We start from the raw sequence: 288,358 nt of genomic DNA on the forward strand, positions 1-288,358 counted from the left end.
ATTATTATTATTATTATTATTAGCTTTTATATTGCTGTTAAACTGTGACCTTATTATTAATATTATTATAATTAGTAGTAGTTTTTATATAACTGTTAAACTTTGATTTCCTTTATTTTGCTTCATACACATGTACTTAGAGCCGAGGGTCTCTCTGGAAGCCACCTCTTTATTCCTTTGGATAGAGGTACGGTGTGCCTACATCCCACCCTCCCCAGACCCTACCTATAGCTTTGCTGTCGGTGGGATTTTACTGGGTATGATTGATTGATTGATTGATTGAAAACGGTCTCAGCACGTGTATTATAATGTAGGACATATTGGAGCCGGTAAATATATTTTTTGTTTTCAAAATCCATTTTTAAATTCCTTTTAAAACACCGGTGATCAATGATTTAAAGTAAAATAAGTAAGATGAAACAATCAAAAATAAAGATACAGAGTGGTTGATATACATGTTAGCAAATTCTTCGCTTTTCAACAAAAGTTTGTTTTCAATAACTTCTCTCGAAATTGGGGGTGGAAACGAGCCGAGCCAAACCCAAGCTCGAACAAGCTTGAGCTCGGCTCGTTTTGACTTTTAAGGGCTCAAGCTTGAGCTTGGCACAATTCAGTTCTTTTTCCAAAACTCGATCTCGGCTCATGAGTTTTTGTTTAAGTTCGGGTTCAGCTCATTTATTATTTATTAACTAATTTTTATTGTTTTCGATCATATATTATGAGAAAAACTTAAACTAGCCAAGGTCGGCTCAAACTCGTTTAGCACCATAAATGAGCCAAAGCTCGACTTGAGTTGGATTGGGTTGTGAAGTGTTATGTAACATCCCAAAAATTTCGGTCTAAATTTGACAACTTATGAAAGATAAGAGACCCAAAATATGAAATGGAAAATGTAAAATAAGGAAGTGAGTTTATCCCACATTAGTATAAAAAAAATGGATTTATCCCACATTGATAAAAAAAAAAAAGAAAAAAAGAAACATGTGAGCTCCTTATAAGAAAAAGAGTTGAAAGATAATATTCCTGTAAGACAAGACACTTGGTGGTCTTGGGTGCGAAGCACTCGACGCGCACAGGCGGGGCAATGAGCACAATGTGACACTTTCATGGCGCATTTTGCATTTCGCACGGGCGTCACGCTACGCGACGACCTTACCCTTTTGAGCATCACGATACGCGACGTAACCTCCATGGCAAGGTTACGCGTGTCCCACCATGTGACTGCTTCTGATGAAGCAAACTCATCACGCTACGCGATGACCCCTTAAAAAGGTCATCGCGATACGCGACGAAACATAAAATCAGCCTATAAAAGGGGAACTCAATTTGCGTTTAGTTATTAAAAAAGTAGTTTGGTTCGTTTAGTTTATTAAAAAAGTAGTTCGGTTCGTATATTTTTGTGAAAAAGTTCGGTTCGTTTATTTTTGTTAAAAACGTAGTTCAGTACGTTTACTTTTGTGAAAAAAAAGTTATGTTCGTTTATTTTTGTTGAAAATGTAGTTTGGTACGTTTATTTTTGTTAAAAAAAAATAGTTCGATTCGTTTATTTTAAATAAAAAAGTGTTTCACTTGTTTTTGTTAAAAAAGTAGTCCGGTTCGTTTATTTTTGTTATAAAAAGAGTTCGGTTCGTTTATTTTTGTTTAAAAAAAGAATCATTTATTTTTATTAAGAAAGTTGTTCTGAAACCATAAGGACTCAAGTTGACCAGTTATGAAAGTTATTGGACTTAGAATGACCATGTATATATATAGAGGTGAAATATTAAATCTACCCCTGAAACTAACACAATAAAGTAATGTCAGGACTCAAATAGTTCATTTTTAAAACCACGGAGACTCAACCAGTTAATGTTTTTTAGAGGACTTATTATGCTTCCACCTTAAACCATACGGGCGCAAATAGTAATTTTTCTCTTTACAAAATATTAAAATCCACTACTTTGCTTCGACTTAAACGCGTTAGAAAGGCACCGTAAACAAGTATTCTAATTAAAATGGTAAAATGGGCTCTGACACAACACAAAAACGAGAGTGGTTTCCCGGGTGAAACTGATCCCAATCTAATCCACAACGATGATTTAAGAAAATATCGGTTGAAACCAGTTAAAACCTAAATATCGGTTGAAACCAGTTAAAACCGACCCGATTTGACCTTACAATTGCATATATTTTATTAATGCCTCAAGAGTTCAAGCCACATGTACACATATGAATAGTCCCATTGAGCTGCAACATACATGCCACCCAAAGATTAAACAAACCGGTGCCAATATGGTCCTTTCATAAAGAATCTCTCACTTTCTTTATATCTTATACTATCGTCCTTTCAAAAAACAAAAACAAAGACTATATATTGTTACAAAATTCCCCGTCGCGTGGATTATACGAGTACAAAATACAAAACTTTTAGCAAGTGGCGGGTCAACCGTTTTATGGGGCCATCAAGCTTTCGATTGTGTAAGTTAGTGACTTTGCCCAATCTTCTTTCAGCAACAATGTTTGAAGTGTGTGCATTACATCATAATCAGGATCAAGCTTTCTTTGCCAACCCTATATATAAAAATAAACAACCAAGTTACAACACTAAAATATTGTTAATGTGCTAAATATTGTTGCAAAAACTAAATTATTACAAAAAGTAATCCAACTTTTAGATTTGTGATTAAGAAGTTCACACATTTATATACAAATTTAATGTTATGTGTAGGGTCGTTAACAGTCTGCTTCGATTGGTTTTAACGAAAATACTTGGTAGAACTGCTAAACAGTTTCAAGAAATGGCAAACATAACCAACCAAGGTGGGTTACCCTATTTTTAACGGGTTAAGGATTATATAGTGGTTCAACAGTTTGAACTTTGGTCCAAAAGTTATTCAAAATCGTTGGTTTTTTATTGAAATTTTTTTAACGAAAAAAAATAATAATAATAATAGTTACAACAGATTCAAAATTTTCACAGCTGGTTCCAAATTTAAAACCATCAGCTAAACCGTTAAACCACCAAAACGGATAGGCATGTAAATGAACTGAACAAACACGAACATTTAAATGAACCGGATTTTCTTGTTCGTATTCATTTGTTAAGAAAGTGGATGTGTTCAGGTCCGTTTATGTCTGTTCATTAATAGTATAAACGAACGAGTCAAGAACGTAAACAAACGAATATAACTGAACATTGATGAACAAATATAAGCATACATAACCTAGCAAGAACGAATTTAAAGTAAATGTGAATATATAACTCTTTTAGACCTAAATAAATTAATAGAACTAGACTATATTGTAGTGTAGCTAACAACTTAAACATATACACAAACACAAAAACTTAAACAAACGTAAACTAACCAACATAAATGAACACGCGAGACGTGTTCATGCTCGTTCGTTGAACTAAATAAACCACATGTTTGGTTCCTGCCTGTTCGCTTATTAAATAAGCAAGCATTCGTTTACTAAACAAATGAGCATTCACTAAGCGTTCAGTGCATTTACAGGCCCAACAACCAAACCGTATATATCTCAAACCGACATAACCAACCAACTTGCTTCGGTTGGAACATGAATATCAGGGGTTGTCAACAAATTTCCCAAAATATATATCATGCAAACTGATTTGTTTTAACGGTTTTGAACTGTTTTTAAATGCTTTTACCATCTACCCCGTTAAAAACAAGCATTACCTCAAGAACGAGGGTTGTAACCATAACGGTACAAACATTTCCATCCACATTAACTCTATGACGTCTCACTTGCTCTAACACCTGATGCATGCAATCAGCTGGATGTATAATATCTCCTTCAGGACTACCCCAAAAGTCAAAAGACTCAGTAACCTCCTGTTGACCACAAAATATTATAAAACACAACATATTAATTAGAACAGAAATAAACGTAAAATGAGATTACCTTGATAAAGGCCTGAGGATTAGGGCAATTTTGTTGTTTTGAAAGCCTCAACGTGTACTCGGCTGCGGTTTTACCGTCTCTACGGGCAACGGCTTTAAAAAATTCCAATAAGTTGACTCGGTCACTCTTTGACAGCTCAGCAGTCATGCCAACATCAAGGAATATGAGATGTGGTTTTGATTTGAAGATCCCTTTACGCGACGTTTTGCTCCTCACGAGAATGTTTCCTGGATGCATGTCAGCATGAATGAAATTGTCCACCTAAACAAGAAAATATATATCTTAAGCAAATGTAATATTATGTAATTTATGGGCATGTAATAGCAGGATTCAATTCGGTGACTATCCCACCAATTGAATGTAAGCCATTGGGCCTGTAAACAAACTGAGCATTCAGTGAGCTGTTCCGCGGGGATTTCATCTGCGCTCGTTTATTTAATAAATGAACGAACAAGAACAGAACCTTTTGTTCATTGGTAAATAGAAGGAACATGAACGCATGTCTCGTGTGTTCATTTATTCTCATGAACGTTTATTCATTTATGATCGTTTATGTTCATTAGTTTACGTTTGTTTATGTATTCATTTAAAACTTTTTTGGACCATTAGATATTAATCTAAATTTATGAAATTAAAATATCACTTACAACAATATAGTCTAGTTTTATTATCTTTTTAGGCCCATTGGATAGATGTTCACATTACTTTTAATTGGGGTTCCTCGGTTATGTTTGTTCAACTATGTTCATGAACCGTCCGTTTCTACTATTAATATACGAATATACACAAAACATGAGCACACTCATGTTCTTGATAAACAAACACGAGCACACTCATTTTGTTTGCTCGTTTATGTTTGTTCATCTATGTTCGGTTAAGTTTGTTTGCTTGTGTGTGTTTGTGTTCATGAACCATTCGTTTATACTAGTATAAACCAACACAAATGAGCACAAACACACTCGTTTCTAAACAAATGAACACAACCACACTTATTTTCTAATGAACGAACACAAACAAGAAAACCTAGTTCAGTTAAATGTTCGTGTTCAGTCACTTTTTTTTGTTAAAGTTAAACGAACGAACACAAACATGCCCCATTTGTGTCCATTTGTTTGTGTTCGTGAACCATTCATTAACACTATTAACAAACATAAACGAACACAAATACACTCATTGTCTTGATAAATGAACACAGATGAGAAAACCTCATTCAATTAGTTGTTCGTGTTTAACCATTTATTTAGTTAAAGCAAAACAAACACACACAAGCACGCCCCATTCGTGTTCGTCCAGTTCGTTTAAAACCCTATAAGTCAGCATACTCTCATAAACAACAATACTATTTCAAAGTAATAATCATCTTACCAACAACATTTTCAAAAGCGCATGAGTCCCAATATGCGCAAGAGAACTTTTAAGTCTCACATGTCCTTCAAGTTCATCAACATAACGCGATACACTTTCACCATGTTAAAACGTTTCGACCAAAACCGCAGGATGTACAAGCGGATACACAGGTTTAGGAAACGAAACATCACGCCAACTGCGAAAATTATATATAAATCTACTCAAATGGGCCGCTTCACGCGCAAGATCAACTTGTGACATCATAAAAACCGCAAATTGTTGAACACCTTCATCTAATCTCAACCAATTAAGCGTAGGAACGAACTTAGACATCTTTGCAACCACATTAATAATCTCAAAATCCCTTTTAATCGACTCGCCAACCCCCGGATGTCTAACTTTAACCGCCACTTCCAAAGGCTTTTTACTCTTATTATGATGTTTATTCCTTAACGATGCACGATGAATTTGAGCAATGCTTCCGGAAGCTACCGGAACCTCCTCAAAATCATCAAAAACTTCTGATATTTTACGGCCAAAAGCCTTTTCAACCATCTTTTTAGTGTAAGCAAAGCTATGTTCGGGAGCTTTGCTATGAAGTTTAGAAAGCTCGGTGCATAAGTCGGTTGGAAAGAGATCAGGCCGTGTGGCAGCCCATTGACCCCATTTTATAAACGCAGGACCCGCGATTTCTAACGTACGACGTACAAGGTGAAGCCATCGTTGCCTAGATGAGGTCCCAAAATACTCCGCGAATGGAGCCGTTGCCATACTCGGTGAGAACAATATTGCTAAGTAAATAGCTCTGAATAGCAAAATTAAACCCTCGAACAGTGATATTAATGAAGAAACCACAAACGCGTGTCCGTTTTCAGCATGCGTGTATAAATTGTTTCGTGGCTGAAACGAGTTAAAGTTTGATCCCGCATCTGCTAGCACCAGATTCCCACATGTGAATGCAAATATACCGGGAAGAACAATATATGACCGACTTAACGCCAGACTAAACGCTTGAGCGATTCTATTAATGCCAGATATTTGCTTATCGCGATCCATACTCATGTAAAGTTTCCGCCAAGCATTTTGTGCATGATGTGTTATTGGATGAGTAAACTGAGTAGTGTCTATTGGAGAATGTGTTCTTGCCAAAACAGAACTTGGATTTGCATTCAAAGACGGAAGCAAACCCTCTGTTACTATTAAACATCCTGTATTTGAAGTTGTTAAAACCAGATCTGATGATTGATCCATCTTCTGAATGATTGCTTGTTCGAATTACTTGTGCTGTTTTCTTAAGAGTTTTAATCGCCAAGAGCCTGTAATTGCAGTAGGTGAGGTGAACTTCAAAGACATAACGAGATTAATTAAAGCAAAAGAACTAGTGATTCGAGAATCATTGGTCAAATCTATTTGTACAGTTGAATTGACCGACGATTCCAATGTTGACAAGTACTCACAAGTTTTCCCAATATAAGAACGAAAAACGCATACATTCCTCACCAATTCATCAAATCCAGGTTATAACAGTCAACAGTTTTCCCCAAATTATACACGGAAAACGCATATAAACACTCATCACGAATTCATGAAATCTAGGTTAAAAAAGGTTGATGGATTAATGATTTCAATTTCAATAAGCTCTGTAGAGTCCCAATACTTAAAAACTAAGCAATTGCATAACATGATCCCCAAAATAAACGCATATACATCAAATCTCGTTAACAGTTTTATCGATAGATGAACAAGTTCTTAGGCGCATATAAACATTCATCAAATAAAATCTAGGTTAACAGAGCTAGCAGTTGGATGATTTCAATATAATATTATTAAATGGAAACCCTAGAATAGAAAACGTATAACAAACCTTGACATATCTATCTGGAATCGAAATTATTGAAGAAGAAGAAGCTGCTAATAATAATAATAATAATAATAATAATTTCTGTAGGAGCATTTTCTACGGAAACAGATCGACATGAGAAAGCAAGCTATGGCGGCGTTTGGAGGACACGCTCAATGTTAATATAGGGAACAAATCTGGTGGACGGTGATGCGTACGTGTACAAATGTTATGCGTTTATGTACAAGTAACTAATGCCTGTCGTCAATGTCAATGTCAATGCTTGTTACCTCCTCCCATTTACATGGGAAGCCTGGCTTAATTTGGGTTGAATTTTTTTAGTTTAAAAATAAATGTAGGGTTTTGGATATTCCGTAGTTTTTGTTATGCAACTAATGGTTGTACTTGGGGTGCTATTTTACTCCATTCTGATTGAGGAAGAGTAACGGACGCGTAAAACAAAAAGAATATGTTAGATATGGTATGGGTCAAGTGTGTGTAATGTTTCACTTATTTATGATATATAATAAAGAAATAAGTTATTTTATTTTGATAAAGGACCCACACCCAGGTTTCATAGTCTTTGGTCCGCTATCTTGATCATGATTTTCCTACCATCAAAGAAGATAACCTAAAAGGGAAGTAGTTGGGTTCGGGAAAGTGGTAGCAGAATGAAGTATGGGATAGCTGGATTTACGATGTGTAGGTGATTGAAACTGGTGTAATTGTGGCTAGATGGGCATAAAATCATAAATAGTAGAGATACCATGTGTTATATTAATTTTTGTTTTTAAGGTTAAGATTTTTATTTTGGTTACCATTGTCTTTTATTTTAAAATAAATAACTTATTTTTTTTATTTTCTTTCTTCAATAAAATGTACTTTAGCCATTTTACTTTCACTTGCCGGAAAAAGTTAACATTAATTAGTGAAGAATTTATAATGCGTGACAAATTCACTTGTTTATTTGGGTTACAATTTTAGGTATACTTAAAAGATGATTTATGTAATTTATTTATGTTGAATCCATTTCTTTTCATCAAGTTTTATAAAATTTACCTCTTCAAAACAACAAAAGATCTCATAAAATTATATATTACGTCCTTCCACCGTCTTATAAAGGCACCTCCCTTGTACCTTTTAAGATGTTGACTTTGCTTCTTTAAATAAATAAATCAATTGTTTTTATAAAAGCATTTCAATAACTTATGTATTTGGGCACCGGAACTGGAGATAACTTGAAGATGTTTAAGGGCTCCATAAGATTAGATTAGGCCAGCTAGAGGTGACCTTTTGTTATTGGGTCATCCGTACGAAATACCTAGGCATTCTATATTTGTTAGCCGTTTTAAAAAAATAACTTATGCATTGTCAATTATCAACCCGTACTTTTCATAGTGTTTAATATTAAAACTATGTATTTTTAAAAACATCTATATACTATATTGGAGCATGTCATTCCAAACTCACGAAAATCTACAAATTAATCTCACCCTAAATATTCTATTCCAAATGTCAAAGTTACTAGCAGTGTTTAGAGAAGGTGAGAGTAGGCGAACCTTATATCTATCTCTGGGGATAGAGAGGCGGCTACCAGAGACCCCCAGTTCCACACCAAACAGAGCAAACAAACAAAAACTGCACACACACACGCACGCATATATGTGTGTGTGTGTGTGATGAGTTTCATTACAGAATTTTTAAGAATTTTAAAGAACTCTTAACAACTAATTTTTTTTATAAAAAATTTTGTATGATAATATTATTTGAGTGTAGTTTATCACTTTTAATATCTACATCTACGAATGCAATTATGAAAATTAGATTTTGCACATGTCTATGTTTTTTATACATGTAAATTTGTTATATAAATTTTATACATCTGTAAACTTATGATTTATATATGTAATCAAAACTTTATATTAAAAATATGATAAAACTACTCTCAGATAATGTTAATATATAAAAAAGATTTAAAAAAAAGTTTGGTTGTTAAGAGTGGTCAAAGTTCTTAATTTTTTTGGAGTTTTTAAAGAAAACCAACAAGCTACCAATAACCTACAAAAAATAGAAAGAGTAAAGTAAAAACATATGTAACATATACACATAAATAGAGATGGGCAATAGCATGAGCAGTAAGTTCGTAACCTATGCTGTAGTAAGATCTAGACCCCTAAACAAAGCTAAGACCACAAATAACCCTTCTAGAAGTCCTTAACATTAATCACACGTCTCCAGGAACTCCTATCTTGGACCATGTTCTCAGAGAGGTGCAATTCTATCAAATCATGCTTAATCTGCTCATTCCAAACCAGTTTGGGTTTGTCTCTACTCCTCTTCTCCTTTACAGCAAGGGTTTCTACTTTCTACCACCCTAGACTCGTGCCTCTTCTTCACATGCCCAAACAATCTCAACCTCTCTTCCCTTATTTTATATGAAATACTAGTTACCCCTAATCTTTCCCTAAAAACCTATAATTTGATCCAACCTAGTGCCCCCACACATCCATCTCAACATCCTCATCTCTGCCATCTCCAGCTTGCACGCCTATGTTTTTTTGATGGTCCAACAATTTGTTCCGTATCACATTGCAGGTCTAATGGCAACCATATAAAATTTCCCTCTTAGTTTAGCTGGGAATCTCTTGTCACACAATACCCCTGTAGCTATTCTCCGTCTGCACAAGCCTACCTTCACACGATGGGCTACATCTCTATCTCTCTCCATCGCTTTGTACAAAAAGATCCTCGATACTTGAAATTAGTTGTATGTGAAACTATTTTGCAACCTATGCAAGAAAATAAAAATAAAAAGAGCCAAAGTTTAAATGCAATATTTTTTAACGCTAAATTTTACATTCTACAAAGATTGAATACATGAGCAACTTTCTATTATTAAGCAAATCTGAATCCTACAAAAATCCTAGGGTATCATACGGAGGACCTGTCAAGATTGTTTTTGGTTGAGATTTGCTTAATAATAGAAATGCAACATTTGCTTAATAAATGCAACTTTCTATTTTTATACTTCAGGCAACAAAATCGGTCCAACATGCACCAAGCAAATTTACAAAGACACAAATACCATCAGAAAATAATAGAACTCAACAATAAACTTGTTTTGACTTGTACATTACACATTCAAAACCATCTTTCACTACCAAAATATCACAAGGAAAACAAAAAACAAATAAATACAAAAAACAAGAGTCTTTTTATCACTTGTTTCAATTCTTATACATATATACCTAACAATCGATCCCGCACTGTCCTCGTATGGTGTCAAGCTTATCATCCGTTGTAAACGGATCAATCCTGACCCACAGCAACGAGAAAATTGAAGCGAGCAAAATCGACCACACAATAACAATAGTGGGAGTGCGGTTTTGTCGTCCCAACAAACCTTTCAAAAAAGGGTACAAATGAACAATAACCCATATCGCAAAAAACAGTTTCCCGAACAACGGGCCCCATGATTGGTACCCGCTGTTGATAGCCGACGAGACGCCAGAAACGATTCCGACCAAGTTGACAATAAGCACGGTGGTCGGTGGGATGAGGAGAGCCGTCCATTTGAATATGTAGAGTTCTGCAAAGTCACCTTCATCATCGCTTGCTTTCGATGTGACGGTGAAATTGGTGTCGATTCCGGCAAGGACTTTGAGGAGGCCTTGGAAGACTGCGAAGAGATGGGCGGAGGTGCCACCGATGACCCAAAACTGCTCGTTTCTCCACCAGTCCTCAATGCTTACGCCGCTCCACCGGAGCTCTAGGATTCCGGTGGCGGCGATTGAGATGAAGAGAAGGATAAACCATATGCTTGCGAAGTTGCTGATCTGTAAGAAAGAAGTAATCGAGATGATGTCAGGTTGACCGAATATTCAGTTTTTACAAAAACCTAAAACCAAACCATCGTTTTTCGTTGGGGTTCAGATTTTTCGGTTTCATGCACACAGCAGACAATTACAAAATAACATAATTTTTTTATACTGTGAAAATAAACAGGCCAAATGGGTCAACCTGAACAGGAATCGTTTAGCTAAACATGTCCACAGTTCGACCCAAAACGGACCCGAGCCCATTTACACTAAACTAAAGCCCGCAAATTTCATGTTAGGTTCATGTCAGAAATTCACACCCAACTCAAAATGAACATTCCAAAGTCAAAACTAGCTGTTCCTGCAGCCAGTTTAAAGCAGAAATGAAAATAAGCAATTAAAGAGTACCTCGGGAATGATGAACTTGTTGGTGAGGAGACAAACAGCTGGAAGTACACAATAAGCAATTAACGGAATTGAGGTGAGTGGATACACAATGGTATTGATGTAGGCGAGGCGCTCCAAGAGTTTCAATTTACCATTATAACCATACCAAATGGGGCAATGTCTACTGAATAAGATCTCAATTGAACCTAAAGCCCACCTAAGAACCTGGTTCAAACGGTCAGAAAGATTAATTGGAGCAGACCCTTTGAATGCTGGTCGTGGAGGCACGCAGTATATTGAGATCCATCCTCTTGTGTGCATCTTAAATCCCGTTAAGATATCTTCTGTCACAGATCCGTAAATCCATCCAATCTGTGAATAATATTAAGATGCATGAAAGAATATCACTGGAAGGGTAAAATGATCAGTTGGTCATTTTGGTAAATGATAACTAAGAGAAAAGGGTTTTTTTTTTTCTTTTTTGTCTTTTAAGATATTTGCATTGCTGCTACCAAAGAACCAGTTACCATTGATCACATATTAAGGTGTCGGTTTCCTATACAACCCAAAACGAAATAATCTGGTTTTGTGTTGTCATTTTTAATGTGTTTAGTAAACAAGTCGTGTTTGGATTGATCTTTTGGCCCATTTAATAAAACGGGTTGTGTTCAGGTTGACATGTTTGACCCGCAAACCAATTAGTAAATGGGTCGACCATACCGGTCAAACTAAAAAGGTCGACCTGTCAGCCCGTTTAACTAAATGGACTGACCCATCAGTGCGCTTAACTAAAGAAGCAACCTGCCAACGCACTTAACTAAACAGAATGACCTGTCAGCGTGCTATCAGCCCGTTTAACTAAATTGACTGACCCATCAGTGCGCTTAACTAAAGAAGCAACCTGCCAACACGCTTAACTAAACAGAATGACCTGTCAGCGTGTTTAGGTAAACAGAGCGACCCGTAAGCACATCTAACTAAACAGGTCGACCTATTAACACATTTAATAAAACAGGTTGTGTTCAGGTTGACGTGTTTAATCCGTTTGATAAACAGGTTGATCTGTTTACAACCCTCCAACCTGTTTTGATCCTAGCAACCCCTTTACTCATTTAAAGAAATGGGTAAAACAGGCCGTGTTCGGGTTACACGACTTTAAGCGTGTCTGGGTAACTGGGTTAAGGTTGACGTATTTGACACAAACAAATAGATGGGTCGTTTCGAGTTCAACAATTTAACCCACTAACCCGACACAATTGTCATCCCTACATACATGCATTAAGAGTGCTAACTAGCTTTAGCTAAATTACCTCTTTACCCCATTCAGTTTTGTCTTCATAACCACAACTAATAACATGGATAGCCTCTTTCAAAAGGGTAGCAGAATTTGTGGTGGGTGGAATACCTCCCATCTCCATAAAAGTAGCAGAAATGAATACCGAAGATTGACCGAATCGTTTTTCTAAGCTCCTTTGTGACATGAGTAATGACTTTTCCTCATCATATCCTGCAAAACAAAAATCCAGTCAGCACCACATGAATTCAACAAACAATACAAAGAACCCATTTTACCAACCATCAGAGATCTAACAACCATAATAAACAGATTTGATTTTTTTAAAAACTGCTAGAGTTGGTAATTTCATCACATTTATTTATAAGTTTCATGCACACCCAGCACTACAGCCAATGGAAAAGAGCAAACCTTCAACACCCTCATCCATGTCTTCTGTATTGAAAATAGGAACAGTTGATTCGGTTCTTTTAACCGCTCTCTTTTTATCATTATACTTGTTGCTGTTTCTCCCTTTCTTCCGTGAGCCACAACACGACTTAACAATAATATTTGGTTCTAAATCAGCCTCGGTCAACACCGGATCATAACCATAAAGAGCTTGTCTGTTGAAACAACAACCCGTCCCCACATAAACAGGCCCTTGAATGCCATCTAACCCTTTCAAGTTAATCTAAAAAGCACGAATTTTCAAAGAAATGAATAACGAGAATTAGATAACTAAATAAAAAAAAGGAATGCCAAGAAGAAAGCGTACATCAAAGAAAACAATGTTGCGGTTAGCATATCGATCGTGCAAATCAATGCCATCGAATCTTTGTGGGAATTGAACATAGCAGGTCTTTTTTCCATATGCAGGGTCCATCATGAAACACATGGCTTCTTTTAGAGCTTTGCTGTTGTTGAAGTAATGATCACAATCAACATTTAATAGATATGCACCATTTGTCAACACCGCGGAAACTCGTATCTGTTAATGATAAGAAGCATTGATAAACTAACTAAAAAACCAATATGTATAAGGGGCATGTTCATTATCGAACTAATTTTTTGTATGCAGTCATAAGAATAACATAAGCACTTGTATGTAGTGCTTTAAATATAGAGTGCAAGAGAGAAGGTTAATGCATACATTAATAAGTACCAGTTTTGAGTTCTAAACGTTATCTACTTAAAATGGGTTTTGTATATTTGTGTGTGTGTGTATACACACATGTGTGTGTAGAGAGAGATTCATTACAAAAAACTAAAAGATTGCGAGAACAAAATGAACCCCCCTAAATCGCTTAATTTTTTATGTCAAGGGTTAATATTTTTAAAAACTGTTCTTACGTGCATGTCTGTGTTATGTACATAAAAGACCATTAAACTAATTTGTTCTAAAAATATTTTTTCATGTTAAAATGTTTACCAACACATGTGTAGGTTTTGTCTAGGAAATATACCTACACATGATTACACACATGTAGGAGTTCTATAAATAAATGAGTTTTATTTATACATCTGTTTAGAATGTTGGATGAATACACATTGCCTTTCTATCATTTTCTTGTATTTTAAACTATTTTAAAATTGACAAAATAATTGATTTATTTGATCTTTTGTTCTCACTAAACACTGCCTTCTGCATAGAACCCTCCCCTACACAATACACAAATACATATATGTGTGTGTGTGTATGAAAGAAGATATTTAAGAAATGCGATAAAGCATACCAAAGCATTCATAGCACCCGGCTTTCTTGTGGTGTTGGAACCGAGGACGTTTCTCACGAGAAACATAAACTAGACGTGGTAGCTCATTGCCATCTGTATCAAGGCCTCCACTGTGCCCTAAGAACACCTAAACAATCACAAGTGACTACAATCATCCTCTCGCCTAAAGACCCTTTGATAATATCAAATTTTTTACCTTAATTTTTGCTTGAAATGAAAAACATTGTACTGTAACTAATAAGAGTAACTTATTCACCTGTATCATTCCCGGATGATCCCTCGGATTATTTCCCGGCCATGGAGTTCCATCTTGCATTGTCCAACCTTCTTCTGGCATCTTTTGTGCTTTGGCTACAAGAGCATTGATTCGCACCTTAAATTCTTCATACTCTCTCTGTCATCCAAAATAATAAAATTCTAATACAAGTGTAGAACTCAAAAACAATCATATTATACATAAAACTATTATGAACAACTAAAAGCATGAACATGTTAGACCTAAACTAAAAGTGAAATTGTATACCTTCATTGCTCTACGTTCCTTGACAAAAGAAGGTTGAATCTTGTCTTTCAAGTAATCTATCTTTTGAGCAAAATAGAACTCGGGTGCTCTGGGTTCAATGCTATGTTTCTTGCAGAATGGGACCCACTTCTTTGCAAACTCTGCAGTCTCGGAGAGGGACTCAAATGTGAGCATGGCGGAACCATCATCAGACACATAGCAGGAGACTTTGTCAACAGGGTAATCCACTGCTAGAATTGATAAAACCGTGTTTGCTGTGATGAGTGGAGGTTCTTTTAGCGGATCCACTGTACTCACAAAAACATCAATAGGTGCAAGCTGCGACGGTTCTCCTTCCCTGTCATATCTGCAGATATACACCGGTTTCTTAACATTCATTTCCATATACATACTCACACATTGTAGGAAGAAGAGGCATTCATTTCAATAATATAATATATATACACACACATTAATGCCCAAAAAAAGGAAGTTAAAATTTGTCAAAACAAGTGTTGTAAGTTATCTTTCTTCGCAGTGAAATTCATATATATATTTACCTCAATGCAAGCCTGTCAAGGTAGGTCTCACGCTCAACAGGAAACCATTTTGGGAATTGATCAAGAAGCCATGATAAAGCAAACCAGACCTCACAGATAACAGACACCAGCCATAAGGGATAAGCATCATTCACTGGATGACTACAACGGTATTGCAAGAAGAAACCCAAAATAATCAACCGCAGAATTATTACAACACGATATGGAGTCAGATGAGCGGATGAAATAGGCACCACTCTGCTCATTGGTTGCCGCGCATCGTCAGCCCTGTCACATAAAACATTAACGTTTATAATAGAGTTTTCGTTTTGTTCCTTAAAGTGTAACCGACCAAAAGATCAAAACATGAGCAACTAAACAAACTTCGTTATGAGAGCAACAAAAGTGTTGGGCCTAAAAAGTTATTAAAACTAAACTAAATTGTAACGGCCCTAAAAAATTAATATGAGTGTATCGAGTATTGACGAACGTAAATTAATAAACATGAATGAATGCAAACAAACGAACATAAACAAATTTTAATGAACGAATGTAAACTAACATTTACAAACATACTAAAATGAAAAAAAAAAATGTTTGTTCACACTGCATGTTCCTTCGTTTATTAAATAAACAACCATAAACGAATCACTGAAAGATCAGTTCGTTTACATGCTTATACGATAATACTGAAACTGAAAGATCCTTACATTTGCAATTCTTCTCCATTTGATCCGGTCCGTTCAATCTCATCGCCTCCTTTTCCATCACCACCATATCTGTTTGTCATTTGCATAATATTTTTCTCCTGTTTTAGCTTCCACCCTTCCACCCTTTCTTTCCAGTCAACATTACCAAGCCCGTAAGCATTTAAGTCTTTTGTTGGGTCAATGATTCGTACAGGAACTACAAGAATACACAACATAAACTATTAACTCAAATATATACAAACACATGAAATAAATTTTAAAACTACTACTACTTAAAATATAGTATTTTTTGACTAGTTATCAAGGCACCTGGTTGTCGGGGGTCGATGTATGGAAGTTGCTTATCACCAGGACCTAGCGGGCCCGATGTACTTCTTACAGACGAATTATCTCTAATACTTGGAATTTCACCAGATACCTGAAACCGGTAAGTCTACTTATTAAACACGAGAGCAGAGCGTAATTAAGATTCATATAAGTTTCATTCGTTTTGCTTAATTTTAAAAAGTTCTGACATTTATAAAAAAAATGACACAAGATTAGTACACCTCACCTAAAGAAAGTTGTGTGACTTTAGATGACAAAAAATGAATCTTTTAGTGATCTTAGTGAAACACTCGGAAATATTGGTTACTGTTGTGTGAGGTTTACCCTTTAATAAATAGCTAGTGTCTCAAATATCACTACAAAAAAGTGAAAAACTATATTATTTTAGTTACAATGTAGAATGATTTAGGAGGTGGTTTTCCCTTTTATAATGTTTTAAACTGAAATTTTTTATATTGCATCTGATAAGTTATATATGGGTCATCACTCACTTGTTGGCCATTAGTGAGAAGTGGAACCGGATCATGTCTAGCGGATGAAGAAAGGTCAGCATCATCCCCATTCCACTGGCGTCTACCTTTATTATTTCCTTGAGAATAACTGAACTCGTTTTCCAAGTCATCATCATCTTCTTCATCCTCATCACCATCAACCCGAGGACTCCCTGAAAACCACATTTACATATTTCAAAACTTCAACTCAACCATTGACCAAAGTCAACACAAAAGCAACTTCTTGATGAAGAGTTACATAACCTTTGTGTCTTTTATATCTAGTCTTGCATTGAGGGCAGGATTGGTTTCCATCTCTCCTCTCATACTCATAACACGGCCTGCATACTGGGAATGCACACTCATTGCAAGCAACAAATATGTCACCAGTTTCAGTGAGACCTACTGTGTCACCACAAATCTGGCATATTTGCCCATTCAGGTTCTTCAATGGCTTCGGCTGTGTTACCAATGCATAAAAAGAGGAATTATAAACAATGCTCCAAAGTGATTATTGAATAAATGCACCAAATGAAGAATTATAAACAATGTGTCAAAGTGATTATTGAATCACATGATTATTGATTAGAGCAACTTCACCAAAAACACCAGATATGAGCACAATTATCTAAACCTCTCACTCATAAACAATGTGCCAAAGTGAATACTGAATCACATGTAAAGATATTACTGAAAACGTGCCTTGGATATTATTTACCAGTAACCACCACTATTTATAACACAATACGATCTAGTTTATCGATGAAAGAGATTTACAACGATCTATGAGAATAATATTCAGACTAAAGTACATCTCTGTATCTTCTATTATTAATACAATTAACAAAACATATCACCCATAAACAATGTGAGAAGGTGATTATTGAATCATATAATTAGCCATAAACACCAAATCTGAGCACAATTATCAAAAGCTCTCAGTCAAAACCCTAAATCTGAATGAAATTACTATCGGAATTAGATCTACAGAAAATAATATGAGATCGAAGAGGTGAAAAACAGATACCGCTCCATCGGAATCGTGTCGAATTCTGACGAGCTCATTCCTCTTGTGAGATCCAGCCACCAATCCAGCATTTGCCTGCATCTTTTTATTACAATTGAATAAAGAAGAAACAAACAGAGATGATGGATGAATCAGTTAAACTGCATTGATTTGGTGTTAGGGTTTCTGGAAAGAAATGAGTGAATCGGCAATTGCTTGGTTCTGTAATTGATGTGTGTTGATTATAGATACTAGTGTGGATATGTAAAGAGTGCACCGACAGACAGCTGTAACGTTACACACCATTACAAGCTGTCGACAGAATATTAATTAATAATATCGTTATTATGGACAACACCCAGTCACAAATTTAATTTACCCACCCTCACTAACTTGATATAACTAACTTACATCTTAAGTTTGCCTCGTCAAACTCAACTCATTTACTTTTTCTTTCCGAAGAAAAGTATACTTTTCATAAACAACCGATAAAAGCGTCTAACAAGCATCCTTCACAAGCCGGAGAACTGTCAGACCCAAGAAACAACACAACCACATCAATTTGACCAATTGATTTGGTCCTTGTTCAATCTAGGTTATACTAAAGAAAACCTAAAGATTTGATATCCTCAATTATTGAATCGATCTTGATCTCCTTATTTTTAAAAAAATGTTTCATTCCCTGCCTACCAGATGTTCCAACAAGCAATTAACACAATCCTGTAAAGCACCTCCTTCTCCTTATCTCGAAACCTCGCTGACTTTAAAAACTCCAAGACATCTCTAACCGAAAAACCAAAGATAGACGGACCTTGCACCAACGACTAACACAATCCCACACCATCGCGGCCACCATAAAACCTGTCGTTATGTGGTCAATTGTAGCCCAAACTCACAAAGAAGGCATAAACTCCTCACGCCTTGGATTATTCTTCTGTTTAAGGTCTCCCAAGTTGGGACTCGGTTCAGTTCTGCCCTCCAAGCATGGATATTACATTTATCTAGGACCAACTTACACCATTTCATAACCTAATTATTACTAAAATATTTGCCTTTCACTAAAAGCTTCTTAACCGAATTAACTGTAAAAATTCCTGACTTATCTCCAAGCCACTCCCATGAGTCCAGGCTCTCCGACTGGACAACAACAATCATAAGCTGAAAACACTGCTCCCATTCGGCCCTTTCAACACGCATCGCGGGGTTCCTTAACCCCTCCCTAGCCCAAACAAAATTGTGACCAAACTTCCAAAATCGGTCACTAGCTGTGCATCTTTTAAACTTCTCAAGCTTGAACAAATTTGGCAGGATCGAACTAATCCTACCACTTCGTCCAATTACCGGACCAAAAACTTAAAGCCTTATCGTCTCCTAACTTTCCTTTAATGAGGTCCTCCAATTTGCTGCTTGCCACTTTTAGTTTGTTCACCACCTTGGAGACATTCTTCCACATACCAGTAAACTTTTTATTCACTGGCACCAGCTCTTCGCCAATGGATGGCCTATATCACTTTATTCATGTCAAATATATCAGTTGTACCCACAAAAATTATGGTCGACCTGAAAACGACTCGTTTAATCCATTTATCACAAAAATCAAAAGATTGTTTTAGAAACAAAGTAGATATAATCTGGAGTCGATTGAGCAAATGCGTAATATGAATTTATTTCTTTTCGATAATACTAAAAACCTTGAAATATGATTGGAAATTGCAAGAGTATATTCAGAAAAATGGAAAATATAAAAAACACAAAAAAATATAATTACAAAAGTGTTTGCGAGTCGAGATAAGCAAGATTCCTACAAGAGAAGCTTTGTCAAGGGAAAAAAGGTGGGATGGGGGGGGGGGGGGGGGGTTGAATGTTTCATCAATCAATTGCGTAACAAATGGTTTGACTACAAAATCAACACATACTCTCACCGATTATGATCTTGATAAGAAACATTGAAACTTATATGGTCTTGGTGGAAAAGGCCAACAGCCAACCTTGAGATTTGGATCGACTTCTTGAAATGTTAAGTGAACTTTCAATTCCACTTTGAACTAGAATTCGTTGCAAATGATGGTAATAACATCATTTTGATGCCTTTGGAAAACTCGAGAAGGAAAGTGTTGCCAACAACATACCATTGTTTTTGTCCAAGGTAATTGAGGATATCAAAACCCTCTTGTTCTTATAGGTGACAAATAGAGCGAGGCTTCATTCCTTGGAATGGTCGTCATGGCACAACTTCCACTTCTCTGACACATTGAGTGGTCGTATATGTGTTGTCTATATGTTTGTATGTTTTATAGTTTCTTTCAAGAAAGGTTTTTTTAGGGAAAAAACTATAGAATAGTAACCAAGTTTCAAGTTTATTTCAATTAAATCACTCACATTTTGTTTTGTTCCAATCAGGTCACTCAAATTTCAGTTTGTCTCAATTAGGTCACTTAAATTTCAATTTGTGTTCTAAAACGAGAGGGACAACTACCATATCATAGTAAGTGATATATTTACTAATAAAAAATAAAAAAAATATTGGTTTTAATGACGTTTAATTTATTTATGAACATATAATACGAAGGTAAAAAATATAGTATTAGAACATTTATTGAAAGTTGAGTGACCTAATTGAGCTAAAATTGAAAGTTGAGTGACCTAAATGAAACACACTGAAAGTTGAGTGACCTAATTAAGACAAAATTAAAAGTTAAATGACCTAATTGAGACAAAATAAAATATAAGTGACTTAACTGGAACAAACTTGAAACTTGGTTACTATTATACGAAGTTGTCTCTTTTTTTTATCTAATATTATTAAGATCAAAGATAATAACAATTACTTTATAATAAACCAAGCCTTTTTTTTTTTCCTTTATGTTTTTAACTTTTTTGGGCCTAATAAGTTCGATTATGAAAGCATGTAAGGAAGTCGAGACAAATAAAAACGTTTCTAGATAACTTTAGTTACATATATATATAGACATGCACTCCTTACGTACTTACTACATTAAAATTGCAATCCAAACACCCTAAGTCGCTAACCAAGTATAGAATTTCTATACTTTATACACTAGCAAGGTGTATGCGCGATGCAGCGGTGTATGAGCAAACGCAATCAGTGTTAGTACATTTGTAACCTCGTAATGGCACGTGAGCAATCCAATACGTATTAACAATGCCATCCGCGTAAATGATGCTTGAGCGCGCTTAACAGGTGACAACAATCAAGAAACAGCAATGAAATGTACAGTAATTTCAAATAAACTACTTTTTAATTCAATCCGTTTTGACGGACATGTTCCGACCGGAAAATGTTTTAACCCGAAGCCCGTTTTGACATGACCCTTTCGATCTAAACCCATCCCAAAACGAACTAAATTAACCTTTTTTGTATTAACCTGTTCCAACCCTAACTCGTTTCGACACCATTAGCCAAACCTACCCGACCCGTTGCTGGCAATAACTGGAAATCACGTAACATGTTAGTTTTTTAAAAAAATAATTAACTATGGTAATACCATAATCAAATTAAAGAGAATAAAATGCATGTTTTTATGGTGTAATTTTTTTTAGAAAAAATATTAGCGTGTGAAAAAGTTATGGCCGTTAAAAATCGTGAGGGTAGTTAGTTTAAAGGTGAAAATGTGTAACTATTTAATAAATTAACAAAATTTGATTGAAGTTGAAGAGCCATTATTGTAAATCATTTTTAAATGTGTAAAGACTATATTATCCCTATATTCTTAAACTTCTATGCATTATTACTTGTATAAGATGTAACAGGAGTGGTACCTCTTAAATTTTAGGGGGTGTTTGGGATTCCTTATTTTACCTCCTTATAACTTTTCATTAAGTTAATAAGTTACAATATTGTAACTTATGAAACTTTTTCTCTCACAATATAAACAATCCCAAACACCTTATTGTTTTTCAAAATGTTAATAATGCATAAGTTGGTGAAAATAAGTAATCCCAAACACCCCTTAAGAGGTCCCTCACTCCTAACATATCACTCCTCCAAATATACATAAAATGACTCATTAATTAATCCATAACATGAAGTATCATTCAAGCCCTGAGTCATCCTTCATGAACTTTTTCAACACTTGAGGATCAATCCCCAAATCCTGAAAACAAGATGGTGCTCCCAAGTTATTGTCCACTCTCAATGTAGTCTCAACTTCACTATCTTCCATTTGTCTCTTTGCATTACCTATAATATCATCAACAGATGATACAGCAATCTTATTTAGTTAGATATGAAAAGTACTATGCTGTAATATAGATTTTCCATAATTGTCAGCTTAGTTAATTAGTTTAAAGAAGGTTCATATGAAAACAACAATTGTTAATATTGGTAGTTACACCATATCAACTCAGAAACACAAATTTCTTTATATTTTACTTTTAAAAAATCAATGTATTAAATGTTATTAAAAAGTATATTATAATGACAATATATATAGTTCTAAAGCTATTCTTGCGTACTAGTGCATACTGTTTCACACATTATCGAATTAGTATAAATGAGAACTTTGGTGCCACAAAAGTGGGTTCTTTTTGTTTTTGTATATGTATTAATGGCTTTGGTAGATAGCGCATGTGTAGATGTTGGTTGGGTGGTTGTGTTGGTAAGTAAAACTCTTTGTGCCGGTTTGCAACCCAAGTTTGAATCCAAGATCTAGCAAGTCATTCTTTTGTTTTTTAATTGTGTAATTTATGTTTTTGTGTATGATAAAATGGTTTGTCTTTCAACATTAACTTTAACGGGGACTGGATAGTTGTGTTGTTAAGTGAAACCGATCGAGTTTGCGTACAATCATCGTATTTTGTTTTAGCATCGGTACAGTAAAGAAAACAGACAGGATACCAATTGTATTATTGTTTTTTTAGTTCCGGTATCGTAAGGAACGTGACGGATACCAACCGAATTTGTGTAGACTCATCACCCGAGATCGACAACACTCGAGGTTTACCAAAGTGCAAGCTTAAGTGATTAACGACACTCCATTGGTCCACCTTAGTTTTTAAATTGTTTTCGTTTTAGTTCTGATGCCATAACGCACATAGCCAAAACTGACTGAATTCGTGTCGACTTACCGTCTCAAAGCAGAGACCTACAATGCTTGGGTTTTACCAACACCCAAGTTTTACCAACATGCCCGGGTAAAATACTAGTTAGAAATAAAGATAGTTTGACTCATCGATCACTAAAGAATAAACGAGTTATCAGCTGAAATGATCTTTTATGATAATGCAAAAATTAACAAAAAGTTGACTGTTGAGTTACCTTTGATATTTTTTTCGATTTCAATATTTGCTTTATGAACGTTTTCAAGCTCTTCATTACTAGTTTGTATCATATTTTCAACGATGTTAGAGCATTCTCATCCCACCCCTTATCCCTAAACCAAAAATTACACTAAGATGGTATTTGTTTTTGCTTAAAACATCTGCAGGAGGCATATGTCTGCGGGCGCGCAGACATAAGCTTCTGAAGACTATTTGTTTTTTTTTTTAAATAAGATATGCAAACTGTTTTTATGGTCTTAAAAAAGAAGCTATTGTTTAACTTCTTCACACATCTTCACACTTCTTAACATCCTACCAACACCCAATGTCCAACACCAACACCCATCATGCACCCGCCACCACCACCACCCACCGTCCGCCACCACCACCGTCCATCACCGCCATCACCCACCGTCCACTACCACCATCCACCACCCACCACCACCGTCCATCACCACCACCACCACCATCCATCACCATCACCATCACCACCCACCCGTCGGCCACAACCATCGTCCACTACCACCAACCACCGTCCGCCACCACCCATCACCACCACCACCTACCATCCGCCACCAACACCGTCGACCACCCACCACCATCGTCGTCCATCACCACCACCACCCACCGTCCGCCACCACCACCACCTACCATCCGCCACCAACACCGTCCACCACCCACCACCATCTCCGTCCACCAGCACCACCACCCACCGTCCGCCACCACCACTGTCCACCGCCCACCACCAACTATTTTACTAGTCTACAGACGTTAAATGTCTTCTATCTACTGTGATATGTATGATAGGTAACTAACTTTCAGCTTATGCAGACGATACCCAGTTTATAAAACAAACAGTATTATATTTTCAGATTGCAGACCTTCAGACCACATCTTCAGTTGCAGACATGAAATCAGATTGCAGACAGTTTTTGTCTTAAAAAAACAAACTGTAACATTCGTTACTTTTCAAACCCGAAAACCCGACCCGTTTCGAATTTTTGATTTTTGTTTCTCAAGTTTCGTTTGATATTCGTTAATGTTTATTCATATTTGTTGGACCGACCCGTATTTTTGTTCATCGTTTATTATTAATATCATACCCCTAAGATTTATGATCATCGTTCGTTCATCTTATATTGTTCTCAATCAATAAACGAAACTCCGGGTATAATTTGAAAACCATCCATATATATTAATTTATTTCGTTTATAAAACAATTGAAAGTACAAGGTTACAATTGTAATTACAATTTAAATTATGTTTTTAAGATAACATGAAAAATGAAGGACCAGTAGTGTAAAATATGTTTAAATGATATTATTTTACTCAATTCCCCAGCCGCCACCCCCCTTCTCGCGTTTTTCCGGCGACCTTAAACTCCGGCGAGGTCCCAAACAGGCCCATTTATAGTGTGTTTGACCCGTTAAATTAGTGTGATTGCCTTAGATTTCAACGAAAAACAGTAATCGACGATAATAACGTGATAGACCAGTCAACCCGTGCATAATGGAAGCCGTAATCATCGGAATATAATAAAAACTCCATTAACGACCAGCTAACAATATTCGTTACAATTAAACCTATAAATAGGTTCCTAAACAACAAATAAAAATAACCACAACACCCGTTTACACTACCAATCTTTTAAACAACTCGGTTTGATCCTTCAAAGATCCGTCCCCGGCGAAGCTCAATCCCTTGTCAATCAAACCCGATAACAGATAATTATTACATTGTTTTAATTCTTTATTCATCTATTAAGAAAACCCCTAACTCAATGTCATCAATCATTGATCGAATCATCATATTAGAAATCGTAGGGTTCTTGAGTGGGGAAGATGAACTTAGGGATTTATGTATAAATAAAATGAATTCTGTATTGGTAACAACTCAATGGATTGGCTCGGTGGTTAAGTCATTTTGTTGTAAACTAAGGGACTCGGGTTCGAACCCGGTCAGAGCTGGTACATGGTATTTTTTAAAACCATTTTCCTTTATTTGTTTTACCAAATTAATTAGGTACAAATTCAAATAAAATCATTTTAAATCATGTTTTCTTGAATCACAAAACTTATTTTATCTTTTCCTCTCCTAAAACCGAACTTTCATATTTTTTAAACTTTCGCGAGAACCCATTAATATAATATCATATACCTTTCCGTTAATATTTATAAAACGCTAACGTAATTGTTTACGAAATAAAACTATGTCATTAAAACCGGTACTTCGTAAAGATAATAAGATTCACTTAGTAATAATTAATTAGTTGGAATAATATTTAAATAATATAGTTTGTTAACTTCAATATTAGTTTCGTTAGCTTTTAATACGTTAACTTTATTTAAATAACTTAGTTATATTGTTCGATATAAATTCTCATTTAAAATCCGTATAACGTAATATCGCAACTCTCCCGTTAGTGTTAAAAGTATAATATTAAAATAAGCTTTTATCTTTCAAATCCCACTTAATAAATGTTTTGAACCTCATTACAGTATAAACTCTATAAAATAATACATTTGGGACTACCAAAATTTATTAATTAAAAAAGTTATTAATTAATCAATAAATTAATAATTATTAATTTATATATTAATTTATAGCAGAATGTTCTGACTCACCCAGAAGAAAATGTAGTTGCACAGTTGTTGACTGATGAAGAAATTATTGAAAGTGTTATTGGAATTAATAAAGATGATATCGATGAAGAAGATGATGAAAGTTCTACAATGGAGCCCCATTCGCGAACAATTTCTTGTTGAGCTATGAGAAAACAACACCAGAAGTTCTTACCATGCTAAGGAAAATTAGAGACGAGATTCAAGGGGAACTTGATTTCAACAAAAAACAAAAGACAATTGAGTCATTTTTCAAGAAACCTTCATAAATCATTCATGTAATATGCTATATATAAGGAATTATTAATTTATATTTTATATGGGATCTAAAGAAATTATCAAAAATGTATTATCTTATAATTTTAGCGAATTATTAATTTAGCACCCTATCCTCGAATTGGGACCGGCAAAAAATATTATCTTAGAGAGTTTATTAAATAATCGAGTATTAATTTATCGAGTTTCTACTGTACTTTGGTCATTAGAATAAATCGTTATAACTTTAAAACTCGCTAATATTAATTCGCCCGTTAAACTTTAGTTCGGTAATATTAATTCATCAAACATTAATTCATTAGCTTATAATTCATTAAACCATTAAAGGTAGCTTTATGCTTTTCTTAGCTTTTAAATTTCTTTAACCTTAAGTCGTTAACATAAATATCATTCGAGATATGATTACCAATTAAAATTCGTTAAAACTTAAAAAATACTATAATACCATAAAATGCTAATAAAATACATTAGAATAATTTAAAATCCCGTTAACTAAATATTTATAACTTTTATCCCGATAGTTAGACCTTGCTTTTGTTTTAATTATAGTTCGAGAAGTTCAATCGTTTTGGATTCTTTAATGCATTTTCAGTTGCTTTGGTTTCGTTATCATGTCTGCGGTTTATATTACGATATTTATCTTCGCTTTCGAGGTGAGTTTCTCACACCCCTTTTTTAACATTTTTATTACTTCTGGGGGTAGCATATGTATCCTACAAAACTTCAAGTATTTACGATATTGCTTACAAACTACAATTCATTACATGGACTTGTGTGTTTACTTGATTACTTGCTCAGTGGTTGCCTCAATAAGTATGATCATACGCCCCCCTTTGCACTCAGATCCATTTGTATCGAGTGGAAAAGGGACCCCATATCCGAGTACGTTGGTAGCCCCAACTGGAAAGGACCTTCATTTGTTCTTTACACTCAGGTCCATTGCATCGAGTGTGAAGAACCCTTATGTGCTCATTTCACAAGTTGCATGGAATTGTATGATTTTTACGTATTATATCAAACTGTGGGAATCTCACCAGCTATGTTCATAGCTGACTTTAGTTTATACATATGTTACAGGTGTAAAGATTCGAGGATGAAAGTTAGAAAACACATAGCATGCCTATAGGAAATTAAAAGAACAACTTATCATTTGTTTATTTATTTGTTACAACTTGTAATATTTTATAAACTTGTGTTACATGAAGATTTAAATGAAATAATGTTATTATGGTCACCTAATAGTGTCACGTATGTTTGAGCAATCTGTACGTCACACTCATGCATTTCCGCTTTAGCCGAGGTGTTACACAAACAACACCTAAAACTCATTACATTTTCTCTCTCTATTTCAATTAAATAATACTTTTTATACCTTTTATCATTACATTTTCTTTTTCCTTCACTCACAACCACTCTCAAAATATATTAATAAATTATATGGGATGAACAGTAACTTTTCAAATATACAGAAAAATCACAACTTTTTATAAAATACAAAAACTATTCACTCACAACACCTTAAATCACTCTCTAAATTATAAAAACACCCCTCACATTAAATGAGGGGTTGGATGAGAATGCTCTTAGCCATGTTGACAACTGCATCCTTAAACTCATGCATTGAACTTTTCATTTGTTCTTCGTAATCAAATAACCAAATAATATTATTCTCTTGAGCTTGTTGTATTGTTCAACCGATTGTTGAACGTTTCTAATGCCGATTGTGGAACATTTGTAACTCCCATTAGTCGTAGATGTTTCATTCTCCTCTTAATGTTACCTAGCAAATCATATCTTCCTTTTTTAAACCATCCATTAGAATATTCATGTTCTCCCAACTAACCTTCTTGAAACCCTTTATGACAAAAAGAAAAAAAAAATAGATAGCAAGACGTTATCATAAAGAAACATCATTGAAAGCTACAATAAAATTTATAATGTCACAAAAATACATTTAGGATTTTTTTTTGGTCATATAATTCATTAGCTTTCAAAACAGTTCAAGGGGTCTTAAATTCCATTGAGTAAAGGAATTAATTCCAATTACAATTCTTTGTAACATAACCAAACACTATTTTAATTTGATGGAAATATTTTCATTTTCATTTAGAGTTCTCTTAAATTTCTACGAACCAAACGACCCTTAAGCCTTTTGTTTTCATTAAAACAAGCATTGGTTTCAAAATGTGAGATAATTTGACTTTGATGTAAAACGAACAAAAAGTAAAACTGACACTTCATATTTTTTGCCTACAATTTTCATTTTCAAAATCATCTTGGCGCTGTACCAATCACTCACCTACTATTCTACTGAAAAGTCCAAATGCTTTGAAACCGATCCCTATTCAACGTTAAAGGTAATCCTCAAACCTATTCGATTGCAGTTTACCCTTTGTGAAGAAACCCTAGATCTCTCAAAACTTCATCTGTTGCCGATCAATAGTCTTCGATCTTCATCAACAAATTATGTATTAACCATCTCATTGGATCGCCTCTCTTCAATTTTAGAACTATAATATTGTAGGGGTATGGTACTAAACCCGGCTTACGACCTTAATTTATTATGTTTGGCTTATTTTATTATATGGACTAATACAATATTATTGGGCTGAGGGGGTTTTGTGGAGGTAACCCTAACTGGGCTAGGCCCATTAGGGTACCATGATGGTGGCCATGAGGCTCCTTATATAAGGAGGTCTCCACCTCCTTATTAAGGGTTGTTGTTGCTCTCAATAAGAGCCACCACCATAACCATTTTTGTGTCTGTAAACAAGAGATCCTCGAGATTTCTTAGCAGTCACCTCCACACCCCCAAAAAGCCATTGCAGATCTCAAGCTACTGGAGAAGAAGATCGAGTCGTGGTTCGTTCATCTCGAAAACCGAGGAACATCGTCATGGATCAGGTCAGATTCATTTCATGTTTCTACATTGGCGCCATCCGTGGGACGGCAACGAGCTACCCTTCGATTTTCGTCTCGGTTCAGATCTGTTCGTCCAAGAAAATCCAAATCTGGAAGTTTACAGAAAAATGCTTCAAGATTTGTTCTATTAAAGTTCAAAAAGATCCATAGATCTAAAAGATGCTTCCAAATCTGTGCAAAAATGAAGCTGAAAAAGATTTGTAGATCCAAAAAAAAACTATCTGATTTGGACGGTCAAGCCTCCGGATCTGTGATGGTTTTAAATTCTCTCCACTCCGAGCTTCAGATCTATCTAGATCTGGTTTACAGATCTAGATCTAGGTTATAGATCTAGCGAACAAGACTCTCGACGCCGTGCATGCACGCCCGCGAGTCATCACTCCGCCGCCATGCCTGCGCTCCCGCAAAAACCAACATGTGGGTTGGAAGACGACTCCATGCCTTTGGCGCAGAAGACTCCACCGCCATGCATGCGCGTCCGCAAAAACCCACATGCGGGTCGGAAGACAACTCCATGCCTTTGGTTTTGCGCAGAAGACTTCACCGCCATGTATGCGCGCCCGCGAGTCACCACTCCGCCGCCATGCATGCGCACTGCCGAGGATCAAGATTCCGCAGCCATGCATGCGTGCAGCCGCGGATCAACACCACCACCTACAAAAGATTCCAACGCCATGCATGTGCATTCAACTCTTCGCCATGCATGCGCACTCAACTCTCCGTCATGCATGCGCGCTCAACTTTCAGCCGCTATGCATGCGCGCCCGCGGATCACCACTCCGCCGCCATGCATGTCACATCGGAGGAACACTCCTCGCCATGCATGCGCCGCCTCGGAGGAAGCCGCATTGGAGGAACACTCCGACGCCTTGCGTGCGCAACCCTGCGGATCAACAACCCGCCATCATGCATGCGCGCCGCCTCGGATGATGTATTCCGCCGCTATGAACAGGCGCCCTGCGAAACAACTCCCGCCATGCATGCGCGCTCAACTCCCGCCATGCGTGCGCGCCCAACCCCAAAAAGACATTCTTAATCACGGAGAAGATGACAAGAAGGAAGGCGACGGAGAGCCTAACAGACCTTTACCAAGAATATGGACTCCCCTCACCAAACTAATATGCGCTCTATTACCTTTTGCATACATGTTTCACACTTCCCTTTATTAATTTTAAGCAATATGACAACATTGTATTGACATCAAACTAATAATAAAACGAAGTAAAACATACATGCGCGAGCTCCAAGCTCAGACGCGTTGAAGAGTTTTAACTCTAAAACGTCAGGGTCTTAGCCCAATAATATGAGCCTTAGCTCAAATTACTCATAGCATCCATCCTACGTATTGCGCAGCTGGACCATAAAAATACCTAAGCACAACTAAGGCAAAACACATGCCAAAGCATAGTTGTTAAGGTCTCAGGTCGGGGCCACGCATGGGATTATAATGGATATAGGCAAAGTAACACATACTGACACGTAAAGGCTAAAAAACTCATTCATAATTCCCTATAATACATGCACGATACTGTCGCGCAAAAGAGGAATAATGAAATGCCAAGGCACGTGTCAGCACATTCAGAATATCGCAAAATAACTTGAAATATGACAACTGTTAAGGATTAAGTAAAAATAATTTCCTTACAACCTTGTTCAAGTTTCAATGTGTAAGCATACCTTATATTCAACAAGCACACGCATGCGCCACCGCGGTTCGATACACCGCCATCACGCATGCGCCACCGCGGTTCGATACACCGCCATCACGCATGCGCCATCGCGGTTCGATACACCGCCATCACGCATGCGCCACCGTGGTTCGATACATCGCCACCACGCATGCGCCACCGTGGTTCAATACTTTTCCACCATACATGCACACAGACGCGGATTAACATTCCGTCAACATTCATACGCGCCACGACAAGTGAACCTCGCCACCGCGTAATGTCATTGCGCCACCACGCGTACACGCCACCGCGGATAACCATCTGGCCGCCATGGTGCATGCCACCATGCATGAGTTCCACCGCCATGAAGCAGCAGCGCGCCATCACGCACGCGCGCTGGCGCCGAGCACCCGAAGGTCTGACAACGTCTCCATCTCCGATGCATGTCAACACCAACCAACCACATGCATTGACGATTCGTTTTAACCAAAGGGATGGAATTTTGCGCAACACGCGTACAAGAAAAGAAAAAGAAAAAAACAAGCCCTATTAAAAAAGCAAACTATTAAGTCTAATACCTATCTTACCTCGCTCGCGCGAGACAAGACACACATTAGACTGGGGGGGCTTGAAGGGGTATGCACCCGCCTTAACATCGAGCGGGGCGGGTCAACCCACAAGATATAGACAAGAGGCTTGAAATCAGGATGTCATGAAGACACAAGGCCAAAACCTATGCCCGTGGCGCATATCACATATGCTCACGCATCAGGATGTCATGAAGACAAAGCCAAAACCTATGCGCGTGGCGCATATCACATATGCTCACGCATCAGGATGTCATGAAGACAAAGCCAAAACCTATGCGCGTGGCGCATATCACATATGCTCACGCATCACGTATGCTCACGCATCACGTATGCTCACGCATCACTTAAGCTCACGCATCACGTATGCTCACGCATCACGTATTCTCACGCATCACGTATGCTCACGCATATCACATCTAGGCGTGGCGCATATCACATATGCTCACGCATCACGTATGCTCACGCATCACGTATGCTCACGCATCACGTATGCTCACGCATCACGTATGCTCACGCATCACGTATGCTCACGCATCACATATGCTCACGCATATCACATCTGCGCATAAAACATCTGCGCGTGAGAATAAAGAGAAGATCTTGCGCATCCCCGGGATAGGCGCATAAAGGACAACACAACAAATGAGACAAATCTAATCCAAATCAGGATAAGGACAACCATGATTGTACTCATCAGACAACCTTCCAGAAGATATCTTTTAAGGAATAAAGAATGTGCTGATGTTGACAGCTGCCAATGAAGGGTGGACAACTCAGCAAAACCCATGTGCCACCACGTGATGGCACATGGGTCAGGTAAAATACCTTGGTCAGAGAATAATCAATGAAAAAGCACCAGGTGTCCTAAGTACACGTGGCGCGAAGCAATAGGAGGAGGCCAAAAAGGCCCTGATTGGGTCTGAGCCCAATCATTGGAAACCCTAATACTATAAATACCACACCACCTCCACAGTTGGGGTCAAGCAAGAAATATATTCTAAGTCCTTTACTCATTTTCACAACACACCGCCATGCATGCGCCCGCGGACCAACACTCCGCCGCCATGCAAGGGCACCGCGGAGGATCAATATTCCAACGCCATGCATGTGCATTCAACTCTTCGCCATACATGCGCTTAACTCCCGCCATGCATGCGCGCTCAACTCCCGCCATGCATGCGCGCTCAACTCCCGCCATGCATGCGCGCTCAACTCCCGCCACGCCATGCATGCGCGCTCAACTCCCGCCATGCATGCGCGTGCAACTCCCGCCATGCATGCGCACTCAACTTTCAGCCGCTATGCATGCGCGCCCGCGGATCACCACTCCGCCGCCATGCATGTCACATCGGAGGAACACTCCTCGCCATGCATGCGCCGCCATGCATACGCGACCTCGGATCACCACTCCGCCTCCATGCATGGGAGCACCGCAGATCAACACTCAGACCAACACCGATCACCAAAGAACGCATACATCTTGTGAGGTAAGTGAATTACTTCACAAGTTTTTACAAAATCTCAAACCTTTTGCCTATATTGATTTTGGTTTAACAATCAAAATAAAACAAAACGAAAAGTATGAGTATATAAGATTTGCATGAAATGGCACAAAAAATTGTGCTTATATTAATGCAGAACACACGGCTACGCGCCGAATACATAGGTTTGGGAATCCTCATAAACCCATACGGCTACGCGCCGAATACATAGGTTTGGGAATCCTCATAAACCCATACGGCTACGCGCCGAATGCATAGGTTTGGGAATTCTCATAAACCATACGGCTACGCGCTATGCTTAAAGGTTGGGAATCCTCATAAACCCATACGGCTACGCGCTATGCTTAAAGGTTGGGAATCCTCATAAACCCATACGGCTATAGCGCCAAACTTAAAGGTTGGGAATCCTAATAATATCCCACATGGCCACGCGCCAAACACAAAGGTCGGGAGCCTAATAATATCCCACATGGCCACGCGCCAAACATAAAGGTCGGGAGCCTAATAATATCCCACATGGCCACGCGCCAAACATAAAGTCCGGGAGCCTAATAATATCCCAAAAGGCCACGCGCCAACGTAGGTTGGGCACACCTCATAATTTTCCCGAGGATGGGAACCTTGTAATACATCCATTTTTAGCTGATATGTTTTTGCAGGTTCGGCTACGAGTCGCACCTATGACATTATTATTATTATCTGGCCGTTTGTGCCTCCATTATTATTTTGAAAACAAGTTGGGATAGTCATCCTGCGTAGAAGAGGCCCTGTGGGCCAGTCATTATCGTCATATTATAGCTCATAAGCCGCAACTCGCGCATGCTTCATTATTTTATAGCTCGTAAGTCGCCTCGCGCGCAAGCTTCATTATTTTTATAGCTCATAAGTCGCCTCGCGCGCAAGCTTCATTATTTTTATAGCTCGTAAGTCGCCTCGCGCGCAAGCTTCATTATTTTTATAGCTTGTAAGCTGCCTCGCGCGCAAGTTGCATTACATTATTATCGATATGCGCACTCTATCTTTTAACAGGCCCCGCGCCACTATTGTTATGATGCGTGCTATATCTTATTCATGCCAGTGCACCATCATTATCATAAGGATCACAACATGTCACCATCATGGAGAAAACCTCTCAAAACCCAAAGACAATAAAGACAAGGCCGAAGAAAAGGAAAAAAAAAACCGCCTCATATCCTAACACACCTTATGAAGTCCAGCGCTCCACCTAAACGCTTGCACGCCTAGGAGCAACACTGGACTTGGGGGGCTTGTAGGGGTATGGTACTAAACCCGGCTTACGACCTTAATTTATTATGTTTGGCTTATTTTATTATATGAACTAATACAATATTATTGAGCTGAGGGGGTTTTGTGGAGGTAACCCTAACTGGGCTAGGCCTATTAGGGTACCATGATGGTGGCCATGAGGCTCCCTATATAAGGAGGTCTCCACCTCCTTATTAAGGGTTGTTGTTGCTCTCAATAAGAGCCACCACCATAACCATTTTTGTGTCTGTAAACAAGAGATCCTCGAGATTTCTTAGCAGTCACCTCCACACCCCCAAAAAGCCATTGCAGATCTCAAGCTACCGGAGAAGAAGATCGAGTCGTGGTTCGTTCATCTCGAAAACCGATGAACATCGTCATGGATCAGGTCAGATTCATTTCATGTTTCTACAAATATTAACCCTAATTTTGTTTGACAGGTACAGTTCATCACAATCTTCAATATCGATCATCGTGTTCTGGTTTCAATCGATCTTCATCAACAAATTAGGTATTAATCATCTTTGTGGATCATCCTCCTCAATTTTAGAACTATAATATTAACCCTAATTTTTTATACATAGGTACTGTTCGTCACAATCCTCAATATCATCGATCATCGTCTTTTGGTTTCAAGGTATGATTGCCAACAATCTTCCTTTTCTTCAACATTTAAATGATTAAAGTAACACTAATATTGTTTGAAATATGTAATAGTTTTATAGTTTTTAAATTTGAGTAACTTCTTGAATTTTTATATAATTATATGCAGAAATTTTGATTTGGTTTCAATCAGCTTTTATTTTATTTCGACTGTGTTAATTTTATATGTGTTCTTTAAGCAAATCAGTGGCAAAAGTTTATTCTGATTAATCAAACTGTGTATCTATTTGAGGATTCTTGAACACCACTGTGAGTCTATACTTTATTTATATAATAATTTATCATAACACGAGCACATTATATATTGGTTCATCTTAATTGATTTTTAATTATTGTCATCTATTTTATTATTCTTCGTACATCTATTGTCTTATACATATATGATTTTTTTTACTATGTTTTGTGTATTCATGTTTGTTTCTCAGCCACAGGTTTTATCATCACCACTTTCCAGTGATTGCAGGTTTGTCTCTCATCGTCGCACTGTATATTTGTGTATTTGATTGCAGGTTTGAATGTATCGTGCTTGCCGATCATTTATTTAATTACAGTTTTAATAATTTTCTTACTGATCAATTGTATTGCGTATGCTTGATCGGTTTCAAAAGACATCTTGAGGGTGTGCATGCATAGCGTAATTAGTTTCTTGCTTTACGGCTATTTCAAGTGTTTCAAAATGCATCTTGAGGGTGTGCATGCATAGCTTAATTAGTTTCTTGCTTTATAGCTATTTTAAGTGGAATCAACATATTTTTTCTGGAACATTTGGTTTGCAAAATTATTTGGAACAGTTTATGTAACACCAACAGTTTAGAAGTTACTTACATACAGTTGTGAATTCATTAACATAAATCTAATGAGTCTTATTCATTCATTAACTTCTTCATAATTATGTATTTGGAACAGTTTATTCATTCATTCATTAACTTCATGTTGCTATCATATGATTATTTTTTGTATGACGATGATGACTTTACGGTATTATTTCAAGTGGTACCATGGAGGAGCCAGATGCCATCACAATTCTGTATTTTACGGTATTAAACCTTTACTTCTATTCTATGACATGTTAATTAAAAATTATTGTTATTTTAAACTTCTGCGCATACTATTTGTTAAACCTTTAGGCACTTTTTGATGCAACTTCGGTGGAGAAAGTTAGTTGTTAGGACCATGCTATAATTCTTTAAAATTATTCTTACTGTTTCATAACATCATTTATTTCTTTACATCTTATCAAACTTTCCATGCCTTTAATATGGTTTAATCATTGCCCACTTGGTGAGTAATCTTAATCGTGGTCAATGCTTTTTGCTTAAATGATATCATGTGTTATATTCGGTCTTTTTTTATATTAAAGGAATGCACTGACGTTTTAATCGGTAGGTAGTTATGGATCTTCACTATCAAATTACAATATTCAAGTGGTACCAGGGAGGCAGACCAGATGCCATCACAGTTCTGTTGTTTCCAGCTAAGTTCTCTTTACTTCTATGGCATTTTTTTTTCAACTTGCTGTTATTTCAACTTTTGTGTATTATTTACTTTGCATTTTAACTTTTAATTTTAATATATCAAATGCTTCATATAAGCGAAAAATTTTAGTCAATTAGATGACTAATACTTAAAATTAAAAAAAATATATATTGCTCTGTAGTGCACTGTAACAAATTTTTAAAGTTGTCTATGTATGTTTCTAAATATGGTCAACTTTTACGTTGTATAACATTAACTAATTTTCATAAAAAACTTTGCCTTTTAATACTTGGCATTTCAAATTTTTTAAGATCATATTCAAAGTTAATATTTTACGTTAAGCTCGGATTTTTATTACTTTTTTTTGTTGTATAATAATTTACCACTCTGTATCATTCAGTTAAGTGAGCAGTGAGTAACTTGATAAGAGAAAAACCAACTTTTACCATAGCAAAAGTTTATTCTGATTAATCAAACTGTGTATCTATTTGAGGATTCTTGAACACCACTTTGAGTCTATACTTTATATATATAATAATTTATCATAACACGAGCACATTATATATTGGTTCATCTTAATTGATTTTTAATTATTTTTATCTATTTTATTATTCTTCATACATCTATTGTCTTATACATATATGATTTTTTTACTGTGTTTTGTGTATTCATGTTTGTTTCTCAGCCACAACTTTTACCATAGCAATATTTGAGGCATGCTTCTTTGATACGGTTGGTTTTAATTTATCTAATTTACGAAATTTTTCAAAATTTCACCATTTTTGGTTTTTAACACGTTTATTGAGTCATGCAGATAAAGCCCATTAGAGATTATAGTACATTGGCCCTGCATTTATTGAAGTTCATTAAGACTAAAATGACTTGTCAACAGTTTTAATGTAGAATCAAGCAAGTTGCCAATAAAGGACTTAATCTCAGTTTAGGATGGTTAAACCAATGGTCAAAACGTATCCAAAAATTCAATTGTAATAAAAAAGAAAACACTTTCAAGTGACTTGTGAATCATATTTTTTTCATGTTTCATCTCGTGTAATTATTATATATTTATTATATTATTTTTGTTGCTTTTATTTTATTGCCAACCCGTGTATTACACGGGTTCTAACCTAGTTCTCTTTATATATGTATTTCAAAACCAAAAACTTTGAGTTCTATAAATCAAAATTGTATTAGTCAATTAGACACATATATGTTGAGTTGTGAATTAAAGCTACTGAAATTTTTATGCTTGAAATACTTTGGAAGAACATGAGTTGTAAATTTATTAATATCCCAAATGATGATGCTATCACAATTTGGAAGGCTCCAAGATATACGATCATCAATGTCTTCATTTGTAAACCATGTTATAGAGTTCATGTAAGAACTTTGGTATACAAAGAATGCCCAAGAAATGATTGAGTCTGTTGATTTATCATAAACCATCGAGTATAGTTTGTTCAAGAACGGGGTTACACCAAGGAAGTCATCTACTCTATAACCAATCTCTCCGATGCCATTATCTTGTGTTATTTCCATGGCATCACAATGTATATGAACATAGCTGATTCGAAGGCGAAATATGCATGTTCTATTTTGATATTATTTTACGCTATTTATATTCAACAAAATATATATGTACCGTAAAAATAATAATATTGTTAACTATCACGTAAAAGAAAAATTAGCAATTTGTTTGTGCCTTAATTAAATTAATTATATCTTTCTTATTTTTAAAAGAAAGCCCAAAAATAGCAATTGAGAACTTATATTTAAAGACATGTGGCAGCCGTTACCCATAGCTTTTGTACGTTGCCAAAAAAGCAAGACCATTGTGGTCGAATATTGTCATATCGTACACAAGCTTTTGACTTGTTGAAAGAGGTACAAGTTGGTAACCAACATGTGCAAGTTATAAAAGCAACATGTGAAGATAAAAACTTGGAAAGTATGAAACTAGCAAAACTTAACTTGATGTTTGTAATCTGTAAATGAATATCGAATACTTAAAAAATTTGGAACAACGACGGAAATACTAGGAAAAACTGTTTGTTTGGTTAACTCATATTTGACTTGAGTCCCTGCCAAAAATGAAACGCCTCATCCAGTCTGAAACCACCAACGACCTCGTTCGCCAACTCACTTGCTTGCTGTTGAATTCCAAGAACAAAACAACATAGACAGTTATACAACTATAAAAACTGCATAATTACTCTTATCATCTTATGCGATGCTTACAGGATAGAGAGAAAAAGAGACGATTATACAGTTATATTACATTTTATGTAGTGCTATACAATCATGATCACAACTAAAATTTCTTATTCATTTTGATCACAATACATGTTTTTTCATTTACATTTTTAAATAACGATAGGTTTTTGGTCCGGTTCAACCAGTCTGATTATGGAACCGGTACTATAATCGGTCAAATTTTCAAAACATTGAATAATTTATTAGTGAATGAATATGAAATACACTACAATTAGTAGGAGTAGGAAGTATATACCTTGCATAAACTGAATACCATAACCACTGAGAACTGTGACCAATAGAAACCCAATCCCCAGGGAGTTGTGCAGCTGTTTGCTCTCCTCCTAATGGAGCAAATTGACCAAGATGCTTGTATCTACACACATAAACAAATACTGCAGTCAATATCCTAGTAATTCAAATCACTTGATAAACATGAAAATACACTAAACTAACTTAACCGATGGTATTACTAGATAAAATACTAATGTCAGAATGGCCCGTTTCAGAATTAACGAAAATTTTCATTTTTTTCAAAGTTTTTTTTTTTTTTTTTTTTTTTGTATTGTGGGTACCTGAAAGGGCGGAAACGATGACGTCCCGACTCTCTGAAACGTATAGGACCTTCCGGACGTTTCTCACATTTGTCCATACGGTTGAAACAATCTGCAAGGTAGGCGCCCTCCTGCGCTGCAACCTACATATTACCAACCATCACGCATCAGATAACTAATTAATTTGGAATGAACCGAGTATGAAATTAAGTAAAAAAAATAAGGTAGCGTTTGGTATAGGTTAAAAAAAATAAGGTAGCGTTTGGTATAGGTTAATGCAGGACGGAATGGAATCACTCATTCAAACACAATGAAAATAAGTGTGTTTGGTTGAAAACTGGAAAGGAACAAGTCATCACCAAAGGAATGGTTTTCCTTCTAAAAATAGTTATTTTCATTCCTCCCACTCACCTTGTTTTTTTTTTCATTCCCAACCTTATTTTCATGTTATTTATCTATTTTGTTTTTCAATAACATTTCATAATTCTTATACTAAAACGTAGCAATAGAAAACATTTTTAATAAACTTTTCTTTTAGTTCCACTATGATTTATTTATGTTATTCTATATTACGATCTACCGATATTTGTTTATGTAATTACAAAGCATGTTTAATTTATTATATATATTAATGTTGTGAAACTTTGTAAAACAAATTATTTTAAAGAATGGATATTTTTATCATTTTTTATTAATTGTATTTCATTCTTTCATCTTTCGCTTTTACCAAAGAACACAAGGTAATGATACATTTCATTCCTAAAGGGTAACCAAATATGGTAATGGAGTATAATGATCCATTCCATTCCATTGTCTATTTCATTCCCTCGTTCATTCCATTCTTTCGCTCATTCCATTACCTCATACCAAACATACCCTAACAGGTTCGGGTATGGTATTAGGAGATACCTGGGCGGTTGCTGGGAAATTTTTGACTTGCGAGTCAACTTGAGATAAAGCTGACTTCAATTCATCAACATTGACTTCTTTAATAGCATCACCCTTAGACTCTTTTAGTAGATCAACAAGGCTGCTCATATTCTTGTTTTTTAGATACAGTTGCACTTGAGGATACCGGTCACATATGTCATCAACTGCTTCTTGGAACTCTTTAATGGTCAGTGTTCCGGACCGGTCCTTGTCAGCCTTTTCAAATATAGACGATATATCCTCCTGCCAGTCAACAATTCAATGTCAACCCTTTTTCTCAAACATTGAATAAAAGTGATACAAACATACATATATAAATATTATTTGAAAGTAGTTATTTTGTGATTGCATATATATATATATAATAACAGGTTGACATGTGATAACCAAATTACATATGTAATTGAAATTGCATATAAAATAAATAAAACAGTTGATTGCAAAGATTTCTTAAAATTTTAAATTATTTGGAAGTTCTGAATTGTTTGTATAAAGATATATAAATTGAATGTACCATGACTCTGCGTTGGTTTATTGTGGCACAGTCTCCGAGTGCATATATATCGTTGGTCCCTTCAACACGAAGCCATTCATCGGTAGCTAAAACACGTCGTTTCCCCTATGAAGCACACGCCACGCATGTCATTTAACAATTAATGCCACTCAATGAAAATAATGTGACAGTACCTGCCCGATTTCCTTCATAAAGTCAACCACAACGGGACGAGTGGCAATGCCAGTTGACCATACCGCCATCCCATAGGGTATGGTTGAGACTTCCCCGGTTTTGATTTCTTTTGTTGAAATTTCTTTATCTGAAACCTTAACCACCATTGATCCTGTTTTCAAATCTATTCCATCTCTATGAAACTTTTCTTCAGCAAAAGTTGTAATTCTTTTGTCAAACCTGAAAGTCAAAGTGCATTTGTAAGCAGGCATTTATGGAATAAAAATTACCCATGTCAATCATGACCTGCTATTTAAAAATTGACTGATTGGGAGATTCTTTTTTTGTGTTAAATGGGTTGATTTGAGTTTCAACAGGTACAAATTAGGTCGAACTAATCATATTTGCGACTTAGAACGAATCCAAATGATCATAATACAAATATAACTAGTGAACTCATTCTGATACTTTTTTTTCCTAAACACACACATCTCAACCTGAGCCAATTTTGGTCAAAACCAGTTCTGATTTGAAACTTTTTAAAACCACCTAATTTGACATGAAACGGTTTTGGCTCAATAATGACCAGCCCGTCTGTTTCAAGGCTTAAATAAAATTACTACAAAACGACCGTTTTGACCAAATTTCACCATTCTAAAACTTTTCCAAAACAGCCCGTTTTGACCTGAACCAAATTAAAACTTTTCTAAACAGCCTGCTTTGACCTGAAGCATTTTTGAAATTTTCAAAAATGACCAGTTTTGACCCAAACTAAACTGATACTTTTTAAAACCACATTGTTTTACCTGAACCAGTTTTATCCAATAATGACCAGCCCGTCTGTTTTACAAGACCACAAATGACTACAAAAACGACTCATTCTGAATCTTTTCCAAAACAACTCGTTATTCCAAAAACTAGAGCCGCCCAATTTGCCAGCACTAAATAAAATGACTAAAAAAAGTTAAAAGACTTGTGAGCCAAAAAAAATACACTTTACATGTTCAATATATGGTTAGTTGCCTCCAAAAGTGATATTTTGACGAAGTCTTTAACGGTCGGGTACAACCTAACCAAATCCTCTGATACAAAATCATGAAGCTCAGCTGCAAACTCGACACCAGTTGGACCACCGCCCACAACAACAAACTGAAGCATCCTTCTCCTCTCATCATCACTCACATTAGGCAAGCTCGCCTTTTCAAAGCAGTCGATTACTTTCCTGCGAATCTTTTGCGCATCTTCAACTTCCTGTATTAAGAATATAATTAAACTAACATAACTGATAGCTTACTGACAGAAATGTGAAATCTTGGTATGTGAACTACCTTTAAGTAGAGGCAGTGTTCTTCAACACCGGGGGTGTTAAATGTGTTAACACGGGCTCCCATTGCAACAACCAGGTAATCATAGTTGACAATAAATTCTTCGTTTGCATTTTTAGTTGACCGGCAATGCACTTTCTTGTTTTGTGCGTTGATTTTGTAGCATTCGGCTTCACAAAAGTTGATGTTTACGTTCTTCTGTTACGAGTCAGTTAAACAGACACTGATCAGTAATCAGTAAGTCGCAAATGCTAATTGCCTCACAGTGAGTTATTTATTGTCTAAACAATGATATATAAACTTTCCAAGTGTAGAGCCAGGTTTCGCGTTAGCATATTTAACCTGTTTTTAAAATAGATCGTTTTCGGGTTGACCATTCTAAAAATGGGTCATGTTCGTGATGACGAATTTAAAAAAAGTAATTGTGTTTGGGTTGACTGTTTTAGAAAACAGGCCGCGTTCGGGGTGAACTATTTAGAAAATGGATCGTATCAGGTTGACCCACCGCTGACCAGTTAGAGAACATGCCATGTTCAGGTTGACCTGTTTATATAATGTGTCGTGTTCGGGCTAGCCAGTTTAAAAACAAATCGTGTTCAAGTTATCCTGTTTAAAATGGTTAGCGTTCAGGGTGACCCGTTTAACCCATTAATTAACTAAGTCGATTCAATAACCCGTGTAGCCCAATTTTTACAACCAACCAACACAACTATCATATTTACAACCTGGTTATCCCCAACCCGTTTAATTTGTTTAGATGAATGGGTTAGACGGAACCGGGCCATGCTCAGCTTACAAGATTGTAAGTTTGCACGGATTAAGGTTAATGTTTTGACACAAATAGAAACGTAGACTGTGTTCTGGTTGAACAGTTCAACCCACAACTTGCCATTCTGCCTTTTAAGTTTTGCCTGATCTCACGGTATATACAAAACAAGAAAACACAAACTAGTTTACATACCTTTTTGACAATGTTGCGAATTGGTTCGACAACGCTGCGTGCTTCAACAGTGCCAACCGTTACACTTGGTAATAAAGGTGTAAATGCAAAGTAATTCCTTGGTGATATCACTTGAACATCATAAGATGGGTTCTTAAGATTTCTCAAGAAACTTGTTCCGGCCCAACCGGTTCCAAGCACAACAACCTTCTTTTTCTGGGTACCAACATCATCATAATTTTCACTAGTTGCCACTGAATAAGCCACAACACCCCCACAACTGAAATGTGTTACATGTGTAAAATCCAATAAGTTCATGTACTAAACCATGAGTTAAAATTTGGCTAAGTTATAAACTATGTGCAATCCCAATAAGTTACAAGGAAACATAATTTAAAAACGATTCTATGTATAACTTATCACAAACACCAGAAAATTTTTCGGCTTATATTCAATATCAAATGAAACGAATATGTTTAATCGGTAGACTAGGGCTGTCCTGGGTTGCTCGGTGCAACCAGAATCCTCCTAAGCTGTAATAGGTAGTAACTGATGGGTGGAAACATAGGTTTCAATAGCTAATAGCGGTAAATAGCGACATGCTATTTTTATGCTAAGTAGCAATAGCGAAAAATTGGTCCAGCTATTTCATGTTTAGCGATAAAATAGTAGAAATTTTAGAAAATAAAAAAAAAAGCAAATGTTAGTTTTATTCTTTTTATATATAAAATTATAAGTTTAAGGACCACATGTAAAATAGTGAAGATAGAGGGGGTTAATTATTAAAATAAACAAATTAACTTTACACTTTTTATGTGAAAATTCATAAATTTTAGGGGTCAATGTAAACCAGTGAAAGAAAGAGGGGTTAGATGTCATAATACATAGACTTTATTAAACCTAAAAGTCCAAAGTGTACATTTCGCAGTCTTCTTCCTCGCTTCTAGCATAATTTGTGCCGCGCTCTTCCTTCTTCCCCCTTTTTGGCAAAAATAACATCGGAATTCGTTATGTGGTCGCAAAGTACCTTGCAGAGGCTTATTCGGTGTAGTACCCGCTATGGACGCTATTGGCAACTATGGGTGTAAACTACTATCTTATAACCATTGTTTTTCCTCAACCTCCAATTATTCATTAGGGAACTTCCATATCAAAGCCAATAATATTATGAGAATCATATAACATACTTGTAACCTTTTTGTGTAATATCACATCCGAATGATATATATAAATGCATTATGTGATTCACAACATATTGTAGGTACGGAAACAAACTCCACGTATATTAAAACTACACATTGTGTAATAGACGCGGCAAATAAACCACATCAACCTAACATGCAATATCAAATAAGTTCATCAACATAAACTTAATAAAAAAAAGAACTAAAATAATCATGACATGAATCTGAAGGCATGCAACATACCGAAAATCATATCATATCAAATCTGAATTTACTTAACTAATTCCATACGGCAGTTTATAACAACAAAAGAATAGAAAATTAAATTAAAATAATAATAAGAAAGCTGAATTGGAATATACCTAAGCGCGCAAACGGCGATAATTCCCGAAAAATAGGGGCGTTCACGAAACCTCCGTAAAACCTTGTCATACGCATTATTCAAACGGCTCATTTCCGCTTCAAATGAATTGTAGTAAACGACGAAAACTATCAGTTTTCAGATCTACACTGCAAAAACAATACAATATATATGAATCAAAATTCAACAATACTAATCCATATATATATCTAACTCATTATTAATTCAACGATACTAACGCGTATATAGTTGAGATAAAAAAACTCGACTCAAAATGCATGCAGATTATTATTATTATTATTAAATATTATATAAGAAGAATGAACAGTTACATTTTGAGAGAGAGAGAGCGGCCGGTAGCAATACCAAAAATGTGGGAGGGAGAATGTTTTGTAGTAGGGTTTGGTGTATGACTATGGACAGCTACCGCATATGCGAATGGAATGACTTGGGGAGAAAATTATTATTCCTCAATTTATGGACGACTTTCATACCACGTGATTACTTGCGTTTTTTTTAGAAAATTATTTATGTGCAACATCAACTCAAATATAATTATAATTATTATATTGCATATTCATATTCCTTCCTTAAATTCACTTTCGAAAATCAACCATCCCAGATTTATAATTTTGCTGAACTGGATTACATAAAAGCATGATATTTCAATATTAATTCAACATTAAATTACAAAATTGCTGTGCATAAACAAAAGACGGAATTAAATTGACCAATCTAAGAGAATTAATAAAGGATGCTTTATTGGCCAATATCAGTGTCGTCTCTGAGAATTTTAATGTATCAGCCGAGGCGAAACAAAAAGGCCCGTAAGCCCTAACAACTAACGAAGTATATAAGTTAGTTTTTTTAAACGACATTAATGTTACAACAATAAAAATAGCAAAATAAATAATAGCTAACCGCTAACCGATGATTCATGAAACTCTTTTAGCATTCTTGTCAACAAATTGTTTGATCACCACTTCACAGTTTATATTATCCAAATATCCAATCGTTCAACCGAATAGCGGAACAACCATAAATAAAATAATAATAGTTAAAACTCAAAATCATACCCTGATGAGTCACTGAGTTGGTATGGCGGTGGCCGATGCTTTTTTTTGGTGGCGCCGATAGTGATGGACTACTAGAGATGGTGGTGACTGTTGATAGGGAACTAAAAAAATGAGGGTGAACTTGAAAGGGGTAATGAGAACGACGAAGCATTGCTAGAGGCCTTATTTTGATCAACGTTTTTTTCTTTTACTAGTTATTACTTTTTTTTTATTTTTTATTTTTTTAATTTTGGTTTGGGTCCAATAACTTAAATTTTAACCATTGAATTTAGAATAAAAAGGACCCAATAATTTTAAAAGTGATCAAAATTAATTTATAATAAATAAAAAATAGTTTTTTAAATATATATATATATATATATATATATATATATATATAAACAATATATAAAAAAAATTTGGCCCCTAAAAAAAAGTGCCCAGACCGAAGGTGCGGCTCGCACACCTTCAAAGCCAGGCCTGGTCAATATAATGGAATCACATATTCCCTCGTTTATTTTATTCCTACTAAAACAACTCAAAATCATTTTATCCATCACTCTTTTTTTCTCTCCATTCAATTCTCTCTTTTACTCTACATAATCTCCACCATTGCCAACCACCACCGACCATTACCGCCGCCAACCACCACCATTTGCTATTTTTACCATTCACTTAAGGTAATTAAACTTTTTAATAGAATGATATTGATCCATTTCAACGATATAAACAGTAATTTTATCAATTCAACATGCACATAGTTAAAACAATGTTTACTCTATAAAATAGTAACCAAGTTTTAAAGTTGTTCCAATCAGGTCTTAAAATATATTTTGTTCCAGTCAGGTCATTGAAGTTTTTTTTTGTTCCAATACTAGATATTTTATCTGAATAGTAGGTAATATAGGTTTCTTTTTATTTTTAGTATTTTGACTTTTCATAATAACTTTTAAATGTTGGGAAAATTAGTAAAAAATGCGAAATATAATAAAGTTATGAAAAATTACAAAAAAAATATAAAAATTGCAATAAATTGCGAAAATTTTAAAAAATTGCAAAAATATTAAAAAGAAACTTATATTTTTATATTTTTGTTATCTTGTTTTGAATTTTAATATACTTTTGGAGTTATAATTTTTGCACGACCTGATGTTATAATTTTAATAGACTTTTGGAGTTATAGTTTTTAAAACAAAAATTGCACGACTTGATCTTATAACTTTTGCAATTTTTTTAAATTCTCGCTATTAACTTATTGCAATTTTTTGATTTTTTTTTTTCAATTTTTTGAAATTTTAAAATTATATTTCGCATTTTTTATTAATTTCCCCAACATTAGAAAAGTTGTTATGCAAAGTCAAAATATTAAAAAAAAAACTTAGATTACTTGCTATTCAGGTAAAATATCTAGGATTGGAACAAAAAAGAAACTTCAATAACCTGATTAGAATAAAAGATTTTTTCAATAATCTGATTAGAACAATTTTAAAACTTGATTACTATTATATGAAGTAAACCTTTAAAACAAATAAATAGACCAAAATTGAATAGTTATGCTTTTAGAGAGAGGGTGAGAGGTGCCATTAACAAAAATGTGGGGAGAAAGTGGTTTGGTTCAGTAGGGGGTATGGCGTGTAGACAGCACATATACGTGACTTGGTGAGCAAGTTTCAGGTGACATTTCATACCACCACGTGATTCGCACTTATTTTTAAAAAAATATTTATGTGTTAGATCCCCTCTTTTGGAAAATCAAATAAAAAAATAACATATTCCTATTCCTAAACTTAACTTTTGCAGATCAGCCATTAATAAAATTTCCCAAATTTATAATTTACTATGGGAATGTCTAATAATCTATTAATGACTCTGTTAAGAGATTGATAAGGTTAAAATACAAAGTATAATAAAAATGAAAAGGCTGAGAAATAATCTAATTTATTGATTTTAGATTTGGATTGTTAAGATTAATTTAAAAATAAAAATTGATAAGAAGCACATTAAGGTAATAACGCACTTATGATGACTTTCTTTCTTCACATGCAAAACACATGTTACTTCTCCCATTATTTTAAACGTTCATAACTTTTCCATTTAACAATTCTTTAAAAAAAACATTTTTACCATAATAACAAACGTTTTTTTATCTTTAATACGAATATCATATTGTTATATAAAAATAAAAAAAATAGTGGGTTTTTATTTATATTGTATTATTTGCTTGTTCAATGTATTTTTTAATGGGGTTTTTCTATAAGTATAGATTTTGGTCATTGTGTTTTTAAATTGATACTCATATTAAAGATAAAAATTAAAACAAAGATTACATAATTGTGTATTTTTGTTTGTCATTGTGTATTTGCGCTCGACATTTGTCTTTCAATTAATCATTGTGTAATACGCTCATTGTCTTTTGTTCGGAATTGACATGTGGCATTCACTTAATTTGAGAAAAATAGTATTATGTTCATTATGTATTGCGTTCAAGTTATTGTGTATTACATTCAAGTTATTGTGTAATATGTAGTTTCCATTTTGTTTTACGTTTAAGGTCATTGTGTTATATGTATTCACCATTGTGTCTTACGTTTCAGGTCATTGTGTTATACGTTTTCATTGTTGTGTTTTACGTTTCAGGTTCTTATGTAATATGTATTCATCAGTGTGTTTTATGTATTAGATAACTTATTGGTATTTTTCATTATATTTACATATTATTATTACACAACGATGTTATTAGTATTTAAAAAAAACACAATGATGAGTAATGAAAAAAAAAACACAATGACAGACAGAAAGACATAATGATAAAAAAAGACGCAGTGGTAAGTAAAAAAAACACAATGGCGTAATTTTTGTTTTAATTTTTATATAACAAAATCATACTCATGTTAAAGATAAAAAACGTTTATGGTGATTTTTTTTAAATACCATATGAAAAAGTTATAGACGCTTTAAAATTTTAGGAGAATTAACATGTGAGTTGCATGTGGAGAGAGAAAATGTGTAATATTACTTTTATTCCATTTTTCATTTGGTTCCCACTTGATACATGTCAATTAATTATGGTTCTCACATTTCTCATTTTTGTTGGCCTTTATAGAATAACTCAACCCATTTAGTGATTACCTTTTGATCAGTCAGATGCAGAGTGTGTTTGGCTGCACCTATTAAGGGCTCCTGAAGCCTCTTAACGGTTAAGTTTCAGAAACATACTGAATGACTCAGAGGCTGTCTCTTAATTAGTCAAATATCTTATTGATTTGGTACTTAAATTGCCAAACAACCTCTAAACTAAGTTACATAAAAGCATGATATTTCAACATTAATTTAACATAATATATCTATTGGTGATACATACAATGACATGCAGGATTGTAAGGGTGATCAAACGGGTTTTACTTGCCTCACGCCCTCACCTGACCCCAACCCGATTAATAGTAAAAACGAGACTTGAGAACTGACCCTAATCGAACAATCCGTCCTGCTCTCATTAAGAGATTCGACGGTTATGATTACTCATCATGACTTCCAACTTGTGCTATTCATGGTTAATGGTTTCATACTGTGTTCCATAGGTCATTGTCATCCAATAATGAAGAAAATCAATTGTAATGGAGGATGGGGCCGGGGCTTTTCCCTCTCAACATCTTGCTGATTTTGTTTGTTGTATTTGGTTTTGAATTTTGATGAATGAAAAGAAAATGTGAATTCAAGCAAATGGCTTCAGGTATTTCATTATATTCATGGCCTACATTGCATAAATAACGTGGTATTACTGTATTACCAATTAATTAATGCTATGCCCCCATTTAAATGATCATATATTCTTTTAGATATGATATTAGTACACCTTTAACAATAATTTACACACCAATTATACGATTGTATGAAACCCATAGTACAACTTAACCTAACATCGTATCGTACACTGATAAAAACAGTCAGTACGAATTTTACATAAAAGTCATACGATAATATAGGGTTTATACGATCATTTGAAAATTTAAAATTCTAGTTTTTTTTACAATCTTATAAAAGTAGTTAAAATTTAACCGTGTAAAAACATAAAAACGAGACTGAAGTAGGAAGAACTAAAAAAGAGTTATAAGATCGAAAACCCGGTTAGCCATAAAATAAAGTAAAAAGTCAAAAAAAAAATAAAAAATCATACGATCGTATGGGCATTACACTATCATATGGGTCCTATAGTATCGTATGAAATCGATTCTCGCTGGTCCTTAGGTAGCCGACAAAAGCTGAAAAATTCTGAATATCATACGAGAGTATAAGGCCTATACGATCATATAAAGTCGAAGGGTATTTGAATAACTTAAAGGGTATGTAAACAACCAATGCCTTCTTTTCTCGTTCTCTATATGTTGACCCCTTGACCTCTTTGAAAATTTGAATAAAAGAAATTAAATAAACTATCTTAAAATTTTAATCTATAAAATGTTCAATATATAGCGCATTTTTGTAATTAGTATTAACATCTAGGATTACTCTATAGCATAGTAACCAAGTTTTGAAATTGCTCCAACCATGCCACTAATAAAATATTTTGTTTCAATCAGTCTATTAAAGTTTCTTTTGTGTTCCAATACTAGATATGTTGCATGGATAGCATGCTATGTAAGTTTTTTATTTTTAAATAGTTTGACATTGCAAAATATTTTGTTAAAAATTGAAAAAATCAGTAAAAATTGAGAAACAAAATTTTAATTGCAAAAATTGAAAAAAATATATGAAAAATTACAAAAAAAAAAAAAAAACGTTTGAAAAATTACGAACAATTACAATATAATTAATATGTTTCTATTTTTTTTATGAGAGCAATTAATAATTCAATCATTAAATATTTTAATATCACCTAACTATCTTTTTGAATTTATTCTAAAAATAATGATGCTTCCTTATAAAAAAAATTCATAACTTAAAAATGGGTGATTTCTTACTAATTTTTTTTATTTTGCAATTTTCCAGATTTTTTTGCAATTTTTGCTATTTAAAAACTATTTTTCTCAATTTTTACTATTTTTTTTTTCAATTTTCTAAAAAATTTTTTGAAATGTCAAACTATTTAAAAATAAAAAAATCTACATAACCTGCTATCCAGATAAAATATCTAAGATTATAACACAAATGAAACTTTAGTGACATGATTGAAACAAAATATTTTATGAATGATCTAATTGAAATTTTCAAAATTAGGTTACTATGCTATAAAGTAACACCTAAAAGGGTAAAATCTATTAAGTTACACTCCAAATTTTTGTAATAGTTTTAAGGGAAAGACTATAATACAAAGGGAGACAAAAATAAAAAGTGTGAGTAGGATTTGTGGATACATAAAAACCATTAAAAAATTCTAAAAAATTAATAAAAAAATCATAACTCAAAATATAAATAAAAAACGAAAAAAATTAAAAAAACAAAAATGTTTCTTTCATCATTCCCGTTCCAAAAAAAAAACGCCGAAAAACTCAATGTAGAGATAAAAGACATAATGACGAAAATAAACAAAAGACACAATTATAACTAAAAATGGACACAATAGATCGCAAAATATAACACAATGTTTAATAATATAATACAATATCATGAAAAAAATGAACAATGTCAAGGAAAAAAGACACAATCAATGATTAAAATAAACACAAAACACAATAATAAACAATAACGATAAAGGCGGTGGAAACACTTTTGTGTTTTTACTTTTTTTGTTTTTCATTAAATTTTGTGTTATGATTTTTTATTTAATTCTTTTAGAATTTTTTTTGTGTGGCTATAAATCCTTCTCATCAATCTTATTTTTGCCTCCCTTTATAGAATTATTTGACCCATAGTTTTAATACACGCGCATATATGATATGTCTACGGGCTATATATATATATATATATCACAATTTAGAAAGTAAACTTTCATCGTTTTTCATTGTTTTTGAAACTGAAGAAGGAATCGTATTTAGGCTAGGCCTCAAAATTTCAAAATCATCGTTTTTCATTTCTTTTTTGAAATTGAAAAAGGAATCGTATTCAGAAAAAACTTTTATTTCCTTATTTCAATTTCAGGTCAGGTTATTTTATAAAAGGGACAAAAATAAGAATTATGAGAAGCATTTGTAGCAAAAAAAAAAGAAACTCTAAAAAATAATGAATGATAAAAACATCATAACTCAAATTTAATAAAAAAAAGAAAAAAACAAAAACACAAAATGTTTCTACTGTCTTCATCGTTCTAAAAAAATGAAGAAAAAAGATCATTGTGTCCCGGTTATTTTGCATATTGATCAGAAGGACGGTTTGTGTAACATAATACGGTTAATAGTAAAATCTCTTGGTAATCAAGTTATAGAGGTAGAGGCTGTATCAGGCTGTGAAACTGGTTAACGCCATGCTATACACAGAGTTACTTTGACTCCAACTGATAAAAAGTTTCCATTCAAATTCAATAGAATACAGTTTTCGTTTTCTGTATGCTTTGCTATGACGATTAACAAGAGCCAAGCGCAATCTCTTTCCAATGTTAGTTTGTTCATGTTTTTTTCTATGGACAATTATATGTTGTATTATCTAGAGTAACCAGAAGACGTGGTCTTAAACTTTTGATATTTGATAATGAAGAGAATACTTGTGATAAAACTACAAATATTGTATATAAAGAGATTTTTTCAAATTTGTAAATTTAAGACTCTAAAGTTATTATTGTTTGTAATATATATTTCTTTTTTGTGTGTTTATTTCAAATAACAAGCTTTATTACTTTTTATCATTTGAAAAATCATGTATTACACGGGTTCAAAAGTTAGTTAAACATTAAATAACAATATGAATATAATAAAGTACTAAACATTAAAAAGAAACTAAAATCCATGTATAAAAGGAAATACGTGATTTAAAGTACAATATGAGGGTGGTGGCAGACAGGAAATTTTTCAGTCTTAATAACAAGCTTTACTTAGGGTGGTTCTTAAAAAAAATCATATATATATATATATATATCCATGTGGCACAATGCTTTTCTTTAAATAATTTACGTTTATATCCATGAACTTTAATAGAGTTATAGTTTAGTAAAGCTTTTTTATTATTTTTCTAAAAAAATATTATTTTTTTCTTTTATTCATTTATACACATAATTCCTTTTTTAAGTGTTAATTTTATCTTAAAATTAAAGCTAACTTTGACATGTTTAGGCAACTGTGTGCCATGCTTATTTTTACCGTCGTTTAGGTTAAAGCCTAGATGATCTTTTATTAATTCATCGATATACTAGCAAACAAATACATTCTCACCAGCATCATCCTACAACCCCATCGCAAAGTGCGGGCTTAAATATAAGTTAATAAACAAAAAACAAAAAGTGACTTCCATGGGCATCAAATCAATAACTAACAACTATTTATTTGATGTCCAAAATACTAACAGCAGCTAGAGCTCATTAAAATCTTTATTTATTTTGAACATACATAAATTACAAACATATGTATTAATCAAACTAAGAAACACGTATTGAAAACTTCAAGTTGGGTTTGCACGGGTTTAACTACACTTGGTTCCCAAGAACTTAAAAGAGTTACAAAACCTATTCTTAATATTGTTGACCCATAAGCCAGATGTTCTTGCCATATGATGAATCATTTCATTCTTTAAATAAAGCATAAACCAAACATTGTTGAACTTAAAACTTTAGGGCTGATGTTCCTCATAGGCCTTTTAGAAAGTTGATGATTGTTCATAATATACTGATCATGATATCGGACACTAATCATCACATTCCCCTTTTTTGGCACTGCTTGGAAAGTTGTATGTGGCTTTGTACATTTGGGTAGTTCATGTTTTGGTGAAACATAAATTGCTTTCGCTATGTCTGTCTGTAGTTCAGAGTCGGTGTCATATAAGTTGGATGAGTTAAATAACATCTGAAATACCTTGAAGCATGACAAATGAAGGTGCTTCCATTGATTAGGAAAATCACGATCATCATCTGTAAAAACGTGTTTGAGCAACTCGTTCCTTTTCATATCTAGCAACCTTTTCACTGTAGAGATTGCATGATCCATGCTTGCATCTGGATTTTGGTTGAAGTGAAGCAACACAAGGTTCGTTATTCCCTCCTCCTGTTCCTTCTGCTTGAAAGTTATATTACTTAATAAGTATTTTATAAAGATAGTTTATGTAAAAACTGCATAACAAACATAGGTATACATAGTAGTTTGAGACAAAAGTGGGGTGCATTATGTGGTTTTCGCAGTTATTAACAAATTGTTGGTCGTTAATATTACAACCCCATTAAGGTTATAAAATGTTCTGATGGATGACCTGGTAGCTTTGAATATCATTTAGAAGTCGAGTAGTAGCCATTAGTGATTGCGTGATGCTCTCATATTTTTGGGGCTTGACTTTGTTTTCGGGTATGCTTGGATTCAGGAAACACGAAGATGTGAGGACCAAGATATGTGTAGCAATAGAAATCATGCTGATTTGCAGGTACTCATCCACTGAAGGTATGTAGCCACTCCTTCCCCATGTAGTTTCCGTTAGCCACGAGTTAAATGTCTCTTTCCACTATCAATTTATAAAGTTAATTAGACGTTTTAAGAGTAAATTAAAAAACATATACTACAATCCAAAAAAGGTTTTGTTTCTTTAACATTTCAAAATTATAAACTAACCAAGCTTCTAAAATCTTCGGTTAAGTCAATCTTTCCATGAAGCACCAATGTGTTTGTGATATCTCTCACAAGATCATCCAACACATCGAAGATCACCTTGCTCGGTCCACTTAAACCTTCTCCGTCCCATCTATTATTAATAAATAGAATCGTAAGACACTTAACTTTTGGTTGAAAGCAAATAATATCTATCAGAGCAAAGCCTTATTAAGGTTGGCTAAGTGCATGTGAAGGATACCTGTTAATAGCGTCAATCAAGAAGTGTAACTCTTCAAGAGAGCCTCTCATATCAAAAAAATCATCTGCGACTGTAATCAATATCGCACTTTTTGCCACGAGCATTCGTATAAGAGAATCATGCGGTAAACAAGTACTAGCTGAAACAGCAAAGTAGCAATACAACGTTTTTTCTCGACCGAATCCCATTTCACTAAGTCCCCATTTCTTGGACCACCTACATAGTATATGAAATCAGATTAACGCATACATGAGGGGAATGCTTGATGATAAATTAGTTCAAATGTGTACCTTTTCAGTTCCTCTAGTTCATTTTGATAAATTAGTTGCTTGAACTTGTAATTTTGTAAAGCAAGTTGCATTAACTCCATATTATGAACACATGATAATTTATAAAAAGAGGCCTTCCCAGTCCACAGTGGGCCTTCTTTGTTTTGTTCAATCCACATCCTATGGTCAAGATGGTCAAGCCTTGCGGTCCACGGTGTGTTTAGCTCTTCAAAGATCTACAAGATCATTAATGATAAAAATAATAGTGAGGTCATGTCTGAGAACCTCTAGAGCAATGATAAACTTTCACATGGACCTTGACTATGCAATGGTTTTTCATTTTTCAAAATGTTTCATCATGTTTTGTAAAATTATAAAAATGGGTTATACACAACATTTCTAAAGTTTCTATTAATTTAAGTTGTTTTACAATAAACTTAACTGTAATTTTTTTTTGGAACGACCAACTAAGTAATGCCGGGTACTCCGTATGCGGTCCCCATTGATTAAAGGTAGCCTGAGCCGGCCACGAGTCCGGACAGACGGAGCCCCTAGCGGTCCACCTGTTGAGGGATTCCCGGATAAAACGCGACCCCCACGCCCGCCAAACGGCACGACAGCGAGGAGCCTGTAAAACCGGGTGAGATCAGGACTCGAACCGTGGCAAGCCAGGGTCATCCCTCATATCTCCCATATAAATTGGTGATAGTGAGGTTTGAACCTCCTACCTCTCACTAGTAAAGTGAGTGCTCTGCCATTGAGCCACAACCAATTTATATCTTAACTGTAAGGTCCTGTTCGTTTCAAGGATTTGGAAGGAATTCTAAGGAATGAGATTTTAAATCCCAAGAATTGATATGTTCGTTTCATTAAATGAAAGAATGAGAATGGAAACTAAATCTCATCAAATCTCACATTTCATGGGATTTTAAAAATCCCACCTATTTTAAAGGATTGTTATGGAAAATAAAGGATTTTCTTATTAACAATAAAAACCTCTCCAAAAAAAATTAATAAAAAAATCATAACTCAAAATATAAATAAAAAACGAAAAATGTAAAAAAAACTAAAACGCTTCCGCCTTTGCCCTTGTTCTTAAAAAAAAAACGAGAAATGAACCGAAACCGAAAGTCGATGAAAACGAAACACAAACCAAAGCTGAACCGAATTAATGGAAACCGGAAAAATCGATCAAAACGAAACAAAAAAACTGAAACTGAACAGAAATGAAGCTGAAAAAACCGACCACAACGAAACAAAAGGCCGAAAACGAATCCGTAACCGACCAAAAACAAACAAAAGAAACCGAAACCCAACCCGTCCAGTGCTCCGAAACCGACCAAAAAGAAACAAAGGAAACCGAAACCCAACCAGTCCAGTGGAAACCGAAACCCAATCCGTCCAGTGCTCCGAAACGACCAAAAAGAAACAAAGGAAACCGAAACCCAACCCGTCCAGTGCGAAAACTCGTGTCAGCTCGAAACCAATTCCAATACATATTAACCAACCAAACATATGATAGGGATTCTCAAATATTCCATTCCAATTCCAATTCCAATTGCAATTGCAATTCCAATTCCAATTCCAAATACTTTAAAAAAAGTTCGTGAAACGATCGCGGCCTAATTTTTGTTTAATGGCTACTCTCACACTCACTACCTAATACAATCTACTACTAACACACACATTTATTGACAACTATGTAATTCAAACCCATAGCCTTTGAAGAAACAAAATCTTCTTCAACTACTTGATAACACCAAGTCAAAACACACTTTTATCTTCAGCTATATTTCTACACCCATACAAATGATCAATCCATTCATTACCTTATTAAATGTTCTAAAATTTATAGAAATGTTCTCTAGATTTTGTGGTTTCTAAATGAAACATACGCGCGCACGCACACACATACATATATATATAGAGAGAGAGAGAGAGTGATTGATGGACAGTATGCATACCATTTGCAATAAATTGGGGAATATTACAACATCATCATCATCTACATTTTTCATGGCTGAGATTTTCTGAAGCATTTTTCTTGAAAATGATCTTGCGTCGTGTACATCATTTTCTTCGTAGAAGACAAGATCTGTAGCTTTATATACATTATACAACACACTTGAAAATTGCGCATAGTTGTGCTCCAGGTGACGCAAGATTTCATTATCATGTAGGAACCAACAAAAGGTACCTTAAATAAATAAGGTAAATGCATTAAATGCCAACAGTTTCATCGTAGAGTGCTCTATAGTAAAGCAAATATACTTACTTGGGCGTATATTATACCCATGCATCCGGAAAAGTCGAAAAGCTAACGAGTCCTTGAATAACTTTTCAGCTATAAAGCGGTTATCTTCCGGTGAATATTCTTTGACCATATAGCTCCTGAAACATTGTATTTTGATGTCATAACGTCTCATATTAATTTGTTCTATAGTTTATTTGATATAAATGACATTCACCTGTATACTTTTCTCAGGATGTGATCAATCTCATCCGAAAAATACTCGGATAAACCTAGCCTCTGCACTTGATCAACCATGCTGAGTTCGACCAGTTCTTGATCCATCGGGTACTTTTGTGGAACTAGTATTTAAGTGGTCATGACAATATTTGAGTACGTAATGGTAACACGTCATGTGAAAATTTAAGTTTAAAACAAGCTAGGTTATGATTATCTTGTTAATTACCTCCATTTGGACACTTTTCAACAAGTGACATCAGATATTTAAGGCACTTTGGGTTTCTAGTAGATATGTAAGCTTGGGCTGTAGCTGAGGGTGATTGGAAAAGTGAGCCATCTTCACTTAAATGCTTTGTTATGGTTTCTTGATCAACATCATATTTTTCTGACTGAAATGTCTCTAAGTAAGCCAGCAGTGGAAAGCTTTTCCATTTATCGGCAATCTCTTCCCTGCAAGAAAATTCAAGTTATTCATAATTTTGTCACACTTTAAGTTAGAAAAAAAATGTCATTATTTTATGGAACAATATTCAAAGGCATGCTTACTTGCAAAGAATTTGTTGTCTTTGGTTGGATATTTCAGCAATTAGGGACTTTGTGTAATCACAGAAGTTAAGCTCTATGCCTGATGATTCTGCAAGCTCAATAGTTGCTGGGAAAACAATAGAGAACCATCGAGGAAGACGATGACGTTGATCATGAAGCATATCCACCATATTTGCATTAATAAACCTCAAGCCTACATATATAACACGCTTTAAAATTATATTCATGAAACAAATTTTGGATACATATATATTTGGGACGTTAAGAGGTTTTTGGTTCAGCTAAATATGTAGACGCGTTTTTTTGAAGTTCTTGTACTTCTAGACGTTACCTCTCCAAGAGAACTCAATAAGTCTGCTTGGGTGGGAAATGAAGTTCACTGAGTGTCGTGAAAAACTGTAAGTGAGAGGTTAAATTTCGTGAACTCTATGGAGTTTGTTTGCCAACCAAATGAACTTCAAAACAAACTGTCAGAATTTGCATGAGATCGCTTGCACTGGGTTGCGAACTAGCGAACAGCCTAGAACTAAAAAACATTTTAAAAGAATAACGGCTAAAAGTAATAGCTGAATCTTAAACCAAGGTGCATATTTGATATTTTTGAATTTAAATTTGTAGTATACATAATCCGTTCATTTTAATATGTTAGGATCAATGCACCAATACCTTTTTCTATGTTCTTTGCACCAACTCCCCACTTTCGGAGCACAACCATGGAAGCAATAGTTGCAGAAATAGCATCAACGGGGGGAAGATCACCATTACCGGATTCTCCCCAGTAACCTTCTTCCTTTTGGTTATGGACTAACCATTCGAGGCAGCCATGAAACAATGGGTTATAATGTTCCACAGGGTGAGGTATCATTGCTAACCATGCAGTGTCATAAGCAGATGGTGAAACAAATAATTGATGATTCTCAGATTTTACTTTTGAAAACAGCTCTTTCTTTAGTTTAGTGACCAAAGCATGGATAGAGGCTAGAGAAGGTTCCATTGAAAGCCACAAATAGAAGGAATTTAAGTGGAAATGTTTTAAGGTATCTTTGTTTTGTGGTGAACAAAAACTGCTATGGAAGTTGTTTAGATACCAATTAATAGTCAATATTCAATTTATATACGGTTCTACATGCGCATGATTTACGTGTTCACAGGACAATTTCATGCATGCGGCCCCTACTCATGCCCAACATTCTTCATTACAAATATGACCTTTCATGCGTGTGGCCCCCTCTAACTCGTGCACCACATTTTTCAATATACATATATGACGCAAGATATTTAAAGCGACGGACCAAGTAACATTTTCTCTGTGGTGGGTGTTTGAGAAAAATACACGCTCAAGTTGTTGGACTAATCGAGTTTGTTCACGTGTAACCTCTAAGGCCGGTCATGAGGATTCAAATGCCCAATACGAGCACACAAAAATGCCCATAGGCCTTAACGAAGTATATAAATTAGTGTTTTTTTAAACGACGATTTACATTATAGCAATAAACATAGCAAAATTATAGTATTAATTAGAATGATATACCGTAATAACTAACTGGTAATTCGTGAAGCTTGGCATGCTATTTCATCTCTTTTAGTTCTACTTCCCCAAGCTCTTGTTCTATAACATGTTCTTGCTCTTCCGTGTCTTCTAATTCTACGTCTACATGGTCTGCTCTTCAGCATGCGTTTCAACATTCTAAGTCGTGAAAGTCGTGTCCTTTGGATTCGATACTTTGTTCGTGCCTAAGTTGTACCGTGTCACAATAGGGTGGACATGCCTATTGTGTTTGGTTAGTTTAAGTAGTAATCTTTTGTTGGAAAATTTTGAACAAAATAATAAAATAGTATTTATTAGTATTTATTACTAATAAATTACTTATTAATATGTTTAAAGAGTAAAGATAAATGCGATACTGATACTCTAAAATGTGCTTTTTAATAATTGAACATTGGTGAAATGGGCAAATGAGTTTGTCTCACATTGGTAGAATGATAAATTTGTGAGTGTCTTATAAAGAGAAGGACTCACAAGATCATATTCTTGTATGACAAGACACATTGCGTCAGGGCAAGTGACCGGGGGCGAGGGGCTCAATGTTGCTCTTGCCAGGGCAAGGGACCGGGGGCGAGGGGCTCAATGTTTCTCTTTGATGGCGCGCATTGACCTTCACATTGCCGCTTGAGAGATACCTTAGACACACCAAGATAAGTCACAACACAACAGACGTGTTCATGGAGGTGACCCGAAATCTGTTTTAAGGGACCTTTGTTTAAATGAAATTCTCAGTCACAACTGGGAACTTTATTTTGTTCAGACTTGCAGCTAGGAATATGCAGATGGCTTCGGGTGATCAAGATGGGTTCAATAAGTAAAGGACCGTACAAGAAGACATGACTGCATTAATTCAACTTTGGATAGGAAGTTTAGTAGTTAGGCCCTTGTTTTGGACATAGCCATAAAATATACACTCGAAGCCTTCTTGAGGATGCTTAGAAGATATTTTGGAATCAACATTGACAACTAGAAAGCTTTAGATTTGTTTATTTCTAATTGGTGTACTTGTGTTATACGCATTTAAGTCTAATTTTATTTCTACTAAATTGTATGGATATCATTGGTGTTCAAAAGTATCCGAATTATCCGATAATCCGTATCCAAACTATCCAAAATTTCGGATATTTGAAACCCAGATATCCGAAAATTCGGATTCAGATAGCATTTTTAGGATTTTTCTGATAGTTCGTATATCCGAAATATTAAATTTAATATTTTTTTTAATTTTAATATATATACCATATACCATCCATCATCCTTATGTAACCTTAATTTCCAAACTTTCACAGCCATTCTCTAAGACTCACTACCCTCCGCTCTCCAATCACCATCACCACCACACCACCTCCGTCCGCTGCTATACGGTCTGCTAGTGTCACTAGTCATCACCTCCGGCATTATCCGTCAGACCCTCACCAGTCACCTCCTTCGTCCTCCGGCGCCGCCATCCTCTTCCGTCTGCACCAAATCACCACGGTTCCACCTTGATAAGCCAATATATATGTTAGATTGTATCACAGATTTTAGATTTATCTATTAGATTTGTTAGATTGGAAAACCTATTGTGTTTAGGTTGTTAGATTGAATGTTAAGTGACTTGTAAGTTTAACTTTAAAGCAGGTTGTTGGATTGAATGTTTGGTGATTTGTAATTTTAATGTTAAAACAAGTTTGTTTTTTTTCCAGATTTTCTTTCAGATATATATTCGAAATTTCGGATTTGAATAGTGAAATCTCCTATCCGAAAGGACCGAATATCTGAAACTTCGGATATCCGGTTTTAAACACCATTAGGGCATAGATATCAATTGTAAAGCCCCACCCCGAGGTGTGACATATGATATCAATGCTTATGTTGAATGGTTATGTATTCTATATGTAATCAAACTAAAATTATCAAATTCATCAAACATGTTAAATTTCACAAAATATACAATAGCCAAACAAAAGTTAAAATATTTTCCTTTTATGTTATAAACATACTAGTTTGAGGCTCGTGTATTCCACGGGTAATTGATGAAAATTTTAAAACTTTAATCATTAAATGAAATATAGTTAACAAAATGATCATATATTGTTAATTTAATTACAATTTATATTAAAATTACATAACTAAGATTACACAAATATGTTATAAATAAGTAAAAACTTCCTTGTACACTACATTTGTGATTGTATTGGTCGGTATACATTGTTTATCAAACAGCCAAACCTTTAGTCCATGTCTGTTTGTAACTCTTGATAAGGTAACATATAGATCTGCTTGTAACTCTTGATATAGCTACCTATAGTTGTTCGTGTGACAAATAAGGTTCTTCAAGTACATATCAACTTTAGATAAATGATAATATATCCATGTAACTAACAAAATATATTCTTACACATAAAATGTCATACATTTTAATGAATTAATATGATGTCATTTGAGATCATCCCGCTCACGTTTATCTAAAAACATGATTATCCAAATAAAATTAATAAGTTAATATAATATTGAAATTATGTAAATTACCGATGAAGACGATAGGTTTCAATATACTAAATGATTATTTTCTTTAATTTGCAATTACTTGTGACTTTAGAATTTTATTGACATGCCTGCAACTTCAAGTTGGATATGCCCTTATTTTCTTATTTCACCATTAATGTTAATGAACAAATCGGTTAGGATTTACGTTTAATAAAAATAGACTTGAATTCATATGTTGAAATGGCTTAAAATATAAGGACCATATATTGACATTTGTTGAAAAAAAATATGAGGAGAGCTATTAGATTTACAAGTGGCAAGAATTGATAGTCTTTTATTTCAGTAGATAGATTTTTTTGTGAGGTTGTTAACTAAAATATATGCGAAATTCAAGAATATCCATTTAAATAAGAGCATCCATAAAAACAAACTTCTAAAAATCAACACATCAGGTTTCAAACTTTTCTAAAAAAACATCCACTTTCTTTCACAACATCAAACTTTTACAAACTGTCACATCATCACCTACTTCTACAACTAATTTAAATTTAACTACTTTTCATAACATATTTATTTTATATATTTCATATATGTTTAAACATAATATACTTTTAATAATTATTATTTAAACACTAAATAGTTAAAATGTTAACACATATCATACAAAAAAAAATTTAACATTACATCAAGAAATTACAAATTAATCCTATTGATTAATAGAACATAAATGATCAACTAAATCGTTTCAAACTGTGTTATAAAGTGTGCGTGTGAGTTTGAAATTGGTTAGAGTATGTATAGGGCCGTCCATAAGGCGTGGTTGGGTGGTCGACGATCACAGTCCCGACACCTCGCTAGGCCCGAATTTAAAAAAAAAAGAATTTGTATGTATTTTTATTAAAGCGATATATATATTAGTGTTTAAGTTCAATTTCATAACCACTAGCTTGATCTAGTGACAAAGGGGTATTACTCCCAAACAAAAGGTTATGGGTTCTAGTATCATTTGAGACATGCTTAATCCTATTTTTATACAAAAGTTTATTATACAACCTAAATTATAACCAAGTAAGCCCATATTAAAATTAAATTGTTTAAACCCAACAAAATACTCCTTTTACTTAAGGCCCAAAAAAATTTTCGATTTCGACACAAATTTTTTTTTGTTTTCTCGGAGCTGGCCCTGAGTATGTATTTATAAGGTTTTTTAATTTTGTATCATTATTATTTTTTATTGTGACCGTTTGGTTTGTTTTTTTGGGTTCATTATTATTATATTTTAATAAAGTACCAAACGTGTATTTGTGTATTTGATTTATGGGACCTTTATTCAATTTTTATTATATTATTTTCTTCGATTTGTTTTTGTTAGACAAAGGGTTCTGAGGCGCCAAACTTGGACGATAGGGGGCGATATTTTGGAGAAACATCCCCCACCCTGCGCGCGCGCGAAGATAAGAGGGGCAAGGGGCAACGAATATTTGTCGCCGGTGATTGTTTGAATAAATTATTATTTTAATGATTTGAACCATTGAACAGTCAAAAATTTTTAAAAAAAAAATTAAAAACAATATATATACACATATGCCCTCTTCATTTCCAACAATTTCAATATTTCATACAAAAACAAAAATACCACATCTTTTTCCAAAAAACCTACAAAAATGAATCCTAGAAACAACCAAGACCATCCATTCCCTCCTTTCGGGCAATACCGTGCTCCCCAAACCAACCGAATTCACTGAGCCTGAACTTTCCATGGCTCAGTTTCGGCCAACACCCTATCCCGCAAAACCAACAAAAAAACTTCCCAAACACCGGAAACCAACTGAACCTAAACGATCCATTTCCTTTTCCCGACCCGAACTTAAACATGTACGCCGACTTCCTCAGCCACCAAAACCCCATGCCACTATTCGGGTCTAGCCAACCGGTGTCGGAGACTCAATCGGCGCGAGCCTCCGATTCAACCCGAAAGGCGGCCCGTAAACACAAAAAGAAAGAACCGGGGGAGCCAGCGGCGCCATGTGAGTACTTAGCGTGGACGGAGGAGGAGGAAGTAGCTCTCACACGAGCTTGGATCGCCATTTCGGAGGATCTTGACGTTTGTCAGTTATTAATATTCAGTATTTATTTAACTTTATTTAGTATTTATTTAAAATTAATATTAATTGTGAAAATAATTTTAATTTTAGCAAACTATCATGTCGTCGGAATATTTTGGAAGAAAGTATTAAAAGTGTGGCTCGAGATAACGGGCAAACTGGTTAAAAACCGAGGTAAATAAGTGGTTCAAGCCCATTGAAATGTCGTAAACCAAGAATGCTAAAAATATGTTGGGATATGCAACTGATTGAAGGGACCCGGTTGGCGTAGTGGGTAAAATAACGCCAACATCCAATCTCGAGCATTAACTTTATTTCGAACGCAAGGACAACCGGAAGGGCGGCAAGGGAAGACGTTTAGGTATTTAACTTCATGGGAGAAACTTCGGGTTTGCTCGAAATGGAACGGGGAACCCACTTTTCCGGTCGCCAACAATCCGGCATCTTCACAGGCAACAAAACGGCCGAAGACCTTGTCTTCGACAAATCCGACCACATCCGCAACATCCTACGATGCTCGTAACTCCCCCTCCCCCCGTTGACGAAGACGAGGATGACGCGGTTAATTTAGGGGACGGCGATGTACAAGAGTTGGCTCGATCTCCCGGGAGAGGAAGAAAAAAGAATGCGAAAAATGTGGAGGGTTTGCCGTCGACACGATCCAATGTGAGGGCCAATGAAGAACTGGATCGACTAAACGATATGTTCAGTCGTTTCGATACCCAAAACATGGAACACACCGCTACCTTCCAGCATAGCAACGAAACCAACGAGCGTCTTGCCGGTCTGTTTGATATGCGGCAAATGGGACGAGACTACGAGTTCCTCGTCTCAAACGGGTTTAACGAAGATGCCAAATTATTGGAAGAACGACAAGTACAAAAAATACGTGAATTTTACAACCTAATAAATTAATTTTGGTTGAAGTGAAGTAACACAAGGTTGGTTGTTCCCTCTTTTTTTTCCTTTTGCTTGAAAATGAAATTACTTATTAAGTATTGTGAAAAGAAAGTGTTGTATATTCGCGTACCTGGATGATGAATTCAATCAATGATGTAAATTTGTAATCTTGATTTCAATCTTGGTTTCTTGAACAATTGCCTGGATTAATCTCTGAATCGTGAATCACTTTCAGATAAACCTATTTGGGGGTTACACGTAATGATTTATCGGATAAGACAGAGATTTCTGTTAATGGAATTGGATTTTGATTGTTCTTGATGAAGATCCAAAGAGAACCAAGTAACCGTTGTTCTCTCTGTTCTATCTTTTTGCGATCGAGAGTTATCAGGAAATATCGATCAATTTATTTAATCAATTATCACATGAGCGCAAACATTAATTAAGCCCACTTCACATACCACTTAAGCCCAAGTGAATAAATAACAAACCCAGAGCATTATAAAGCCCAAATAACCTATAGGATTAAATTGAGCCCGCACTCCCGCGTCACCTAACTCGTTTAATCTTTGACGTTATTTCCTCGATCGAAAAGTTAATCCAATAACACTAAAATAACCAACAATCCTCCCCCATTTTAGTGATATCCATGATTAACTTAACCATCTTCACATAAACACAAACACTATGCATAAATGAAAGTGTCATATGGATTGAATTTTCATCTTAGTATTTACACGTTACAAATATTAGAATATATTGGGTGTCGCTATGGATTGAACCCAAGTTATCCATTTTTAATACTTGTAGGTAAATACACATGTGTTTCAAATCCAAATTCTACCTGACACTATATTTTAGTAGCCTGTGTCCCAATCCTTCAAAAAATATATCAAAGCTCAAGTCCAAAGCTTCTTGAAGCGGCTAAACTTCGTATTCTTATAGGTAGTTCATTATTCTCGCACCCGCACTGCAATTTATCAATGAACTATTAAGAAGCTATACTTCAACCTACTTTATCTTGCGGTCCGAACGCATACCTTGGGATGATTATAATAATGTGTTCCAATATCGTTATGACAAGCTTGCCATATTGAATTCAGCATCTAACGTTGTATTAGATGGGAATTGGGTGTCTTGACATAGGATATTAAAGTATGGACTTTAAACCCATCCCCATGACTGATATGTTCACGAGATCTCTTCCTAACTCTTTAGTTAGATCATCAGCCAAATTATACTCATATATTACAAACTCAACTGATATCACACCTTGCATAGTATAATATATAACTTTCTAGACTTTCCATTATACTTCTGACTATAACCCATAGTCAACACTATCCGACATGATAGATTTTGGTGATATCGGTTTGACCACAATGGAATTTTGTAATAACAATTTCTTAGCCATTCAACCACTTTTATCAGTTGTTGCAAATGATAGAAACTCGTATTCCATTGTCAAGGGATGCAAATTCATTGCTTAATTACCTAAGACATGAAACATTCTCCAAGAGAGAATAACATCCATAGTTAAGCAGTTTATTTACTGCTTGCCACTGTATTACCCAAAACGTAAACTATGTAAGTCCTTGTGCTAATCATAGCATACATCAAGTATCCAATTAACTTTGAATACTCTAATTGTGAAATAGAATCCTCTTGATTAGACATACACTTGATATTAGGATCTAGTGCTAACCGAAGAATAATCAAACTGATTAAAATTCTTCAATACTTCCTCAATGTAATGAGATCGAATCATAGGTACCATGGTTACTCCCTTTTATTATTATACCTAGGGTAACATCGACCTCCCCTAGATCTTTTATATCAAAATTAGAATATAATGACTGTTTTATTAATCACTCAAATCCGAGTAATATATCAAGGAATTGACCATTTCCTTTAAGATTCTATTTTTCTTTTCATTCTATACAAACTGATTCATTACCAAACGAGACATTAATATTAACTTTTAAACATCTCATTACACAAATATTTGAATCCAACAAAGGTTCTATGTTGAGATAAGTAAATTTATCTGACTCAATGACTTGTTTAAATCCATAATTATTTAAAACAAACATAGACAAAAGATTCTTTCAATCCTTTGAACATACAACACATAATCCAAAACTAATATTTTCCACAAGTAAATACAAGTCTTCAACCGGTTCAAATTCTTCAAACCATTTCAGATCCTTGCATACTTGACTCACATCACCTGAGTCTACACATCATGCAAGGATGTCATCCTGTACATAATAGGAATAAGAAATATACCGCAAACAATTCTTCACCGAATTAGTTTTAGAACCATTTGACTTTTCTAAGTCCAATAAGTAATCGAAACCTGAGTTTCATTTATTCACACCCCAAAGGGTTCCTGACTTGTATACCTCTAATGGGCCTATCGTTACTTGGGTCATGGCCCATCAACCCCATGTGTGTACCATCTGGACAAATACTTTTTTAATATTTTATTTCATTCATTCAAACTATAATATAAACATTGTTTCTTTAAAACAAATCCAATTTTTTTTTAATAAACTCAACATTTCCCGAATGAAACATTGTATCAACTACAAAACTCAAAGGTTTTGTCAAATTTAAAGGATAGTTAGTAAATGTACCTTGTGAAGCATTCAGGTTTTACGACCCATTTGGACCAACCAGGTTAAATTAGTAAGCTAGATTTGTCACGAACAGATTCTCCGATCGCCATCAATTTCAATTGAATAAACAAGAGTTTGAATCAAAACCAAAAAAAACATAATCAAAACCAGGTTAATTCACGAACAGTAATCAATATCGCACATTTTGCAACCAGCATTTGTATAAGAGAATCATGAGGCAAAGAAGTACTGGCTGAAACCGCAAAGTAGCAATACAATGTTTTCTCCCGACCAAATCCCATTTTAGTAAGTCCCCACTTCTTGGGCCACCTACAGGATATAAATGAACTAGATTAACAATATATATATATATATACATATAAAGCCTCTTTAGTTCATATGAAAGTAGTTCATTATGTTTAACTCTTTAGTTCTAGTTCATTTTGGTAAATTAGTTGCTTGAACTTGTAGTTTTGTAGAGCAAGTTGCATTAGCTCCATATTATGAAGACATGATAATCTGTAATAAGTGGCTTTCCCAATCCACAGAGGAACTTCGATCTCTGTTTTGTTCAATCCACATCCTATGATCAAGATGGTCAAGTCTTGCAATCCATGGTGTGCTTAGCTCTTTATAAATCTAGAAAGTCATAAATTGTAAACTTAATCATGATGCGTGTATTTGAAATGGGATTATGTACAACGATAATCATTAATCGTATTGATAAGTGGAATTAGAAAAACCACCTAATATGCACACTTGTTCCTAACGCATGGAACAGAATTACATGCATGTCGTTAGAAGAGTAAAATAGGTGGCTATAAATCCGGTCTCGTGTATCTCATACAAAGCAAATTTGTATAGATGTGTACACTTGTAAGTTGTAGTTATCTGCTTAAAAGTATTTCCATTTACATTAACTTTATACTATATTAATTATATCCCCGGTCACACATATTCATTGCGATTTAATGTGTGTGTATATTCATGGCGTATTTATTGGTTGCAATGATCTTGTCCCTTTACTTGTTTGATGGTTTTGAATTTTCAGATCGGTTGTCTACATTTTTCAGGTTTCTAAATGAGGACACACTTACACGCATGCATTGATTCCGCATCACACATAGATATAGATAGAGAACATAGAGAGAGGGCCAGCGTTTACCATTTGCAATAAATCAGGGAATATGACAATATTATCATAATGTATTTTTTTTCGCGGCAGAGATTTTCCGAAGCATTTTTCTGGAAAATGATCTGGCCTCATGTACTAAAGTTTCTCCATTGAACATAAGATCGGTAGCTTTGTAGATGTTAATAATAAGCTTGTAAACTGTCTGTAGTTGTGCTCCATGTGCTGCAACATTTCGTTTTCATGTAAGAATCAACAAAAGGTACCTAAAATAAGTCATAAATCAGATAAAAATATTATTCGTATGACAGTAATCAGATCATTTGACATATATATTGAAAGTGTCAAATATAACACTTTAGATTACATCGAAACAGAAGGCAAGCGGGCAACAATCCGCGCCGCTACCCTTTTTGACAGTACGTAATTAACTAGCAACTGTGTTTGCGACTTTGTGTCCTATCCTACTTACTTGGGCATATATTATACCCATGCATCCGGAAAAGTCGAAAAGCTAAAGAGTCCTTGTATAACTTTTCATTAATAAAGCTCCTATATATTATGGGGAAAGTGAATACGGTGCTGTCATACACCTAAGCTTAGACGGAAAACCTTTCAAAACTACATCGTTTTGATTAAAACTCTAAAAGAAAAAACTTGAATACAAAACCTTAGATTTTTTTTAATTGAAATATACTGAAACTAAAACTCACGTATCTACATTCTTCGTTTTTTATTTTTATTTCTTTCACCAAACAATTTCCTTTCAGTTTCATTTATATTTTAAATCTTGACAGGATGAGGTTTAAAATATCTCTTAACAACCATGTTATGATTTCACCCAAAATATGAAACTGGACATCATGTATGAAACAAAAGTAGACATATTGATCACAAACAAGAAAAGCAGTTTTAAATTTACTAATGTCAGTGGATAGACTTTATGAGAAATAGAGATTTGCTTTAGCCGGTGGATTTGGATTTGATTTATAAAAAAACGAAGAAATGTAATTCGTCAAGAAAATAATGGAGGTAAATTGTGAGTTTTAGTTTTTTCTTTTAGGGTTTTAATCAAAACGACATAGTTTTGAAAAGTTTTTCATCTAAGCTTAGGTGTATGACAGCACCGTATTCACTTTCCCCATATATTATATATATTATCTGGCAGTAAATATTCTTGGAGTATACAGCTCCTGAAACATCATATTTGGTCAGCCATTAGTGAAAACATCTATTAATTGGTGAATATATCTTCATTTAAACAAATGATATTTCACCTGTACACTTTTCTCAGGATGTGACCAAACTCATCTGAAAAATACTCGGATAAGCCTAGCCTCTGCACTTGATCAACCATGCTGAGTTCAACAAGTTCTTGATCCATCGGGTACTTTTGTGGAACTGGAAATTAAGAGGTCATGACAATATTTGAGTCATTGTATCAAGTCATGTGAAAATTTAAGTGGAAATTAAGGATATTAATATCTAGTTAATTACCTCCATTAATTTGGACACTTTTCAACAAGTGACATCAGATATTTCAGGCACTTTAGGCTTCTAGTAGATATGTAAGCGTGTGCTGTAGCTGAGGGTGATTGGAAATTAAAAGTGAGGCGTCTTCACTTAAATGCTTTGTTATTGTTTCTTGATCAACACCATATTTGCTGACTGAAATGTCTCTAAGTAAGCCAGCAGTGGAAAGTTTTGCCATTTAACAGCAATCTCTTCCCTGCAATAAAGATCCATTTAATCCCAATTTTGTCACACTTGAGTTTAGAAAAAAAATATTATTTTATTGAACAAAATTTACAGACATATTAGGGCAAATAGACCTGATGGTATGCTTACATGCAAAGAATTTGTTACCTTTGGTTGGAAATTTCAGAAATTAATGACTTTGTGTGATCACATAATTTAAGCTCGACGCCTAATGATTCTGCAAGCTCAATTGTTGCTGGGAAAACATTAAACCATCGAGGTATTCGATGACGATAATCATGAAGCATGTCCACCATATTTGTTGGTTAATCATCGATCTCGTTATAGTTTCGTTAAAGATTTCGTTAGCTTATTATAGAATAGTTTAACTTTGTTAGAAAGTTTTGTTAATATAGTTAGGGTACAAAGTGTAATCAGTAGATAGTTTGTGTATGTCATTGTAATTAGTAAGAATATTAACGAAACGTTGTGTCGTATGTACGAACCGTCGCGACGTTCAGGTGTGGGGTTATAACCCAGCAAAAATGCCAATGGAGTACAAGATAAGTTTGGCAAAAGTTGAAGACCGGAAAGATGTGAACCCAATTGATACATGAGTGGTAGCCTTCGTTATCTTATCCACACTAGGTCGGATCTCGGGTTTCTGGTTGGAGCGGTCAGTAGGTGCATGGAGAAGCCAAAGGAAAGCCATCTTACAACTGTTAAACAGATTCTGAGGTATGTGAAAGGTACTATTAATTACGGGCTTAAGTATAAAAGAGGTGGAGATGGAAGACTTGTGGGCTATTGTGACAGTAGCCATGGAACCGATTTGGATGATCAAAGAAGCACAAGTGGTATGGTTTATTATTATTCAGGTATTCTGATAGCGTGGTCTTCTTAGAAACAACGTGTTGTAGCCTTATCTTCTTGTGAGGCCGAATTCATAGCTGCCACTTCTGCAGCGTGTCAAGTCGTTTGGTTAAGAAATTTGGTCGGTGATTTATTTGAAAATATATCCAACACCGACTATGAAGCCGACTAAGTCATAAGACTCGAGGGTGGTACTGTTTAGTCTCAATGGGGTGGTTTAGGAGGAGATCATTAAAGGTTATAAAGATCGAGGGCTAAAAAGGAAAATTTGGTTAACTAGATTAATTCATGTTTGAGTTTGATTTTAGTTCAAATTGATTTCCGTATTAGAATAGGTTTAGGATGTCTTGCATGGCAAGTTTTATATCTAGTATAAATAGGGTTTAGTTTATCCTTTTATGCATGTACTGTAATCTTTTCTTTAATTAATAAGAAAGAGTAGAACGAGTCACGTTCAAAGATCATGTGTATCGGTGTGTCTTGTGATATCCAGGTTAACAACTGGTATCAGAGCATCGAACGATTCTTGGGGCCAGGGAATAGTGCCGATCGAAGGAAGCCAGTATCCGATCAGCAAGTTACCAAGAAGAAGAAAAAGAACAAGACAGCATGGCTAAGTTTCAAGTCATCGGTGGGATCAAGAAGTTGAACCAAACAAACTACAAGACCTGGGAAACTTGTATCAAGTCATATTTACAAGGCCAGGATCTATGGCAAGTCGTGAATGGTAACGAGATGAGGCAACCAGCGAATGACATAAACGGCACAGTCAGAAAGTGGCAGATAAAGACCGGACGCACCATGTTTTATATCAAAACCTCGATTGAAGAAGAAATTCTTGATCACATTCAAGATCTCGATTCACCGAAACAAGCATGGGATACTCTTGCTGCCCTATTCTCGAAGAAGAATGATGCACGTCTCCAACTCCTTGAAGGGGAATTGATGTCAATGCCTCAAGGAGAGTTACCAATAGCCTAGTACTTCCGAAAGATTAAGAATCTGTGTCGGGAGATCGGAGATCTTAATGCCCAATCAAAAATCAACGAGGGTCGAATGAAACGAATAATTAATTATACACGGTCTTCAGCCGGAGTATAGAAGTTTCGTGGCTGCCATACAAGGTTGGGCAAACCAACCAACCCTGATCGAGTTCGAGAACTAGTTGACTGGACAAGAGGCTTTGGCCAAGCAACTGGCGGAAACGTCAATCAAGAGCGATACAGAGGCTTTGTATGTCGAGAAGTCAAAAGAGAAACCTCGACAGAACCGCTTCAATCGAAACAATAACAAGTGGAGTAAGGATAAAAGCAAACAAGGTGACTGGGAGAAGAAAAAGAACCATGACAAAGAAGGGAAATCGGACTACAATAGGCCGGATAAAGGGTTCAAAAGGTTCCCGTATCCGTGCCACAATTGCAATCGAAAAGCGCACATGGCGAAGGATTGTCGAGCACCAAAACAAGACGAAGGAAATTCTGTAGAGACGGAAGAAACATGGGACGCGGAGGCGCATGCAGTCCACGAAGAAGAAAGTGTCCACAATGAAGTACAAGCACTTACTGCTCCAATAGAAACAAAGGCGAACAGATTGGAAGAATGGAGACAAAACAAAGCTGTCGGGTACAAGGGAGTATAATGGCAGCCGAGTTGTGGTGCTAGCCGATAACTCTAAACACAAAATTTCGAGCATAGGAAACGTCGTGTTTCCGACCGGTGGAAGAGAAGACAGGATGACTCTCGAAAGTGTTTATTATGTTCTCGAGATGAAGAAAAATCTCATGTCAGTTCCCCAGATAACCAAGACGGGAAAATATGTTTTATTCGGACCGAATGATGTTAAGTTATTCGCCAAGTTCGAAACAAAATCGGTCCCGATTCTACAAGGTAAGAGGAAGGATACGATTTATGTGTTGTCTGCCGAAGCCGCGTATGTTCACAAAACCCGTAATCAGAGTAGTACTGACCTTTGGCATCTTCGCCTTGGTCACGTTGCATACGACAAACTTAGTTTGATGGCAAAGAAAGAAATAGTAAAAGGTTTGCCTGGTTTAGAACAATCTAATAATGTCGTGTGCGCAGGCTGTCAATTTGGAAAAACCCATGAACAAGAGTTTGAAAGATCAAAGCAAAAGACCACCGGTCCTCTCCAGTTAGTCCACACGGACGTCTTCGGACCGGTAAAACAAAAGTCGTTAGGCGGGATGATATTTATGATTACCTTTATTGATGACTACTCATGGTATGTGTGGGTGGCGTTTATGAAGACCAAAGACGAAGCGTTTAACAAATTTAAAGAGTTCAAGCAAGAAGCCGAAAGAGTTACCGAGTCAAAAATCAAGATGTTGCGGTCCGATAACGGGGTGAATACACCTCGTACGAATTTAATAAGTATCTCAAGGATTGCAATATTGGTCGGCAATTAACGTGCTCAAACACCCTGCAACAGAATGGCGTGTCGGAGCGTAAAAACCGACACTTGGCTGAAGTGTGTGGAAGTATGTCTCACGACAAAAACGTGTCGGGTTTTGGGCCGAGTCAATGGCAACAGCAGCATACATAATTAACCGACTACCGCATCAAGGACTGGATTATGTGACGCCGTACGAGCTATTGTTTAAATCTAAATCGAGTGTATGTTATTTCAAAACTTTTGGATGCGTGTGTTATGTTTTCGTGCCGAACCATTTGAGACATAAGCTAGAAAAGAAAGTCGTACAATGTATTTTTGTGGGTTACGACTCGCAACGAAAGGGTTGGAAGTGTTGCGACCTGAATGCCGGTAGATGTTATGTTTCACGACACGTAGTGTTTGATGAAAGATCTTCCTGGTGGTTTGCAAACCGAGAATCTCTTCCAGATTCTGATAAGTTGAAAGAAGAACTCGAAAGTAACCGAGTTAAACTCGGGATGTTTGAACAAGGTGTCAGCGAAACAGTTGAACATGAAGGTGCAACCGAAACAGAATCAGAATCTGATCCGGAAGTTGAATCCGAACCTACTTCACAGCAGTGTACAGATGTTCGCAGATCTGATCGTGTACGAAAGCCTAATCCGCGGTATGCGAATGCCGCCATAGTTGAAGAAAAAATATAACAGAACCGACTAGTTTTTTAGAAGCGTATAGTAAACCGGAATGGGTTGCAGCCATGAAGCAAGAAATTGATGCTTTACGAGCTAACGAAACGTGGGATTTAGTACCGAAGCCGGAAGGTGTAAAGCCCGTTTCGTGTAAATGGGTTTATAAACTGAAGCGAAAGGCGGACGGAAGCATTGACCGCTTTAAGGCCCGTTTAGTAGCTCGTGGGTTCTCTCAAGAATACGGGCTGGACTATCACGAAACGTTTAGTCCCGTAGCAAAATTGTCAACTGTTCGCGTTATCTTAGCTATAGCTGCAAGTCAAGGTTGGAAGCTACATCAAATGGATGTAAACAACGCGTTTTTGTATGGCGATTTGGATCACACAATTTATATGGATCAACCGATTGGTTTCAAAGAAAAGTTAAATCTCGGTTATGTTTGTAAGCTAAAGAAAGCACTATACGGGTTGCAGCAGTCCCCACGTGCTTGGTATGGAAAAATAGGAGAATTCTTGGAATATAACGGGTATACGAGCACACCGTCCGATGCAAGTTTATTTGTGAAAAAGAATGGGAAACAAACTTCTATAGTTTTAATTTATGTAGACGATCTTATTATAACTGGAGATTGGAAAGAAGAAGTCGAACAAATTAAGTCAAATATGAGTGTTCGATTTAAAATCAAAGACCTTGGCAGGTTGAGCCATTTCTTAGGCCTAGAAATTGAATACAGAGACAGCGGGCTATTGTTACATCAAAAGAAGTATGCAACTGAGTTGTTATTTCGATTCGAGATGACAGACTCGAAACCGGCATGTACACCAACAGATACCAACATGAAACTATATGTTGATGAAGGAGCCAAGTTGGAAGATGCAACTGAATATCGCCGACTTGTAGGGAGTTTGATTTACCTAACTTTAACGAGGCCCGATCTTGCATTCTCGGTAGGAGTATTAAGCCGTTTTATGCAAGAACCAAGAAAGCCGTAAATGTATGCAGCAAGGCGTGTTCTGCGGTATGTAAAGAATACATTTGATTATGGAATTGAGTTTAAGAGGGAGGCAAGAATAGAGCTCAAAGGTTTCTGTGATGCCGACTACGCCGGCGATCCAAACGAAAGGCGATTGACAACTGGGTATGTATTTTTTTATCGGTGATAGCCCGGTATCATGGTGTAGTAAGAGGCAACCGACCGTGTCTCTATCGACCACCGAAGCCGAGTACCGAGCTGCTGCGGTTGCAGCTCAAGAACTAGTATGGCTGAACGATTGTTGGGCGACATGAACCAGAAAGTTGAGTACAAGGTTAAGCTAATGTGCGATAATATTTCAGCAATTAAGTTAGCCGAAAATCCTACATTCCATGCACGAACTAAGCACATTGAAGTGCATTACCATTTTATCCGGGAAAAGGTTTTGAACGGCTAGATAGATCTAAAGTATATTGATACAAAGTTACAAGTTGCTGATATCTTAACCAAAGGTTTGTCTAAGCCAAAGTTTGTGGAGTTTCAATCAAATTTGAGTATGGGAAAAGTAGGTGTTGAGAGGGAGTGTGAAAATATATCGAACACCGACTATGAAGCCGACTAAGTCATAAGACTCGAGGGTGGTACGGTTTAGTCTCAAAGGGTGGTTTAGGAGGAGATCATTAAAGGTTATAAAGATCGAGGGCTAAAAAGGAAAATTTGGTTAACTAGATTAATTCATCTTTGAGTTTGATTTTAGTTCAAATTGATTTCCGGATTATAATAGGTTTAGGATGTCTTGCATGACAAGTTTATATTTAGTATAAATAGGGTTTAGTTTTTCCTTTTATGCATGTACTGTAATCTTTTCTTTAATTAATAAGAAAGAGTCGAACGAGTCACGTTCAAAGATCGTGTGTATCGGTGTGTCTCATGATATCCAGGTTAACAATTTAAAGGGTAACGAACCTGAAGTGGTCAAACTGTTAGTTGATAACGAGTCAGCCATCGCTCTTATGAAAAACCCAGCTTTCCACAGGCGTAGTAAACATATTGACACAAAGTCCATTACTTACAGGAATGTGTAGAACGTGGGTAGGTACATGTGGAGCATGTGAGCGGGAATTTGCAAAAAGGCTGATATATTGACCAATGCATTGGGTCGGGTCAAGTTTTGTGAAATGAGAGCTCTGTTGGGTATGGATGAGGATGAAGGTCCAGGTCAACATTAGCCGGGCGGGGGGGGGGGGGGTTGAGAGATGTTAATGTTGACTTGGGAAACAAGTTAAAACGAGAAAGTGAAAGAAGTAATGGGAAGTATCTTGAAAGAGTAAATAGAAAGCATGGAGTTCATGCTATGTGGGTTATCGTTACACCTTTTTTTTATTTTTATTTTTTTTAAGTGATAGGCTAATTTGTTTTTATTATCACTTTCATATTCACATTACTTTCAATTCCAGTTTGTAACTTGTTTCTTTGAAGTTTTAATATAAACCAGAAAATTGCCTCAAAACCTCTCTTGTTCTTCTCTGATTACCCTAACACTGAAAGCATCTCTTCCTTCAATTTAGTGACCAAAGAATGGATTGAGGTCAGAGAAGTTTCCATTGAAAGTCACAAATGGAAGGAATTTAAGTTGAAATATGTTTTGTCTTTTGTCGTGAACAAGAACTTGATGGCATGTGAGGCAAAGCATGTTATATATATAGCCGGTTCCTTCTAATTACATACGATATGAATAATCAATATAAAATTTATGTGCGGTTCAATATGTGCATACTTCACGTGTTCACAGGAAAACAATATGCGTGGCCCCTTATCATTTAAGACATTCTCTTAACATTTATTTAAAGCCTAATTAACCAAGTGTTCCTTTTGTCAAATCGAGTTGCTTTCTCTGTTCATATTATCATATACCTTGATGGGTACATGACTTTTTATGTATGTGGCCCCTTCTAGCCCGTGCACCGCATTGTTCACTACATAAATGGCATATAAAAATAAACACTCAAAACAGTAAATATACAATGGAGAAGGTAATTTTTTCTTTTGGTTAGTGCTAATGAAATCTGAGAGTCGAACAAAAAATAGTTGTATCCACGAAGCATATAAAAAAGTAAACACGCGTCATTTTAATAGATTAGCCACTGGAAATGGAAACCTTTGGATTATATTACCCCACCAGAGGTGATTTATACCCAAATTTGCAAAACATTATTGTATTATTGAAGAACCACATCCATAACACAAGTATAAACATAGTTATTTTCAAAGTAAACAAATTTAAAATCAAACAATTAAGGAAATCTTTAGAGCATCCGTAATAACCTTATTTTCTTTCATAATAACAAACCTCATTAATATATATATATATATTTATTATATAATTTACAAACATCTAATTTTTTTTTAATTTGAGTATGACATTACTATCATTTTTCTAAATAAAAATATTAACATGTTACGTTATTATTATTAGTGTCTGTGTTCCTGTCGTATATCGCGGACATCACTCAACTACTCAAATATGACTATAAATATATTATATAATTGAAACAGTAATTCTATATTTCTTTATACAATTCAATTACAAGTGTCGGTAGATGATATCATTAAAGAGAGAAAGAGTGGTATGATCTCCTTTAATTAGAAAAAAGATAAAAAACAGAAAGTAAAAACTCAATGACTGAATGATATAAGACTTCAAAGAATTGTTTGTTGTCACTATCATGTCATTCTCTTAACATTTATTTAAGGCCTAACCAATTTGTCAAATCGAATTGCTTTCTCTGTTCATATCCCTTGATAGATACGTGCAAAAAGATGAACCGGAAGCTCCTTTCTCTTGCTTGCAAGTGTGGTGGTATTTTCCATAGGAAAATGTAGACCATACCGATGATTTTTCTTAATGTATTTGAATCGTTGGCGAGTTCCTGACCCACCCAATTATCTTCTTTCTCCGAGTTTCGAAGACTAATCTCATGAGGAAACCCACTAACCCAGCCTAGAACTCCTTGCTTTTTCTTTTTTTTTCTTTTTTATAGCGTGTGGGGCTTGCACCTAATACCTCCCCTCATTTAAATGAAGTATTTGGATTAGAGTGTTTAAAGTCGGACATCCGAAGTTTCGGATATTCGAACTTCGGGTATCCAAATATTTCGGACAGTGGATTTCATTACCCGAATCCATATCCGAATTTCGGTTATCCGAGCTATCCGAATTTTCAGATACCCGTTCGAATAGTGAAACGGATATCCGAAAATCTCAAAACTAAAAAAAAAAAAAAAAAAAAGTTACCGGCGATAACCACCGGTTTTATAGGCCGTAAGAGTTTGTACTCGTCTGAAATCTGAACCGTAGGTCGATAATCAGTTAACCACCACCGTCCAATCGTCCACGACGAAGTTCGATAACCACCGCCGGTGAGATGCGGCGGCGTCTGAAGAAGCGGGTTGAGGACAAAGATATGAAGAATCGTAGGTGTGAGGTATGATATTGTTCGTCTCCCGAAACTACTTAATCTTCGAGGGTGTTTGGGATTGAGTTTGAAAAATGCTTATTGGCTTATTGGTTTTTTTAAGAAGCCAATAAGCAAAAAAGGTGTTTGTCAAATGTAAAAGCCTTTTTTGTTTTGGCTTGAAAAAGCACTTTTCCAAAAGCCCCAATTTGGGGCTTTTCAACAATGCTTTTGGCTTTTTGATTGGATTTTTACTAATCTACCCATCATTTACCCTTTTTGGTCATGTTATGTAAATAAGCTAAGCCAAACATTTTTTAAAAAGTGCTTATGGCTTTTCCAACCACATAAAGCTAAGCCAAACACTTTTTAAAAAGTGTTTATGGCTTTTCCAACCACATAAAGCTAATCCAAACACTTTTTTAAAAACTCCTTTTCAAAAAGCCAGAAGCCAATAAACGCTTTTGACAAAAAGCACTTTTAAAGTTAAATAAGCAGTCCCAAACACCCTCCTATTCATGAAACACAACCAGAATTTGAAGCAATCCGATTAATATTTATAGTTGGTTGTATTTAAACTTCAAAAATTAGATTTTACAAACCATCAAGTTTGATAAACAAAGCTATATTGATACGAAGCGAAGTAGATGGATTTAGGTTAGTATATGTTTATTTATGAAGAGGTATGTACCCGCCTCAACACCGAGCAAGGCGGGTCAACCCACAAGATAAAGACATTATGAAGGCACAAAGCCAAAACCTATGCGCATGGCGCATACAAAACATGCTCAGGCATCATATGCCCAGGCACACATATGCTCGCGCATCACATATGCGCGCGGCGCATCAGCGCGCGGCGCATATCACATGCTCGTGCATACCACATCTGCCCAGGCACACATATGCTCGCGCATCACATATGCGCACGGCGCATCAGCGCGCGGCGCATATCACATGCTCGTGCATATCACATCTGCGCATGAAATATCTGCGCGTGAGAATAAAGAGAAGACCTCGCGCATCCTCAGGATTGGTGCATATCACACATGCACATAATCGACCTCGTCCTCATCCAAATCAGGATTAGGGCAACCTTGATTGTGCACGTCAGACAACCTTCCAGAAGGCATCTTTTTAAGGAGTAAGAATATGCTGATGTTGACAGCTGCCAAATGAAAGGTCGACAACTCAGCATGACACATGTGTTACCACGTGATTACAACCAACGAGAAAGCGCCAGGTGTCCCAGAGGACACGTGGCGCAGTGCGATTGGAGGAGGCCAACGAGGTTGAGCCCAACCAGTGGAAACCCTAGCACTATAAATACAGCATCAACTCCACTTTGATGGACACATTTTCATACTCAATCATTGACAGTTACAGGCAGTGATATCACATTCAATCATATTGAATTACATTCACTCACAGTCAGTTACATACAAACACACAGTCACACAATCATACAATATTCAGCTATTAAGCAATACTCTTGAGATTCCCTTACTCACACATTATTATCTTCTCCACCATATACTTATTCTCACGCCGGAGGGTTACCCCAAAGAGGACCCCTCTGTCCCTTTCTGAGGGGTAAGTTAACGGCGTTGTTCATTTTGTAGGTGGAAGAACACGGATCCAGAAGAACCATCGGTGAAATAGTACAATCAAAACCCGAGGAAAGTAGATCTGCTACCAGCGAGTAGATCCACGTTTCTTCATTGGCGCCATCCACTGTTACATCGGCAATCAGATCTCATCAGATCTACATAAAAAAATCAATCACCATGGTTTCTGGCGTTCGTAACGTTGATCAAGCTCTGGAGGATATTGATCGTGAGGGTGTTAACGACGGACAGCAGGTTCTGAGGGTTCCGCGTGATTCTACGCGTACCACCAGCAACCGTCCCTTCGTCACAACCCCTCACGGCCAGACTGAAACTCCTCCAGACGATCTCACGTTACAAAATATGGCCGGCGCGAAACTGAAAGGACCAATGGGTCCAGAAGAAGAAACAAATGATCCGAATGAATGGCTCATAAACGAGCAGCGGCGTCTGATGGAAAAGTACAATGAAATGGTCAAACAGAAGAAGCTAGCCGACCAAACACAAAGGCAAGCGTTTGATAAGCAGACTACAAAAAGGCCGCGCGCGCCGGAAGAATGACATTCTGTTCACACTGCACATACTGAGTTCAGTGATGAAGAAGTGCATAGCATGAGGAAGACGCGGGATACTCATGCAGGAGGCTCACAGCTCCGCGCGCCTGTGAACATGGCGCCTGGAGCCAGAGCCGATCTGGATCTGCACATGCCGTACAGCCCACCAGTCAGAGGGCAAGTGGACGTAACCACACCCTACAGACCAGCCATCTTGGTGAAACACTCAAAGTTCACTGCGCGCATCGCGCAGGCTCCCATCCAGCACAAGACCAAGATGCCAAGTGGTTTGGGTAAATATGACGGCACGACAGATCCAGACGATTTCTTGCAAGGTTTTTACAACACGGGAAACCTAGAGAGCTGGACGATGCCAACATGGTGTCATATGTTTGCTCGCTGCCTAACGGGCGCGGCGCGGGTATGGTTCGAGAGCTTGCCGACTGGGCAAATTGATGGGTTTGAGGAACTATTAGAAAAGTTCCAAGCCCACTTCGTACAGCAGCGCAGGCACACGCGCGATCCTGATGACATCATGCACTGCGTACGCAGGAATGATGAAACGATTGAAGATTACATCACTCGGTTCAGTCAGGAGTCTCTGGCAATCGGAGGTATAACCGAGCAACTCCTGCGCGTGGCCTTTATACAAGGCGCGCGCAGTGATCAATTACGACGAGCTCTCGTAAGCAAAGATGGCATGCCCACCACGTGGGCCAAGTTAATGGAGGCATCGCGAGTTTTCGCGAGAAATGAAAAACAGATTGCCCAAGATAGGGCAAGAGAAAGAGCGCATCAGGCTGAATCACCGCGCAGCAAAGAGAAGAGGGCCAAACAGAACTCTGTATGGTCCAGGTTGCAGCCAACAAGTTTTTCTTCCGCAGAAAAGCAAGCGCAACCAAGCTCACCCCAGCCCCAAAAAGATGTTCGTAATCGCGGGGAGGGTGACAAGAGGGAGGGCGGCAGAGATCCTAGCAGACCTCTGCCAAGAATATGGACACCCCTCACTAAAACACCTTCACAGGTGTTAAGTACTGAGAATGTTCAATTCAAGCCCCCCAAGCAACTACATTACAAGGGACCGCAAAACAGTGGCAAATATTGTGAATTTCACAGGTCCCCGAGCCACAACACCGACGCATGCCATCATTTAAAGGATGCGATCGAGAAGGATGTAAAATCAGGCAGGCTGGCTCACTTGGTGAAAAACCAAAGAATAGAAGATGAGCAACCGGAAGGAGCCTCTGCCAGCAAAAAATACAAAAGAATCTGTGTGGCTGAGGGGGGACGACAAGGGCAGACGTCAAAAAAGAGAAGCGCGCAAATCCACGGAGATTGGCGCGAGCAGCAAGTCATCTTCCCAAGAATCAGGGGAGGCCCTTCAATAAGCAGTCCTCTCGTCATCACCACACACATTGCTCATTACGAAGTGTCAAAGGTCCTGGTGGACACTGGAAGCGAATCTGACATTATGTATGAGCAATGTTTCAGAAAGTTAGACCCGGCAGACCAAGCGCAGCTAGAAATTGTGAACGCACCAATCTGTGGTGTTTCAAATGAAATCATCCATCCCCTAGGCCAGATTCAGTTTGAACTAACTATGGGGGATGATGAGCACAAGCGAGCCGAAGTTGTCAACTTCTTGGTCTTGCACACCACGTCATGCCACAATATGATCCTGGGTAGGGGAACGATTGCCCAATTTAATGCTGTACCGTCGCCAGCGCACGGCGCATTGGGGTTCCCTACACCAACAGGCGTAACATTTGTTTACCGCGATCATTTGTGCGCAGTGACAAGTACGCCGCGGGAAGGGAGAATGAAACTTCCAATGGCGGACAATGCGCCAGAGAAGTGGATTTTAAACCCAAAATTCCCAGAGCAAACGGTCACAATTGGCGCTACCATTTCAGACGAAACGAGATTGAGAATGAAAAGGTTGCTCACAAAATACACGTCGGTTTTCGCGTGGCAACACTCCGATATGACGGGGGTCCCGCGAGACTTGGCGCAACATTCTCTTAACACGTTCAAGTCGGTGGAGCCAATTGCTCAGAAAAAGAGAATCATGGGGGATGAAAAGGCGAAGGCCATGAATGAGCAAGTGGAGGACCTGTTGCGCGCAAACATCATCCGCCCGATCCGATACCAGACGTGGGTAGCCAATCCTGTGATGGTAAAGAAAAGCAACGGGTCATGGAGGATGTGTATTGACTTCAAGGACCTCAACAAAGCATGTCCGAAAGACTGTTACCCCCTCCCAAACATCGACGCAAAGGTGGACTCCGTGGCGCCATTCAAGCTCAAATGTTTCCTGGATGCCTACAAAGGCTATCACCAGATTCAAATGGCACCACAGGACGAAGACAAGACTGCCTTCAGAACCGACAAGGGTGTTTTTTGTTACACAAAAATGCCCTTTGGTTTAAAGAATGCGGGCGCCACCTATCAGAGACTTATGGATTCGGTTTTCAGTGAACAAATCGGAAGAAATCTATAAGTCTACGTTGATGATTTGGTGATCAAGAGCAGGGAGGAGAGACAAATGCTCAAAGACATCGAGGAAACTCTTCAGCGCCTAACGGAAGTTAACATGAAGCTCAACCCGAGCAAATGTACTTTCGGCGCGGAAGAGGGGAAATTTCTTGGTGTAATGGTCACTAAGGATGGTTTCAAGGTGAACCCTGAAAAGGTGGAAGCCATCCTTGACATGCCTTCACCATCCACCATGAAAGAGGTTCAGAAGCTGAATGGTAGATTGGTGTCAATCAACAGGTTCCTAGCGAACCACGCCAGCAAATCTACTCCATTCGTTAACACTTTGAGGAACTGCTTGAAGAAGAGCCAATTCAAGTGGACGCCTGAGGCTGAGCAAGCTTTCAGTGAGATAAAAGAATGTCTCATAAAGCTGCCCGCGCTAACAGCTCCACTTCCTGGCGAAACCCTTACATTGTACCTGTCAGCTGGAGACCGCGCCATCGGCGCAGTATTATTGGTGGATCGCAAGGGGATTCAAACGCCAATATACTATGTGAGTCGGGTGCTGACAGACCCTGAGACGCGCTATTCCATCATGGAAAAGTTAGTTTTGTCACTAACACACGCGTCGCGCAAGCTCCATAGATACTTCAATGGTCATCCTATTGAAGTTCTGACTGGTTACAACATCCAGCAAGTCTTGCGACGCCCCGCGCTCTCCGGAAGGCTGACAAAGTGGGCGCTGGAATTAGGTGAACACACGATCACCTATAAGCCCCGTCCAGCAATAAAGGGTCAAGTTTTAGCGGATTTCATCACGGAAATCCCAGAGGGAAAGATTGAAGAAGCTCAGCGCGAGGTGGACCCTCCGCGAGCAAATGATGAAGAAGATGTTTGGAGGCTATTCACTGATGGGGCCTCCAACAGCGAAGGGTCCGGCGCAGGCCTCAAACTGGTGGACCCTGATAATCATGAATATACTTATGCTATTAGATTGGACTTCAAGAGTACCAACAATGAGGCTGAGTATGAAGCCCTGCTGGCTGGTCTGCGCATTGCGCGCAAGTTTGGAGTTAAAAGGCTAGAGGCCCATGTTGATTCTTACTTGGTAGCTGCTCAGGTCAACGGCCTTTATGACGCCAAGGAGAACACAATGCCTCTATATCTAGAGCAGGCAAAAAAGCTCGTTGAGCAGTTTGACTTCTTCAGAATCATACACATCTCGCGCAGCGAAAATAAGTCTGCTGACGCGTTGAGTAAGATGGCTTCAACTAATTTTGATCACTTTGGCAAAGATGTCAGGGTGGAAGTGATGAGCAACCCGTCAGTGCAAACGCAATCTGTCCTTGTAATACATACAACCCCTTCATCCTGGATAACTCCAATAATGGAATTCCTGAAGGAGGGGAAGTTACCGGACGATCGCGCACAGGCGAGAAAGATAAGACACAAGGCGCAGAACTATGAACTACTTGATGGTACATTATATCGACGCTCTTACCTTGGACCGCTCATGAAATGCCTGGATGCTGAAGAAGCAAGCTATGTGATTAGGGAGATTCACGAAGGAATCTGCGGAATACACGCTGGCCCGCGCATGGTGGTTGCCAAGGCAATGAGCTCAGGCTACTATTGGCCAGGCATGTACTTGGATGCGCTAAAAGAAATCCAAAAATGCAAGGCATGTCAGAGCTACGCGCCAAACACCATGCGGCCAAAGAACAACTTGATTCCGGTGACCTCTGCATGGCCGTTCCACAAATGGGCCATTGATATTGTGGGGCCCCTGCCGCAAGCGCAAGGGCGAGTGAAATTTTTGGTAGTGGCGATAGACTATTTCACAAAATGGGTTGAGGCCAAGCCACTACAAAAATCACAGCTGAGGCGATGAAGCAATTTATCTGGAGCCACATCATTTGCCGTTTTGGCCTTCCTATGGAAATTGTGAGCGACAATGGCAAACAATTCACTGACAGGAAGATATCCAGCTGGCTCAAAGAATTGCACATCAACCAAATCTTCACTTCGGTCTACCACCCTCAAGGGAATGGCCAAGTGGAGCGAGCAAATCAAAGTTTGTTAAATGGGCTGAAGAAAAGGTTGGAGGGAGAATCCCATTCTTGGGTTGAAGAGTTACCTAATGTCCTGTGGGCGCACAGGACATTAAGCAAAACTAGCAATGGCGAATCCCCGTTCAGCCTAACCTATGGGACAGAGGCTATGATCCCAGCAGAAATTGGATGCCCATCCCATAGGGTACTCATGATGAGCAAGACTGATAACGAGCGCGAAAGAAGATTGGACCTCAACTTGCTTGAAGGACGCAGAGAAGCGGCTATCATCAATGAAGCCAAATACAAGAAAAAGCTGGAAAAATATTATAATCAGCGCGTTCAAGAATGCCACTTCAAGAAAAATGATTTTGTCCTTCGAAACAATGAAGCTAGCCGCGCGATACCCCCAGGAAAAATGTCCCCCAATTGGGAGGGACCTTATCAAATTTCAGAAGATTTGGGGAAAGGCGCGTACACTTTAAAAGATTTGAATGGAAAAAAGATACCGCGCGCGTGGAACGCGGCACAGCTTAGAAAATGCTTCATGTAAAAGTTCAAATATGTAATCAAGGCTTTTAAGCCATCATGAATGATGATTCGCGCTATCTTTCAATATTTGTTCTATTACCTTTGCATACATGTTTCACACTTCCTTTATTAATTTGGAGCAATATGGCAACACTATATTGACTTCAAAACAAAATAAAACGAAGTAAAACATACATGCGCGAGCCTTAGCTCAAACGCGTTAACGAGTCTTAACTCTAAAACGTCAGGGCCTTAGCCCAAACCTACGAGCCTTAGCTCAAACACGTTAATGAGTCTTAACTCTAAAAACGTCAGGGCCTTAGCCCAAAACAAAGAGCCTTAGCTCAAAACACTCACAAACATCCATCTTACATCCCGCGCAGCCTGATCATAAAAATCCTTAAACACAACTAAGGCAAAGTACATGCCATATCATAGTTGTTAAGGTCTCAGGTCGAGGTCGCGCGCGGAATCATAGTGGATATCTGAGTAACACATGCTGACATGTAATGGCTAAAACTCATACTTCCATATAAAAACCGCGCGACAACGACGCGCAAAAAAGGAATTGAGAAAAGATATCGCGCATGTCAGCATAAACAAGATACTGCGAAACCACTTACAAAATAGGACTATGGTTAAGTGAATAATTTCCTTACAACCTTGTTCTTATTTTAACGTGCAAGCATATCTTATATCTATACAAGCAAACATGAAGAGATGAATGGAAATGCGCAAGATGTGAAAAAGAGAAAACAAGTTTCATTCCATACAATTGAAATTTACAAGTATGATGAGTTACAAATTACAAGTATAAAAAAAAAATATAAAATTTGATGAAGGGCTTCTCAAGTCTCCACGTCGACGTCAGCCGCTTCATCACCCTCATCATCTCCCTCAGCATCTGGCGCGGCACGCTCCTCATCTCCGAACTGACCATAGTCAAGTTCATCCTCCTCAATGGAGTCTTCTATCACGACGGTATCAGGAGCAGATTCTTTCGCCGCGCCAGAGCCGCTGGCAGGGGCAACATCCCCCGCGCCACCATCATCGCCACCAGCCCTCTCGCATTCATCGAGCAACTTCTTTAGCGCGCCGAGGTCGGGCTGGTCAGCAAGCGCAGCTATCTGCAAATCATTAGAAAAGTATTGAGTACAAAACACTTGGAAAATTAATCAAGAAAAACTCATTAAGGTCGAGGTACCTGCATAAGGATGGGGATGGGAGTATTCATATACTTCTCCCCCACCGCGGCCATGTCCGCGCAGGCCGCGTCGCTCTTGTAAGGGTACTCGGATGGGTTCTTCTTCAACATGCCATATTCATACCCATCCGTAAACCCTTCAGCTCGACCCACCAAGCGCGCGGCAGCATTGCAGTCCATCACAAGGGCCTGAAACTCGGCGGAATATTTCATCGCCAAAGCGCAACGAGTCATGTCCTGTGACACCAGCCATTGGCGATCCTGCGCGAGGCCAGCAACAGAAGTCTCGAGGGCAGGAACCTGGGAGTTTAATAACTCAACAGTTTCCTTGGTCTTTTTTAGCTCCTCTTTATCAGACGCTGCTGCCGCCAAAATTTTTTCTTTCTCCGCCTGCGCAGCATCAAGTGCTTCCTGGCTGGACGCTGCCGTCGCCAAGGCCTCATCTCTATCGGCCTGCGCGGCCGCCAACTCCTTCTTCAGGCGCGCAACCTCGCTCTCCAGTGATGATTTCTCAGTGATACTCTGGACGATAGCTTGGTCACGCGCCTCCGCCTGCTGTTCCAAGACACGCACTCTCCGCGCGTACTTGGCAACTTCGGCCTCCGCCACCTGCTGCTTCTCCCGCGCAGTTTGGAGCTCATGCCCGCGCTTAATAAAGGCGGTGTTGGCACTTGCTCGGTTTTCGCTGAGCTCTGCCTGGAGTTTCTCAGCTCGTGCGCGAGCATCAGAAAGGTTCCAGGCGGCCACCTTAGCCTCTCGCTGGGCTTCCACAAGAGCATCGCGTACTTTAATATAATCACGACGAAGCTCCTGGGAGGCAGCAAAGAAAGCCGACCCAGCGAAAATATGGTCATTCAGCAAGTCCGCGCGGGTGCGCTCCTCCTGATACCTCCTTTCAGTAGGAGGCACGGCATGAGCCCAGAAGTCCTCGCATACGCCCATGGATTGGAAGGAACTATCTTCATTAATATTCCATCTCGGGCGGTAAACGTGGTCACCTCCCTGCAAAACACAAGAAATGTTCTAAGTCATAAAACATACTTATATGGAGGTACGCACAGCGGAGCAACAAATTAAAACATACATGCGGGGATGAAGCAGAAAAGTCAGCGCCAGCCCCACCTGAAGTCTGCGCTGCGAAGTCTTGTGGCATCGCAGGGCTGGCGCGGTCTCCCAAGGAGTCCTCAGCTTGAGCCCCCTCATCCTCCTCATCTTCTTCAATAGGCCTCTTCTCCTGCGACCTGGAGGGCTCCAAACCAGTTTCGCGGGGAGGGCTGCGTGTAGGAGGAGGCGAGGGAGGTCTCGGCGTCGCCATTTCGGCGCGCAATACGGCTTCCTGCTCATTTGTAATCCCAATAAGGGGAGACTCAGCACTAGCAGGAGCAGGAGCAGAACCAGCGGTGCCGGCAACGGCGCCAGGAGTGTCACCAGCAACTTGTACGCCAGCTACAACTCCTATGAACAAATCAACAAGGAAAATTGGTTTATGACTGGATCCAAAAGAAAAAATTCAGAAGACAAATGTGCAAAACATACCTTGGCGCAATTCTGTTCGCGCGGCGAACATCGCCATAAAGTTCATTCTACCCTTTTCAGAGGGTAGAACAGGGGACTTCGAAGCAGCCCCCGGCGCAGCCTCAGCACCTTGTGGCGCCTGCGGCTGATCTGCGACCGTCGCCGGTCCTGCAAACATTCAAAGGAACAAAGGTTTAATAATAATTCAATCAGATGAAGATAAGCAAAGTATACCTGTCGCAGGCGCGGCACTGCTTCTCTCTTCAGCCGCGCGAACGGAGGAGGTGACGCCACCATACCTCAAGTGGACAGGAGGTCTGCCCACTTTCACAGGCTGGGAAGCTAAAGAAACCTTGGTGGTAAACACCTGGGTTTCCTTAGGTCCCTTCGTTTGAGCATGGGGATGAGCGACAGGGGTGTCATCTTTCTTCTGTTTCTTACTGCCCCCTGCGCCAGATTTCCCCTTAGCTTTGCGCTTTAGTAGGGGCGCCTCCTCTTCCTCCTCCTCCTCTTCCGCGAGCTCCAGCTCGTAGTTTTCGAGCGCATCTGCAAATACAAGCAACAGAACTGTTAATAAACTTTGGTATTCTAAAGGAATAAGCATAAGTGCGAAAGCTTACCAGGCGCGTCACTATCAAAGTCAAATTCCAGATCCACTGGGATGAACATGTCATCGAAGCGATCTGGGAAACCAACCTCTCCAGCGCCAAGCGCGACGGAGCCACCCTCCACTTGATCATCATAAGCGGCGTGGATATAATCCTTGGTGACTGCGCAAAAACAAGTCAAGTGATATCAGCAAAAGAATTATGTTCGCGCAGAAAAAGAAATAAAGCAATGAAATAAACTTACACAACCCGTCGACTTGGATAACGGGCTCAAGCGCGCTGTCGGCCCACAGCTTACTCATGCTGACCCCCACCAGCGCCTCCTCGCGAATTTTCTTGGCGGGGGATGGTTCGGCGGTCAGTTTCTTAACCCAGCCGCCGGTTGGGTTCTTAATAACATCCGCATCCGCGGGCGCAGAATCGATCGCGCGCATCGTCATGCGGATGGGGATTACACCAGCCCTGATGTAGAAGAACCTCTCAGACCAGTCATGAAGGCTCTTGAATGACACGGTGCTGCACTTAACCTTCTGACTGCGAGGAATAAAGGAGATCCAAGAATCTTGGATCTTGGGCTTGTAAAAAAATTGAAAGCGCCGAGGGGTGGGCTCCTCGCGCTGTGATTTGCACATGAACTCGAAATGAGTCATGCGCACAAGTCCAAACGGATGGACTTGGGATATATGAATCCCGAAAAACCGTAACACCGCGCCTACAAACCTTGTCATCGGAAGACGAAGGTTGCAGTGGGTGAAAAAATGGGCGTACAGTGAAATATAGCCGGGAGGCGGGTCCGCCGCCGTTTGCCCGGCCACAGGCAACATGCAGCCAAACACAGGGGGGAAACCCTGTGACGAGATGAGGCTGTCGAGATCGACCTGCCTCAATTTGCAGGGGATTTCATTCCACCTTTTCGTGGCCTTGGTCCTCCCTACTTCCTCCGATGTGGTCTCAACAACCCTCTTCCCCTTGCCCTTTTGCTTCAATGTCGACATCACCACAGATTTCACACGGCGTCTTCGAGAAGCAATAGAGGTGATTGAGGGGTTAGAGGAGTCTGAACTATCAGACATACAACTGCAGCAGCAGATAATCGAAGATTCGAAACGATGAATACACTCAAATCAGAATATGAAAGGCAGAAATTCGAAAATTAGCAACAATGAAGATGAAGATAAAAAATTTCCTAAGGGCCTGCTTTTATAGGCCCAGGAGAGAGAAATGTGGCAACTGATCGGATTTCACGCGCCCCCACTCGCAGGTGCAAGCCAACGAGGGCGCGGCACGTGTCCCTAACACTGTTGAGGGGACATAAAAATGTAACCGACCTGCCACGGAGCAGAGACGCGCCCCCACTCGCAGGTGCAAACCAATGCGAGCGCGACACGTGTTCCAGACAGCTGTGCGAGGGGACATGAAAGGCAACTGTAGCACCTCGAGCACACGAAACGTCTGACACGTTTACGGCGCACGTCACCACCAACCAACCACGTGTTTGGACCCTTCGTTTCAACCAAATGGATAGAACTTCGTGCAACGATGGAAACAACCAAGAAAGCGAAAACACCACATTAAAAAGACCAAATCAGTAAGTCTAATATCTATCTTACCGCGCTAGCGCGAGATAAGATACACATTAGACTGGGGGGGCTTGAAGAGGTATGTACCCGCCTCAACACCGAGCAAGGCGGGTCAACCCACAAGATAAAGACATTATGAAGGCACAAAGCCAAAACCTATGCGCATGGCGCATACAAAACATGCTCAGGCATCATATGCCCAGGCACACATATGCTCGCGCATCACATATGCGCGCGGCGCATCAGCGCGCGGCGCATATCACATGCTCGTGCATACCACATCTGCCCAGGCACACATATGCTCGCGCATCACATATGCGCGCGGCGCATATCACATGCTCATGCATATCACATCTGCGCATGAAATATCTGCGCGTGAGAATAAAGAGAAGACCTCGCGCATCCTCAGGATTGGCGCATATCACACATGCACATAATCGACCTCGTCCTCATCCAAATCAGGATTAGGGCAACCTTGATTGTGCACGTCAGACAACCTTCCAGAAGGCATCTTTTTAAGGAGTAAGAATATGCTGATGTTGACAGCTGCCAAATGAAAGGTCGACAACTCAGCATGACACATGTGTTACCACGTGATTACAACCAACGAGAAAGCGCCAGGTGTCCCAGAGGACACGTGGCGCAGTGCGATTGGAGGAGGCCAACGAGGTTGAGCCCAACCAGTGGAAACCCTAGCACTATAAATACAGCATCAACTCCACTTTGATGGACACATTTTCATACTCAATCATTGACAGTTACAGGCAGTGATATCACATTCAATCATATTGAATTACATTCACTCACAGTCAGTTACATACAAACACACAGTCACACAATCATACAATATTCAGCTATTAAGCAATACTCTTGAGATTCCCTTACTCACACATTATTATCTTCTCCACCATATACTTATTCTCACGCCGGAGGGTTACCTCAAAGAGGACCCCTCTGTCCCTTTCTGAGGGGTAAGTTAACGGCGTTGTTCATTTTGTAGGTGGAAGAACACGGATCCAGAAGAACCATCGGTGAAATAGTACAATCAAAACCCGAGGAAAGTAGATCTGCTACCAGCGAGTAGATCCACGTTTCTTCAATTTATAAAAATAAATAATTAAAAAAACTATAGTTAAAATTTCGGACATTGGATATTGAAATATTCGAATTTTTTCAAAATTACCATCTGAATCCGAAAATTCGGATTTCCGAAATTTTGGATAATTCGGATTCGGAAATCGAATTCAGATTTTTTAACACCCCTAATTTGAATATCCCACCTCATCGACTTATGCTGGGAATCATTGATGACTATACCAATGATTCACTTTCGAAATTTATTAGATTGTTCTTTCTTTTTAGAGTGTAAGAGCATTCACATCCTAACCATTAAATTTTGTGAGTGGTGTTTTATAATTTAGGGAGTGGTATAGGCCTATAAGGTGTTGTGAGTAAATAAGAGAGAAAATACAGTAATTTTTCTGTATATTTGAAAAGCTACTGTTCACCGTCTATAATTTTTTAATATTTGTTGAAAATGGTTGTGAGTGAAAGAGAGAGATATAAAAAATATTATTTAATTGAAAATGAGTGAAAATGTGGTGTTTTTATTGTAGTTTGGGATTTAGAAATGATAGAGGAGATAAGAATGCTCAAGTTTACATATTAAAACTAAAACGTACAATTTCAAAATAAAAGAAAGCTATAGATAGTTTTTTATACGGAATATCTCATAGAATAGTAACTCACTTTCAAAAGTGTTCTAATTAGGTTATTCATGCATATTTTCTTCAAATCGAGTCTCACCGATTTTTTTGTGCGTCAAGAAAGAAATGGAGGACAAGATGTGAGGGGCGGACTTTGCAATATATATAGTTAAATTTAAAAAAACGTTAATTATATTAAAATTTTAAAATAAAAAATAAAATCTACGTCGCCACTCAGCGTCCACTTCAATAAAAAAGATAAAAAGGCTAAAAAATATGTTAAAACCTTTAATTTAATAAAATATAAAAATTAAGTGACTTAATTGAAACCCATTTTAAAGTTGAGCAACCTAATTATAATACTTTTCAAACTTAATTACTATTTTTGTCCCTTTTTAATAACCACAAAATACACATTTTTCGATAACCGTATTCATTTTCTACAATCACACTACTTGACCCATTCCTGTTTAATTTATAAAAATCCAAAATCTTATATAACACGTGGAACCACTAGCCAAATTTTGAAAATTATGGATTTCTCGTTGAAAATTTATGTATATATAGAATAAAGAATGTTCAAAAACAAACTAATACATGAGAAACGGTACCCTACAATAATGTATTTTAATTAGGACTCAGTAATGCATGCAGGGCTTCATGCACTCATACTTCAACTTCAAAAATAATTCGACAGGGGTGGTGGTGGTGATTGGTGGTGAGGATGAGTTGCAGAAAGTATAGAGAGATGGAGAATGGATATGATAATTCATGTCTGTCATGTTAAATTGATTTTGAAAATAAATCATTTTCATTAACCTCAAATGATTTTTAATTATTGAAATGTTTTTTTTTAAATAAATAGGTAAATTGACTAATGTGTCCTCATGTGCAAAGCACATGACGTGAATTAACAAAAAAAACTAATTTGGTTAAGGTTAAAGAGCAAACACTGTTAGATTTGTAAACATAAAGAATAAAATATATCAATTTTGAAAATAAAAGACAATGAATGAAATTTGGTATAAATGAGCAATTTATGTAATTTTGACTTTTTATTTTACAAAATAGATATGGAACTATGCTTTCTACCACTAATATTACCAACCAGCTTTGTGATTGATATATTTTGTGACGGTTATTAGCGCCAATCATCTCCAAATACGAGATGAATTGACCTCACACTTGTTATAAGGATTTCTGTCATCATTAAGAATGTTAGGGGGTGGATGGCGAATTTGAGATGGGACAATATTATTATAGAAAACGACATTTCTCTTTATACCTACTTGCATGTTTAGTGACATGACACTTTCATGTGGACAGCTAGGAAATCTTTGAGAGTGTTACATGCCCAATTTTCACCTTATACCGGTTTTCAATCTGGGACCGGATTAAACTTGAAATGGGACAACACACCAGCCCGTTCGACTATTTCTATAACATCCCGACCTAGCTAGGGCTAATATCTCACCAGTGGCGATCCAAGGATTTCGGAGGCCTCAAGCTAACTAAAAAGTTGGGGGCCTTTCAAAAACCTTTTAGTTTAAACCCTCTTCCTTTACCCACTCTTGGGACCGACAAGAATAAACTACAAAGTTTATAGTTGACGGAGTTGATTTTTTTATTATGTTATACTTTTTGCCCAGAAAAAAACATTTGCATGAAATTTACTTTCATTGCTTTATTTGATGAAAATTGTTTAATGAAATCATAACTAATTACTAGTTTACTGCTAGAAAAATCTTCTCAATAGACAAAAGAGCCAAATCGTTTAAGCATTCGAAAGTTCATCATTCGTAGGATCATGTTTTTAGGTTATTCATCATTTGTAGATTCATTGTTTAAAAGGATGGTTGTCATTTGTAGGTTCATTAGTTTTTGTGGTTGTGAAACTTTTAAAAATCTATCTTTCTTAATGATTCATTTAAAGCTTTTCTTTATATTTTTATTTTATTTATTTATTTGCATAACTAAAGTCGTAGATTTGGTGTCGATTTGACATTGAAACTAGTAGCAAATAACTAGGGATGAGCTCGGGATGATACCGGTATCGGTTCGGTACCGATACAGTACGGGTATTTTGTGAAAAGTTCGGGAAATACCGGTACCGTACCGATACCGAAAACTCAAAACTTGGTACCGATTCGGTACCGAATTCAGTACCGGTACCGAAAACGCTCATCCCAACAAATAACAATGTAATGTGATAGCAAATAACCTCCATATTCAAGTAACAAAATATAATGATAGATTGACAGATTCTAAAAAAGATCAAATTTGGGCAAAGTTTGTATTGTGAAAGCAACCTCAAATTGGGCAAGAATTATGATTCATTATTATAAACACATAAAGTGTAAACTAACCTCAATGGAACAGAGTGTCACAATTAGCGCACATGGGTCACAATTAACTTGATAGGCTGTGTGAAATAGATAAACGCACTCACCGCACGTCCGCACTGCTCACGTAGTCACACTCAACCTACAAATCGAAAGAACTAGAGACTTGAGACTTACAGAATACGTGAACATGACAGAAATAAATGACTTGAATTCTAGAGTCATTATGGTGATTTATTGATTCGCGTGCATGCGGTTTTTCAAGATTGTCGCTTCAGTTATCTTCCTTCCATGCCTCCATCCTAGCTTCGCTACAGCAGACAAATGTAAAAACCTAATTTTCGTATTTTTTTTTAAATTGGAGGCCTTCATATTTTTGGGGCCTAAAGCCCTAGCTTGGCCCAACAAAACTATTGGGCCGGCCCTGTATCTCACTAGTACATATATCGTTAGATTTCGTCTATATATTGTATTCGATTCAAAGAAAACTAGAAAGTGATTTACAAAGTAGTGATTACATCGAAACAGAAGGCAAGCGGGCAGCAAACTGCGCCGCTAACCCTTTTTGAATTGCAAAACCAAATTTTTTAAAAACATAAATGTCAAAAGTCTTTAGGTAGCGTTTGGTATGCGGGAATAGATGGTAGAACGGAATGACCCATTGTAAGGGAATGAAGAAAAGTGTGTTTAGTTGATCAAAGGAATGCAATGGCCCATTACATAGTCCATTCCATTCCCTCTTTCACCCTATATCACCTCCACCACCCTCCCTCCACCACCACCATCAACACCCACCACCACCACCAACCCGCCATTTCCATCCACCGCCGCCACCACCAACCACCACCATTGCCGTCCACCGCCGTCGTTACTGTCACACCCCGACCAATGAAGGCGGAAACGTCGAGGCGCGACATGATTGCTCATCGCACAATGACACTATAAAGTTACAATATTTAAACAACTCATTTAAATTCATATCATCATAAATAACATAACAATTGTTCATACAAAATGTCAAATAGATAGATAAACAAATAACTTGTTCTTTTATTTTCTAATATTCTAAAGCCAAGATAATAAGTTTCTTCAAGTAATCCAATCAAGCTAACATCAAACCTGTAACATTGCATAAAATAGAGTTTGTTAACACGAAGGTTGGTGAGCAATTTTCATAGTTTTGGACAATAAGTATATAGTATGAAATCCACAACTAGTATATGAAAACAATAAATAATAGCAACAATTTAGAGAATAAAACCGTCAATAAGAATACATTGACGACAATAATGAAATCGTCAATAAGAATACATTAACGACACCTTTCTATATGGGGATACCATATATACTCGGAATTAACGTATGATCATACTTTGATGAGGCTACCCGCCTTAGCATTCAAGAGGCTACCCGCCTTAGCATTCAAGAATTTGCACATAATCATATAAAGCATATAACACCAAATCGAGCATTTATTTAAGTAAACATATACAATACGTGTTGTGGTTTAAGACTCAAGTATAAATCATTTGAATTTGAATAAGTATGCAATGCCACCCCCAAAACGAAAGATGGAAAACGGGGGATGAAAAAGTACTCACATTAACAAGTAACTTGAAAGATAGTGTCGTGAATAATCGGAGAGATCGGTTTAACGAGCAAGACCTATATTAAACGGCTCTTGTGTTAGTAGGTAGTCTTGGAAGGGTTTAAAATAAAATACATAACAAATAAAGTAAATAAATAAAGTTTAAGATTTAAAATGTAAATATTTGAGAAATTAAAAAAAAACGAGTTTTGTAAAATAAGTTTACTCGAAACCGGGTCTCGGTATTCTATTCATTAGTTTTTTTCTTTTTTTTACTCAACCTATGTTAAGTAATAATGTGGGTTAAAATGCGATATTGCAAAACCTTTGGTTATAAGAATACCAAAACGAGGTTTAAACGAGTGTTCGGGTTTGTCGGTTCGAGACTTGATAATTGACCAAGCTCACAGTTAACTTCCCAAAATAATAAATGTTATGAGATAACTCAATAAAATCAAAATACACTTAACTAAGTATGTAGTTCTATTGTGAAGAACCTTAACGTTCGTTAAGCGAGTATACGACCTTATCGGTTCGAACTTGTTATAAGATCAAGTTGGTTACCGACATGCCAAGTATGTTTAGAAATTAACTAAAATTGATTTAAAATATAATCTTGAAGAAAAATATGAGTTTTGGTGGCTAAAAACACACTTGTGTGTCTTAAGCGAGTGAACTCGGTTTAGTTCGGTTTTTGGTTCGGTCCTTGACTCGGAATAAGACCGAGGATGGTTACCACATACCCAATTACCATGGAACTTGTAAAATAACTTATAAATAATAATACTCAAGTTTTACATTCAAAAAATTAACAATAAAGCTTTTAAACAAAAGTTCGGTTTTTGGTTCGGTCCTTGACTCGGAATAAGACCGAGGATGGTTACCACATACCCAATTACCATGGAACTTGTAAAATAACTTATAAATAATAATATTCAAGTTTTACATTCAAAAAGTTAACAATAATGCTTTTAAACAAAAGTTCGGTTTTTGGTTCGGTTCTCAACTTGGGATGAAACCGAGGCTAGTCACCACATACCCAATACCATGGAACTTGACAAATATGAAAAATAAACTAAAATATGTAGAATTTAAGCAAGTATAACAAGTTATATGGTTAGATTTGTTAAATATATAAACAAGGACTACAAAGTCCTCCATGTAACCTTGCCTTACTAGTCCGACATTTCAACCGGCCGAGACCGGATAAATGAAAGACCGAAGGTAAACAAGGAGTGTATTATATATATGTTGTAACATCAAGCTTTAAGTGTTGATAAGTTAGTTAAAATGAAAGATTAGCTTATGAAGAACAACCTTAGAATTCAAGAATTTGAAAGAGAAATGAAGAAATGAGCAAGCACAAATGAAGAAGATGGGTGTGTATATATAGAGTAAGTTGAATGGGTCTTTAATAAAGGGTGTTTCATGAAAATGGGTTGGTTATAGACCCAAGAAAGCACAAACTACAAATTGGTCCTTCAAGTCTCCATTTTGGTAGTTTTAGTCCCTGGAGTTCATTTTGAGCGTTTTCGGGGAATTTTAAGAACCGAAAAGGGTGTTTTTTTTATCCAACAACTATAAAACAAATATTTAACATACAATTCATCATTTTGATAATATCGAAAGGTTCGGGATACAAAACGGGTCGGGTTTACATTAAGAATACAAGTATAAAATAACCCGAAATTGACAAATGTCACATTTACCGCCACCAACCATCGCCATAAGTGTCAGCCGCCCACCATCAACCACCACCATTGTCGTCCACCGCTGCCATGACCACCACCAACCATCACCATCAGTGCCAGCCGCCCACCACCGCCACCATCAACCATTGCCCCCGCCCGTCACCACCACCACCCGACGTCCACCGTCACCACTGCCCACCTCCTACCACCTCCACCGCCCACCCCCAACACCACCACCCACCTACAACCACCATTATCTCATGTTGCCCACCACCACCATCCACTATCACCACCCACCAATGCCATGACCGCCACCATCACAACCGCCACTTACTACCATTTTAATTTTATTTTTTCTTTTTTTCCTACCTATCAAACAACACAAGCAATCATTCATTTCATTCCCATGTAGTAATCAAACATCTCATTGGAATGGTAATAACTCATTCCATTCCTTTGTCCATTCCATTACCACGTTTATTCCATTATGTTGTCCAATCCATTGCCTTATACTAAACAGACCCTTACACACTTTGTTATATAACTTGGATTTGGATCAAATACAAATGAAATTAACGTGCTAAACGTAAGAATCAAGTAGAGTAGTTATATATACAAGTAGAGTAATTATATAATTACATAATAGAATAATTACGTAATTACTCTATTATATAATTATATAATTACTCTACTTGTATATATAAATACTCTACTTGATTCTCACGTTTAGCACGCTAATTTTATTTGTACATCAACTGTAGATATAAAGTTCTAATATTACATGCTTAAATGTCAAAAGTCTTTACACACTCTCAAGCACTAATTCAAGCCTGCTAACCTGGGGTACAAGTAGGAAACAAAAAGGGATATGTTATTCATACATCTTTTGGTTCTACATACGATCGTATAGGGGCTATACTATCGTATGAAACCCCATATTAAAGGGGGTGTGGATTAGACAGGGGTGTGTGAATAACTATAGCCAACAAAAAAAGGTACGCCTAAACAAAAATTGTCCGTTGGACGGATAAAGAGTAATAAAAATGACATATTTATTTTAATAAAAATGCCTAAATTTTAAAGTTCTTTTTGGGAAAAAGTTCACGATTATCATAAGCAAAGTTTACCAATTTCAAAGTCAAATATCACATACCGTATGTTGCTACACATTTGCTATGCAGTTTTAACAATCTATTATTGTTATTTGATTTCCGAGATTCATAAATTGTTTTTTCTTATTCCATCTTTTACACTACTTCATTAGACTATGTGTTATCAGGGCTTCGTTGGAGACTTCAGTGAGAAAAAAGTACTGCCACGTAGGTGACACATAAGCACACTTTTTCTCACCTATAAATACAAAAAAATGAGTGTAATGGAAGGGGCTTTGTTGGCAGATTAATTGATGATTAAGTTATCATTATTTAATTATTATTATTTATTTATGTTAGTTTATATATTAACAAATGTAATTAAATATTATTATTAAATACATTTAAAGTTAAATAAAAGTTAAAGTTTCATTAAAGTCTACATAAAATATAAAATTAAAATAGATAAAAAAACCCAAAATATGAGGAAGAGTAAATAAGCAAATTAAAAACCACTTATCTTAAAATACTAATAAAAGAAAATGTTAAACTTAGGTGTCAATCTCACATTTCAACTAATTCCTAATCTTTCATCTCATTCATTCTAGCTATTCATGGGTCATGGGTCAAACCATTTTGTCAAATGGGTTATAACATAGTGTAGATTATATTCATTATTGAATCAAGTGTCATTTTCATACTTAAGATTTGACCAACTACACAACTTTAGTACTTTTTTTTTACTTTTTTGCAAATCAACACCTGGTGTTTCCAAAATCATACTATTTTAGTACTTTTCGTTAACTCTGTTTGTGTTTTCTATTAAGTCTACATTAAATTAATTCACAAATATTTTGAGAATCACAACTGAAATAACAGACCTTATTTATTTTTATCATCTGATAAAATCCGTGTAATACACGGGTTCAAAAGCTAGTTGAAGTGATAAAGAAAGATTAAATATATGATAAAATCACTGGTTGAAGTTTTACGGATTAGTTTTATTTTCCTACTCTTCTTTCTTTTTAACTTTTACCACATTTTTAGATGAATTTCTTTAAACATTGGGCTCATTTAAGTTTTGTAGAGGCCCAAGTTCATTTAGTTTTAATATAGGTTATATTATGTCCACCGTCCACGGTCCACACTCTGTTTCTTAGCAGCGCCGTAGCCGTATCAATCACACTATCATTGCTGGAGATGCTGTTGACAAACCTGACTTGGATGCCGATGATCTCCATCTTCAAGCCAATCACAAAAACTAAAATAAAAAAGAGAATCATCATCTCTCCCCCACGCCCGCGACTCGCCCTCCGGGCACCGCCCCGCGCCCCCGTCTGCGCCAGTGTGTGGCGGGATTCCACCTTGGCGCCCTCCGACGTGGCCATCTTTGGCGCCCTTTAACGATATGGTAGCACATAGCCTTATACATGGAATACTTTTATTTCACAAACTTATACATATTATACATTCACATACGTATATGTACGTTAGAACGTATAACTTAAAACAACCCCTTATAATTCTATAAGTATATATAACTCTAATGCTAAACATGTATGTGCATAATTGCATAATAAGTATGAGTTAGAAAAATGGAAGTACTCCCCGTATGGTGAAGTTATATAAAATATGGATGAAAAAACAAATGTTGGAGCCTCGTTGAACAAAAAACATATTCAAGCCGTTGGAGATGCGTAGCAAATGTATAGCAACTTACTACACGTTTGTTTGCTATGCTTTTTCTATAAAATAAACATTGCGTCGGAAATGTGTAAAAAATGTATAGTGCGCAAGTTGCTGTATATTGCTACGCATTTTCAACAATATGATATTCTTATTCGATTTCTGAGGTTCATAAATTGTTTTTTTCTTATTCCAACTTTTACACAACTTCATTATACATGGAATACTTTTACTTCACACAAACTTATACATATGATATGCTCACATACGTATGTGAGTGCATTAAAACTTATAACTTAAAGCAACCTATTATAATTAATTCTATAAGCATAACTGTAATGTTAAACATGTATGTACGTAATTGTATAATATGTTTCAGTTACAAAAATGAAAGTATATGGCAAAGTTATACAAAATATGGATGAGAAAAACAAACGTTGGAGCCTCGTTAAACAAAACATATTTAAGCCATTGGAAATGCGTAGCAACTTGTTAATCATTTTGCATTTTCTATAAAATACATGTTGCGTTAGAAATGCATGGCAAATGTATAGCAAGTTGCTACATATTTGCTACGCGTTTTCAACAAAGTAAATGTCACGTTGAATGTGTCGGATTTTAAAAATTAAATCGACGTTACGCATTTTCCGACAAATTTCCAACATAGTTTGTATTATTATTTTGATAAACATATTAAAAAATATAATTATAAAATTAGCTTGTTGTGTTGGAATTGCATCCGAAAATCCGACACATTTTTGACACTATTTATATTAGGAGTGTTCAAAGTCGGATATCTGGAGTTTTGGATATCCGAACCTTTCGGATAGTGGATTTCACTGTCCGAATCCGAAATTCTAAAAAAGCAAAAATTGATTCAAAATAAAATTCTTTTTACACCAAATGCGTTCATATATTCAACACCAGATCTAACACCAAATAAAAGTCTTAACTCCAAATATGGTCCAATATATTCAAATATGTTCAGATATTCAACATGTAATGTCAAAATCTGTTAATACATTCAACAAATCAGGTCTGTGAATCTTTAATCAAGATAACTCAAAACCATCGAAGCAAAGAATGTATGAATCTTGTTGTCCGTGCGTTCGTACTCACTAGCGGCGACCTCACAAACGAGCAAACAAGCTTGTTGTCGTCTTTTCGAAGGCTCAATAAACAAATGAAGTTGTGTCGAAGAACAAACAAGAGATGAAAAGGAGGGGCGACAGCTGTAAGGAAAGAGCAGTCAATATGGTAGAAAGAAATCCATAATTAGGCTTAGTACTTAGTTGCCTTAATGGGCTAGTACTTGTGGCTGGGCAATTCGCAACATTACTCCCACGTTTAACCTTCACCTTTTCTTCAAATTGCAAATCGGGAAACTGTTTTAGTAAAGTCGAAGTATTAGTATCCTCCCATGTTATTGTTGCCGAGTCCGCCAGTAGCCCATTCGATTGGACCAAACATTGATCTGTTGAGGTGCCGAAGTTGGTAACTGTTCGCACATCAAAAATATAAGTTGGTTGGAGAATCTATGAAGCGGTTGAGTCATCTAAATGGAGTGTGGTGATTTTGTTTAAATTGTTCAACCAAGTTTAGTTAATTAACCAACCCAATAGCAAGTTATTTCCAATGAAAAGAAACCGAGAAAAATTGATTTGAGTTAATCAAGCATAGCCAAACTGATTAAATAAATTGAACAGACAATTGAATCCAAAAAGGCTTAATATGCCCACAAAATTCAGTCCAAATATAAAAACAATAAGAATGAAATGGTTACTCACACGAACTCTGCACCTGAGATATTACAATCAAAATAGCCAATCATAATAACGAATAAAAGTAATAAACTTCATTGAGTTAATTAGCCAAACCTCAAAGAGTGAACGAGCAAACGAGTAAACAAACACTTTGGCGTGCCCACAACCTGGAAACGAACCAACTGAAATTTACATTTTGTTGCTCCTCCTTTGAAATTGGAATTATCGTGTGCCTTTTCTTTTATTTACTACGTGGACAGCCAAGTGCAAGGCCCACATTATTATTTTCCTTACAAGCCCACAATCACCTAGGCCTAGACGTACACAAAAAAACCGGTTCCGGACCCGAACCGGTGGAACCGACTCGGAACCGGTTCCGATTCGCACCCGGTATACCCCATACCCGGTTAGGGTATTATAATACCCGGATAACCCTACCCGGACCCATGTATTTGTCAAAAAATCGGTTCCCACCCGGAATCGGTTCCAGCCCGATTTTGGTTCCTACCTGAAATAACCGGTTCCGCTGGGTTTTTTACGAAAAAGAGCCGTTGTAACCGGTTCCAACGGTAATATTACCGTTGGAACCGGTTTTTGAGCTAAAAAACTATATAAAGGGTTGGATGATCACTTGTTTTATCATTCCAACTCAAAAACATCAAGCAAACTAATCGGTTTACACTTTACACTCCAATTTTTTTCACTTCCATTCCACCACCACTCGATAACTAGTTATTATGGCAAAAACAAGGGCAAAAGAAAAGCGGTGGCTACCGATTCCGTTTTTATTGACCCGGTTCATGCCGAAGATGACGTCGGAGTTGCAAAGATCCTCCCTCATAACCGCAACGAAGAAGTATGGCGAAATTGGGATTTGGTTGAGTTGCTTAATGGAGACATTAAGGCTCGTTGCAAATTGTGTGGCACTTATTTAAAGCATAATTCAAACTCTACTTTAAAGAAGCACATTGAGAAGAAATTTTGCAAGGCGTTGAAAGAAGTTCCCGCCACGGTCCAAGCCGAATTGGGTAAAGATGGGGCAATATTTCGTTACAACGTGAAAGCGGTTCACGATAGGATGGCGAAGTTCGTGATTCAACAAGGTTTGCCGTTAAACCACTTCGACAACCCTCAATTGACGGCCTTGATTAGAGAGACTCTTCAACCGCGCTACACCCATGTAAGTTGTACCACTCTTCGATGTTATTGTTTAAAGTTGTGGGAATGTGCCAAAAAATATTTAATTGATTTTTTTGACACTTTACAAACGGGTGTCAACTTAACTAGCGATGTTTGGTCGGCACCCCATGGGTTACCGGAATCGTACCTTTGTGTGACCGCGCATTGGATCAATCTGGTATCTTGGCAAATGATGAAACGCACCATTGCGTTTGAAAACTTTCCGTTTCCACATACCGCCGAAAAATTGTTTGAAATTTTGGATGAGGTAATAACCACTTTTAACTTGAGAAAAAAAAAATTTCAATGTCGTTTGATAACGCATATAACAATACAAAAGCGGTAGACAAGTTATATATAAAATATACACCACTTTGCTACAGAAAGTTTTTTCATACTCGATGTGTTGCCCACATTATCAATTTGGTTGTTCAAGATGGTCTTGACAACGAAACCATGGAAGGCGGTTTGAGATTATTTAGGTTGATGTTACAAGATATTTTCAAAAGTGGAAAAAGAAGACATCTTGAATACAAAAACTATTGCAAGTCGGTGGATAGAAAATATTTGGGGCCGAATTGGGACGTTCCAACCCGTTGGAACTCGACTTGTAATATGCTCGCTTGTGCTTTTTCCCAAAAACAAACTATACAAGCGTTTCATAGAACGCTTGTGGATCGTTGCGAAGCCAATATGTTTCCAAACGGTGCTTGGGATAATATCGGTTACTTCTTAGAGTATCTTGATGTTTTTAAAATCGCAACAACTAAATTGTCGGGGGTTTACTATCCTACTAGTTGTTGGGTTTTGCAAGAATTATACAACATCTCCTTGAATTTCAAAGACTTTTAAAACAAAAATGACCTTTTCGAGCACATTGTTGACCCAATGAAGAAGAAGTTCCTAAAATATTTTGAAGGAATACCACCCGTGTTTACTTGTGCCGCCGCTTTAAACCCCTACATAAATGTTGCCGGGGTTGAGGCGTTGATCGAGGAAATATATGACAACATGGATGCGCACGAGATCGATCCAATGGCGTCGACGGAAGCAAAGGTTCTTTCAACAAATCCCTTCAAGAAATCTATGACCATTACTTCAAAATTTATGGTCCAAGCTCAAAGTCGACTTTTGTGAGGCAAGCAACATCAAGTAAGCCATGCAAGGATAAGCTTATAAACATGATGAATGCGGTTCGTGAGTCGGTGGCTAAGCGGAAAAGGGGTAACACACCAACTAGTGAACTTGGCCGATATAGTGGAGCAAACTATGGAGAAGGTGCAACGGTCGAGGACGTTCGCAACCTTGACATTTTGGCATGGTGGAAAGGAAAGCAAAACGAATTTCCTATTCTTTCCGCCATGTCTCGTGACTTGCTAAGCGTCCAAGCTTCAATGGTTGCTTCGGAATCGGTTTTTTCACTTGGTGGAAGGATATTATCGATGCGAAGAACCAAACTCACTCCCGAGTCCTTAGAGATGTGCATTTGCCTAAAGGATCATTTGGACGCGGTGGATCGTATACAAGACAAGGCGAACTTTGAAGACGAAATACCACTTGAACGTCCAATTCAAGAGATGGAAGAAGAATCTTCGGGTGAAGAAGATGAAGTCGTAGAACTCGACTAATTTTAATTTGTATTTTTTGTATTTGTTCTAATCATTTTTGTATTTGTTCTAATCATTTATGTATTATGTAACACGAATCAATTAATTAATGTAACAAGTTTTTTAAAGTGTTATTTGTTTGTGTTAAATAAAAAACTTGTCTTAAACACTTAAAACTAACTTTTAAACATATATATATATTTATAGAACATTAAACAACAAACATTATTGCAAAACGATTAAGTACAAACATTATTAAACATAAAACTAAGAATAACAAACATTGTTCGTTGTTTTCGTCCCGCCATCTACGACCATCAAGCTTTGTTACCGGTGGCGGGGGCTTGACTTGTAGAGCCGGACGACTCCCCAGCTTCTCCTTTTTTGGCATCCAAATGCTTTTTTTCCTTGCAATACTTATTGGTATGCTTTCGAATGGTGGAATTCGATGCCGCCTTCAAAAACTTTTCGGAGTATTTGCATCGCGTCATCTCCTGTGTGTCGGTCATGACACACAGGTCATAGTGAACCCAAACCTCGGGGCATCTCGGGGTGTCGATAACCATAACAACTTCGTCGTTGGTTGCCATTGGTAATGGTAAGTGGTTTAACAAGAAATTGAAGTGTTTAACAAGTTCGGGGAGTTGGTTAACAAGTTCAAAACCTAGTATGTCTATATATAGTAAGTGGGGGTGGGTATAAACATTCAAAACCGGTTCCAACGGTCTAAAAACGGTAAAATAGCCGTTGGAACCGGTTTCCAACGGTCAAAAATGATTTAAACTAGGAAAACCCGCCGGAACCGGTTTTCAGGTATAAACCGGACCCGGTTCCTACCCTACCCGGTTCCACTGGTTCCTGATATTTGCCTACCGGGTCGGGTTTTGTTTCATTTTGTACCTGGTTCTTAAAAAACCGGTTCCTACCCGGTTCCGGGTTTAAAAAAAACCGATTTGTGCACGACTACCTAGGCCACTTAATCAGCTCACAAGGCCCACATTGTTTTGTTCATAGTATGTATATATTGTGTTTTTGTTCTTTAAATAATTGTATAGTGTTTCATTAATCAAAAATCACAAACTAACAACATGACATAAAGAAACCTCATAAAAGAGTTGGTAAACTCACAACCACACATGAAACAGAAGACAACACATACTATTAGTGGCGAAGCTGGGACGAGTTTGTCGGAGGGGTCAGACTCAAAATGTATTTAAAAATTCATAAACAAGGGACCGGGCTCAAATTTTAAGCCGAAAACAAGTAAATTTACACTACGTAAAAATATTTTCGGGTGATAATAGTTAAATTTACACCACTATAAAAAAACAGGGGGGACTGGGCCACCCCGGGCTCTCACTAACTCTCACCCCTGCATACTACTATTTCATACTATGTAGTATGTACCTATATATATTGTCAAATCATTCAACATGTTCATCATCCTTCCTGTCTGCATGCCCTTCATCCAACAAAGCTAGACTCTCTTTGTATCCACCAACATAAATTGCGTCTTCAATGACAAACCGTGTGTACCAGTTAAGAAAATAACCGACATTGTAGTCATAGATCTTCAAATCTCCATATCTAGATCCCATGATTATACCTGCATCGTCTCTCAATTGCAAAACACGCCCCATATCATTATGATAATGAACGTCATAAATCAATGTCCAAGATGACGCGTTCTTATACTCTCTCATAGCGCATATGATATAGCTACATATACCAGGAACTGACAACCTAGCACGACTTGAATATATGACAGCCAAACATCCTCTGACCACACTCACCTTAAGAAACATCGCGGGTTTTTTGACCAAATATTTTGGCAACTCAATTACACCAAAAAGCTCGGTACTCATGTCAAATGTACTGATCGAAGAATTTGACTCCCCGACTGCCCAATCGCATATGATCGATAAACACTTGTGACCACGCATCGAGACACATGGAGTAAAAGGTCAAATCATGAGGAAACCTCACTACTCTTGAAAGTCCACTATTGACACTGTACACCTCCACCTGAAATGGTCACAATTTATGCCAATTTCTATTTCTATACTTTATATATAAACAAGCTAACATGTCATTTGACATGACAATCCTTGTTTTTAAAGCAAATAGTTCATAGTGATCATTCTATTAAGACTCGGAAAAGGTTATAAATAGAAAAAATGTTTACACCAGATAAAGTAGGGTATTAAGAGGGCGAGAATATAGCAAGTCTTTCCTCTATCCCATAAGATAGAGAGACCGCCTCTTAATGAGACCATGACTCTAAAGATAAAAATAATAAAGCAAACAAAATCAATAATAATTGTTATTGTTATAATAACAGTTACGAACTAATACTAATAACAGTGATGCACTACCGGTATTAGTAAGTACTATGTTAAGCAACATTTACCTGAGGTGTAGAGAATAGACGATAATCATAAGCCAATCTAACAACCTTAAAATCATCGGTTTTCTTGTCATACCCAAACCCATAAACAAGGCGCAAGTGTTGCACATCGCTCGAGTGAAACATAGAGGGAGTTAGAGTCAACTGTTTTCTGATTGAAGAGTTCCATAGAATGACTTTATCTTGTCTAGATTCACATTTATCATGAGAGAGGCATATGACACCGTTGACACACCCGATTATCTTGAAAAAGGATTTGGGGCAAATTTTACAATAGTCGAAAGGAAATTCAACTAGAGTATCAGGGTCTAGGGATAAAGATTCATCGTCAAAATGCACGCTATACACTTCCTTGTTCCCAATAACATCAAAGTGTCGAATAAATTGCGTCGGTTTAAATTGTTGAAAACTTTGAGGTGCATTAGTTTGAATTTATTAGAAGAAATCAAAGAACGCCAAGATTTGCACACTGACCGGAAACGAAGAAGTGATTTTGATGGTAGTCTTGAAAGGATGTCAAAGATCAACTCCTCGGGAAAGTGACTAGTCATTGTTATTTCTAGAGAGAAAAGAACAAATCTTTTTTACTGATTTAGAATGTGAATGAGTTTTCTAAGTGAATTGAGTTGTCATCTTTTGATATATGTAGTGAATTGAGTAGATATCATATAGATATGAACAGAAATTTGGTGAAAGAGCATTTAAGCAATACCTATATATAGGATTTGGTACCGGTACGTGCAATGAATTTAGAAGATATCCTATAGTTTTCTTATCGCTTCATGTTGTATGTTATCCGGATAGTAGGCATGTTCACGGTCCGGTTTTTGTAGTTTTTGGGTCAAACCGTGAACCAAATCGTTACTAACGATTTTTGATTTTTGTAAACCAAGACCAAACTGCGGAACTTTTAAACTGAATCGAACCAAAACGTTAATTACGGTTTGGTTCCCGATTGGTTTCACGGTTTGGGTGTATTAGGCTGTGAATAATTTGCAAAAGTTTTAACATATTTAAATACAATTAACCACAGCCATATTTAAACACAAGCTGCCCGGAAAATATAACTCAGATAGCAGTCGTAATAGTACATCAAAAAGGTGCCAAAAAAACATTATAAGGTATTTGTTGCTGTTCAAAAATATGTTATCCAAACTCCACCTCCAAGTGTAATCCAAACTCAACTCTCACCATTTAAAGCATATAAAAATAAACCAAGATATGCATATTATATGCATTGCCAGTATATATTTAATACAAATATTGATATATAATATAAAATATATAAAAATTTAAATATAAAATTATATTATACAGTCCGGTCCGGTTTATACGAATGGTTTTTGGTACAAACCGTAACCAAATTGGTAGATACGGTTTGGAATTTTTGACCGACCGAAAATTGAAGAAAAAAAAAACAACTGTGAAACCGAACCAATGGTTTTTTGGGCTGCTTTACGGTTTCAAACCGAACCGTGAACACCCCTACCGGATACTATGCTTTTGTCACACCCTGCCATAGGGGCTGGATCACTTGTGAACAAATTGATACCAAATATAAAAGACAAAACATCAAAACTAGTCCTTTATGTTTGCACGTTTTTTCATTGGATGTCCTTTGGCGAAAGAAATAGCAGAAAACATCCTTTATGCTTAAAAACTCTATCACGTCCTTTCGCACTAACTCAGTTAATTTTTTTCGTTAAATCTGGTCATGTGCATCGCACATGAGGGTAGTTTCGTAAATTTATATATATTAAATAATTATTAAAAATAAAACATAAAGATATTTATTTACCCGGTTAACTCTTTATCTCTCTCTCTCTCTCTTCCTTCCTCAATCCATCTTTCTACCACCACCACCACCGTCCAACCAACGAACTCCTCGTTTTTTCCGGTAACAAAGCGCTGCCGTCCCCTCTCTTGAAACACTCTCTCTCTGTCTCTCCTCTTTGTACACACTATGGATTCCGCCCAAAAAAACCGATGCCGCCATCACCTGATTTGAACGCCGATTACCACCTGAAAACACAAATTTGGGGCTTCCGTCGCACCACTCCTACCATCTACCTAATTACCGCAACATCACCTCCACTACCGCCTGACCTAACCACCACTACCCAACATAAACTCCACTGTCGTTGCCTTTAAACCCCAACCTGACCACCATCATCGTCTTTCAAATCTGTATCTCCACCACCACCACCCCCTGTCATCTCTCTCCACCACCACGATCTCTAAAAACCACCACCCACCACCAACAAATGAGCACCAACCATCACCACCATCTCCAGTAACAGATCCATGATTTACTTACCCAGATTTGGAGAACAACCATCAAATAAAAAGAGAGAGAAGGCTAAATCTGTTTGGGACCCCACCGCCTTCGCCTGAACCCTATCTCATCAACGCCTTCGGCTAAATCTGTTTGGGACCCCACAGTCGCAGGCGTTGCGCGGGGGTGGTTGTGGCAGGCAGCGGTGAGGTGATGGTAGTTGTGGCAGGCGGCGGTGAGGGGATGGTGGTTGTGGCAGGTGGCGGTGGGGAGCCTTGAGGAGAGAGAGAGAGAGAGAGAGAATTGATTTATGTGAGAAAGAAAGAGAGTTGGGTGTGAATGGGTTTTTATATTTTTTTAATAAATAATTAAAAAGACTAGTTTACCCTCATGTGCGATGCACATGACCAGATTTAACAAAAAAATTTAACTGAGTTAGTTTGAAAGGACATAACGTGATAGAGGTTTTAAGCATAAAGGATGTTTTCTGCTATTTTTTTCGCCAAAGGACATCCAATGAAAAAACGTGCAAACATAAAGGACTAGTTTTAATGTTTTGTCAATATAAAATAATGGAATTAAATTGATTTGCTAAGGTTTACGCTAATGTGTTGCTATTAATTAAGACAAGGTGTAACTGCAAATCTATATCCCTCTCTAACATTACTTCAAGAATTGGTGTTGGTGCTAATTGCAATACCCTGGGATTCTAAGCTCATGTTTATGGTTCGACATACGCCTTTATTTTTAAGCATACTTCCGTATATCAGTTAGGGAAATCTTGAAAAAGATTACTGTTAATACACGAAGTGCCAGTGAGTATATTTGTATTGTTGTTAACGTTTATATAGAGCTTCAAATGTTTATTCAACTCTTTGATAGTGATAGACCAAACACCCTTAGTTACATGACTAATTATTTGAGAACTCACAAGTTTCATTTTGATACAAGTACATTCCTTTATAAATAAGTGATATACTCTTTTTATGAGATCAATTTCCCATTAAACAATTTTGTAAACAATGTTTGAAAGGTTACAAAATTTAAAATTTCAAAAACTCTTAAGTCCTGTCAAATGAACGATGATTAATGTAACACCTCAACTCGGTTAAGGCTAACGTTTCATACGATACAGTAAATCAGAGTCATTAATAGCTGATTTGGAAGAGATGTTAAAGAACTATAAAATCAAAGCAAACTTGGACGAATGGAGTTGGTTTGGACAAAAATTAGTGTTCTTCATGTGTATGGTTTGGGGAAAAATAGTGTTAAGTTTTTATTGGTTGAAATGAACACCTCTAAAAGCCTCTTGTTTTGTGTATGGAGATTGATAAGAGATAAGAGTTCCTTTGGCAGTAAACTTGACAAAGGGGTGTGATTGTAGGCTGGATGTGTGTAAATTGTGTAACAAAGGTGTTGAAAACGCTACTCCCTTGTTTTAGAATTGTTAAATTGCCTTAGAGGTATGGAATAAAATTATAAACAGGGTTGGATACTTGGATGCAGTCCTATAGGGAGTTCTTTCGAGTCACAACTGGAGTTGGTAGATAACGCGTAAGTGTCGAAGGTATTTAAAAAGGCTTGCTTTTCAATCTTGTATATACAGCTTGTTGTGAGTTGTGGAAGAACCAGAACAATTTCGTGTTTAAAGGTGTGATTCGACCGATCAAAATGATAACTGAAGAAGTTACAATGCTTGCTTTTAACTATAAATTAAAAAGAGATCCATATGGGACTCAAAGCTTCTAGTTGTAATTGTACAGTTACGTTTTTCTGTTTTCTTTTTCTGACCTTGAGCAACTTGTTAAGAGCATCCTCAATAGATGTTTTTAAGAGTGTTTTTGAGGAGTGAGAGTGTGACGTGGATGACAGAATACGTGGAGGAGGAGAGAGTAAGAATTAGTTCTTCTACAAAAACATTCAAAAACAATTTTGAGTGTATGATTAGGAGATAGAGGAGAGAAATTATATTTTTACAGTTGTGAGTATGGCAACAGAGAAAAAAATGATGATTAGTTGAGCAAGTGCGAACTTATTACACAAAAACACTTGATTAATTTATCCATTTCTTTACTACTAAAAAAGTGTGTTACAATTTCCAGAACACGTGTGGATAGAACAACAAACATTTATAAAGCGAATGCTACTTGCTAGCGTTAACAAAATTTACGAGTTTTATTGTTTACAACATTTCTTTTTACACGCTTGAGACCAATAATTCTAGATTATTAATTTTCTTCCTTTTGTCTTTATAAATGGAGGGAATTCATGATTTTTATATCGATTTAATATGCAACAATTAACAATAGAATTATAGTTGGCAATTATTAAGTGCATAACAAACAACAATCAATAAAGTAACGGACCTAATGTTTAATTTTGTGGGTGTAAAGTAGAGATATATTTTATTAGGTTAGGATAAAGGTACTCTCATTCTTTATTAGACGTATTTATTTTTTAAACTTTCATTTTTTCTTTTTACCTTTTTAATTGACATATTGATCTCTCAAATATTTTTATTTCAATTTTCTCAAAGTGTCAGATAAAAAACTATTAAGTTTTTAATTTTATTTTTTAATCCTTTTATATATTTTTATTATTTTTATTACTTTATTAAAAGTTAGTATCTTTATGAAAATTTCTCAAACTATCTTCTCTCTAGAGAGAGAGATAGGAATGAGCAAATTCGGTATTGTTACCGGTTGGTACCTGTACCAAATCGTACCTATGTTTAGAGTTTCGGTATGGTACCGGTATTTCCTGAAATTGTTTTGCCTTTGGTACCAGTACCGAACCGAATATTTCGATACCGGTACAAAAAATTTGCAATTTTCGAAACTGGGATTTTCGGTACCGGTATAGTACCACTCTCATCTCTAGAGAGAGATTCCATTTTTATCTTCTAAATTTCAAATACTACATTTTTCGAACACAAACTTGTCGACGCCGCCATGTTTGAAATTCAAGCCGACACATCTGTGATCTAGTCAAATCACGCTATGTGGCCGAAACACGTTGTCTTCTGTCATGTTTCGAAACAACTCCTGGGACAACAGGATTTGCTTCGAAACATGCCAGAAGACAACGTGTTTTGGTCACTTGGCATGATCTGATTGTATAAGTGTTGGGTTTTAACAAGATTATCAAAGTGATAAAACCTTACTTTTACCAAAAACGTAGCGGATAAATGTTTTAAATCTTGTTAGTTTATAGTGTATAAAACCAATTTTATACATGCAAAACCCAAACCCGGATCCATATACGAAATACATACTATCAAACACATGCATGTCACTATAATAGTTTATAGTGTATAAAACCAATTTTATACATGCAAAACCCAAACCCGGATCTATATACGAAATACATACTATCAAACACATGCATGTCACTATAAGTTCATGCATGTTAAACTACCTTTCAAGTAAACCAAAAACCGGGTGAAGAAAGAGTGATTGAAAGGCAATAACTTGAATATGGAAGCTCCTCAAGCTAGCATACCCAAGCCTCCGACAATACACCTTTGTTTAGCTAGGATTCACTTGAAAAACCAACTCCTTGATGTTCTTCCTTGTGGCCGAAAATGGGAGAGAAAAGGAAGAGAGGAATGTTTTGTTACTTGCAAAAAATTGTAAGAATGAATGAAAGAGAGTTAGGGAGTTAATGGAAGCACCACCCATGGCCTCCACTCACATCCAATGCATGTCTCCACTAAAGAAAACATAATAATATAAAATAAAAGGTGTAAGAGAGTAAAGGGGGGGGGGGACCCTCTCACCCATTTCAAATTTTATATATATTTTTGTCTTTAAATAAGTTTTATATCATAAAACTCACATTGTGTTATTTCCCAAAATAAATATAACACAATATAGGTAACATGTTTGGTAACCATTATTCACATATTGTTATTTAACCATCTTAAATAACACTATGGAATGCTCTATCTCAAAGTATAAATCATCCATATGATTTGTTTATTTCACAAGTACAATGTATTTAGAAACCCCTTTCCAAATAACTCAAGTGTTAATATTTGTTTGTTATGATCATATCATATATAAACAAATATTATTGGTGTTTGTCTAGCTTGTTATTGGGTATGACCCGACTTGAATCATAACGTACTAGCCACATCAATAATGATATGTGTCTTGGGCAGACCGAGTCCAACAATAAGAAACTCGCCGGCTCGATTATCAAGCGTGGGCAGACCGAGTCTAACAATAAGAAACTCGCCGGCTCGATTATCAAGCGTGGCTTAGCCGATGGTATATCATAGGAACAAAGATGAAAATTCGTATTTAGGGAACATAGTGCGGAACTCTTTCTATTGAGATCACATGTTAGGAATTTTCTCCAACAACAACAATAATAATAATAAAGAAATGCGAAATGGCATACAATTGTAATTAAAAAAAAGAGAAAGCACTGTAAAACAGTAACCAAGTTTCAATTTTGTTCCAATTAATTCACTTATATTTTTTTTTGTCTTAATTAGGTCACTTAATTTCAGTCTGTATCAATTAGATCGCTAACTTTCAGTTTTTGTTCTAAAACGAGAGGGACAACCATTATATTATCATAAGTGATATACTTACCGATAAAAAAATATAAAAAAATTGGTTTAAATGACGTTCTAGTTATTTATGAACATAAATTATGAAGGTAAAAAAGATAGTAGTAGAACATTTATTGAAAGTCAAGTGCCTAATTTAGCTAAAATTAAAAGCTGAGTGAAATAATTTAGACACATTGAAAGTTGAGTAACCTAACTGAGACAAAATTAAAAGTTGAATGACATAACCAAAACAAAATAAAATATTAATAACTTAATCAAAACAAACTTAAAACTTGATTAGTATTGTATAAAGTTATCCTTTGAATAAAGGAAAAAAGAAATAATAATAATAATAATGAGGAGTTAAAAACGTGTGAATTCCGACACTCTCTCCTCGTTAAGGTGGAATTAATCATCACTCATACTCATACTCAGAGTCACAGTCAAACCAATAATACCATTACCCGCGGCTATTTTTCTTCCATAATTACACACACACACACACTCAGTCAGTCAGCCGGAAACCACCATCATTATCGGAATCACTGTTCAATTTCAACTCTCTGCTGCTAATTTCTCAGGTCACTGTTTCTTCCGATCTCTAATTCAATAAATATGTATGTCTACTCGTTAAATCTCAATAGTCGCTTTACCATCTAGGACGAAATTCACGAGGCACACAGATTGATTAATTCATTTATTTATCTATGCATACTCATGTTTTGCCTGCCTGCCTGTTTTTGTTAAAATTTGGAGTTTTTTTTAATTATTCTGTTTATGTGCTTTCATTTATTCTATTTCTAGGTCATCATATAATAACACTTGTTATGTATATTACATTCATTCTATACATACATTGCACGCTATTGTCATTTACATTTACACTTGCTTAAAACTTCTTTTTTAAAAGAAAAACCTAATTGTTGTTAATAAGCTGTTTTTGTTTAATATATTTTGTAGGTTAGAATTTTAATGTCAAACTCACCATTTCTTATTGTGGTGTGCACATTTCGGTTCAAGAAACTTCGGTTTTTGAGTTTTTGGAAACCCTTCGGTTTCGCTATTTCGGTTTTGCTTTTTTTTGTTTTTCTGTTAGGGTTCGGTTTTAGTTTTTTGTTAGGGCTTGGTTTTGGATTTTTTCGGTTTTGTCATTTGAGCTTGAAGTTTTTGGACCGAAAGAAAAGTTAGGCCAAGATTCATGAATTTGGGCCTAAATCATTTTGTTCGTTAATAACCAATTGATTATTATACATTTGGGCTAAAATATCTAAGTTACATATTTACTAAGTTCTTATAAATCACTTTACAATAAAATGCGATTCGCTTCGGTTTTTGTTACATGATAAACCAAAACCGAAGCGTAAGTACGGTTTTTACAAAAACATAAAACCAAACCATTGGTTTTTCTTTCGGTATGATATTTTCGGTTGCATGCACACCCCTAATTTCTTACATTGTAAACTAACATGAAGTTACTACATGGTTGATGATCCGTTTTGTGCAGTTCAAGTTTGAATGTTATGCTAATTTTGACTCAAATTTGTGTAGATATTTGTATACACTGCTCTTTTCTTAAGGATTTTTGAATTGTTAATGGAAACAATTAAACAAACAGGGTGGCTTTATTTTTTAGTATTTACAGCTATCTAATGTCCGTTCTCTACGATAATTGTTTCTTTCTAAGTGAGTTATTGATATGTCCAATAGTTCAACAGCTGCAGTGTGGTATGAAAACATATATATAACACAAGTTGTTGATGAGAGAAGCTAAACCATGGAGGAATCTATTGAAACGACACCTCCATTTTGATTGGGTAAGGTTTATCTTGTTGTTGTCAGTCATCTTTCGAAGACAGTTTCTGTTAGTTTACATTATTGAGAATGTTTAAGGAATTTTATTTATACACGCAGGGACGTTATGGGATGAAGATGAGACCGTTCATGGGAATTGTATTTATCATAATGCTGTATATTGTGTATAGAACCACAAATTACCAGTATCTTCAAACAGAGGTAACCACTGCAAGTGACTTATTTAATCTTCATTAATCATAGCAAATCTTTTTGTCTTGTTACAGTTTGTTTTGATTACATAATTTCAGTAACATGAATCTTTTATTTTATTTCATTTTTTCTGATTTGTCTCATCAGCTGGACTCAAGATTTGATCCACTCTATTCATCAAAGGTAGATTTTAAAAACCAATTAAACATAATGAATATAATTAATATTTTGAAAATTAATGACTTAATAATATTATTTGAATGCTTAGGACTATGCCATAGCCTCTACCAGTTTAAAAGGTTTACCTCGCGGTATTATTGAAACTAAATCTGACTTGGAGTTAAAGCCTTTATGGTCAACAAGTAGTTCAAAGTCAAAGGTTAGACATAGAATCTGACTTTTAATTGTTATTTTTGTTTTGCATATTGTGTAAGCTATTGTTTAATTTGGCAATATTATATATTGAAGGGTGATGAATCAAGCACACATAATTTGCTCGCGGTTCCAGTGGGTCTTAAACAAAAGCGTAATGTTAATACTATTGTTCAGAAGGTACACTAATTGTTGATATTTGATGTTTAGTATACCTTTTGATACTTTAATATGTGAATCATGTTGGCTAATATTGGACTTTACAGTTTCTCAAAGAAAACTTTACGGTTATATTATTCCATTATGATGGAAAGGTTGATGGATGGAGGGATCTTGATTGGCATAACAAAGTAATACATATTGTAGCTCAGAACCAAACAAAGTGGTAAGGTCATTAATCATTTACAAGATAAATAGAACGAGCAAAAAATTTTGACCGGTCAAGTCTGGCTGTTTTGACCGACACGTGAACTTACATGTTTTTGTGTTCTGACTCGATCTATTTTGGCATATTACCCAAATTGCTTGTTTTCCAACTGTCTCATTTTTTCAATAACTACTTTTTTCTTTTTCTTTTTTTTTGTCTTTGGTTATTAAGTCTTTACCCATGGTCAATAACAATTATTTATTTGTTACCAGCAATTGTCTAATTGTTATTATTATGAGTGTAAAGGAGTCGAGTCGAGCCAAGCCCACACTCACTTATGCTTGAGCTTGGTTTGTTTCGAGCTTCTGTCTAAAGATTGAGCTTGGATCATGAGTGATTTTTCGAGCTTGAGCTCAGCTCTTTTGTATTAGTTAGTTATTTTATTTAATTACATATAACACACACACACACACACATCCGCATATCTATATATATAAGGGAGGGTTCTACTCAGAAGACAGATTTTTGCAAGAACAGAAAAAAAACAACACAAACCATTCATTTATTCAATTAAAAAGAAATTAAATACAAGAAAGTGGTTTTAAATGCAATCTTTATTCATCTCTTCTAACATTCTAGATATATATATACATATAAACGTTTATTTATAAAACCCACAAATGCGCAGGTTATGTGCAGGAAAGTAAATCATGTGTAGATGTAGATAATTGTTTATGTACATAATATAGAAATTTGCATGTAACAAATAATTTTATTTTATGTTATTTTATTTTCCTTTTTAATATTAGCATTGATAGAAAAAATTTAACGGTTTGGGTTTGTTCTTTTTGTTCTTGCAGTAATTCAGTATTTTGTAAATAACATCTCCCTATATAGTTATATATATTTATCATTATACGTATTAGTTATTTTTATTATATGTAATATTACTATGCACAATAAAGTTGTTATATTTGTATAAATAATAAGCTCATTAGGCTCGGAAGACGAGTCAAGCTTCGGCAGATGAAGCTTGGATCGGTTTTTTAGCGAACTGATCTCAAATAGCAGCTTTACACCCCTACTTAATATATTTAATAACATCTTAGGTGGTTTGCAAAACGATTTCTGCATCCCGCGGCTGTGTCTATTTATGATTATATATTTCTCTGGGACGAAGACTTAGGAGTGCAGCATTTTAATCCCAGAAGGTAGTTTTAACTATCACCAACATTTTATATTCTCTCAGTTGACGAACCCATGACCAATTTTTGGCGTTCATATTTGCAGGTATCTGAATATTGTTAAAGCAGAAGGACTAGAAATATCACAGCCAGCTTTAGATCCAAATTCAACTGATATACATCATCGGATCACAATTCGAAACAGAATGAACAAGTTTCATAGGTGAATATTTTGAACCTTTTAATCTTCTGTTTTGAGTTGTAAACTTGTAATTTCATATTTTGTTTTACAGGAGAGTGTATGACAGCAGAGGCAGTGTGAAATGTTCAGATGATAGTGAGGGTCCACCGTGTTCTGGGTAAAGTAGCATATATACACACAATAGTATTTTCTATCACTTCATTTTTTACAGTTTGTCGATTAAATATTGATATAGCGTTTTTATATGTTTCTTTAAATATGAAGATTTGTAGAAGGAATGGTCCCGGTTTTCTCAAGAGCCGCATGGCATTGTGCTTGGCATCTTATTCAGGTAGCCTTACCTTTTTTTCTTTTAATTCTTTTTTATATGTTTCGTAAAATTGTCAGAAATTGATAAGTTGTGTATTTTCTTATTAACACCACGTGAGAATAGAATTATTGAGATGAATTAATGTTTTAAATTGGGCACGTGGCAAGTCAAAGTCTATTCAATGTTTAGCTATCTTTTTCCATTTTTTTTAATTCAATAAGTTGATAATAACAAATAAATTTTTCAAAAGCATCGCGGATGGCACCACTCAATATAAATTAAAAAAAACTAAAAACATATAAAATGGTTTGAATAAATTTAAAATGGTTAAAAGTTATAAACAGATGATTTTCATAGCTACTACAATGTAAATTGTCAAATAATGCTTTTATGATTTCATCCGATCATAAATAATAGATATTTTGTTTTCCAAGTTCAACTTAAGGGACTTTTATGATAAAAACAGAAAGTATTTTGATTTTTTATGTGCAAAAGTTTAAGGGACTTTTACGAGAGAAAAACAGAAATTATATTGAGTTTTTATGTGCAAAGAATTGTTAAGGGACACTTTCGTGAGAAAAGATATAAAGTAATCTGGTTTTTTATAGTACTCGCCCTCTTTATCTTTTTTTTTTTTTTTTTTTTTTTTTGTAGAATTGTTCGAAATTGATAAGCTTTATTAAATTTACTTTCAGAATGACCTTGTTCATGGATGGGGAATGGATATGAAACTTGGCTATTGTGCACAGGTGATGATTTCAAATCTATGGTTTTTAATTATGTTTATAATAAGTATGGATTTCCTGAAATGTTACATACCAATACTCTTGAGATATTGATTGTTGTAATAATAATAACAAAAACATTCTAAAGGGGGACCGGTCAAAGAAGGTGGGAGTTGTTGATAGTGAATATATCGTGCATCAAGGAATACAAACGTTAGGCGGGGCTTCTGCTAAAAAGGTTATTCATTTGGTTATATCGGTTAACAGTTAAATTCACTGTTCACTTTCCCCTGGTTCTGTCAGTTAACAGTTAAATTATGGTTTTCTGCAGCCCTCTAACAATGTTGAGTTATCAAAGGTATTCTATGATGATATTTATATTTTGTCTCCTGGATTTGTTGGTTAATTATGTTTTATGCTAATGGTTTCACTGGCTTTGTCTGTGCAGAAACATCCTGCTGTTGATGTTCGAGCCGAGGTAAGCAACTAAATTCTCTAATACCCTAAATATTAAATATCAATGTTTTTAGAGCCGAGCGGTTGGAAGGACGGACCCAGAACCGGCTATATGACTGGTCTGGTTGAGTGTATTTGAACCGGTCGGACCGGTGAACCAAACCAGGTGGTCGGAATGGATTTCATGTTTTTTTCTTCAAGATCTCATTTATAACTTGTTTACTACTTCAGGGTCTGTATTTTATTTAATTAAGGTTTCATATTTTTAAAATTGCATGTCCACAACAAAATATGCATAAGTATCTTATTTAAATTTAAGAACTTTAAGAACTCTTAACAACCAATCATTTTATATATATAATAAATTTGAGTGTAGTTTTGCCATTTATTATATGCAATTTAATAATTACATGTATGTAAACTTGTGATTACATATATGTGATTACAAAAATAACATATAATAAATGACAAAATTACCCTTAATAATATGAAATATATAAAATAAATAAATGAAATGACTAGTTAAGAATTCTCAAGGTTTATAACTTTTTTAGAGTTACGAAGAGATCTGGTTTTTGAATTTATTTATGGTGTCATCCGGTTTTTGAAACTGCTCCAACCACCGCTGGACAACCAGTCTGGTTATGAAATCATTGCTAAGTATGTGTTCGAGTTTTTAACCATTTTTGTTCTTTAGATAATTTGTTTTTAGTTTAGGCACGAAGTCTTAGGCATAATAAGTTCGGTCGGGTTGGGCCGGGCCAGGCCGACCCACCAACACTTTTAGTGATTACAAAAATATATTATTACCAGAGTGAATGCGGGTTAGCACTTAGCAGCTTGTTATGCATTTGTATACACTTTGGTTTGACTTGTTTGATAAGTTGGTAACAAGACATAATCAAAACCGACTTATATGATGGTAGATAAGGAGACAATCAACAACCGAGCTTCAAATATTTAAAAAACGATGGGAAAAGGCCGTGAAAGAGGACGCATGGTGGGTGGATCCTTTCTATAGACGAAGACAGATACAAACCTAGGGTCTATGACCCAGGTGTTAGTTTTGACCGTGTGATTTGTTTAGGTTAGTCGTGTCGGTTATATAACAATCTTGTTTTACAATATTTATTTTCACATGAAATTACTAGATCATTGTGAAGTCCATTTGTTATCATCATCAACTCTTGGTTTGAACATTAAATGACTCTTTTGATGTTTATTGAATAGTAAATGTTAACTTTCTAGATCTTTGTATACATTTCATGTATAATGTAATTGATTTTGAGTAAAATGGAGTTGCTCATGCATGTTGGATATTGTCATATTGAGGCGGGTTAGATTACCTGAAACTTAAGGGATGTGTATCCGGGTTCAAGACTGAGTATGAGATTAACTTTAAATTTTTCATGGGGTATGGAGAACTCCATACCCGACATGATACTTGAAAATAAATACCCGTTTACCCAAAATTATATTGTTAAAACCGTATGGTCCGCTTGTGGGACACCGCATTTCGGTTGTATGTATTGAAAAGGGGATAGGTTCAAAAGGACAAACTGCTTGTATATATATTGCAAATATGAGAAAACAATAGAATGTTTTGAAAGTGTTCTTAACCTTTTTCAATTTAGCAGCATGATTCTCGTTACATATAATATAATGTCATTAGCCTAAATATACCTAAAGGAGTAAAGGCATTTCAACTAGTTATAAAACTACATAATTGCATAAATGTACAATGACTAAAGGTTACATTTACACTACCCCTTGTCCTAAACTCCATCTTGTCCTCTTATCTTCATTTTTGTACAGTAATGTTACAAAATTCATAACACTTTTGATTGTTTAATATCAATTAAGTTCAATGTCAACCAAAGCCGATTGTCTTATCGAACAGCCAAAGCGCAAGAGACAACTGAATTGCAAAGACCGTGTTTATAGATGTCCTGTCTAGCATGAACCCATACACCGTGATCCCAGTTTCATTATTCTCAAAATACGTCACTGCAACACATACAATCGATCGATCATCTTTAATAATCATATTTCATTATCCATCAAAATTGAGACGCATTAATTGAAAAAATGAAAACTTACCTAAAGCTTGTCTTTGCTGGTATGATATTGTGTGCTTATAAACTGGAATGAAGTTTGTATTGTCTAGTTCATCATCACCATCTCCAACCTCATTTTCTGAGCCCAGATCAACTACCTGTGGAGTAATATTAGCCGTTGGATTTTCATCAATGGTGGTCATATCAACAAACGAGTCCACGGTGGCACACATGTGCCATTTGGTGACCAAACTTGTTAATGATTGAGCTTTGTGTGTGATCTTTGCTGCACTACGTTGGCATATGTATAGACCAAACACGAGTGTAATCGAGCATAACTGCAACAAAAGTCAAATTTTAAAAGTCAACTGGGCTGGACTAGGTGCGGGTTAATTTCAGGTTGAACCCATGAACACTTTAGAAAAACGGGTGGGTTTGGATTGACTTGTTTAATGTGTTTATTTTTTATTTTTTTAATTGAAATGTGTTTGCGTTATAAATTTAAAAGAAAATTGACATCAAAGTTTATAAATTAAACGTTATTGTTTTATACACAGTACTTTTTGATTTAAATTTGCAACTCATGAACACGCTTAGATAAAAGGGCTGGTCAAGTTGACCCGCTTATTTTTTTTTTTTTTTTGAAAAATGGGATTTAACGTTATAACTGGACTTTATGCCAAAATTTTGAAAGTTTATATTAAAATGAAAATTTGATATTTACTTCTATGTTCAATTCACATGTCTGATATGATTTTCAAGCTCGTATCACGTTTGGGTTCTCGTTAAATTTTATAAATAATACGCGATTAACATAATTAGAATATTATCAAAATAACGCAAGCCGTTTAGTAGTTTGTTGCATATATTAATTTAAAGAGAGAGAGAGATTACCGCGAGTTCTCCAGTCGTAGATACATTTACAACCGCGCCATCCACGGTTGTAACAAGCAGAGAAGCAAACTGACTCATTGTCACAAGTAATAATGTCAATAAAATAAACGCTCGAAACCTATGACTTATAACGCGAAGGTTTCGCTTGATTGCAAGGTGTTGGACCAATATGGGGCCCACATCAGACAAATTGTTAAACACTTGGGCAAAATCTTCCAACCTAAGTATTTGTAGAGAACATGTGAGTTTGAAAAGAACACAAACAAGCAAGAACATTGATATGCGGTATAACCAAGAAGTCACGTGCATGAGGCATGCCATTGCATGACTAAAGTAGAGGTTGTAGATGTAGGGTATGTGGGCCCCTCCCGAGGTGAACCACCATATGTTGTAAATAATGTCGCAAACAAAACATGGGAGGATGAAAGCACATAGGAGCATTGTAGATCTCTGCATAAGGTGAATGTTGTTTGTGTATAAGTTAGTTTGGAAAGAATTGAATAAGATGTATTAAGTATTTTTGTAAATTTTGTCACACATCCTTGATTATACTAGTTAATAATAGGTTAACTACATCCTAAGGGTAACTTTCACATCCATATTATGTGATTGGTCCTCTTTTGGACCTAAAATTGAAACTTTTAAACAACCAAAAAGTCTTGTTGTATTCACCATTAATCCCGTGAGACACTTATGGTCAGGTTCGAAGAGAGTTCAATGCCCTCACCTTTCATTATTTTGTCGATTTTCACTCTTAACACGAAATATTAACAATCTAGCTAGTGCCCTTAGGTAACTGGCCTGAAACCGAATGAGAGGGGCACATTATCATGTTTTTTTAAAATTAATGCTTTTTAAAGGGCATTATCCATCACATCATCATCATCATGTTTTTTTTAGTAAAAACACAAGTTATATAATAATATTAATTAATGTCTCTTCAATCATTATCACTTCTAGACATACACAGACTTTATTGTAAAAAACGCTCATGCTCATACAGGGCCCCATAATGTTATGAGGATGGTGTGAGGGCTTTAACCACCCATATAGTATAACTCAAAAAACTTTTGCAAATTACTCATAGCATTTATACCCATTTACCCAAACCATACCCGCAAACATGTTTTCTTTCTTTATCCTCGGTTAGCAAAATAATCTACAAATTCACTAATTTTTAATGTTTACGTTATTTAGGTTCACTAATGTATATAAAAATTTTAAATTGTAAACTGTAAGATGGTTTAAACTCAGGTAAGGATGGTTTAAACTAGGTATTTTACAATCTTGAAATTAATATTGTTACCCACATGATCTAAACCAAAAATAAAGGTGAGAAACATACATGAACCTCCTGTGAATACCTTTGTCTAACTTGACCACCAACGCTGTCCAGCTTATCCAGAAACAGAAACCTCCGGAGGCCATACTTCCTAGTAAACCGCCACAAACTAACGAACGAAAGCGTGGATAACAAAGTGAGAGACACTTGAACGATCCAGTCGAAGGGGCGGAAGTAGTTTGGGTGATAAACGGGACGTTGAAAAGCAAAGTGGGAGAAAAGTGGAAGTGCAAAAGTGAAGAGGAAAAAGGTGGTCCAAGAGAGTGTTGCTCGCCATGGATGGCGGTGATCGGCGATGAATATCCATGACAAGGACTTGGATTCGAGGATGGTGATGATGGAATAGGAGTTTGAATTCAGATGAAGATCAAGAGGATTCTCCATTTGGTTTTTATGTTTGGTGTAATTATTAAGCAGAGATGGAGGACATGGACGACTTTTTGGAGTTGATAAACTTATAATGGTGTAGGTAGCAGGTATACATGTGGACTAGGTTTCATCAAACTTTTGATATCGTTATTCACACACCCCACATACGATCGTATGGAACCTTACTTGTAAGGGTGTATGGATAAGTCAAAGGGTGTTTGAATAACCAGAGCCTTTATAAATTATTAAGGCAGTGGGTGTCACAAGAACAGATTAAGAGGATTTTCTAACCTGTTTTTGAAAAATAAATGAGAAAGATTTGCAAATTATATACCAGGGTTATGAGTATTTGTGAGTGGAGTAGAGAGAAAATGTTATATGTGAGTTAAATTTGGGGTCATACTGTTCATAACGTATAATTATTTAATATTTTTTAAAAATGATTGTGAGTAAAGGAGCGAGAAAATTTAATGATAAATGTATAAAATACATTATTTAATTGAACAATAAAAAGAAAATAAAATGATTTTTAATATAATTATATGATATATATGAATATATGATATGAAATGAGTTGGGAATGCTCTAATGAACATAACTAACAAAAACTATTGTTATTTCTAAATATTTCACTTAGCTGAAGGGGTATTCGCTAATATTTTTTTTTTCTCAAACACTCATAATAATTTAACCAAAATACAATTATTTTTTTAAATGAGTGTTAAGAACCCGTGTGTTGTGCTAGGTCTGAAACAATGATTGATCTTACGTGTATCGGAGAAAAAGTAATTAGTATATTAATATTAATATTAATAAATATAGATTAAAAGAGGAACTTGGTGTCATAAAGCTCTCGTTGGGTCAAGTTGTGGTACCTTATTAGGCCACATCAGTTTGTGTTTTTTTTGTCAAGTACCGTAACGAACATAAAGTAACTGACAAATTCACATAGACTCGCCACCTCAACACTCGGGTTTTGCCGAACGACCCCACCCCGTTGGCCTATCTCAGTTTATATATATATTTTTTGTTTTAACTCTGGTACTGTAACGAACAAAACCGAAACCGACTGGATTCGCGCCAACTCACCACCTCAACGTCCGGGACCGACTACACTTGGGTTTAACCAACGCCTGAGTTATACCGGCCAAATAAACGTCATTTTAAATACTTTTTTTATATGTTAATCTGGCAGCTCTACAAACGTCGATGGCACTCCTCCCATCTATCCAGTATTCTCAAACCATGAACTGTTTGTAATATATTTGATTTCATATGTTGATTTGACGAATTTATTTCTTGGGTTTTAACATTCGGATTTCACTAACATTGTTTATACAAATAGCATTTCTGGAAAACTTTTATGTGATATCATTCAGATTTTTAATTCCTCCATCTCAGTTTGCAACAACTGAATTCGAGAAACTAAACAAAAATGGAATTCATCTTAGAAATCCGGCTACGAAAAACCCCCCAATCTCAATAAACCCTAATCAAGAACATCAACAGCTGGAAAAGGAAGAAACCTTGGATAAGAAACCTAAATACCGAGCATGATTTGGTTTCTTAATTCCGAACTTTTATCGATCGGTTTTTTTTTTTTTCTAAGTTACAAAATTAATCCTGCATATGTGAAATGATAGAAATGCCATTAAGTTAGCTAGAAAACTTAGAGGGAGTTAGTCTTGGTCCCCAAACCTGTTAGTGTTAAGCCTTTGTACCCAAAGATACCCAAAGATGTTAGTTAGACCAAACAACATGAATCATCTATACAATTTACTCTATTTATTCTCTTGAGATCCTTAAATCATCTATGAATGCTAGTAAATTGTAAGAAACTCATTGTAGATGAATGTATAGACATTTACCTTTACAAACTCTTTCAATGGTGACTCTGTTTCTTTTGTTACGTCTAATGAAGAATATAATTTTCTACTACAAGTACATTGCATAAAAGGAAAAAAATTTTCTTTTGCTAAAAACAAGTTGATAAGTTAAAATGAAATGACATGCACCTCGTACCTAAAAATATATAACGTTTGTAAACTGACAAATTAAATGTAGAAACCATATACATACACCAAACATATAAGTTTAAAAGTCGTTGTTAACAAGATGTATTTTAGGTATTTGTTTGCCATAAAGACAAAGTATGTAGGCAAAGTGCCGTCCTTGCAATTGAAACAATCAAGACTCAAATATTAAAACCAAAAGTAAAACAATGCATAAACAAAGAATCCTTTATATAAACACTCGTCCATCTTTCTTTTTATTCGCTTCATCTTCTTCCTCGTATTGATCAACGAGATTGAACGTCTACAATTAGGAGATTATTTTGATTCTGATTTGAAAACTTCAGCAATGGCAGGCCATCATGATCAGAATCCATTTGCTCATGATGATGATATCAATCCTTTTTCTGTACGTATGCATGCTCTCTCTCTTTCATCCATATTTCCAAGCTTCAACAACAAATTGAATTAGGCATTTTAAATTATGATATGAAAAATATTTGATGTTTGGGACTTTTTTTTTGTTAAATTTAAATTATGATAAATTGATGATACTATTAATCTTAGAATAGCTTTTTGATAAATTGTGTTAGAAAAGTTTTTTTTTATTATTTCATTTTAATCTTTTGTTTCTATTATCAATAATAGATAATTGTGTATTAGGATTTAAATATACCCGATTTTTTAAAATATGATTTTCTTAAAATGTAAAATTTATGAATAAATATGAACATCTATATATAAACCACTACAAAGAAAATTCTAGGTAAGATAGACTTTTTCTATAAAAAAAAATAGCATGTGAAATAGACTAAATAGACGATCTATTATAAATGTTTGATACATTCAGAAAAAGCGGAATACAAAACTTATAAAAAATTACGTCACATTTATATTTTTTAAAATACTACATACTAATTTGTTTAGTATTTATACAAAGATTTTACTATTTTTTCTTTAGAAGAATGATTAATACTAAATTACTTTATTGTACCAATAAAATAATAATTTGAAAATGGATTCCGTACAGAACCATCACCACGGGGTCCCACGAAACTCACGGCTAACGACTCTTGCTCCTGAACCTGCAGTTTATGGTCATGTTGTTGTCGCAGCTAACAATTCCCTTGATACACCTGCGGTACGTAATTTAAGTTCTCAATTTTATTTAGCATTTAACTAAACTGAATTTCTAGTTTCAATGACTCAAAATATTTTCACAATTATCATATCCCTTATATGAGATTCGTTATTTATATCTTTTCTAGGGGTGTGAATTCTTATGTGAAAACACGATAACAAAGTAACATGAAATTCATGTGGCTTGGCTTAGTTTAAACATGTTTTAATCACTTTCGGGTGAAGCCCTACAAAAACATTTAGCTTAAAGGGTTATGTGTGGTTCAACCTGACGGATTCACGACTTGACACTTTTAGTTTTAAATTTCTCTAGAAATTTGTGTTTTATGTTATGACTTAAACATAGTTATATATTGTATAACATATTTAAAAGTTAAAGAAAATAAACAGTGAGTTTTATAATTGAAAGATAATTTGTTTGTACATAATATTTTGTTTAGTAAATGATTTCACAATAATATTAAGTTGCAAAAGATCAGATACAGGTAAGTCGCGTTGTTTATAAAGATTTGTCGTTGGTATCAAATATGCTACTCAAATTTCAATAGAAAAAACCTCTGAAGTTTGGGCTTCACATATACACGGTGATGCACCCAAGACCTGTTTTCAAGGGGCGATCGAGAGGCCTTAACCAAAATTCTGTTGGGAGTGATCGGGATTTTCGAGTATAAACAACATTTAGCTTTCAATGACGAATTGTTGAAAAGTAACAAAACATATAAAATTTCGTTAACAAAGAGTATATTCAAATCTAGCATAAAGCGTCTTTATTTTTTTTTTTAACAATAACGAAAATCTATGAATCCTTTGAGAAAGAAAAACTAATATATAGCCCTTTATTTCAAAATTTGCATTTATTTTTTATTTATCTTGTGAGTTAAAGTCCGTTTGAATTTAATTAGAAATTAATGAAGAAGCAAAAAGAGTTGGAAGCAAAGGAAGCCGAATTGAACAAGAGGGAAGAGGTAACAAATTTATATGTTTTAAATTACTTTTAGCTTTCAGAATCATGAAAACTTAAGTTTAATTTTATGTATTTACTTTTACATTAACAATCTAATTTATACACAGGTCCTTAGAAGAAAAGAAGAGGCCCTAGCAAGATGTATGTTTTTGACTTTTTCTTTGAATGCCTAATCTTCATTTTTTGTATTCGCTAGCGGATCTTAATGAGTTAATGGTATCATCATAGACCGTCACTTTAAAAAGAGTTTCATTATCTAATAACAACTTTTACAACACTGAATACAAGTATAATTCATAATTTTTTTTATGTTTTCTTTTTATCTGAGCCACATGACCATCTCTCAACCTAAACGTGTCCTTGGTTTTACCTTGAAATAGAAAAGAAATTTAAACCAAATATGTTATTTAGAGATTAAGTTTACACTTTTATAGGAATTGAACCATTGACATGTTATTCTACACTTTAACAATCTTACCACCTCATCAAAGCGGGAATGACCCGAATCTTGCTTATTAATCTTATCTTACTTATTTTTGGTATTATTATTTTTAATTGGGTAGCTGCTGCTGACATCAGACTTAAGAATTGGCCTCCATTTTACCCATTGGTTCATCATGATATTGCTGGAGACATACCAATCCACCTTCAAAGAACACAATATGTTGCATATGCAACATTATTAGGTACTCTACCCCAGCCTTAGTTTTTTGTCAGCATTATAATGCTATGATTAAACCAAAAGTAAGTATGATTAAATATACGGGTTCATTCAGGAGTGCCGATTTCACTTTTTTGGAATCTTATAACGAGTATAGCAATATTTGTGAGTGACGCAGGTTTGTGTTTAATCTTTTAATCAACATACATTCACACACACAGCTTGTTAACCAATTTATGTTTTCTTGATTGATCTAGCAGGAGCGTTCATATTCTTCTCGATCATCTACTTCCTATTGGGTCCTCCTGGAGCCTTTTACTTTTGGTACCGTCCACTATATCGTGCTTTCAGGTATTCGTAATAATAAGTTAATAACTATTCATTAATTAATTTATTGAGACAAACATTTTCTTAAATTTATCTAATTCACTAGGAAAAATAATGGTATGAACTTTGGTTGTTTTTTCTTCAACTATGCGGTGAGTCCTTTTCTGTCTTTATTACTTATTTATTTATTATAATCGTGTCCAAATCACTTGAACTCATGAAACAGTACCACATTGTGTTCTTTGGCTTTGCGGCTGTTGGTCCTGGTATAACATTTGTCGGATTACATTTCGCGTATGTTCATTTTGCTTTTAACGTTTTCATTTGTTTCTTTACTTTCATAAAACAAATAAAATTTATTTAAATAATTTGTTGTTATTGTTGTTGCAGCGGGTTCTTCAACGCATTGAACCTCATGAGTAAACATCCCGCGCTTGGGGTAAACTTGAAAATCCAATCAAATAACAAACTTTAGCATTATTGTTAAGGAATAATTTAATGATTTTATGTTGCAGATTATGAGCTTCATCGGATTCGGGTTCTTTGCATTGGAGTTTGTTCTAAGCATATGGGTCATGCAACAAGTTTATCGAGTATTTCGAGGCAATGCCAAAGCAACTACTGCATCAATTGCCCTTTGAGCAATAGCAAGCAATCGAGTATCAGCTCTCAACTACAAGATTATTTTTTTGATTAAGGGTTCGTTGAATACTTATATTAAGAATTAGTAACAACACATGTTCTTATCAGAAAGCTTATTTGCTAATAGTTTATAGTTATTGGTTACGCATGTAAAAAATATATTTTTTTGGTGGCTTGTTTGTAAGACATTCTAGCAGCATATCATGTTGATATGCATTCATTCTATATTTATCTAGTCACAAATTTTTATTACAGATATATTGATTCAGGGTTACATTGTTACCCACATACCAATCTTAAAAGTTTATTCATAACACTAAAAAGTATTTGAATTATTTTTATTTAGCCCATGACTAGTCAGCGGAAAGGTAAATAATTTGATTTAAATTTGATTTATACATTTTTAGTTCTTTGTATTTTTCAAAAGGAAATTTTAAGAAAACATTAATGCAACTTTTAACTAGAGAAACCTTGCTAAAATACACAAATTTTAAGAAAACATTAATGCAACTTCGAATCCGATTCTAACCGGTTTTTATCACAATGTGTCTTCGGGTAGCATTTTTTCCCCGAACAAGAGATGATGGGCACGACAGGCTACTCAGCGTTGTCAACGATCGCGGATGTATAAGGTCGCATTTTGCCATTGGGTTACCCCGAGTAACCGGACTTTTCGTTGCTCGATAAAAATGAATTTGATAAAGTAATTATTTATTATATTTATTATTCATTTTTTTGTTTGAACAACCAACGAATAAAGCACAGTTATCCGGGGTAACCCAATGATAAAATACGGCCCCATACGCCCGCTATCGCAAACAACACAAGATAGCCCAAGCACACCATCTTCTGTTACAGAGTAAACCCATCACTCGAAAGCCCCTGCAGTAAAACACGATTGAAATCGGATTCGAGTTTCAATGATTACAGTCTCTTGCTCAAATCTTCACTTAATCTCCGACGCCGTTTCTTAATAGAAAAGTAATAAAACTACTCGTCTGCTTGTCCTCCCAAAACAAAACAAAAAATAAAATGAAGAACCCAAAGAAAAGATTCTAAAACCAACAAAAAGTCTATCATCTATTTCAAAGCTCTTTGCACCTTTTGACTCTCAAGAAACAAACAATCTTGCCCCAAGTTTCAGTTTTAATCACAACCCTTCACTCCAATTCACAATCAAACAACACCCAATTGGAATTTAATCCTATTTCTCTGCAAATTTGTGCTTATGGCTGGCCGCTATGATCCTAACCCCTTTGATGAAGGAGATGAAGTCAACCCATTTGCTGTAAGTCAATTTGATTCGAATTAACAACTTTAATTCATCTGTTTAACCTGTAATTTGTTTTGATTTAAATTCTCACTGTTTTTGCTTCTAGGGTTTCAGTTTCTGGATCTGGTTTAGTTTCATTTTGACCATTTTTTTTTAATTTTTTATTATTAAAAGTTTGATGGTTTTGTTTAGATGTGCAAATCCAGTTACATAGATATATTATACCCACAGACATATATAGGTGTATTGTGTGTGTGTGTGTATTAATTAGCAAAAGGGTAGAGGATTTTCATTTTTCCTAAAATTAGATAGGGAAACAGAATATGAATTTATCAAAATTTGCCTCAAATAATGTGTTTACATATTCATAAGTTACATGCAGTCATGTTTTCATTGGTTTTACTAGGGTGTACATGGGTCGGTTTTTGGGTTTATGAAAACCGTTCAGTTTTGTTTTTTTGATTTTACCATTTTGGCTTGAAAATTTCGGACCAAAAAATAATGGCCCAAATAATGAACTTTGTTGTAAATAAATAATTAATTAATTTATTATTACACATTTGGAACTAAAATTTTTGGGGTACACCATTTATAAGTTACTTGGGTTTTTCTCATTCTAGTTGATTGGAAAACCGAAACCGAACTGGAAAAGTAAACTTTTTTTTTAAAACATAAAGCCAATTGTCGGTGTTTCATCAGGTTCAGTTATGTCGGTTATTTGTGTTTTGTGCACGCGTCTAGGTTTAACTCTTAGGCCATATGCTTCTCTAGATTGTTCATTTTTTGTAATGGTTTCACACGAGACATGTCTATTTCATCACAAAAATCACCACACTTTCCATTGTATAATATCCCAAAAGATATGCATCGTTTTCTAATTAAGAAAGATTTCAACACAATCAACAAATTTACATTCAACAATCATTACAACATAAATTGACATTTGATTATTAGTCAAAGGATCTCATTAAATTAAAAATCGAGTCACTGATTTGCTTCCACATAATCAGGATCAAGGGAAAGGAGCTGGAAAGTCAAACTTTAGCGGAGGCCCGTTTTACACAACAGTAAGTTTAAGACAATTTTTTTTCAGAATTTAGTATCTAGCAAACCTTTATGATCTTTTAATTTATTTATTTTTTCAATACGCTTTCCAGAGTGTTCCTTCGGCTGCAAACTCTAGACTTTCGCCCTTGCCACATGAGCCCGCAGATTTTTATGACAGAAGTGCCCCTGTTGACGTTCCTCTTGATTCAGCTACTGTAAGTTATTATTAGTGTATTTAATCATAATTTTAAAACCTTATTTTAACCTAATCTGGAATACTTATATTTTAATTTCATAAGGCGACTCTTGTTTTTTAACCGAAAGCAAAAAAAATTGTGTTCATTTATTTATTAAATCTTGAAAATAGTAAGAATTTGTCACACACTCAAAACATTTGCTTATCGTTGTTTACTACTATAAACAGCTGAGAATCACATTCAAATGATATTTCCTAAAATTGCTTTGTTAATAATCTGTTTTCGGTTTGCATAATAAATTTCAATATGCACATCCAAACACCACCCTAATGCTGTCATTACTGCGTATGTGATTGTTAATAGGCCTGTAAACGAATGTTAACAGAATATTTGGTGAACCGTTCATGAACTGTTTAGGGGGAAGTTCATTTATGTTTGTTTATTTAATAAGCGAAACAACATGAACAGAAAGTTTTGTTATTTTGATTCATTTAGTCAGACGAGCAAACATGAACAGATGTCTCCCTTGTATTCGTGAAATGTTTGTTTATGTTCGTTCATTAACGTTTGTTTAAGTTTGTTCTTTTATGTTTGTTTATATATTCACTTGAATCTTTTTAGGTCATCACAATTTCGTCAAGCTTTATGGAATTGAAATATCACTAATTTAGTTTGGTTTATTTTTGTTATCTTGTTTGGAATAAAAATTAATTAATGTCCGTGTTTACTTTAGTTGGTATTTAGTAAATTATGTACATTAGTTTATGTTCTTTCATCTCGCTTGTAATTGTTGATGCTAACTCATACTTTTTGTTGAAATGTGTTGTGAAGGATTTGAAAAAGAGAGAGAGAGAATTACAAGTGAGAGAAGCTGATTTGAAGAAAAGAGAAGATGTACTTTATCTTCTTTATTTTTATTTTCTTAAAGCAATTAATAATATATACACGTGTAACGTTTTTTAATCTATATTTTGCAGATTGTCAAGCGCAAAGAAGAGGCAGCCGCTCGAGGTTTCATCTACTAAACTAATAAAAAATTAGGGAGAATTTCATATATACGTTACACCCCTACAAACTTGTGAAATATCATAGATACCCAAACTTAAAATATCATAATATCATATATGCCCTTAAAAACTGCTTAAAAAATCTAATTTACCCAAATCATGAAAGATAACTGAATTATTATAATTCACGAAATAGCATTTACCCTTAGTTTTCTAAAACTTAAAAACCTTCTATTTATAAACGTTTATTAAATTTTTTTTACCAAGTTTTAAAAAGATAATTGTCCACTGAGTAGATGACTACAAAACTCAATTGTTTTATGAAATCTTTACACCTTTCTTTTCTATATATAACTATAATTGTGGATAATATGATAACTTAAAAAATCATATATCTGATAGGGGTAGAATGGTTAAAAACTAAAGTTTCCTTTAAATTGAGTATATATGATATATCACAAGTTTGTAAGGACATATGAAATTCTCCCCAAAAAAAAACTATGATTTTCATCTACATTTACCCATTTATATTATATTTCATATTGCTACCTGTTGAAGAAGTAGAATTCCTAAATTAAGGGTTGAATAGTCTTTAAGCAGCAATATGTTATAAACCTACATTGACAATATTTCTATCCTTTTTGTTTCAGCTGGTATTGTTCTTGAGGAGAAAAACTGGCCACCTTTCTTCCCAATTATTCATCATGATATTGTGAGCGAGATACCGATTCATCTACAGAAGCTTCAGTATGTTGCGTTCACGACATACTTGGGTATGTGTTATATTATTGTTCTACAAATTATTATTCTTCATGATTGAATCTTGTATTCGTTGGTGTTACTTAGTGTTAGTATTTTGGAGTTACGAATATATCTAGAGGTGCACAAAGGCCAGTCCTTTTGTAAATTATAATTTTTTTATGTTTTAAATTTTACCAAATTTTTTTCAGTTGAACATGAAAATTGAAAATTGAAGTTTTTAGAACTATATAGGCATATTGTTAATTTACAGTAAAACATATATATAGACACACGCATGCTTTCGAGAATGCATCAAATGTAGGCCTGTAAATGAATCGAATGAACACGAGCAGGGCATGTTTATGTTCGTTCATTAACTTTAACCGAACAAACAATTAAACATGAACAATAAACAACCGAGGTTTTCTTGTTCATGTTCGTTTGTTAAGAAATTGAACGTGTTAATATTCGTTTGACGTTCGTTAACATTATAAATGAACGTTCACTTTTTGTGAACGAACATAACTGAGCAAACACTGAAACACCAAAAAAAAGTAAACTTGAAAATCAATCTGATGGGTTGTAAGATTTATAAAACCACACTAAATTGTAGTGAGTGATATATTAAATTTATAAAACCATAAACAAACATAAATGTAAGTGAACGAACATAAACGAATTTAAATGAACGAATGCTCATGAACGAGACCTGAGTTCATGTTCGTTCATTTAGCTAAATGAACAAAAAGTTTTGTTGAAGTTTGTTCGTTTATAAACAAACTTCTCGCCGAACGATTCACTGAGCAATCGCTTCGTTTACACACCTAATCAAATGAGTTTTATAGATATAAGATTAAGAACTACACAAGTTACATGACACTGAATAAAGTCATTTTCAAGCACATACTTTAGATTTATAATCCATTCAAATGTTAATTTCTAATAAATGAATTATTAATGTTTATTCCAATCAGGATTGGTTCTTTGCCTGTTTTGGAACGTTATAGCCACAACCACCGCATGGATTAAAGGACAAGGTTGGTGTACAAATACTATAATCGTTTTTGTTCGAACAAATATTAATACTGCCATAATATGTTCTGTAACAGACCCGAAGATCTGGTTTCTTGCTCTTATCTACTTCATATCAGGGGTCCCACTTGCCTATGTATTGTGGTATCGACCACTTTATCGAGCTTTTAGGTATATTCTTTGTCCCTTTTAAGGGTGAAAAAAAAATTATTACTTTTTTTTTTCTCATAGTTTGAAACTATTACTTCCCTTTTGCAAATTGTGTTTTTTCCTCAAAAAAATGCCATTTTTATTCTTTTTAAGTTATTAGCTTCTTGTAAATATCAAAATTTGCCAAACATTTTTACTTCCGTGTGTGTGTGTGTGTGGTATATGATCAACATCATTTCTGATGTTTCAAATAATTTAAGAGCTTTATTTAACTCGTTTTATATATTTATTTTATATATTTAATTGAGGGTAGCTTTGTCATTTACTCATTTATTATGTGTGTAATCTTATGATTAAGTATATGTAAATTGGCTATTACACATATGTAAACTTGTGAATACATATTTGTAATAACTGAATTACATGTAATAAATTACAATACTACTCAAATAATATTAAATTTGTATAAATAAATCAAATGTTTGATTGTTACAAGTTCTTGAAATTGTTATTGTTTGGAATTCTGATTCCTTTTTACAATCTTTTAGAAACTTGACCTTGGGTTTGATGTTTGCAGGAGTGAAAGTGCGTTTAAATTCACTTGGTTTTTCATATTTTACTTGGTAAGTTTTGTCACAAGCATTATGAGGGTTTTTGTATGTATCATTGTAGCGTCATTTTCTTGGTTTAGTTGATGATGTGACTTGCTTTCAGATTCACATCGGCTTTGTCATCTTTGCTGCTGTTGCTCCTCCCGTCGTCTTCAAAGGAAAATCTCTCGCGTAATATTTTTATCCTTGTTGCAAAAACTATATTATTACAATGTGGTTGGTTGAAATTACCGCTTGTAGTACGCAGAATCTTTAATTCGCTTTTGCATTTCTTGCATCAGTTTTTTATGTCTGACTTTTAATTTTCTTTTAAAACAGGGGTATCCTACCAGCTGTGGATCTTATAGGCAATCATGCTTTGGTTGGAGTAAGTGAAATGACTGTTTTGCCCTTGTTTGATTATAAAGCAAACTTGGGGAACAAGTGATTTTTTTTTTATTTTTTACTTTGGTTTTGTGCTAACTACTAACGGTGTCTATTTGGTTTTTAGATCTTTTACTTTGTTGGATTCGGGCTGTTCTGTCTAGAATCACTGCTTAGCATCTGGGTTATTCAGGTCAGCATTCTCGTCACTTTTCCCATTTTACCCTTCACCGTTCAAATGTTTTAAAAATGTGTTTGTACCAAATAGGATGATCTTTTAATTATAATTAATGTGTTAAATAAGATTATAGAAACGCCATTGGTAAAGTAAATATCCACTTTTGTTTTTATAAATGGGTAGAACTTGAAATCTTATGTAACTTGTTATGCAGCAAGTGTATATGTATTTCCGTGGGAGTGGACATGCTGCAGAGATGAAACGTGAAGTTGCTAGAAGTGCGGTTCGAGCAGCAATATGAGCATGTCTTTATGGTCTTATCTTCTCTTAATTTCTCGAACACCGGTGTAATAGTTATATTTTTGTTAGTGAATTTTTACTGTTTCTGTGAGGATATGCTCTTTTTTTCTTAAGAAAAGTACAGAAAGAATGTAATAGATTTGTGTAAATTTGGTATTTGCTTACAAGAGGTGGTGATACTTGTTTATTGGCATTTGATTTTGTGCTTCATGCTTAAACACGCATTAAAAGAAAGGACCATGAGGTGCTTCATGCTAGGGTGTTGCCGTATCAGAGGCGAACCCCTTGACCCTGCCAGGACGCTTCCTATACCTACCAAGGGGGTGGGTCATAGAGATTTTTTTATTACCGAAGCCACAATGATGTTGAATGAGTGTATATTACACACCTCCTATCTCGTATGAATCTTTATTTTGATTTCTTGTTCGGTGTACAAGTAAATCTCTATTGTCCAAAATAGCTTGATGGCACTGATATCACCAACATAAGGAGCCATGTGATTCAATTTCGACTTGTAATGAATTAACAAATTTTACAAAATATAATGCTAGTAACATTTCCTTTCTAATTCATCCGGATTGAAACAACTCATAGGAAATATAATCTGAAATTACATTGCAAATGTGATTTTAGAATCATTGACTTATGCTTTAACATTGTATAGATGTTGATTATTACATAATAATCTGTATTGATGATAAAACGGTGAATGCAAGCCCAGGAGATAATGACAAAGAAAATAAGATTCAACGCAGATAAACGTGTTTATGGTTAGTACGTTTTATGATCTAATTAAACAAACAAAGGGGTCCCTATATATATATACATATATATATATAGGGATAATTACAAAGATAACTCAAACACAATATACACAATAGTTTAATCATTCCCCACCGTTGACACTTGACAATGATGTTTGGGCTTGATTGCTTAAAATGTTATTTGGCATTTGGACTTGATAATTAACGAGTTTAGTTTATAAAATGGATTTAGTTTTATACTTGTTAATTAGTTCAAGATACAAAGTGGATTTAAAACTCTTAATTGAGTTGTCTTGAAACCACGGAATCTGAATAAGTCGAAGTCGACGATGGGGTTTTTGTATTGGTTGGTTGGAAAACTTGAAGTGGGTATGTGAAAAGAATATTAAATTGAATGTTGTGATGATGGCCTTCTAATAATTGACACCGGAGATCGGAAGCAACAGATTTAAAAAACTTCAATAACTCAAACTCTTATTTTTATTTGCGTTATCTAATAAAAAGGTTGCATTAGGTCTAATGTTACTTCACCTAATTCAATTTTTTTTTTTTTTTTGTAAAATGAAGATTGCCATAGTATTATTATTTTTTAATAAACACGTAAAAAATATATTCATCATTATATTCTCTTAGTCATTATTCAAAAAATTGTCTCCCCATATAGAACAATTCTCTCAGGTACAACTGAAACTGTTGTACATGAAACGAACAAGAAAACAACTCTTGATCCATGGAACTGCAGTTGGATAAAGACCCGCTTGCATAGTTCATTGTATCTATTAATAATTTATTCAATTATTGTAAGGAGGCTGGCTGCGGAGGGATATATACATATTTTTTTTATTATAATTCCCACATGTTTTTCAAGGCAAAACTTCACTCCACTTGCTTCTAAACTATATATACATGATTCATTTAATCTTAATAAGATTCCCATTATTCTACTTTATAAAAGCGTCATAATGAAAGTAGACAACGACAATGACCACAAGGCCCACAACGGCCAACGTATTAACTTATTACGTTACTTTTTTCATTACTAGTTTATGATAACATAATATATAAAATGCATACATGTAGTAGTTAAACTTTTCTAGAAAGTTTGGTAACATATGAATTTTGTATATATTAATTTTGAAATATTTTATTCTATATATCAATAACAAAAATTATAATGTGTGTTCGTTTACGTGGATAACTATTGTGAAAATTTAACCAAATATTGTATAATGTCAAAAATTGTATAACCCAAACTCAAGTGAGAATCTAGGACGGATTATATCGAGTAAGGTACCTTCACCTATAAGGAACCTCTATTATATCGAAATCTTTTTGCAAGGAGTTTTGAACCTATGATGGAATCTCATAGAAAAAGTTATAAATAACATGATGTGAAATGATCAAGCCATCAAGGTATGGGTAAAATCTAAAACGCTGATTGTAACATGTTTAACTACACTTACCACTTTTGACGATGTGAACTTCATGATGATAAATTAAATTGTTATTCTAATAGAAAGATTATTTAGTATCGCGTAAAAGATTAGTTGTTAATAATAAAAAATAAATTTACTTAAAAGAAATTAATTTAAAGTGCAAATATGTAGAAAGTTAATATGCATGTGAAGAGTACTAGACCTTGCAAAGTTTAACATGTTTTACATCAGTAATATTGTTACCCAAAGATATATCTCATAGCACTATATTATCTATAAAAAATAATATTATTGTTGGCTTTTGTTAACTAGAAAAGTGGTGTTGAACAAGTGAAGGTCAAATGTTCAATATACCCGTCAAAAGTACTCGTGAAGTAATTTGTAATTTTGCTAAAAAGAGGGGGCATATTTGAAACATCCATTTCTATATATATCCCACAAATCAAACCAATAACTACAATCACATATTCCCTTTCATACACCAACACACAACACAAGAAGCAATAAGTTCTTGGTTTAGATGGCCGGAGTAAGGAGATCAACCGCCACCGTTCGATCTACCACTCGTAGTCGTCCGATTCCTATGAGAGGTCAAGTGAAAGCAGCAATTGTGATGGGACTAGCTCACTCTTTGGCTTCCTTCTTCTCCTTCATTCATCGCGCTTAATTAATAATCGAAAAGTCAGCTCCTCACGGTTTTAAAGAGAGGAACTAGAGATTGGTTTTGGTAGAGTTAGATTATAATATAGATCATGTTCCTAGGTCTCATCTTTATCATGTATATGTAATTATGTAAGAATACATATTTCGATCAATGGTTTGTTTGTTCGATTTTCCTGAGTGTTTGTTGGATCTATGTCAATAGTCTGAAAAGTGTTCGGGGCATTTATGGACCAGTTCGGTGGCAAAATTTTTGAACCGGCCTTTTGGAAAAAGATAAATCCTGGGTGTTGGTTGGTTAAGCCGAACGAGTCAGTTTTTACGGTTTTATCCTTATTAGAAAACAGTTAACAGGACATGTAATGGTGTCATATAGACTAAAATGAGAAGAAATAAAAATACAAATACTGAAACCGAGATAACAAAAATACATAAAAACCAAGAATTCTATCAAAATAAATTACATGAACAAAAACCATGATTATTAACCTTATACGTATCTATAATTGATTGATTGATAACATAGTTTACTAAAAGTTAACCATTTGCTAATTTTAATTTAAAAAGTTACAGCTTAAAGAAGTTCCCTAGCTTTTTGTCAGATATAAGAAAATATTATATTGAATTTGAGATGTCAATGTAGAACCTTTGTCCTGCCTCAATCTGATCGACCTTATTATTGTCTAACAAAAAAACAAAAGCTATGGCAAATTTAAAAACATTCACGGACGGACCCATAATCTCTCCTCTTCACAGATTTTCCTTCCCTTCTCTGTAGGCGGTTCGTGAAGAGGGACTTTGACATGGGAAATGTGTGGTGTTTTTGGAGCACCGTTTCGAGGTAATTCAATCGATTTGTATCTTAATTCTGATCGAAAGCCCTAAAACATCAATTTGAAATTTGGAAAAAACTTAACGACAGAGGCCCAATGAAAACAAATTGTGTGAAAGTTGGTACCAGTGACAGTTATTTTTTTTAGTTGATATTATTATCGGCCAACTGCATTAAGTTGAGATTATTAAAATCCAATTCGCCTTTAATATTTGTTGAATTGGTTGTGAGTAGAGAGGGAGAACACTGTAATGATAAATGTATAAAAAATGTATTATTTAATTGAATATAAGAGAGAAATATAATATTTTATAGTATAATTATAGCAATGATCAGATAACGATGGGGACGGACCGGGAAGGCTCAATAATAGAAATTCATTATTATAATAATATATAAATTTCTCTAACTAGACTAAACTTTAGTGGGTGTGAAAGAATGAAAAGAATAAAGGCTACATATCCAGAAAAGCAAAGGAAACGTGAGAAAGGCAGTGGGAAGTAGGGCATGGTCAACAAGGTCAAGATTCCTGTCAAAAATGTGTTCTTTTTTTTAATAAAGATTAAACTCCTCCAATATGTGTTAATAAATCGCCAACCACCACACTTGTTTCCAAATCTATCTTGTGGCCAAAAGCCATCTATTACGGTTGAGTGATGACAATCTTTTCCGAATAATGGATTGAGTAGGCCAGGTACATTGAAGGATAAGAGTTTGATTTGATACGTTTGTTTGATGGTACATTATAATTTATCATCACGTCTTTCTCTTTCAAAAAACGTTCAAAACTGTGTTAATGACGGTTGGATCAATCAAATTGTGGCATCCCATCAAATAAATACTATTTTTTTCTAAAAATTTATTAAAACAACAAAACCACTCTAAGGTCAAAAGAGCCACAACCAAACCATCACTTATACAAGATCTACTGAAATTAAAAAAAAAAAAAAAGCATGCCTAAAAATTACAAGGACAGTCACATATAAATTCAATACTTCATCCAAATGTCGAGTCCTCCTTTGTTTTTCTTTAGCACTTACTTGATTACCATCAAACACCACCATCTGTCTAACCATTGACGCATTTGTAAGAATAAGAATATTAAGTCACGAACAAATCTGCCACCAGATAAGTTTTGCCACTGAGCATGAGACCAACAAATGATCCGTAGAATCCTGTGCAGCCCCACAATTGGTACATAATATTTGGCCTAATTGAACACCTCGATAGGCTAATGCTTCTTTAGAGGTGATTCCATCGAGGTCCGCCCCAACCAAAGTAGTTTAGCTTAAAAGGAACCCAATTATTCCAAGGGAATAATCAATTTATAATTGAAGTCCCATTAACTTCCAAATCTTTCCTAACCTCCTTAGTGATGAACTAAACTCGACCTTGACTCGAATTCCAACAACATCGATATTCCTTATCAAAGAGCTCATATTCGTTTAACAGTACCATGAGTTCAACCAGTTTCAACCACTCAATCGTCGGATGAGGGTTTCTTTTCCAAGCTCAAACCCATTGGATAATCGATCCAGTTCTATTATAGCATTCGGCCACAGTAACTTTTTTTAATTTAGCATTATCACAATAAAATAAAACTTTTAAATAAGAAAGTTGATGGTTATTTTGACAATAATATGACCGTTATTAGAAATTCAATTTAGTGAAATCAAGTACACAATAATAGTAATAAATGACTTTATGATGAAAATGAGGAAAAGATAACTAAATATAAAACAAGATAATTGCTATTACTTACTAAAAATTATTTATAGATTTCTTATTCTCTTAATGAGAAGGACAAAGAATGCATACGAAACTAGAAGTGGAAGTACAATAGAATGTAGCTTAAGTAAGCTATAAAGATTATATGTTCCGTGTTTTTGGAACAAGCGTTTGGAACTACTATCAATATCTAAGTGATCGAGTCTTTTTAAGATGTGATGTCAATCGTTTATACTGATTTTGACGTTTCAAGTCTGACTTAGTGCATCAAGAACATCATAAAAAAAAAACTCGTTATTGTGAGAAAACCTATTATTTTAATTACTCATTTATTTGTGAACGATGTGCATGTACTAAAGTTACAAAAAAGCTATATTGATTCTTCTTATTTCATGGTTATGCTTATTTTATCATATAAATCTGAACTATATCGTTACTTTTTTAACACTATTTGAATATAGTAGCATGACGTATGTATTGATGACACCATCAAATTTACTTCATAAAATTTAATTGTTGGTAAAAACTTTATGGTTAATGATGTTGGGATGTAAGTGAGCCGAGCCGAGCCTATTGGTCCAAGCTCAAGTTTGACTTGTTTCGAACATTAAATATTTGTAAAGCTTAAGTTCGGTTCATTGTGGCCTTACAAGTTTAAATTCGACATGTTTATTATTTATCAGTGAATTTGAAAACAGATTTGAATCACTTCTTCCTATTTTATTTTACTTTATTTATAGTGGAAATAAGGTGAGAGGACGTAAAGTGTTTGGGCACTCAAATTAGTTGGATTAAGACTCAAACCAGTTATCCAATAATTAGTTGGACATAAAGTATTTGAGCAGGCTGCATTTAAGCAATTCCCACGTGTTTGTTGTGGCAACTTTCTCTCTACTCTCTTCTACTTTTAATATTCTTTTTCGTTACTAGTTTATTTAGCTCAATATATAAAATATATATTAGCTTATTTATCTATATAATATAAAACTATAACATTTTATTATTTTCGCCACATTTAAAACATCCTAAATTTTAAATGTATTATATTGGAAGCTAGTATTTACTTTATATAATAATAATAATAATAATAATAATAATAATAATAATAATATGTTCTCATTCATGATAACTTACAACTGATTAAAGATTAGATAACTTAATGATCAAAGGATATACAAAATTTGTAACACTGATTATGGCGTGTCTAGCAACTTTCAATAAATTTGACAGGTGAGAAGTTTATAATTATGTGAAATCAAACAGTAAAGAGATTAATAAAATCATAAGCTAATTTCGAGACAACGATTAATTATAAGAATAAGAATCGTTGAATACTATAGAACATTAGCTCTATAGTACAAATTGGTAGAAATTGTTAATAAGTAAACTAACCTTGCAAAATTAGCATAATTTTAGTGGTAATATACTAATATCTCATTTATTATAAAATTTTCATGTATAGAAGAAAAAGAAAGAAAAGTGGTGTGAAACAAGAAATGGTCAATATAACTGTCAAAAGTACTTGTGAACTAATATGTAATTTTTTCAAAAAAAACTAATATGAAATTTTTTCTTAAAGTAGGGGGGGGGGGGGCATATTTGAAACATTCATTTCTATATATATCACTCACACACAAATCAAACCCTACAATCAAATAATCCCTACCAACACACAACACAAGATTAAGAACACATATATATCCTGGTTCATATGGCCGAAGTAAGAAGATCAACCCCCACCGTTCGATCTACTACTACTCCTAGTCGTCCGATTCCGGTGAGAGGTCAAGTGAAGGTGGCGATTGTGATGGGTCTAGCTCACTCTTTGGCGTCATTCTTCTCTCGCACTTAATTAATAACCGGAAAGTCAATCATGGTTTCAGACAAAGATAGATTTTGGTAGAGTTAGACTATAAATCATCATCATGTACGTATCACTTATGTATGCATTTATGTTCGAATTTGTAGGTTTTGGTAGATCAATGTTGTAACTTGATGTGTATTGCTATGACATAACTCTAGCAATTTTAGAAAGAAACATGAGTTATTAAAAGCTTTTATTTTTTAGTTATGCCAATTGCAATAAAGTATGCTAAATGGTGGAAACCAGGGACACAATTTAATTCAGCTTCTTAGAATAACATACAAAATTTAATGCAAGTTACATTTGAAGAAAATCAACAACACTTGTGTTTTGTAATTTGTCTAATCGAACTTAACTTTAGTGGTGTTAGCGAATAAAGGCAACATATCTAGAAGAAGGATATATATTAGTTATACATAAAGTAAAAGAAAGGTGAGATAGGCAGCCATGGGAAGTAGGGTATGGTCAAGATTCCAGTCAAAAAAGGTATACTTTCTTTGATAAAGATTAACCCCCTCCAATCTGTCTTAACAAATCACCAACACACTTCTTTCCAAATCTAGTTTGTGGCCAAAAGCCATCATTTAATTTTCTTTTTCTCAAACCGTAACGTCCACTAAAACAGCACAACTAACAAGACGTTAGAGTCTCAAAACAAAAAACACTAACTAAAAGACAAAATTACATCAACGATTCACGGCATAGCCTTAAAAGATTCAAAAATAGTCCAACATTTTGATATTCTTCATCAGTTCATGCACCGTTATCTTCTTTCCGGAGAAGATTGAATCATTTCTCGCATTCTAAATGCACCAAAAAAGTGATATGGTAGTGTGGATTGTGGAGTGATGATAGTCTTTTGTAGCAGATGGATTGAGTAGACCAGGTACAATGAAGGATATAGGATTTTGATTTAATAAGTTTGTCTGATTCTAGTAAGAGGTGTAGCAATTGTGTTATAACTTGCCATGACGTCTTTCACCTTCAAAGAACATCCAAAATCATCTTAATATCTTGATGGTGATTGGATCAAGCAAACAAATTGTGACATCCCCATCGAATACTACAAAATGCTAATAGTAAATAACTTTATCAGAGTCAAATAAAACTTGTAAAAAGGAAAATTGATAGTTATTTTGATGAGAATACGACCACTATTTGAAACTAAGTACATAGTAATAGGAAGAATTTTGTAATGAAAATAAGGAAATATAATTTTTTTTAAAAGTGGTGCTTATTTCAAGTAATTGATCACAAGGGGTGTTGAGTATTGTTTTTAATCACAAGAGGGGTTTTCGGGGTTAGTATTGATAACTAAGAGAATAATAGGGGTGTAGGAGAGATCAGAATTGTAAACCGCTTATTCGCTACTAGCAATTGCAATTTAACTTTTATTCGTCACTACCAATGACAATTTAACTCTTATTTGTCACTACCAATAACAATTAACTCTTGATCTGACATAAAGCTTTTCATTCTCTTATTACTCTCTTATTCGTCAATACTAACCGGCCCAAAAACCCCTCTTGTGATTAAAAATATTACCCAACACCCCTTATGATTAAATGTTTAAAATTAGCCCCACTTCAAGATAATTGCTATTATTTATTGAAATTTATTTTTAGATAATCCTTATTCTGTTTTGCTGGTTTTCACATGATCATTCATTCAAATCTATATTTCTGTCGATGATCAGGACAAAGAATACATAGGAAAGCTAGAAGTGTAAGCAAGTCGTAAAGATGTTATGCTTCATAATGTATAACATTTAATTATAGATTTATTGTAAACAATATTCATTAGTACTTAGTAGTCTTACAAGCTCGAGTTTTGTTCGTTTATGATTTGTCGATGATTTGAAAAGAGAAATTAATCAGTTTTTTCTATTTCTATTTTACTTTATTTGTAGTGGAAATAAGGTGAGGGCGTAAAGTGTTTGTGCCCTTGCTCAAATTAGTTGGATAAAGACTAGCACCACTTATTCAATAATTAGTTGGTTGTAAAGTGTTTGCATTTAAATAATTTCCGCGTGTTTGTTGTGACAACTTTTCTCTACTCGTAATATTCCCTTGCTTCTACTATATGAAACTATAAAGGTGTCATAACACACCTATTATGTTTCTTTTTCATTGCTAGCTTTATTATTATAATATATAAAATACATATTAGCTTATTTTATATAGTATAAAGTGCGACGTTTTATTTCATTGCATTACTAACATACTTTAATATATAAAATATGCATTAGCTTATTTTATATAGAATAAAAATATAACGTTTTAGTTCATTACATTACTAGCTTGCTTTAATATATAAAATATACGTTAGCTTATTTGATATAGTTAAAAAATAAAAATAAAACCATAATGTTTTATAGTTTTTTTACTTTTTCCCAATTATGACGTCCTAAAATTTTAATGTATTATATGGAATATTTATGTTGCGTAATAAATAATCTTGCGTGAACTCCATGTGTAGGGAATTTAGGGAGCTTTGTGAACCATTTTCTACAGCAATCAAAAGTAAGATCTTATTGTAAACGGTTTCGAAATCACGCATGAGTGTCTGAACGAGTAGTCAAGATTCTAGAAACTAATAACTGAGCAATCAATGGATATACAAAATTTGTAACATTGATTATGGCATGTTTAACAACTTTCACTAAATTTAACAGATGAAAACTTGATTATGTGAAGTCAAACAATAAAGAGATCAATCATTAAAATTCAAAATTTCAATGATTAATTATAAGAATAAGAATTGTTGAATGTTGAATACTAAAGAAAATTTGTTCTATACAAATTGGTAGAAACTTTATATGAATTAATGAACTAGACCTTGCAAAATTAGCATATTTTTAGTGGTATTATACTAATATCTCATTTATTATAAAATTTTCATGTATAGAAGAAAAAGAAAGAAAAGTGGTGGGAAACAAGAAAAGGTCAAAATGGTCAATATAACTGTCAAAAGTACTTGTGAACTAATATGTAATTTTTTCTTAAAATAGGGGGCATATTTGAAACATTCGTTTCTATATATATGACTCACACAAATCAAATCCTACAATCAAATAATCCCTACCAACACACAACACAAGATTAAGAACACATATATATATATCCTGGTTCATATGGCCGGAGTAAGAAGATCAACCCCCACCGTTCGATCTACTACTACTACTCATAGGATTCCGGTGAGAGGTCAAGTGAAGGTGGCGATTGTGATGGGTCTAGCTCACTCTTTGGCGTCATTCTTCTCCCGCACTTCACTAATAACGTAAAGTCAATCATGGTTTCATACAGAGATAGATTTTGGTAGAGTTAGACTATAGATCATCATCATGTAGGTATCACGTATGTATGTATGTATGCATGCATGTATGTATGTTCGAATTTGTAGGTTTTGGTAGATCAATGTTGGATTAAGGTAACTTGATGTGTATTGCTATCATAGTAACTCTAGCAATTTAGAAAGAAACATGAGTTATTAAAAGCTTTTATTTTTTTAGTTATGCCAATTGCAATAAAATGGTGGAAACCATAGACACAAGTTTAATTCACTTGCTCAAAATAACATACAACATATGAAGCAAATTAAACTTTGAACATTACAAACTTGGTAGTCTTTAAGTTCACCATCATGTCATATAGCTCCGGATGTATTATGGCTGCTCTAATATATATTAGAATCTCTGGTTCCATGTGACTTTTATGTCATCTCATACTAATAGGTTAAATCATTTAATAAAATAATAGCACATATATTTGATGCATCTATTTTTTGAAACGGCATCTTTAATTTATTAATACATGACCGACTATAAAACACTTACGAACTGTTTGGTAGTCCTTTAATGATTCTATTAAGAGGCTACATCTGAAAGTTAGAGGTGGAGTGTGTTTGATTCGTTATAAAGACACCTCTTAGTAGTTCATGAAACCTCTTAATTCTTAAGTTTCAGAGAAATACTGAATGATTTAGAGACTACATTTTAATCAGTTAGAACTTTTAATGATTCAAAACTGGATTGCTAGGCAGCCCCTTAGTTAATTTACATACACGTCTAGATAGTTTTGTATATTAAAGGTACGGTAAGATTTCTTAATAACTTATTATGATTTTCGTGGCACTACTAACTTTTTATTCTTTAGAACATATATTTTGGGTTCATATTTTTTTTGTCAATAATATAAGAGTATCACACCTAAAACAAAGTAACAAGTATTGCTACTATAATAAGAGAAATTCAATATGATATAATACTTATAATAATATTTAAATTTCTCTAACCAAACTTAACTTTAGTGGTGTTAACGAATGAAGGCTAGAAAAGCAAAAGAAAGGCGAGAGAACAATGGGAAGTAAGGTACGGTCTAACATAGTCAAGATTCCTGTCAAAATTGATTAACCCCTTCAATATGTCTTAACAAATCAAGAAGTACCACATCCTTGTTTCCAAATCTATGTTGTGGCCAAAAGACATCTATTACCTTCTTTTTCCCTAACCACAACTTTTATTAAAACTATAGGAGGCATAAAACAACAAACACTAATTAACAGACAAAATCACACCAATCATTCCACAACATTATAAACTTAAAAGACGACTTATTTTTTATCCAAAAATAACCCAACATTTTAATACTTCATCACTTCATGCACCGATATCTTCTTTCAAAGAAGTAGCTTCATTTATCGTCTTCTAAATGCGCTAGTATTGTGTGATGATAGTCTTTTCCAATAGGTGGATTAAGTAGACCATACACAATGAAGGACTGGAGTTTGAAATGATAGGTTAATTTGTGATTCTAAGAGTGTGTTTGGGTTTGCTAACTCATTCTTGTCAAAAATGCTTATTGACTTATAACCTTTTTAAAGAAAGTTTAAAAAAGTGTTCGGATTAGTTTTTATGATGAAAAAAGCCAATAAGTTGTTTTTTATCTTATTTATAATATATTTGAATTAGGTTTCTTAATTCTAATTTGATTTGAAATCATTATAAATACTTGATTATCTACTTTTATTTGTAGTGGAAATAAAGTGTTTGAGCACTCAAATTATTTGTAGTTGGATAAAGACTCGCACCACTTATCCAATAATTAGTGGCTGCATTTAAATAATTCATTCCCACGTGTTTGTTTTGACAACTTTTCTCTCCACTTTCTTCTACTCTAATTATTCCCATACTTCTACAGTTCCTACTTTATAAAACTATACTATATAAACGTGTCACAACACGGCTATTAAGTTTCCTTTTTCATTGCTAGCTTATTTTAATGTAAAAGAGCAGTAGAAGGGGGACCAAGTAAATAATCTAGCGTGAACTCCTTTGTGTAGGACTTTTACCCTTTTATGTAGCAATCAAAACTAAGATCTAGGTGTAAATAGTTTCTAAATTATGACTGTCTGAACGATCAGTCAAGATTTAAGAACTAATAACTTAAGCAGTCAACGGATATATAAAATTTGTAACATCAATTATGACATGTTTAACAACTTTCAGTTAATTTAGCAGATGAGAACATTTTTATATGAAATCAAACAATAAAGAGGTTAATTCAGTAAAATTCAAAACAACAAGGATTAATCAGTTATAAGAATAAGAATTGTTGAATACTAAAGAAAATTAGTTCTAAATTAGTAAAAGTTGGTAGAAATTGTATATAAATAAGAGAACTAGACCTTGTGAAATTAGCATATTTTATAGTAGTAATATCTCATAGCACCATATATTAGTTATAAGAATTTAATGTATAAGATAAAAACGAAAAGTGGTGGGAAACAAGAAAATGCCAAAATGGTCCATATACCCGTCAAAAGTAGTTGTAAACTAATTTGTAATTTTGCTAAAAAGTGGGGGCATATTCCAAACATTCATTTCTATATATGTCACACACACAAATCAAACCAAGGCAACAACACACAAAGCTAGAAGCTCCAACACACAATAGAAGCACAGTTCCTGGTTGAGATGGCCGGAGTAAGAAGATCAACCGCTACGGTTCGCTCTACTACTCATAATCGTTCGATTCCTGTGAGAGGTCAAGTGAAAGCAGCGATCGTGTTGGGACTTGCTCACTCTTTGGCTTCCTTCTTCTCCTTCAATCCCCGCACTTAATTAATAATCTGAAAGCCAACCACGGTTCTAGAGAGAGGATGTAGAGATTGATTTTGGTAGTGGTATAGATTTAGATGATAGATCTTGCTCCTCTCATCATTATGTAAATGTAATTATTTTTATGTATATGTTTTGATCATGATTTGTTTGTTAGAATTTGAAGAATGTTTTGGTAATTAGTAAAAATATGGTGTTGAATGTCTAATGATGTTCATGCAACTAATTCCTAAGTTCTATGCTCCAAGGTTAACGATTATGATGTCATTAATAAACACAATGAAAACTTTCTTAAGCATGGTATCGACTCATGAAGCTTGTTTTCTTACTTATTGTTGGAGCAAATCAAGTGTCTCTCGATTACAAGGGAACTTAAGCTACTTATTGACATTAAATTGTGGGAGCCAATACAAGTAAATAAGTGATGAATAGCTTTGTTTGTGTAAAGATTTTTCAATAATTTGTTCACGAATGTATTATAGTCTTTGTAAATATTATAAACATGTGACATTCGTGTAAGTCAAAAGTTGGCTTAGCATATCATGTGAAGCATAAATTATGCAAGCCACACATGGGGAACTATTTTTCTTAATGCTTGTCTAAAATCCCTACCAACTAGTTTATAACAATTGTATTGATCATCACGTACTGTCTTCATCTTCTTAGTTATTAATGTCATCCTCACTGGTCCAGGAAACCACATAGTAAAGCAACCAAACAAGATAGTATAAAGGGCCAACTTACTCTTCCTCGTGATCATCACTATCTTCATCTTCTTCACTATCAAGGATCAACATCAAAAATACTACTTGTCATCATTTCTGTCATCTTCATTTAAAAAAATCTCCATCTCGATGTGATGTGTGACCAAAATCCAGCGTAAGAGTAGGTCCTCTTGTAGTCTTATTTAAATAATGAAGCTCATTGTTGAATCTTGGTGGGGTCATCATTGTCATTTGCATCACTCGACCCTATAGCATTAACAACTTACCAACAATTAACCACCGCATACATAGGGGGTGCAAACATGTCGAGATACTTGAGATCGGAATATCGGATCGATAAAAAAACTCAAAACAAGCTGAGCCTTATCGAGCCTGAACCTCAAATAAAACTTGTTTAGTTATCGAGATTCGAGCCCGAGTTCGAGCATTGCATGGATGATTATCTAGGATTGTCGAGCCTTAATAAACTTTGTGTATAGTTTGACCTCTTTTGGACTTTTATATATTAATTTCAAACTGCACAACTGAGATCGAGCCGAGCTTTTTGGCTCGTTAAAGGTATTGCACACAAGCTTTAGCTAAGCTTAAGCTTGGTTAAGTTTTTTCTCAAACATATATAAAAAAAATGATTAAAAATGTATATTAATTAATTAATAAATAATAAACTAGAATTATGATTTTTGAGTTTTAACTATTTTGGACTTTTATATATTAATTTCACACTGCATAATCGAGCTTTGGCTCGTTAAAGGTGCCACACACAAGTTAAAGCCGAGATTAGGCTGGTTTAAGTTTTTCTTAACATATAAATAATTAAAAATGTATATAAATTAATTAATAAATAATAAACGAGCCGAGCTCGAACTTGCAAAAACGACTCACAAGTCCAGTTTGAGCGTTAGAAAAGAGAGAGCTTGAAACGAGCCTGAGCTCGGGTTTGGCTTGATTCGTTTACACCCATGCACGCATAATTCCCCCAGGAACAACCCGTTTTATAATATTTTAAACACCTATATAACTAGTGTCAAAGATCATTCGAGTATCAACATAATGTGATTTTTTTAAAATACATAAAAAATAATTAAAACTTATATAAATAAATAAATTAATTAATTAATAATAAAACAATTCAAGCCCAAACTTAAAAGACAACAACTCATGAGTGACACTTAAGCTTTAGAAAAAAAACCTAAAATAAACTCGTGTCTAATCGGGCTCAGGCTTAAGTGTTTAATGAATAGTTTTCAAAGTAAAATCCAATAAAGTAAGGTGTGAGCCGCCGAACAATAACCTGGAAAACCCGGTCGACAACTACAACACTAAATTACAAATTCTCACCAATTTTAAATATCAATTAAAGATCGTCAAATCTGGAGTCACTTGGATCTCCTTGCCCTTGAATTTTGTAAGCTTAATAATAATATTGCCATATTTCCCGTTTTGATTTCACTTTGACTCTGATTACTTTCAGCTTAATTTCAACTGTTTAGTCGTAATTTAGTGATCAAATTGTGGGTTTATCAGGAATTTGCATAATATCTGTTAAAATCACTAAAATTTGATTTAGGGTTTATGAACAACATTAGAACCCTAAATATAATAGTTGCAGACAATTGGTTATATGGGTTTTAATAATTAAGGTTCCTCTGTATGCTTAGCAGCTGACACGGGTCTTGTCGGGTCGGCTAGGTTTAACAACCGATCGGTTATTAAATATATTATTTTGATAAGCCATTCGGTTAGGGTTAAAACTGTACCTATAGCCGGTGTTTGGTTTCTAAAATCTAATAACTGATAGGTTATTGGGGAAAGAAGATTCGGTTAATTCACGATTGTTGACCGTAGGTGCTCATTTGATTAGTAATTCCAATCAAGTTTCTGGAAAATGAATATGGTGGAATTTCCCTGTGTGGAGTTTGCTATAAGCATAAACCGGCCCGGTACTGGTAGTGTAAAAATAGCGAAATATACCTGAACTGACTCGTGTTAAACCGAAAAGTGTAAAAATGATTGTTGGTACTGGTAAAGATGTTGTTCGGTCGGTAACGGTTCAGTTTGTAACGATATGGTATCGGCACAACACCGGTAGTTGTATGGCAGCGTACGTTACGGTGCCGGTACTGCGTATAGTTTAGATACAATAAATTACTTTATTTTGAAAACATCTCCATTTTCATTAAAAAATTATACTAAAATGTTAGACAAAAAAAAAATTTAGACGCAACTGCGTATTTAGTTTTTTTTTTTTTTTTTAATAGTTAAACAAGCACAAGTTATCACAGAAAAATCAAATTAATTGATAAGTGAATGAGTATTAAAAAAAATTCTAAGTGACAGGTGTCAAGATTTGATAGGGTGTATAGTGACATGTGGCAAGATTTGATAGGGGTGAAAACTAATTACTTCATTACTTTTAAATTTTAATAGTAATACTAATAAGGCGGGGACAAGCATTATATTATTTTCAAAAAATTGTAACAAAATTTTCCAATATATATTATACGTTCAATTCAGTTATTTCTGTTATTTCTATGATTCATACACATATGACGTAATCCAACCTTCAGTTATTTCACACTTTCAGTCATTTTTTTTTTGTAGCGTGTTTTTTGATATATCAGATAATAGCGTATCATGGATTTAAGTAAATTAGACCGCGAAGAACTCACACTTTTGGGAGCCGGTGCTTGCACTATGCTAGCTCTTCATTTCTCATCTCAACTTGCTTCACAACATCTTTATTACTGGAAAAACCCAAAACAACAAAGAGCTATTATGATAGTTATTCTTATGGTCCCGGTTTATGCGGTCACTTCTTTTGTGGGTGTGCTGGATCTCAAGAGTAGCAAACCAATTCTCCTGCTTTTGGATTTGATTAAGGACTGTTATGAGGCGTTGGTATGTGAATTTTTGTGTTTTTGACATTTTTATGACCATTTGACTTTTTTGTTGACTTTTGTTGGCCTTTCGATTCCAGGTTGTTGCTAAGTTTCTTACTTTATTGTATGGGTATGTGAATATGGATATTAGTAAAGATATAGTCCCTGATGAAGTTAAGGGAAGAGAAATTCGTCTTGGGTTACCAATGTCTCTTTTCCAAGTGAGTATATTCTTTTATTAGAAATTAAAAATACACTTTGGTTCGGTTTACTGGTTTAAAGGTTCGGTTTTGGCGATTGGAACCAATGCTTATGTATATATATTATTTTTCTAAATCTCTTGTTGGGTATAAAATTTTTCAAAGTGGATAAGATAATTCATATTAAACAAGTGGTTCGGTTTACACGACCAGTTCCCTGTTTCAAGCTGAACTGTTAAACCACCAAACCATGCAAACCGAACAAACAGGCCAACCCTCTTTTTGGTCAAAGATGTGGGTTCCTATTAGGGATCTAAATAAACCGAGCGAGCACGAACGTGGCATGTTCATGTTCGTTTGTTTAACTTAACCGAATAAACAATCGGACTTGATCAATTAAATGAACGTGTTCGTTCTTTAACAGTATAAAGGTTCACAAACATAAACTAGCATAAATGAGAGAGAACACCAACTTCACCTAAAAATTAACAAAACTAGAGTATATTGTAATGCAGGATTGCTGAATTTCATAAAACTAGACTAAATTGTAATCAGCCTATAAATATTAAATGAATGTGCAAATGTAAACTTACGAACATAAAAGAACGAACGTAAATGAACGAACATGAACAAACACAAATAAAAGAACGTTCATGAACATAAATGAACGAATGAGACGTGTTCATGTTCATTTGTATAACTAAACGAACAAAAATGAGTTTTGTGTTTCTTCGTTTACTAAGCAAACAAACATAAACGCCTTACCGCCCATTGGTTCACCATTTCACTGAACGTTTGGTTTGTTTACATGCCTACTTTTTATTGTAATAAGAGTGTTTTGATAGTCATTTTAAGAAAACTAAAAATGGAAAAAAGTGTTTGTGGATCAACCCATCTAGACCCGACCATTTCTAAATTTACACATTAGCCCGGCACCCCTCCCCCCCTGCTTATCTTGGCACGTATACATATAATGTAAGTGACTATATTTTTTGTGTGTGCAGCCTCGTACAGCTCATCTGAATCAGCAAACGTTAAAGCTTCTGAAGTACTGCACGTTGCAGTTTAGCGTGACGCGACCCATATGTTCATTTTTAATGATCAGTTTAAGGTTACTTGGGATGTATCCTGGTTGGGTCAGCTTGGCATTCACAGTTATTCTAAATGTTTCGTTCTACACGGCGATGTATTCTTTACTAGTCTTTTACCACCTTTTCGCAAAGGAGTTGAAGCCTCACAAGCCACTAGCCAAGTTCTCATGTGTCATTGGGGTCATCTTCTTGTGTTTTTGGCAGGTAAACATTATTTGAAAGCCCTTCTAGTATGTAAGCATGTAATTCATTACAGGCCTGCAAATCAACCGAACGGAATGGAGCATGTTCGTGTTCGTTTTTTAACTTTAAACGAGCAAACCATCAAATACAAACATTTATATGAACTGGGTTTTCTTTTTCGCTTTCGTTTGCCAAGAAAATGAATGTGTTTGTATTCGTTTATGTTTGTTTATTAATAGTATAAATGAACAATTCATGAACGTAAACAAACAAGCATAACTGAACATATATAAATGAACGTAATTGAGCCAAAACCAATTAAAAGTAAATCTGAATATGGGCCTAAAAAGTTAGTAAAACTAGACTAAATGACTATATTAACGAACAAACCTAAAATAACCAATGCAAATGAATGTTACCGGGAACATAATTGGATTTAAATGAACATAAAAGAACATTCACAAACATAAATGAAAGAAAGAGATGTGTTCATGTTCCTTTGTTTAACTAAAGAACAAAATTCTGTTCATGCTTTGTACTTTATCTGATAAACGCACATAAACGAACTTTGTGCCGAACGGTTCACTGAACGCTCGGTTCATTTACAGGCCTAGGTGTAAATGAGCCTAGCTTCCAAATTCTATATATAGAGCTCGATCTTTGCTCGTTAATAATGTTCTAAACTCTAGCTTAACTCAGGTATTATTTATTATATATTTAATTATTTTGTATATATTTGTAATTTATACATTAACAGAATACATTTAGTGTTAGTTATTTTTATTATAATTTTATATACAGTAATATTTTTTATGCAATTATATATATTTTATCAAAATACTATATATTATTATATAAGTTATAGGCTCGTGAGAGGCTCGATACGTAAAGCTCGTTTCTAGCTCTAATGCTATAGTAGGGTGATGCTATATTATTTATGATTTATGTGTAGAATATGTGTACTACAAAGTGTAAACTTTAATAATATTTGTGGTCATCTTCTATGGTTCAGATGGGTAAAATTTAAGAACGACCTATATGTCAGATGGGTAAAGTTTAAGAATGACTGATTAAACTTTCTAATCAAGAAAATTAGATTATGTATTAATATTGTAGTTTTTGCAATCATGTTGATCACAATAGGTCATCAGTTTCTATATGACATAGATTGATAAAAATGTGTTGGCGGGTCCCGTTATAAAAAAAGACGGTCTTGACCCATTATCAATGCTACTACTTATGTCGTGCATGTGTGATTACATATTATCTGTTATCTTTATTCGGGGATTCATTTTCTGATGTATGAGTTTATTATTCAGGGAGTATTCATCGACATCCTAGTGAAAGCAGGTGTCATAAAATCACATCATTTTTGGATGAAAGTTGAGAATGTTGGGGAAACCATTCAGAATGTTGCAATAATAGTTGAGATGGTTGGATATTCGGTTTTCCAACAATACGCGTTCCACTTTGAACCGTATAGTGGAGATGTCCAGACGATGCTGCAAACAGGGAAAAGGAACGAGTGACGTGTATCATCGTTTTCTGTTCATTTTGGTGTTGTAGAGTTTGTGAACTCAGCGTTGTATTATGTTTCCCTTTCGGTTTTGAACACATGTTTGCTATAGACGAGTGGTCTTCTTGATTAGGTCTTTTTTTTCTCATGGTTAACAACATACTTGAGGTTATCTCTTAGTGCAAAATCAGATAAATAATACTGTATCGTGTTGTGTCATTTGGTTTTTAAATCATCGATTTAGAGCATTTAAAAGGGGGTTAGCTAAAGTGTTCAAATCAGTGGTTTGTTTTTTTAGTGTCAAGTAACAAAAAAGAGTGTAGCAACTAGGGTTGATCAACGAAACCGGTTCCTGGAACCGAACCGGTGGACCCGAACCGGTTCCTACCCGTTTTTTGTAGGAACCGGACTCTATCTGATTCAACCCGATGATCCGTGACCGGTTCTTGCATTTCTGAGTGGGGGTGGGTAGGAACCGGAACCGAACCGGAACCGGTTCTGGAACCGAACCATCCGGAACCGGTTAGGAACCGGTTCTAGCCGTTGGAAATCGTTTTTTGGCCGTTTTTTGACCGTTGGGGTCAAAAATAGCCGTTTTTTGGCTCCCCCAAGCACCACACTACTAGTATAAATAGGTATTTGGTGTCATGGGTTCATCACAACACTCAAAACGCAAACCCGAACGCAAAAAAATACAAAAAAACGCTATTACAACGTTTTGAGTTCTCTAATCTCTTGTTTTCTCTTCTTCTATATTCATATTTGTTGTTATGGCTGCCTCACAATCATCGGTTGGTCAAGGTTCCAACGCCGAACCAAGTTTCGTTCGTATTGTACCTCATAATCGTAATCAAGAGATTTGGTGCAATTGGGATTTGGTTGAATTGAGTGACCATTCATTGAAGGCTCGGTGCAAGTTTTGTGGGGTTTATTTAAACCCACTTTCGAATTCAAATTTGAAGAAACACATCGAAAAACCGTATTGCAAGGCGTTGAAAAAGAACGTCGATTCGCAACAAACGCAAATGGATAGTGAAGGCGGAATATTTACATACCAAATTGATCGAGTTCAAGATCGTATGGCGAAGTTTGTGATTCAAGAAGCATTGCCGTTTAGCCACTTCGACAACCCTCGCTTAACCGCCATGATTCGAGATACGCTTCAACCACAATACACTCACGTAAGTCGTCATACTCTTAAACGTTATTGTTTAAAATTGTGGAAGAAGGCCAAAGAGGTACTAATTGCATATTTTGAAAATATAAATACGGGAATAAACTTAACTAGTGATGTTTGGTCGGCTCCACATGGTCTACCCGAATCTTATCTTTGTGTCACCGCTCATTGGGTAAACCCGTCATCGTGGGAAATGATGAAACGCACCATTGCTTTCGAACTCTTTGAGTATCCACATACGGGAGATAATTTGTTTAAAATTTTAGATTATGTTATAAAAACTTATAACTAGAAAATAAAATATTTTCAATGGCATTTGATAACGCGTCGAATAGTACATCGGCGGTTGATAAATTAAAATTAAAATATACGCCGATTTGCAATGGTGTATTTTTTCACTCAAGGTGTGTTGCACATATCATTAATTTAATCGTGCAAGACGGACTTGCTTCGGATGAGGTTACATCGGTTATAAACGATTTTAGACTAATGATATATGAAGTTTTTAAGAAAAGTAAAAAAAAGACAAATGGAATATAGAAAATTTTGTAAAGATACGGGAAGAAAAGCTTTGGGAGCTAATTGGGATGTACCTCATCGATGGAATTCCACTTGCATAATGTTTCAATGTGCTTTGGAACAAAGAGAAACTTTACAAATGTTTCATTCTAGTCTTGCCGAGAATGATTTGGCAATCCCCTTTTCAAATGAGAAATGGGAAATTATCAATGACTTATCGACTTTTCTTGAAGTTTTTAAAACATCAACTACGAAACTATCGGGAATGTATTATCCGACAAGTCCCTTGGTTCTTTCGGAGTTATTTTTAATGATTAACAATCTTAAAAAATTTGAAAATAAAAGTCCAATGTTTTCAAACATCATATTACCAATGAAGTTTAAATTAAAAAAATACTTTCTTGAATTGCCACCGGTTTTTACTTGCGCCGCCGCTTTAAACCCAATGTTAAATGTTACGGGGGTTGAATGTGTGATAGACGAAATTTTTTCAGCCTTAGATATGCATGAAGTTGACCCAAACTTTTCAACAGAGGCAAAAAGTTATTTTAACTTGAATTTTAAATTTATGTATGACTTTTATTTAAATAAATATGGGTCAAACATACACATGCCTATGCCGGGGGGGTCTTCATCAAGTTCAAGTGCTACTAGAGTACGAGATCCCATGATTAGCCTTATGAACACCGTTCGCAACGTAACGGCTAAAAAACAAAGGGGTAACACCCCTTCAAGCGAACTAGGAAGGTATAGTGCAAATGATTACTCTACCGGTTTATCCGAAGAGGAATATGGCACTTTTGATGTTTTGGCTTGGTGGAAGGTAAAGGAAACCGAGTTTCCGATTCTTGCCACCATGGCCCGTGATTTACTAACCGTCCAAGCTTCTACGGTAGATTCGGAATCCGCTTTTTCTCTTAGTGGCAGGGTAATATCGGTGAGAAGAACAAGACTAAATTCGGAGTCGGTGGAGATGTGCATTTGCTTAAAGGATCACTTGGACTCAATCGATCGTATTCAACACGTAACCACTCTCGAAGATGAAACACCACTTGATGTTCGAGTGCACGACGAACAAGAAGGCATTTCTACAAGTAATTCCGAGGAAGAAGTCGCCGCTCAATAATTACGACGAACAAGAAGGCTTTTCTAGAAATAATATGTCACAACTTTATATTTATAAGTTTAATGTTTTGTTAGTTTGTTTTTGAAGATTTTAAAACATGTAACCTTTTTTTTGAACTTCTTAAAGTAAATAAAATGAATTTTATGTTAATTGTTTTTTTTATTTTTCATGTTATACAAATACGAATCGTAGTTTAGAATCCAAATCGCAAACGAAAAACGAAAAAAAAAAATTTTTACACTGTAACCGGTTGGAACCGGTTACAGTACAGGAACCGGGTTAGGAACCGGTAAGAACTTGTTAGATAGGTTAGGGGTCCGAGGGTGGGAGAACCGGTTCGGTTCCCTAACCGGTTCGAGCCTGGAACCGGTTTAAAATGGGGTTTTGAATATAGGAACCGGTTAGGAACCGGTTCCGGTTCCTAGTCCCAAACCGTTTTGAACATCTAAGATAGGGGTGTGAAATACAACGCTGAATCTGAATTGACCCGAAAGTGGCGAATAGTGCATACGATCCAGTACAAACATCGCTGAGATAAGTTAAATCAAACTTTTTTGTGGTTCTCCAATAAATCTCCGCCTATCACTTAATTATGAATTTTTTTTATATTTATTATAAACATCAAGCATCGTTGAAATCATTTATACATAAAAGTCTAAATCATTAACACAAGTTTTATGGCCGTTAACTATGGGAATTCCTATTCAATCCACCATATTTCTTGAGTGAAAATTTTATAATGTAAGGAGTGAAAGAGAGAGAAATGTTGTAATTTTTTTGTATATTTGAAAAGTTACTTTTCATCATTTATGTGACATTTGAGCCAAAAAAAGGTACACCTCAGTACGTAATTACCGATTAAGCAAATAAACGCCTTTTGCGTAACAAACGAACGATTAACCGAACGGGTCGGGTTATGACCCAGATATCTCGGGGGGCCATTTATAAGTGATATACGATCTATACAAGCTAAAATATTAGAAATATGGTCTTAGTTTGATAGCAAACAAGTTAAACGAAAACATGCTCGTTTAACTACCCGCTATAGATTTAAACGCGAAAGATAGTTACAAACCAAGTATTGTACCATCCGTTAAGCCGAAAAAGACTTACAAAACACTTGTTTGGAACGTTTTAAGCGATCCGTGAAAATATTTTTGATTTTTACAAACATATAGTATGTTTTTATAATTTTACACAAAACTAGCCGAAAAACACTTGTTTTCGCGCTGTTTAACGCACCCGATAAGTTTTTTCGCGCCAAAAACCGAACCCAAACTAAATTTGGACCGGGTTTTTCGTATTTGGGCTTGAGAAATCAGAAACTTGGGCCAAAATGGTCCCAAAGGGGGCCCATGATGGTCCGATCGCAGCCGCCACCCCCCCCCCCCCCCCTTGTTTATTCTTTCACATTTAAACTAGGTTCAAGCCATTTTTAACATCATTTCTTGGAAAACTCTGGACACCACTTCTGTTTCAGCCAGAAAACTTCCAAAACACTAAAGTAAGAGCTTAAATAAGTAGCTTTTGAACTTGTTTAAACTTGTTTAATACCATAAAAACATGTCTTGGTTACTAAAAATCATTCCTAACCGTGTAAAAATCCTAAAAATGGTCCATAAACATGTTTTGATCATACACATGGTAAGGAACCTGTTTTGATAGTTTTTTTGGCCATAAACACGGATTAAAGGGTTGAAACGACGTTTTTACGGTTCAAAAGTTCGTTTTTGTGCACTAGCCGAAACCCTAAGTTAAGGGCTGTTATGTTGATGAAATATTGCTTGGTTTATGATATAGGACTTGTACCTAGCTTGCTTAGAAGCACAAGAACCTGAAAACTTGATTAAAAGGTCGGAAACGAGCCAAACCCGCTAAGGTAATGCCGAAACACTCGCTTACGGGCTATTTAGGTTAAGGTTGTGATGTGCATATTTTTAGGACTTGAAATTTTGCAGGGACATCAGGGATTATGTCAGTGAGTCCCTGTTTAAATTTGGTAATTTTTCGACCATCCGAAAATATTTGGCGAATTTATTACCGAATTGGGACGTTTATTTGGGAAAAATAGCTAAAATACTTCAAAAATTATGAAATTTTTCTGGGAACTAAGATTTGATGTATTTTGATCACATATGAATTTTGGGATCATTTGGAGAAGTTTAAAGGTGTTTTGTTTATTTGCGTTCGTGTGAATTTTTACAGCCGAATTTGGGCCGAAAAGAATATTTCACGAACTTTTTACATTCCGGAATTGATACTGGTTGTTTTGGGACATGATTTGAGTATGCAGGAATTTTTGTGGAATTTTTGGAAATTGTTTGGGGTAAACGGACGATTTTCAGGCGAAATATAGCTGATAAAATGAATTTTTATAAATTAATAAAAAAGTAAATAAATTCCAGAAATATTTTTATAAAAATCTACATATTTTAATTGACAAGTGGTTAAATTTTCATAATTTAATGATTAACGGTTAATTAATTATGCTAATCTGAATATTAAACAAATTCAGTTTTTATAACAGCCGGCAAGTTCGCGACTAGTGAACCTGCGGGAAAATCAGAACACCAAGAGTGATCAAAAATCATATTTTTGGACTAATTAAATAAAAACGAACTTTTCTATGAGAAACCTGGACAATCCGGGTGGATTGTGCAGTTTCTTCTCAAATCAAACTGAATAAACGGAAACGGACCCCGTGACTAATCCGGGACCCAAATATGTGATCTTTCTTTATAACTTAATCATTTTGTTAACCAATACATTTACCCAATCTTATTTTCCCATAACTGTTTTCTGAACGCGTAAACGAGCAACTTGGCCCAGCTGGGAAAACGGGAGTCTGAGCCAAGTTCGGTTTTAAGTATTGGACATTGAACAACATCACAACCTAAGCCTATTGCCACTTTCTGGGCGTTCCAGCTACACCCAGATTAGTTATACAGCCCAGTTTAGTATTGAGATTATAATAATATTAAAATATTAATATTATTATAATATTGATTATAGGAACTACTGATAGCGGACTGAACAAACCACGAGCCGATACAGTTCTGATTATCTACTAAACCGTGAGTTTCATGACCCCACTTTTAAACTGTTTTACGAACCTTTGGGGTGAAAAGCATGTTTGATTACATATACATACTTGAAACATGTACTGATGTGAATTATCTAAGTGCTAACACACGAAAGTCCCCACGATCACAGTGATTAACTTCGAGCCGGTGGCTTGTGAATAGTACTATTGGTTTGACAAACCCAAACGGAATCGGCCTGGTTTCCGTGTCACATAGCGCCGTTTGCACATGACCATATTTATACAAACAGGCTATGTAGTGTTAGACATAGCTACCGGGACATGTTGTGGGCGGAAAGGGGCCACAGTGGTTGATTGAGCGTGGGAAATGGAGGCACGCAGCACGAACAGTCCAGGCTTCACCGTAGCTTAGCATAATTACATCACATATATCATTTACATACATACATACTTGTTTCATGATTACAAGTATTGACTTGTGAATACTCATTACTGATTTCTTGAAACTCGTGAAACTCACCAACTCTAGTAGTTGACCCGTTTTAAACTGCTTTTCAGGTGTACCTAAATCGGAGTAATTTGATGATCTGTTACTTACCTGAAGTGTGTGGTTGATGCTATGTGAATAGAGGCAAGGATGTTAGTAGTAAGAATGTATAATTAACGAACTAGTTTTGTTTGTATCGCCTAGACTGTTAAACAATGATAGAACAATGAAATGTAATATATTGTAAATTAGTTTGTAATGTTTCTTTATAAACAATGTGTTGATATCAGAGGTGTCTGTTACATTCTCGTTTTAAGCTTCCGCATTGTGCTAGTCGGGGTGTGACAATTTAGTATTTTCTGAAAGTGGCTGCCAGTAAAGGAAAAAGAAAATATAATGATAAAGTTAAAAAGAGTATTATTTAACTAAAAAAATGTAGTGATTTTTAGTATAGTTTTAGATTTAAAGATAAAAAAGGAATGACACTATTGAAAATTTAATTGAAAAACTGAAACTAGAAACAGCATGAAGTTTTAATAAAAGTAAAGGGACCCAAAATGTAAAATACTGTCATTTTAAAACTTTTTATACCGTTACAGTCTTCTTCTTCTTCTTCACACACACATTCAACATAACCCTAAAAATGGCTCATTTGTTATCACCAAACAGCGTGCTGAATCTCACTCTAAAAGCTCTCTTATTCACCGTCGCAATCGTATCGACGGCTGCCGCAGTCGAATTCACGCTGTTAACCTTCGATTTCCCGGCAATTTGGTCAAGTTTTGAATCCTATACCAAACCACTGTACCTCTACCTGTTCATCAACATAATTATTCTCACAATCACCGCCACGTCAGATATCCACGATCAACCTCCGGCGAGCCTTTTGCAGGTTCCGACTGAAGACAGTTTTGGGATTTTCGATAGTGTGTGTGGGCCTAGGGGTTTTGAGGAGTCTGAATTGCAGATTATACACGTTTCTCCTGTGCCGGAACCGGAGAATCAAAATCCGGTTGTTAATGCTCAACGGAAACGAATAAAAACCAGTTTGAAAGGTAAGCTTAATACTCTATTTTTATTTATTTAAAATGGATGTTTTATTTTACTTGGATAATAATTTATCTGTAGTTTTAACTGTTTTTTTATAAGCTCTTAAATTCTTGTTAATCTTTTTAAATAAAAAACACCGTTTTAGTATTGATAATTTTAAATTATTTGAGCTGCCTATTTAACTTGGTTGAGTATGATAGAAATGTTTGCAGGCTGTAAAATGTGAATATAATACTGTAAATTGTAAAAAGCTAGAAAACGAGATACTGAATTGTAATAAATGTGTCAAGCTGGTTCACGAGTTTTATATGATGGGTTTCACAGGTGAATCATGTTCTATTTAATTTAGATTTATGTATGTATGTATGTATGTATTTATTTGTTTGTTATATAAAAAATGTTGTGTTACACACATTCATTTTGGAAGTATTCAAAATTGTAACGGCTATATTATTTTTTGCTTCAATGGATAAGTCTGTCTGATAATAATGTTATATTAATATAATATAGGTACTAAAGCCCTAAAGGCGGTTGCGGAGGAGGATGACGGCAGTCAAATGCCGGTCACCAGACAACTCCGGAGATCGGAAACCATCGGTCCGGAAATGGCAGCGGGGAGTAAGAAAAAGAAGGTCGTTAGGAAACCTGCGACGCTCAGAGATCGTACAAACTATGACACTGAAAACCACCGCCCGCTGCAGTCGTCGTCGGTGGTGTTGTCGCCGGATTCCGGTGGGAAACTGAGGAAATATGGGTCGCTTAGTAACGACGAGTTGAACCGGCGAATTGAAGAGTTTATAAAAAAGTTTAATAATGAGATGAGACTGCAGAGACAAGAGTCAGTCAAGCAGGCTCGAGCGTTGAGATGATTGGGTTGGTTGTTAGTGATTCAAATGATCGTTAAAAAAGATGTCAGAGCGTTGACCAGCAGTGGAACCCATAGTGAGAAAAAGTAATTAATTCTAGGCAATATGTACCCGGTGCATTTTATGCTCTTTTCACTTTTGTTTCGGTTAATGAAAACGAGTTTACCTTTTCCTTTATGCAATTACTATATGTTAATTAATTTAACAAAAGTGTTTTGCTTTTCTTTTATGCAATCATTAATAAGTGAACTTGACTGAAAATGCTGATAAGAAACCAATAAGAACTTAATAATCTGAACAAATCCATTAAATATTAAACAATCTAATAATATGGTATCGAGTTTGAGCCTACTAAGAAAGTAATGAACTTGTAAATAACCTAATAATGTGCTTTATTGGGCCATTTTGAAAGGAAATTTTTTTTGTATAAGGGTCTTTTTCTAATACTTGTCTTGAGCATTTAAAATTTCGAAGATGACTTTCATGAAAAATGATTTTTTTTAAAAGCATTTCACACGATTCTAGATAGCTACGTACTAGCATTAATAGCCAATAGGGCATGGCTAGTATCATTTGTTAAAGAATCTTGTATTCTTGTAAATCTTTTCAAAGAGTACAAATTCTTCTTGTTTATTAAATAATCTTCCCTTCACAAATCTATAGCTGTTAAAGCGTTGTATCGTTTGGCCAAAAAGGCCTACTCAAATCTAAGCGTCACATGAGTGTTGGAGAAAATCACTATGTGACAACTACTATCAGAACAAAGTCCATTCACTAGTATGGTGACTTATTCGGGAAAGATTGTACTGACAAACTTTGCTCTTGGAGAGAAATTCACAAATGCGGAAAAATAGAATTGAGACATGTCTAAAGACTTTGTGGTTATCACCTGATGTTATTAGGCGTAGACGGAAACAACTCAACAACACATAAAAACATGCAGTAAGCCCCATTAGCGGACTTACCCATCTAATAACGTGGTTATGTATTGTGATGTTAACTACAACCACTCGTGTTTGAACACGAAAAACATTGGGACCATATTTCAAGTAGTATAATAAAATTAATATTAAAAGACAAACAAAATCTTCCTAAGACCTAAGTCATAAGGTCATTCTAGGAAGCAACTATCAAACCATGACCTATCCTTACTTTACTAGGTTCCATAGAATACCAGATCAAATAGTTTACTATAATTTGAAAAAAATAAAAAAAGAAAATCATTGAGTGTACTAAAAAAGACCCAAAATCGCTAATAATACAGATTTAAACGGGTGTGAACAAAGTAGCCAACCCTTGATCAACAACAATTTGCAGCTTATCATAACGCATCAATGACGTTAAGTGGCACTTGTATGTTCCTTTGCCTCTTGCCAACACTTCCCCATCGGAATCTATAATTCCTTCATTACTCGACTCACCCACCCTAGAACCCGGCTCCAAAATCACTGCTTTCACCTGTTCATAGATCATGTTTATATCTTATGGGTTAAGCTAAATGAATTGGCTAAAAGGAAACAAGTCGAACGTGTTTGACCAGTTCATTTAACTATCTCTAGCAAAGTATAGTACTAAAAGTGTCATTTGATGCACTCACCTTAGTATATAAAACATGTGGGGATTTTACATAACGTCCGTCACTCATTTCAGACATCAACGATAACAACCTTAATTTCGGGCATTCCCTCATAACAATCAAGTCTAGATAACCATCATCAAACTGCATGTAAACGAATTATATAAATTAACAAAGTATTCATGTTCAATAATTTGCATACACAAATGACAGGCAAAACCGGTATCTAATTGCTAATACAACCTCAAGAAAATAGTCCCATGAAATTCGTGGTCTCATCTTCATGTTTATGCGCAGATAAGGTGGTCTTTATAGTGGGACAACTAGAGCTGTGAATTTCAGACACAACAAGTGTGTGTGTGTGGGTGGGGGGGGGCTCGCAAAATAGACGGATCAGGTAGGGTGTGAATTTCAGACACGACACAAACCTAAATGAAATTTCTGGGGTTTCGGTTTAGTCTAAATGGGTTCGGGTTAGTTTCAGGTCAACCCGCGAACACATTTAGCTAAACAGTTCAGGTTCGGGTCAACCTGGCAGCCAGTTTATCTTTATCAATTTTAAAAATATATTTTAATGTCATAACCGTGGTTTTAAAAAGCATGAGGCACACCGAGGAGACAAGGTCTAAAATTGGGGCACAAAGTGCAAAAACGCACCGCAGTTCTACGCAATGTGCAATTTAGTTATATACTTATATAACCTTTTTTTCTTAATTCTCATAGGTTTCTAGCACTAGATACCCAAAATCTAGACACAAAAGACACTATATATGATTTAATAGATAAATAAGATAAATGTACAATCTTAAAAGCCATATGTAACATCCTGATGCACAAAACCTTCTTCGTAGAAAGCCGCACCTCAAGGTGTGCGTTATGTTGATTTTTTGGGTGCCTTTTGCGCCTCAAGTGCGCTTTTGAAGCACAAGCCTATGCATGCCTTAGGTCGCCTTGCGCCTATGCTTGTGTAAACCAAGGTCATGACTTAAACCATGCGTGCCAAAATTAAGAAGGGAAACTAGCATCGAGATTTGCAATTCAAACAAAATTATTCTATACACATTTGTATTTTTTGGTTATAAACTTGTAATTTCATATGCAAAAAAAATAAATCAGGTTAACCCAAGGATACGTGTGTCGTGTTCAGATTAATGCGCATGACATGATTTTCGTGTACGTGCATAATTTCCACCAATCAGTGGGCATGTCCTATTTAGTACCCTGTAAGTTTATATTATCAAGTTGTCTATGCCTCCCCAAAAGTCTAATAAACAAAAATGCCCATTGTTAAAAAATACTGAATGCATATAGTAACAATGGTGGTCGTTTTCACTTTTAGGTGTGTATGCCATCTCCTAAAAAAGAATTCAATTCAAAATTACTTTTTGAACAAACCATTAAGGCACACCTAGAAGATACGAACAATTATTGTACTCTTTTTCTTATTATGCAGCAATTTTTATTAAAATCTCAATATAGTAAAGGCAATAGCCAATAGCTTAGACCACCTATAATGGAGCTTTCTGGCATCCGATTGACGCTTACGTGGAAGAGAAAGGGTAAACAGGCAGGCTAAAGTTGCCCTAACAACTTTTAGTAAAGGCAATAGCCAATAGCTTAGACCACCTATAATGGAGCTTTCTGGCATCCGATTGACGCTTACGTGGAAGAGAAAGGGTAAACAGGCAGGCTAAAGTTGCCCTAACAACCAACTAAATCACTTCATTCCGCAAATCTAAGTAATACAGTAAAAGAAACCAAACCACATTTATTAGAGAACAATGGACAAAAAACTAACCTTAGCATCAGGTGCGGCCATGGCACTTTCAGAACCCCAAGAAACATTCTGAAGCCAAATACCAATAAACGGACCGTTAATCTTTCTCCACCTTAAACTCCCCGAATCAAGCTTCGGGCCCGGGTAACCACAGTGCTGAGTTTTAAGAGGTTCAACAACAACACTTGTTGGTTCTCCCACATCTTCATATCCAGGAGCAGGTACAAAAGAAATACAGCCGTTATATTTCCGCAGTCTTAGAATCCGTTGTAGACCCTAAATAAGTTGTACTGTTATTGTTTTAATAATATTGTGTGTTGGCCCAGAATCAAACACAATGAAAAAACGTGGGAACACGAGTTTGACCAAACAGTGATCAACTATTTTGTATTAGATAAACAGAAAATTAGAGTTCACCATTACAGACTTTGACCCGCTATTTGCATAAATAAACACAAACAAACTTGGAGAATAAGAAGCCTAAATTGACCCAAATAGGAAACTAAATACATACCAATATCTAAATCCTAGAACATGACTCCTAAAATAAACTAATAATCAAAAACAACTCTAGAACATTCATAACCCAAATCAAACTCCAGCCAAGATTCTGACCCGTTTCAAATGCGAATCCAAACGATTAAGTCAAACATTGTAATTACAATCATCATTGAAACATTAACCTTTGTAAATTACAATCACTCAACAACAAAATCTTGCTGACAACTTGAAAACTCAATGGTACCTAATAAATCACATAGTTTTTTTTTATTTTCTCAATAGAGACATTGTTAAGATTAAAAGCTATTTACGTTAATAGTTATTTAGACTTCATTTAATCTTAAACTTCATGAAAATATCTTGAATTCATGTGGAAGCCCACAACTCCTTTTACTACATGATATTGTTCCTAGCATGATAATTGATATGGATGCAACAACTTATTACTAGCTATATTTGATCAGTACACAATAACACAAATGACCAACACAACTTCATGTTTTATCAATGACAGTAAAAAGTTAGAAACTTACATAGAAATCCATTCGAGCACTTCCCATCCACCGATACTGCTCAGACTCAATATCTATATCAGCTATCAGTCCTTTATAAATGAACTAAGTGTTAAAAAACTGTTTATTATAAATGAGCATGTATGTAAGAGTTAACTACTTTAACTGTACCCCATGCAAGCATCAAGACACTAAAAAATCTAGCATCCCCTTGCCAGATTGTGGCTACATCCAGAGAGCGTTTATGACCTGCAAATACATGGAACACGCAACAGAACTTTGATTAACAAACGAAATCAAATTTTGTAAATGATATTATCAAACAAAATTATAAAACTATACCTCGAATTACAGCAAGCATAGCATGAGCAGGTGTACATGGTTGACCAACTGAATCAAGAAGAGATTTTATCATTCCGTTTCCGGTACCTTGATATACAAAATATTCATGTTAATGCCAGCTCATTACAATCATATTCCATATCAAATTATAAGAATAGCACAAAAGATTTGTAACACTAAGTAATGAAGAGACCTAGTGAACAGTTCATGAACCGTTCGGCAAGAAGTTCATTTATTTTCGTTTACTTAATTAACGAACGAACATTAACACGGTTTTTTGTTCCCTTAATTACACAAATGAACATGAACACATGTCTCGTCCATTCATTTATGTTCGTGAATGTTCGTTACGTTTGTTCATTTAGATTAGCTTATGTTCATTTGATTAAGTTTATTCATATGCGTTAGTTTATGTTTGTTAATATATTCATTTAAATATTTTTGGCCCATTACAACTTAATCCAACTTTACTAACTTTTTAGGCCCAACAAATTCTTTTTCACATTACTTTTAACTAGTCTTTTGCTCAGTTATGTTCTTCAGTTGCGTTTGCTTGTTTACTAGTAAACCGTTCATTTATACTTTTAACGAACGAATATAAACGAACACAAACATGTTCATTTTCTTAACGAGCGCACACGAACAAGAAAACCCTATTCGTTTGGCTGTTCGTGTCCGATCGTTTGTTTGGTTAAAATAAAAAGAACGAACATGAACATGAACATGCTCCGTTTGTGTTCGACTGTTCGCTCGGTGCGTTTACAAGCATATCCATTAAATAATCTTATTATCAAAGGAAAAGTTCAAAACAGATTTCATACAATCGTACAAACTTTATGAACCCCAAAAATGGTAACACTAAGTAGTAAAGAGACCTGCGGGTATAGCACCAATAGGTATCTTAACTGCAGCTTGCCAGTCTTCTCTTTCAAGCAACCCATTAACAACCTACTAATAAAAGACAATCTATTAACCATAGTATTATTAGCCTAACACTGATTAATATTAATAACAACAAACCAACCTCAACTAATATCCCATCTCCACTAACACAAAGAATGCCATCATACTCTGTAAGATCCAATTTATGAGAAACTTCCTTCGCGTGAAGCTGATATTTAGTTTCTAACAAGTAACCACAATGTCACAATGAGAACAATTAGCCTACAAAAAGTAAATTGTATATGCTTAAAGATGCAATTTCAATTTTCAACAAACCTTGTAAAGTATATTGTATATTAGCATCCTCGAGTATCGGTTTTACATCATCTGCAAAAACCTTGGAAGCTGATTTCCTCCCTCCAAATGGATTTACAAATATAAACAACTTTTTTGGCCTGCCTGTCACAAAACACATAAGAATCTAATATAAGATAGATAAACAACAAACATTCTTTGAAGCCAAATCAAGTTTAAATGATAACAGTTCATAGTTATCAAAGGCACTAGACGCACTCAACGCGCATGGGCCTCGTCTGGAGCCTGGGCACAAAAAAAGTGAGGGCCTAAGAAAACAAAAGGCGCACTTAAATAAAAAAAATAATAAAATATATTATGCATTAGAAAAATAATACTATTCTTCACATAAAATAAACAAAATAACAAAATATATCATCTATTTATTATCAAAAGTTCTAGTCAAGTTTCAAATGTAATTCCAAAACTTAAATAACACAATGCTAAAAGTAAACTACCAAAATGTTCAAAACATGAAAACTAAAAGTTCAAAAAGTAATAAATAGTAAAGGTTCAAATGATCATTGTTCTTGATCCGTCATCAATACCAATAGAGGTGTCGCCAAATCTAAAACGAGGGCCTAGGAACTAGAATCACATATATTTGGCCTGGCCTGGAAAATGGGCCTAGACGCAAGAAGCGAGGGCTTTTAATAACTATGTAAGAGTTTTAGGTCATCTTTTCTTTAAAAATTAATCCTGTGACATGAGTCATATACTCATATGCATTGAATTTGAAACCAATACTGGCCAATGGCTCCATCATATTCATAATAATCTCAGTTTTAGGTCAATTTTCATCAATGAACAACAAGTTTCATCAATACAACTAACTGTATCAATTCATTCCATAATAAGAAAGCATTTACCAAAATTGACTGATAAATCAGTTAAATTCTAATGTGATACAGAACACCCTAGAATAATCAGTCTTTCAACAAGTATTAATCATTTGGATCAAATTAACCGGAAATGAATTAAATAAAATGAATACAAATACCTAGGGATTGAATGTATCCCTGGATCTTGTGGTACGAATTCTGTAACGTATATTCCGACGATGCTGCCTCGAACACAAAGCTCTTCCGCGCCAAATTTCCTCCGAAACATCCAAAGCAAGATCGTTCAGTCTCAACAAATGACCTAATTATGACATTGTGTTGTCCGGTGATTGATACTCCGAGGACTTCTCGGTCGACGGAGAGGCAACGGAGGGTGTTGTTGTGATCATGCCACCGCAGTATGCCGTCGGTGGACAAAGTCAACGCTGTTTTGTAGCCGTTGACTGTAACTTCGTCGTAGAGTATTATATGCTGTTGCTGTTGATCCATTGGATAAGATTCGATGGTTAGTCAGTGAAGAGTGAAGAAGGATGGCTACTGGTTAGTGATACTCAGATTTGAAATAAAAATATTTATATCATTTTACACCACTACATAATAACTAAAAACTTTTATTTATTTATCGGGGAAAGTGAATACAATGCTGATAGCCGTGTAACCTTATACGTAAAACCCATCAAAACTACGTAGTTTTAATTAAAAACCATTAAAGAGTAATTTTTATTCCTTCTTTTCCTCCATTCTTCCTCACATCGATCCATCAGTTTCTTAAGTTAATATTTGTGAGGATTCCTATTTTCATTACCACAATCGAAATTCATACAAATCCTAAGGTTATAAAATTCTTGTTATTCACAATTGTTGATGCTTTTTTTTATTAAGTTTTTGAATGTTGAGTTAGTTAATTGAGGCCCCGATTGTCAGTCTATTCGGAAGATTGTCTCTTGGCCCCCCTATGGAAAGAAAAACGGTGTACGTACCGAATGATTTCATGGCCAATACAGGGAAGGTAAATCACTTTTCACGGAGTAATTAATCAGGTGACGTTAGCTTTTGGCCTACACACCTTTGTAATGTGTTCTCATCTTCTTAGCACTATCGTGTGGACTAGAAGATAGAGATAGAGAAGAGAAATAAATAAGTATTACAAATAATATAAAAATATATTTATTATTATTATTATTAGAGTTAGGTGTCTGTGGTTTGCTCAATTACGCAACTTTAGTACCGTTTTCGAATTTAATGCAATTGATACTTCACGTTTCAAAAACATGCCATTTTAGTACTTTTTTATAATTCCGTTTATTTTATCCGTTAAATCAAGGGTAAATTGGTAATTTTATTTATATTATTTATTTTCTCTTTTCTTTTAAACTACTTCCCCTTTATATCATTTAGACCTATACCTAAATCAAAACATCAATCGACCATATCATCTGGATCCTCTTCAACCAATCCCAAATCTTCAAACCCACTAAACTCAACTCTTGTTATTTTCCATTTTTGTCTCCGGCGACGAGGTCTTCCAGCTTTACACCAGCTACTCACAATTATTTATGATGTATCACAATTTACAACACACACACATGTTGAATTGGTAAACTAAGAAGATATGGTGAGGAATGGTAAGCTAAAGAAGTGAAGATTTTCCTTGCACAAGTCGTCTTCGGCGTCGGCACCGGAGAAAAAGAAGCCTCCGGATGAATTCATCCGTCCGATTTCCGGCTTATTGATGGTTGATCCGGTGGTAGTTTCCTCCGGCCAGACGTTTGAACGGAGGTCCGTTGGGGTATGTCGAGAGCTTAATTTTGTTCCGATTTAAACTAGACGGATCCAAGCCTGATTTTTCAACAGTGGTACCTAATTGGCTAATTTAGCTCTTAAAACGGCGATTCGTAACTGGTGCGTGTCCATGACCAAGCGATAAGGGGTCTGATGATAGAAGTGATGAGGAGTATAATTCAGCATATTTGTAAAGATCAAATTGCTCGAGGGATTTAGGGTTTTGATGATATCGTCTGATGTTTTGATTAGAGAGTCTGATATAAAGGGGGAAGTAGTTTAAAAGAAAGAGAAATAAATAATATAAATAAAAATTACCAATTCATCCTTGATTTAACGGACAAAATAAACGGGGTTAGAAAAAAGTACTATAATGGCATATTTTTAAAGCGTGAAGTATCCAATTGCAATAAATTCAAAAACGGTACTAAAGTTGCGTAATTGAGCAAATCATACGTATGAAAATGGTACTTAACTCTTATTATTATTATTATTGCTAAAAAACTAAGTGGTTAAGTTTATTAATACATCCACAAATTGTCGCATAATATATTAAATATATTTTTGAAGTAAATGAATACGTAAATTTTGGTTTGTACAATATTAAGTTTTGTATATCTTGATAAGTTTCGTATGTCTTTATAAGTGACAAGTGTCTTCATAAACTTACAGAGGCTATTGAACTCTCTGATTCAAAAGTCGGAATGAGAAGATGGCAAGTGACCAACAATGGGGGATGGACTTGGATGATCACCTAAACAGGGATTCTATTGAAAAACACTAACGTCGGAATATATATAGTTGAGAAACTGACCCGACAAAAAAATGGGGTTGCCGGTGAAGAAAGACGGTGGGGGTTGGTTTACGATTAACCGATCCATAACTGACTCTCTATAACCTTCAAAACCGATTAACTAAAACTGCCATAACGAATCATTTATGACTGTGGGGGTGTTTGGCCTAGCTTTTATTGTTTGGCTTATGCTTATATTGTAAAGTAGCTTATAGCTTATTTTCTATTATTTGATAAGCTCCTTTTAAGTTCTTAGATTAGCTTATATTCTACAAATTGATAATAAGTTGTTAAATCCATGATTCTTAAATTTGTTATAGTAATAAGTTGCTTCAACAATTATTAATCCACCACCATTTGTGGGTAAATGAGTAACTTACATCCTTATACAAATAAGCTTATTCAAATAAGCTAAAAAACCATCTTCAAATAAGCTTCTTCAAATTAGCTTATATAAGCTTATAAGCATAATCTTAAAAAGGCTAAACCAAACACCAAGTTAAGCTTGTTTTGTTAAAAAAAAAAAGCTAAAAAAACAATAAGCTTTATTAAAAAAGCCATGCCAAACACCCCCTATGCCACATCTTAATCATGGTTATGGTTTTAGAACAAAACCGTAAGAACCGAGTCATACGCACCCACAATTATTCTAAGTTTTTATATCAAACTAGGATTTAGGGCCCCGCGTTTCGCGGCGGGGCCATTAAACCGAACAAAAAAACATGCATAAAAACGTTAAACCACGAACATGTTGTGTGTCGACGCAAAATTAACCTGTATTAGGTTACGACATCAGAACTAAACAAAAGAAATAAACCCGTCAATGTCAAAATACAAAAAATTATAATGTGTAGAACAAAAAACAGCACGTTACAGTTGCGAACCGACGCAAATTCGGTTAGTATCGGCAGTTCAACATATATTGGTAAACAACAACACACATGAATTAGTAAGCCAAAAAAAATCATATTTTAAAAGTGTGGTATCAGACATTGAGACGCGGATATAAAAACATATGATGATAGGATAATTTTAAATCACGAAAAAAGTTTCGGTCATTTTAAAAACCCAACTACAACAAATACGAAAGCCAAGTTTAAGAAAATCGTTTAACCGACAAATAAAACATGTAAAACCGACACCTGCCTAACATTAAGGTTTAGAAATATAGTTTGTTAAATATTATAATTAGTTGAAACGAAAAGTAAAATAAAAGGAATAAAAACGATATGATAATGTACCGACCTCTATTGTATTTTTAATAGTTAAAACATATAAATAACAAATATAATAAAGTAAAACTTAAGTAATAAAAACCAGGTTGGTCTAGTGGTAAGAAGCCTGTCCTCCCTTAGTTGCGAGATGTAAGTTCGATACTCACTTGGGTCAATTCGAAGTATATTTGGGTGAAGGACGAATCAGGGCTTTAATCCCAGGTTCGAACCCGATAGGGGGCGAGGGTTTACGGATCCCATCCGGTTCACGCGCATCAGGGGGTACGGTCCAGGAGTCGACTTTGGATATGGCTCGAAAGAATAGGTTTACACATGAAATTCTTTGCCGTTTAGGAAAAAAAAAGGAGTAATAAAACATAATATATATATATATATATATATATAAAGTAGTGGAATTTTTTTTTTGAAAAAAGATGAGTAGGAAATTGAATAGTGATTATATATGTGAGGAGTAATTTTTTTAAATATGTATAACTAGGATAGTGCCCGTGTTACACATGGGTAGAATGTCACACCCCCAACCTAAGGCAGAAATGTCGGGCGTGATCCGATTGTTCACAGCTCGAAGATACTATCATAATTATAAATGACAATATTTAATTAATTATTTTATTCAAATAATACACACGATAATCAAATACAACAAAACCATTCAAATAAATAAGTACAATCATTTAAATTCAAGTTTGTCTTCAATATAACCCTAAGGTCTTTCTAATTGTCCATCCTTCAACTCAGGCAACCTACATATGCGTAAAAAATGTGATATGAAACTATATATAAAAGCGAACTTAATGCCGCTGGAATCAATCCAAACGGATAAGTAGAACTCTAGTTATGTTGAATTAAACGTTTAAGCGAGCTGGTACTGACCAGAATCCAAAAAGCGAGTCGGAAGTCGGGTTTTGGGCAGTAGCCTTAAAACCACGTTACGAGAATAAACGTCTTCTGGACCAAACGTTGAATCCGAGCAGAAGCATAAGAAAACGCAAAGTCAAACTTGTTGATTGTTTTACCCATAATCGGGTTTTAAAGCAATTGACCAGTCAACACCCTTCAACCACCGAAACTGATTGAAGGTTATTGACTAGGGAATACGTATGAACGATTTTACAGTTACAACTTACCTGGAAAGTGAAAGGATTGATTAGAAACGAAAGTCAAAGTTCCACACGTAAGCAAAGTCAAACGGTTATGAACGTGTCTTCAACAAAATAGCAAAAACCGAAGCATATGAAGAGGGGCAGAAAGTAGGAAGGCTGAAGAAGCTCCTCTAGGGTTTGGGGTGAAGGTTTGTGGCAGAGATTATGAGTTGTTTATATAGGAAAAGTAATAACGAACTAAATATGGGCTTTTTGGTCCGTTTAAGCAAGTAAATACGTTTTAAGGAAAGAATCAATGAAATATACTAAAATATATGATCTTGATCAGGGGAAACGAATTAGGACCTGTATTTTAGTTATATGATGTTTACTTGGTCCTTAATTTACTCAAACATACCTAATATAATCGATTTTATATCTTAAACGAACTAGGAAACGAACTAAAGTTTAAACGATCTGTACAGGGGTGCCAATGCGCTGCATGACGGGGAGGAGGGGACAACCCACGCGGCGCTACGGCCAATTCATGGTGGAGTTTCATTTTTTTACACTAATGGTCCCTATACTTTGTTAATTGAGCATTACTTGAGCTAGTTTTTGGTATAATTTGGTTTTGAACATTGATTGAAGTACAAGGGCATAAAGTGAACATTAGAAAACTTATTTACTTATAAATATTGGATTTTCAATAATAACAAAGATCTAAAAATGTTTCGTTCGTAAACGAATACGGGCTTGGAAAATCCGAAATGTTACGTAGAACATATTTAAAACGTCATATACATATGCGCATATTATAAATTTAGTAAAATGCAAATGTAATATTTATATAAAAAATGATACCTTTACATAAATTATGAGACATCAAATTGTTACTTTAATTCAAATACAAAACCATATAAATACTAACAAAGATAAATAAAAAGTTAAAACATCTTTATAACTTATAACATGAGAACACAAAACACATATTAATTGAAGTTAATCATCTAATTAAATCAACATCCAAAATGTCATGCCTCATACACAATAACTGAAATATAATAAAAATAAACATTGTGTAAATTTCAACAAAAATCGATTAAACACTAAAATATAAATCATACCTGATAATTGCAAACGATAAACAGATTTGATGTTGTTTGGATTATGAAACCGACAAATCATGAAGAACATGTTATAGATGAGGCGAAGAAACTAGTTACAAGCGATGGGGAGCGTTATGAGTTTTGAACGAAGCATGTGTCCTTTAAAGAATAAACGATGAACAATTTAAACCTAGTAAATTTAATAAGTTTTTTTAATTCTAACAATAATTAGAATAATTAATATCATAATTACATTAATAAGTTACAAAAACATAAAAGTCAATATCATTGATTAAAATTTTATTGTGAATATGTGAAAATTAGATTTATAGAAGGTTGATGACATGGAAATCTACGTAGCCAACCTAAGTGAATGATACGTGGACAAAATTACGTTGCTTTAATATATTTAGATTAGATGGTTTCCACTTAATTACCATTGTTAGAAAGCACCGGGTTTTCCAAGATAACTCGCCACCGAAAGTCAACTTTTAAGCTACCCCAACAACAGAATCACACACAACAACTGCTGCTACTACATAAATCCCTAAATTCTAGGGTTCATACTCCACCCCCAAATCAACCATCTTTCTCAATCTTTTCAATCTCCTGACCAAAACCCAGTTCTTTAAACTCTGAATCTGATCCCATCATGGACCGAATCAGCCGATTACCTGACGACGTCATCTGTCACATATTATCCTTCCTCCCAACCAAACACGCGGTTGCCACTTCAATTCTTTCCTCAAGATGGATCAATTTATGGTCTTTCCTTTCAATTATTGATCTTGATGATACCCTTTACTTCAACCATCTAGAAGACGCCCAAATTCACCTCTTTTTGTTAACTTTTTAGACAGGCTTTTGTCCCATAATCAATCCCAAACTATTACTAACTTCAAGCTTCATATCCATGATTCTTACCAGCACACCTTGTCTAGGATTAACGGGTTGATTCATAATGTTGTCACCAAGCACGTCGTCGAAATCGATTTGGGGATTTTCTTTAGTTTCCATACTGATGATGACTGTTTAAAGATTCCGAATAGCGGGTCTTTGAAAGTGGTGAAAATTAGATGTGAGGATGGGCTAAAGATGCCGGCTTTCGCGGGTTGTTTTCCGGGTCTTCGCGTGTTTGATGTCAAGGTTTCGCATGTTAAGTCGGGCGATGAATTGCTTACGAATCTGTTTCCGTGTTTACCTGCTCTTGAGAAGCTGTGTCTTGTTGGGGACTTGACCGATTGCTCGGGGGAAATTTATGTTAATGTTGGTGGGGTCGGGTTGAAACGGTTGGAATTGGAGTTGAATATTTATAACTATGATGATTGTGACGCGATGGTGGTTATTGATGCGCCGAGGTTAGAGTATCTTAGGCTTCAAGACTGGTTTTTGGCTTCGTATTTGGTGAAAAACAAGCCTGCGATAAGTGAGGTTCGGCTTGATGTTGGGGAATATGATGAGGAGTTTGTTGAGTTTTTGGAGGAGGTGGGTCACGTACGGCTTCCTCGGTTCAATGAGCTTTTGCAGGGTTTGGTTAATGCTAAGTTTATATCGGTTGCTGGAAGTACTCTAAAGGTTAGTCACTTAAATAGATGATGGAGATTGTAGGTAGGTTAGTAAACAGGTTGAACCGAGCCAGTTGGGCTCTCTTGGCTCATTTTTTTAATGAGCTGAAAAGTAGAGCTTGGGCTCGGCTTGTAAAAGCTCACGCCGGCTTGTTAAACCTGTTTTTTTTTTTTTTTTCAATTTTTACACACAATTTATAAACTAGAGAATTTATAACATTATATGTATTATTTTTGTTTTTCAATTTAGTTTAAGATCGAGAAGCATATTTAAAATATTATACGTATTATTAAAATTTGGGGTTTAATTTAAACGAGCGGGCCATGAACTGAGCCAACTTTGGCTAATTTACAAACCGAGTCGGCTCAGCTTGGCTCATTTACAAACGACTTTTTCAGGAGAGCTGCGACCTTTTTGAACATCGTTAGATGGAGGGAAAACTTAATCAAAAGTGTTCAACTAAAGTCGCCACTCAACATTCATTAGATGGCCTGATCCTATGCAATTTTTTTGCAAGTGTTTAATTTTTTTAAAATAAAGTGAGGGAAACAAAACAATGAAACACATATGAATTTTGGTTGCTAATAGGCGATAATTTGTTCTAGTTAAGTTGAAATAGGAAGTAACAGAGGGAAAAATCACTTAATAAGAATCCAGTGTCATTTGCTTATTCAGATTTTTAACACTTTTAAATATGTTATATAGTATTGTAACTACTGATTAAAGTTGAGCTACTTAAGAAAAACAAAAAAAACTTTTGAGTGAGTTTAATGGGACAATTGGGAAACTTGGTTACTATTGTACAAAGATGTTAATAGCCCGAACTTTCAAGAATTATATTTGATAAGTTGATTATGATTGCTGAAGGTTGTTTCTTCACAAAGATGGAACCTACCCGTATTGCCTTCTTTGACAAAACTAGAACTAGACGTGCACACTAGTAGCTGGATGCTGCTGTTATACTGGCTTGAAAGCTGCCCGAACTTAACGGTTCTCTCTTTGATCATAAAGGTGAGCTTCAAAATACTTTAAATTTTTGTGTCCTTTCATCCTATCCCATGAAACACAAGCTAATTTCATCACAATTCATTGAGAGTTTGACTAAAGTCAACGAAATTCATGCATCTTGTGATCATTCAATTACTGGTCATGATACATGTGATTAAATTATTAAACGAGTAATGATGAGAACTTGTGTCGTATTAACGAGTCGTGTCAGAGATGGTGAGTTCTTGCCTGGTATATAGTCAAACCAGTTTATATTGACTTATGTGTTGGCCAGGAAAAACCTATAGACGACCTTGACATGCTAGAGGAACTCGAGTTGACCGGGCCAGATGCTGTGCCATTGTGCTTGTTATCACGTGTTAAAGAGATTGAGATCACGAGGCTCGGGAGAGTGGACGAGGAAGAAATGTTGAAGTATCTTTTGGATAATGCAAAAGTTTTAGACAAATTTACAGTCAATTCTCGCATGTATATTAAAGATGGTATTCTGCAATAAATCCGGAGTTCTCTGTGGATCTATACATGTAAGGGAATAACGGAGGCTACACAGTGTCCAGTTGGTCGATTTTTTTTTAAATGCGTGTGGATAGTTGTAATTGTAATATAAGGCGGATAAAAGATTTACTAAGTTTGATCTCGATTTAACATTTTATTAAACCGAATTGGCGAAAGCTGGTTTGTTTATATTAGATTGATGGTTTAGTTCGGGTTTCAAGCATACTGATAGAGGTGGGTAAAATACCCGGTTTTGGACCCGACTCGGTCAGAACCCATACCTAACCCGGCAAATTTGGTCAAACCACGGTCAAATACGCGATTATATCTGGAACCGGTTACTACCTGGTTCCAGTTCCTGAAAATTCCCGATTTGTGCACCTCTGCTTACTAATATTAAAAAAAAAAAAAATTGGTTTAGTTTGGCCAGTTTAGACTTTAGACCATTAAACCAATCATCCAACTTAGTTTGATAAAAGGGGAGAGTGAATACGTTGCTGTCAGCCGTTTAACCTTACACGAAAAACACATCAAAACTGCTTAGTCTTTATTAAAATTAAAACTCTTAACACTAAAATAGAAAACCACGTCTGTTCATCTCTCTCAGTTGCTTCATTGCAAACCTGACAACAACCCTAGTTCATTCCTATACATGGTGATCGAAAAATAACAAGGACGAATATGGATGCAGTAGGGCATGTAGAGATTAATCATTCAGACATGACGGTATTTCATATAGCTCTTGAATGATTTCATCATGTTCTTGATTAGTTGATAGGTTTAAACCTAAATTCTTCAATTTTAGCTCTTGAACAATTGACCAAGATTGATTATGGTTATATTTTTATTTCTCTCCATTTACCAAATCAAAAAGTGATAACCTAATCATCATCGGTTCATAAATCAATAACTAAGATCAGAATAATGTTAATCAATCTTAATTTCTCTCCATTTGTTTTCAGTTCCCGATACTTTCTTTCCCTGTTTTGATATTCCTCTTTTGTTGATACAGGACGTCCACACTTTAATGGGTTTAGAAGTTCAATAAAAAAAGGAAGATCTTGAAACAAATTTGATTGAACATATTGTTGAAAATGGATATTTGGTCATAAATAGCGGCTCCGATGTTGAAGTAGAGAAAATAGAAGTTGTGTGCCTGGATTTGGATTTTGGAGTTGAAAAAGAAATAACAAATGAAGTAATCGGACAGGTTTTCGATACTCCTGATGACGCATATGCTTTCTATAATAGCTATGCGTTTTTACATGGATTTGGAATACGCATTCGTTCAACTTTTAAAAATAGGACAACAAATGTGGCTTATCGAATGAAATATGTATGCAACAAAGAGGGTTTTAAAGATTTGAAGCGTGGTAATTCTGGGGGAGATGCTAAGAAACGTCGTAGGAATTTAAGGACAGGATGTGAAGCGTATCTTCATATTTCAATTGGTAATGATGGTAAATGGTCAGTGGATGAATTTAATGATGCACATAACCATGAGCTAACTGTTACTCCAACCAAAGTAATGAAACACAGGTCTCATGGAAAGTTTCATTGCTCAATGGCTTGCAAATCTCTAATGTTGGAACTTGGTCAATCCGGGTTGAGACGTTGTCAAATCAAGAAGGTCGTAAATACCATGAAAAATCCAGGTGAAAATGATGTCACGTCAAAACAATGTGCCGACATCTTGAACGAACAACGGAAACAATACAAAGGTAAGGAGTTTTATGGCTTTATTAAACATTTCCAAGACAAATTATTAGAAGACCCCAACCTTTATTTTGTTGTGGACTTATGTGATGGCAGGTCTCCTAGAAATATTTTTTGGGCAGATGGGTGATCAAGAGACTCGTATATAAAATTGCGGATGTTATTGTGTTTGATGTCACATACATGACCAACAAATTTAAAATGCCATTTGCTCCATTTGTCGGGGTGAATCATCACCACCAGTCCATACTTTTTGCTGGTGCACTGTTGGAGAATGAGAAACAAGATACTTTTGAATGGTTATTTCAAACATTTTTAAAGTGCATGTTTGATAAGCATCCATTGCAATAATTACTGATCAAGACAAAGCTATTGGAAATGCAATCAAAACAGTTTTTCCAAAAACCCGACATCGTTTTTGCTCATGGCATATAAAGAAACATCAAATTGAACATCTTGGACCACTTACATCTCGTTATAGTGACATTGAAGAGCCATACAAGCGGTGGGTAAAGAGTAATACAGTTGAAGAATTTGAAACTTATTGGGAAAATTTATGTGGTAAATACCAATTTGACAGTGACGTGTTAATTGACTGGAGACCTAGCAGTTTTGTAGATTTGATTTGGTACCACTTATTTGAGTATATGTTCGAAATAAACTTGTTTCTATAGTTTTTAGATCTTTTTAGTAGTTTTCATATTTTAATGACAGTATGTTTTTGTTGAACTCTTTGAATGTGAAAATGTTGCAATGGTTTTTCTGTTGAAATACGCTCAAAGAAAATAAAATGTATAAAAAAATCTATGAATTTGAAAGGGAACGTAAATTAAAACAGGTCAAAGTAGCGCAATATAAAGCGAAACGGGTAAAAACGCAGCAATGTACACTTAAACGGCTCAAAACGCAGCAATATAAACTTAAACGGGTCAAAACGCAGCAATTATAAATTTAAACGGGTCAAAACGCAGCAATTATAAACTTAAGCGGGTCAAAACGTCGCAATATAACTTGAAACAGATCAACATATAGCAATATAGAGCGAAATTGGCCAAAACGCAACAATATAAACTTAAACGGGTCAAAACGTCGCAATATAACTTGAAACAGGTCAAAATATAGCAATATAAAGCGAAACGGTCCAAAACGCAGCAATATAAACTTAAACGGGTCAAAACGCAGCAATATACACTTAAACGGCTCAAAACGCAGCAATATAAACTTAAACGGGTCAAAACGCAGCAATAATAAACTTAAGCGGGTCAAAACGTCGCAATATAACTTGAAACAGATCAAAATATAGCAATATAGAGCGAAACTTGCCAAAACGCAACGATATAAACTTAAACGGGTCAAAACGTTGCAATATAACTTGAAACAGGTCAAAATATAGCAATATAAAACGAAACGGTCCAAAACGCAGCAATATAAACTTAAACGGGTCAAAACGCAGCAATATACACTTAAATTGTTCAAAACGCAGTAATATAAACTTAAACGGGTCAAAACGTAGCAATTATAAACTTAAGCAAACGTCACAATATAACTTGAAACAGGTCAAAATATAGCAATATAAAGCGAAACTGGCCAAAATATAACAATATAAACTGAGACGAGCAACTATGTAAAATCTGTACATATAGAGACAATGCAAATATATGAAACAAGGTACATAACAAAAAAATTATTTTTTTACATTTCTTCCAAATACAGTTCCAACCGTTTACATGGACATAAAAGTAACAACAAAAATTAGAAAACCTATCCAACTATAAATCAAGTATCTCCTCGATCGTCTTGCATCATCTTCTCTTGACTTTAATTTATCTTCAACTTTATTCCTTATAGCTTCAACATCATTCTTTGATGTAAGTAGGCTTAGTAGGATGGTTTGTCTTGAGAAAGCAGTAGCATACAAAGCAAAATGAAAAGCATTAGTAATCTTTTTAAAAAAATTGAAAAATGAATAAAAATAGTTTTGGGTATACCATATACGAGCATAGTGTTTCATGTAATCAGTGGGGTATAATTGACTCATGTACCCGTACAAGAACCTGAAAAAAAAATAATTCTGGAATACTCATCATAGATGTGGGTTTCGGGTACTGCAAGCAAAAAATTTTCAAATTAATTAGAATTGGGCAAATATTATTTAGTTACAGAAAGTATGTACAAAAACCACCATTCAGGCACTTGCTTGTAGTTGCTCATTAGTCTAGTGTGTATGTCCACTTTCTTTGAAACTTGATTTGCTCCTATCTCACTAATATATGCATCACAAACAGAGCTTATATGACCCATTTGAGGTAAAAACACACCCAAATAGACTATTTAACTTGATTTAGGATTTATTAATTTTCTCATAAATAGATAAAGTTGAAAGAGTATGTTATCAGATAAAGCTAAATGAAATGTTAATTGAAGACTACAAACAAAAAAACCAGTTGGAGATGCCACCCTCTATTTATAATCAAATTAATACTCCTATGTAATCATAGCATTTCAAAGTACCCAATTCTAAAAAAATCTTATAAGTCTCATGTGAAGTTCAACTACCTTCCATGGAATACTAACATATTAACCACCATGAACGAGAGAGCCGCAAAACTGACACAATCTCAAATTTAACTAATAACAGTAGAATAACAAGCTACACAATCTGAAATTGGGTAAGAAAAATTAGAGTGGACAGAAAGTACCTAGAATTAGAAACTTGTGTGAAGAGAACAATAGCTAGATTGGATTCCATATATTGCGAAAACCTTCGTATCTGCAAATGAAATTGAAAGAAAGGTTCAATTCCTGGGAATATTTTGATTCTTGGACAATAGAGAAAAATATAAGATTTAGGGGATTAGGGTTTATAGATCAATTAAAATATTAGATTCAAATTAAAACCTATTCTCTAGAAATCTGTGTCTGAAAAACATAATTATTGCATCAAAACTTAGAAAAACTGAAACAATCACACACAAAACGCATCAATTTCAAACCAAGAAAACATTATTCAATCAGAAACCGTAACCTTACCTGACGTGATGGCTGGAATTCAATCTTTGTCCTTGTTAATTGTCTATAGCGTGAACTGATGAACCTAGGGTTTGCAACGATGCATAAGAGAGCAGATGGCTTACGATGTATAATGAAGCAGCTGAGAGAAGGTTTTCTATTTTAGTGTTAGGGTTTTGATGTGTTTTGCGTGTAAGGCTAGACAAGGCTTGACGGCTGACAGCACCGTATTCGCTTTCCCATTAGTTTTTAGTAGTTTACAAGACTAAGTTAAATGGTAAATAAATAAAAGTGTTTTTTTTGATAAAGTTGTATGAAATAAATAAATAAATAAAAATGCTTTGTTAGAAATAACTTGTATGAAATAAAATTCTAAGAAAAAGATTGCATTTTATATAATGCAAACTGTAAAGAAATGGTTAAATGTCACGTATTTATTGAAGTTCTATACGTAAGAGGCTGAACATTACAAATTATTAAAGAGTTAAACAAAGAAAGCCCATTTATATCAAAGTCTATTGGTAGGGTATGTGAAAATTAGGTTAAGGTGGTCTTAGGTTCTCACGTTATGGCAAGGGCGTAAACAACCTTCACGGCTTACGTTTTTGGGTTTTGGACACTCGCCTGAATTCAAGAACGACTCAGACAATAAACTTCTACCAAATGCTTTGGTTCAATTCAATTTAAGATAAAAATAGTATTTGTAATATAAGTATTTTAGTTGTATAAATTGAGGAGGTAAGGTACCAAATAATCCACATAACTCAAGGACAAACCCTCCGCATACGCGTGAGACCTCCCGCGGAGAAGATATACTCCCCATGGAGGAGATACCATCAAGGCAGAGATAACCATCCGCATGCGGAATATCTTCCGTGAAGAGAGACATATCTTTCGCGGAAGAAATGCCTGATGCTTAGCAACCCAAAGAGTTCAATGGAAGATAAGTTGTGCTAAAGGGCAGGACACCACATGACAGGGAAGGGAAAAACCAATCACACGTCAGAATCCCTATAATGCCCGTGATTGCACGATGGACCAATCAGAAAATGCCAACGCTGTACCTGCCTGCAACAACGATCTCTGTACGCTAGCTGCCTAGCTGTCCATCCAATTAGAAATCGTTATCATGCTCATCCATAAGATTAGAAGCTTCTATTGAGTGCGATAGCTGACCCAATCATTCTTCTCCCATTAAACTATAAATACCAGAAGAGAGCCAACGGTAAAGGGATTCACAACCTTATTCTCTTTAAGAATTTACTCATCACTTACCATACTACTTCTCACGTTGGAGAGCGGTTACGAGAAGCCCCCCCCCCCCCCTATTCCCCTTCTTATAACGAGCTTATGGTGTTTGGTTTTGCAGGTAACTCGCAATATCTACTCTACACGTGTGCTCAGTTGGATCATTAAGCTAGGCCCATCAGGGGTTAGGTTAGTGTTCATCCAATCCCGGTTGAGTCGTTAGGTTAAGTCGAGCTCGAGTAAAAGTTACTAACGAGTCGAGCTCGAGCTAACTACACGAGTTGAGCTGGAGGGTAGGCTTCGGCTCGTATGATATAACATTTGCTCCTTTCTACAACGTTGCCTTTTCTTCCTCATCTCTCAAACATTCATTCAACTTGAATTCAATTCAATTCAATTCCTGTAGAGAGAGAAATGGGCACTCAGTCAGCACACTCGCTAGCTTTCCGGGTGATGCGACTATGCCGGCCAACCTTCCACGTGGAAACCCCACTCCGATTCGACCTCTCCGATCTCATTATCGGCGAGGATCTGCTCGACGATCCATCCGCCGCACCTCAACTCCGACGCCTGATTCAATCTCAAACTGACTCAGCCACCGATCTCACCTACACTAACCGCTTTCTTCTCCGTGATGGTGATGATCTGTCCGATGCCATGGGCCTTCCCGGTATGCTCGTCCTTCCGCAGTCGTTCGGGTAAGTAACAACTACCAATTAGGTAGCTTCATTTGATAGGCTAGTTTGTTTAACACTTTCATTTTGTAGTTGCTACTGGTTATCAATTAGCTTAATTTGATAGGTTATATGTTGCTAGTTTAACACTTTTATTTGATAGGTATTATGTTGCTAATTTGACACTTTAATTTGCTAGGTTATATGTGGCTAGATTAACAGTTTAATTTGATAGGCATTATCCTGATTGTGGTGCACGCGTATAATGTATTTATGTGTGAACCCTCGGTTGGGAAAAAGTGAAATTGCACCAATTTTGATGTCATTTTACTAATCTCGTGAAAATAACGTTAAAAGTGGCGGAAGGTTAATCAGGCATCATGTGGTGGCGTTGATAGCCGAAAGACAAGGGTGCATGCACCAATCGGCCGGTGTTCCTATGGTTGAGTGTTATGTGCCTTATATCCAAGGCTTGATGCAAAACTACTATCGAGTCATGTGTCTCACCGGAAGCAGCCTCTCTATTTCTACGGGGTAGAGGTAAGGCTATATACATCTTACCCTCCTCAAACCCTACCATAGCTTTGCTATTGGTGGGATTTACTGAGTACGATGATGATGATATGCTGGTATAGACAAATTATCGGAAGATGATCATTTAACACTTTAACCATATCAAAAAAATTGAGCATTTCTTATCACAATCGTTTTTCGTAGCAGAAGTCTTTATGGGTTCTCTGGGAAAATATGTTGATTTAGCATAAACAATTAGAGGTTTACAGTTAAATCTTTTCCGGAGAATTAAATGGATTTTCCGAACAGGCCTTTTATTTGGTAGGTGACATTGATGAAGCTACGGTGAAGACTATCAACTTAGAAGCAGAGAGAAATTTGAAGTAATGACCTTAAGTCTTTGTGCACTGACACCTAATCTTAACACTTCAAGTTGATAGGTATTATGCTGCTTATTTAACACCGCCAGTCTGTTTGCTTATGGGTAATGGTTTTAGTTTCATGAAGGAACATTTAATTTTTGAACTATTGTACATAGTTAAGACCTAGGATTCTGAATCATGGTGCTTCAATTTCAGTTTAGGGGATGTTTGGATGTGTTTTCAAAGTGTTAATGATTAGGTATTTAGATTTTAGATACTGGTAATCAAAATCATCAGATGACAAGTTGTGATTAGGAACTGATGTAGGAGACGTGTTTGGATGGGATTTTGCCTCTTCAAGTTGTAATAATCACTTTTGATGGTGTTATTATAAAGCAAATATGCAATTATAAGAAAGTAACAGATTAAATAAGCCTTAATGATTACTGTTTGACCTCTAAATATTCACATAATCACAAGCATGAATGTGTTAACCTAACACTAGAAATTAATTTTGTGACCTGATAATTCTTTAAAAAATATGATATTTACTTTCAGACACAGTGTCAAGCTGTTGTTGCTTTAAAGAGCTTGCATGGACTTGAAGTTGGAAAATTAATTTAGTGATTCTTAAACTTTGTAACACTTGTTTTTTTTAAACTGTTTTATTACATTAGATGTCTGATATTGAAATTTGGTTTTTATGTGTATGTATAGTGCCATATATCTTGGAGAAACATTCTGCAGTTATATAAGCATCAACAATAGCTCCAGTTTTGAAGTGAGAGACATTATAATTAAGGTGTCATTCCTCTTAAAACAGCAAAATGTATTAATATGTTTACGTGAAGCAAGAAAATGTTTAAGCAAGTATTGATTTGACTAATTTGACCACAGGCAGAAATACAAACAGAAAGACAGAGAATACTGCTTTTGGATACAGCTAAAACACCGGTTGAAACAATAAGAGCAGGAGGACGCTATGATTTCATTGTTGAACATGATGTTAAGGAGCTTGGTGCACACACGTAAGTTATATGTACCGAGTACAGGTAGCAATTTAAACCCGTTTATTCGCAAGTGGGTCGTTTTGGGTCATGCCTTTTCTCAAATGGGTCATGGGTCAAACAGTTTGAAACGGGCCAAATCGAAGCATTTTTTTCTTAATGCATACACCCTCCTAAACTGTTTTTATTCAAAGATTTAGATACTTATTTTTTAATAATGTTTTTGTAATCATAACTGACTATTTAAAGAAATTACTTAATATTATCTGTAGTCTGGTCTGTACTGCTCAATATAGTGACGGTGATGCTGAGCGCAAATATCTTCCACAGTATTTCAAGTTTATGGTTTCAAATCCACTTTCTGTCAGGACAAAGGTACCGCTTTTAACTCCTAGATTCTAGCTTAATAGGCCTGTAAACAAACCAAACGAACACAAACACGAGGCGCACGTTTGCATTTGCTTGTTTTAACCTCAATCGGACAAACGATCGAAAATGAACGGTGTTTTCTTGTTCATGTTTGTTTGTTTTTTATTAAGAGAATGAGCGTGTTCTTGTGCAGTATAAACGAACGGTTCACGAACTAAACTAACGGACATAACTGAGCTAAAATTGATTTAAAGTAAATGTGACAATTAGAAGTATATGTGAACAACAATGCATTGTGCCTAATAGTTTATTAAAACTAGATTAAATTGTAATGAGTTCATTGAGTACATTAACGAATGTAAATGAACAAATTTAAAACAAAGGTAAACTGACGAATGTAAATCAACATTCACGAACATAAATGAATGGATGAGATATGTGTTCATGTTCATCCGTTTAACTAAATGACCAAAAAAGTTTGTTCATGTTGGTTCATTAAATAAACTAACATTAGCGAACTTTCCATTGAACGATTCATGAACAGTTCACTAAACGTTTGGTTCATTTACAGGCCTATCACTTAAGAAATTGTTGATATTGAAATAGGGTACCGATATTATTGTAGGATCTGCCTTGTTGTTCAGACATTGATATGTTACTTGCTTTCATTTACAGGTCCGCGTTGTGAAGGTAGGTTGGCTTTGGTTAAAAATACACAGGTGTAAGTCTTTAATCTGCTTACACACACATATATGCTATGAGATACCGTATATGTGTGTGAGATACTGTATATGCTTTCATGTTGGCAAATAGGATATAGTGATAAAGAAACTTACATTTACTCATGATTTAATAAATTTTTTTGTTAATATATTAAACAAAGTTGATTATTTATTGTTATTACTAACATTCATGTGCATGATCAAATATTGCATTCGTTTTGTAATTTATACATTATATTGTGATCATTCATTGCTTCCATCTCAGGAAACTACATACTTAGAAGCTTGTTTAGAAAACAATACAAAATCAAATCTTTATATGGACCAAGTGGATTTTGAGCCTACTTCAAACTGGAGTACGATATTACTAAAACCTGACAATCATCATTCCGAGAAGACTGATTCTACAAGGTTGTATTTTTAATTTAATTGACTTTTCAATGCAACTTGCTTTTATCATATATCTTTAACTTACATTTTAATCTTAATCTGGAGCATAACAGAGAGATATTCAAGCCACCCATTCTAATTAAATCTGGAGGCGGAATTCATAACTATCTTTACCAGTTAACATCATTATTGGATGGATCTGGACCATTGAAATTTGAGGGGGGTAATGTTCTTGGCAAACTTCAGATAACATGGCGTACGAATTTGGGTGAGCCGGGGCGGTTGCAAACACAACAGATTCTTGGTAATGTAAGTGGACTTATTTCAACATAACCTTACATCTTCATTATGTTTATTGTTATTGCCATTGTTATTATTAGTATAATTTTATTATTGTGTAGATCGTTACACAGAGAGAGATTGAACTGAAAGCGACGAAGGTGCCAGCTGTCATCATCTTAGAAAAGCCCTTTACAGTAAGTAGTTTCCATTAATTGTGTTTATATTACTAATTACTATGTTTAAAGGCTTAATATTCAGTAAGTTACTTTTCAAGTTCTAGCTCAGCTCAGAATTGGTTTTTTTGTTATTTTAATCATTTAGTTGTTTTATTTATACATACATACAACTATACGTTATCTTTTATATATAACATACTATATATCATCTGGTTACTTTTATTACAATTATAGATATCATAATATTTATCATGCAACTAGATTAGAAACCTGTGTATTACACAAGCTGGATAGATCTAATGTTATATAGTTGGTAATAAGGGCTTAGGAATTACAAAACCATATTTTGAGTTAAGATATGATTGTTTAAGTACACCATATTAATAATTAATTAAGCCATACTATTTAAAACCTGAATTATTCGTCATTTAGTTGAAAAAAAGATAGAAATATATTTGCCTTAAAATTGGAAGAGAAGGGAAAAGAGCGGGAAAACAAATTTTTTGGTGTGCTATAAAGGTGCCATGTCGCATCCAAGAAACTCTCTCATTAAATATAAAATGTAGATAGATAGATTATATGTTTATTATATTAAATATAAAATGTTGTAATATAATTAATAGGCTCGTGAGCCTAGTCAAGCTCGAGCTCTTTTATTAAATTAGCTCCTATTTACTCTCGAGCTTGTTTAAGTTCAGTTGGATACTTGGATTCGAGCTATTAGCGAGCTGATCTTGAGTTTTGTGCGGCTCAGCTAGTTCACTCACCTACTCTAAGATAAAAAAAAAACATTTTTTTTTGTCAATAGAAAACTGGGAAATTGAGATTTATCGCTTTTTGGTTATATATGAACATTAATTTTGTAGCGATGCACATATAATTGGAATATAACACATTAACACCTCATCTTGTGGTTTTTGTAGGTATACTTGAATCTCACAAACCTGACTGAGAACAAAGTTGGCCCGTTTGAAGTTTTCTTATCTCCGAGTGATAACCAAGAGGAAAAGACTCTCATTGGTATCGGGCTTAAGAAGATGGTAAGTGTTTTAGGTCGACTTAAAGTTACGATAAGCTAAGAATTTGTATCTGGTGCTAATATTAAATTCAATGTCTGCAGGTTTTACCTGAGGTGGAAGCATTCAAATCTCTGGATTTCCAAATGGTGATTTGAGTCATTATAATATACATAAATGTCTAATGTAAACTTATATCAACATTTTATATATATATATATATATATATATATATATTTGCAGAATCTGATTCCAATGGAAGCTGGAATGCAGAAAATCAGTGGCATCACAGTGTTTAATACAACCGAGAAGAAAACTTATGACCCATTGCCGGATATCGAGGTCAGCTTACATATGCATTTACAAATCATACATATCTTGTGATTTGTGACAATTGTTCTGATCATAACCTTTTGAAACCACTGCAGATTTTTGTTGATTCATAGAATTTGTTCTGTACAAGACCAAAAAATCGATACACCATGCGCAAGTCTCCTAGCATCGTGTAACGAAAACTGCATTAGTGTTGGAAAACATATTTTAGGCGATAGTTGAAATGTACTTTTCGAATGTATTCATGCATCATGGATCAGATCGAGCCATGACTTGTTTAATGTTTATAGTACATGTGAGGTCTTAAGTGTGGCATGTTATTTTAGTTCAGTTTTTAAAGGAGTTGCATTATATTATTATCGAAACTAAAAAGCATATACTTTCAAGAATTTGGATTTTACACTCTTTAAATGCTGACGAAAACCGCTTTAGAGCATTTGAATAGCACAACATATGGATTGTGTGATCATATGTTTGGATTTAAGTGTTGTGGGTGTGAATCCATAAGATATGGGTCTCTACAAGACCACTATAATTAGTAAAATTGCAGTTACACCACCATAGTTAAGGGTATACGAGGCCAAAATCAAAACATAATTAACTCATTGTAAGTAATAAAGAAACAACATTTTAAAACAAGACAACTATTTAGGGGTCTACAAGACCAAAAGCAAAACATAATTCAAATTGTACAGAAGCACCCATCCAAATAAGCATATCTGGTCTAATGGTGAGCTACCAAAGATGATAAAACTTACAGTCCAACCACTAACTGGTAAAATCGACGGAAATTCAGTTTATATGCAAAAGAAATAAAATACAGCGGAAAAAGGAGTTATTAAACAGATGACTTGTTTCCTCTAAATCAATATCAAAGTCAACCAAAGAAGAGTCAAATCCAAGTAGTCCAGTTAGCTTCACTTCCAACCCTTGGCATAGTTTGGGTCTTTGAATACATGTCAACTTTGAAAGTGGCACCATTCATTACCCCCTCACTATCAACCCTTGAAATTGCCTTCATCTTCTTCTTTGGATGCTCAAAGCTCATTAACCCTCCTTCTGTATGGTACATGCATCCTAAACAAAAATGTGTGCATTTAATTAAATGACATAAAATAGTCATTGAAAAATAATCATGGTAGTCATAGAACACTTGGAACATGTAGAACAACTAATGAAAAAAGTTTATGAATGCAATTGGCCTTCTGCCTCAATGGATAATAGCTAACGCTTGAAATCTTAAGATTCAAAACCTGACTTAAAGCATGTTTAGGATTGAGTTTGAAAAATGCTTATTGGCTTATTAGTATTTTTAAAAAGTCAATAAATTAAAACGTGTTTGGTAATCACAAAAATTTTTATTTAGCTTTTTGAAAGGATTGAAAAACAGTTTTTTGAAAGCCCAAATAATAGCTTTTTAAAATGGCTTTTTGAAAAAACCAGTAAGCATTTTTTCATTTTTCCAAACTCATGCTCTTAAGCTATGGCGTTATTAGGTGACTCAGGTTTGAAGTGTTAAAATGGACCAGTTTTAGAAAGGTTCACTGTTGGTGGTAGTTTCAAAGTTTCAAAAAAATAAGTGTATTGAGTCCTAACCAGTTGGGAAGGGGGCAAACGACTTGGAACATGTAGACTTTATGGCCTCCAAGTTGTCAGAAATTACCACAGAGCCATCAGCTGCTATGCCCCAAAAGAGTTTCACTTCCCCATCAGCACCCTGTTTATTGCCATATTGCAAAAAGGTTAAAAATGCCCTTCAAATTGTTGTAAAATTACGCACCACACTAGTAAAGTTTTGAGACAACTTACAAGTGACACAAACACAGTTTTAGACTTGAGATCATAGAGTATAAACCCAAAACTTCCATCAAGCTCTTTGAGAACCGAATGAGCTGGGTACGGACCGCGGTCTCGAAGGGTCTTGTAAGCTTGGATAACAAACATGGGCTCATTGGCTAGCTTGGTTAACCCATATTGCTTGTTAAGTGTGCACAAATTCTTTAAACCCCCCAAGAATATGCAATATATATCATCCATGCTACAAAACAACCTGCAAATGCATATTATCATTTATCAATGCCACCAATGGCTAACCATAAAAAAAAACACACACACTTAAAATCCCACCCACTGCCATTGGTGCTCATTATTCAAATCAGACTTGAAAATCAAAACTCGAATAAAATTTTAGTTTTCTTGTAACTCGATTATTAGAATTATAAATTTGAATTTTTTAAATTTGAATAACCAACTTTATAGTATTATAAATATGTAAAAATCCTGACCGCCCCAATAAAGTTAGTGTTAAGCCTTCATGAAAAAAGCTTTTGGGTTGGCCACCGATAACCTACCTTTGTTCAGAAGGGTCAAAAGCCAAAGAAGCATCATGTCCGAAGGAAATGGAGAACATATTGGCATAGGATTGCTTCAAAGGATCATGATCATGATGTTGATGCAAAGAAGCTGGGCTATTAAGTTCTTTTGGTGCACTCACCAATCCATTCTTGAAGACTGCCAACATTTTTTCTTATGTAAACTTTATCAAATAAATTGCAAAGAGAGATGAATTGGTGTAGGATGTTAAACTATGTATTTATAGTCACATTTGGTGAGGATGTGGCAGTATTATCCAAATCCTCCAAGTCAAGGATTGATGTGAGATATTGTTTCCAAATTGATTTATTTATTTTAAGGAAAAAGTTATATGTGTAAGTGATTGATGCATATCAAAATAGGATCAAAAGAAAAATAGGAGTGATTCGAATACTAAGTTAACATAATAATTTAATTTAAAATGTTTAGAAAACGACATTTACATTTTCAATGACGTGTATGACACATGTAAGTTGATATCACTATCGTTTATGTAACAAAATTGATGTTATTCGAAATTATTTAAAGGAAATTAATTTTTAAATGATTTAAAAATAAATGTATGTATTGTTTTTATTTAAACAATTCCTAATTAAAACATTTCAACAGAATGCGGTACACTTTTTGTGGCTGTTTCAAACGTAAAATTCGGTTTACTGGTCCACACGTGCAGCTGACTATGATCCAACTCAATACATTCATCCTCATCTCTTATTCTACTATTTGGTCTTTCTTGAGTAATGGCAAATGATTAAAAAAAAAAAAGAAAAAAAAATCTTATTTCATGAATATCAAGTCGCCTAGCGGCATTTTTGTTAGAATTGGTGTAGATAGGTTTTTCTAAAATGTAATATTTTTGTTTGGCGTGCCGTATAAAACAGACGGTCTATTTTTAAAGTGTTTAGAAGGAGGAATATTGGGGTTTGTTCTCAAAATTGTGTGCTTTTAACTTCGGTCCAGACTCGATAGACCATATTATTATTGGATGTTACTATGGTACGGTGGTTTGGCAGCATATCAAAGTGTGGTGCAAGGTTCCTCCCTTCTTAATCTTCTCCACTGGTGTAGGGCCGTATGGGATGGGAAGGTAGGGAGGTCGACCACTTTAGGCTAGATCATCCTAGAGGCTCGAACATTTTAAAAAAATTATATATATTTATATTTATAAAAAAAAACTGTATTAGGCCTTATCAAAAGCGTTGTTTAAACAATATCCAATAAGTTAGACCCAAAATCCAAAGCATATACAACATTCGATTATTTTTATATATGAGTTATCGACTTTATATTTTACTTTAACGCCCGAATTTATACCTGCCTTCGGCCCATAATTTTTTTAGTGATTCTTGGAAAAAAGATTGAGATGAAATCGTCGGTGGTGGAATGGTGTCGAGATTGACAACATCGGTGGTGGAAAAAAGATTTTTCTAGCGACGACAACTATTAATCGTTTTTCCAACGATCACCACATGAAATCACCACTAGCCTAGAGTTTTAAGTTTACAGCTGGTGAGCTTTGATGTTCGTTGGTTGTCCCGACGCCTCATCTAAAAGTTGCAGGTCGAGTAGGGGGAGAGAGAGTTGACGGGCTAGGACATGAGTAGAGGCCAATTCTCGCATGAATTGCTAAGGATCAACATTTAATTGAGCAATGTGTGATATTTCGAATCCTCATTACTAATGGAATCAACATAATCTTTGATTTGATCCTCTAGTCGTGGAAATAAGGACAAATGGTTTGATTGTATACATTCTTCTCTTGTTTTCGAGACCTCTAGTAAGCTACAAGACAAAGCCTAGAAATATGCATGTCCAGTTGTGTGCATGTGTGAGAAAAGTTGTGTGCATGGTTTGGAAGTCAATAGTGGAGTTGTGATGGTAGGCAATGTGGCAATTGAACATTCCTAAATTTATTTTGACATTTGAAAAGTTGATCTTGAAACCATTATTTTTGTTCAAAATTTTTTTAATTTCTGATGCTGCTAGCTGTAGAAACATAGGTTGAAGATGAATAAGTAAAAGTTATGGCTAAAAACTTAAAATACAACGAAGATGATAAAAGACCAAAATATCCTATAATACCTTGAAAAAAGTCAGCCTATCTTTGACTTAATGATGAAACTAAAGAATAATTAATAAATTAGAAATAGGAAACCTCACTAGTTTAATTGCAAAACAAAATCTTTTAAAACAAAAGTCACATAATTAACTAAACTGACTCTTCACGCAAAAAGGTTTTAATAAAACTACCATCCGCATGGTATAAATAAATAATAAATCAGTTGTTTTAAACACCGCCATAACAATGGATTGAATTGGGTGGGTATTCATCATCACCGTCTCCTTCAGCAGGCAATCTATTCCTCTGTATTTATCATCAATGTTTTACCCATTATAATTAACTGATTAATCATTGATTGCTTGTGTTACTGTTCCCAAACAAACCCTAATTTGACCCAGATTTTAGTTTTTATCATTGTATATGTTTTATTAATGTGAATACACTAGAATTATTACAAACAGATTGCTCGTTGTTTGTTGGATTGGCAATGGGATCGTTGCACGAAAGTTTGAATAAGTTCAAGAAGCAACAAGAAAAATGCCACTCAACCCTTAAGAGCATCGCGGGTTCTAAAAGGCCGACGACAACGACAACTACGTCTGCGTCTAGAGTTGCGCCTGCTGCCACATTGGCGAAATCACCCGTTCCTGCGGTTAAGTTTTCTAATGACACTGAGAGGTTGCAGCATATTAATAATGTTAGGAAGAGTCCTGTTGGAGCGCAAATCAAGAAAGTCATTGATCTGTTGTTCGAGGTACATAGTATGATATTATTTAAGTTTCGAGAATTTGGATGAATCAACATAATTGTGCAGTGGAAATGAACAAACAAGAAACACGAACACGAATTTGATAACAATGGAACACACATAAAACTGTGAAAGTTAAACATCCTGTTTTCGATCGCATTTATCAAATGTGTTATCTGATGCCATTGTCGGGTATATATAACATGATTGGCAGCAAGATTAACTGTTATTAGCTAAAGGTTGACAGTTATAAACTTAATCAGCCCCAAAACCAATGGCCCGTTACTAACTTATACCTATAATTGTTACATACTTGTCTAATGTCAGGCCTGTACATAAAAACGTACTTCAAATACAATAATCAAAGTTTGTTTAACATAAGTTTAATAATACTGAACACCAAAACTCAAACAAGGAGCCCGCTTTTGCGAGTTCAGTTGGTACAGAAACGTGCGGTTATTATGATTTTATGATAATATAAAGTTATTAGCATTTGTAATTTCGATCTCATAATCACTTGTTAAATAACTTTGTTTTGCTATACTTACAGTCAAGGCAAGCCTTTACAGCCGAGCAAATAAACGAAGCATGCTATGTTGATGTCAAGGGCAATAAGGCCGTGCTTGAAAGTTTGGCAAAGAACCCTAAAGTTAACTATGACAGAATGCGTTTCTCTTACAAGGTATGCTTTATCTTTTAGTTTATTCGTTTGTTAACCGTTGATTTACCTTTTTTTGAATGAAATTAAACTTGTATTCTGGTGATTTAATATGTAATTTACAGTCGAAGCATAATGTTAGAGACCAGAAAGAACTTCTTTGGTTAGTAAGGACTTTTCTAGAGGGTATTGCTGTTGCTGATCTGAAAGATGCATACCCAACTGTCATGGACGACTTACAGGTAATCACATAAACGCTTGTATCAAGATTTCGCAATTTTTTTTTAATAATTCTAAGGCATCAGATGTTGAATATGCAACTAAAGGTATATATGATCTGAGTCGAGCCCGAACTTGTCTGCACTTGAGCTCGGTCGTTTAATTTATGAGAGCTCGATTTTGAGCTCGAGTTCTGCTCATCTATAATTTATTAGTTTTTTTTATATACATACATATTTATTTTAATATGTTATTAAACTTAAATATTTTACTTTTATTATAATTATGTATATAATTATTTTTATTATGTAATTATGTATCTATTACATTAAATAAGACTACTTTTTCTATAGGGAACATACCAAAAAAAGCTAACATAGTTTCTATTTTTCTTCACAACCATTATTCGACAATATTTCACACATAAAGTCCTCTAGGTATACTATTCGAAGCAAAATTAGATTTTTATTTTACAAAGCAACGTGGAGTTGGTACATCCAATTTGTTCTTAAAAAATGTGATAAAAAGTATAAGCCACGTAAAAAAAAGGATATGTAAGCAAAACCACCGAATGTATCGGTTCCAAGTTGTTTAAAAAATTAATTTCACAATTTTGTTTAAATTTGACACGTAAAGGGACTTAAATATGTAACTATTGAGTGACCTTTGTAAGAAAAATCCAAAACTATCGGTTTTATGTTATTAGCCCATTATCATACGAGTAATAAGCTTGTTAAGGTGCTCGGGCCTAGTCAAGCTTCGCATAAGAAGCTCAGGCTCAAGCGGCTCGATTTGAGCTTTTAACGAGCGGATGTCGAGTAGCTTACTTACAAACAAGTCAGCTCATTTACACATCCCGTATATGTAACCATGAAACTGCTTATTACATGGTGAAATTTAGGCCCTGAAAGCCGGCCGGCAGATCTGGCTGCTATAAAAATTTGACTCACAGGAAGAGATAGCATACCCGAACGACCCGAGAGTCACGATCAATGTGGATAATGAACTCAAAGAGATATTCAGGTCAATCGAGTTGCCACGAGACATGCTGGATATTGAGAAAGACCTACAGAAGAACGGGATGAAGGCCGCCACAAACACTGCTAAAAGGAGAGTGATGGCACAGAATGGTAATATTCTGAATAAGCCAAAACAGAAAAAGAAAAAGTAGAATGAGATCAGTAGGAGGACCAAACTCACCAATGCGCATCTTCCCGAGCTTTTCCGGAACTAAGTCTGTTTTGAATTGGAGACTGTTGACATGGGAATATTTTTGTTATTATGTTTACAATTGCAGATTCTCTGATATTGATGTGTTGGTTTGAAAATATCAATGCATTTGTTTTGGATTTAACAAAACTATTATTAGACCTGGCCTAGCTTTGTATTTATATATGTATATTCATGCTTAGAACTAGTCTTCATATAAAGAAAACTTATCTTTGATGTGTTGGGTTTATGTAGGCTTAATTGGGCCCGAGTTAGAAGACATCTTTTGTGGCGGACTAATTAAATTGAAGACTAGTGGTAGGCCTGGCCCGTTTATTTAATTAAAGCCTATTATTAGTTTTTTTGGGTAGTAAGTTGTGAACCCTAGCATGATCTCTATATATTCATTGTACTTGTAATTCCTCATCACGAGTGAGGGAGAAAGCAATAATAAAAGTATCCTGGTTGCAGCCCGTGGACGTAGGTCAGCCGACCGAACCACGTAAATCTCGTGTGTCATCTTCGTTTATTATTTCTTTTGCAGTATTATTGTGTTTGTGTGTGTGTTGCAATACCCGAATCCTTAACATGATGTCCTACATCTGCAATGGTCATAGTGTGCCCTGATGGTCTTGGTTAATGTTTTTTTTTTTGTTTAATGTGCTTTTGTTGAGGAAATTTCTTTTTGTTTCTATTTTTTTAATTCAGCACAGCAGGTAAATTTTGTAAATTTAAGAAGCAACTACAAAGTAAAGCATAAGAGACTTCTAACAACAAGTCTCTAAGGGCCTGTTTGGTTGGGATTTCTAAGAGATTTGGAATTCGAATTCCATTCCTGTTTAGTTGGGTAAGAGAAGGAATTAGAATTGGATTTAATTTCCAATCCAATATGTAATGGATAAGTCACGTATTGGATACTCTTTATAAAAAATAGATTGATATTCAATATTGTTTAGGCATGCTTATGAGAGCGACAATGTCTATTTCTCACATTAGGATGAATCGAGTGTGTTTCACTAAGTTGTGTGGCATGCTTAACACTTTTGGAGGATGACATGGATGAACAAGTAGCTATCTTTCTTCACAATATAGCTTTATAATGTTAAAAATCATCTTATCTCGTTTTTGTCGTTCGGGAGAAACAATTAGTAGAGGTGTTTCTCAAGTTTGCAATGCCGTGATTAGATTGCATTTACATTTGCTTAAGAAACCCGAACCTATCACCGAGAATTCTACTCATCAAAGGTGGAAATGGTTTAAGGTATAATCTAATCATTATAACTTTTCATGCTATAATTACGTAAGGAATTAAAAATGTATAATAACACTTTCTTTTGTATATATATTTGTTAGGTTTTAGAATTGTTTAGGACCTTTAGATGGTACATACATAAAGTGCATAGCGTCCAACGAAGATAAACCTAAATACAGAACGAGGGAGAGATTGCTACAAATGTGTTAGGTGTGCGTTCACTGGATATGCAATTTATATTTGTGTTACCAGGTTGGGAAGGGTCGACGGCCGATGGTAGAGCCCTTCGAGCCGCTTTTGATAGGTCATATGGATTGAAAGCTACAAGATTGGGCATGTAACACAACATCATATATATAAGTAGATAGTAATTAGAGTGGTTATGCTTTTATTGATTATATATTCTTTTTAGGTTATTATTTGGTACACGCGGGATACACAAACGGGGAGGGTTTTCTGGACATTTTGATCCAGTTTATACGATAAATTTCAAGTTCAAAATGATTATCTATCATTACAATATGAGATTTAAAACATCCCATATATGCTACACTTAAAATGAGGATGCTACCCATCGCTCACTTTCAACAAAACGGAGAATAAAAAGGCAACACGATACATAATTTGAAGATATATAATGAATTGTCAAAATGCCAATAGATCATCGCTCATTGTCAATATACTCGTTAAGGTGAATGTATCGAAAGACGTTAAGCAAAAGCAAAAATTGATACGGTTTCTCATGATTTCAGGTAAAAGATGTTAAAAGTCGTTTTTTACCATAAAATTCTACTGCTGCTGTTTATGCTGAAGTGCAGGGTATGTCTTCAGAGACTTTTCTGGATTTGCCTACCGCTTTGGTGGCAGGTGGTGGTGGAGTTGGCGGTGATGGGCGATTTGGATGAATTTCCGTTACTTTTTCTGGTGGAATATCGAACTGCAATTGTAATGCAACCAAAAAAAAATGGTGTTACTTTTAATCACAGAGATTTTAACCTTTTGTGCTTATAACATTTTTTATTCCACGGTCGCCTAGCTTTCATTCAGTCATTTTAGTGGTTTATAAAAAAAAAAATGTTGTGATTCTAAATAGGGAAAATACTATAAAAAACCAGCATAGTTTCTATATTTTCCATAAAAGTCCCTTAACAATTTTTGCAAATAAAAAACCCACATACTTTCTTTCTTTTTCTTTTTTGTTCTCGTAAAGATTCCTTGACAATTTTTTACACGTTAAAGTCCCTCCACATGTTAAATTTGAACAAAATTGCTGAGGCAAAGTCCGTTCAATGTCATCTTTTCTTTTTGATAATAACAAATAATCTTTCAAAAAATATATAACAAAAATACACGAACGTGGATGACGTAACTCAAAATAAAATAAAATAAAAAAACAAAAAACATATAAAATGGTTTGTATAAATTTAAAACCGTTACAAAGTTATAAGCAGACGATTTTTATCTTTATTATAATGTAGTTTGTCAAACAATGTTATCATGATTTCAATCAATCATAATAAAGAGATATTTCATTTTTTCAAGTTAAGGGACTTTTATGAACAAAAACAGAAAGTATGTTGGTTTCTTATGTGCAAAATATTGTTAACAGACTTTCCCTAGGTAAAAAAAAAAGTATGTTGCTTTTTTATGTGCAAAAATAAGGAAGTTCAAGTTCACTAATCTCAAAACGTTATGAGATTGTGTTTATTAAACGATAGATGAATAAAAACTTAAATGTAAACATATAAATAAGCTGACCTTATAGCCACAGCCGGAGACGCAAGCATGAAAGCAATCCTGAATAAAAAGTAGATATCATGACATCATCAATAAAATCACATTTATTAAGACTTAAGAGATTGACGAAATGGTAAATATGTAATATTCAGATATTTTATTAAAGAAATAAAAGTTGTTGTGAATTCAAAATAAAACATTTAGACATTTCTGTACGGTTACGCTATTGCATTCACTATCAAATACTTAACTTAAAGACTTACACTTTAACCAAACATAACCAGAATCAAGTCATTTTATAAGTAAACGAGTCAAAACTAATATCTCTAAACCAAGCTAAAAATTGAAGATACGTATACAATGTAATAAAAGAAGAAAAACCTGTGAGTAGGTGGCAGAACCGGGAGACCTATCAATGTAAGCACTCCACTGCTGATCTTTTAAAACGGGGTCTTTGTAGCATATTTCATCACACTCACTCAAGCCTGTATATTGTTACATCAAATAAGACCTTGGATATATCAAAAGCCCTCCAAGATACAACGATAATATATACTTACATTCCTCCCATGTATCACCATCAGCATTACACCCTTTCTTACAGAATACTCTCCCTGCAAGATTCATCCACAAGCATTTTATGTGCCAAAAGACTAGTGATTTTCTATTATTCACATTTGTGAGCTAAACGAAACTAATACTATCCTGGTTAATAAAAACTAATAGCTGTTACCGCTACCAGCTCGAAATAGGGTTTAAGCGGGAAGTAAATAGTAATTGAAATCAGGGAGATGCAGATAAAGAAAAGAAACTAGTGATTGTAACGATAATGAAAACAATATATGATAACTACCAGTTAAATATATATAAATTCGACTTATTAGTATTAAGGTTTAATTGAGTAGAAAGACCAGGGCTAGCTTAACAACAGGTCAACAGACACAACACCTGTTAGTTAGCTCAAACCCAGACCTATTAATGGGTACGTGTCAGAAATTATGAGGGCTAATATAATAAATAAAGAATAGCAAATTTCTTTGGCAGAAATAAGAAAATGCAGCTCTATAATTACAATTAATTTGGGGAAAACAAAGTCAATTAGAAAGAAAAGAAAAGAAAAGAAAATGTTATAGACCTAATAATTAAAGATTAACGACATCATCATCATCATGGTGGATTGTTGATGTTGACCAAAAGATATTATTATTAAAGGAAGGAAAAGGAAAGCTTACAAGGAATCTGCATCAGAGCAGCGTATTTATGGGTGCACTGATTGCCGCAAGGAGGTGTCCATTGTTGAGGAATCATGTTTCAATTTTGGTCTTCTTGTTTTCCTTTCCACAGGAACAACAAATATGAAGAAGAAGAAGAAGAAGAAATTGAAATTCAAGAGGAGAATTTTGGGGGAAGAAAAGAGGTGGAGAAACGCTGAGGGTGTTTCTGTCTTTTACGCATGCCCTATTTCGTTTCTCATAATAATTTCATCAAAATTTTTCAAATTTAAAACACGTGCCACCATGTGTAGTGGTAAATTCTTATATTTGGGCAGTACTAAATATACCAAAAATATACCAAAGTCAAAGATTTTTAAGAAAAAATTTACTTTCTGTCAGACTGAAAACCAACAGTTGTCAGCATTTATTTGTAAACCTAGAAAACAATGAAAATTTAAATCTTTACATAACCCAAAATATAGTTGAAAATTTATACCATAACAAAACAAAAAATACAGTTGAAAATTTATGAACAGATTCAATATTATTTAACAATAACAAAATTCTTAGGATTAAACTAAACTAATATTCCGATTTCTTACCATGGCAGATAACGAATTTATCATGACTACACCACAATTTTTCACTCATCAGGTATAATCAGTGTTGGGTTAGGTTTTCTTTCAAAATCGTGGTGGTAGACGGTGGTTAGGGTTTCGATATCGCCGGCGGTGGTAGCGAAGAACGGAGACGGCGACGAAGATAGGGCTAGGTGTGGTGGTGTGACCAAAACCCACGGTGGTGGAGAAAAGGAGACGACAGAGAAGAGGTTTTGGAGAAGAAAGGCTAGGTGTGGAGATGGCGGCGACGGTGGAGACGGCGGCGACGGCGGCGGCCATGACGGGGAAGGGTTAGGCGTCCGATAGCAAAGAACGACGACGAAGATAGGGCTAGGTGTGGTGGCGGCGAAGACGGAGACGACGGAGACGCTCGCAAACAGAAACGACGCCGTGACCAAAACCCACGGTGGTGGAGAAGAGGAGACGACGGAGAGCTCGGTGGTGGTAGCGAAATACAGAGACGGCGAAGAAAGGAGACGATGGCGCGGGTATCCTGCGGTGCGGAGATGGTGGCGACGGTGGAGACGGCGGCGAAGGGGTTAGGCGGCGAAGGGGTTTAGGAGAGAAATTAGGTTTTAGGTTTTTTGGTTTTGGATAGCCGTAGGTTTTTTTTTATATTAGGGTTAGTGATATTGATATTTACCATTATAACCCTTTGACTATTTCTAGTTTAACAAATTAGGTTTTTAATATTAATATTTAACATTACAATCCTTTAACTATTTCTTGTTTAATAAATAAAGAATCCAACTTTCATAACTTATACTTATTTTTACTAGTTTTTTTACCTCTTTTATTAACTTATATATAAAAATGTTTTTTATTAACTTTCATTTGTTACATCTTTTATTAATTTTTACATATATATATATATATAACTAAATTTTTATTATTAAGTGTATTATTTATTTTTATTATTAATTTATATATACATTATTAACTTTTAATTATTAAGTGTATTATTTATTTTTTTATTAACAAATATATTATTAACTTTTTATTATTAAGTTTTTTATTAACTTTTTATTATTAGGTGCATAATTTATTCTTATTATTATTAACTTATGTACACATGTTTTTATTAACTTTTTATTATTAACTTATATATACATGTTTTTATTAACTTTTTTATTATTAGGTGTATCATTTATTCTTTTTTATTAACTTATATATACACATTTTTTATTAACTTTTTATTATTAAGTGTATTATCTATTCTTTTTATTAACTTTTTATTAATTTTTAGGTGTTCGGGTCCCATGAAGAATTGATGAATTGGGTACAAAACTTGGCACGCTCTCTTGGTGTTGTCGTCGTCACTAAAAGATCGAACAAATATCCTAATGGGTTCGTGTATAAAGTTGTAATCATGTGTGATCGTGGCGGAAAATATAAAGTTAAGGATTCAAGTAAAGTTTCTGGCACAAAAAAAACTGACTGCCCATTCGAATTAGAAGGGAAATATTCAATAGAATATAATTCCTGGACATTAACGATGATATGTGATGAACATAACCATCCGCCTGTACAGCATATGGAAGGCCATCCATATGCTAAGCGGTTAACTGATGATGAATTTAGTTTGGTTGCAGAATTGACAAGGATGAATGTGGCACCACGTGATATTCTATCGATACTGAATGAGAGGAACCTAAGTAATGCATCTACAATCAGTACGATTTACAATGCACGCACTAAAATTCGCATGAGTGAGCAAGCAGGCAATTCTCCAATGCAGGTTCTCATGTCTATTTTACATTCTAATGGTTATGTTTATGAATTTACTACAACTGGTTCAAACGAGTTAGAAAATTATTTTTCGTTCATCCAATATCATTCGATATTTGGCGTGCATTCCCACACGTGTTGATTATAGATGCCACGTACAAAACAAACAGCTATAATATGCCTTTTGTTCAGATTGTTGGTGTAACTTCGACCAACAAGACATTTTCCATAGCTTTTGCCTTCATGCAAAATGAAAAGATAGAAAGCTATACATGGGTCTTAAACTGTCTAAAGTTAACATTAGACAAGTGTATGCACCCACGTGTTATACTTACAGACATGGAGTTGGCTTTAGTGAATGCATGCAAAGAAGTTTTCCCGAATGCTACTCAATTACTTTGTAGATGGCACATTAGTCGCAACATATTCAAGAACTGTAGGCAATCTATCAGGTCAGCACGTGATTGGGACAACTTTCTAAAATTATGGGAGTTACTAGAAGATTCTACAACTTTGGTTTCTTACACAGACAATTACAAGCAACTTCAGTCATTCTTGATAAAATATCCACGTATGTTTTCTACGCCCCGATATATTTTTTTCTTTTTATATATCTCTTATAAGTTTAATTACTTTTTCAGGTGTTTTAAAATATGTAAATGAAAATTGGTTGAACAAATACAAGGAGATGTTTGTGTCTGTCTGGATTGATCAACATCTCAATTTTGGAAATAACACAACCAATAGAGTAGAAAGCCAGCATGCGGTATTGAAAAAATATTTGAAATCTTCAAAATGTTGTTTGGATAAATTTGTGGGTTGTATTAATCGTCTCGTGCAGTCGCAACATACATCAATCAAAGAAAGTTTTGAGAAAAGCAGAGTTGTTCGCATACATCAACACAATATACGATGTTTTAAACTATTGCGCGGTTTTGTTTCAAATGAAGCTCTCGATATAATTCTTGCGGATCATGAAAGCTGGAAGAATCTTCAAGTAGACTCTTCAAATTGTGGTTGTCGACTTCGCAACAGCTGTGGGTTACCATGTGCTTGCGAACTTTCAATGTATATTAGTTCAGGTAAGTATAATATGATTGATTATTTTAATATTAGTTCAGATTTTTTTAATAATGATTCTATAAAATTGTTAATATATTACTTATTTATATTTTAACATAGGTCAATGTATTTCCTTGGATTCGATTGATATCTTTTGGAGGAAGCTAGATTTTGTACCTTCAACAACTGTCCATGATGACGATGTTAGTTGCGAGAATGAACTAAAACATTTTAAAGAAAACTTCAACAAGCAGTCCAAAGCTGGGAAAAAAAGTTGGTTAAGAAAGCTGAAGGACATAATAGGTCTCGGTACAACAGATATTCAAGAACCTCAAATTCAGAAAAATACTCGTGGAAGACCAAATTTGAAGAAATCACAACAAAAAAGACGTGTCGGTCAAGGTACAACTGATATTCAGGAACCTCGAGTTCAGAAAAATACTCGTGGACGGCCAAGCTTGAAAAAATCACAACATAAAAGGCGTGCTGAATTTTGTTCAGCCAGATATAGTTGCTCAAATGTGCCCAATTTTGTTGATCCAATTAAGGAGCCAGCCAGACATAGTTCATTCGAATTTGACCTGAACAGTGAACCGTTGATAGACTTGAATGAAGTCCCAGGTGAATGTTTTGAGCGTTCATACATGATAGACTTAAATGTAATGCCACAGTTGAATGATTCCAATATAATGAGCGATATTCCAAAAGTATTTCATCCATATATAACAAATATACAGAATGTTAAAGGCGATGGAAACTGTGGATTTCGAGCAATAGCTGTTTGCCTCGGACTTGATGAAGAAAAATCTTATGAGTACATTCGACAGCAAATGAGAGAAGAGTTACAAAATCGATACGATATTTATAAAGATATGTTTGTCAGGGATGTAAATTCATTGTATCATGACTTGTGTTTTTTTGGGTCACCTTGTCCAGAAGAACACTGGATGAAAATGCCTGAGGCAGGTGTTCTGATTGCCAATAGGTTTGGTGTTATCATCCATTCTTTAAGCATGTCAGGCAGTACCACTATTTTCCCATTTTGGAGTGGTCCAGAAGAAAGTCAACATCACAGAGCTCTTACAATTGCTTTAGTATTTGGTGAGACCCATTATGTCATGGTAGAGTTACAAGGAGAATCCCCAATGCCTGTTATCACGCCTTATTGGAATCTTAACAATATTAGCCGGTCTGCAGTTAGGTGGGAAACAATGTATAAGTCGCGTCTAGAACTGTAGAGCCAACTTTATCGTCCTGAAAGTGGGTTTGTGGATTTAAGTGATTAATTATTTTAGTGTTTTTACATTCATAATGAACTTGTATTTTCGTATTTATATATTTGAGTACTTTTTAGAAGACTAGTAATATTCATAAATGTATAATAAAATATTTAATATACTATTATTAATACTAGTATTGCAAAAAACTAATTACAATAGTCTTTAAAAAAACCTAATTAAAAAATAGATATTAGTAGTTTAAATAATTATTATGTAATGATTAGTAGTTATATTTAAATAAAATAGAATAAAAATGATGATTGATATGATTAGTAGTTGATTGAATGATTAGTAGTAGATTAATAGGGTTGACTTGGTATACCAAATAAAAACTTTTGGTATATTTAAAGCCCCCTTCTTATATTTGGGCACTGTTAGTAGTGATTGGGTTTTCTTAAGAAAATGGGCTAGCGGTAAAAATTCTGATATAATCATTACATAATTATTATTTTTTTAATATAAATAAAACAATAAATATGAAGGCAAAGTCTCCCCCACCATAGTTGTGTACACAACGTTTGACCCCCATAACACCTTAGGGGTAGTGTTCCTGGGCGTTTTGAGGTATTTTACAAGTGAGAAATAGTCACTACAGATGGTCTAAAATAAACTAAGTAAAGTTGTTAGTTCTTATATTTTTATCTATTTATAAAATTTTGTATTATAAGATAAATAAATAAATTATTGGACTCCCTTAGAAGCCATAGAATGTGAACAAATATCGAAAATAACAAGATCCATGTGAAGAACACCAAGAACAATTCTAAATTACTAAGTTATTTTGGTATTTTTAGCTTTGTTCTAGCCTTCTAGGACTTGTTAATCCTAACTTGGATACACACACATACATCTTTGGTTGAAGCTTGCCTGGTGGGTTCTTAATTAAGATAGTGGTGGATTCAAGACTAGCATCTTTGGATTGATCAAGCTTGCTTGGTTTCTTTAAAACATTTGGATCCTTGTTCATGGGTTATGTTTTAAAGATTAAAAAACGAGCATGCTCATATATCCTTCTGTAGATTATATAATTTGTTAAAGCCATGTCAAAAACTACCGGGTTTTTTATTCAAATACATTGTATCAGTAGTGAGTGTAGATCTTATTGATACGATGATATATCTTACATAATATATCTTATTGATACGATGAACAAAAGTAAGTGTACACATTTTTATTCAAATACACCGAGAACCCAATATTCACACAACACACCATCATCATTAACCAAATTTTCATATTACACAGTAGCCATTTCATAGTTACTTAAAACCATCTATGTTTTTCACATTCAAGCATTTTCACCACAATTGAAACCGTGCTTGCTGAATGCTTCCGCAAGCTTTGAAAAGAGCTTCGAGAGCGAGATCTTAAATCCTGTAGAGGCTTTGATTTGGCCCTTAGGATCTATGTGTTCATCCCCAAAAGCATAACATACAGGAACACCTTCCATATATGCTTTACAAGACATCAATATGTAACCGCACCGTTTCCTGAAGTGTTCCTCAACCAGTGCCTCAAAATGCTACATTTTTCCAGAGGAAAGCAATATTACTTTCGCATTTTCCAAATTTACAATTGTTAATAATAGTTTTAGAACATATGCTGATATGCACAAATACAATGGGTACCACATAACATTCACAAGATTGTATATATATATATACCTGAGGTGGGTTGCGTAGCGCAAAAAGAATAGTTTTGCAGTTCATGAGAAACATATTTTCGTTGTAGCTGCAACTATTCTTTTCGCCTTCAACACTACCGACTTGCTGATCATATCCTGCTTCGTTAAAATATGGGTTCTTGTTCAAAACCAAAGCTTGCAGAGACAACACGACTTGTAGAATACTGGACCCCTTAGGATCCCATGTTTCACTTCCGGTGCCTGTCCATGTATTTAGAAGGCTCAGGCAAACCCTTCCAGACTCGTATAGGTTCGGATTTACACGCAGCCCACCAGATATGTAGTGCACCATCTATGAAAGGTTAATACTTTGTAAAAAACTACAACTAGGATAATAAATAAGCACATAATAACCAAACCTTAAATTGATGGATTCCATGCAAACATATATTTAGATTTTAAGGAACTTACCGGGGGTTCGTGAGGATATTCTGGAGGAAGGAAAATGTCGAAAAAGAATAGTCCATCATGATATGGAGTTCCTGGTGCTCCTGCAATGGCTACTCGAAGCAGATCCATTCTTTCCTCAAACACGCGAACATATATCGTTTCTGTTAATCCAACAACAAGTGTTAACGCTTCTTTGATTCGTATTAGTAGATAATAATCCATGATGACAATTATATAACCAGTTTGTTGCCAAGCGCAATCTCACTCGCATAAACATTATAGATTTATATTTGATTTTCAGTTATTTTTAAACGATATTCACATACCTGTTTTCAATTTTAAGTTTTTATTTATGTATTTTGTTCTCACCTGGAAGATCCTTCATCAAAATGTTCCATTCCTGTTGAACTTTCTTTAACCAGCTTCTTTTCACCTAAAATATAAACAAGAACATAAATGAAAATTTGATTAGATGAATTTGGACACTAAGTTACTTTTACCTGATGTTTTGTTTGCAATTAAGTAAGGATAACAAAGAAGTTATCTAACCTGGTTACAAATGGAATCCTTTCGAGCGCGATCAACAAAATGATGCATCGAGCAATCGCTAACCATTTTAAAATTTTCAACTTTTTCTAAATTCTTACTGCTTGATGAAACTATAAAACCTTTATCCTCATCATTTTCTTTACTATTTGACACCATGCTAGTTTCTCCAGATACCATAGTTTGTTCCTGGTTGTCTTCTTTAGAAAAATGCGACAATGATGTGTACACGCTGGACCCAAAAAGACGTGCAGCAACGTCCGATAGAAAGCTGATGGCAGCTTGTGGTACATTGAGACATTCCTTCTTGTTGCCATAGACATGGTCCAGCACATCCTGATCATGTAAAGGATATGTTAGATTCTTGAAAGATCATGTTTCAAGGGTAAACTATTCATGTCTAGATAAGTAGATATGTTCATGTTCAATGTATTTTAAATACTAAAATATGACATTAAGGGAGCTTTGTTTCACCTTGAGCTTTGGATCAGTTAGATGAACATCTTGCTCCAACTTCTCCTGGTTCGGGTCAACATTTTCATGATGAAGCATTGGAGCATCCAATGCGCCTTCAGATTTGTCCATTCGGATAATTTCATTAGGAGCAACCTGCAACCAGATTAACTACTATACATCATTAAACACCTACAACAAAAATGGAAATACTAGAGGTGCCGGTATATGGGCGTGCTTGGTAATGGGTACTTTTGATAAGTGCCCAAACGTTCGTGTTAGTTGGGCTGGCCTGTCCGCACCTTGCGTGACTATTCGACATGTTTGCCTTTATTTTTATTTTATATATCTCAAAATTTTACGTGTTTCATTCGTTAGAGATTCAAAGTGCTTATGAAAGAAAAAAAATGTATATGTACCTTGGATGTAAAACCAGCAGCCCATTTCACTTCAACTCTACCATCTTTGAATCCGATAACGACCCCAATATGACCCGATTTCTCTAACCCAAACACGACATCACCATAACAATACAAAAACTTGGTGTGCTCAATCAATTCATAAGCACTCACAGTATCCTCAACACCATCTCCTTCCCACTTTACTTTCACTGTTTTTTCACTTGCATCAACAGTCTTCACAACACCCCATTTCTTGTTTTCTTGATCATCAGATGTCCCCTTTTCAATAACAAACTGATGAGGCCAGAAATCATGATGATCGATAATGTTAACCGGACTAACACAACCCAAATCCAAACTGTGCGATTCACTTCCATCCTGCCATAAGACATTAACTTTACTCTTTGTTTTTGAAACAACAAAGATTTCTTGAAAACCTGGTACTACACACCAATCACCAATCTGCCAATTTGAAGGAGTGAAACATGTTAAAACGGTTAAGTGTTCGGATCTTTGAAACGGGTCAGGAACCATTGCTCTTTCTGAACCACAGCTGAGCCACTTTACATACACAAATCCCACGTTGACAGCACAAACGGTACCTTCAGTGTGTTTGTGCTCCTCATTCCCACAGAACCAATTGAAACAACTTTTGACTTTGATTTTAACTCTTTGCCCACGGAAATAAGGAAACTGCGAATCATGAAACGAATCTGAAGATAGTGGAACGAGCATTGCGTCATCCAACGCGGTAAATTCGCCCGTCATGCCATCATCAAATATGACACTAACGCGATCCGCAATTCTTTTGGCCTTACCTAACCAATGACCCATTACTACATAATCACCAGTGGAAATGGAACAAACTCTTTTAAGTTTTTTGGAAGTAATATTTTTCAATTTGTTTCCATGAGCACTTTCCAAATCAACAACTTTTTCTACATTAATCACTTTTCCCATTTGACCGGATGGATCGGTTGATGAACACACTATGTCCCCGTAGACATATTCTCTCTCAAACGTGAAGAAATCGTCGATTTTCCCTATTGTTTGTTCAAGATTTGACAAAATAGAACTAGCTTGTCCACCATACATAAGCTCATCATCATCATTTTCATGATCATATAAGCTACTACTCTCACTGTAGCTATCAAAGTCGTTAAAGAACACATCCATAGTATATTTTTTGATAAAGTCTCTAAAAGAGAGGAAAGAAGTCTCGACGAATTCGAGACTCCTAAAATGCCAAAGAAGATTTGCCCGATAACGGATAAATTTTCGACCAGAATTAAGGAAATTCTGGTATTGCCAAAGAAGATCTGCCCAGCGGATTTTCGTGCTAAAACTATATGTAACTAGACGCTTGAACAATCTACACTAGAAAAGCTTAAAAACGAAAACGTGACCGGCTTTTGGTTTAATGTGTCATTAATCTAATAGCTTTCCACCTGCTGAAAATGAGCTAATGGTTAGCCAAATCTAATGATCCTAACGATCACAAGCATGCCTTTTTATGATGTTCGTTCGTTTAACTTTAGCATTGAACAAAGGAATACAATCATATTTTGTGTTGGTTCATTGTGAATATAAGGTTGTTCATGTATGTTTGTTTGAAAACTAAAAGAACATAAATTAACATAAACTGATAAAAGAACTTAATCAAAAGATTAGTCTCTTCTTGTCTCTAAAATGTGTAACGCGTATTTATAATTTATTTAGAGTTCTTGTTAAGTATAGAGGACTAAGTTTTTTAAAGTGCGAGGTTTCCTTAACTAAAGTTAAAAACATGTGTCAAAACTTGATTTACCGATAGTCACGTGTTTTATGTTAAAAAGAATGTCATCATGCAGAATATCGTCATCAAAAGTTTTAAGATTCTGCGAGGAAAAAGTGATTATGATCTTAAAAAATGGCTAGGTGGTTAACGGGTTGTCTATATAAATGAGATTTCAAAAGATTAAGTTTCGAAATTTAAAAAGGCTCGTGACGCAGTTTATTGTTTGTTTGACTTCAAATTATATTTTATTACGAAGTATTATAATTTATAATACAAACTTAAGTTGGAAACTACTGAAATGTTTGAAAAATAGGTAAGTTATTTATGTTGACCATTTGATGAAGAAAAAAAGCGGGGAAAATCCCTAAAATAGCCTATCTACAAAATGGATTCCAACTTTGTCTCCTAAATTTAATATTTTCAAAAATGGCCCTCTTTAACTCATATTTGACCATGTATTAGGAAATCTAACGCGTCTTTAATGACATGTTAGCATAACAAGTCGTCAAAAACATGTCATCAAAGACGCGTTGGATTTCCTAACATGTGGTTAAAGAGGCTAACACGTCGTCAAAGACGCGTTAGAGTTCCTAACACATGGTTAAAGATGAGTTAGGCCTCCAAACACGTAGTCAAAGATATGTTTGCATCAAACGCGTAGTTGAAGATATGTTAGCTTTTTTGTTTGTTTTTTTAATATATTTTTATAACTAGTTTTACTTATATTTGTTTTTCTTTTATAACTTTTAATATATAAATTTTTATATTATTTCGAATATACCGACGAGAAATGTTTACTTTTATCTATGGACCGACATAAATTTTATTTAAAACCGAGCGGGGTCAAATTTTATTGAATATTTTGATATTGATTTGGCACGGCTCGAGTTTGAGTTAGTTTATGTCAGTCAGTAGGTAAAAGTAAGCATGTCTTGTCGGTATATTCAAAATAATATAAAATTTTATATATTAAAAGTTATAAAAGAAAAACAAATATAAGTAAAACTAATTATGAAAATATAATATTAAAAAAATAAACAAAAAAGCTAACATATCTTCGACTACGCGTTTGATGCTAACATATCTTTGACTACGTGTTTGGAGGCCTAACTCATCTTTAACCATGTGTTAGGAAATCTAACGCGTCTATGACGACGTGCTAGCATCTTTAACCATGTGTTAGGAAATCCAACGCGTCTTTGACGCTTGTTATGCTAACATGTCGTCAAAGACGCGTTAGATTTCTTAATACATGGTCAAAGATGAGTTAGAGAAGGTCATTTTTAAAAATATTAAGTTTAGGAAACAAATGTGGAATTTCATTTTGATGGACTATTTTGAAAATTTTCCCTATACAATAAATGTTGTTGCTCTTTTTTCATTTGTAAACATTAAATATGAACAGATCAGTACACGTACACCGATTGGCATAGTCTATCAAATGAAAATGTGACACATGTTCTTGAGTGGGCACATTTGAGGTGACTAGTTTACAGGTATACACACTCTCCACTTACTCCTCCAATTAAATATTCTCAAATCTATAAGATTCGACAATTACGTATTCATTTTTACAGATTGTTTTTTAAATCTTACTAAAATATTTTAAAAACAATTTTTCAAAGTATTAATATCATTAAATACGTTTTTATAACATTAAAAAAATTATTTTTAATACCAACAAAATCTTGTTTAAAATTTGTAAACCCACATCTGGGTGATGTAAAATCTCTCTGTTAATTAGTCAGTTTTTTAAAGCTAAACTGCATAAACCACAGAAAATGGTTTAAAGTTATATAGGAAAATCTTGCTACTTGTCACTTTGAAATACAAGCGCTTCCTTAACCATGTACTAGATTATGATAATACTACTAACATTATAAATATATTAATATAAAAACATATAAGAGTATTATATCAAAAAAATATTATTTAAGTTTTAATAAAAGTATTATTATCAAAAAAAATATTTATGATAATTGTACTTTTATGAAGTTTACTATCAAGCCGGGGGCCTTATTCAGAGTAACATCTTTATTTCTACGGAGTAGAGGTAAGGCTGTCTACATATTAACCTCTTCAGACTTTACCATAACTTTGCTATTAATGGGATTACTGAGTACGGGATGATGATGATGATGATTATTATGTACTTTTATGAAGATTTTTTATTTCTTTATAACATACAAAATTTTTATAGTAGTTTATAAGTCAATAGAGGAGGGCCTAATTGTACATTCTCGAGACATCATGTAGTGAAATTTGATTGTAAATTTGTAGAGGTAAGTGAAGTGGGTTCACTTGTGCTCACTTGAGGACACATGCCATGTTTTCTTAGGATATGATGTGTGAGTGGGATAACTGTGTCAGGGTTGGAGGTGTTGACTCAATTGTCCATGTCATGCCTAATGAGCATACTTATCAAGCTTTGATATATCAATTTCAAAGTTTACAAATGAGAAAAAAAAAAGGTCTTTTTTTTAACTTGTTTGGTCAAAATGTCGTTTTCCCTAAAAATATACACTTCGGACATATTTTGTAATGTAGTTTATAAAATGTTGTAATTGATCCATCTATACAATTATAAATAGGTTACATGCATCGTTATAATCACTATTCTATTAATTTAAAAAAACATACTTTTAATATCACAATACTATAATCAAATGAACGATAAGAAATTCTCAGTGTTATGATATACGTTTAAAAAACTTTGAAACTAAAATTAACTTAAAAACGTATAGAATTTGTTCTGTTTTGGCCCGTTCACTCCCATTTTTACTTCCCCTTTAATCAGTGGCGGACCTACACGAAAGATGTAGGTGTAGGTGTCGGCCGACCTGCATGTTAAATCTCGATAGACCCTTGTAAAACTTTATAAACAACGACCCTCTTCCGACACCTATAAAATTATATTCTGGTCCGCCACTACTTTTAATTACAACTTAACATAACCAATATCACCCACTACGTCTTAACATGAAACCTTCGTTAAAAAATAATAAATAAAAATAAAACAAAAGTCTAAGTAGAGAATCAAGTAAAGAGGTACCACAGGCACATAAATAACAAATAACTTATACATATTGTGCATGTACAATGAGAAAGAACAATTCATAGACAGTTTAAAAAGCAAACTATGTATCAAATTTGATACACTAAAGTATATGATATGATTCTTGCCATTTTGTATCATGTTAAAACAAGGGATGATATCGGTGCTATATTGGTAAAAACTATTATAGAAGAAGTAGCGTACCATTTTACCGATAAGAAATCAATTAAAGCTTCTGCTGAGAATCAAGCCCGGCCCGTACGTACGCACTATGTGTTGTATAGGGAACTCAGAGAGGCAAATTAAGTTCCTCCCAAAATCCCCTCTATCATGCCATAATTCAGATTCAGCATACCAAACAATTGCTAATCAAAGTGGAACAGAAAATGGTTGTTGGGAAGAGTGGAGGTGTGCAATGACATATAATATAACAACACAATTATTCGAATATACTCTCACTTCACCCTTTTGCTTTCCGACTGCACGTTGGATGATGGATAATAATATTATTCTATTTTTACTTTCTCCCTTCGCTTGCTTTTAGGTTTATTATTTTGTTTTATAAAGTTTTAGGCCGAAACACTTCACTAGTTTTTGCTTTTTAAAGCATTCCCAACAAGAACGTACCCTTCTACAAAACCGGGACAGCATTCTTTTGAGCGAATATACTTTTTTCCTTTTCTTTTTTACCAGTAATATATGTCATGGAACCACCACATGTTTTCAGTTTCCATATTTGTCTTTCTTGAAATTAGATACATTGTTTGGGATTTTTTTAATTGTTAATGTCGTCATATACCTTAGTTGCTTACTTTGTTCAAAACTTTTAAGCCAACATACTAATCTCAAGAGTATCCTAAATTCTTTAGACTACTAGAATCGTCCACGAAAAAAAAAGTCTATGGCTTTGGGCATGTAATGTTAGTATTTTAGTATAATTGGATTAAATGGTCGATCAATTTAATCACAATAAACATTAAGCAGGTTTGGGATGTGTGGAGTGCACGCTTTCTTTAGTTTACTATGATGTTAGGGGCAAAGCCCCTAACGAACGGGGGTTCGGACGCAACGCCCCCGGTTGCGAGGTCCTAGGGGCGGCAGTCCCTAGCAGGGTCCAAGGGGCAGCACCCCTGGCTGGGGTTAAGCTGTCAGCTTGGAAAATTTTATTTTCGTTAATATTGCTTCATTAAAATTTCATTAGAAAAATGAATTTTATGATTATGTCACACATAATCATAAGTTTAATTTGGAGTTTATTTATTAACGAATTTTGAATTTTGAATAAATAACTGCTTAAAGGAGTTATCTAACTTGAAAACTGCCTGGAAACTGCCCTAGTGATAATATATCGTTCATGTTTTGATTGGCGTTTCCTCTGGTTCATCTTCCTCACAAATTCTAAATTCTTGTCTCAATTTAGAGTTTTATCCGATTAAAGTGTTTTGGAGAACCACCAAAATAACTTTTAATCTGAAAGTTATCACACAACTCTCTAAATAATCAAAGTTGCTAAAAAGAAATCCCTAACATGTAAAAAAATTGGGTCATAAAATACAAACTCAATAACATATATATAACTTGGATATCGCGATAACAATAAACCAGATAAATTTATTTTTACAAAGGGTTCTAATTAAAATACTTACAAGCTGTTTTACTGTTAGACACTAGCAATATGGATAGAGACAATTGACAAAGCATTCCACACTGCATAGATACGACATTGAGACAATTAATCTCGTCCACATTCCTCTCTAGTAGACCTCATGAGTCATGTTTCACACCTTTTCACTTATCCATATCTCTTTGGTTTGTTTTCTCTTTCCTTGTGATCCTATAAATCTTAAACCAACATGTTCACTTTATTTCCTACCTGCTTTTCATTTTTATTTTTATTTTTTTGATGCGTTGCTTGCTATAGTATTGGGCTCTTTAATAACTACAATGAAACCGAGCTTGGGTTTTAATACTTTAATTATTAAGTGTTAAATAGAAAATGTTACAAACATTTTCACTTTACAAAATATGACTAGTATCACTAATTACATGGGAAACCGGTGAACCGAAGCACTTTGGTGGATGGTATAAAGGCTTTAGGGTTTTTATGGGTTCGTCATTGTTCGAGAAGGGAGTACAGTACGTGAGAGAAGTGGAGAGTACGTGCTTAACATGTAAGGCGTTTGTGTTGGGTTTGGTGGTTTATCTTATCGTGGCTGTATTGTTCTATACAAACGTATATACCACTAGTTGGATAGTTTCTTGCTTTCCGTTTTGATGGTTCATTATGAAAATTTTGTTGGTTGTTAAAAAATATAATATAAATTACTAATTATATTTTTGACTTGATGTTACACCTACTCATCCAATTTATCCACGCAATACACTAGTCTTGATTGACCAAATATCTTTTTGTCTTTGTTTTTCTAGCTCTACGTCACCTCAAAGGCAGTATTATGGATTAATATTCCACCAAATCCAGTAATTAGTTCTGCCAGCAAAGACATGCAATGAGCATTTGGAAGAAATAAAAAAGTAGAACTTTCTAAAAATGCAACTTAGTGCTACATGTGTAATTACTTTCCTACCCTTATACATTGTCTAGGAAGCTCCTTCAAGGGTTCCATCTCTTCTAAAGACCATTCTTGGTGCAATTTCCTGTCATGTTAGTTTGTCTGTTTGCCACATTTTCCACATATTTCAACTAGAACGATCAAAAAAGTTTCCCTAGTTTTCTTTTTCTAGTAAATTAATGCTCTTATTTAGTGCATACTCCACTCAAATCCTTGTGTGTTCTTTTGTTGCATTATATGTTGATGAATTTTGGGCAGGCTCATTCTACGGTAAAAATATGTGCATTTTGCAATTGGTGGACGTTCATAGTTCTACTTGCATATCATTAACTTTTGCCTCCCGTCTGATAATATCATTAAATTTTTTTCACACATATTTGTAAGTATTCGAGGCAAGGAAATGGATACGGTCGTTGGTTGGAACTAAATGTGACAAAATGAGGGGGTCAAACACTTTAGCTAACACTTCAAAAGCGGATTAATTTGAGTTAGATCCGGTAAATTTACTCGCAATCACTTGTACATTTCTTTATTTAATTAATTTATCAATAATCCTGTTTAGCACTATTTCACTTAATTTTTGTAATTTGTCACATTGTAAGAACCCTAGAAATATGGTTCTGAGACTTTATATATATATATATATATAAAAGATGACAATGTGTATTAGATTGTAGTGGGTGCAACTCATCAACTCGTGCAGAATACATGGGCTCAGCCCAATTATATTTTTGAGCGGCCCAATGGATGTCGTTTGAGTATTGAAGCCCAATTAGTAATGCATCGCTACAAAAAAAATTAGCCTAACGCAAACTTTATTTTATAAAAATAGTTGCATTAAGTGAAGTTATATTAGACTAATATACATAATTGGCCCAATAGTTAGACCCAACTTGCTTAATTAGATAATTAATTAATACTTGTATGTTTTAGATGAAACGGGTTTATGTAAAATGCAAATAAACCGGAACATCAAAACTATAAACAGACATGCGCAGCGTATAAAACGTTGATATAACATTGTAGTCTAGCTATGCAAAGGGTAAAATATCAGTTAAATTAATAAGCATGTGTGGAATATAATATAATTATTACTAGTGTAGTTTTGCAAAATAAACAATATAAATGAATTACCTCAACACAAGATCATAGATTAATTAGTCAGTAACTCTACGTGACTGACACCTATACTGGTGTTAGTTATGGCCACTTATGTGAATTAATATTATAAGTGCTATTATTATTTGTTTTTTAATCACATGGTTTAATCATTATATAGATTTCGGCAGGGATTGAAAATAGAACTTATCTTGTGCATAATTTATGTTGGATCTATCAATACATGATACTTTGAGTGTCAAACATTAAGCAATATTATCTAGCATACGCTTAATGTGATTAAACAGTAAATTTCGCCCACGCTAGTTATACATATATTTATTGTTTGGTGAATTTAAAAAATAAAATGGCATAAACTAAAATTAATTATTGTTTATATCTATGATGAATTCATAAATATTGATTTATTAACTTTTGTAAGTAACTTTGTAATTAATTATTGCCATTATTTTTCAAACGGTACATAATATCCTAATTCCTAACAGAAACAAACTTGTTAATCAAAATTAAAACGTTGGACGGATCAAAATAATGGTAAACTCATGTCAAAGTAATAAACATAAAATACTAGATTTAATGGTATGTTTTTTCTTTTTTCCTTTTAATATGAAGGGGCTAAATTATACAAAACATATTTTGGGATAAAAATAAAGTATACTTTTTAAAGTTAAACGAGAAGTATATTCTTGTGACGACTTCCGTTTGCTTTTTTATGCATATATATTTCAGTTAACAGATAGCATTTACTGAAACTAATGCATGGGTAGAGTTTCTTTCTACAAATAAAAGAAACCACTTCTTCTTCCTCTTTCTTTCTTTAAACAAAATAAAAATGTATCGGTACACATTTAGAGAAGCTGAATAGTCAATGCAAAACGATTGGGCTATCAAGACTCTGGTCTAATATATGGTCAAGCTCAGAGGTTTCTTTTGGTGATCTCTTGCGGTTGTACTGAGTTTTGAATTTTTTTTCAGCATCAAACTAATAACGGACTGTTGAAATTTTGTCTTAATGGTTTGAGCTCGGGTATTGATTGTTAGGCCCGATGGCTTACCGCGAAGTCAAAACTTTTAAAAAAAAATACTAAAAGATTGTAATTATTATTATAGAAAAGATTGTAATTGTTATTGTAGTTTAAAATTGCAAATCCAAGGAGTAAGAAATTAAACACAATACAAGCAGCATTGAATTTGAAAGCAAATAAATGAATAATATATCCGGAGTTGAATTGGAAATCTGATTATGATCTCATGGAGCAAAATCATCATCTTCATGATCCATTAACATCCAAGAACCATCCACCTGCTGGACCATACTATTATTCTTCTCACACCACCAAGAAGCAGGAATACCGTACTCTTCCTTCAAACAATCCAGATACTTGTTTAAAAGCGCAATATCGCGATTAATTTCCAGCTTGAACCTGCCTTTGCTGCCTTGCGTCCCTGCAACACCATGCATATAAGCCTCCAAGCTATGCCAGCTAGACAAACTCCCAGGGCTTTTCAAATAATCAGATTTTGTAGTGTCAATTACCAACTCCATCCCAACATCCGAATACCCTATTAGAGGGTAGTTTGGAACCACATCTAATGCGTTGCGAATTCGTAGGGCGTGTAGATCTTTCTGTGAACTGAATACTTTCTTGAAGCTGGAGTCTCCCACACGAGGGCTGGCGTACACGAAGGTGGTCACTAGGCAGGGCTTGTTTGGCATACCTTTTGGCTTTGTGACTCCGTTCAAGACCATGTCGATCGCGTTAACTGTCGCGATAGCTGAACCTAAACTGTGCCCGGTTATGGTTAAGCTAATTTCTTCGTTCTTGTATTGTTCTACTAGTCTCTTCACCTCGGTCAGTACCTATATAGAACATGAAGCAATATTAAACAAAAGAGAAATATTTATCTTTAGGCGGTTTGGCAAAATATCACCTTGATTTATGGGTGTTATGTTTGTGAAGGTTTGTGGCAGTTATGGGTTAGGGTTGAAATTGGTGACAAGGAGAACAAGGGCTTGGGCCCATAATGTTTAATTAATTAAGTTGTTAACAATAATTTTATATCTATACATATTCTCGCTATGTAATTGTAATCTTTGCACCTTAATAATGAAATAACTTAATTGTAGCCCGTGAGTGTAGGTCTTCCGCAAAATTCTTGTGTCATGTTTTATTGTTTATATTTTTGTATGCGTGTTTATGATTTGTGAATGGCATGTGGCTTAATGATTTTCTAGAGAAAAACGCATCTTGCTCTCTGAATATGATCAAATTAAATGGCAAAGGAACTTTTTCAAAACTGAGAGCCGCTTTCCTCTTGTGACCTATGGTGGAGCCATAGACTTTTTTCCTTCGGGTAATTATTTTTTGGTATTAAGATTTCTAACTACACAACATAAAATTCGGGTCGGATCACATGTCAGTGTATCACTATCATAATAAAAATAGAATGTTATTGGGAAAAAAACATACAGTTTCATTTGAAATATATACATTTTATTGTTATTCCTTACGGTTTTCATGTTTTGCAAACCACCCAAAGATACAAAAGGATTGTAAAACACACCTGATCCCTTGCGCTCATTTTATTGTAAGGTGAGCGCGGATCTTCTGTCGTGTAGATGGAGTACCATCCTTGGTGTATTTTCGGATCATCATCATTGTTTTCACCAAATATTTTCTGAGCCGAAACCAACGTGAAATCCAAATCATTAACCCACTCCAACGCCCGAATAGTCCCTCTCCATGCAACCAAAATATCCCTCCTTCCTAACACCAACTTCCCATCATCTGTAGCCACCGCAACAAACCCCATCCAGTTAGACTCCTTGCTCCAAGCCTCGCGCGACAACGACTTGATGATAAACTGTAATATACAAGAATTTGAAAGCCTAAAACATTAAATATCGAATTAATATAACGCATCGGTAATTATTAAAAACTGATCGAATATCAATGATAACTAACCGAATGTGATATATTAATTAATGTTACTCAATCGATATAATATAACAATAAGTTTAGGGTGTTTAAAAAAAAACTATTCTAGACTAGAAGGGCTACTCTTGCCAATTAACTAAAGTAAAATTTGAAAACCATGCTTATCTTCTTCTTCCCGACCTTTCCGACGAGAGAACGTGGTAGACTCAAAAACAAACTGTTGTTGATTTCGCGAATTCAGGGGGTCGACTATCATAAATACAAAGAACGATTATTGTTTTCTGTTATCAAAACCTTAAACCTTAATCTCTCTCTGCCGAATACCCATCACCGCCGCCGCCCTACAACTCGCCGGAAACGACCGTCAACGCCATTGGTTGTTAGAAGGAAGGCCGCGCTATTCGCTGGAGCCTAAACTAGTCACCGCCGCTCTGCAACTCGCCAGAGAAGCCGCGGGCACCGCAACCACCTCTACGCAAATTCTCGCTGACAACGCCGGTAGTCACACACCACCGCTCGCCTCCACTCTCTGTGTTTCCGCATTAAGCCGCTGCCACCGGGAACCCGCTAAGTACCACCACCGTGAATCCACCATCTTGAAGGTAACAGCTTAATGCATGATCGATTCCACTATTTTGTTATCTTTCTCGCTCGTTCTGATTTGAAAATATGGGTTTAAAATCTGGTGTTTAACGAGAAGAGATAAACATATTGGCATATTAACCTAGTTAGCGTGATACGTTAAATGTGTTATGTTTGCTATAAACAGATTAAGAGCGTTGAACATGTTTATATACATTTTTAATGGCGTCATTAATGTATCGCATTGTTTATGGCGTGAACCCGTTTCCTCCATAAACTAATAAGTTTAACTTCATATCAAGTCATGTAGTGTTATAAATATTCTAACTCCAAACGATCCTAGTTCGGCTATCTTCCCTCCTTTGTGAGGTGGTGGATCTATATATATTCATATAATTTCTATTCACTCATATATATGACCTACATATATGATATATACATAAAGTATTGATTCTTATAAAAATACACTAACTTATTCATTGAATGATGTCATCAAGGCCAATCGGCCATGGTTTCCTCTATATTTATTATTTTATAGTAAGTCTATGCTCAGGTTTATAGATCATCAAGACCATCCTCGTGAATTTATGCCTTCAACACGGACTAAGAGTGTTATATATTATCATAGAAAATCTATAAACTAATTTTGGTTAAATTGCAAATTGATCAACTCACTCTTAAGTTGTGCATACATAATTATTCAATACGAATTTAAGGCTGATTTTACAAATGTATTTTGATTTATTTTGAAAAATGGACAAATTTTCCCAATACGTATGATGTCTCAATCATGTGTAGTGTCTATTAATTTGGATATTTTACACCCATTATGTCAAGTCCCGTATCGATACTATGTTCAAAAAAACTTTGAAAACAAACTTCACTAATTAATTTACCAGATGGCTCACTATATATATATCTATATATATATATACACACACGATGTCATATATAAATCTGAATTTTGGTTGTTATATAATACTTGCTAAATCTTGTTGTCGGTGTTTTCGGAAGTTAACTGTGTTATGAAACCCAAAGTGAATAAGTAATTATGAAAAGGATAATTATTAGTTGGAACCATGTTAAAGCTAATGAGAATAGTATGCGTTATTTGAGATGATTGGTAAATTAAATAATAATCATGTCTCATCCAATTCAAAAATATAAGTGTTCATATAAAAAGTTCTAAAGTGTAAAATTTGATAGCAAATAGAAAAGAATAATTATTGTTTAACATTGTATGCATGAACTTCTTTATTAAATAACGAATAAATAGTATATGAATTGTAAGCATACCCGAATGAAATAACATGATCTAAGTTACAATAAAACAATAATTGTAGGTTCTCTCGACGTTTAATCAAGCTTAAGTCTTTTTACGATTATCGCTACTCGCTTATAAGGTACGGATTCTGTTTTTCTTCACTCATAGTATTGGTTCTAGTCCATTTTATATTCGATGTCCGTCACTTCGTAGTGCGGATTTTTGTTATCTAGTTCGGTTTATTCGTATGATATGGTTATATTAATTTTATAGCATGCAATAGGTTATATATATTTTGAATTCATTATTGCATGTTCCTGTTTAAATATCTTTTAGTTATACGACTTTAGTTCAGTACTCTGTTACCCGAGCATTTCTGACTTGTCGTTGGGGCGTCAACGACATGGCACTTATCGTGACAGTGCGTAATCAAAGTTCACGGCGTCTCTGAAAGTACTCATGTAGTACCTTGGCCACTTAGAGGCGTATAGATCGATCTTAGCTCCGACTCCTGACTCCTGACTCCTGACTTCTGTTTGAGATGGAACAATGTGTGCACGCCACCCACACCGTCTCCTTGGTGCATGGACTAGCTAGCTGTGTACCCCTCTGTTTAGGCTCTGGGTGCTTCCGTGTTACACGACCTATTTATTTTAACGTCATCGTCGTGTATTTTAGTAATTATATTTTGTTTCGCTATATTTCTGGTCCGTTTTGATATGTGTATCTGCATTTGATTAAATTTGAGTATATTCAGATTACGTCCCGATCGTGTATCGGATTATGTTTCGCATCTAATTATAGTTCGGTCTAAAACGTGGTTTTATATCCGCAATAGTTTCAGTTTTATTTTAGTATGTGTTTTGTCTTATGTATGCCTTTACCTGTACTATTGTTCTCTCCGTTACTGGGCATTTTTTGGCTCAACCGTATTTTCTTGTTTGTGTCTGTCTTATTTGCTAACAGGTAATTCGGGAAATCGGGGAGATCAGTGATGAGAGTAAAATGAAGCTCAAGAATAAGGACTTGATTTAATTTTCTTTTATTTAAGCATTTAATAAATTTGACTTAGAATTTCTTTCAGTGTTTTTAACTCTTTTGGTTGCCATGGGATTCTTTTCATTTCATTTAAATGAATTTTGTTTGGTCTATGATATCTGTAATAGTGACACGTCAGCCTGCTCCGGGTTGGGGTGTTACATAAACGCTTCTGGAACCGATATAGACGAGGCCGCATATATGTATTTAGTAACCTGATACTTATTTAGCGGCCTCCCTTGACTCACACCCACCCTAGACAACAGATCCTTGCGTGCATAGCGGCTCGTTCCAGCATACTTGGATACCTTAACCGAGTTGAAAGCATCGTAAGTGGCTTGACCATTTCGCCATAGTGGATGATGTAGCTACGGAGATCGGGTCCGGGAGGGTCTAATAATCCCTTCCAGTTGGTTTCTCCGCTTAGAGTTTTCCATTGTTTGGTGATGTTCTCTGTGCCTTTGTGAACATCACCATTTTTCGCTTGTTTTTTCTTTCTGCGAAAAATATTCATCATATGATTTGATTGCTTTGAAGCGTTACAAAGGAATGGAGTCCACTCATAATAAGCAAAAGTTACTTATATAGAGAGATTCTTTCATTGAAATCTAAGCAACATAAAACGTATGAAATTTGCCAACACTTTTGGGCATTAATAATACTATATGCAAATAGCAAATAATTAGATAACCACAGTTTGCAAGACGTACAATTTTCCCAATCCGTAATAATACTATGTTTTATTGATTTATTTTAACTCTTAGCTAAACATTCCACACTTCGATTGTATAACATTAATCAAAGTGTGATATTTATTGTGTAAACCTGTAAGGAACCACATATTATATCTCATTAATTTATATAGAGGTTACAATATTATTTGCAAGTATATGTGGAATAGTGTTGTAAAACTCGGTCAAGTCAGTCGGGTACTCGGCGATTACTCGCTCCTCGGCTCCCATCCGAGGCGATTTTCTCCGGCTCATTTTATATTACTCAGACTTGAATCTAGGCGGTTCACTCGGAGGTACTCGGCGATTACTCGGTTGTAGTCGACAATGACTAGCTCGGATCTAGTCGGTGGTCCACTCCGATCTTGGCGGCCAAAAATAATAAAAAGTGAATATCGGTTTTTAAAATCCTTTTATATTTGTAATTGCATTATTTTTATTTATATTGATATTCACGTGCTTTGTTATAATTATTAGTAAATTAACTTACGATATTGGCATATATTTAATTTCTTACAAATTAATTTTTTTTATAATTTTTCATATTCGAGTACTTCCCAAGTAAGTCCCGCCTAGGCCGAGAACTCACAACTCTATAGTTGAGCACAATGTTTTAAAAACCGGTTTTTTACTTGTATTGGATTGGACTAAAAATTGGTACAACTGGTTGAACCGGGTTATACAGAGAGATTCAACCGGTTGAATAGTTTACCTTATAATTTCCTATAAATACAACTTTAACTCCAAAAATAACTCAAAAGTAAATGATTTTATAACAAAAAATAATCCAAGAGTTAATCCAAGTTAAAAAAAATAATACAAAAGCACTCAATTTAAAAAAAACAATCCTAAAGTTTACACGTTTGAATATTAATTGTTGGGTTAAAAGTAATTTTAATAAAATATAGGCCGTAAATATTAAAAATTTCTTGGGCATAAACCGGTTTGTTGGTAAAAACAAAAACCGGTATTTAGAAAAAAAAAAAAAAAAAAAAAACCCGCCGGTATGATGTACTAACAAACCAGCCAAAAATATCGGGCTCAAAATACCAGCCTGCTGTGTGAAATCCGGTTTAACCGGTTTTTAAAACACTAGTTGAGCGACAAGACAATGCCTAGCAACTTGATTAGGCATATTGGTGAACAACTACACATAACATACCGCGGAGTCTGATCATCTTCATCAATGAATAAACTGCATAAGTACACTTTGGTAAACTATGTGCATTACTAGCAAGAAGTTTCTGAAGGAGTTTTTCTGTCGATAGTTATGTACGTACCAACCGACAAGCCAAGAAAAACTATAAAACATTTCTAAAAAGAGTGCCTATCTTCGAAATTTCATCAGCATCATCACTGATGCAAAGTCCTACGCTAATCCATCAGTAATAGTGGATTAACATTCCGGTTTGGTTCCCACTCATTCTTTTCAGTAAATTGTCAGTGTGGACCTAGGTATCCAACTATCCATCATCATTATGTTGGTAAGTCACCATTTAAAAAGTTCCAACAAGGTTCCAACACAGGTTTTTCAGTTTGTAGAGTAGCTCGTAGTTATAACTACGAGCTACTCTAAATCCTTTCACAAACATTGAAGAGGGTTACTCTTATGATTGTTCCTGCACTACTTTCTTGGACACGAGTCATTTTCGGCAGCAAATACTATGTACCTGCAGGCGAATTTTCTTAGTGGACACTCAGTCTTTATTAACAATTAATGAACGGAAGTTAATTTGTTGAAATTATTAACAATTCATAAGGTGAAACTCAGTGGTGAAGCTTGGCCGTAGTCATAGCGGTGACCGAAGTCAATGACCCAAAAATTTTCGGCTCGGCGATTCGGTTCGGGTCGGGTCAAACAATATGAAATCTAATTATCTAATTTTTCATCATTCATTCAAAGTTCAAACGATTGTTTTTACAATAATAAAAAAAAGCTATATAATTTTTAACCAACATATAATTAAAATATTCATGATAATACGAGTAGGTGAGTGAGTACCTAGAATAAAAGACTGATCTACTTTCATTAGTATTTGATTGTGGTTGTGGAGCTTCAGAATTACCTTGATTTTCTTAGTTAAGATCCACTTTATTAGTATTTAACTGTAGTTGTTGTAGAGCTTCAGAATTAACCGGCTTACTAGTTGAAGCTTTGTGTTTTTTACCCGTTTGTTCAAGATCATTTTTTTTTTTTTGAAAAAAGAACTAACGGTCTTGTTTTTTTCATTATTTACCTAATTAAAAAGAATCAATATGATTGAATTAAACTAAAATTTCACCATACAATACTAATTATAAGCTTAATTAATCAATTTCTCTAAATCCCCAATTCCACAATTATAAACTCTAATTTTATAATCCTTGAACAACAATCAATAAAGATGCAATACAATGCTTAACAACTCAACAATAGTGAATAATAGACTAAAATTAACAAGTACCTTGCTGATTAGTTTGTGGTGTCTCCAAGGTTGAAGGTGTTGTCTTGTGTTTGGAGGGCGGTGGTCTTCAGTGAGGCAGTGCCTCTAAGTTTTGAACTGAATGAATATTAGATGGCTTTCAAACACTAACCCAATGGCAATCCCATTTTTTTAAACAAGTTTATTATTGTTATAGATAGTCCCTTTAAGTTTGACTTTTATAAAAACAAAGGTTTTTAATATTCGACTAGTATTTGTTTATAAAAATGCGAGATTTTATAAAAAGAAAAATCAAGTGCGGGTATTATAAAAAAAATTTCATGGTGACCGTTAGCCTTGGAAAATACATCGGGGGTGACAACCCTCAATACCTTAAAATTTTTCACACAAAAATAACGAAATTTACCCTATTAACCAAAAAACCAGCAGTGACCAGAGTCGCCCCTGGTCCCCATGAACCTTCACCCTTGGTGAAACTTTTAGTAGAGTTGTTTAATGACACTTGTATATTTGATTAGTTTTTATTAAAATATTAAGTCACTAATTAAGTTAGACTATTCGGTCACTCTTAACTCTCTTGTATCTACAGTAGTTTATATGTCTCATTTTTAAGTGATTAGAAAAAATACAAGTAGATATATACAAGGAAAGTTATTTGAGAAGTGAGAGCGCTTAAAGTCCCGTATGTTAGAAACCTATAGAGTAGAGTACTCTCTACTCAATTCCATCACCATTTTATTCTTCCATATTCCTTTTCAAGAACACCGATACCTAGTGCAAACTCGGGTGTGAGAATCATCTCCGGCATTTACATAGTTCAGTTGTTCAACCGTAGGAGACAGACATACTCTTTATTAGACACCTAAAATTTATTTTAAGGAAAGCTTATTGAATATACAACGATTAATATTTTCTTTTTGTTGAACCTCTGTTGCAGTCATGGATGTCAAGAACAAAAATCTATAGTCACAACAAGGAAAACAAAGTCAAAGGTGAAGATGCTGAACAGGTGGACCACTCAAGACAAGAAATTTCTGTTGAACATTTCACTAGAGACACCGGCTTTAATCGTTATATTTATATCAGTTATACTTTATATTTTCCCCCATTCGGTTTTGTACATATACGGTGTTGTACTATAGTATTTCTGTTGTATAGTGAGAGTATCGTTATAATTATTTTGTTATTTTTTTTTAATAACATGTGGCCTCTGTCCTACGAAACATATATCCTCATCCAACGCTAACGATATGCTCTTCCGCTCTTGGTGGCAAAGATTTTACAAGGAAGCATCATCAAAAACACATGTTTCAATCAATTTTATCAAGTAAAATTGTATTTTATATAGGTAATATACTTTTACTGTACACGACATTATACAGTATTTCACATATAAATAAAAGCGTGTCGTTATTTTATTCTGAATGGAAAAATACCATATTTCCTATTATATTTACAATTATAAATTAGTATAATTGAGAACTTTGGTGCCATAGTGTTCTTTTAAGGCTATAAATTTTACTATTTATATGATTATTTTCAACATTTATTCAAATAGTTGAGTTGATTTGATGATTGATAAAATGTATCCTAATACTTGATATACTAAATGGCCCAAGTTCAAGTCCCCTTTGTCGCACATTTTCTTTTCTATCTTTTTTTTTCTTTTTTCTTTTTTCTTTGTATCCATCTATTGCTTAAGTAGTCCCCTTTGTAGCACATTTTCTTTTCTTTCTTTTCTTTTTTTTGTTTTTTTTTCTTTGTATACATCTATGTATTGGTTGTTGTATTAGCTTTTTTTTAATTATGTTTTATTTGTTTATTTCTTTTAAATAAGACCAAATTATTTTTTAGTTTTAGTTATCGTACATGTAATGAACCTAATTGATACCGATAGAATTCGCATCGAGTCGGCTTAATGCCAATGTTTTTGTTTTAATCCTGTAGACTCACCGCCCGAAATCGACAACGCTCGAGTTTTGCCAATGCTCGAGTTTTACCAACCGACGCCACCCCATTGGTTCACCTCATTTTTATAACGTGTTGTTTTATATTTGATTTTATTCCAATACGATAATGCGCGTCACCAAATTCGCATTGACTTACCGGTTTAATGCTTGGGTTTTATCACTATTTGAGTTTTACCGACTTGCCCGGCGCAACGCGCCGGGTTAAAAACTAGTTTTATATAATTTTATTTTGAAATCTACGACGAATACATGTTTTCAAAAGCAACCATAGCACATATTATAATTAACGTATCATGATTTTATTGTTGTTCTATACTCATTATCTTGATCACCAAGAAAAGAGCAAAATGATGAAAAAATCAAAATCCTTGTTTCACAATTTCAAATACGATTCTCGGCTCACTCAAATTAACTAAAAGTAGAACAAAATTATACAACAGTTATATTTTACAACTATAACCATGAAATTGATGGCACAAAAATTCATCCTTTTTACACGTTAACCAGAAACCCATTTATTATACGAATTAAAGACTAAAAATATAAAAATATAACGTAGTTAGTAATAAAAGTTTTTAAATTATGAAACTCGAGATCTTCATATATATACGATTGAAATTAAGTTTGAGTTATATTCATGTAATAAGAAAAAATAAAAACAATATTAGACTCACAAATTATGGCATGGCAACCACTTATTTATTAGGTATAGCAATAGCAATAAACAAAAACACAAACCTTTTGGTTATTTTGAGAGATTAATTCGTCTAATCTCCTTCAAATAATGGCTAGATATATTATTTGTTTATTTTAAGTGGCAAATATTACTCATACTTTATTTTACACTAACAAATCTAAACCAGTCAAATCGTTATTTATATGTAGAGTTCACAAAATTAGCAAACAAAATATAGTATCCAAATCAAAATCATGGTTATTTGATGTGATATTTAATTGATTGTATATAGACCAATATTAAAGTATCCAAACGTGTGATGGCAATCCCAAAATGCGAAAACAATTGCGTAACGGCAGTGTGTGAGGGGGGGGGGGGGGGGGATGGGATGGTAGTGGGTGGGCTACAACTTATACTATTATGGTCTTTTGTTTTAATAATTTTGTTATACACACCTATATGTCCAAATATAGTTATAAACCATGAAGGGTTGTTTTAGGGATACCCCACGCCCTCCTATACGCGCCGTATAGTTTTATAGGAAGCCTATACGAAATCATATACATCTCGTATAGAGCTATAGGGGGGCGGGGGTTATACGGGGGCCTATACGCCCCAGCCCCGTATAATCCTATACAGGACGTATAGACTATAGAGGGTGTCCCTAATAGGACTCAAAATATAAAGAATTATGTTATATGTATAGCAATTTGTAAATAACTTTAAATTGACCGATCACAACTTGTCTACTTTTTTTAAATTTTAGTTTTATCCCAGCTTACACTATAAAACTACAAATCATACACATTTTTTACTTATTTATATTATAATAATATTTCATTTATTATCTAAATTTATTTCTCTCCAAAGTTATCTTCATATAAAACTCCGCGTGTTCAAGAAGATTTGCAAAATATTGTTTGCTAAAAATGACGTTGCGTGATTACTAATAATGTAACCTTAACATCACTCTGGAGTGATGAAAGTACTTACCTCGTTCTCGTTTTTCATTTATTATTAGCTTGCATGCATGGATCCCTTTTACATTTTTATAAAAGGAAGGTTTCCTCTTCATTTATAAGAAATGAAAAACGTTTTTAGGATCAAATCATCTACAATATATAAAACAAAACCCTAAAATCTTATGTATCGTGATGTGGTCGCTCTCATTTTTTATGAACGCCACCAGATTGCTTAATTTTTAAATGGAGGTCTCTCATTGATTTAACCCAAATTCATAGGTATGGGTCTTACCAAAACCAGATAGCTCTTAAACAGGTTATAACATCTCATTAAATTAAAAATTAATCTTACCAATTATTTGATGTGAAAATCCTATAAAATAAGGATATACTAAAATTTAATATCCAATTTAAAAAGAAACAGATATTATTTATAATTAATAAACGATTTTATAGTAAAAAACATAAGTGAGTCATACTCTTCGTTATTTATTTTTAAAAAGTCTTAGTTCATATTGTCGCTGTGTTGTTTTGATTTAATATCCTTTAGTGGCTTCAATGTAGGACATGATTTGTTCGAATAATCGTCAAGCAACTTGAAAGTGTTTTAAGATGTATTTTGGTATTGATTATAATGAAAGTTTGTATTAAGATATATTTTGGTCGGTTATAATGAAAGTTTGGTCATTCAATATAATTATTAAGAGCTATTACTAAACAGATATATTTCATTCAGTACTAAATGGTTCGGAGGGGTAAATAGTCATTCTGCACAGTCATTCAGATGTCCAACCAAACAACACTTATTCATTCTGCACTTACTGGCTCAGATCCTTTTTATCATTCAGACCTTTTAATTATTCAGCACTTAATGGTTCAGCATTTGCCAAACAGCCCCTTACTTGTACAGCGGATGACATAAAAATGGTGGAATACTTAGGGGTTTAGAATCGTTCAAATAAGGAGGTAATAACATGTGACATTTGAGCAAAAACAAGGTACACCTCAGTACGTATTTACCGATTAAGCAAATAAACGCCTTTTGCGTAACAAACGAGCGATTAACCGAACGGGTCGGGTTATGACCCAGATATCTCTGGGGGGCCATCTATAAGTGATATACGTTTAATACAAGCTAAAACATTAGAAATATGGCCTTAGTTTGATAGCAAACAAGTTAAACGAAAACATGCTCGTTTAACTACCCGCTATAGATTTAAATGCGAAAGATAGTTACAAAACAAGCATTGTATCATCCGTTAAGCCGAAAAAGACTTACCAAACACTTACTTGAAATGTTTTAAGCGATCCGAGAAAATATTTTTGATTTTTACAAACATATAGTATGTTTTTATAATTTTACACAAAACTAGCCGAAAAACACTCGTTTTCGCGCCAAAAACCGAAACCGAACTAAATTTGGACCGGGCTTTTCGTATTTGGGCTGGAGAAACCAGATTATTGGGCCAAAACAGCCCATCTTGGGCCCAATCTTTCTTCCGGCCACAGCCGCCACCCCCCCTATTATTCTTTCACATTTAAACTAGATCCAATACATATCCAACATTATTTCTTGAAAACTCTGGATACAGACTCTGCTCCAGCCAGAAAAACTTCAAAACCTAAGGTGAGGGGCTTAAATAAGTAGCTTTTATGCTTGTTTAAACTTGTTTAATACCATAAAAACATGTCTTGGTTACCAAAAATCATTCATAACCGTGTAAAAATCCTAAAAATGGTCCATAAACATGTTTTGATCATACACATGGTAAGGAACCTGTTTTGATAGTTTTTTTTTGCCATAAACACGGATTAAAGGGTTGAAACGGCGTTTTTACGGTTCAAAAGTTCGTTTTTGTGCACTAGCCGAAACCCTAAGTTAAGGGCTGTTATGTTGATGAAATATTTCTTGGTTTGTGATATAGGACTTGTACCTAGCTTTCTTAGAAGCACAAGAACCTGAAAACTTGATTAAAAGGTCGGAAACGAGCTAAACCCGCCAAGGTAATGCCGAAACACTCGCTTACGGGCTACTTAGGTTAAGGTTATGATGTGCATATTTTTAGGACTTGAAATTTTTCAGGGACATCAGGGACCATTTCAATGAGTCCCTGTTCAAATTTGGTAATTTTTCGACCATTCGAGAATATTTGGCGAATTTATTACCGAATTAGGACGTTTATTTGGGAAAAATAGCTAAAATACTTCAAAAATTAAGAAAATTTTCTGGGAACTCAGATTTGATGTATTTTGATCAAATATGAATTTTGGGATCATTTGGAGAAGTTTAAAGGTGTTTTTTTATTTGCGTTCGTGTGAATTTTTACAGCCGAATTTGGGCTGAAAAGAATATCGCACGAGCTTTTTACATTCTGGAATTGATACAAGTTGTTTTGGGACATGATTTTAGTATTCAGGAATTTTTGGAAATTTTTTGGGGTAAACGGACGATTTTCATACGAAATATAGCTGATAAAATGAATTTTTATAAATTAATAAATCAGTAAATAAATTCCAGAAATATTTTTAAAAAATCTACATATTTTAATTGATAAGTGGTTAAATTTTCATGATTTAATGATTAATGATTAATTAATTATGCTAATCTGAATATTAAACAAATTCAGTTTTTATAAAAACCGGCAAGTTCGCGACTAGTGAATCTGCGGGAATATCAAAACACCAAGAGTGATCAAAAATCATATTTTTGGACTAATTAAATAAAAATGAACTTTTCTACGATAAACCTGGACAATCCGGGTGGATTGTGCGCGTTTCTTCTCAAATCAAACTGAATAAACGGAAACGGGCCCCGTAGCTAATCCGGGACCCCAGTGTGTGATCTTTCTTTATAACTTAATCATTTTATTAACCAATACATTTACTCAAGCTTATTTTCCCATAAGTGTTTTCTGAACGTGTAAACGAGCAACTTGGCCCAGCTAGAAAAACGGGAATCTGAGCCAAGTTCGGTTTTGAGTATTAGACATTGAACAACATCACAACCTAAGCCTATTGCCACTTTCTGGGCGTTCCAGCTACAACCAGATTAGTTATACAGCCCAGTTTAGTATTGAGATTATAATAATATTAAAATATTAATATTATTATAATATTGATTATAAGAACTACTGATAGCGGACTGAACAAACCATGAGTTGATACAGTACTGAATATCTACTAAACTGTGAGTTTCATGACCCCACTTTTAAACTGTTTTACGAACTTTTGGGGTGAAAAGCATGTTTGCTTATATCTATATTAATCCGAAACATGTGATGATGTGAATTATCTAAGTGCTAACACACGAAAGTCCCCAAGATCACAGTGATTAACTTCGAGCCGGTGGCTTGTGAATAGTACTATTGGTTTGACAAACCCAGGCGGGGCCAGCACGGTTGCTGAGACATTATCCCGTTTGCACATGTCCATATTTCATTTTTACGAACCAGCTATGTAGTGTTAGGCATAGCTACCGGGGCATATTGTGGGCGGAAAGGGGCCACAGTGGTTGATTGAGCGTGGGAAATGGAGGCACGCAGCACGAACAGTCCAGGCTTCACTGTAGCTTAGCATAATTACATCACATACATCATTTACATACATACATACTTATTTCATGATTACAAGTGTTGACTTGTGAATACTCATTACTGTTTTCTTGAAACTCGTGAAACTCACCAACTCTAGTAGTTGACCCGTTTTAAACTGCTTTTCAGGTGTACCTAAATCGGAGTAATTTGGTGATCTGTTACTTGCATGAAGTGTGTGGTTGATGCTATGTGAATAGAAGCAAAGACGTTAGTAGTAAGAACGTTTAGTTAACGAACTAGTTTTGTTTGTACCACCTAGACTGTAAAACAATGATAGAACGAAGAATGTAATATAATGTAAATTAGTTTGTAATGTTTATTTATAAACAATGTGTTGATACCAGAGGTGTCTGTTACATTCCCGTTTTACGCTTCCACATTGTGCTAGTTGGGGTGTGACATGACATTAGTATGCAATTTGAATGTATTGTGTTTTTTATGTAATACCAAGAGATAGTTGTTTGTGTGTGTGGTTTGTTTATTACCATCTTGTTACACCGTCTGATGGTTAATGAAAGTTTCTTTCTATTTTTTTCTCCTAAAAAATAAAGAGAAAATAGATGCCCACATTGAAAAATTATTACTTTAAATAAATAAAAAAAGGAAATGAAAAATCAATCCCGTTTTAAGGTTTCCGAAACCCTGCGAAATAGGCATCGTCGGAATCTAATGGCGGCAGCCTGGTCCGTTCTCCGTTCCGCCAACGTAAGAGCATCAGCATCTAGAATCTCCGGCGGCAGTAGTTCACGTTCTCCTTTCTCCATTCGAACTCAATCTCATCGCATCTTCAGGTAATCCTTGATTTTTGCAATTTAGAATTTTGACATATGATTTATGATTATTTATTAGGTTGACCGATTTCAGAATATAATTTTCTTTTACGATGTGTTCAATTCTACTTGTAAATTAATTAATATTATAAAAATTGATCAGGTCGCCTGTAGTCGAGATGAGTAGTTTTGCTGTGGACATTCCACACAGCCACTGCTTCTGCATTAATGACTTCAATGCTTTCTTCTACTGTTCCTCCTTCTAGATCTTCTGCTTGGCTTATTGATGGTATTCTAAATTCCATCATTTTTAGTTTATGTACCTAGGTTAGAATATTGTGTGTCAGCTTGCTTTATCCTTTTGTTATCTATCACTTCGCATCATACATACATACATACACTTTTGGTAGAATTTAAATCGTGCATATTATTCTATTAGATTGCATACAAGCAAAAGTGCCATTTTGATGGCTTTGTATTTTGTTTTATGCTACCGATTACAATCTGGGTTACCTGGTTTTTTGTTGCAAACAAATCATTCTTCTTTTGCAAGTATTAAAACTACAGTTTGTTAGAATGAACAGCTTTTGGTAACTTATGGAAATTTAATACACGCATTTGGTACTTTTTTTTTGTTTAAAAGCCACTTATTCTTCTGAACATAAATTTTTTTTTTTAATTCAAGATTTTTGTGTGTGTGTGTGTGTGTGGAACAACAAGCCAATGTGATGGGTTGAAAAGCTAATCGTGCTTTAGTGTACTTCTCTAAATTATCTTAAGTATGTGCTTTGTTGTGTTAAAAGTGAAGTATTATTGCATCCTTTGCACAAATATGTTTTGGTTTCTAGATATATTGAAAGTTAATTTTTTTTTTGTTCAAAGTGGTTACTGTTAGGTCATAATACACGTGGCTTTGGCTCACATGAACTTAGCTTTAGGATTAGTATCTAGATTAAGTGAATACATAAACACAATAAAAGTAACCCTATGGGCAGGGTTTATGAGAGACTAATTATTATGCTTGATTTGATCAAGATTATACATTTAGGGACCTTGTTGGTTCATAAAGTTTACATATTATTATTTTTAATTTTTTGATGCAACTGGTTTAGTAAAATGAATCTCGTATACAATATATTGTGCTGAAACTCATTAATTTGGTTATTGACTTCGCAGATTCTTAGCGCTGGGATTGTTCTGAGAGATTTATGGAGGGCAATTTCCTGCTTTTTTATTTTTAATTTCTGAATCTGGTTACGAAACTCGATGCTGATTCAATAGTTTTCTTTCAAGATTTTGTATTACTTTATGTGATGTGAAGAGACCGTGCCCTTCTGTTTTGGGTCATTAAATCACTGGTTTTGTAGAATTTAAACTCATCTCTATTAGTTGTTCTTGAGGACTACAAGTAAATATAAATAACTTAGAATTTTAACATCAGTCTTGTACCCGTTTACTCAGTGAATTTGTTTAATGCAGCTGATGAGTGTTTAATGGGTCAAAAAAGAGGGATTTGTTGGTATGGGTCATACTTTTTTAGCTTGCTTTTTTTTAATTCATTTATGAAGTTTGATTAAAAAGTTATATCAAGGGTCACTTGAGAAAATGGAAGCATGATTAGAGCCATATGATCTCCATCTACAATTCTTGGTATTCATTTTTCATGTGATCAGCAATTCGTCTGTATTTTCTGCCTTATGACTAATCACGTTAGGGATCAATTCAGATTGAGTTGATGAGTCAGTACCTAACTCATATTTACCTGTCATATTTACCTTAATCTGGACACTTAAAAAGTCGTGTAACACGGGCATAAACGTGTAAACCATTCATGTAAAACCATTAATCTTAAATAAGTGAATCAAGTTCACAGAATGGAGTCGAGTTGTAAATGGGTTATAAACAGTCTTAAATACGGGTTCTTGGCATGTTTAACTAAATGGTTAGAATTGTCAAATCACGCATGACCCATTTAATTAGATATTTGCCTATCGAATATAACTATACAGATCAAAGCAACGAGAGAGAAGACAAATACTCAATTCATTGCATAAAACACAAAGATTAGGAATGTGCTAGCTTTTTTCTGAATGACAAACATACATCTCCTTAAAATCCACATCTTGCTCACTTTGTGAGACTCTAAACTCACAGTAATTTGGTGAGGATACACACCATTTGCCACTAGACGAAGAGGCCATTGGCTAGTTGACCCACAAAAACACTTGACAACTAAACCACTAACATAGATGCACAACTAAACTGAAATAAACATGAATAAAATGACACTTCAGCCCCTAGAAATATTATCGTCACATTGCTAAGATGGATTTCACTGTTACCAGACACGAATAGTCAAAAAAGATTAATGAAACCCAGACTTTCCTACCACTCAACATAAACAATATGGCATTCCAACTCTACCTGTTTTCTATCACCGGTATGGTCTGTTTTTGGGCTGTTTTTGAGTTATATTAGAGTGAATTTACAGAACAAAACCCGTCAAAATCAATCATAAAAATATTCACTGAAACAAATGTAAGAATATCTGTAGGGGAAGATGTGATCGACACCAAACTCAGGAGGTACATACGATAATTTACAGATTACTGTAAACATGAAAAAAACATCCAAGCATATAGACCAAAAGAGAATTCAAAAGATGATCCTTTGACAAAGAAGACACCACTTAGAAGACAATATGGTTCTGTTCACCATAAACAATATCAACACCAAATACTAAACTAACCCCATCCCTCCTCACACACCCACAGATAGATAGATGCATGGCAAAAACCCAACAATATATGAAATCATTCTTCAATAACATTAACCAATTCATATTCCACCAGAGACAAGTTGTTGTCCTCTTTCACAGTGAAACTTGCAGGCTCAGTCACTTCAACAAGTCCCCATTTATCAACAGCTAGTCTCATTGACCCTTTAAACATATCAATCTTCGCGTTACGGATAATCACCGTGGTTTCAGGTTTCATCAGATCAACTGCATAATCACCAGTATCATCAGCTTCAACATAAACCAAAATACAAACACAATATTGCAAAAAAGCAGACAACATGAATGGAAACAGTCGAAGCAAAAGAACACGTGTTCAATGGAATGTATAACATTATCATCTTTGTCAAATTCAAAATGATTAAAACACAATGAAAATTTAAACAAACAAATTAATATTGTGTTTCCTTAAACCCTTTGCAACATTAGAAAAAAAGAATAAACGAATTGCACCAAATAACACTGGTCAAATCTTATGATCATAACAGTCAGCGTTTTAATAATCGGTTCTACGCTGCAATTAATCGCCGATTACTCACTAATCTCTGGGCTGCTGATGTGATTTCAACTAATCGACCCCTAAATCGTTAATCAGTCAAAAGCGGCCAAATTTCGGTCAAAATCAAAGTATTTGAATGATTATACCTATTAATCCAACCGGACTTGGATCCCTTCCAACCCAAGTATCCGAACCCATTCCAACCCTAACCATTTCTGGCCCGTGACTCGTTCTGACCCGACCCAACCAAAAACACCCCTTTTGAATTTGACCCGTTTCAACCATAACCCATTCCAAGTTTCCAACTCTTAACCATTTCTGACCCTTTTAGATTTTGACCCGCTCCAACCCTAACAATTTCTGTCCCCGTTTGCCAGTCCTAAAATTATATACACACATAGGTTTAAAAATAACATATAACATCCCAATCCGATTAATCAACCGCTAGCCAGTGACCCACAACAATTGATAACATAAACATACAAATCAAACTTCAAACCTTGAGCGTTACGTGCAGTGAAAAGAATGGTGCCGGTTTCATCACCAATAAGACACTCAGCAATTCGGGTCGGAGCACGGTTATTAAACGACGACGTGTTACGAGGCTTCTTGTCTAGAACAGTGGTCGAAGACAAAACCTTAACCACCAGATTGTTGCCGTTGGTTCCCGGCTTCAACTCACTCACCTTCGAAAACACAGGCTTCCTCTTCACCACTCCGCCAGCCGCCGCCGTGTCCGACATCGTCTAAGGTATTGTTTGTTTCCTGGATGCAAAACCCTAACCTTAAAATCGAGTGTGAAATGACAAAAGCATTTGGGGTATTTTATACTTTAGTCCCCTTGAGAATATAGTTTTAGGCATTTGTTATCCCTTTGTAATTTGATATATTTAATTTTAACTCTAAAGTTGAAATGACATTTTATTATGGTAACCAAACGGTGAAAAATTAGACGAGGTCTCCACCTTGATGTAGGGGTATGCTTTTTAAGCGTACCTGACTACATGCATATCAAACCTGACTTGAAGTCGTCCGAACCTGAATTAGAGAATGCCTGCAAAACCCTTACCCGAATCCAATTAACTTGAATCTTAAATGAGTCGGTTATCTGGTCATTTTTTCATTACAAAAAACCAGAATTGAATCTAAAGACCTAAAGAAAATAATCCGATTATTTATTGTTTTTTCTTTATAGATGTGTCTTGGTTTGGAGTTTTTGGTATTTGAAATATTATGTTTTGTAGTTAGTTTTGAGACTTTTGAACATTATCGCATAATGTTTGAATTATTATGATAATATGATATTTATATAGTAGGTATGATTATATTTATTTAGTAGCGTGATTTTATTATGTGAATATTTTTTTTCATTTTACATATAAACCTGAAAAACAAACAACTTGACCCGAACTAACCCGAACCCGGCCAACTCGAATTTACATGGGTTGGTTATCAAGTCACTTTTTCCTAGCAAAACCCAAATAACACGATCCGAAAAATCTGAAACCCAAAGACACCCCTAACTTGACAGAATTTTGAATTTTGATTGATTAATAACAAACTTTCAGAGCAAAATATAAACTTAGCATGAAATTGTAATTTGTAGTACAAACTTTAAGGAAAATACTTAGAACGAGTCTAACCATTTAATTTCAAAATATAGGTGTTTTAAAATCTTCCCAACAACCTCAAATCAAACTTCTAATCCAACGGTAGTAAAGCGAATGAGTACATGTAATACTTCTGAAAACGTGTCACCTATAAAGCTGATGATAATTCGTAAACAATTATCCAATCAAACATCTTTGTAAACTTAAGGGACTAACATGTCAGCATTTTAATTCACGTTATATACGCCGAAAATGTATGATAGTGTATATGCTTTAAAACAACTGGCCCTCGAGACCTTATATTTGTTGCAAGGATGTTATAGTCACGGTGCCGAAATACATATCTTGCACTAGATTAGTTATATAGTATTGTTGGTATTTAGCATGTCTCTTTGAAAATAATCGGCAACGAGGGCGTTTTTGACATGTTATGTTTTAAAGATTTTAAACAATAATCCCCACCAATATCCATATGTATGTAGATTATGTTAGTATTTTAGTGTAAGTTGATTAACTGGTTGATCAATTTAATCATAATAAACATTAAGCAAGTTCGGGGATGTGTGGAGTACACACCTGCTTTAGTTTACTGTGATGTTATGGGCGAAGCCCCTAACGAACGGGGATCCGGGGGCAGCGCCCCCGGTTGCGGGGTTCTAGGGGCGGCAGCCCCTCGCAGGGTCCTAGCAGGGTCCAAGGGGCAGCACCCCTGGCTGGGGTTAAGAAAATGAATTTTATGATTATGTTCGTTAATAACGCTTCATTAAAAATTCATTAGGAAAATGAATTTTATGATTATGTTACACATAATCATAAGTATTATTTGAAATTATTTATTAATAAATTTTAAATTTTGAATAGATAACTGCTTGAAGTAGTTATTTTGAAAACAACTGCCCTGGTGATATATACGTTATTGGATTGATCGACAGACACTCTGGTTCATCTTCCTCACAAAAATTCCATACGAAATTCTTGTCTCAATTTAGAGTTTTATCCGATTAAAGTGTTTTGGAGAACCATCAAAATAACTTTTAATCTGAAAGTTATCACACGACTCTCTAAATAATCCAGGTTGCTATATTGAAATCCCCAACAGATTAAACATTTTAAAACATAAGTTAAACCTTAACCTTATGTTAGCAGGCGAGCAAAGATTTAGAGGTTTGTTAAAACGTTGTTAGGAACTTAGGATAGAAAACAAGCTTAATAGACGAGTGTGCGTATATAAACGATAACCGAGCCCAAGAAATAGTATGATGTAATGATAACCAAATGATTCATTAATCGTGACTGAATGATTGTTATCATACGCACACACATACACAAGCATTTAAGCTTGATCCACCTAGGTGTGCACCCCTTGGTAGCCTATCATCTACACACACTAAAGTCACACACTATATATGCAAACTTCACAATTATAACACATTCATGCATATGAAGGTCATATTTATGACACATTTATGCATATAAAGGTCATTCATATATATGAGCTCCATACACATAACATTCATGCTATGAGCTACACACTTATTACAAAATCAACACGACTCAATCTAGTCTATCTCTACAACGAAGAACACACAAACATGTACTAACGAGGATGAGCTTTGGAAGCAAGTGATTCCAACTCCAAGAATATCCACACCAAGCAAGGCTTTTTTTTTGGATGTTGGTCATGCCCGAAAATGTTAAGGACACACTCACAAAATTCTCTTTACTTAGTGATCTTTGGGTCATTGGGTGTATGGATGATAAGATTAGAAAAATTATAGAACAAATTCAAAATAACAAGGGATGGTAACTTGTAAGTATTCTAGATTTGTTCATCACTTGGCACTCTCTCTTGATCCTCCTTAACTTAAGCACACAACTTTTCTTGCCTCTCTTCAAACCAATTTCATGCAACACTTTGAAATAAAAAGCATGTCTATAATTACGCTCAAGATGTAGAGATAAGAAGTACAACCACTAATCAAGTGCTTGTTGATTATGACAATATTTATAAGTCAAACAATGAAAGCAAGGAGGGGGTTTAGATGCGCCGATTTTGAGACAAGAAGAGAGGAGAGAAGTGATGGCCGACGATGGTAGTAACAAAACAACTCAAAAAATTATGGGTCATGTGTTTAGTTAGATCCCTTACTATACTTTCATCAATCTAAGTTACTGATATTATTAGTCACCTAATAACATTATTGCTTCAATAATTCATAAAAGTAATCATTTATGAAGTATACATTATATGTAGTATACATTACATAATAGCCACACATCAACCATTGTTGACATCGCTCTTCCCTCGCCCCCCTAACCTCACGTCACTATGTCTTCTTGTTTGAAACAACTACATTAAAAAAAATCACGACCTTCCTTCTTTCGCGCTCAACCTCATGTTAGCGGCCTCCCCCTTTTGCTGCATGTTGCCTCTTTGCTGTCCTAATAGGCGACCTCCAACAAGAAGTGGTTTCTCGGGGCATGACACCTTACATTGGCATGTAGTCTCTCTGATCAAGAACCAACAAACACCCTTTATCCCACCACATAACAAATTAAGATTAATGAAAATATTATGGTTACAGAAAACTATCAAGGATAGTTGAGTTTTAAAAAAGTAAATAACTTAATTTGCCATGCTTTTTTATCTGGTTGACAAGTAACTAATCATTCGATTATTACGATATTTAAGTTTTTAACCTACACCATATAAGACAGAAAGACAAATGAATCAATCAAAGATAGAAATGAAATGAAATGAAATTATTCCTACCATACCATCACCTCCCAATCCAATCCAACTCAACCCAACAAACATATATTTATTTTTCTTTCTCCTTCCTCTCAAAAACAAAACAAACTGCCTGTAAATTCAAATCTTTTACAGAATCCATTTTATTAAATTAAATATTATTATTATTTTATAACTACACCTGATGGAATCATCCTCCTCCTTTTGCTTATAAAATTAATTGCAAAAATTAATTTCAACGTCTTCTCTCTCTCTCTCTCTCTCTCAACCCTTATGGATTCCGATTTCTGGACCGCTCGTCTCGCCGCCGCCAAACGCCAATTCACGACACAGACACAACATCATCAGACATCTCACCTAGGTTCCATTTCTTATTATTATCTTTATCTTTATTATTATTATTCATTTTTACGAATTAAGGTTGTTGTTACCAGGTTTGATTTTTGTTTTTGTAGATCGGCTGAACGTTGATGATTTCGACGTGGAAGAAGAGATCCGACCCGATTTCCCATGCCCGTATTGCTATGAGGATTTTGATATTGGGTCCTTGTGTTCCCATCTGGAAGATGAACACTATTGTGAATCTAGAACCACTGTATGCTATCTTCTTTGACTTACTCTTTGGTCAAAATTGATGTAAAAAAGCTTTGATTTATTATTATTATTATTATTATTATTATTATTATTATTATTATTTGAAATGGGTGATTGATGTCTGATTTGGGTTTGCTTATTTTTTGTCAAAGTTTGGGGAAAAGTTTTATTTTTTGGGTAATATTTGTGTTTGTATGTTAAGAAGAAGTCAACAAAAGATTATGTTTGTTTGGTAATTAATATGACTCATCATATGCTTTATCTTTAGCTCATGCAACTTCCGAAGAACTACTTTCTTTTCATAGGATTTATGGTTTGTTTTCTTCTATTTGAAATCAGAATCTTATATTAAAAAAAAAGGTTTTTTTGTGCTTATCAAAAGATTAGGTTAGAATATTATGCAATTTTGTAGGGTATACATGAAGGTTCCTATCATTGACTTTGTTACAGATTGCTCTAAGCTTGATTTTTTTTTTACTTTATATTTTATTGAATATCATTTATTATTCCTACCCTCTTGTAACAGTTTCAAATTTCAAAATTATGATTAAGACTAAGGTAAACGTTAATTAATGCTATATTTTGTAAAACATTACCTTATTTAAATATGCCAGAATAAAACCTTTTCAACCATGTAGCTTTATTTGGAATTATTTTTAAATAAGGTGTCAATGTGCCGCCGAGCCAAGCCAATTCATATTAAGCTTGAGTTGCATTCATTACAGCAAAAATTACTTAACTGCCTTTTGTATTCATTACATATTGTTGATATAGTTGCTTATGTTGAGCTGTTGAAGGGTAATCTAGACATTCAACTAGAAGTTGAAACAATTTCTGTTAACCGCGCGTAATGTCTTAGATAAATTCTTGTGCGTTTTTTAGTTACAGATTGTTTCTATTAACATGAATTCACATTATTATTATTATTAATTTATTATTATAATATCTTTTTACAGATTTGTCCGGTTTGTTCGATTAAAGTGACGAGAGACATGTTAAGCCACATCACTCTGCAACATGGACATTTATTCAAGTTACAAAGACGTCGTAGGCTTCGTAGGGTTGGTGTCCCCAACAGTCAGACACTTTCCCTTTTGGGAAGAGATCTTAGAGAGGCTCACCTGCAAGTGCTTCTTGGCGGTGGTGGTGGTGGTTATAGGTTGTCATCAAATATAACCAACTCATCTTCATCAGCTGATCCTTTCCTTTCGTCTTTGGTTCTTAACTTTCCCGGCTCTGAAGCCGAAGAAATCAATAAGTCTAATCTTGATCAAACTTCAATCAAGACTCCTCAACATATATGGAGATCAAGGTACACTATTCATTTAACACTGTTCGTTTTCAGATCCCATCGCTTTGGTTTTTTTTAAACGAAGATCAAAACTTGGTATAATATATATCATATTAGCCCAGCAAAAAGTTATGATATCAAATATACCCATTTTCAAATTTTAGATGCTACACTCTTCACTTAAAAACTTGCATTAGGAAACGAGTAAAGGTGTAAACGAGCAACGCCGCTAAGATATACTCATGATCTGCTCACTAAAAGGTTGAATCGAGGCGAGCTTAAACGAGCTCGAGCCTATCATATATGTGATTTTTTAATATATTAGATGTTTATTTTAATAATAAGAATAATAGTTAATATTATTATTATTATTATTATTATTATTATTATTATTATATATAAACCTATCATATAAATAACTAAACAATATGTTGATTAAATTATATATAAAAAATAATTGTAATTCCATATTAGTTATTTAATAAATAATAAAGTTTATTGGATTCAAATAATCCCAACTATTGCCTATTGGCCGGCAACAATTCTAACTACGAATTGTTCAGTGACGGTCTCACCTTTATAACATAGTTTCTCCCAACTATCCCATACCAACGTAATCCTAATAGTGTTAGTTTTTTTATGACGGGGCATGCTAGCTTGTCAAAATCCTCCTTATGTGTCGAATAACTATTCACAAGTTGAACTCGAGCTTCAGAAATATAGCTTGAAATGAGCAGAGCTCGGGCTCTCGTAAGTTAAGCGTGTCGAGCTCGAGACTTGACGAGCTAGGCTCATTTACACTCCTAGATATGAGCATATGAGTTTGGAGAAGTAAAAGGGTATAATGGTCATATTATAATGCATTTTATGAAATGGGTAAATATGAAGTATAAGTATTTTGAATGGGTTTACTTTATATTAATTTTGTTGGATGAATATGATATTATGGAATTTTTTAGGGTATAATATATATAAATTTGCCCCTTCAGCTCGTTAGCAGCTAAAGAGGAACTTGTTTAAGTGGGTTAGTAGCCGCCAAAGTCTACTTTAATAAATAATTTTATTTAAATATTTAGATTTAGATTCCTGTTGTAAATTTGTAATAGTGTTGTTTCTTTATCATAATTAACATATTAACTATATGTAGTAATTTTTTTAATGACTTTACTCCTTAATTTATATGGTCCAACAAAGTAAACATTTAACTGTGTATTTCTATGTTACAGTTTTGATCCTTCATTGAGTTCTGAAGAGCGGGAAAAGAGAATGAGACAGGCGACAGGGCGAGCGGTTTTTCTGCAAGATGTGCTTGTATCAACGCTTTTTGCTGATTAAACTTGATAACGAGAACAAGAGCGAGAGCTGAGTAAGTAGTTTGCAAATATAATGATGTCATATTATTTGATTAAGCAGATTACATTTGTTCTAAAAATCCCCATCCGTTTGTTCATTGGCTCTCGTTAGGTGTTGTATGAGCAAAACTTGACCTTGCCAAAGAAGTTGGTAATATTTATTTCTTATTCATTGTGCTTATGTTTATGTCCCGAAAGTCGGTTTTGTAAGCAATTTGTTCCCAGAACTAGCTTGTATGGACTGGTTCGTGGAAACCGTTACCAGAAAACTCATGGGCTCCCATCAAAACCTTGTTATAGGTAATGAGATCCGGTAAAATGCAGTTTTCATGCTAGTGGGTTTGATCTTTTAATGGGTTTGATGACCGGGAAAACGGGTTGGGAAGGAAAACATAGATTGGGCCTAAAATGGGTTTGAGAGCGTCACCGGTGCGACACCCCGTCTTTGTTTCAAACCACCGGTATCTTAATTAGATGGTCCTGATTGTACCGAAAGCCAAACTCTGAGAAGATTCGAATATTTAATCAAATGAAGGCAAATGAGCTATATATGTTTATGGGTAAACGGTATTTGATTATAAACGTACATCAACGTATTAGTTTAATTGTTCATCTGTTGATAATCTATACATGTGTAGGCAAAACGTACGAAACTAAAAGAAAATATCAACAAATTAGTTTGCTTGTCCGTTTATTGGTGTATTTAAGAAGAACGCCTTGCATAAAGTTTACGACGTTAGGATTTTCAAGCAGCATCCTCTTTTCTTCACTTGTAACTCACTAGAGTGGATGATTCTCTTGTGAGCATCCATCTTTAAATTTGGTATTCATCAGTTTATGTCTTCAAATTTACCCACTAAAGATATATATACTAAGAGAAATGCTTATTTCTTCAACTACATTAGCTACTGGCATTTCAGCATAACGGATCGATATGCCGGAAGAAATGAAAACTTTCTTTAACCAACACTTCGCGTTCAAACATAATTAACAGTTTATCGGTGGAATTTAGGTGTGAAAGTTGTTCGTCATATCTTGCAGATGTTTGGCCTTCCCAACGTGAACGGACCGGATCAGTAAAACCAATGTGAAAGAAAATAAAGTGTGGCCATGTAATGTAATCTATCGTATAAAATCAATAGATTCATCAGTTCACATTCTTAGTAATAAAGATTACCATGCTTAGGACTAAACCATTTTTCTTGTTGGGATGTCTTAAAAACTTATTTAAAGCATATTTAAGGATACTTTAATAGTCTCGGCCTCTTCTAGTTGGGGAGATGCTTAGTACTTCTTATGTCTGGTATATAAGTTGATGATGATAATAATAATATAATAATAATATTCTAAAAATGGTATTTGTAACCATAATATTATAATAGTATAAGAAAATAATTAATAACCACTAAATTTTTCTTTAGTACGACAGCAGACTATGGTATGACTGGATAGTCGCAGGTCGTCTTGCGGTCGATTCCGGCTGGAACCCCTAGAGAGTTTCTTCTGAAGCACATAACCCCTGGTTTTCAAGTCCTCCATGTCCTTGAAGGAACCTTCTCCACTGATGCTACTTGACACCAGTTACGATATTATAGTCGAAATCCTCTAAAATAACGCACGTAAGATAAACCCCATTTTAGCTTTGTGAACTGACGAACTACCGAAGAAAGTCTATTTCTTATATTCATTCATTGCAGTAAAATAATTAATATAATCACCACTTGTTACGATAATAATAAAATAATTAATATAATAATATCTTATAAGATAACGTGTGCTGTTCAGTCCAAAATTGCTTGTTAAAATTATAATAAAATATTTAATACAATAGTATGACTTAAGACCTCGTGGTATGCAAAATTTGAAAATAAGACATAGTGGGTCGGACACAAACTTGAAAATTAATATAAATAACTAGTTTTAAGCCCCTTTACGTTATGGCGGGGTGTAAAATCATGAAAAAAGTAATTTTAAAATGTTTTATTCAAGCCGTGTTGAAGGGGTGGACCTGCACTTTGATTCAAGACTGTTAAAGCGAACAAAAATCAGATGTAAAATGTTCAATCACGCACGTCCATTAAGGAGTTGTTAGCTAGCGTGCAAATGTTAAAATGAAACGTAAATAATATAAAAGATAAAACTAAGTCAACTTAGATACCGTGTGTTGAGACGAGGTTGTTAGCATGAAAAATAGACGTAAAAACATTGAACCACACATGCGCGTTACAACTTGTTAACTTTGTAAAATTTGACTAAAAGGGTAAACGAAAAGTTTGTAAAAAAGTATATAGTAAAGCCTCTTATGTTGCTATTGTTGTACAACAAAATTAGCTAAGAGAACAATACATAAAGCATAAGAAATTTGTCTTGTAAAACTTAAGAATGTTGTACAACTTAAAAAGCTAAGAGTACAATAGATAAACATAAAAAAGTTGTCTTTTAATATATATATATATATATATATATATATATATAGGCTAAGTATAAAATGAAAACTTACTTGAGTTGTGAAAACTCTAGAAACTCATTTTCAACCACATGTTTTTAATTAATGTTTAAATCTTGTGGTTCACAATTAAAATGAATAAAAAATGTAAATATAAATATAACTTTTTCTCTCTCCTGAAAACATATATAAAAATTAGTAAAAAATGTTAAAAAATAGCAAAACATTTTTTTTATGTTTCGATGTTTTGTATTAAATGTTACAACATATATTACATGTAACAAAAAAAACGATGTTACATAGGGTTTTCGCGGGTTTTCACAACTCAAGTGGGTTTTCATTTTAACCTTACCTTATATATATATAGGCTAAGTATAAAATTAAAACTCCCTTGAGTTGTGAAAACTCTAAAAACCCATTTTCAACTATATGTTTTTAATTAATGTTTAAATCTTGTGGTCCACAATTAAAATAAATAAAAAATGTAAATATAAATATAACTTTTTCTCTCTCCTGAAAACATATATAAAAATTAGTAAAAAATGTTAAAAAATAGCAAAACATTTTTTTTATGTTTCGATGTTTTGTATTAAATGTTACAACATATATTACATGTAACAAAAAAAAAACGATGTTACATAGGGTTTTCGCGGGTTTTCACAACTCAAGTGGGTTTTCATTTTAACCTTACCCTATATATATATATAGACTAAATATAAAATGAAAACCCACTTGGGTTGTGGAAACTCTAGAAATTCATTCTCAACCACATGTTTTTAATTAATGTTTAAATCTTATGGTCCACAAATAAAGTGAATAAAAAATATAAATATAAATATAACTTTTTCTCTCTCCTGAAAACATATATAAAAAATAGTAAAAAAATGTTAAAAAATAGCAAAATATTTTTTTTGAAGTTTCGATGTTTTGTATTAAATGTTACAACATATATTACATGTAACAAAAAAAACGATGTTACATAGGGTTTTCGCGGGTTTTCACAACTCAAATGGGTTTTCATTTTAACCTTACCATATATATATATATATATATAGGGGAAGGTTATAGTAAAAAGAAATAGTTTCATAGGAAGACTAAGAATAAATCATAGTCATTGGATCATGTTAATCAATGGTTGAGATTTAAAATTAACAGAAACCGACATAGTTTCCTAAAATTACTCTTTCACCATTATAACTGACATAGTTTTCTATAATTATTCTTTTACCGTAGATTTAATACCAAATGTCAAAAATCTATTGGTTCTTACCATTAATAGGAAACTCTTTATTCTTATTTGAACTATTATATATATATATATATATATATATATATATATATATATATATATATATACCCATACCGATTTTCATGTAGTATCAAATTGATGGGGGTGTTGTTCCCCAGTCGGCGCCACAATCAAAACCATCATATCCCACATTCCCATCCCAAAGCCGGTGCAATGTTTTTGGAGGCCCTAAGCGAACTAAAATCATGGGCTTTTTAAAAAACTTGCTGTTATAAACCCTTCTACTTTATTCGAGCTTGGGATCGATTAACAATAACAAGAAATAGCAATGATAAATTAGTTTAATGCAAAAGCCTAATAACAAATGTAATGCATTATGTATTATCATTATCAATAAAGTTAATAGCAAACATAACAAGGATAATAGCAAGTGAATTGCCTAATATATATTGTGTTATACTTATAGGAATGATAAATGAAAACTGAAATTAGCTAAATACTTAATGTCCTAACAATGATAAATAGCAATTTATCAATGTATGAAGTCGTGTCTGAAGGTGGGTCGTGGACTTTATTCTATTGATTCAGTTTCATTTGTTTTTGGGTTTTTTACACAATTAAAATGAAGATTATTTCTTTCGGTCAAAATCCAATACACATATATAACTTTGGTTTAGAAAATTGGGTGTCCTATTCTTTTGGTGGCCCTAAGCCCATGCCTAGCCTTCTAAGCCTATAAGTCCGGTCCAGTCCCATCCCGATCCATCCTTCACAGTTCACCCACTCCGACCTCCCAATGGTAGAAAGTTAACTCTTCATCGGTAGGAATCATCGGTTTGTAGCATCGATGTAATTCCCAACATAGATCAATAATCATACAAACGACTATACTTCTAGACTCTCTTTGGATATACCACAAGGAAAATAAAAATATCACAAAATTCATGCAAATTCATGTTTTTAATGAACGGTACTTTATAATAACTATGAAAGAACATGTAACGCAAATTAAAGTTAACTCTCACATATGACTTTTATTGAAATATATAAGAGCAAAAGTGGGTTCCATATATATATATGATACAAATCAATGCAATTAAGGAATGTTCACATTCGAAAAATGAACCTCATGATCACTCATAGATGTTTGCAAGATTAGATATATTCCTATGTGTTCTTTGTTGATAGCTTTCTCTTCATCCTGCTAAATGGACCCATAGACTTGTTTGCAATGTAAGAGTATATTACTTGGCTCCAAGACTTATAAGACTCCAAGTTCTCATAGTATTCAGGCGCCATTTCCCTTACTTTATGAAGCTTACTACCCGGGATTCGTGGAAAATCATGGTGCTCGTTATGGTACCCGACGTGCCACGACATTATATTTAGTGGACCGTAATATGAATACGTTTCCTGCCCTTCTTTCTTATTGAATACATAGTGCTCAGAGATGAAATGACCCGCAATCGGGTGTATTCCACCTCCAACAAACGTCGAAAGGATCAAGTAACTTAAAGACCTCCATCCCCAAAAGTTAACCAAATACGAATTAAACATGATTTGGACAATGAAGTTCATGAGCTCCCATTTTCCGGGGTGTTTAGGGCTGACAAACAAGGGTCTAATCGCGTAAAAGAAGAGTTGGAAGAGTACCCATATGCATTTTGTTATGACATTTGTTACTAAACGTGCTTCCATTAGCGTAGGGATGTCAGTGTCGATTCCATCGACTCCTTGGTACCGATGGTGCTCAAGGTGGTATTTTTGGAAGGTGACTGACATTGGTACGCCAATCGGGAGATTAGCGAATATGCCAAGAAAACGGTTGTGTGTCGGGTTAGAAAATGCAAGGTTGTGACTTAGTTCATGAATAGCTAAGAAAAGATTGTGATTGAGAAAAGATCCAAAGAAGTATGCTACCAAGAGTATCTTTGTCCACCCTGACATGTGGAGGTACATTGCGGTCCTTACTTGGAGCAAAACAACTAGAGTTACCTACAAAAACAACATTGTTAAATACTTAAATGTTAACATCTCTTGCATGTTAAAATATAAAGAATGTGGATTATTAGTATTTATATACCTTTAGGGGTGACCATGGATCAGGGCCAAAGAGTTGTCTGACTTGGGGGTAACGTGACAGGATCTCACGACGACGAGAAGCGTGTGGTTCATCCGAATATGACCAGAAAAACTCGTCCGTCGCGGGGGGTTTATTGGTGTTGTTGCCACCTTCGGCCACCATGATCTCTTTGTCTTGCTCCTTATTTGATTTGAGTTGTGTTAAAGGACTTATTATTGTTATTATTATTATCTAGATCTCTTTCTTTAGTTATTATATTATTTCCACTACGTGACTTCCACATGCTTTCATGGTTGTCAGCGATGTTAATGGTAATCAGATCCACTTTCATTCAGAAGATCTTGAAAATAATTAAGAAAAGAGTTGATGATATGCAAACATAATCGATAAAAGCGACATTGAAACTTCCAATTTTTATATTATTTTGATCTCAATATTGCCAGAAAGTTTTCTTTTACATAAATCACGCGTTGCGACAGTAAAAAAGAAAAATTAGAAAATTAGATTAAGGTTGATAAAAATGCAAATGTAATTTGGCAGATATTTTAAAATAAAATGCGCTCTAATATATATTTATGTTTGGATTAGTCAATTTTAGCATACCTGTTCGGTGCTGTTAACCACTCATACCAAAATTTGGAAAATAGTTGAAGGGGTAGGTCCCAGCAGAGCCCAGTTGGACCCGCAAGACTCACCTCAAAGAGGGACGTCTGCGCAGTTGAACCCGCAAGACTCACATTCAAGAGGGACGTCTGCGCAAAGACTAAACTCGCAACTCACCTTGAAGAGAGACGTCTGCGCAAAAACCAACTGGATCCGCAGGACCCACCATGCTCAGAGACGTGACGTCCTTACGCGCAGTACGCAAGCTGTTCCCGCCGGAAAAGCCTCCCAATGGTCGACGTACTCCGCCTGTTCCCGCAGCAACGGATACTAGCCATCAGGGAAGGCTACCCGCGCAGCAAGGCTACACGCACAAGACACTAACTCTTAAATAATTCAGCAATGTCACCTGAAGAAGGAGTGAACAAGCCGGGAATACTCCCGCCCAAAGCCGGGAAAACTCCCGCCCAAATGAGCCAGTCCGTACGCTACTGGAGGATCTTTTGTACTGTACCTGCCAAGGTATGGACAAAAGATCTGACCAAAGCTGCGACAGCTCACTGACAACAGTACGACGAGCAGCACGCTCTACTACTTAATGTCACTATCAGCCGCTGCCTCACCAACCTGTCGTAGCACGTGAATAGCCTGCAGTTGGTGGAAAAGGAATAGTACACAGCCGGCCTGGTCACTATCAGCCGCTGCCTACCCACCAACCACCAGCATGGCACGTGCGTAGCCCACAGTTGGTAGAACAGGAATACTATTCAGCCGGCTGTACCTGCTTGGAAACCTACCTTCGGCTATAAATACTCCAACACCTTGGAACGGTATCAGATCTTATTATCATATCTTCTCTCTAGCTAATTCTCTTAATATACACTTATATTCAAGAGCAATCTAGTCTGATTCTCACGCTGGAGGGTGGTCACAAGGAGGTACCCCCCCTTCTCAGTGGCGAGCTCACGGTGTTTGTTTTGCAGGTCATCTGAAGAACAACCATCTTTGCCGGACCTAACCCTCGTGGGAAACATCTATTTAACCCCCAGATTATCCGTAATCTGCCCGGGGTCAATTAGTGTTTCTTCATTGGCGCCATCCGTGCATAAAGGCTAGAACTAATTCTTTTTCAGTTTTTTCAAACTTCTGGAAAGATGGTTAAGGTTACTCCGTTGCCAAGGCCAACGAGTGACCAAGAAACCCCGGTAACCACAACCCCAGCTACTGGGGGGAACACCGGCGAGTACACAATATTTACGAACACTACCCCGGTTACCCAAGCCGGGGCAAGTGCAGTAAATTTTACGCACACTACCCCGGTTACCCAAGCCGGGGCAAGTGCAGTAAATTTTACGAACACTACCCCGGTTACCCGAGCCGGGGCAAGTGCAGTAAACAATCCTTCACTGGGATTCACCAATGCCCAGTTGGAAAGACAACAGACGAGGCTCCCCCGCCAAACACTCGATCAAGTTAAAGCGTGGGCCGAAGCACGTCAGAAGGAATTCCAAGCTGAGTTGGATGAACACTTGCGTTCACTCCAACAGGCTGACGAATTCGGAAGCACTCAACAGCTCAACATAAGCAGTGAGTGCGAGTACTCGGACGATGATTGAGAGGAATCCGACACCGACGCAAACCCTCGCCATAGGGCAAAAGGGAAGCGTAAGGAAACGGACTTCCAACCGAGAAGGAATTTCGGAGACACTTTCAAACCAAGGAACGCGGGGGGAAACCCACACGACTTCTCCAAAACCTTTAGACCAACTGCTGCAAATGCGGGAACATCCAAGTTTGCAAGGGACATTGCGGAAGCAATCGCCCCGAGAAGTGCCAAACAGATGTCCAACATCGGCACTTATGATGGTATATCTGACCCAGACGATCATTTGAACAGATTCATAGCGGGGGCAACCGTCAGCAACTGGACGGAACCCACGTGGTGTTATATGTTCCAGATGACGCTGGTTGGAGCGGCTAGAGCGTGGTTTGACCGTCTACCGGTCCACCACATCTACTATTGGGCAGACTTCCAACAGAAGTTCAGCCAACACTTCAGTCAACAAAGAAAGTACACTGAAGAGCAATGGACGATCCTCAACTGCATCCGAGAGGAAGATGAATCTTTGCTAGACTTCATCACTCGCTTCAACTCAAAGAAGCTGAGTCTGGGCGCTATTAGCGAAGATCTTGTTCGCGCTGCTTTCATCCAGGGCGCGAAAGATCCAGAGCTCATCCGCACCTTAACGGGTAAAGACGGCATGCCATCCACATGGGATGCCATCATGACAGCAGCTAAACGCTTCGCGAAAATGGAAAAGCAACTGGGTAGAGATCTTCCCCAAAGCACAAACCTCTACACCCAGAAAACAAGAGAAAACAACGTCCTTACCGCCCGACTTAACAAAAAGAGGAAGCTAGGTATTTGGCAGTCAAGGGTAAACTTTGACACCTCATCCGGCTCGCACCCTCGGTTAGGCGGAAAGGACAACATGCAGTCGTCGAACCGGAACTCCAGATGGACGCCACTCACCAAAAGCGTCACCGAGATATTCGCCACTGAGAGGCTCCCATGGCCAGAGGCTCCAATTATCCGACAGCGTCCAAATGCTGATCAAAGCAAATTCTGTGACTTCCACAGGACAAGAGGCCACTCCCATCCCAAGAACATGGAAGGGAGCTCAATTACACAGGCTGCATGTAGATCAATTCCAAACTTGTAAAGAAAAGGCCCAGAGCCACTTCTAATGGAAATGATTCTCCTTATCACATTGACGCTGATGATCTTACATTTATACTTATAAACTTTCCACACTGATATGCCGGTATTCACCGCATAAATAAGTGGGGAAGTAAGTCGTTGCGTGTGGACGGCGGCAAAACCCGCATAAACACAAAAAACGGCAAAAATTTGTAAGAGATGACAACCTTCACGCAGGTCAGTTATAGGTAAAGTTTGGTCATCCCACTAAATGAAAGTGACGGTCCTACCCGCACAATCATGATAGAGGAAACTGAACGTTAACCTATTGACAACCGCGCGTCGAACGGTTAACTTATTCAAAACACTGATATGCCGGTTTTCACCGCATAAATAAGTGGAGACGTCGTTGCGTGTGGACGGCGGCAAAACCCGCATAAACACAAAAAACGGCAAACCTTCACGCAGGTCAGTTATAGGTAAAGTTTGGTCATCCCACTAAATGAAAGTGACGGTCCTACCCGCACAATCATGATAGAGGAAACTGAACGTTAACCTATTGACAACCGCGCGTCGAACGGTTAACTTATTCAAAACAATGATATGCCGGTATTCACCGCATAAATAAGTGGAGACGTCGTTGCGTGTGGACGGCGGCAAAACCCGCATAAACACAAAAAACGGCAAACCTTCACGAAGGTCAGTTATAGGTAAAGACTGGTCATCCCACTAAATGAAAGTGACGGTCCTACCCGCACAATCATGATAGAGGAAACTGAACACTAACCTATTGACAACCGCGCGTCGAACGGTTAACTTATTCAAAACACTTGGAAAATTGCTGTTAAACTAAAGTATGCACGAGCGAATCATATATTGTTTATGCGGCAAAACAAGTGCCAAATTAAGCTATAATATGCATGAGCAAGTCATATAACGTTTATGAAGCAAGTCATCTAGTGAAATTGGCGGTCCTACCCGCACAAACATTTATATTTCATAAAAAATTCAAGCATTACAAGAATGGCCGGGTACCTACCCGCCTACAGAAATATAAATCTATCCTAACGGTGGGAAGGGATCTCAAGGTTCAAACTTTAGGACCACTCCCTCCAAACCCACTTGTACCCGCACCATCAGTTGGCTGTGGCGGATCAAGGAAAGTCTTGAGAATGGTTAGCCCATCATCAGCAGCAGCAATTTCGTTCACCTTCTCCACCACCGGATGCGGGAAGGCAGCATACTGGTTCACTGCTTGGTCATAGGCAGCTTCAGTGTATACGTCATAAAGAGGGAAGTTGGAAGGCGGGATGCCCTTATCAACAAACCCCAGACCAAGTAAGAAACCAGCCTTTTCCCCATCCTCATGGGAAGCGTTGAGGGCTGCGCTCATGGCATCGTCATAAGATGTGTTCGTGAAGATCCAATGCACAACCTACAAGAAAAAATATAAAGTATCAAAACCTTTTCTAAGTACAAAGAAAAGCGTAAAGATATTATGAAGCTACGCATACCTGCGACAACGCTTCTCGTAGAAGCCATTCCTTGGTGATCAGAGCCTCCTGGAGGGCAGCTTGAGCTTGGTTACGGGCGCGTTCGGCTTCATTCTTGTTAAGGTTGGCAAGCAACACTTCCTTAGCAGCAGCCTCTTCAACGCCCTTTAGCTTACGCTCAGTGTGGTCAAGCATACCCCTCTGATCCAAGATCTCTTAGAGCTTCTTGGCGTCTTCCATGGCCAAGGCATCATGAGCCTGCTGGAGCCTCTCTAGTTTGGCTTTAAGCTCCTCATTCTCAGCGCGCAGAGGCTCAGCAACAGCTTCAGCTTTGGTGGCCCTCTCGGTCGCGTTCCGCGCAGTTTCCTTAGCCAACCTAAGCTGTTCGTTAACAGCTTGAGTAGCCTTGGAACGAGCCTCGAGACGGGCCTGAACTTCAACCTCGAGGGCCTTGAAGGCCTTTTCTTTCTCCGCAGCAATTGCGGAAAGTCTCCTGTTCTCCTCCCGGATAGCCCGCGCCTGAGCCACTTCTTGGATACGCGCAGCCTTTAACTTGTCGTTTTCACGACAAAGCAACTCGACGAGCGGCTGCATCTAGGCAAGGAGAATCCGAAGCTCATTTGTCAGCCTACCCTCCTGGTAGCTAGACATGGCTTTCCCCAACGCGCCACTTGGGGCCGCGTGACGCGCCCACTCGACGCAGTCCACAGCCGTCCGAAGGGTTGTTCCCCGGCGGATGTTCCACCGTGGAACATACACCTCATTCGAATCCGACACTGCAAAAACAAAAGGCAGTTAGGAAAAGATGATAAAAATATAAAAAGGCCAAAATAACCCTACGCACCTGTAGGGTCGACAACAGGCCGGTAGCCGCCAAACCCATCACCCGAACCTAACGGATAACCATCTAAGAGGTTAGGCAGATGGGAAGGAGGCAGAGATTGGCTAGAAGCCTCGAACATACCTGCTGAACCGGCCGGGGACGAGGTAGTCGCCGGTGCCGGAGGCACGGTTGAAGCCGCCGCGGTAGAGACCATCGGAGGTGAACTCACTGGAGGTGAACTCACAACCGTGGCCGCCGCTGCGGAGGAGCCCGCGGAAACAATCACCGCCGGCTCAGTGAAGGATTCCGTGAATATCGTCGGCGGGGATGATGTTACAGTTGGAACAGTTGCCTCAACAGAATGAGCAACTGAACCAATACTGCAAACAGGCGTAGCCACCTGGGTCATCGCCTCGGGTAGGTTGACCAAACCTACCGTCATGGGTCCAGAACTGCTCCTCCCCGCATCACTTTGGAATGCAATAGCATCCACGCCTGCATGAAGACAAGATATTAAAAACAATGGCGGAAAGAATTGCGGGTAGTGTCAAGGCAAAACCCTTCACGTACTTAGCACCCGCAGGGAATTGAGGCCAAGAATACCTCGGCAACCAAGTAACTATAAGACGGGTGCGGGTACAGTGTCAAGGCAAAATCCTTCACATACTTAGCACCCGCAGGGAATTGAAGCCAGGAATGCCTTGGAAGTAAAGTAACTATAAGGCGAGTGCGGGTACAGTGTCAAGGCGAAACCCTTCACATACTTAGCACTCCGCAGGGAATTGAAACCAAGAAGGATCTTCTGGGCCATGCTCGCGGAAAGGGATATAACACCCCCGCATAGCGGGAACGTTGAGAACTAGATTGTTGGAAGCTCCAAGATGGAATTGGTTGTTTAACATAATTGATCACTATGTTTAAAACTACCAAAACCCCGTGGAGAATCTACACAAGTGAAACTCAACGCTCCCGACTTGCGAGAAGGTTACACACCTACCCGCATCATACCCAAAGATCAAGCAGAACAGTGGGAAATTCTGCACGTGACATTAGGAAACCCGCGGGAAGAATCCCCGCGGAGAACCTTAAAACTAAACCCTTTTCAAAACCCCTTGCTTAAGTTCAAAAGTTCACCTCACTTATTAATAATTCATGAGAAGAACATTGGACTGGGGGGACTTGAAGAGGTAGGTCCCAGCAGAGCCCAGTTGGACCCGCAAGACTCACCTCAAAGAGGGACGTCTGAGCAGTTGAACCCGCAAGACTCACATTCAAGAGGGACGTCTGCGCAAAGACTAAACTCGCAACTCACCTTGAAGAGAGACGTCTGCGCAAAAACCAACTGGATCCGCAGGACCCACCATGCTCAGAGACGTGACGTCCTTACGCCCAGTACGCAAGCTGTTCCCGCAGGAAAAGCCTCCCAATGGTCGACGTACTCCGCCTGTTCCCGCAGCAACGAATACTAGCCATCAGGGAAGGCTACCCGCGCAGCAAGGCTACACACACAAGGCACTAACTCTTAAATAATTCAGCAATGTCACCTGAAGAAGGAGTGAGCAAGCCGGGAATACTCCCGCCCAAAGCCGGGAAAACTCCCGTCCAAATGAGCCAGTCCGTACGCTACTGGAGGATCTTTTGTATTGTACCTGCCAAGGTATGGACAAAAGATCTGACCAAAGCTGCGACAGCTCACTGACAACAGTACGACGAGCAGCACGCTCTACTACTTAATGTCACTATCAGCCGCTGCCTCACCAACCTGTCGTAACACGTGCATAGCCTGCAGTTGGTGGAAAAGGAATAGTACACAGCCGGCCTGGTCACTATCAGCCGCTGCCTACCCACCAACCACCAGCATGGCACGTGCGTAGCCCACAGTTGGTAGAACAGGAATACTATTCAGCCGGCTGTACCTGCTTGGAAACCTACCTTCGGCTATAAATACTCCAACACTTTGGAACGGTATCAGATCTTATTATCATATCTTCTCTCTAGCTAATTCTCTTAATATACACTTATATTCAAGAGCAATCTAGTCTGATTCTCACGCCGGAGGGTGGTCACAAGGAGGTACCCCCCCTTCTCAGTGGCGAGCTCACGGTGTTTGTTTTGCAGGTCATCTGAAGAACAACCATCTTTGCCGGACCTAACCCTCGTGGGAAACATCTATTTAACCCCCAGATTATCCGTAATCTGCCCGGGGTCGATTAGTGTTTCTTCAATAGTCTTAGCTAGAAAGTCATAAAGTTTTGACTTCTGAGTCATCCTAGTTAACAATTGATAGTTTGCATTTTGTTAAGTTTTGATTCTCGGAGGCATGGAGCTTGTCTTCTTTTTCTATTTGAGTTTTCATAAATAGAGTGTTCTGAAGGAAAATATTTACAAAAATAGTGTTTATGTAAAAGTATTTATTAATTTAGTGTTTTGGGTTTCTCTATCTTAGCATCATTGGATAACCTATAATAACTTTGGTAAAACAAAGGAAATTTTCCAAAATGTCTTTCTCGTGAAGAAAGAATCCATTTTTTTTCCATAAACTTTTAAATTACAAAAATATTTCCTTCAAATTCGTCTTTGAAAAAAAATTGCATTCTCAATTGGCATGGCCGAATAAATTATGAATTTTGGATTATCTAGAAGTGTCATCTTTTAATTCTAAATTTATTCCTTGTTTTCCTAGAAAACTATTTGTTTTTAGAATAACCCTGGATTCACTAATTCATAACAATGACGTTTCCATATTTCTAAATGCTCTAAATTAATGAAAATTTAAAAGATACGTGTGTTCTAGTTAACTTGAGACCGAGAATAAAATTAAGTGGAAAAATTAGCAATGTATTACTCTTACAATTTAGGCCATGTATTTTGATATAAAAGACTTTATTTGAAAAAATATAATCAATAATGAAATTTTTAGATTTTATATTTGTATTTAGATTGTTCATATTTCCCCTCATAAATCTTGATGCGGAATCTTTATTATCTATGGGTTTAATTCATCCTTGACGGAGGGTCTTACAATATAAATGTAGTATTGAACTAGAGTTAATTGCAATTACGGTTTCTGTAATGAAACCTAAAACGCAGGTTTCAATCCTGTGGTGTTTGCAGATATGAACCCTGTGGTGGGTTTTTTTTTTCACTTTTGGTCCACCATTAAATCACAACGTTAGTTTGTCTGTGAAAAGACACTAATACCCTTGAAATTTGAAACAGTTTCGTTTTAAATAAATGCAATTTGGACCCTCAGTTTGTTTAACGATTTCCCTCAAAAACTAATAATCCATAATGGGTTTTGCACCCGGGTCTAGCCAAAGTGACTAAAACACTCGCAACCAACTTGTGTAAAATGATTATTGTTAAAACTTTGATTATATTTATTGAAATACACACGTATTTCAATCGATTCCACCATCCTTAAAACGTCTAAGCCAGTCCCGGTCACTAACATCTGCGCCGTGGACCCGATCTCTGACCTCGATCCCTCCCTAGCCTTCACACACTCCTCTAGTTCCTTCACCACTTCCTCTTTCTCCTTCACTGTTCCCGCCAATTCCTTCAACAACTTCTCGCTCGATTTCGATAACTCGTCTCGCTTTCTGATCACTTTGTGTGCTAATGCTTTCAGTCGGTTGAATGAAACTGTGATTCAGATTTTGATTTCTCGAGTTCTTCACGCGCGTGACGTTCACGCGCCAACTCGGAAGCTAGTTCACGAGATCGGTACATGTGACACGTCATCTTTTCCGCTAACAATCGGAACCAAAAGATGGTTGTCTTCTTCTTCCATTATCGGAACCGAAAGATGGTTGTCTTCTTCCACGCCGCTCAATACGGCGTTGTTATGGTCTCCGTCGGCCATAGGAGGCAAAAATGAAGTAAAAAACTAGCAAATAGGTTAAAATTAGCGTAAATGACGGATTAATCGTACAAGTTTCTAATTGATTAAACTATGATGGAATGTGATGATTTGTTAATGGTTAGGGTGGTTTAATTGTTTAATTCAAGTAATGATAATATTGGGGATTATGAAGTGGAAGAATGGTGGTGGTGGCCGACATCTTTCGTGAAGGTGGTGTTCTTCAATGGTTGCCAGAGAACGGTAGTGGTGGTCTTTGATGGTTGCCAGAGAATGGTGGCGGTGGTCTTTGATGTTCGTCGGTAATAAAGCTCTTCGTCGAAGTCGATGCGGTGGCCGTAGATTAAACTGGCAATCGTGTATCGGATGAAAACACGTAATAGTAAATAGATGCATCCAATCCGTACATACTCATCGTGCTTCAGTTTAGTTGAATCTGGTTGATTGATTCACTCATTCATTTATTATTATTATTATTATTATTATTATTATTATTATTATTATTATTATTATTATTATTATTATTATTATATTAGGTTTAAGTATGAAAAGACAAATCTACCCTTTATTTTTTGACCGTCATCCAAACGGTCTACCAGAAAACTCAAAGTGAAAAAAAAAGGACCACCCCAGGGCCCATGTCTGCGAAAATGCCACCATAGGGTTGAAACCTGTGTTTTGGGTTTCACCACGTGGACCATAATTGCAGTTAACTCATTGAACTATTAAAGATAAAAAAATTGCCTTCGTTTTTTTTTACACAGCTTAGATTGATTGTTGTGGTTCTATATGGGGATGTCACCCCATGCTTGCTCAACCAAGTTCATTGGCGCCAAGAGCAATAATCTCTTTATCCCGTGTTTCACATACCATTGTTTGTGCATTATTCAACTATGTTGTATGTTCTCCAGGAAATTCGATACATAAATGATAGATCAGCTGTCACTACATTGTATGGCAATGTGATCTTAATGTACAATAGAGTATAGGTTGACTGGCCGGTTTCTACTGCATGACCAACTTTTTTTGTAAATATAAGAAAATGCCGACAAATTGTTAATATATTTAAACCAGTCTCTTTTAACTACTAAAAGATTAAACACTCATGAGAGTACATACCAACCAACCGCTCATTTCCTTGGTTTACGGGCTACACAGCTTCTTCCTGTAAGCAAGAGTCTGAAAACAAAGCCAAAAGTGAGTCAAACGGCTTGAAGTAGCTTGAAGAGGATTTTTAATGCGTAAAATCTACTGGACTACTTTTTCAGTTGATGAATGTTGCTATTGACTTGTGTTTGGCATGCACAGTCATAAAGAATTTAGCTTAAATAGCCTTATCACCTAACTATTTGCTAATTACATGTAACAACCCACAAGTCCACATTTTTATTATTTAATTTTGAGAAATTACACGTAAACTATTGTAAAACTCCACTAAACTATTGCTAAAAGTAGGTTCTGTCGCAACGTTTATTCTAGACCAAAATGTACAATTCGAAAAGCTTAGTGACGATATATGGAACTTAAAACTTTAAACTTGCTAGATATGTTAAAGTCAACAAATTAGTAAGCAATCGATTTTCGACAAGGTACCCAAATGATGATTTTGGTTAACTGCGGTTTTAAAGTGTTTCATACACCTCTTTCTGAGACTGTTTTGATTATTGTAGTGGCAAACAAGTCAATTTGGATTGAAAAAAGTAATTTGGTGAAGTTGGAGTTTAAAGTTACTCAAGGTGACAAAAACATGACGGATCGGATGTAACTTGATGAAAACAAAAGTTTAAAAGTAAAGCAGTAATGTATGAGGATTTTTGTCATGACCATGAATTTTGCAAGGAATGTACAACTGGAAGGGTGCTTACGTGAAATACGTGTTCAAGGGCAAGTGCACAAACTATCCTAAATGGTATATACATCAAATTGTTATTCTTGATAAATATAATAAGATTTGGTTGGTGGCAACAGAGTTAAAGAATTGTTCATGAATAGATTAAAATTTCATTTCAAGGGTGTCAAGCGTTGATCATGAAACGACAGAACTCTAGTACACGGTTACAGAAGTGTTCATCATTTGAATGGAACTTCGAAAAAAGGGTGTGTAAATGAAGCCTCCAAGCATATTGGGTCAATCTAGTTAATGTTTATATCTCTAACGAGTTAACTGAAGAAAAATAGCTTAAAAAGAAAAAAGGTCAGATGGCTCAAAAGTCACTTAAATTGTATTTTAAATTTAATGCATAAAACCTCCTTGAATTGTTTTGCTTAACTAAATACTATTCTGTATGTTTATAATTTAGTTATGTTAAAGAGAGCTTACCAGTTCCTCCTGAGCAGAAGTTTTAGCAACATCCAACAAAGTTTGTTGTTCTTCCAGCAATTGCAACTGATCCGTGAAAGGATTTATTACAACAGCAACAGGCTCAGGCTTTAAAGACGTTGAAGAATTGACTTCAAAATGATCCCCTTTCACCACCAGCACTTCAATCTCATCATCTTGCAAACCTTTCTCAAGAGCAACATACTGAATACAAACACAGTACAAAACCAACATCATCTACCAGTTAAAAAGAAGCTACTCCAAATTCTATGTGTGTGTGTATATATACTGAGAGAGAGAGAGAGAGAGAAGAGAAGGGTTCCACCAAAAAGGCTAGATTTCATAAGAAGCCTAAGAAGCAGTCTGGTGGTGACATGTGGCGCTGAGAGAAAATTAAAATCAAGGGCATTTAAGTACTTTTTTTACCCTTTTTAAATTCTCCCACTTTTTTAAAACGTAAATAACTTTTAATACAAGGTTATTTAAAATTTAAAAAATAAAAAATAAAACTTTACCATAGAATCAAGCACTTTTATCTATAATTTGGGTGTATTTTTTCAAGTTTCAAGTATTGTGTTGTTTTCCATATATTTATTGCAAAAATTGTGTTGGTTTACCATTTTTAACTGTGTCGTTTTACCATTTATTACCATGTCGGTAAACATTATAATGGCAAAACAACACAGTGATCGCTATAATGTAAAACAACACAATTATACAGTAAAAAAGCACAATTTGCGCATAAGTATATGATAAAACAACACAGTGTCAAAATCTTTTTAAAAAATATAGCAATACTATACTCAAATTAAAAATAAAAAATAGTTAACTTCTTTTTCAAATAATGTCATAGGAAAAAGTTATTAGGATTAAAAATAATAATAATAATAATAACAACAATAATAATAACAACAAAGGTTTTCCCAAAAATGCACCTGTGGCCCTTTTTCATTCCTTGAACTCAACCATTAATTTCTTTAATCAATGGTTCATAATCTTTCTTAGGCTTCAATGGAATTTAGCCTTTGTACCTTAACCTCTCTATATATGAATTATACTGGAAGCATATATTACCTGAATAATATGCATCACTGGCATGGTGGGGCTGCAGCAAAGGTATACATGTTGTGGATCTGGTACATCTAAGGAGATGAGCTTGAGATGGATATCCAGCTGGACACACAAGATGAACCCATATATGAAAATAATCAAGGGCAAAACAGTATAAACAACACTAAGAATACAGAAGTTACCTTATGATTATTTTGTGGTAATTTCCTAATATGATCCATGAGCCTAGAAACCCTAGTGTTCCTTGAACTCTTGCCGGCACTATTGCTACCATGTCGTGTGTGGCTTCTAATGCCACCTCGACCCCATGTTAAAATTTCTGAAGTACCAACAGGTACACCTGTCACTTCCCTATTGGGTGTTTCAACGTCATTGTCATCATAACCACCATCAGCACTACTTGACGGTAGTGAAGATTGCCTCCATCTCTTTTGTCTTCTAGGTCTTACTTCATGTTCATCACTAGAAGATGAATCTTTGCCTACATCATTGGTGACATCATCATCTTCATTCTCAGATTCTTGTGGTTCAAATGATTTCCTACGTCTTCCCCTTAGATTCCTAGTGTTTGCCTGTGATCTTCTTGTGAATACTGCAGTTGTCGCTTTAGCAGTTGTGCGTTTCTTTCCCAATGCTTCTAGTTGACGCCGAGATGTCTGAGCAATTGAAGCTTGAATCTGTGAACATAACTCAATATTATCATTGTATTAGTCTAATACAAACTAATTAAATCAGTTAAGTTTAAAAATATTATCATCTCACTTGCTTATTCCGAGCTTTCTCCTCTTCTTCAAATGCAAAATCCTACATTGATATACAGTTAATATTAAAGCAACAAAGTTTTAACAAAAGTCAAAATGGGTCAAAGTCAAAGCAGACCTCTGCCTCAAATTTATCAATGTCAGGGTACAGAACTGCAATTAGGGCATCATAATTAGGGTCATCCCTCAAAGAGCGACGACTTGCACAATGAGCACGACAAGCAGGGCATTCATTGTTCCTATCATGTTCAGTTAATCAAAAAGCAAAAAGTATTGTTAAAAAAAATCCAATATATGGTTTGAATACGTACCCCATTCTCATTGATTTGTCTATGCATTCCCTGCAAAAGCGGTGCAGGCATTCCATAACCGTCCTGGTTTTCCGAATTATCCCTATTCATCACAGTTAGAGATTAGCTAATATGTTCAAATACTATAATACTTCCACAAATTGTAAGATCACAAGAAACACCATTATATAGGTATTCAAATGATGATTCTAATGAAACAGAGGTTAGCAAAAAGTACCTAAACAAATTGGGCATTGCACTTCCTTGCGGATTTCAGCCAGCTTTACATGGATAAAGCTGCAACAAGCATTAAAAAAAAAGTAAAATCAGCCACAGAAACACAGTTGTTGAGTGACCACAGAAATTGTTACAACCCTTTGAAATAGATATTAGCAACTATGTATACGGCCTTATCTGTTTGAAGTTTGAACCGTCTTAAACCTAATCTGTTTTCTCGAATATATCAATCAAGCTCAGATATAATAACTGTGCAACAGTGTTTTCCTCTTTGTCCTTACCGGTCATACCTGATGACTAAAAGATTTTTCATGCATCAATCTGTCTATGTGGAGAATGCATACACACACACACATAAAGACGAACAGACATACATACCATACATAGCGCTCGGCTTATTTTGACTTATGAGGGCTCGGGCTCAAGCTCGGGTCATCAGTTGTTTTTTCTAGCTCGGGCTCGACTTGTTTATTATTACTAATTAATTTATATACGTTTTTAAGTATTTTGTTATATTTTAGAAAAACTTTAAACGATCCTAAGCTGTACTCGAGCTCGGTCGTGTAATGTAAAATTAATACATACTCATAGAAGTCTAAAAGAGGTAAACCTTAAAGACACTTAAACACATAAGGCTCGACAAGCCTAAACGAGCTTCCCATGCAGGGCTCGAGCTCAGCCTCAATAACTTAATGAGCTTTATTTCAGGCTCGGGCTCGGCTTGAGCTTGAAAAGGCTCGGCTCCTTTCGAGCTTTTTATCGATTCGAGCTTGAGTAGCTCGCGAGCAGCTCAGCTCGTTTGCACCCCTGCATACATGTATCCAGATACATCCAAACTATAGTATGAATATATGTCATTATATTGAATACTGAAGAAGAATTCAGTGGTTATCATCTTACAGCTGGTGGTTTTTTTTTATCAAACATGGTGTAGATATAGTAGTGATATACAGTGTACCATGTCAACTGTGTTACTTTAGAATCAGTATCAATTTATAGGTTCACAGATTATCAGTCTTGTGCGGCACAGTTCAACTATGGATGTATGCAGATCCCAACACAGTTCACACTCAGATACATAATGCCATTGGAAGACGGTAACATAATTACTTACAAAACAATAAAAGACCAATGTCACTGGAATCCCATAGAAATCCACCAGACACAAATCTGAATATTATTATACGACACCGAATTCCAGATACAGAAAACGTGATACAGAAATCTGTATCCCATATAAGAGTTTTCGTATATCATAATTAAATTTGTCATGGCACATCAACAATTCAAAATGGACTGAATTTCCAAGGCTTAACAGTAACTTAAGTATTGTTTATGTTTGGGACCTTGAGAGTAATCTGTCATCCAATCCTATATCTCACTAGGTATTCATATGAAAATTTAACTGCAAAGCTTTTAAAGCATTAATTTCTAGGTAAAATGAGTTTATAAGTCCCCATCAAAAAGAACAACTCTCTAACAAGTATGATAGCTGATACTTGAACTAATCTTGATAAATAAAAATTCAAAATTAGTTCCTAGATCTGGTTTTATTTGAGAATGGAGTGAACATAATAACCTATGAAGAAAATAAGTCACATTAAAAACAACAGCTAGGACCTCCATCTCATCCCCGCCTCAATTAATACTCATTCTAAACATATATCCCATCAGAAAGAGAAAAAATATACACTGTGTTCCAAACTGGTGTAATCAGAAATCACATTTTAGCTACGCAGCCAATATCGGTGGAATATTGGTTATTGGTACTCACGTAAAATATCGGTCAAAATATTGGTCAGAATCTCGGTAACAACAATATGGGTGATATTGGCAGATATTTGACTGATATATTACCGATATTCCCGATATCAGTGTTTTAAGTCTTAATCAATTCATAGTTGCTAGAATTGTTAGTGTTTTGCAAGTTGCAAAAGGAAATTGTTAATGGTAGGAGATTGTTTAAGTGTTAACTGCTATAAATCCGCGTTAAGTGGTTAGCATTTTAGAGGAGAAATGAAAAATAAAATCCTCTAGGTTATGCGGAGGGCAAAGAGTAAGATCATCCACCTGAATCTAACATTCAACCTCCAGCTCAGTCTAACAAAGCTAGAGAGCAAAATGATGGATAGGAGAAGTATAAATTCCATACGAAATTAGAGAGCATGCAGGCACAAAAATTCTAACAACAAGTGTGGTGAAATCTCATAAAAAGTGACAGTTATAGAGATATTTAAAGTGTGAGTGTATGTATAGATAGAAGAATATAATAGAACTGACTCTTGTTGCTCCTTGTCGTCACCGTCACTGCAACTAGAGGAGGAAGTGCTTCCGTCGTCGTCATCCGATTCTTCTTCTGCTGCAGATCGATACGAATGCGGAGGAGTTATAAACTCATACGAAAGGAAGTAAGCACTACGATATGTTTAGTAATAGGCAAACCTTGTTCAACGTCTTCGGATTCGCTGTGATTGTTGTTACGTTGCGGCTCCTCGTCGTCGTGCGAACGCTTTTGAGCCGGCATTGAGTCTACTCGCCGCCGACCGGACGGAGAGATATGCAGAGACAACGAGAGGAATGCGTAGTCGTCTTTCTTCCTTTCTTTTCTCTCTCAAATTAGTTCTCGCCTTTTACAAGAATAATAATAGTAATAATTTTGACTAACTCAACCTAAATCTTATATTTTGGTTTAGCAACCATTTGTATCGAATCGAAATCAAATTTTGAGTTTTTAATACCGGTACAACACTGTTCGATACGATATCAGTATTTCTTGAAATTGTATGGTATCAAACCAAACATTCCGATACCGCTACAAAAAATGTGATTTTCGGTATCGATACGATACTGATCTCGTTCCTTTTAACCACAAACTCACTCCATCAAAATAATATCTTCATTATTTTTTGCATAATTAACTATTTATGGTTTTTAGATCATCATCTTAGATTTAGCAAATTAATTAGTAGCCGAAGTTATTAATGTTTAATTAATAAAGAATAACTGTTTCACAAATAAGAATACACTAACACTAGATGTGCATAAATAAACCAGTTTTGGGTTGAAACTAATTTGGTTTGGTTAACAGAAATTAAAACTAGTTTATGATTAGTTTTGGTTCGGGTTTAAACCAGTTTCTTGACTGGTTTATGATCGGTTTCGATTCGACTTGCGGTCGGTTTCGGTCCAGTTAACTGGTTTCGGTAGAGAGAATTACAAAGTAGTTTCAAACCGTTTTGGTTTCGGTTTAATTTTCGGGTCGGTTCGGTTACCCAGGTTTTTTTCCCACTTCTAACTAACACAAGAATTCTCATAAGTCATAAGACCATGTGTTGTGGTTTAGGATTAGATAAAAAAAGGAAATACGTAACTAAGAAAATCCTTTTAAAATTTATCATGATCCTCCTATAATTTTATACAGTTTCTTTAGCAGCATGATCATCCTGGGTCAAGTTATTCTACAAAATTAAACAAAAATGAAAAGAATGAGAAGGATTTATAGTCACATCACAAAAAAAAACTCTTCGAAAAAGTTAAAAATAAATAAATAAAAAATCATAACTCAAAATTTAATAAGACAACAAAAAAAGTAAAAACACAAAAATGTTTCCACCGTCTTTTAAGTTCTTTAAAAAACACAATATTGAGGGAAAAAATCATTATATCTTTTTTATTATCATTGTGTTTTGTGTTCGTTTTTGTTTCCTTGACATTGTATCTTTTTTTTTTCTTGATATTGTGTTATATTAGTCAACATTGTGTTATATTTTGTTCAACATTGTGTTATATTTTGTTATTTATTGTTTCTTTTTTTAGTTATAATTGTGTTTTTTGTTTATTTTCGTCATTGTGTCTTTTGTCTCTGTGTTGTGTCTTTTCTGGGTTTTTTTTAACGAGAATGACGAGGGAAATAGTTTTGTTTTTTTTTATTTGTATTTTGAGTTATGATTTTTTTTATTAATTTTTTGGAATTTTTTTGAGGGGTTTTTTACATGGCCACAAATTCTTATCATCATTTTTATTTTTGTCTTCCTTTGTATTTTAACCTTTCCTGATCGCCCTTATCAACAAGTTCTTCAGCGTTGTTAGCCATTTTATCTAACATTAAGTTGGTCTTCATATGAAGTAACTTTTATTAGTATGAAGGTCTTTTCTTCAGCAGATTGTTCTCATTCGTATGAGCACTCACCTTCAATAATAACACTATCATCACGTGGAAAGGGCGTGGTCATATGGTCCAAGAGGTATATAGTTGATGCAATTGGTAAACATTAGCTACATATACAACACTGTAAGGCCCCGAACCCGGTGACCCTACTTTAGCGTCGGATTTACTCATAAACACAGTTCTTCAAATCAGAGTTTATTAAAACTTTTCGCGGAATATAAAACATCAATCATTTGTTACAAAACATTAATTCTTTTCTTCTTTCCTCAGATGTCAGCCGTTCAATCCATGCCATGTGCCATCCTCATGCTAACTCTATAATCAGCTCACCTGCGTGCATACTAAAAGTCAGCTACGCTGAGTGAGTTCTAGTTAATCGATCGCCATACAATACATACACATACATACATATCCATACTTCACTAGTTACCCTTCTGTTCTACATCCATACTTGCTACCATACATACATACATATCTACAATCACTAACCTCAGTCTACCGAGAGTACGTTCATAGTTCACCGTCTATACCTGTACTCAAGGTCGTGAACACGTACAAGGTTCGCAGTCCTTACCTATGTTCACCATTTATGGTACTTACAAGGATCGCGGTCCTTCCCTATACCATAGTACATCCACAACACGTACAAGGTTCGCAGTCCTTCCCTATGTTGCAACCTAATTCATAGCACGTACGAGGTTCGCAGTCCTCCCCTATGCTACAAAATCAGCACGTATAAGGTTCACAGTCCTTTCCTATGCTGAAATACATCCACAACACGTACAAGGTTCGCAGTCCTTCCCTATGTTGCAACCTAATTCATAGCACGTACGAGGTTCGCAGTCCTCCCCTATGCTACAAAATCAGCACGTATAAGGTTCACAGTCCTTTCCTATGCTGAAATACATCCACAACTCATACAAGGTTCGCAGTCCTTCCCTATGTTGCAACCTAATTCATAGCACGTACGAGGTTCGCAGTCCTCCCCTATGCTACAAATACAGCACGTATAAGGTTCACAGTCCTTTCCTATGCTGACGCCTATCTACATTACGTATAAGGTTCGCAGTCCTTATCTACGTTTACATATATCATCTACTTCACGTATAAGGCTCGCAGTCCTTAACTACGCCATTACCAGCCGAGTCTATGTCCGACAGAAGCTAGAGGGATTTGCCATCCTAACTTACTATGTCGAACGTAGAACTCACATGCCATTCGTGTACCTATATACACATACTTACATTATAACATAAGAATACTCTAGGCATTCTTTACCTCATTCATTTAACAACCATACCCCTTGTCGTTACGTGCAATATCCGAAGATCGTTCACGCCCCGACAAGTATTCATTTGAAATATTCATACATCTTCGATATATAATATTCGTACCTTTATTTTTAACCTGACAGTACGCGCAATATCCGAAGATCGTTCGCGTACCGACAAACAATCATTCATATCTATCACACATATCACATATGACATACACTTATCACTTAGGATAAATGTATTAACAACACATCGAGTATGCACACAGCCCCGAAAACATAACAAGGAATGGGGCTAGAAACTCACCTGAACACGGTTACGTTCACCGTTAATCGTAATCCCTTTCTTCAGTTGTGCACGGCTGACTGTATAACAAGTACACGTATCAAACAACTATCACTACTCATATCATCTTTCCAGTCTTTACCACTACCCACAACGAACGGGGGTCCAGGGGCAGCGCCCCTGGCAGCGGGGTCTAGGGGCGGCAGCCCCTAGCAGGGTCCAAGGGGCAGAGCCCCTGGCTGGGGTCGAGCTGCCAGGTCAGCTTGGAAAAATTTTATTTCCATTAACTGTCTTAACACATTTTTCATTAGATTTTTAATTTATTTTCTAAACGAACTTGACTTTAGACGAAGTTAACCCTCGGGCGAACTTAGCTCTAGGCGAAGTTAACCTTAGGCGAACTTAGCTTTAGGCGAAGTTACCAGCTAGGCGAACTTAGCTTTACAGCGAAGTTGCCATCAGGCGAACTTGGCCTCAGGCGAAGTTACCAGTTAGGCGAACTTAACTTTACAGCGAAGTTGCCATCAGGCGAACTTAGCTTGCAGGCGAAGTTCATCGCTTTGAAGGCGAACTTAGCTTGCAGGCGAAGTTGCCCAGTTGCAGGCGAAGTTGTCCAGATCAGCCGCTGTTCGGTTTCTGTCCAGCATTTTGAGCGATTTTAACACCCTTGCTATGGTTCAATATCACCCACTACGCTTCCCGACCATTTTCGGTCGCTTATACACTAAAAAGCTTGGATCTTTAAACTTCAAAGATCAAGAATCAAACCTTTTTGAGCTTGTTTGGATCTCGTTTAACTTGTTAACACACTAATAGCTCTCTCTCTCTCGGATCTGCCCGTTCCTCTCCTCGGCCCGGCGGCGGTGTAGATGGTGTGTGTGTTTTTGGAGTGTGTGTGTAGAAAGTAAGGAAATGAAGATATTTTTGGGTTTAGGGGATATTTATATCCCTGAAATCCCATGGACCTAAGGCCCATTCTCATTTAACCCGTCTCCATTAATCCAACACTAGCCCCACTCATACCAACTCCTACTCTATTATTTATTTCCTGACAACCCGAGTAAACTTTCCCTCTATTAGTAAGTAATATAATTAATATCACTTTGAAATTTTGGGATGTTACAAACACTGTCTCGTGGAAATAGCTTGGCCATTCACGGGGCACGGTGAAACATGGATGGTCTTTAATTCTTTATATGAGTGTTTTCCACAATTAAACAAAAAGGTCAGTAATTCAATAAGCTTTATGTCTAAAGTGCTAAAACTTAAATTTTGTTTTGTAGATGTCATCAGATCCCAATGACTAGATCCTTTTTTGGTTCGTGTCTATTTTTTAACAACAAAGGTCCTCACGAGTGGATCACCATCCCGCTCGAAGAACAAAACGCGGTGACCCAACCCACTCATTTAGAAGGAAAATCAATAACTGGGAAAACCTTTTGGCTCAGCCAGGAACAAAATGTTCTAGACGAGACTACAACCCATAATCTCTTGTAAGGAAATTCATAGGGTTACCGTTTGACCATTTGATCTCTGACCAAGAACATCTTAATGCCATGAACTTCCATGTCTGGCTCTTTAACTTGAGAAATGTTTTGAAAGCAGACAATGGATTTTCTTGTTCATAATGTATTACTCCGGAAAGTATGATTCAAGTTTTAGAATATTTCGCCCACTATGTCATATCTAATGTTAACATTTGTGTCATCGATTTAAAGGGTTGTAGAGAACAATATAATCTGCATGATCAAAGATTTGAAAGAAATGTTTCAAATATCAATTCGACAAGATGATTATGATTTTATGAAAGAACATATAATAAGCTATATAGAACACGCGTAAAGTTGCCGAGATACGTGCTAGCACAATAACTATTATGCTGTCATTACGCATGATTGTCACTGGCACTCTTGTGTCGGGCATACATCAAGCGACATAACACCCATAAAGTTTTTGAGATATGTGAAGACCTAGGGGTGTCACTTTTATCCGAAACCCGAAACCTAACCCGAAAAATCCCGTACCCGAACAAACCCAACCCGAAAAAAGACTAACCTGAACCCGAACCGAAGTAATTCGGGCTGGTTCTCGGGTTTGATTTATAAGTTTCGGGTCAACCCGAAAAACCCGAATAAACTTTTAGTTTTGAAATTAAATATATTTTTAGGTATATAGGCTTAGGCTTAGTTTTAGTCACTAAAGTTGTCAGAATCTGTGTCTAATCGACTGTTGTTATTTCAACTTTTATGGATTGATTATTTATTGTTGTTTTCCGTTTATTACTAATAGCAACGTAATCGAACAATCAAATCACGTCTGATGGAAGACGGTTATGTTTCGAGTTAGGAACATAGTCTTACTCTTTTTTTGAATTGTTTTATGACTTTATCAAGTTATGTTGGTTTATTATTTGATTATTTGTGTTACGAGCAAAGAATAATATGTTGTTTTAATTTTAGCGTTGAAGTTTTTTAAATTTTTTGTTTTTTGTTTCATTTTCTAGGATACTCAAAACCCGATTAACCCAACCCGAAAAAAACTCGAACCCCGAATTATTCGTACCCGAAAAACCCCGTGAGAGATTTGGGTTGGGTTTCGGGATAAAATTTAAAACTTTGAAACCCGAAGAACCCGATGTTGGGTTTCTATAGGATTTAACAAACTTAGTTAACCGATTAACTAGTTATAATATATGCGGAAACGTGATAGACAAACTAAACATATGTATCCATGTGTTTATATATGTATATGTTCATGAATAACCTAGTTTATTCATGTTATAAGATTACCAATAATCTATTTACTAGAAACCCGAAGCAAGGATCAAATGATACGGAAAAGCTAAACTATCAAGCTAGTAAACACTTACATTCTTAACCCTTTAAGAGTTTAGTAGATGGTTGAAGAAGATGATGATGTGAATGTTAGACTTTCAAAGGAAAACCCTCAAACGGAATATACCCCGAGCCTCCAACACACACCGAGCTATGCTAGGAAGCTTGAACACGAAAAACCCGAGACCCGAGCCTTTCTTTTTCCTTTTTGCCGTGAACAAGAAAAGAAAGAAAGAAAGGAAGAGTTGTATATTTTTTTTGTTACTTGAAAGTGTATTAATAATGTTATATTTTGATCATCATATCTTTTCATTATACATCAACATACACCCATGATATTAGGTAAATATGATCATGTATGTATTACCAAATATATGACATGATGTGATCAAGACTATGGGGTGTGGGGCCCACCCAAAACCGGCCCCAATTATGTCCTTTTTTTTTTTTTTTTTTTTTTTTTTTTATTTTATATTTTATATTTTATAAAATATATAAACACCCCATCTTTTATAAACCATTTTATAAAAGAATACATAGTTAAATAATTATTCCAATAATAATTATTTGAATAAATAAATTAACCAATTAATTTATTTAACACTTTCAAGTAAATATTCAGAAACCCGATTTTCTGAATGTATCGTGTTCTGTATTTGTTTTATAGATCTTATCTTAACAAATATATAATTGGTGTGTGTCTAACTCGTTATTGGGTATGACCCGACTTGGATCAAACACGGCTAGCCGCATTAACCTAATTATGTGTCTCGGGCATATGGTATTCCAACAATCTCCCACTTGCACGTGACTCATAAGAAGTTAATGCTAATGGTGAATACCGCCTAACAACAGGTCACCACCCCTAGTGTGTTTGATTAAGTGCCATTCAATAACATCATCCCCTTCAAGTCCATACTTGATATGATATAGGTAAGTCTTATCATTACATCCCTTTGTTACTAGATGTCCTGTCAAAACGGAGAGACACAGATTGATCATTCTCTCATTGATTTAACTTAACAGGCCTTAGACATCTAAACTCTCAACACATAAGAGGAACAAATTCCATCTTGACTGCATACATCCTTGTTGACATCTCGTATGATATCTGAGCTCTTTCTTTTATGTCATCGTGTTACCGAAAAACAAAGAAGAGAGTCAAGTTATCAGACTTGATGAAAAGCCAGATCCAATATGCATCTCAGGTCAAAGGACACAATGATACTCGCCTTTACTCAAGGATTACTTATGATCAGTTGCACTAACTCCATGCAGTGATCCTTGAGAGCGGATCATGTCCAATATTTGTATCCCACAAATATCTATGAACCTTGGTGGCAAACCTATGCCTTATATTCATCACATGAATATCAACCAATCCGGGTTCATAATAGTCTTACCTTCATACTTGTTCCCACAAGCATGATCGACTACGGACGTTTAGAATAACATAAGTCATTCATGGATTAAACATGCAAAATTAGGACATAACTCATTGAATAATTAAACATAATTAATTTTCATGAGATACCCATTACATTCGTTCTTTTACAAACACTAAATACAGATTAAATCCACTCACTAGAATACCGAAGTCCTAATGCACAAACATGACCCTCATGCTTTGGCCTATCGAGGAGCTTCGTGAGTGGGTCCGCAATATTTTGATCGGTATGAACTTTATGAATACATATCTTTCTCTTTTCAACTTCATCCCTTATGTAGTTGAATCTGCGCTCAATGTGCCTCGTTTTCTGATGAGCACGAGGCTCCTTGATCTGTGCAATAGCACCCTCATTGTCACAGAATATTTCTAGGGGCTCCTGAATGGAAGAGACAATCCCTAGATCCATGATGAACTTTTTCATCCATGCAGCCTCTTGGGCTGCCATTGAAGCGGCAATGTACTCAGATTCTGTAGTGGATAACGCGACAACATCCTGCTTCGAACTCTTCCAAGAGACAGCGCCTCCATTCAAAATGAAGACATATCCCGACTGTGACCGAGAATCATCTCGGTCAGTTTGGAAACTCGCATCCACGTAACCCTTTACGACGAGTTCCTCCTCACCAGACCCATATATTAAAAACATATCCTTAGTCCTTCTAAGGTATTTTAATATATTCTTGACAGCCATCCAATGACTGTCACCTGGGTTGTGCTGGTATCTACTCGTTATGCTTAAAGCATACGAGACGTCCGGTCTGGTGCACATCATTGCATACATAATAGATCCTATTGCCGAAGCATAAGGAACATGCTTCATCCTATCCTGCTCTTCCTTAGAGCTAGGACTTTGGGATGAGCTCAACACGGTTCCTCTAGGAATAGGTACCAAACCTTTCTTAGAGTTTTCCATCCTGAACCTTTTCAGGATTTTATCAATGTACGCACTTTGATTGAGTCCGATCAATTTCCTTTGTCTATCCCTATAGACCTTTATTCCCAAGATATATGTCGCTTCTCCAAGATCCTTAATTGAGAAACGACTACTTAACCACGCTTTAACGTTTTCCATACTTGGTATATCATTTCCAAATAAAAGTATATCATCGACATACAAAATAAGGAAAATGATTATACTCCCACTAGCCCATTTATACACACACGCCTCATCACCGTTTTGGACGAAACCAAACGCTTTGATTTCTTCATTAAAACGATGATTCCACATCCGTGATGCTTGTTTCAACCCATAGATTGATTTCTTTAACTTACAAACTTTATCAGGATTAGATGGATCGACAAAACCTTCAGGCTGAACCATATGGACATCTTCCTCAAGATATCCATTTAGAAAAGCGGTTTTGACATCCATTTGCCATATCTCATAATCAAAATGAGCTGCAATGGCAAATAATATCCTGATCGACTTAAGCATCGCGACCGGCGAGAAGGTTTCATCATAATCAATCCCTTGAGTTTGCGTGAAACCTTTTGCTACAAGTCGTGCTTTGTAAGTATCTAAATTTCCATGCATATCGGTCTTCCTTTTGAAGACCCACTTACATCCAACCAGTTTGGAGTTAAGTGGACGATCAACCAATTCCCAAACTTGGTTATCGTGCATGGATTGCATCTCGGCGCTCATGGCTTCAAGCCACTTGTCACAATCAGATTGTGACATAGCATCTTTGTAGGAGATCGGTTCATCCGAATCGACCAAGTAACAATCATCCATAAGAAATCCATATTTCTTGGGAGGTCGACTAATCCTATTAGATCTGCGAGCAACGTGTGTATGATCAACCATTTGATCATCTTCAACATCCTCGTGTTGAAAGCTAGTTTCGACCAACTGTGTATCATCCAGTGATTCTTGAACCTCTTCAAGTTCCACTCTCTTTTCACTAGGTCCTTCCATAAGGAACCTAGTTTCTAAGAAGTATCCTTTGCGTGAAACAAACACCTTTTGTTCACTAGGATCATAGAATATATATCCTATATCATCCTTTGGGTATCCTATGAAGATACACCTGATGGATCGAGCCTCAAGCTTATTTGGGGTGTCACGTTTAACATAAACTATGCATCCCCATACCCTTAAATATGAAAAGGATGGAACCTTTCCATGCCACACTTCATAGGGTATTCGATCCACCTTTTTGGTCGGGGCCATATTCAAAATACGAGCCGCTGTGAGTAGCGCATATCCCCAAAATGATGGCGGTAGTGAGCTTCGTGCCATCATTGATCGAACCATGTCTAACAGTGTTCGATTCCTCCTTTCGGATACTCCGTTATGTTGAGGAGTTCCAGGAGGAGTGAGCTGTGAAATAATCCCACAATCTCTAAGATGACTTTGAAAAGCTTCACTTAGGTATTCGCCTCCTCTATCGGAGCGGAGTACCTTGATTGTTCGGTCGAGCTGATTTTGTACTTCATTTTGAAATTCTTTGAACATTTCAAAGGCTTCATGTTTGTGTTTCATTAGATAAACATACCCATATCGACTAAAATCGTCGGTAAAGGTAATGAAGTACCTTTCACTATTCCTACTAGTTGGCTTGAAAGGTCCGCATACATCCGTATGTATGATACCTAACAAATCCTTAGCCCTTTCATTTGTACCTTTGAAAGGCTCTTTGGTCATCTTGCCTTGAATACAAGATTCACACTCATCAAACGAACCTAACTCGTTTGTTTTCAAAAGACCTTTCTTTTGGAGAGTATTTATACGATTCTTGTTTATGTGTCCAAGGCGACAATGCCAAATGTAGGAATCACTCAAATCCTTTTTGAGTCTTTTAGTAGAAGTTTGATATAATGAGCTATTTGAGGTATTATCATGAACCAATTCATAAATACCGTTGTTTGGTACAGCTTTAAAATAAAAGATACCATTAGATGATACATGCATTTCTGATCTTACAAATTTAAAGTCAAAATTACATTGTCTAAGAAGGTGCACAGAAATAATGTTCCTAGTCAAACTAGGAGCATACAAAACATTTCTCAAAACAACTTCCAAACCACTTGGAAGCGATAAAGTGAAGTCTCCTCTAGCGACCACGTGCACCCTTGCACCGTTGCCCATGAAAAGATTCACTTCGTCCTTCTTTAAGTCTTCATTCTTTTTGAACCCCTGCAACCAATTGCAAATATGAGTTCCACATCCGGTATCCAATACCCATGTGTTAGAAGAAATAAGATTTAGCTCAACATTAATCATAAAGACATTACCCGAGGTATGCGCCGCATTCCTCTTGTCTTTTAGCTCTTTTAGGTAGACCGGGCAATTGCGTTTCCAGTGTCCGGTCTCCCCACAACCAAAACAAGGATCATCCTTATGACCCCTCGGTTCCATAACCTTTTGTTTCTTTGCCATAACCGGTGATTTGCCCTTACCCTTAAGATGCACAGGAGGACCCTTTCTTTTGGCTACCTTAGCCTTAAGATTGGGTTGAGATCGATTCTTGGATCTACCTTCATTGATCGCAAACATGGGTAAAACCCTTTTGCCCATGCTCGCCTCGGCTGTTTTAAGCATTGAGTGAAGTTCTCCAATGGTTTTGTCCCACCCGTTCATGTTATAATTTAACACGAATGTGTCGAACCTTTTCGACAAAGAGTTAAGGATCAAATCCGTTGCTAACTCTTTTGAGATGGGACAATTGAGCTTGGCGAGGCGATCAATGTAACTTTTCATCTTAAGTACATAAGTTGAAACTGGTTGATTATCATCCATTCTACATGCATGCAAGGCTCGAACCGTTTCGAACCTTTCAACTCTTGATTGCTTAAGGAACATTTCCTTAAGTTGAGTAATCATGTCGTACGCATTATGGTTTTCGAAATCCTTTTGGATTTCGGGAACCATAGTCGCCAACATGAGGCATGACACTTGAATGGAATCTTCCGTGAGTTTGACCCAATTCATATATTCGACCTCACTACCCTCTTCCGGTTCTTCGGGGATAGGTGTTTCCAAAACATGATATAATTTTTCTTGTTTTAGAACTATCCTTAAATTTCGGAACCAATCCGAAAAGTTATTGTGGTTAAGACGGTCTTTAGCGAGAATAGATCGGAGAGAGACATTTTGGACGTTAGGGATTATGTTGTCGTCGACGTGTGCGGCCATCTGCAGAATTTTAATTAAGTTCATTTTAGTGTTTTACCTTTTTAATTATTAATACCCTTTTATATATATACCAAATATAATTAATAATTAAAATCTAGAATCCAACGATAAACCCGACTCCGGTTAGGTGACCTTTTTCCCATTGTCGGTTTATCAAGGTAGTTATTCATAACAATTGCAAACCCTTTTGCAACTTCTAGAGTTTATGGGACCGGTTCGAAATCATATTTCGTGTCGGCATGTTTATCCCATCAACACCTATTAGACCCCATGCTTGGGTGACCCTCTTCACATGGTTCTAATTTAAGTCGTCCTACTTGTATCAACTTGTAATATTAACATACAAACGGTTAGGTGACCTTTTTCCCATTTATATGCCAATATTACCTCAACATATTAATTTACTCTACGCGGTTAGGTGACCTTTTTCCCACTAAGAGCTTACTAATATGTTAAGCGTTATACAAAAGGATGGTGTTTAACTTATTATCCTTAATTTTAAAAGGGATTTTTAGTTTTAATAATTCTAGTTGTAAAACTTTAAATCATGTTCTAACATGCATTTAGTAACATGATATTTTGAAACCATTTTCAAAATTCTAATTTATAATAAAGCCATTTTATTATGGGCGTGAGACGGCTAGTTAATAAATCCATTTTATTAAACTATGTGTCACGTAATTACCGATAATTATTAGAACCCGTTTTATGCTTTGTTAATTAATTCTATGTGACGAAGTTGATATCCTAATATCTAACAACCACACAATCAAACAATCAATTAATTAACAAGCATACACAATTATACTAGACACGAGCCACTAAGTTAGACCACACTTGTTAGCCGAAACAAGTGTGTGTCTTAGGTCCAATCCTAAGGGACACATGACACATGGATGTTGTAGCTCCCACTCGATCCCGCATCCAAATGCTTCGAGCATCTTCTTCAACCCCGTTGTGATCCACTGGGCTTGAACTTGGGCCTTAGCTTCCATAAGCTTCCATTTGGGCTCAATTGGTGGGCTTAGGTCCTTTTGGGCTTGAATCCCTTAATGGGCTTGTGAGACCCATTATCACCATACCCGGCCCAATTAGGCCCAAACTTCCAATTTTGCAATCTTCTTTATTTTACAAAACAAATGTCCTAATACATTTTTCTATAAAATAAAGATATTACAAATAACCTATTTATTACATACCCATATGAATAAATAATTACAAAATTACGAAATTGCCCCTAATTAATTATTACAAACCGAAACTTGAATAATTAACTACAATCACAACATCAACCACAAACAAACATCCACTTGGTCTACGGCTCGGTCTAGTTTTAACAAACATAACCCGTTATGTTTTAGGAACCCGTTCCAAAACCCCTTGACTTTATCGGGCCTAGCCCAACCCAATTTGGGCTTGACCCAATAACATGATTATGGGCTTCGGCCCACATGTGCAAAACACATGGGCTTCGGCCCAATTAAAAAGCTCACGGGCTTCGGCCCATTTAACCAAAAATGGGCTTCGGCCCATATAGCTTTTTCCTTTTTAAGTCCGGTTAGCCCAATAACCATATCCAAGTGGGCTTCGGCCCAAAATCACCCGATTTGGGCTTCGGCCCATATACTCGGTTTTATTTTTTTATTTTATTTTTTTTTTTTTTGAACAAAGCCAAAAACAATAACAAGATTAAATACAAAGAAAAATTCATGCATGTTAATTTTTTTTTTGTATAAAATCTTTCAAGGGGAAAAAATAAAACCGAGAACCCGAAGCTTAGTTTCCCGTATCCCGGCTCTTGATGCCATTTGTTGGGTTTCTATAGGATTTAACAAACTTAGTTAACCGATTAACTAGTTATAATATATGCGGAAACGTGATAGACAAACTAAACATATGTATCCATGTGTTTATATATGTATATGTTCATGAATAACCTAGTTTATTCATGTTATAAGATTACCAATAATCTATTTACTAGAAACCCGAAGCAAGGATCAAATGATACGGAAAAGCTAAACTATCAAGCTAGTAAACACTTACATTCTTAACCCTTTAAGAGTTTAGTAGATGGTTGAAGAAGATGATGATGTGAATGTTAGACTTTCAAAGGAAAACCCTCAAACGGAATATACCCCGAGCCTCCAACACACACCGAGCTATGCTAGGAAGCTTGAACACGAAAAACCCGAGACCCGAGCCTTTCTTTTTCCTTTTTGCCGTGAACAAGAAAAGAAAGAAAGAAAGGAAGAGTTGTATATTTTTTTTGTTACTTGAAAGTGTATTAATAATGTTATATTTTGATCATCATATCTTTTCATTATACATCAACATACACCCATGATATTAGGTAAATATGATCATGTATGTATTACCAAATATATGACATGATGTGATCAAGACTATGGGGTGTGGGGCCCACCCAAAACCGGCCCCAATTATGTCCTTTTTTTTTTTTTTTTTTTTTTTTTTTTATTTTATATTTTATATTTTATAAAATATATAAACACCCCATCTTTTATAAACCATTTTATAAAAGAATACATAGTTAAATAATTATTCCAATAATAATTATTTGAATAAATAAATTAACCAATTAATTTATTTAACACTTTCAAGTAAATATTCAGAAACCCGATTTTCTGAATGTATCGTGTTCTGTATTTGTTTTATAGATCTTATCTTAACAAATATATAATTGGTGTGTGTCTAACTCGTTATTGGGTATGACCCGACTTGGATCAAACACGGCTAGCCGCATTAACCTAATTATGTGTCTCGGGCATATGGTATTCCAACACCCGAAACCCGAAAGACAAACCCGAAGAACACCCCTGACCCTAATGATGACTTGTGACCAAGCACAATTATTTGCCATCTCGGCGTGCATGCACTTAATTTGGCATGGCCGACCATGTCATTTCGGTTGGTTGGGTTGTGCGGGCCTACCAAATGGTTTCTTTTGAGTTTTGACTATTTAATACGATTTTATAACTTTTATTAGAAATTGTTAATTTGAAATTGTTAATTTTTACTACATGGGTAAAAATTACAAAGATGACTTATGATTATTATCCTTTATTTTTTTCATTTGACTTTGCATATAAATAGAGTAATAGACATTATTTATTAGTGCAATCTATTCCCGATATTATTATACATATGCTAGTTTTTATATCTATAAAAAGTAAAGAGTAAAACTAACAGACCGGTTTAGTTTATACATCAACTTAAAGTCTCAAAATCGTGAACCTAATGTTAAATACAAGTTTTCGAACCCTAAATCATGATCAACCAAAAAAATCGACAAAATAACCAAAGAAATCAAATTACCTTGGTTTTAGTTTATATGGCTGGTTCAAGTTTCAATTGGTGAACTTAACCATTGTAGGTTCTGTATTTCAAATGCTTAGATTCTTTTTGAATTGTGTGGGCTAGATTTTCGGATTAAGGTATCGTGTCTGGACACACAATCAACAAATAGATGAATTAAAAGGTTTATTGCAAGAACAAGATATTCTTTTTTATGAAAAAGAATTGATCAAAAAGTATATTTAAGGTACTGGATAATTCATATGTAAAGATTAGGCATAAACACAAGTAACGTTGCAGTTTTTCATGAAAAAGCATAAATGTTGGATAGTTCTAACTATTAACAATTGATGGTTATACGAGTGGGAAAATTGTCAGTGAAAGCTAAATATGTCACGACTCCAATTTGCAACCATTACATAGTTGCAAACCGATACATAGTTGCTCTTGATGATCAATGTCATTTATAAACAATTTTCACTTATCTCAATTGATCATCAGTTTTCACCAACAAATGATTTTTCATGCAATGCAATTCCAAATCAGTTTCCAATGGCATTTATTTTAGGGTAATGGAAAAATTTAGCACCGTGGACGCCATGCAATGCAATTCCGAATCAATTTCCAATGACATTTCTTTTAGGGTAATGGAAAAATTTAGCACCGTGGACGCAGCCAGCTGACTAGGCGTTACTCAAACCTCCACCTTCAAGCAATTCTCCCACAAGAGGCTTTGCATAGTAACTCGTATAAATCTGTATTCTTATTTCTCGTTTGTTTGGTTAAACAAATCATAATTACGAAAATAGTTTGAGAAAATTAAAAGGGGCAACTTCATAGAATAGTAACCAACTTTCAAAAGTGTTCCAATTAGATCACTTAACTTTAAAAAGTGTTCCAATTAGGTCACTCAACTTTCGTGTTTGATTAAATTAAAAGTTTTAACATGTTTCACATAGGAAATCTTTTTATCTTTTTTTTGAAGTCAACGTTGAGTGGTGACGTGAATTTAAATTTTAATATAATTAACGTTTTTTTTTAAAATTTTTAAATTTAACTACATATATTGCAAATTCCGACACCCACATCTTATCATCCATTTCTTTCTTGACGTACACAAAAATCGGTGAGTCTTGATTTGAAGATTTAGTGATCCGATTTGAGGAAAATATGCATCAGTGATCTAATTGAAACATTTTTGAAAGTTTGTTACTATTCTATAAGATTTTCTCAAATTAAAATTAACTACCTCAAACCTTAAATCAAGAACCGGGCAAAAAAAATTACTTTAATGAATGGATCCCATTTAGTTGGTCAATAACCAAATAAAACAATTCTGACAAAGTAACATGACATGTTATAAAACCTACAATCCTACATTGCTTACACAACAACCGGTGGGACATAACATTGACATAAACAATACGACGCCGTCTACTATGAGGTTTGGGGTTACCCGATGAACAAGTCAGTCGACAAATAAAAACACAACTCAACTAAAAGATGAAGTAAAAGTCAGTCAGTGAGTATTATGGGTGTGCCGAAGTTGCCCGGAATTATTCCGTCATGATCAGAATTCAAGGCCCGGTCAGCCTCTGTTTCA

General features: G+C 35.4%; 19 protein-coding genes, 1 long non-coding RNA gene and 6 pseudogenes across 26 annotated transcripts; 12 read left to right on the top strand and 14 right to left on the bottom strand.

Annotated features, from left to right (window-relative positions):
- Positions 1–2,193: 2,193 nt before the first annotated feature.
- On the bottom strand, positions 2,194–6,565 carry LOC143568265 (uncharacterized; annotated as a pseudogene). The gene is made up of 4 exons (XR_013141549.1): positions 5,272–6,565; positions 3,907–4,167; positions 3,681–3,836; positions 2,194–2,550 (listed from the first exon to the last, which is right to left on the bottom strand). The product of XR_013141549.1 is annotated as an uncharacterized LOC143568265 (transcript).
- Positions 6,566–10,180: 3,615 nt separating this feature from the next.
- Positions 10,181–219,255, bottom strand: LOC143568289 (cellulose synthase A catalytic subunit 1 [UDP-forming]-like; annotated as a pseudogene). The gene is made up of 15 exons (XR_013141556.1): positions 219,251–219,255; positions 17,904–17,988; positions 17,141–17,336; positions 16,877–17,049; positions 16,368–16,476; positions 16,059–16,254; positions 15,370–15,636; positions 14,831–15,176; positions 14,564–14,701; positions 14,308–14,434; positions 13,350–13,562; positions 13,004–13,265; positions 12,609–12,805; positions 11,320–11,670; positions 10,181–10,929 (listed from the first exon to the last, which is right to left on the bottom strand). The product of XR_013141556.1 is annotated as a cellulose synthase A catalytic subunit 1 [UDP-forming]-like (transcript).
- LOC143568291 (external alternative NAD(P)H-ubiquinone oxidoreductase B2, mitochondrial-like) lies at positions 38,180–43,816 on the bottom strand. Its single transcript, XM_077054479.1, has 10 exons — positions 43,737–43,816; positions 42,839–43,097; positions 41,881–42,075; positions 41,553–41,803; positions 40,573–40,792; positions 40,400–40,504; positions 39,865–40,128; positions 38,977–39,098; positions 38,658–38,777; positions 38,180–38,298 (listed from the first exon to the last, which is right to left on the bottom strand). Exons 1-10 carry the CDS (start codon positions 43,814–43,816, stop codon positions 38,211–38,213), a joined length of 1,704 nt encoding a protein of 567 aa, XP_076910594.1. The 3' UTR covers positions 38,180–38,210.
- Positions 52,873–58,646, bottom strand: LOC143568266 (S-linalool synthase-like). Its single transcript, XM_077054460.1, has 11 exons — positions 58,285–58,646; positions 57,619–57,811; positions 57,299–57,522; positions 57,071–57,194; positions 56,878–56,993; positions 56,567–56,799; positions 54,624–54,838; positions 54,334–54,549; positions 54,096–54,225; positions 53,743–53,988; positions 52,873–53,549 (listed from the first exon to the last, which is right to left on the bottom strand). The coding sequence occupies exons 1-11, from the start codon at positions 58,610–58,612 to the stop codon at positions 53,070–53,072; spliced, it is 2,505 nt and encodes an 834-aa protein (XP_076910575.1). The 5' UTR covers positions 58,613–58,646; the 3' UTR covers positions 52,873–53,069.
- LOC143568292 (secreted RxLR effector protein 161-like) lies at positions 70,703–71,134 on the top strand. Its single transcript, XM_077054480.1, has 2 exons — positions 70,703–70,967; positions 71,010–71,134. The coding sequence occupies exons 1-2, from the start codon at positions 70,703–70,705 to the stop codon at positions 71,132–71,134; spliced, it is 390 nt and encodes a 129-aa protein (XP_076910595.1).
- On the bottom strand, positions 106,652–108,206 carry LOC143568267 (F-box/kelch-repeat protein At3g23880-like; annotated as a pseudogene).
- Positions 114,996–116,504, top strand: LOC143568268 (uncharacterized). Its single transcript, XR_013141551.1, has 3 exons — positions 114,996–115,072; positions 116,199–116,305; positions 116,403–116,504. It is a non-coding gene; the product is annotated as an uncharacterized LOC143568268 (long non-coding RNA).
- Positions 116,598–121,352, top strand: LOC143568294 (uncharacterized). The gene is made up of 13 exons (XM_077054481.1): positions 116,598–116,678; positions 116,764–116,874; positions 116,964–117,047; positions 117,134–117,252; positions 118,344–118,445; positions 118,525–118,641; positions 118,712–118,777; positions 118,885–118,951; positions 119,626–119,679; positions 119,804–119,914; positions 119,987–120,013; positions 120,104–120,133; positions 121,038–121,352. Exons 1-13 carry the CDS (start codon positions 116,598–116,600, stop codon positions 121,152–121,154), a joined length of 1,086 nt encoding a protein of 361 aa, XP_076910596.1. The 3' UTR covers positions 121,155–121,352.
- On the bottom strand, positions 121,851–124,790 carry LOC143568269 (uncharacterized). The gene is made up of 4 exons (XM_077054461.1): positions 124,408–124,790; positions 123,063–123,512; positions 122,212–122,506; positions 121,851–122,118 (listed from the first exon to the last, which is right to left on the bottom strand). The coding sequence occupies exons 1-4, from the start codon at positions 124,786–124,788 to the stop codon at positions 121,982–121,984; spliced, it is 1,263 nt and encodes a 420-aa protein (XP_076910576.1). The 5' UTR covers positions 124,789–124,790; the 3' UTR covers positions 121,851–121,981.
- On the top strand, positions 127,135–130,518 carry LOC143568295 (secretory carrier-associated membrane protein 3-like). The gene is made up of 11 exons (XM_077054482.1): positions 127,135–127,194; positions 127,816–127,926; positions 128,828–128,890; positions 128,997–129,030; positions 129,453–129,575; positions 129,666–129,728; positions 129,808–129,901; positions 129,984–130,029; positions 130,104–130,171; positions 130,268–130,316; positions 130,393–130,518. Exons 1-11 carry the CDS (start codon positions 127,135–127,137, stop codon positions 130,516–130,518), a joined length of 837 nt encoding a protein of 278 aa, XP_076910597.1.
- On the top strand, positions 131,620–137,488 carry LOC143568286 (secretory carrier-associated membrane protein 2-like). The gene is made up of 13 exons (XM_077054472.1): positions 131,620–131,807; positions 132,803–132,859; positions 132,950–133,054; positions 133,868–133,930; positions 134,014–134,047; positions 134,694–134,816; positions 135,759–135,821; positions 135,894–135,987; positions 136,544–136,589; positions 136,681–136,748; positions 136,896–136,944; positions 137,068–137,133; positions 137,333–137,488. Exons 1-13 carry the CDS (start codon positions 131,748–131,750, stop codon positions 137,417–137,419), a joined length of 915 nt encoding a protein of 304 aa, XP_076910587.1. The 5' UTR covers positions 131,620–131,747; the 3' UTR covers positions 137,420–137,488.
- On the top strand, positions 152,834–157,549 carry LOC143568270 (uncharacterized). The gene is made up of 5 exons (XM_077054462.1): positions 152,834–152,950; positions 154,167–154,443; positions 154,523–154,645; positions 155,629–155,919; positions 157,218–157,549. The coding sequence occupies exons 2-5, from the start codon at positions 154,180–154,182 to the stop codon at positions 157,425–157,427; spliced, it is 888 nt and encodes a 295-aa protein (XP_076910577.1). The 5' UTR covers positions 152,834–152,950; positions 154,167–154,179; the 3' UTR covers positions 157,428–157,549.
- LOC143568296 (uncharacterized) lies at positions 164,410–165,685 on the top strand. The gene is made up of 2 exons (XM_077054484.1): positions 164,410–164,821; positions 165,327–165,685. The coding sequence occupies exons 1-2, from the start codon at positions 164,410–164,412 to the stop codon at positions 165,683–165,685; spliced, it is 771 nt and encodes a 256-aa protein (XP_076910599.1).
- On the bottom strand, positions 166,821–172,957 carry LOC143568271 (sphingosine kinase 2-like). The gene is made up of 10 exons (XM_077054463.1): positions 172,627–172,957; positions 171,609–171,731; positions 171,415–171,515; positions 171,266–171,338; positions 170,391–170,477; positions 170,220–170,297; positions 170,070–170,140; positions 169,057–169,311; positions 167,280–167,402; positions 166,821–167,140 (listed from the first exon to the last, which is right to left on the bottom strand). Exons 1-10 carry the CDS (start codon positions 172,955–172,957, stop codon positions 166,949–166,951), a joined length of 1,434 nt encoding a protein of 477 aa, XP_076910578.1. The 3' UTR covers positions 166,821–166,948.
- LOC143568272 (F-box/FBD/LRR-repeat protein At1g16930-like) lies at positions 179,122–181,754 on the top strand (annotated as a pseudogene). Its single transcript, XR_013141552.1, has 3 exons — positions 179,122–180,044; positions 180,903–181,046; positions 181,318–181,754. The product of XR_013141552.1 is annotated as an F-box/FBD/LRR-repeat protein At1g16930-like (transcript).
- Positions 182,220–183,384, top strand: LOC143568297 (protein FAR1-RELATED SEQUENCE 8-like). Its single transcript, XM_077054485.1, has 2 exons — positions 182,220–182,264; positions 182,593–183,384. The coding sequence occupies exons 1-2, from the start codon at positions 182,220–182,222 to the stop codon at positions 183,382–183,384; spliced, it is 837 nt and encodes a 278-aa protein (XP_076910600.1).
- LOC143568288 (uncharacterized) lies at positions 187,840–193,633 on the top strand. 2 transcript variants are annotated; one of them, XM_077054475.1, is made up of 12 exons: positions 187,840–188,209; positions 189,778–189,862; positions 189,958–190,088; positions 190,340–190,442; positions 191,112–191,126; positions 191,424–191,569; positions 191,662–191,857; positions 191,950–192,024; positions 192,930–193,046; positions 193,127–193,171; positions 193,266–193,364; positions 193,451–193,633. In XM_077054475.1, exons 1-12 carry the CDS (start codon positions 187,926–187,928, stop codon positions 193,466–193,468), a joined length of 1,314 nt encoding a protein of 437 aa, XP_076910590.1. In that variant the 5' UTR covers positions 187,840–187,925; the 3' UTR covers positions 193,469–193,633. The 2 variants fall into 2 exon arrangements, with proteins under 2 accessions (XP_076910590.1, XP_076910592.1); XM_077054477.1 differs by lacking the exon at positions 191,112–191,126.
- On the bottom strand, positions 188,758–214,386 carry LOC143568287 (putative ubiquitin-conjugating enzyme E2 24). 2 transcript variants are annotated; one of them, XM_077054474.1, is made up of 7 exons: positions 213,010–214,386; positions 212,612–212,746; positions 212,141–212,473; positions 211,961–212,024; positions 211,613–211,752; positions 211,146–211,493; positions 188,758–188,811 (listed from the first exon to the last, which is right to left on the bottom strand). In XM_077054474.1, the coding sequence occupies exons 1-7, from the start codon at positions 214,165–214,167 to the stop codon at positions 188,773–188,775; spliced, it is 2,217 nt and encodes a 738-aa protein (XP_076910589.1). In that variant the 5' UTR covers positions 214,168–214,386; the 3' UTR covers positions 188,758–188,772. The 2 variants fall into 2 exon arrangements, with proteins under 2 accessions (XP_076910589.1, XP_076910588.1); XM_077054473.1 differs by lacking the exon at positions 188,758–188,811 and adding an exon at positions 210,648–211,039 and having other exon boundaries at positions 211,182–211,493; positions 213,010–214,379.
- On the bottom strand, positions 194,114–195,882 carry LOC143568273 (stem-specific protein TSJT1-like). The gene is made up of 4 exons (XM_077054464.1): positions 195,707–195,882; positions 195,165–195,405; positions 194,952–195,072; positions 194,114–194,432 (listed from the first exon to the last, which is right to left on the bottom strand). The coding sequence occupies exons 1-4, from the start codon at positions 195,874–195,876 to the stop codon at positions 194,248–194,250; spliced, it is 717 nt and encodes a 238-aa protein (XP_076910579.1). The 5' UTR covers positions 195,877–195,882; the 3' UTR covers positions 194,114–194,247.
- On the top strand, positions 198,278–200,799 carry LOC143568274 (uncharacterized; annotated as a pseudogene).
- Positions 202,457–204,942, bottom strand: LOC143568276 (uncharacterized). Its single transcript, XM_077054465.1, has 5 exons — positions 204,846–204,942; positions 204,174–204,227; positions 203,995–204,098; positions 203,635–203,673; positions 202,457–202,813 (listed from the first exon to the last, which is right to left on the bottom strand). Exons 1-5 carry the CDS (start codon positions 204,919–204,921, stop codon positions 202,679–202,681), a joined length of 408 nt encoding a protein of 135 aa, XP_076910580.1. The 5' UTR covers positions 204,922–204,942; the 3' UTR covers positions 202,457–202,678.
- A 3,447-nt stretch (positions 219,256–222,702) lies between the features above and the next one.
- LOC143568277 (phospholipase A1-II 1-like) lies at positions 222,703–227,865 on the bottom strand (annotated as a pseudogene). The gene is made up of 4 exons (XR_013141553.1): positions 227,504–227,865; position 227,392; positions 224,078–224,377; positions 222,703–223,373 (listed from the first exon to the last, which is right to left on the bottom strand). The product of XR_013141553.1 is annotated as a phospholipase A1-II 1-like (transcript).
- A 13,247-nt stretch (positions 227,866–241,112) lies between these two features.
- Positions 241,113–242,533, bottom strand: LOC143568278 (uncharacterized protein At4g28440-like). The gene is made up of 2 exons (XM_077054466.1): positions 242,256–242,533; positions 241,113–241,464 (listed from the first exon to the last, which is right to left on the bottom strand). The coding sequence occupies exons 1-2, from the start codon at positions 242,497–242,499 to the stop codon at positions 241,274–241,276; spliced, it is 435 nt and encodes a 144-aa protein (XP_076910581.1). The 5' UTR covers positions 242,500–242,533; the 3' UTR covers positions 241,113–241,273.
- A 3,673-nt stretch (positions 242,534–246,206) lies between these two features.
- On the top strand, positions 246,207–249,553 carry LOC143568279 (protein DEHYDRATION-INDUCED 19-like). Its single transcript, XM_077054467.1, has 4 exons — positions 246,207–246,479; positions 246,574–246,713; positions 247,669–248,024; positions 249,230–249,553. Exons 1-4 carry the CDS (start codon positions 246,392–246,394, stop codon positions 249,336–249,338), a joined length of 693 nt encoding a protein of 230 aa, XP_076910582.1. The 5' UTR covers positions 246,207–246,391; the 3' UTR covers positions 249,339–249,553.
- A 4,663-nt stretch (positions 249,554–254,216) lies between these two features.
- LOC143568280 (sphingolipid delta(4)-desaturase DES1-like) lies at positions 254,217–255,388 on the bottom strand. Its single transcript, XM_077054468.1, has 2 exons — positions 255,134–255,388; positions 254,217–255,045 (listed from the first exon to the last, which is right to left on the bottom strand). Exons 1-2 carry the CDS (start codon positions 255,293–255,295, stop codon positions 254,218–254,220), a joined length of 990 nt encoding a protein of 329 aa, XP_076910583.1. The 5' UTR covers positions 255,296–255,388; the 3' UTR covers position 254,217.
- Positions 255,389–265,529: 10,141 nt separating this feature from the next.
- Positions 265,530–269,376, bottom strand: LOC143568281 (putative E3 ubiquitin-protein ligase RING1b). Its single transcript, XM_077054469.1, has 8 exons — positions 269,296–269,376; positions 269,079–269,160; positions 268,886–269,006; positions 268,769–268,810; positions 268,189–268,683; positions 268,010–268,108; positions 266,936–267,139; positions 265,530–265,794 (listed from the first exon to the last, which is right to left on the bottom strand). Exons 2-8 carry the CDS (start codon positions 269,132–269,134, stop codon positions 265,759–265,761), a joined length of 1,053 nt encoding a protein of 350 aa, XP_076910584.1. The 5' UTR covers positions 269,135–269,160; positions 269,296–269,376; the 3' UTR covers positions 265,530–265,758.
- Positions 269,377–288,358: the final 18,982 nt, after the last annotated feature.

This window comes from Bidens hawaiensis, unplaced genomic scaffold (genome assembly GCF_021521415.1).
Source record: "Bidens hawaiensis isolate Kalapana, Puna unplaced genomic scaffold, B.hawaiensis_p1.1 tig00023874_1, whole genome shotgun sequence".
Taxonomy (NCBI): domain Eukaryota; kingdom Viridiplantae; phylum Streptophyta; class Magnoliopsida; order Asterales; family Asteraceae; genus Bidens; species Bidens hawaiensis.

Excerpts from the sequence above, each read along its gene's own strand:
- LOC143568291 (XM_077054479.1), bottom strand. The coding sequence starts at position 43,816 with ATGTTATTTTTGCCAAAAAGGGGGAAGAAGGAAGAGCGCGGCACAAAT. Across the intron at positions 43,098-43,736 it reads GAGGAAGAAGACTGCGAAAT|TTGTGGGGGTGTTGTGGCTT; the intron begins GTACACTTTGGA and ends AACACATTTCAG. Across the intron at positions 40,129-40,399 it reads TAAACCAACGCAGAGTCATG|GAGGATATATCGTCTATATT; the intron begins GTACATTCAATT and ends GTTGACTGGCAG.
- LOC143568266 (XM_077054460.1), bottom strand. The coding sequence starts at position 58,612 with ATGGAACCTTCTCTAGCCTCTATCCATGCTTTGGTCACTAAACTAAAG. Across the intron at positions 57,812-58,284 it reads TGCAAAGAACATAGAAAAAG|GCTTGAGGTTTATTAATGCA; the intron begins GTATTGGTGCAT and ends TTATATATGTAG. Across the intron at positions 54,226-54,333 it reads TTGATTGACGCTATTAACAG|ATGGGACGGAGAAGGTTTAA; the intron begins GTATCCTTCACA and ends TATTAATAATAG.
- LOC143568292 (XM_077054480.1), top strand. The coding sequence starts at position 70,703 with ATGAGTGGTAGCCTTCGTTATCTTATCCACACTAGGTCGGATCTCGGG. Across the intron at positions 70,968-71,009 it reads TATGGTTTATTATTATTCAG|CCTTATCTTCTTGTGAGGCC; the intron begins GTATTCTGATAG and ends AACGTGTTGTAG.
- LOC143568294 (XM_077054481.1), top strand. The coding sequence starts at position 116,598 with ATGAATCTTTTATTTTATTTCATTTTTTCTGATTTGTCTCATCAGCTG. Across the intron at positions 118,446-118,524 it reads CAGCATTTTAATCCCAGAAG|GTATCTGAATATTGTTAAAG; the intron begins GTAGTTTTAACT and ends TCATATTTGCAG. Across the intron at positions 119,680-119,803 it reads AACTTGGCTATTGTGCACAG|GGGGACCGGTCAAAGAAGGT; the intron begins GTGATGATTTCA and ends AACATTCTAAAG.
- LOC143568269 (XM_077054461.1), bottom strand. The coding sequence starts at position 124,788 with ATGGAGAATCCTCTTGATCTTCATCTGAATTCAAACTCCTATTCCATC. Across the intron at positions 122,507-123,062 it reads CTACGACTGGAGAACTCGCG|TTATGCTCGATTACACTCGT; the intron begins GTAATCTCTCTC and ends CTTTTGTTGCAG. Across the intron at positions 122,119-122,211 it reads CCAGCAAAGACAAGCTTTAG|TGACGTATTTTGAGAATAAT; the intron begins GTAAGTTTTCAT and ends TATGTGTTGCAG.
- LOC143568295 (XM_077054482.1), top strand. The coding sequence starts at position 127,135 with ATGGCAGGCCATCATGATCAGAATCCATTTGCTCATGATGATGATATC. Across the intron at positions 129,902-129,983 it reads CCACTATATCGTGCTTTCAG|GAAAAATAATGGTATGAACT; the intron begins GTATTCGTAATA and ends CTAATTCACTAG. Across the intron at positions 130,317-130,392 it reads GTAAACATCCCGCGCTTGGG|ATTATGAGCTTCATCGGATT; the intron begins GTAAACTTGAAA and ends TTTATGTTGCAG.
- LOC143568286 (XM_077054472.1), top strand. The coding sequence starts at position 131,748 with ATGGCTGGCCGCTATGATCCTAACCCCTTTGATGAAGGAGATGAAGTC. Across the intron at positions 133,931-134,013 it reads ATTTGAAGAAAAGAGAAGAT|ATTGTCAAGCGCAAAGAAGA; the intron begins GTACTTTATCTT and ends TATATTTTGCAG. Across the intron at positions 136,749-136,895 it reads TTCAAAGGAAAATCTCTCGC|GGGTATCCTACCAGCTGTGG; the intron begins GTAATATTTTTA and ends CTTTTAAAACAG.
- LOC143568270 (XM_077054462.1), top strand. The coding sequence starts at position 154,180 with ATGGATTTAAGTAAATTAGACCGCGAAGAACTCACACTTTTGGGAGCC. Across the intron at positions 154,444-154,522 it reads AGGACTGTTATGAGGCGTTG|GTTGTTGCTAAGTTTCTTAC; the intron begins GTATGTGAATTT and ends TTTCGATTCCAG. Across the intron at positions 155,920-157,217 it reads TCTTCTTGTGTTTTTGGCAG|GGAGTATTCATCGACATCCT; the intron begins GTAAACATTATT and ends TTTATTATTCAG.
- LOC143568296 (XM_077054484.1), top strand. The coding sequence starts at position 164,410 with ATGGCTCATTTGTTATCACCAAACAGCGTGCTGAATCTCACTCTAAAA. Across the intron at positions 164,822-165,326 it reads AATAAAAACCAGTTTGAAAG|GTACTAAAGCCCTAAAGGCG; the intron begins GTAAGCTTAATA and ends AATATAATATAG.
- LOC143568271 (XM_077054463.1), bottom strand. The coding sequence starts at position 172,957 with ATGGATCAACAGCAACAGCATATAATACTCTACGACGAAGTTACAGTC. Across the intron at positions 171,516-171,608 it reads TATACAATATACTTTACAAG|AAACTAAATATCAGCTTCAC; the intron begins GTTTGTTGAAAA and ends GTTACTTGTTAG. Across the intron at positions 167,141-167,279 it reads CACATGTTTTATATACTAAG|GTGAAAGCAGTGATTTTGGA; the intron begins GTGAGTGCATCA and ends ATCTATGAACAG.
- LOC143568297 (XM_077054485.1), top strand. The coding sequence starts at position 182,220 with ATGGATGCAGTAGGGCATGTAGAGATTAATCATTCAGACATGACG. Across the intron at positions 182,265-182,592 it reads TTAATCATTCAGACATGACG|GAAGATCTTGAAACAAATTT; the intron begins GTATTTCATATA and ends CAATAAAAAAAG.
- LOC143568288 (XM_077054475.1), top strand. The coding sequence starts at position 187,926 with ATGGGCACTCAGTCAGCACACTCGCTAGCTTTCCGGGTGATGCGACTA. Across the intron at positions 188,210-189,777 it reads GTCCTTCCGCAGTCGTTCGG|TGCCATATATCTTGGAGAAA; the intron begins GTAAGTAACAAC and ends GTGTATGTATAG. Across the intron at positions 191,858-191,949 it reads CACAACAGATTCTTGGTAAT|ATCGTTACACAGAGAGAGAT; the intron begins GTAAGTGGACTT and ends ATTATTGTGTAG.
- LOC143568273 (XM_077054464.1), bottom strand. The coding sequence starts at position 195,876 with ATGTTGGCAGTCTTCAAGAATGGATTGGTGAGTGCACCAAAAGAACTT. Across the intron at positions 195,406-195,706 it reads TTTGACCCTTCTGAACAAAG|GTTGTTTTGTAGCATGGATG; the intron begins GTAGGTTATCGG and ends ATGCATTTGCAG. Across the intron at positions 194,433-194,951 it reads GTTTGCCCCCTTCCCAACTG|GATGCATGTACCATACAGAA; the intron begins GTTAGGACTCAA and ends ATTTTTGTTTAG.
- LOC143568276 (XM_077054465.1), bottom strand. The coding sequence starts at position 204,921 with ATGATTCCTCAACAATGGACACCTCCTTGCGGCAATCAGTGCACCCAT. Across the intron at positions 204,228-204,845 it reads TGCTCTGATGCAGATTCCTT|GGAGAGTATTCTGTAAGAAA; the intron begins GTAAGCTTTCCT and ends TGAATCTTGCAG. Across the intron at positions 203,674-203,994 it reads GTTCTGCCACCTACTCACAG|GATTGCTTTCATGCTTGCGT; the intron begins GTTTTTCTTCTT and ends CTTTTTATTCAG.
- LOC143568287 (XM_077054473.1), bottom strand. The coding sequence starts at position 214,167 with ATGGATGTGTTCTTTAACGACTTTGATAGCTACAGTGAGAGTAGTAGC. Across the intron at positions 212,747-213,009 it reads CTGCTGGTTTTACATCCAAG|GTTGCTCCTAATGAAATTAT; the intron begins GTACATATACAT and ends ATCTGGTTGCAG. Across the intron at positions 211,040-211,181 it reads CGCTACGCAACCCACCTCAG|CATTTTGAGGCACTGGTTGA; the intron begins GTATATATATAT and ends GGAAAAATGTAG.
- LOC143568278 (XM_077054466.1), bottom strand. The coding sequence starts at position 242,499 with ATGTCGGACACGGCGGCGGCTGGCGGAGTGGTGAAGAGGAAGCCTGTG. Across the intron at positions 241,465-242,255 it reads CACTGCACGTAACGCTCAAG|TTGATCTGATGAAACCTGAA; the intron begins GTTTGAAGTTTG and ends GTGATTATGCAG.
- LOC143568279 (XM_077054467.1), top strand. The coding sequence starts at position 246,392 with ATGGATTCCGATTTCTGGACCGCTCGTCTCGCCGCCGCCAAACGCCAA. Across the intron at positions 246,480-246,573 it reads TCATCAGACATCTCACCTAG|ATCGGCTGAACGTTGATGAT; the intron begins GTTCCATTTCTT and ends TTGTTTTTGTAG. Across the intron at positions 248,025-249,229 it reads CAACATATATGGAGATCAAG|TTTTGATCCTTCATTGAGTT; the intron begins GTACACTATTCA and ends TCTATGTTACAG.
- LOC143568280 (XM_077054468.1), bottom strand. The coding sequence starts at position 255,295 with ATGGTGGCCGAAGGTGGCAACAACACCAATAAACCCCCCGCGACGGAC. Across the intron at positions 255,046-255,133 it reads ATCCATGGTCACCCCTAAAG|GTAACTCTAGTTGTTTTGCT; the intron begins GTATATAAATAC and ends TTGTTTTTGTAG.
- LOC143568281 (XM_077054469.1), bottom strand. The coding sequence starts at position 269,134 with ATGGAATGCCTGCACCGCTTTTGCAGGGAATGCATAGACAAATCAATG. Across the intron at positions 268,109-268,188 it reads TACCACAAAATAATCATAAG|CTGGATATCCATCTCAAGCT; the intron begins GTAACTTCTGTA and ends TTGTGTGTCCAG. Across the intron at positions 265,795-266,935 it reads CTTCTGCTCAGGAGGAACTG|ACTCTTGCTTACAGGAAGAA; the intron begins GTAAGCTCTCTT and ends CTTTGTTTTCAG.